Source organism: Drosophila mojavensis, unplaced genomic scaffold (genome assembly GCF_018153725.1).
Source record: "Drosophila mojavensis isolate 15081-1352.22 unplaced genomic scaffold, ASM1815372v1 contig_74, whole genome shotgun sequence".
Classification (NCBI taxonomy): domain Eukaryota; kingdom Metazoa; phylum Arthropoda; class Insecta; order Diptera; family Drosophilidae; genus Drosophila; species Drosophila mojavensis.
The window spans coordinates 13622143-13872455 of NW_025318899.1; the positions used below are offsets into that span (position 1 = coordinate 13622143).

The 250313-nt window shown below is 41.8% G+C and overlaps 36 protein-coding genes and 1 long non-coding RNA gene across 77 annotated transcripts; 15 read left to right on the forward strand and 22 right to left on the reverse strand.

Annotated features, from left to right (window-relative positions):
• Positions 1 to 3494: 3494 nt before the first annotated feature.
• On the reverse strand, positions 3495 to 12930 carry LOC6582370 (xenotropic and polytropic retrovirus receptor 1). Of its 2 annotated transcripts, none has more exons than XM_044010346.1 (7): positions 12907 to 12930; positions 6177 to 6726; positions 5482 to 6120; positions 4569 to 4763; positions 4198 to 4367; positions 3815 to 4057; positions 3495 to 3728 (listed from the first exon to the last, which is right to left on the reverse strand). In XM_044010346.1, exons 1-7 carry the CDS (start codon positions 12913 to 12915, stop codon positions 3576 to 3578), a joined length of 1959 nt encoding a protein of 652 aa, XP_043866281.1. In that variant the 5' UTR covers positions 12916 to 12930; the 3' UTR covers positions 3495 to 3575. The 2 variants fall into 2 exon arrangements, with proteins under 2 accessions (XP_043866281.1, XP_002008073.1); XM_002008037.4 differs by lacking the exon at positions 12907 to 12930 and adding an exon at positions 7882 to 8292.
• On the forward strand, positions 9144 to 10246 carry LOC6582371 (motile sperm domain-containing protein 2). The gene is made up of 4 exons (XM_032731303.2): positions 9144 to 9242; positions 9303 to 9411; positions 9468 to 9953; positions 10020 to 10246. Exons 2-4 carry the CDS (start codon positions 9324 to 9326, stop codon positions 10175 to 10177), a joined length of 732 nt encoding a protein of 243 aa, XP_032587194.1. The 5' UTR covers positions 9144 to 9242; positions 9303 to 9323; the 3' UTR covers positions 10178 to 10246.
• Positions 10915 to 16428, forward strand: LOC6582372 (motile sperm domain-containing protein 2-like). 3 transcript variants are annotated; one of them, XM_032731911.2, is made up of 8 exons: positions 10915 to 11316; positions 11767 to 12252; positions 12331 to 12569; positions 13329 to 13409; positions 14644 to 14719; positions 14961 to 15064; positions 15129 to 15437; positions 15529 to 16428. In XM_032731911.2, exons 1-8 carry the CDS (start codon positions 11226 to 11228, stop codon positions 15736 to 15738), a joined length of 1596 nt encoding a protein of 531 aa, XP_032587802.1. In that variant the 5' UTR covers positions 10915 to 11225; the 3' UTR covers positions 15739 to 16428. The 3 variants fall into 3 exon arrangements, with proteins under 3 accessions (XP_032587802.1, XP_032587803.1, XP_032587804.1); XM_032731912.2 differs by lacking the exon at positions 13329 to 13409 and having other exon boundaries at positions 10917 to 11316; XM_032731913.2 differs by lacking the exons at positions 10915 to 11316; positions 11767 to 12252; positions 12331 to 12569; positions 13329 to 13409 and adding an exon at positions 14196 to 14288.
• A 275-nt stretch (positions 16429 to 16703) lies between these two features.
• Positions 16704 to 18826, reverse strand: LOC6582373 (regulator of chromosome condensation). Its single transcript, XM_002008040.4, has 3 exons — positions 18645 to 18826; positions 17785 to 18498; positions 16704 to 17721 (listed from the first exon to the last, which is right to left on the reverse strand). Exons 2-3 carry the CDS (start codon positions 18449 to 18451, stop codon positions 16928 to 16930), a joined length of 1461 nt encoding a protein of 486 aa, XP_002008076.1. The 5' UTR covers positions 18452 to 18498; positions 18645 to 18826; the 3' UTR covers positions 16704 to 16927.
• A 101-nt stretch (positions 18827 to 18927) lies between these two features.
• Positions 18928 to 23181, reverse strand: LOC6582375 (solute carrier family 35 member C2). Of its 3 annotated transcripts, XM_015162411.3 has the most exons (7): positions 22884 to 23181; positions 22147 to 22813; positions 21833 to 22085; positions 19716 to 21770; positions 19541 to 19651; positions 19252 to 19462; positions 18981 to 19189 (listed from the first exon to the last, which is right to left on the reverse strand). In XM_015162411.3, the coding sequence occupies exons 2-4, from the start codon at positions 22795 to 22797 to the stop codon at positions 21214 to 21216; spliced, it is 1461 nt and encodes a 486-aa protein (XP_015017897.1). In that variant the 5' UTR covers positions 22798 to 22813; positions 22884 to 23181; the 3' UTR covers positions 18981 to 19189; positions 19252 to 19462; positions 19541 to 19651; positions 19716 to 21213. The 3 variants fall into 3 exon arrangements, with proteins under 3 accessions (XP_002008077.2, XP_015017897.1, XP_002008078.1); XM_002008042.4 differs by having other exon boundaries at positions 22147 to 23181; XM_002008041.4 differs by lacking the exons at positions 21833 to 22085; positions 22147 to 22813; positions 22884 to 23181 and adding an exon at positions 18928 to 18944 and having other exon boundaries at positions 19014 to 19189; positions 19716 to 20209.
• Positions 23182 to 23277: 96 nt separating this feature from the next.
• Positions 23278 to 23816, reverse strand: LOC6582376. The gene is made up of 2 exons (XM_002008043.4): positions 23605 to 23816; positions 23278 to 23542 (listed from the first exon to the last, which is right to left on the reverse strand). The coding sequence occupies exons 1-2, from the start codon at positions 23717 to 23719 to the stop codon at positions 23508 to 23510; spliced, it is 150 nt and encodes a 49-aa protein (XP_002008079.1). The 5' UTR covers positions 23720 to 23816; the 3' UTR covers positions 23278 to 23507.
• Positions 23817 to 25823: 2007 nt separating this feature from the next.
• Positions 25824 to 30550, reverse strand: LOC6582378 (adult enhancer factor 1). Of its 2 annotated transcripts, none has more exons than XM_044010283.1 (3): positions 30305 to 30550; positions 27722 to 28914; positions 25824 to 27654 (listed from the first exon to the last, which is right to left on the reverse strand). In XM_044010283.1, exons 2-3 carry the CDS (start codon positions 28635 to 28637, stop codon positions 27230 to 27232), a joined length of 1341 nt encoding a protein of 446 aa, XP_043866218.1. In that variant the 5' UTR covers positions 28638 to 28914; positions 30305 to 30550; the 3' UTR covers positions 25824 to 27229. The 2 variants fall into 2 exon arrangements, with proteins under 2 accessions (XP_043866218.1, XP_043866219.1); XM_044010284.1 differs by having other exon boundaries at positions 27479 to 27662; positions 30305 to 30549.
• A 288-nt stretch (positions 30551 to 30838) lies between these two features.
• LOC6582379 lies at positions 30839 to 35794 on the reverse strand. The gene is made up of 5 exons (XM_002008046.4): positions 35346 to 35794; positions 34253 to 34456; positions 33811 to 34026; positions 31115 to 33748; positions 30839 to 31046 (listed from the first exon to the last, which is right to left on the reverse strand). Exons 1-5 carry the CDS (start codon positions 35482 to 35484, stop codon positions 30934 to 30936), a joined length of 3306 nt encoding a protein of 1101 aa, XP_002008082.1. The 5' UTR covers positions 35485 to 35794; the 3' UTR covers positions 30839 to 30933.
• On the forward strand, positions 30977 to 45365 carry LOC6582380 (HIV Tat-specific factor 1). The gene is made up of 7 exons (XM_032731596.2): positions 30977 to 31066; positions 39021 to 39991; positions 40058 to 40260; positions 44122 to 44288; positions 44348 to 44534; positions 44595 to 44731; positions 44792 to 45365. Exons 2-7 carry the CDS (start codon positions 39034 to 39036, stop codon positions 44997 to 44999), a joined length of 1860 nt encoding a protein of 619 aa, XP_032587487.2. The 5' UTR covers positions 30977 to 31066; positions 39021 to 39033; the 3' UTR covers positions 45000 to 45365.
• LOC6582381 (trichohyalin) lies at positions 41970 to 92136 on the reverse strand. 4 transcript variants are annotated; one of them, XM_032731595.2, is made up of 7 exons: positions 91614 to 92136; positions 56355 to 56406; positions 45957 to 46167; positions 45566 to 45880; positions 45389 to 45500; positions 45064 to 45312; positions 41970 to 44028 (listed from the first exon to the last, which is right to left on the reverse strand). In XM_032731595.2, the coding sequence occupies exons 3-7, from the start codon at positions 46015 to 46017 to the stop codon at positions 42522 to 42524; spliced, it is 2244 nt and encodes a 747-aa protein (XP_032587486.1). In that variant the 5' UTR covers positions 46018 to 46167; positions 56355 to 56406; positions 91614 to 92136; the 3' UTR covers positions 41970 to 42521. The 4 variants fall into 4 exon arrangements, with proteins under 4 accessions (XP_032587486.1, XP_002008084.1, XP_015017899.1 ...); XM_002008048.4 differs by having other exon boundaries at positions 45064 to 45288; positions 56355 to 56409; XM_015162413.3 differs by having other exon boundaries at positions 56355 to 56409.
• On the reverse strand, positions 47470 to 48509 carry LOC6582382 (uncharacterized protein F58A4.6). The gene is made up of 2 exons (XM_044010285.1): positions 48323 to 48509; positions 47470 to 48254 (listed from the first exon to the last, which is right to left on the reverse strand). The coding sequence occupies exon 2, from the start codon at positions 48233 to 48235 to the stop codon at positions 47537 to 47539; it is 699 nt and encodes a 232-aa protein (XP_043866220.1). The 5' UTR covers positions 48236 to 48254; positions 48323 to 48509; the 3' UTR covers positions 47470 to 47536.
• Positions 61479 to 65014, forward strand: LOC6582383 (probable inactive protein kinase DDB_G0270444). 2 transcript variants are annotated; one of them, XM_044010281.1, is made up of 5 exons: positions 61479 to 61520; positions 62217 to 62389; positions 62445 to 62918; positions 62979 to 63089; positions 63154 to 65014. In XM_044010281.1, exons 2-5 carry the CDS (start codon positions 62275 to 62277, stop codon positions 64965 to 64967), a joined length of 2514 nt encoding a protein of 837 aa, XP_043866216.1. In that variant the 5' UTR covers positions 61479 to 61520; positions 62217 to 62274; the 3' UTR covers positions 64968 to 65014. The 2 variants fall into 2 exon arrangements, with proteins under 2 accessions (XP_043866216.1, XP_015017900.1); XM_015162414.3 differs by lacking the exon at positions 61479 to 61520 and having other exon boundaries at positions 61631 to 62389; positions 63154 to 64083; positions 64774 to 65014.
• An 8181-nt stretch (positions 92137 to 100317) lies between the features above and the next one.
• LOC6582384 lies at positions 100318 to 101075 on the reverse strand. Of its 2 annotated transcripts, none has more exons than XM_032731411.2 (2): positions 100667 to 101075; positions 100318 to 100618 (listed from the first exon to the last, which is right to left on the reverse strand). In XM_032731411.2, the coding sequence occupies exons 1-2, from the start codon at positions 100837 to 100839 to the stop codon at positions 100516 to 100518; spliced, it is 276 nt and encodes a 91-aa protein (XP_032587302.1). In that variant the 5' UTR covers positions 100840 to 101075; the 3' UTR covers positions 100318 to 100515. The 2 variants fall into 2 exon arrangements, with proteins under 2 accessions (XP_032587302.1, XP_002008087.1); XM_002008051.4 differs by having other exon boundaries at positions 100318 to 100606; positions 100667 to 101066.
• Positions 101076 to 101412: 337 nt separating this feature from the next.
• On the reverse strand, positions 101413 to 103967 carry LOC6582385. Its single transcript, XM_002008052.4, has one exon. It carries the CDS (start codon positions 103829 to 103831, stop codon positions 101561 to 101563), a length of 2271 nt encoding a protein of 756 aa, XP_002008088.2. The 5' UTR covers positions 103832 to 103967; the 3' UTR covers positions 101413 to 101560.
• Positions 103968 to 104415: 448 nt separating this feature from the next.
• LOC6582386 (putative uncharacterized protein DDB_G0294196) lies at positions 104416 to 105716 on the forward strand. Its single transcript, XM_002008053.4, has 2 exons — positions 104416 to 104819; positions 104907 to 105716. The coding sequence occupies exons 1-2, from the start codon at positions 104643 to 104645 to the stop codon at positions 105636 to 105638; spliced, it is 909 nt and encodes a 302-aa protein (XP_002008089.2). The 5' UTR covers positions 104416 to 104642; the 3' UTR covers positions 105639 to 105716.
• Positions 105660 to 106844, reverse strand: LOC6582387. Its single transcript, XM_002008054.4, has 2 exons — positions 106731 to 106844; positions 105660 to 106665 (listed from the first exon to the last, which is right to left on the reverse strand). Exon 2 carries the CDS (start codon positions 106641 to 106643, stop codon positions 105819 to 105821), a length of 825 nt encoding a protein of 274 aa, XP_002008090.1. The 5' UTR covers positions 106644 to 106665; positions 106731 to 106844; the 3' UTR covers positions 105660 to 105818.
• A 122-nt stretch (positions 106845 to 106966) lies between these two features.
• LOC6582388 lies at positions 106967 to 108297 on the reverse strand. The gene is made up of 2 exons (XM_002008055.4): positions 107371 to 108297; positions 106967 to 107258 (listed from the first exon to the last, which is right to left on the reverse strand). Exon 1 carries the CDS (start codon positions 108202 to 108204, stop codon positions 107380 to 107382), a length of 825 nt encoding a protein of 274 aa, XP_002008091.1. The 5' UTR covers positions 108205 to 108297; the 3' UTR covers positions 106967 to 107258; positions 107371 to 107379.
• Positions 108298 to 108553: 256 nt separating this feature from the next.
• Positions 108554 to 119801, reverse strand: LOC6582389. The gene is made up of 5 exons (XM_002008056.4): positions 119123 to 119801; positions 113279 to 113525; positions 113087 to 113210; positions 110562 to 113026; positions 108554 to 110497 (listed from the first exon to the last, which is right to left on the reverse strand). Exons 1-5 carry the CDS (start codon positions 119672 to 119674, stop codon positions 108681 to 108683), a joined length of 5205 nt encoding a protein of 1734 aa, XP_002008092.1. The 5' UTR covers positions 119675 to 119801; the 3' UTR covers positions 108554 to 108680.
• On the forward strand, positions 114437 to 119121 carry LOC6582390. 5 transcript variants are annotated; one of them, XM_015162415.3, is made up of 3 exons: positions 114437 to 114892; positions 117080 to 117391; positions 118034 to 119121. In XM_015162415.3, exons 2-3 carry the CDS (start codon positions 117332 to 117334, stop codon positions 119075 to 119077), a joined length of 1104 nt encoding a protein of 367 aa, XP_015017901.1. In that variant the 5' UTR covers positions 114437 to 114892; positions 117080 to 117331; the 3' UTR covers positions 119078 to 119121. The 5 variants fall into 5 exon arrangements, with proteins under 5 accessions (XP_015017901.1, XP_015017902.1, XP_043865890.1 ...); XM_015162416.3 differs by lacking the exon at positions 114437 to 114892 and adding an exon at positions 116515 to 116799; XM_044009955.1 differs by lacking the exon at positions 114437 to 114892 and adding an exon at positions 116515 to 116629.
• Positions 119802 to 119958: 157 nt separating the features above from the next.
• LOC6582391 (TBC1 domain family member 9) lies at positions 119959 to 126316 on the forward strand. Of its 2 annotated transcripts, XM_015162417.3 has the most exons (11): positions 119959 to 120638; positions 121099 to 121265; positions 121967 to 122225; positions 122287 to 122848; positions 122910 to 123058; positions 123114 to 124521; positions 124581 to 124798; positions 124853 to 125088; positions 125191 to 125529; positions 125585 to 125679; positions 125745 to 126316. In XM_015162417.3, the coding sequence occupies exons 1-11, from the start codon at positions 120595 to 120597 to the stop codon at positions 126072 to 126074; spliced, it is 3807 nt and encodes a 1268-aa protein (XP_015017903.1). In that variant the 5' UTR covers positions 119959 to 120594; the 3' UTR covers positions 126075 to 126316. The 2 variants fall into 2 exon arrangements, with proteins under 2 accessions (XP_015017903.1, XP_002008094.1); XM_002008058.4 differs by having other exon boundaries at positions 124853 to 125529.
• LOC6582392 (pre-rRNA-processing protein TSR1 homolog) lies at positions 126310 to 129118 on the reverse strand. The gene is made up of 4 exons (XM_002008059.4): positions 128904 to 129118; positions 127309 to 128843; positions 126985 to 127251; positions 126310 to 126927 (listed from the first exon to the last, which is right to left on the reverse strand). Exons 1-4 carry the CDS (start codon positions 129007 to 129009, stop codon positions 126406 to 126408), a joined length of 2430 nt encoding a protein of 809 aa, XP_002008095.1. The 5' UTR covers positions 129010 to 129118; the 3' UTR covers positions 126310 to 126405.
• Positions 129119 to 129528: 410 nt separating this feature from the next.
• On the reverse strand, positions 129529 to 144264 carry LOC6582393 (ras-related protein Rab-26). Of its 5 annotated transcripts, none has more exons than XM_015162420.3 (7): positions 140803 to 141167; positions 135874 to 136608; positions 133678 to 133788; positions 131267 to 131375; positions 131071 to 131181; positions 130710 to 130854; positions 129529 to 130531 (listed from the first exon to the last, which is right to left on the reverse strand). In XM_015162420.3, the coding sequence occupies exons 2-7, from the start codon at positions 136555 to 136557 to the stop codon at positions 130417 to 130419; spliced, it is 1275 nt and encodes a 424-aa protein (XP_015017906.1). In that variant the 5' UTR covers positions 136558 to 136608; positions 140803 to 141167; the 3' UTR covers positions 129529 to 130416. The 5 variants fall into 5 exon arrangements, with proteins under 5 accessions (XP_015017906.1, XP_015017911.1, XP_043865888.1 ...); XM_015162425.3 differs by having other exon boundaries at positions 135874 to 136611; XM_044009953.1 differs by lacking the exons at positions 135874 to 136608; positions 140803 to 141167 and adding an exon at positions 142165 to 144264.
• A 184-nt stretch (positions 144265 to 144448) lies between these two features.
• On the forward strand, positions 144449 to 146367 carry LOC6582395 (polycomb group protein Pc). The gene is made up of 2 exons (XM_002008062.4): positions 144449 to 144717; positions 145195 to 146367. The coding sequence occupies exons 1-2, from the start codon at positions 144655 to 144657 to the stop codon at positions 146272 to 146274; spliced, it is 1143 nt and encodes a 380-aa protein (XP_002008098.2). The 5' UTR covers positions 144449 to 144654; the 3' UTR covers positions 146275 to 146367.
• A 1015-nt stretch (positions 146368 to 147382) lies between these two features.
• On the reverse strand, positions 147383 to 148937 carry LOC6582396 (probable serine hydrolase). The gene is made up of 3 exons (XM_002008063.4): positions 148792 to 148937; positions 148525 to 148722; positions 147383 to 148461 (listed from the first exon to the last, which is right to left on the reverse strand). Exons 2-3 carry the CDS (start codon positions 148639 to 148641, stop codon positions 147568 to 147570), a joined length of 1011 nt encoding a protein of 336 aa, XP_002008099.1. The 5' UTR covers positions 148642 to 148722; positions 148792 to 148937; the 3' UTR covers positions 147383 to 147567.
• A 148-nt stretch (positions 148938 to 149085) lies between these two features.
• Positions 149086 to 150943, forward strand: LOC6582397 (probable serine hydrolase). The gene is made up of 3 exons (XM_002008064.4): positions 149086 to 149225; positions 149618 to 149739; positions 149807 to 150943. The coding sequence occupies exons 2-3, from the start codon at positions 149626 to 149628 to the stop codon at positions 150749 to 150751; spliced, it is 1059 nt and encodes a 352-aa protein (XP_002008100.1). The 5' UTR covers positions 149086 to 149225; positions 149618 to 149625; the 3' UTR covers positions 150752 to 150943.
• Positions 150944 to 151940: 997 nt separating this feature from the next.
• On the reverse strand, positions 151941 to 152627 carry LOC6582398 (pupal cuticle protein Edg-78E). The gene is made up of 2 exons (XM_002008065.4): positions 152506 to 152627; positions 151941 to 152421 (listed from the first exon to the last, which is right to left on the reverse strand). The coding sequence occupies exons 1-2, from the start codon at positions 152515 to 152517 to the stop codon at positions 152080 to 152082; spliced, it is 354 nt and encodes a 117-aa protein (XP_002008101.1). The 5' UTR covers positions 152518 to 152627; the 3' UTR covers positions 151941 to 152079.
• A 2888-nt stretch (positions 152628 to 155515) lies between these two features.
• On the forward strand, positions 155516 to 156242 carry LOC6582399 (pupal cuticle protein Edg-78E). The gene is made up of 2 exons (XM_002008066.4): positions 155516 to 155625; positions 155687 to 156242. Exons 1-2 carry the CDS (start codon positions 155614 to 155616, stop codon positions 156035 to 156037), a joined length of 363 nt encoding a protein of 120 aa, XP_002008102.1. The 5' UTR covers positions 155516 to 155613; the 3' UTR covers positions 156038 to 156242.
• Positions 156243 to 157507: 1265 nt separating this feature from the next.
• LOC6582400 (heat shock protein 27) lies at positions 157508 to 158449 on the reverse strand. Its single transcript, XM_002008067.4, has one exon. The coding sequence runs from the start codon at positions 158271 to 158273 to the stop codon at positions 157806 to 157808; it is 468 nt and encodes a 155-aa protein (XP_002008103.1). The 5' UTR covers positions 158274 to 158449; the 3' UTR covers positions 157508 to 157805.
• A 2094-nt stretch (positions 158450 to 160543) lies between these two features.
• Positions 160544 to 171135, forward strand: LOC116804306. Of its 2 annotated transcripts, XR_006357698.1 has the most exons (4): positions 160544 to 160635; positions 160705 to 161516; positions 169463 to 169578; positions 171037 to 171135. It is a non-coding gene; the product is annotated as an uncharacterized LOC116804306 (long non-coding RNA). The 2 variants fall into 2 exon arrangements; XR_004364274.2 differs by lacking the exon at positions 160705 to 161516 and having other exon boundaries at positions 160552 to 160635.
• LOC6582401 lies at positions 163475 to 165555 on the reverse strand. The gene has a single exon (XM_002008068.4). The coding sequence runs from the start codon at positions 165117 to 165119 to the stop codon at positions 164373 to 164375; it is 747 nt and encodes a 248-aa protein (XP_002008104.3). The 5' UTR covers positions 165120 to 165555; the 3' UTR covers positions 163475 to 164372.
• A 71-nt stretch (positions 171136 to 171206) lies between the features above and the next one.
• LOC6582402 (sensory neuron membrane protein 2) lies at positions 171207 to 181441 on the forward strand. 4 transcript variants are annotated; one of them, XM_002008069.4, is made up of 10 exons: positions 171207 to 171751; positions 175269 to 175426; positions 175497 to 175644; positions 175751 to 175883; positions 176566 to 176618; positions 177096 to 177356; positions 177425 to 177857; positions 180608 to 180726; positions 180810 to 180935; positions 180995 to 181441. In XM_002008069.4, the coding sequence occupies exons 1-10, from the start codon at positions 171641 to 171643 to the stop codon at positions 181169 to 181171; spliced, it is 1719 nt and encodes a 572-aa protein (XP_002008105.1). In that variant the 5' UTR covers positions 171207 to 171640; the 3' UTR covers positions 181172 to 181441. The 4 variants fall into 4 exon arrangements, with proteins under 4 accessions (XP_002008105.1, XP_015017913.1, XP_015017912.1 ...); XM_015162427.3 differs by lacking the exon at positions 176566 to 176618 and having other exon boundaries at positions 175751 to 175888; positions 180995 to 181440; XM_015162426.3 differs by lacking the exons at positions 175751 to 175883; positions 176566 to 176618 and having other exon boundaries at positions 171616 to 171751; positions 180995 to 181440.
• Positions 181442 to 182449: 1008 nt separating this feature from the next.
• Positions 182450 to 187722, forward strand: LOC6582403. Its single transcript, XM_032731890.2, has one exon. The coding sequence runs from the start codon at positions 182728 to 182730 to the stop codon at positions 187555 to 187557; it is 4830 nt and encodes a 1609-aa protein (XP_032587781.2). The 5' UTR covers positions 182450 to 182727; the 3' UTR covers positions 187558 to 187722.
• A 572-nt stretch (positions 187723 to 188294) lies between these two features.
• Positions 188295 to 197485, forward strand: LOC6582404 (transcription initiation factor TFIID subunit 4). 10 transcript variants are annotated; one of them, XM_044010235.1, is made up of 11 exons: positions 188295 to 188421; positions 189589 to 190221; positions 191225 to 191389; positions 191651 to 192370; positions 193207 to 193671; positions 193734 to 193847; positions 193912 to 194127; positions 194199 to 195119; positions 195180 to 195353; positions 195415 to 195540; positions 195615 to 197485. In XM_044010235.1, the coding sequence occupies exons 2-11, from the start codon at positions 189814 to 189816 to the stop codon at positions 195771 to 195773; spliced, it is 3468 nt and encodes a 1155-aa protein (XP_043866170.1). In that variant the 5' UTR covers positions 188295 to 188421; positions 189589 to 189813; the 3' UTR covers positions 195774 to 197485. The 10 variants fall into 10 exon arrangements, with proteins under 10 accessions (XP_043866170.1, XP_043866173.1, XP_043866169.1 ...); XM_044010238.1 differs by having other exon boundaries at positions 189589 to 190098; XM_044010234.1 differs by lacking the exon at positions 188295 to 188421 and adding an exon at positions 188449 to 189287.
• Positions 197486 to 197572: 87 nt separating this feature from the next.
• LOC6582405 (carbohydrate sulfotransferase 11) lies at positions 197573 to 203353 on the reverse strand. 3 transcript variants are annotated; one of them, XM_044010241.1, is made up of 10 exons: positions 203275 to 203353; positions 201732 to 202230; positions 199445 to 199651; positions 199015 to 199098; positions 198882 to 198945; positions 198757 to 198823; positions 198546 to 198690; positions 198331 to 198486; positions 197924 to 198264; positions 197573 to 197853 (listed from the first exon to the last, which is right to left on the reverse strand). In XM_044010241.1, exons 2-10 carry the CDS (start codon positions 201870 to 201872, stop codon positions 197760 to 197762), a joined length of 1299 nt encoding a protein of 432 aa, XP_043866176.1. In that variant the 5' UTR covers positions 201873 to 202230; positions 203275 to 203353; the 3' UTR covers positions 197573 to 197759. The 3 variants fall into 3 exon arrangements, with proteins under 3 accessions (XP_043866176.1, XP_002008108.1, XP_015017921.1); XM_002008072.4 differs by lacking the exon at positions 203275 to 203353 and having other exon boundaries at positions 201732 to 202862; XM_015162435.3 differs by lacking the exons at positions 199445 to 199651; positions 203275 to 203353 and having other exon boundaries at positions 201732 to 202859.
• Positions 203354 to 203755: 402 nt separating this feature from the next.
• On the reverse strand, positions 203756 to 204814 carry LOC6582406 (adenine phosphoribosyltransferase). Of its 2 annotated transcripts, none has more exons than XM_015162436.3 (3): positions 204559 to 204814; positions 204195 to 204432; positions 203756 to 204138 (listed from the first exon to the last, which is right to left on the reverse strand). In XM_015162436.3, the coding sequence occupies exons 1-3, from the start codon at positions 204618 to 204620 to the stop codon at positions 203923 to 203925; spliced, it is 516 nt and encodes a 171-aa protein (XP_015017922.1). In that variant the 5' UTR covers positions 204621 to 204814; the 3' UTR covers positions 203756 to 203922. The 2 variants fall into 2 exon arrangements, with proteins under 2 accessions (XP_015017922.1, XP_002008109.1); XM_002008073.4 differs by having other exon boundaries at positions 204563 to 204811.
• An 888-nt stretch (positions 204815 to 205702) lies between these two features.
• LOC6582407 (LHFPL tetraspan subfamily member 3 protein) lies at positions 205703 to 213185 on the forward strand. Of its 2 annotated transcripts, none has more exons than XM_044009976.1 (6): positions 205703 to 205965; positions 210960 to 211176; positions 211244 to 211377; positions 211731 to 211857; positions 212150 to 212392; positions 212454 to 213185. In XM_044009976.1, exons 2-6 carry the CDS (start codon positions 211035 to 211037, stop codon positions 212603 to 212605), a joined length of 798 nt encoding a protein of 265 aa, XP_043865911.1. In that variant the 5' UTR covers positions 205703 to 205965; positions 210960 to 211034; the 3' UTR covers positions 212606 to 213185. The 2 variants fall into 2 exon arrangements, with proteins under 2 accessions (XP_043865911.1, XP_002008110.1); XM_002008074.4 differs by having other exon boundaries at positions 205704 to 205965; positions 210983 to 211176.
• A 2446-nt stretch (positions 213186 to 215631) lies between these two features.
• LOC6582409 (lysosome membrane protein 2) lies at positions 215632 to 242289 on the reverse strand. Of its 4 annotated transcripts, none has more exons than XM_044009854.1 (8): positions 242064 to 242289; positions 229027 to 229282; positions 221368 to 221459; positions 221144 to 221301; positions 217671 to 217812; positions 216878 to 217591; positions 216689 to 216814; positions 215632 to 216615 (listed from the first exon to the last, which is right to left on the reverse strand). In XM_044009854.1, exons 2-8 carry the CDS (start codon positions 229271 to 229273, stop codon positions 216232 to 216234), a joined length of 1863 nt encoding a protein of 620 aa, XP_043865789.1. In that variant the 5' UTR covers positions 229274 to 229282; positions 242064 to 242289; the 3' UTR covers positions 215632 to 216231. The 4 variants fall into 4 exon arrangements, with proteins under 4 accessions (XP_043865789.1, XP_043865788.1, XP_032587280.2 ...); XM_044009853.1 differs by having other exon boundaries at positions 242057 to 242289; XM_032731389.2 differs by lacking the exon at positions 242064 to 242289 and adding an exon at positions 237599 to 238057.
• Positions 242290 to 250313: the final 8024 nt, after the last annotated feature.

Genomic DNA, 250313 nt, shown 5'->3' on the forward strand with positions numbered 1-250313 from the left:
GTTCTAGTCTTTTATATATATTTACTTATTTTTTTTGTATTTTATATCTTCCATTTACAGCCCATTGAATGCGACCCCAAACGAGTATTATACAATTGTTCACCCACCCTTTTTTTTTTGCCAACCAACCCTTTTACGTAATAACCTTACAAAAAAAAAAAAATAAATAAAAAATCTCATGATAAAATCTAGCTGTATTTTTCCAGCGTTACCCAGCAACTAAGCCTTCTGCAGCCCTAATAAAAATAATTAATTTGCAATTTGCTATTTTCCATGTAACATTTGCTCTCGGTTGCCAGCTTATGACTCTTCAAGTTCTTCGTGTTTAAGCCAAAGCAAATTGAATTTTTACAACATTTCAACTGCATAAAAAAACTAAAGCAAAGGGATGCAAATTCGTAATCAAGCATTCACTTTTGCTTTTTTTTTTTTCATAAGCTGTGCCTAAAGTCCCACAAGTGCAGGGTATACAGGCGCATGTGAAAACTGACAAGCTAACAGTAGATAAAATATATAACTTACTTTAAATCTGTCGATGGGCAAATTCCGTTAAATTGCCATCATAATTTGATTTGTCACATTTTATGGCCGTAATATGCTCGCTTTTCATATTAATGACGGCCATTAAACTGAATTAGAAATCAATAACAAATCAATCATACGCCGTGGTGTGCGGCGGGACACAGATTGAATGTCTTTAAGTAAAGTGTATATCAAATTACAGCTGAGCTGCAAATAGTTTGCAGTTTACTCTCGCACAAAGTTGAGAACTTAAAAACTTTTGTAAAACTTTTGAAGTCAACTTCCTTTGCAACAATTTAAAAAAAAAAAAAAAAAAAAAAAAACTTTTGAGTAAATTATGCACTGGCTGCGGCATCATGGAAATCAGTTATAAAATTCCGCTTCAACGAGAACGAAAATTAAATACAAGTAATTTTATTTGGGGTATATTTACTTGAATTATAAACAATAGCACGAAAATTGGCGAAAATTAAATCAAAATATTTGGATTTACTTTGTATTTACTTGAATTATGAACAATATCATTTTAATTCCTACTATTAGGAAATCTAAATAACAAATTTTATGATTAGCTTAATTTGTTGTGTGTTTAATTGAATTACAAACAATATTATAATGAACTCAATTAGTTGACATCAACTGAATCATTAATACCACTAAATAAATTAATAATAAATCATTCACAAAAGGAAAACGTCTCATATAGATGAATATAAATAGGCATTTAATATATATTTTATATAAACAGTCGAGTTTATCTATGTGCATAATACTTGTTCGTGAAATATATACATATACATAATCATATTTATACTTGAATGTCATCAAATATTCTCAATGACTTCATTTATTGTTTTATTATAATTGAAGCTTGAGTAACTTTAATTTACCCACATATCTCATCTAATCAATACCCTCTTCAATAAACAAATACACCCCATTGCAATTGCTAACGAGCATTAAATAAAAATCGAGGCAGTGAAATGGAACGTGCTGAAATCCATCAATCAACATCAAATGAAAGCAACTGTGACCAGGCTGGAAGACAACACCTAAAATTGTCTTCAGCCCCTGAGCCTTGTCTCCTGGGTAAATACCAATACATTCACATTAAACATAAAGGCCTGCCGTTACGTTTATCAGCATTTAGTTTGCCTTTAAATTCTCTAATGCGTGTTAAGCTCTTTGAATGTAGATAGCAAATTTAGCGATTAGCCAATCTAAAAATAGATTTAATTCGAGGGGGGGAAATCGAGGTGGGCCCCCTGGCTTATCTATAGCACTGCACTGGACTTTGCATACGCAACCTTGTTCAATTTGCACAATAAATATTTCTGTTTCGAGCTGATTGCAATCAAATGTACAAATATAAACAGTAGATTGGCCAGAAAACACGAAAAATGTTTTTGCAAAAAAATAATAAATTATATTGAATACATTCAATGCACTCAAAATTTAATGGCAAAAAAAAAAAAGACAGATAAAATAATAGCATGTTTATCAGACAGAAGTAAATAAACATATAGAAGAAAAAACAATAAATTGAATAAAATACAAAATAATAATAAATAAATAAGCCGCGCAATTGATAATTTTTAATGAAGGTCTGCACCCGTATAAACAAATTCTTCTCGCTGCTGCCACACGCGTTTTCTCTACATCATCTACATATTTAATTGAGTATCACTGATTAAAAAATATATAAAATAAAAATAAAAACCAATCCCATTAAATAATGTTTAGATTTGTATTTGACCTTGAATTGAGAGCCGGTATCCAAAATCTAAAATTTAAATTGTATAAAATACACATAAATCTTAAATGCAAAATTTAGTGAATCTTGCTCTTAAGATGGAGGAGATTAAAGAGAGAAAGGAGACTAGCTATCGATGAGACATGACCTACAACAAAAATTGCAATTCGCTAGCCTCACCTCCTTCTGCCTATGGCATACATTTTAACAAAACCATTATACCATTATTTCCCATTTTTAATGGGTTCAGAGTGAGAAAGAAAAACATTTTGCCTTGTGGTTTCCTACAATAAATTTTTTTGTATTTTTGTATTTGTGTGTATATTTGTGTGTATATATACACACATTATATACAAATCATTAATAATATATACCTACCTACATATGTATATGATGAATGTGTATATATCTATGCATGCACATAAACGTGCATGTCTCATTTATGTATACATATATAAACATATGTACATACACATGCATGCATGTATCTATATTTGAACTAACAGATTTATGATTAGTCACGACTGGGCTCTCTGCATTATTCGATTATTATTTTAGCAAGGTTCACCTTTGCGTGTGTTTCTAAAAAAAAAAAAAAAAAAAAGCTTCTGCCAGCCGACGTTTTAATTAGGTTTGCGCATGTAAACCATTTTTCGAAAATATCTAAATATGCTTGCAATAAAATTAGATTGAAATACGAATGATAGCCGAATCTGAATCTGTGTATGGCATGGCAAATCCAATTTAAATAGGCTCAAATAATGATGTTGGCATAACAATAATAACAGGAACTCATTTGAACTGAATGAGAGGCGGATAATGCCCATGTGGGAAGTTAGAAGAAAGCAATTCTGACTGAGTTCTTCGGCAGATATGCTAGATCTTAATGATTAAAGCCAGTTGCTGGAATACTTGAATACCTTCAGCATGTCTGAGCAGTCGAGCACTCCTCACTCGCTTAATAGCTGGCAACAATTGTGGCTGTCCTGCTGTGCGAAGGCTAAAACTACAAAGTTGTTTAAAATGTGCACAAAATAATGTCGCATGAAACGTGACGTTGCTGCTGGCCACATTGTGTGGGTGCATCACACGATAAACTCATTGGCACGTCCTGCTCATCAGAGTGGTTGATTCACGTCATTTTCGTTGGAGATTCAATTGAATGTGGCTTACGTGCCGCTCCGCAGCCCCAGCTGGCCCATCGCACCCAAAGACCAACTTTTGTTGATGTTTTATTTCTTATACATTTACGTATACTTAATATTTGCGCACATTGAGTTGATAAGCCGCGAGCTGTGCACTATGCACACAGGTCCTCAACGGATTCGCCCTGCAGCAGCAATCTCTGCTGTTCATGTTTGTTCTTCTTGTTGCCAGATTTGCCGGCCGGGGCTTTGCCTCGCCTACGGTTGATAACGCCATCCGGGTCATCCATCATGCGCAAAATTGTGGTCTATTGTTGGCATAAACAAAAAGTATATATAAATAATATATGTATATAGATAAAACGTAGCCAGAGTGTGGGCTGGTTGCAGCTACCTGATCTGAGCAGTCCATGGGCGCCACTGATATATCGCGCACAGCTCGAAACTTGCCCACATTATTCAAGTGCTCGTTCTCCAGCCGGAAGTAGTTCCAGATGAAGCGCCTGAATACCTCCAGTGGACTTAGAATGGTCATCATGACATCGCCCTCAATATAGCCTGCCTGGATGAGGCTCATCGACAGCGTCCAGCTGAAGCGCAATATTAAATCCTCAATTATGCCAAAGTAATAGAACCACTGAAAGGAATTAGAGATGAGCCGAAACAGAGAGAGGAAGAGAGAGAGAGGGAAGGAGTTGAATGATTGTTTTACGTGCTGCTCGCTTGGCCAAATATTTATGGCGGCCATTAGCCCCTGCGAGCCGGACTCCAACTCACCGTAGATGAATAAACAATTTCCTCACGCAAAAATCGATTGTCGCCTGCCTTCGAATCGAACAGGCCCCAGTCCATTTTGATGTCCCACGTGTAGGCGTAGCACGAAGAGAACAATGCCGAGACTATCCAGCAGTAGAACCAAGGATTCTCCTTCGACAGCGGATACGTATCTGCGGGCATATGCATTACACTATTAGGCCAGTTGCGACATGCTCAAGTGACAAATAAAATGAACAGCCAATTTCTATAGCACTTGACCGCATGAAAATTAACGCTAATTGGCCAACAGATAAACAACATGCTCAGTTGTTGGCATTGGCATTGGCCTGTTGCCTTCGCCTTGGCCATCGGCGCCGCCTTCACTTACTTACCCGTTGTTGTGTGATATTTATGGGCGAAGATAACCGTAAAGAAGGACGTCGCATATTTGGCAGCATTCACCAGATGTGGAAAGAATTCCTTCGTATCCCGATAGCGTCGTATGCACTGGGCAAAGCGGAAGTAAGCCGGCAGAATGGAAACAATGGGATGCAGAATGGATACGTACTGCACACAGTGATTACTAGCTAAGAGGAACACGCAGCAGAACGAAGAAAGTTATTGATTCTAATGAAAACATAATTGACTAAGCTAAGGCCAATGGTATTCCACTTAATGTCTAGCCATGTCTGAGAAAATTTTTACTTTTAATATCATTTTCTGCGAATTAAAATGCAATTACAGGCGAATTTTACGAAATTCAGAAGAGCTTTTGCTTAAATATTTTGCTAACTTTTGAATAAAATTTCACGGAAATTTTACGTGAATTTTCTACTCATTGAACGTAGAAATTTAGGGCGAATGGGTTTTGGGTTAATTTATTCAAATTGAGGCACTATACATTTGCATTTGAATGCTTTTAATATACTTTAAAAACTTCATTAATACTGCTAATTTAGAGCCAAAGCTCAATAGAATAATTTCATATTCCATTCCATATCCCGCACTTTAAAGTATGTATTTACAATATATGTACATATATATGAAGAAATTATTAAACATTAAGTAGAATTTTAGCATTAGCTGCTGTCCACAGGGTATTTTCCAGTCGGTCTATAATTTCTTCTATTATCTTACTCAACTTTGAACGGCATATAGCAGCAGAAATTAATATTAATGAAATATATTTTTTCTTGTTGTACTTTGAGCAGAGTTATTTTGCATTATTTGGTTTAGACTTTCGATTCTTATGCTGATTAGCATAATTTATTTTGGAATATTTTTGAAGCCGACCCAATTACTCACCCTCGCCGGCTTTGTGCCATGTGGGATTCCGGCCGAAGAAGCACATAAGGAAGGGTATGTCCAGGAAGGCTGGCACTATGCTATTCAGCTGATCGGCCAGCCAAAAGTCCGCGAAATTGACGAAGCAAAACGGCGCCATGATGACTCTACCGAGCACACGCAGCGCCCAGTAGCGAGCCTCGTGGTGAAACGTCTTTGTGGGATTGAGCAGAAAGGCGACCATCAGGGTGTAGAGGAACAATGGAGCCGCATACTGTGGAATGCCCAGGGGCTCGCAGAATATATAGCAGAGCACGCTGCACGCCCAAATGACACCGAACACCGAGGCGATTTCCATGATGTTCTGCTCGGAGAGATGATTGCGTGGATCGAGCTCAAAGATGAGCACATGATTCACACCCGACGAGCGCCAGCCATAGACATTGACGCCCCACAGGAAGAGGCATTCCGTGATCAGAAAAGGCGCTCGGAACATGCGCAGCCCAACGCGCCAATTCTCACCAAAGCCATAGAACATGGCTGATATGACAACGGTAAAGAAGAGCACAACGAAGGCGCCCGAAAAGAGGCCCACCTTGAATGTGGTCCATGGACTCTGCTGCTCGCCGAGCGGCGGGACGCGCAGACGCTTCATGGCACCTGCAAAAGGTAATATTTTAATTATATATTGTATTATAATATTTTGCATTGCATACGCTGTCTATCGCCGCCTTCGATGTCTTGTGTGACCGCCTGCTCCGTCTCCTGTATTAATCTGTCGATGTCTTTGTTGGTATAGAAATGCGCCGCCTCCACATGGTCCGTGCGCCAACGAGCTCCGTAATCCACGCTGAGCAGTTTGTCGTGCTTCTTGAGTATCTTGCGGAAGCCCGTAAAATTGAGATTCTGATAGTTTTGCAGCAGTATCAGACCCAAATAGAATTCACTAAATGCCAACTTGAGATCCTGTATTTTGCGTGCGGGCACATTTTTCTTGCCCAGCGGTGTGCGCCGCTTCCAGGCCGGCTGCTTCTTCACATGGCCCATCTCCAGTGCCTCGGTCAGCTCGCTGCGCAGGTTGCCATATTTGCGTGTTGCCTCCGCCATCTTTTCCGAGTAGAACGTATTGATCTTGGCCAGCTCCTTGTCGCAGTAGTGGAAGAACTCCTCGTCGAACTTGGCGAAGTAGCGTGTGAGCATCTCGCGATCCACAAGTTCCGCGGAAGGAGCTTGTTCAATGGCGGCATACAACATGGCCTTCATTTCCTGCAACCAAAGGGAATAAGTCGATCAGGAAATCGATAACTTTTAAGCATGTATCGGTTCAAAAGGAACTAGTCACGAGCAGTGCTGCCAGCTTAGCGTATTTCAGGCTAGAGGTAGCCTATTTGAATGAATATATATATATATATATGTATATATTATTATAAATATTACTGTATATAAGCTTTTTATTTAACCATTTAACCCAATCGATCATATATATTCTTTGTTTGTATGTATGTCTGTACATCTATCGCTCTGTCTCTCACAGTCTATCTCTCCATCTGTCTCTCCGTCTGTCGGCCTAACAAGAGCAAGGGACGAAGAAGATTTACAGCCGATCATTTATATTCTCTATAAGTATGCAGTACATATATTTGAGTAAAGAGAGGCTAGAATGCTTGCAGCGTCAGAGAGCGCTACCATTGGTCGACTACAACGAGCTCTACCTGTCGTCGGGCTCAACATCTGAGCACGACTCAGTGTGTGAGTGATAGTCGCCCTATATAAAGGGCAGCAGCTACAGCATTTCTTCAGTCGCCCAGTCCTGGTGAAAGTCATGTGAAGTTAAGTAAACTGTGTGATCGTTCAGCTAAGCATTAAAGACTTGGAGGAAATATTTAGAGGAAATATTTAGAGGAAATATTAAGAGGAAATATTTAGAAGAAATATTTAGAAGAAATACTTAAAGAAAAGTCAGCAAATGAATCCATAGCTGTATGCACATATTGTGTGCCAAATTATTGGACTCGTATTTTATTATTGTCATAAAAAAATATCACTACAAATAATTTGTTAAATATATTTGCAAATTTTCTTCCATTTTTCATCTATTTCAATATTATTTTCTAGAATTGAGATGGATTTGCTGACTGTGTTCATTTACTTTTCCCATACACTGTTTTGCTTACACTCTCGTCTGTTTGTTTACGTTTGAGGAGACCACAACAAAACACCCGATGGAGGAGCGAGCAGAGCGCATGCGCCGTATACGCCGCACGCCAAAAGCTCTTTGGCATTTTTGACAGCTGGCCAGCCGTTTCTCACGTGACGTCACCGAGAAACTGACAGCTCGGAAAAGCACACGCTTGCATATATCTATGAGATACATATTTTTCTTCTCGATTTTCGCACACAGTTTGCGCGTTTTTCTTTTACCTCATAGTTAATATACTGTTTGCGCCATTCTGGCGTTATATGCGCCGACAAATGCTCGGCGAACTTCATGATTGGAACTGGATTTGGTTAACTCAGCTACTGCTGCTGCTGCTGCTGCTGCTGCACTGCATCCGCATTGGACCAAATGGCAGACGAGGCGACGACGGCGTTTCACGCGCACGTTTTCACGTAAACAACACAACTGGGCCAACGCCAGCGAAAGTTTTTCGACGATGGCCCAAATGCCATGCCAGCCACAGAGCTGTGGGCGGGGAGGCAAGCCACAAGGAGCTTTCAATATGTAAATTGTTATTGTCCTATTTGCCGACCAATGTCAACAAAGCAAATACAGAGCGCCCTTAGTTGATTAGCCAAATTGCGCGAAAAGTGGTAATAAAACAAATATGGAATTGGCAAGCATTGAATGCCCAAAAAATGTGTTGTAAGTGAAAGAAAGAGAACAAAATTCTACAAAAAGCAACTATATATTCTATATATAAATATTATATGTACATACATTAATTTTTATGTGCAAATGTTATTCGTTAAGCAGCTGGACAAATGTTCTCCAAACTAGCGAACATTAAAAATAAACAATATTGTAAGTTAGTAACGAATAAATGTGAAAAAGCGGAAAAGTATCAATACACTGCAAGAATTAAACTATAAAGAAAAACAAAAAAATAAATAAAAGAGAACAAAATATAAAATTTCAATTAAAAACAAAAATATTGATATTTTTTACAAATGACGGTTATTAATTTATTTTTGTGGAACAGCTGTATGAAAATATTTTTTAATCAGTTTCCAGTTTCTTACGTAACCATACATATCAATATTATATACAAGAATAAGAAATTTATATATACATATATAGGAATCGGGTCTAATAGTTGTTTCGCCTGTCTGCGGGTTTGTGTACGTTTGTTCCCATCTTATCGCAATTGTCGGCTCTGCCTGTTTATCACTCGTTCCCTCTCGTTCTCTCACTCTCTCTTTCTCTGTCAGACCCACTCTCTCTCTTTGTTTATCTCTTCTGTAATGTTTCTGTATTTAGATTGATTGAAGAACGGTTCTGTTGCGATTGCCTCCCGCATTGAGTTGTCCGCATAAATGATCTCACTGAGCTCGGCGCACACGATTGCTGAGAGAGGATTGCTTCAATTGAAACACCAATCGAGTATCTAGAGTTCGCTCAATCAGTCTCTCTCTCCCTCTCTATCTTTCACTTGCTCCAGTTGCAGCTGTTAGTCTTTGATTGGCATGCGCTCGGGCGAGTCATCAGTGAGTGTTGGAGAACGAGACTTTTATAGCTTATCAGTGATCGAGTACAGTAGCAAAGCGATAATTGTCCAGTTTTTGTGCGGTTGTGTATAAATACATGGTATACCAAAACCAATTAGCCATTTGCCCAATTTCAGCTGCAAGTTGCACTAGTCAGAATGCCCACAGGACCACAGCCCAGCGCAGAGCAAGTAAACGAGGTGAAGACTCGTTTTCTGGCTAAGCTAAAGTCCGAGCCGCCGGCAGGTAGGATGGGCTCAAAGCTAATCCGAATTGTGTTTAATATGTGTGTGCATTTGCAGTGCCCTTTCATGCCAGTGACTTGGCTCGTATCAATGATAACGATATCTGGATAACAGTGCTGCTGGAGGCCTATAAGCTGGACGTAGAGAAGACCATAACGCGTTTGTGGGAGAATTGCGAATGGCGTCAGAGTTACGGTACAAACAATATTACTGAGAAGGATGTGAATCAGGAGTATCTAAACGATGGCGAAATCTATGTGCACAATCAGGATCATGAGGGCAAGCCCTTGCTCATTGTGGACTTCTCCAAGCACTCGAAGAGCAAGAATCAGGACGATCTGATACGCCTGATTGTCTACTGGGTGGAGCGCATACAGCGCAAGGATTATCTACAGAAGATGACCCTCTTCATGGATATGACCAATGCGGGACTGAGCAATCTGGACTTGGACTTTATCAAGGCAATCATCAACCTGTTCGAGACCAAGTACCCCTACACGCCCAACTACATCATCGTGCACCAGCTGCCCTTCCTGCTCAACGGTGACTCAGACTTTTGCGACTATAGTTATAATTGAATTCTAATTTTCCATTTCTCATTTATTTTAGCGGCGTTCAAAGTGGTGAAAACTTTCATGCCAGCAGACGCTTTGGAAATACTGCGCGTGACCACCAAAAAGGACATTAAACAGTATGTGAATCAGGATAACTGCCTGAAGATCTGGGGCGGGAATGATGACTATAAGTTTAAATTTGAATCAGCCTAAACGCTAACTGTATATATGCTACATACTTAAAGCTATGCATCAATAATATATATTTTATTACCAGAATAACCAATTGGATTTGATATTTGATATATTTATATTCAAAAAATATTCCCGAAATACGACCATAATCTTATCAATAATGAACAGCTATAACAGATAATCCAGGCGAACGAAATATCAAATTTGATTTATAACCATTGAGGACTTGACAATAAATCACATAACTTCAGTAGGAATAAAGTGTGAATAAATTATTTAGTAAATATATTATTAACTAAATTATATAATCAAACAAAAAAGTATGTTTGTAAAAAAAAAAAAAAAAATGAATAAATCTAAATAATTTTTACAAAGTACAGATTTTCATTAAATTTTAAACTTAATAATAATGCAATAATATGCAAATAGAAGAAACTAGAATTTAGGAAAATGTAAAAATGAAAATTACTAATAATATAATATAATAAAATATATATATTAAATATGAAAAAACTATAAATAAATGAAAGAGAAATAAACGCACCTGCCGGGTATTTCATTAGTGTCATACTTATTTGAGTGCAACGATTTGAGCGCAAGCTTTCATTGATTTCGCACAGACGAGCTTTTCACTCAAAGCTAAACTCATTTAAATGCAGCCAGCATAGGGCGACGATCACGTTCTATTGCAGCAATGGCAGCAGTAGCAGAAGTAGCAGCAGCAGTGGCAGCAGAGCGCTGCCCTTTTGAAGGCGTTCCATTGGGTGTATTGGTGCTCCACATAGACGCGTACGCCATTCGATTACCAATTGGCGATCGACCGTTAGTTAGCCAGAGTCGGTTCGGCTAAAGTACTTGCATTCGTTGCTTGTCGCTTGTCGCTGGCGGCTGTTGTGTGGTGCTTGGAAATTATGGAAATTGAAATCTTATCGCTTTATCGTACTGAGAAAGTGGATTATCGATTAACAAACGAACGCGGTGAGCGATAAGCGCACAAACAACAAACTTAAAATAGTTCAATGTTTAGTTGCTGCTGACACTTGTCGCCAGCTATCGAGTGCTAACCATGGCTATTAAAGTCAAAGTCCCAACCACTGCGCAGATTGAGGAGCTGCGACAGCGCTTCAATACAAAATACGCCGAGGCGCCGCCTACAGGTGAGTTAATGAAATTACAAAGTGCAGCCAACTGGCCTGGGCTGGCCTTACCTGCCCTTGCCCGGCTCAGGGTCAACTAGTTCACTGAGATGTAAGCAACCCGGACTGGCTCGCTAGCCAAGTGCTATGTATATAGGTTTTATTGCTTCTATACATATTTACAGCATATTTTAAATGAGTCAGATTGAAGGAGTCGTATATCGCCGTCTATGGAAAATTATTCACCGTCATTAAAATAATATTGCGATTTTTCCGTTATTTACCTTATAAATACGACGCGTCGCGACAGTCGGCTGTAAATAAAAGATATATGTATACATATAAGAATTGTCAACCTTCAGTTGATCTTCAGAAATTACTACTGATCTTTTGAGGAAGGGCCACAGTTCAATGGAAAACAACTTTAAATATTTTCCACTTCATTAACTGTTGCTTTTTTTTTGCTCTTAGTCCCCTTTCATCCCGTCGACCTCGATCGCATACGGAACGACCATGTTTGGTTGCAACGTTTTCTGGAAATGTACGATCTGGATATGGAGACATCCTTTACGAAGCTCTGGGATACGTGCATTTGGCGTCAGTCCTACGGCGCAAACGATTTGACTGAAGACAAGCTCAATCAACAGTATCTGAATGAGGGATCTGTGTTCGTGCATAGCCACGATGTAGACGGGAAGCCGTTGCTCATATTTCGCGTCAAGTTGCATAGCAAAACCAAGAATGTGGATGAATTGATACGCATTGTGGTCTACTGGGTTGAGCGAAAGCAGCGCGAGACTCATATGACCCAGCTGAGCATATTCTTTGACATGGCCGGCACAGGCTTGGCCACCATGGATCTGGACTTTGTCAAGCGTATTGTGGAGACATTCAAGCTCTACTATCCCAATTCGCTTAATTACATATTGGTCTTCGAGCTGGCTTGGGTGTTGAATGGTAAAAATAACTTTTTTTTTATTACACTTTGAACTTTCGAAATGAGCTTTTCTCTTCTTCTTTTTTACCTATGTTTAGCCGCATTCAAGGTCATTAAGACACTGTTGCCACCCAAAGCGGTTGAGATATTGAAAATGATATCAAAGAAGGACGTCACTCAGTATGTGCCCAAGGACAATTGTCTGGTCAGTTGGGGAGGCAGCGACAGCTACGAGTTTCAATTTGTCCCAGAGCCCAAGCGTGCGCTAGCCAAGCCGAAAGCTGCCAATGCCGGTGACGACGACCAGCCCCATGATGAAATGGGTTTGGATAAGAAGGTAGGTGACCCACGAAATCCCCTGGCCCAAGAGCCGAAAGTTAAATTGTTTTTAGGTGTGTTTAGTCTGTAGCTGGACAGTCCAGGAAGTTTGTCTGTTAATTGAATTTCCTGACCAGCTGAACACGCGAGTTGGTCTCTTAATTGATTTACATTAAAAGCTTGATATTGATTCAGGGTGCGCAACGGATTGCGTGTCCTGCGTTGGCCATTCTATTTGCTATTAATAGAAATTCCATAGACGCATAGCAAAAGTTTCGCTTTCGTTTGGCCGCAGTGGTCAGCGAAGTGTTGTGAGGCGTTGACCTGTGAAAAGAAAAAATAAATAGAACACTCACGGCATACATGTTGATTAATTCCCAGCGCGCAGCATTAGGCAAATTATTTATTCTCATTCTCATTTTCACTTTATTCGGCTATTGTTCGCCCGCCCGCATACTCATCGCTGACTCGTAAATTCAATTAACACGAATTGCAATTTGCAGTGCTACGGCTGCAATCGGCTAGTCAGACGAACAGCTGTTTGTTCGCAGAGGCTGATCGCAGTGCGTGAGCTTTTTGAAAGGCAGCGAGCTTTTGTGTTTAGTCTTTTGTGCGTTTTTGTGTTGTTGGTTTTAGTTGTGTGTCCACGTTTGTCGCGGTATGTTGGCGCGACGTCATCGGTTGCCCGAAATATAATTGCATTAACTTAATATCTGCCACTGATATTTCCGCATTAAGCTTTCTGTATATACATAACGAAGCTACAATACATTTACAGAACGTTGAAAAGAAAGCAAAAGAAATCAGAAGACAACAGACAACACCGTTCATATATTATTCTTCCGCAAACATGCCTAAGGTAGGTGGCTTCGACCAATATGGAAGTGTATGTGCGTGCGTGTGTGCATGTATTGGCGTATTGGTGATCATAGGTGTGCTGTTAATGCCAAACAAAGCACAGAAACGACAACAAATGGAAGTGTATAAAACGAAAACGAATTCTAATTGTTATTCCAAATGAGTAGATTTTAATTTAACCTTGCGTAGCTTCTTCACGCATTTCTGTCTGTCTACAAATCTATTGTTAAATCCATAATTGCACATTTGTTTTTAAAATTGTCTAGATTCTATTCATTTTCCCAGATGCTGTGCGTAATCTATTGCTCATTGCTACGTCACTTTGTGTATTTCGCCGTAAATATCGATACAAAATAGTTTTATAGTTGCTTCACTCTTTCACTTTCTGAGATTTTCTAACTATATTTTCTGACTATATATACAAGGCTAAGGCTATTTCTTTAAAATATATTTATGTTTTTAAGAGTTAGGGAGGATATGCTTCCATATTCACCAATGTAAGTGTATGTGAATTAATTTATAGCATCTTAATTATTTAATATTTGATGTTATTCAGAAAAGTAAATAGGCATGTGATTGAGATTGCATTATATTTGAGAGCTACCAGTAACCATAGAATGTGTTCTATGGTTAGTGGAGCTACTGCAACAAGTTCTCCATTTTTACAATAACGATTCGCAGCTATTTTTAAATATATATTTATATCGATATGTGTTTATATCGCAACGTTTAAATTCCTGCGATAATCACTGTAAATAACAGCAGCTTAACATAACATGCATCTCAATTTGCAGTAGATAAACATTTAAGTTGCATATAAAACTATCTTGTATCTGAGATTAAATTTCACTGTCTCAAAGTGTCGGCTATAACAACTAAGGTATTCTTATGACTTCCACATACAAAGTTATGGAAAACAAAATAAATAAGTCAGTTGAATAAACTCTGGCTTCTCCAGAAGAGAAAAACAGCATATATAAATGCAGTTATGAAGCCCCGTTATCCGGCAAATATTAGGTGCATAAGTTGTCTCAAAGTAAATTAGACCAATTCGCAAAACGGCCTTCCATTGTGTTGTCAAGTGAGGCCCTGAAGTGTTAGAATGGGCACTCGTGAAAATAGCAAAGCTCAGCATGAATCGATTGATGATAATTTTCATGCCATGAGCATGGGCTGACCAAAGGCATCTCAATTTCAATTAATTTCCATTGTCTGTGTGTCGTTCTCTTTGGCAGGTTACCTTCTCCAATAGCGTTCGTATGGCGCCTCACGATTCAAGCAACGGCAAGCTTCACACGCCATCGGATTTGGGTAAGCATTTCGCTTTGTATATGAATACTTAAGTATATAAATGCTTTATGTATGTGAGCAGATTTATCATTTATACAACGTTGACAAAACACAAACATTGACTTCACAATCAGTTATATCACCTAATGTAAATTTATTATTTAGTTTGAGCAAAAGTTTGGAAAAAAAATTTTATAGTTTGATTAAGACCACGTACAATTTATTTCCCCATCTACATACACATATTGTATCTGCTGTCCAGTTATGCTGCAATTGGAGCCCAAGGAATTTGTAAATATTTGCAAAGATAATGGGGAGGCGAAGGTGTCGCTGAGAAACATTTGCAATAAACCGGTGGTCTATAAGGTGACTTAAGATTAATACATTTTGAAATATGATAATAATGATGAGCATTATATATCCCTTTTAGATACAAACAACATCACCAGAAAAGTTTCGCGTGCGTCCCCGTTGCGGTATAATACCCCAAAATGAATCAACCGAAGTGCACATTTGGCTTAAATCTGATCAGATCCTGAGCAGCGATGGAAAAGACAAATTCCTTGTTATGGCAACTTGCACTTCAGATTCCGAATGCGGCTCACAAGCTGTTGCAGATATGTGGAGAGCGAAATCTTCAACAGATCCAGATGTGGAAACCTTCCGTCTCGTATGTCGTATGGACGAGAAATCCGAATGTGCAAAAACCACAAACATGAAGAGCGATAGCAGTAGTAGTGTATGTTCATATATATATTTTGTATTATTTTTGAGGTTTTTATACCTTTTATTATTCTACATACATATATCGCTTTTCTGGTTTATTACAGGAATTTGGTGCAGACAAATTTCAGGAGCAAGCCCAAAAAATGGAAGCTCAATTGAATTTTACAAAACATTTACAATATGCCACATTGGCTCTATTGTTGTTGCTATTTATTGGGTTCGGTTTTCTTATGTATGAGCAGATGATAAAACACTCGCCAGCTGGCGGAAGTTGCCGTAAAGCCCCAGCATACACGTGTCCCAAACGCAAATAATATTTACTGTCTCAATGCAATCTGACCTTGAGAGACGATGCCACTGCCAGCCACGACCAACCAAATCAGAACAACAACAACAAAAACAAAAACATTAATAATAATATTAACAAAATTAACAATGACTATAATCTGCATAAGGATAGCTGCATTTGTGACCTAAGCCTCGGTTTGGACTACACAGATGATGACATCCATTGCTTGGAGACGTTACTCTTGGCTCATCTGCAATTGTCGGTGCGAAATAGTCAAGGCATTGGCAGTCAAATGGGCGGCGGTGTCGCTAATGGCGGTCATCTTCTTGGTCTTATTGCATTCGCACGCAAAATAGCGCGTGTGATCCTGTCGCTTTCCGTGCTTTGCTGTATTCTATTCTTAAGCTTCTATTTGGGCTGCAATTATGATGGCCAAAATGACGACAGTGGTGCTCCAAGTCATTCAACAACCGCAATAGAAGCAACAACAGCTCTGTCGATGGATGCGACCACAGCGATCAACTATGCATCGACACCCGGCAGTGACCCAGCCGATTCATATTTTATGTAGTTGGCAAATATCTATATCTATATATATATAAATATATATATACGGAAGACAAAAATTATATGTATATGTATATATGTTACACTGATATATTTTGTATATGGAAATATTTATACGAAAACAATTGATGGATATGGCCAACCTAAATGTGTATTGTATTTGAAAGATTCAGCGAATAGACAGCTTCTCTACCAATTTGCATTCACAATCATATACATAAATACAAACATATATATGCATTCATTGCTATATATTTAACTACTTTGAGGGTCGTAGGGTCTAGTATCAAATGAAATTTATCTTTAGTAGCCGCTTGTGAAACAATGATTATCTAGTTCTTGATGATGTATGATGTATGTATTGATATATGTAAATTATAATGTAATTACTATTATTATGATATAAATTAAAACACAAGTTGATTAGTTTGTAAATAAATGTTTTAGTTCGGTTTGTTTCACTTTTTGCAATAGCTTTTTGTGCTATTTTGCGAATACATATATAAATTTACTATATTTAAAAAACAAAATCAGTTACAACATTTTATTCAGTTGGCTTAATTAATAAGTGTTTATAGGCTGCGCATCATAGTAATGCGACTTTTGAAGAACAAAACAATTGGAAACATTTAACTAACGTTTCTCCATTAATCCTTCTTGCGTCCGCGTTTGGATGATGTCTTTTTGCCAGTCTTACTGTCATCGCCCTTTGGCGGAACTGTCTCGGTTTTCAAATCCACCGTCTCCTTCTCCTTCTCCTTAATTTCCGTTTCTGTCGATTCCTTGGCCGCTTCGACGGCAGCTGCCTTCGGCTTCTTGCTGGCTGGCACATTCTCCTTTTGCTTCTCCGTCTCGTCCGACTCGACCAAAAACACACTATGCTGCCCACCGCCGGCTGCCAATAGCATCCGCTTGTTCTGTGTATTCTTGCTGACGACAGGAACTGGCACCAGCTCATCGTCGCCATCTCCCACACCCAACTGATTATTGGAGCCCATGCCCCAGGAATATAGTTTACCATCATTGGTTATGGCATAGGAACAAGCTTCGCCGCAGCCAACAAATATGGTCTTCCCACTGATCTCTTTAATGGGCATTAGCTCGGACACCACTTCCTTAACGTCGCCAATACCCAAGCGTCCATAGTCTGGACGCCCAATGGCGAAGCAGCGCATTGAATTGTCCAGCACCAGGGTATGATGCTGCCCGCCCGCAATCTGCTTGATGTCCTTTAAATTGGTTTTAATGGGTATCAAAACACGCTCGGCCTCCTTTGCGTGCGCCAGCTGCTTGTAGTTGTTCAAGCCCACGGCCCAGATCACCCCCGTTTGGGATTCACGCAAAAATGTGCAATAATTTGTGGCCCAAATGGCTTCAAAGGGCTTGGCGCGCTTGATAATTAGCTGATCCGGCCGTAATAAGTCGCGTTTACCCCTACGACCTACGGAAATAAAGTCATAATATAGTAAAAATGGCACGCGTCACATTGAAGCTCTGTACTCACCCTCGCCTCCAACTGAACGCTCAGAAATGCGTCCCAGTTGCCCTTGCTCAGCACAGCCCACGGTGAAGACCTTGCCCGACGTGGTGAGTATAACTAAATGATCGGCGCCAGAGGCAATGCTGCAGCATATCATGCCATCGAGCAGATTAATGGGCGTGCGCTTGTTGCCATCAATTGTTAGGCCCATGTTGCCGTGCGAGTCTCGGAACGAGCCCCAGGCAAAGACGCGTCCATCCTCCAGAAGGCAAGCCGAATGCGAATCGCCCGCCGAAATGCGAAGGGCTTTGCCGGGCAAATTGACGAGTGCTGGCAGCGATTCACTGCCCTCTTCGCTGGTGTCGCGGCCAAGCGCACCCTCGTCATTGCAGCCAAACGAGTAGATATCGCCCGACTTTGTTAACACCAAGCAGTGCATGCCGCCGGCACAGATATCCACAGGATTCGGTATGTTCTCAACGATGGCCGGACGCTTGCGTTCCAGTACATCCTCTCCAAGACCCAGTTGACCGGTATCGCCAGTGCCACAGACTAACACATTGCCAACTATCTGACGACGCTCCGGCAAGTCCAGATGGAAAACCAATCGCGCTCTTTTTGCTCTTGTGGGCTGCACCGCCTTATCTTCCTCGGAGTTATTGTTGTTTGCGAGTATCTTGCGTCGTGGCATCTTTGTTATGGGTTCACTGATCAATTTCACAATTTTATTTTATAAAACTAAAAAAAACATATAACATGAATCTATAAATGTAAATATAAATGTATGTGTGTAGGTATATCTAAATATGTGTGTGTGCAAGCTACTTGTGTATGTAAGGTTAGGTATAGCGCCAAAATATTATCGATGCGTGTGGTATACTCACAATGGAATTTATGTGTTGCGAACTCTTGGCTTGGGTGGTGCGACCGATTGCTACAGTGGTTTTTGGGCGAGTGAAAAACCAAATAGCCAAAATCTTTGGTGGTTGTAGCATAAAGACAAAATCTACCTAATCCAGCATAAAATGCGCGGGAAGGCGGCTAACACAGACTGCGGCAGCTGCATAATATAAAGTTGCATTTCGCTGCTATCGCGCATAATCGATAGACGTCGGTTAACTATCGTTTATAATGTATCGATGTTTCAAACCATGGCGCCACTAACGCTATTACAAGTCGGATATCTATTGATTGGAATATTTTAAAATTTTAAAGCAATCTTGGCGCAAGTATGTGTTTCCTTTATTTAATACCAATCCGCAAATTTAATAGGCTCTAAACGTTCTATTACTTAGATATTCATACACAAATTGCTTAATAATTAAGTTCATATTTCGAATGGTCGGCCAGTGTAAGTTATCCAGGTTATCCGCTTCTTGAAGCCAGACCTCTGGATAAGTATAGGGCACTATATGCATGACTGGTAATCCTATTTAAGTTGAATTTTGTTTATATATTTAAGCATGAACATTTTTTATATATAAAACTAACCCTTTTCCAAAAAGCATATGTGATCATCATTTATATCGTTGTTATGATCCTTGAGCTTGTGAAACAACTGATGACACTTGCTAAGATCCCCGGAAATGCGCAACTCCTGCTCAATATCCGATAGGCGCTCGTGTAATGCGTATGTACGTTGATATTTGCTCATGTATATTTGATCTGCTGCGCCAATCAATTTGAATGAAATAACTAAATTCTGTGAACTCAAAGAAAACAAAAATATATATGTACATATGTATATGTATTCTACTAGTTATTAACTGAAGTAACTCACGATCTTATTTAATGCTATGGTTTCCCCTCGTACAAAGTTGCTCGAGCCCAGCAACGACGGACTCGGATCTAGGTCACCATCAATAGATTCATGACCATCGAAGAATGCCAGCTTAAAGACAATATCTATTATGTTAATACGCGCCGCTTGCAGGTGAAATAATCTTTCTACTCACTACCAAACCAAGATCTGGGCTATTGGCAAATTCCTGATGTAAAAAGTCATTTAGCTCCTCGGCTATAGTCAATAGCATGGCACAGGGGACAGCATCCGTAGCCGCGACATAAGACTGTTTTGTCTCCAAATATTTCGAATCATAATGGCAGCTGAGCAGCAGGAATTGCTTCGCTTCCATGTTCGAAACGCCGATCACATTAGTCGCTGCAAATACGTCGAAGAAGTCATCGCGAATAATGGCAAAGCCCAGCCGAGTCAACTCTTCCACGAGAAATTCATTGACATCCTCGTGGCCAGTGGAGCCAAGCCAACGAGGAACTAAGAATTTGTTCAGAGTCTCCATCAAATATTCATTATCATCATCTTTTAATGACATGCGCTTCCATTGTATCAATAGCAAGGCAATGCAACATCCAAGTATCCAACAATTTAAGGGCGACATTGAGAGCTGTTCGACGCGATTAGCCAGGTAAACTAAACTAAAGCAAGTCATGCCTGACGCTCTGCATTATTTCTTTAATAATTGCATTAGCTACATGGCCGTAACTGTTCTTTATAATTATGTAATATAATTAAGGTATACAAACAACTAAATACACTTACAATTTTTATTAAGAACTCTGTAATTTTAAATACATGGTTTTCTTTGATACAGAGCATTATAAATGTTAATGCATGTTTAAGAAATGTATAGTTATTAAAAAAATTGTTTATATAGTTGCCAGTTTAATCGTACATATATATAGGCCGTTTATTTCAATAGTAAAAATGCTAAGACAGTTTTCTTTTCTTTTTTGTATCGTAAATAATCTCTAATGGAAAGTTAGGTGAATATGCACAAATGCCCAATCAACAAAACAAATACTAAACTCTTATTTAACTAGGTCAATAACAAATAAAAATAAAAGATTTGGGAGTGGGGGGAATGTGAGCAATACAAAAAGGCCGGTAGACCGAAATACAAATGCCCTTGCAGACAGCAGGTATTCAATTGTTTCCATCGAACATTTGTTCTTATGGCCGCGCATATGGCGTTCCGCTTTTACGCGGAAGAGCATTATTTGTATATATCATAATGAAAGGGAAATTACAATCGAGACAATCGAGGACAGACGGACTGAGCCAGTGAGAGCATTTGTAATCGAAACTAGAAGCAAACAGATCGATTCATTTACATATGTTCAATAATAATGCTAGGTAATAGCTGAATGTAATTCAAGTGTTTCACTAAGTAGTAAGCTTTCTGAATATACAACATTTACAAGACGGCTGTCGAGAGGACAGACAGCTGCACATCTAATACGCACTCACGCACACACACACACACACACACACACACACACACACACACACATAACCACAGGCAGACAGTCACACGCATACAATCACAACTGTTCGGGTACTTTCCCAGAAAGTCTGGAATAGAAGTATAAATAAAATGCTATGCATTGCTGCTTGCCTTTACAGTCGGTTGATTAGGTAATCAATTAGCCAACTCATCGCTGCATGTCGCGCCGTTTTAGCACATCGAAAATGACATCCGATGCGTTTTGCTTGTTTGTTGAATCATTAGCCGATTCATCCTCCGAGTCGGTCTGCTCCAGCAGCGGGACAGTGAGTGTGCCATGAGAGCCAGAAGCATTGCCATGAGTGCCAACAATAGCGTTGCCATTGTTGAAGTCATACTCGGAGCACATATCCTCGCCATCCTCCTCCAACTGCATGCCCAACTGTTGCTTGTTTACCTTTGCCAGGGTGGAATATTTATGCACCAGATGACAAGCGATGCCAGCTAAGCAAACCGCCAAGCCCACGAGGTTTATGGGACTGAGTTGATCGCCTTTCAGCGCCACGGCTAGCGCTAGCTGGCATATGTCCTTAAAGATGCCTGCTATGGACAGCGTCAGACTGGATGTTTTGCAGAGAACCAAAAATTCGCTGACCTCCATGAAAAATGCAATAAATGCGCCCAGTGTAATGCGGGCCAGAACCCACAGAATGTCACTCTCCGGCGTATTGTGCAAATTCTGCAGCGCAGCATACAACTTGGGTCCTGCAATAAGGAATAGGCTTACTTATGGCTTTAGATTCGATAAGGACTACTCTAATACTTACCTTCAATGCTTAGGACTAGCGGAAACAGCGACACAATCATCCAAGGCTGCATGTGGTAGATCATGTCGATCGGATTGTGCAGACCCAGTTTCGATTTTTGCATTATGAACTGCGCAAAGCTCCAGCGTACGCCGCTGCTCAGTGAAGCGAACAGAATAAACAAGAAGCCCAGCGTGTTGAACTGTGTCGACTTATAAGTAAACATAAACAGACCCAAGCCGATGAGGCCGACTATAAGAACCAAAGACCAGCTCTGTAAAGGCATCCAAATATTTATATTTATAGTAATTATCGTACTCGAGGCCGTCACCCACCTTGCGCTCCAATCCAAGCAATATGGCAAACAGCAATATAAATACAATTGTCGACGATTTGGTCATTGTATACAATGAGATGGGCACCAGGGCAAGGCCCCAATTGGAGAAACCAATATCAATGCCGCTGGCCACGCCCGTTGGCGCCATGCGACGCACCGCCACTCGCCAGTCCAGCTGGACGCGCGTCTTGCCCACACGCATCTTATAGATGCTGCGCACTAGCGCAGCCAGCAGAAACTTCACAATCAAATGATACGTGACAATGGTGAGCGGAAAGGGCAGCTCGCGATTGATATCCGTCTGATAGAAGGTGAGCGTGATGGACAGCGACAAATAGAGCAGAATAGTGGCCAACGTGCCGATCGCCATCTGCATGAATCGAGCCTCTGCATGTCTCGTCATTCCGTCGTGGGGATGTGAATGATTCTGCTGTGCAGACGTGGCTGTGTCTCCGTTGCTGTTGTTCTTTGCGTATTGAAAATTCGCATGCGACGACAGCTGGTGACGCTCTTGAATGTTGTTGGCATTCTTATGGGTCAAGTCGGCGCTCAGTTCGAGCTCCTCGACGTTGCTGCCCCCGTCGATGTCGCTGCCAGCGTCGACGTCGCCGTCGCCGGTGCAGAGACGTTCATACTTGGGAGCAACCATTATCTAGTTATAGAATCTGTACGCCCGAGGGGCGACGAAACTAATTATTGCAACGTACATTAACAAATGGCCAGGTCGGAGAGTACCTAACGCCCTTATCGCTAACTTTACTGTTCCATATGCTGCAATTCGTGAGTACTGCACGCTATTGTTGAATTCCACTCTCTCTTTGGCAAAGTTTGTCGGCCGTTGTTATCTATTTAACTTTAGCAATTACTTGAGTCAGCCGCCGGGTGCGATTATTGTTTTTTACGTTTTCATTTTGCCTGCTGCCCACTCTTAATATACGTCTGTTCGCTAGCTGCCAACTGTTTATACAATGTTTGTTGTTTTTTTCTCGCCTCTCTTATTGTGCTGGCCAAGTTGACGTCTTGCGTGCTGGTGTTGGAAAGTGCCATGTGCAGCTTGCGATGTTGCATAAAAATATCGATATAGATATGAAGAATAATCGTTGCATGCCCAACATTCATATTAATATAATTGTACTTTTATTTCATTTATTAGTTTGAAACGACTTAACTACATTACAGTTACAGTTGCTGTTTATTAGAAGCACTAAGGTGTGTGCATAGTCAACATTGATTCTCTTTTGGCTCATTAAAAGTAATTGAGAAGCTGCCGCATATGATGCACGTGCTTAAGAGCTAAATGCATCTTTACATGTTATATTAGTATGTAGCGCCCTTCATCTAGTTCCAAATACCTTACATCTACGCATTCTTCAGGTGTTGCAGTACAATTGGAGCTGTTTTTATACAAAATCAAACACTTGTATTTACATAAGTCAATCATGATTTCTTTGCTTACCAAGTCGAATGGCTATGCACAGCGCTCCAAACATAATAAAATTGTTTCGCACCTCAGCGGCAACTCGCTTTTGTTCCTCTGCGGGATCGGGCTGTGATTGTTGTAGGCGGAACATTGTTAACTATTAACTTGATTGCAAAATTGGCAGAACGTTTGCTTAAAAAGCAGCGACTTCTTATCAAGGGGTCGTTCACGGGCAGACGAGCAACTTACATGTATGAAACTTATCGAATAGATATATCGCGTGTCGGTAAGTGATTCGCTATGAATAAATACCAAAATTTATTATCGAATATTTTCGAAAATTCAAACATTGATGAAATAACAATTACAATAAATATTATCCAGAAAATTACAAGACAATAGCCCAGCTTCTATTAAAAATGCACTCGATTGCTTGCTTTTCCATACTTCCGTATATTTCTTTGTCCTGTGTCATTCGTGTTTTCCATTTTTGCAAATATACATATGTATATATATACTTTATGTTTGTTTTTCTTTTTAACTAAATACACAATTACATACACATTTACATATAAATACAGCTACTGCACATACACAGACATATGTATGCAAATATATACATATAAATATAAGTACATAGCATTTTCCTTCTTTTTTTTTGTATAATTATACAATATTATCGTGTCGTTTTTCGGTTTTGTTTTTAAGCAATTCGCTTTGTTACTGGTTGTTTTGTTTCCTATGTTCATTTTATGTCTAAATTCATTTGCTTGTACACACAACTATTTAAATTAGGCGCGCTTAATTGCTAATCTCACTACGACTCCAATTCTCTCGTTTAAAATCTGATCAGAAACTGAGAAAGCAGCTGGCAGGTAAGCATATGTATTGCTAATAAGAATGAGAAACTTAGTTAATGATGGGGAATCAAATAAAATAATATTAAATAGTTTAACTTTTGATGGTGTGCCATTTATAATATTTTACCTAATTTATTATTTTTAATATCGATTCAAGGCGTTGCCTGCTAAATGAGAATCTGCCATTGCTCTCTAATCAGAAACGGTGCAAGCTGTCAACTGTTAAAAACAATTCAAATTAGCTTGTGTATTGTAAGTTTGCCAAATTGGAAATTATTCACTTAAATATTCCATTTTCTTGCTTAACTCAGTTCGCTTCGTATTAAATTCATTTCTTCTCCTTCTCCTCCTCCTCCCCTTTTAGCCTATACAAAAAGCCAATGCAAAGCATTTTCTCTATTAATTGCATATGAAAATATGAAAATATGGAACCCAGCAAATGTGGTTGGTTTTTCTTTTTCGTTTTCTGTTTGCTTTAACATTGCTGAACGATCTTTAAGCGTTATTTAGAATATATATATATATATATATATATCTTAGCTCTTATATTTAACTACATATGTTGTTACTTTTTCGTCTTCTTCTAGCTTTCACTGTTTAACACTACACATTTATCAACATTTATTTATTTACTTATATGCATTTATGTATTATGATTTTTGTTTTTGTGTTTGTTTTTCGAAATCATATTTTCGTATACATTGGATTTTGTATTTTGTTAGTTGCGTGCCCAAAAATATATAGGAACTTTATGCAAAAATAACAAAAATATTTTTGCTGCAAATTTTTTAAACTTTTAGTGTTGAGTAATGCACAAAAATTGTTGTAAAACTTCAGTCGGCGTAGAAAACTTAAAGCTGGACAGCAAATAAACAGTTATATTTAAATGTAAAAATAAAATAAGACAAAATTTTATATTTTTAGAAAATAATATTTTCGTACTTTTGTTTTGTTTTTGTTTTTTTTTTTTAGTTTCTCTCCGTCTGTTACTTTTTTTATACATACAAAAAATTGGAGTTGGACTTTGTACAAAACTTTGTTGCTTTCTATTACATGTTTAACATTAGCATTATTAATAGTTTGTGTGTGGGTGTGTGTGTCTGTAACTCCATTTAAATAGTATTAAAAAGTTGATTTTTGTATATTTTTGTTTGTTTTGTAATTGATTCTTTTTCAAAATAAAACTATAACGACTAAATTTAGAATTAAAATTAACAAAAACTCACTTTCAAGTTTTTAAGAACTAAGGTGAACTAATGTCTATATAGCATTTATGTATATATATATATATATATATATTTATATATAGGGAGATATATATGTAGTATAGGTTGTTTCTGCTGCCACTTAAGGTATTTGAAAATTTCGTTTAGATGTGTATTGGGGTTTGCTTAGAACAATGTTTAAATAATTAGGCTAGAATTAAAAACAAATTGGATTTGTTAGGCCCTTGGAGCAAAGACCTATTAAGATGGCTGCAATTTTTACAATTTTGCTTTACAATTTTACTGAAAATAAGTATTATAATTATTCTTGCTTTTTTTTGCGTTTAATGTTTTACAAAAGTAAATTAAGACATTGGGCAACGTTGACTAAGTCAATCTGTTTTCCAGCGAATGCAGCAGAATCAATTTCGTACTAAAACAATTTACAACAATCTCTTAAACGTTTAAATGCTAAAGAACAATTTGAAATTGAAAATTTGAATTAAAGTTCCTGGTTTTTCTCTCGTATCAGTATATGTAAATATATATAACAAATCTTTAAAAACATTTCTAGTGTTCCTTAATCTTTTTGTTTGCACTTTGTGAAGCATTTTTCTCTTTCTCTTTTGTTTTTCTTTTCTTTTATTTTATTTATTTTTTTTTTTGTTTAACTTTCAACTTAAACGAAATGACTTTTTGCTTATCAATGAACTTCATTCTTTCTTTCTTTCTATTTTTTGTTTTTTGTTTAGGAGTTTTGCGCTACCAGTTACAGTTAGTTAGCTATTAAATGTATATGTATAGTTAGAAGGTTGAGAGGGAGCTTGTTGTAAACCTATTGCCTCGTTAAGTGATTGTGAATGCGTGTGTGTATGTGTGTGTAAGTTGAGTGTGCTCTATTTCTGATCATTCGTTTTGCTTTTTAGGCCATGGAGCGCTAGCTGCTGTTGGTTACGATATCCTCTCTTTTAGCTACTATTGAAGCGTTTTGCTATACATATTCAGGCTTAGCTGCAGCTAACATCTCAGTTTTCTAATACGCTTATATAACACATACTTTTCCGCTAAGACTCAAGAGCTAGAAATAGATGAGTGCTAGCCAGCGTTGAGCCTGATAATTCATCTCGGTAAGTTCTCAGTTACGATTAAATCTTAACAACAACAACAAGGTTTCGCTACAATTAAACAACTAACAACAACGTAAGCGTATACACCGAAAGCAACAACAACGACAACAGCGACAACAACGACAACAATACCCAGTTGACAGTCTATGTTTCGTGGCGACGTCGCCGTCGTCGTCGTTGCTGCTGTTGCTGCTGCGGCTGATCGTGCTCCAGTTCCACATACGCAATATCATTCAGCTCAACGAGCTCCTTGAGCATTGGCTCGAGGAGCAGCCTATCGACTCATCCGTCACGTTGGGCAGCCGCTGCCACATTGACAATGCCATTTGTTGGCGATTCCACTTTGATGACGCCCAGATGATGCAGCTCCTCGCTGCGCGGATGCTGAATGCGGCCAACTACAACGCCGCCCATGGTCACAAAATTACCATCGGCCGTCACGGCGCCCAGTTGCATCGCGCCGGATAAATCACCCAAGGCGGCTACATTGAAATGATGATGCGGCGAGCTGCCATTGCCATGCGAGGGCTGTAGATGCGATTGTTGCTGCTGCTGCTGTTGTTGTTGTTGCTGATGTTGCGCCACTGTCGTAGTAGACGGGAGCGTCGTAATGGTAACTCCACGCTGATGTTCGATGTGGTGTTGTTGTTGTTGTTGTTGCTGGGATGGCGTTGACGACTGTTGATGTTGTTGCTGCTGCTGTTGCTGTTGTTGCTGCTGCTGCTGCTGAAGATGATGATGTTGCGCCAACGCCATGCGTCCTAGTCACCCCTCGTCCTCCTCCGTTTTGATCTTGACAGGAACGTAGACCTTGTCCATGACATGGATCTTTATGTGATTGTTGAGCGTGCTCGATTGCCGGAATTGTTTCTTGCATATCACGCATTCGAACGGCTTTTCACCTGCAAAAGAGGCTAGAATTAGCTGGCGATCAGAAGTGCCACACAAAATGTACGCTCACCCGTATGAATCTTGACATGATTGGCCAATGTGCTCAGCTGACGGAAATGCTTGGGACAGTAGTTGCAGTTGTACGGTTTTTCGCCGGTATGAATTTTCAAATGATTCGTCAGTGTCGACGATTGACGGAACGTCTTATCACACACATTGCATTTGTAGGGCTTCTCGCCCGTATGGATCTTCACGTGGTTGGTCAGTGTGCTCAGCTGGCGAAATCGTCTATCGCACACCGTGCAATGGAACGGCTTTTCTGGTTCCCGGCCGCCACCGCTGCCGCTCGATCCGTTGCCCTCGCCCGAGTGCTCATTGTTTGAGTGGCCGTTGGTGACGTAGTGCGTCTCACCCAGCGTGGGACTGTGCGTAGCATTGGCCACCAGATGGGCCAGCGTGTGCGACGTTGGTGGTGCAGGTTGTGCTGTTGGCTGCTGTTGATCCGCAGCGGCGGCTTGCGCTGCCGCGGCCTGCGCAGCTGCCATTGCGGCCGCTTGAGCGGCACTGTGAGCCTCCGCTGAAATTCCGCTCAAATGCATGAAGGGAAGGGATACATCTGTGGGCGCGGGCGGCTGTTGATTGTGTTGTTGTTGTTGCTGCTGCTGTTGTTGCTGCTGTTGTTGTTGCTGCTGCTGCTGCTGCTGTTGTTGTTGTTGCTGCTGCTGCTGTTGTTGTTGCTGCTGCTGCTGTTGTTGTTGCTGCTGCTGTTGTTGCTGCTGCTGTTGTTGTTGCTGCTGCTGTTGCTGTTGGTGCTGTGCATGCGCCACAGCTGCCACATGGCTGACATGGCTGGCCTGTGTAACAGTGTCATTGTTGTTGTTGTTGGCGCTCGTGGTCTGCGGTTGCGCGGCAACAATCACAATGTCGCAATTGCTCATTGCCGCAGCGGCCTGATGTGCGTGTGGCAGGCTCTTGATATGCATCATAAGCCTCCTCTTTCTCTCCAGCTAAGCACTTAAGGATTGGACGTCAGAACTGGGTGGGTATATGTATATGTGTGGGTGTGAATCTGTATGTGTATATGTATGTATTTGTGTGTGTGCGTGGAGGGGGGACGGGGGAAGTGCGGCTCGAAGCGCGGGAGCGTACGTCAATAACAAGAAACTTCGTGACAAGTTTTTGGCGCGCTGCTCACAAATGCCACGACATGCTGGCTGGCCTGATTGTGGTTTCTGCTGCTCTTGTTGTTGTATTAGTTAGTGCCTGCGACAGAGAGAGAGAGAGAGAGAGATAGAGAGAAAGAAAAAGAGAGTGCGTGAGATTAGAGATGAGCAGAGCTGTGATTACGTCTGGCACTGTGACTGTGATAAGCAACAGTGACTAATATCGATAGGTTCATTTGGGTGCAACAGCTGACTGCTACAGTTAGGTAAATAATTGTTTGTTGCTATTGGCATTGCATCAGCATGCCTAGCAAGGGTATAAACAATTCTCTGTGCTGAACAAGTTTGACAACCTATTTAGATATCGGGCACAAATGTCACAGTGATCGGCGATCACACTCAGTGATTTCACTCAGCTCTGATTGAGCGCGAGTGAGTGAATAGTTTGTGTCGGCATCTTTACATGTTATTCGCCTTTTTCGTATGCAAAAATATGTGAGGAATTCCCAAGCTAACTGCGAAATGTTAAGAAATTATAATTCCATTTAAATTATTCATCAAATTGGTTCGCCTGGTGTTCGGTGTCTGCTTACGGCCATTGTTATGGCAAAGAGTTCTGCTCTCTAACGAGTGTTTAGCATAAATTATAAGAGTGTTAGCGATTATGCATTTGAAAACGCGCCCAATGCATGTAATTTGAATTTTTGGCTCTGGTTTTTACGTGCGCCGACAGGTTCCACGTTCCAATTGCTGCCGCTGCCACCGCCGCCGCCGCTGCTGCTGCTGTTGCTGTTGTCGCCGTTTCCCCCACTCTCTCATACAAACATACTTCCACTCGCAAACACATACACTCTCACATGCTTCCACTTACACACGCAATCAAGCACTCACACACATTCACGTTTTGGGGCGAACTGACAGCGTGTTACTTTCTCGCGAATTACATGTGTTTTTCATCAGCATTACTAGGTAGTTTTTATGCTGATGGGAAAGTTTGTTAGCCTGGCCGTCTGCCGCGGTCGTCCTTTTGTATTTTTATATTTGGCGGCGACATGCAGAACGATATTTTTTTGTATTTTCGAAGTCCACTCTAAAGTAGTTTTTCCACATTCGATCTTGTCGTTCACGTTCACGTTCGCGCTCGCGCTTCTCACCTTGTCCGCTGCGCTGCTGCTCGTCGCCCTCTTCGTCGACGAGCGACAACCACTTTCAGTCGACGTCGACGTCTTCACAACGCGCCACTCGGACACACACACACACACTCACACATACACACATGCTTACATATACACTCATACACGCATACGGGCACATATACGTAGGCACTCACATTATAACAGCAGCGAAAACCAAAACTCTTTTGAGGTTATGGGCTAATTGAAATTTTCACTATTTTCACATGTTTAATAACACTAATACCCTTCAGGCGAGCGTTTTTTATTTCGGGCATGTACACTCTGTACGCTGGGCGCGCTCACTCTTTGACCTACCTTTCCATTTTGTGCTCGTGCTGGCCTTTTCGTTTTCTGATTGGATTTTTCGCGGGCCAGGCAAGTGTGCACCAAGTACACGGTTCGCTTTTAATTCAGTTAAAACTATGCTTTAAAGCATTATTTATTGTTTTGTATTCATTTATAAAACGTAGAAAAATAGTAAAAATTGTTTTTTTTTTTTTTTTTTGCTTTTACTGTTTGCGTACCAAATAGACGCGAATGAACTGGTACAAATGATCCACTGAACTGGTGCAATTTAGCGATGGTATATTTACTTACCTGCGACTTGTCACAGATGCGCATCACCTATGACAGGTGCTTAACTTCCCTAATAAAAGTATATAAATCATATTTAGTTCATATATGTATTTCGTCCCTCTTGAACAAAAAGATTTGAGATATAAATAAGAGATGTCACTATGTAAGAATATTGGAGCAACACAGCTGCCATTCGCGTGTTAGCGCATCGTATTAATTGTATTAATCGATAGTTGATATAAATCATCGATAGATTTACGGTAAAAACACGCATTTCTAATGCGAAATTGCAACTGCAAGTTTATTAAAATCAAATGCAATTGTTTATAAAAGTGTACGCTTTTCTGAGTGGGTAGTGCGCTTCATTTTTATAAAATTGTGCAGACGCGTGACGACTGCTGCTCGCCGTTTTGACCATTCTGCAGGCTCAGCTCGCTGTTGACCTTGTTTTTACTGTGGTGCGTCTGCGGTGGCGGCTCATCTGCCGGTAAACGAATAAAGGTTAGTATTAGCTAAAATAGATTATTATTTCGTTATACTTATGCTCACCCTCGATTTGTACGGCCTTCTCGTTGCGGCACGAAAGCCGCACACCATCTAGAAATTGCTGGACTATGCCTCTACTCTCAGTGCTCTGTCTTCGCTGTGGCTCGCTCTTGGTTTGAACATGTGATTGAGCGCGTTGCTCTTCTAAAGCGCGCAGCTCCTCTTGCATTGCCTTCTTGCTGCGCTCAACAACCGCATCAAGTGGATCCTCTTCAAAGGCATGGCTATTGCTGTTCATGGGCTCAAAGATATTGCCGTTGCCATTGCCATTGCTGTGGCCAGCGGAATGGTGATTTGAATTTACCGATGCCGTGGTGCGCTCATCTTCCTCGCCTTCTCCCTCCAAGTCTCCAGATGTGGCTGTCTCGGTGCTTCGCTTTGGTCGAACATCTTCCGGTGTCGTTGTGGGCGTCGTCATGTGCTGTGACTCCTTGGCCGCTTTGATTTGAAACAGCGAGGATATATTCTCCTTGGCGCCATGCACCTCGCTAGATATCTTGCTGGTCATTGAGTCCACGGCTCTGCCCATTGACTCTTTCGTGTTTGTCGCTATTTTGGCTGCATTGCTGCCCACTTGTTCCATGGATTGCTTAGCATCGCTGGCCATGCGCATTGCGCTCTTGCCAGCCGCATCCACAGCATCTCGAGCTCCGTCTGCCATGCGCTGGGCACCCTTTCCAGCTGCATCGACAGCATTCCGGGCGCCACTTACCATGCGCTCGCCCGCTGTTTCAACAGTATCGCGAGCACCCGTCATCGCATTCTGCACTGCTGTTTGCACCGTGTTTCCCGTCTCCTGAAGCTTTGATTCGATGGCATCGCCGACACTCTCTGTGGCCTTGATAACCGCTGCTTTCTGTTCTGTGACCACCTTGTCGACGTGCTGCTCCAGATCATCCAGCATTTGCTCACCGTCCGATTCCAGGTCGTCTACAAAGTCAGCCAGCGGCGTGTCTGGCATTTGTTTCTCAACGTTTGCCGTCACATCGACGCCATTGTTGATGAAACGTATCTCATTTACCACCTTGCTGCTGTCCAGCGCATCCTCCGTGGTCGTTATCTCAACGGCCAGCTGCTCATCCTCCTCGGTCGGCGGCGTGGGCGTAGATATTTGTATATCTGTTGACGGCGCACTTTCGGCCAGCGGATTCTCCTGTACCGTATCCAGGCTATCCACAAGCTCTGGCGACGTTTTATCAATCTCATCGTGCTTCATGGCCGCCTCATAGGAGAAATTCCGGATGGGCGTTCGCTTTATAGTTTGCGGTGTGCTCGCATTGCTGCTGTCCGGGTAAGGCGTGCGCGGGCGCAGCTGCTTCTCCTGGCTGCTCACTGTGGGCGGCTGCTCGTCCTCTGCTTTCACTTTGTTTGACTTGATCGATTCTGCTGGTGATTGCTGAGGTGATGGCGTTTCTGCAGGTGGCGTTGGCAACTTGACTAACGCTTCCACTGCTGTTGCTGTTGTTGTCGTATTTGTGGGTTGCTTAATCGGACTCTCCTCAGGCGCCGTGGGCTCCATTTGATCCGATTTCATTTCCATTTCCATTGTTTGACTTTCTGTTTGAGGCGTTGCTTCGCTTGCCTCTGCTTCGACTGGCGTCTCTATTTTCGCTTCCACCAACAACTCTTCCTTGTTGTTATTTGGCTCCTCTGTTGTGGACTCTGCTTTTTGTTCTGTTTCTTGATTTGCTTCTTCACTGACATTCTCATTCATTGCCTGCATCTCTTCCATTTGTTCGTTGTCTTTCTCTGGCTCCTTTGCTGTGTTGGGCTCCTGCTCAGCTCTCCCGTTTTCGTGTTCATCTGAAATGTGCTTCACGGCTTCCAGTGTGGCCACAGATGCGCCAACTGCTGCTACGCTGGCGCCCATGAAGGCCGAACTCTTGTCCTTTCCGTCCCTTTCTGGTTCCGTCTCCTTCAACGCACGTTGCTTCGTCAGACTCTTGCCGCTGGCGCTTCGCATTTCCATGTTGCCATTGAGATCCTTCGGTTGTAGCACAAAGCTGCGGCTCATGTAGCTCTGTGCATCCGCAGGACTGCCCACTGTAGCCGATAGGGCCGAAGATCTGGGCAAGCCCTGGACTAGAATGTGCTGATCCCCTACGGCAATGTCGAGTAGACGCAGATTCTTAAACTTGGAGATCTCACGGAAGGTCTTCAGATGATGTCCGCTTTCCGAGAACGTGGTGAAGAACTTGTTGGCCTTGCTGAGCACCGCATAGAAGGAGAAGCCCTTGAGCAGCTTCCAAATGGGTCCATTCTCCTCGCTGTCGTAGTCATAGAAGCGCTGAAAGACCAAGCTCTTGTTGCGCAGCGACTCGAAGCTGCGGTAGATGTTGCCCACATTGGTCACGATAAAGATCTCGCTGGCCTTCGATATGTGCATGAAGATTATCTGCTCCGTCTGCGAGAGATTCTTCTGCAGCTCCGTGAACTTGGGAAAGACAAACTCATTGAGGCGGCCAGTCAAAAAGAGATTCCCACTGCCAGTCAGCACCAGCGTGGACTCTGGCCCGCAGGCAAACTGCTGCACTGGAGCGTCCAGGCATATCTCCACGGGATGTCCATCGTAGTCCATGCCCAGATCGCCCAGCTGCTGTTTGGCATTCGAGCCACAGCCAATCAAGCGACCTTTGCCTGTAAAAATTTGACAGACTGAGCTGAGCATTTCCCTAGAGTATTTTTCTCTCTCTACTCACTGGTCAGCACCACAAAGTGCTCGTTGCCCGCCTGCAGAGCGACAAAGTTATCCGTTTCCTCGTTCTTCGACAGATAATCATCGAACTCCTCCAAACGAAAAGGTTTTCGTATTATGGCGCACGGCTGCTCCTCCACGACTGCATTGATGAAATGCTGAGCGACATGCGTGTCCAAGGGGAATATGTTTCGACCCGTAAAGAATATCTCATTGGAAACTGGTATGTGTGAGAGAGAAAGAGAGCAAAAGAGAGAGAGAGAGAGAGAAACAGGCAAAGTTGTAGGAGTGTTAATTAGAAGTTTAGCTCGTTGAATGGTTGGTAAATTAGCTGGCAACTGCTTATAATTAGAGATTAATTGACTTTTAGTTTAGTAGGAGCTTATTATATACATACATACATATATGTGGTATATGAGTTTGCTTTTAGCCCTATTCTTACTTACGCGTCATTATTACGGCCCAATTGTTGCCAAAGGCGGCATCGCTTATCTTTAAGCCCAAAGTTTTCAGCGACTTAACGCAAGTTGGCTTGCTGACTATATCACCATTGTTGTTGCTGTTGTTGTTGTTGTTGCTTTTGTTAGCATGCCCGCCAATGCCCAGTTGGCCATAATGATTCTCGCCCCAAACGAAAAGACGACCCGATTCTGTAATTGATAAGAACGTTTTGACATCAACTTTTGACCAATTTCACCTTTTGTTTAGCTGCTGCTTGTAAGTTTTATTGATTGCGTGAGTGTTCAGCGCAGTAAATGTGTGTGGGTGTATTGCTATGTGTGTGTGTGTGTTTGTTTGCCACTGTCAATCCAATGCCCGAAATGTTCAACTGTCCAAAGAACTGCTTTCAACTATTTTATTTCACCTGACCCGCTTTACGTTTCAATTACGAGCGAGCCGCGTTCGGTTTTAGCCTTTTTGGTCTCACTCACTCGTGGACTATTTATTTCCTTTAACGTGCTTCGTGAGTTTGGCCCATATTTATGGCAGCAGCGCCCCCCCAGGCCGCCCCTTTTAGCTGACCTCATTAGATGCCCGAATGGAGTATTGGATTGGTCTGTGATTTCGAGTGTGCTAGCTTAGCCCTATTTAAACTGACTGCAAGTCGGCTCATAGAGCTCATGGAGCTTGTCGTTGAGTTATGTAAGCCAAGTGGAGAATAGTGTCAAATCGATTCCAGTCTCGGAGACTTATGATCGCCTGGCTGTAATTGAGCCATCGTTTCGAGTTGCTACAAACTGTTCTGTGTTGGGCTAACATAAAAGGGAAAGTGCGCTGCGTGTTTATTATTTGAGACTAAATTGCAGCTAGCATGCAACGTGGTCAACGGGCCACGAAGCCTGCCACAGACACCGTAAAAGACAATCGGGCAAGCGGAGCTCGTCTTGGCCAAAGGGGCATAAAGTTAAAGTAAAGTTTTTGCAGCAGGAGTTGGTGGAAGGGAAGGCAGAAATTCCGACAGATGGACAGGTGAACAGACAGACACTTTGCTGAGTCTTGTTGTTATTGTTGTTGTTGTTGTATTGGTGTTGAATTTACCGCATATAACCGCACTCTGATGCGGACCGGATATCAAGCGTTTGACCGGATCGTTTTTGATATAGAAATAGCTTTGCGTATTCTCCGCCAAATGCGATTTGCCAAGCGTAAATATTGCACCGCTGCTGGGTATATCCATTTTGTTAATCTATATTGCTATATAGACATATATGTATATAAATATATGTAAATTGTTTGTTTGTTTGTTGTTCTTTTTAATTTTTTATTTAAATTTCTTTGTTGGTTTTATCGATTTTGACATTAGGCTTTTGCATAATTTGCCGGCTGCACTCATTTGAAAGTTTTTATCACCAGCTATATGTAATGTATACATATGTGTGTGTGCACATGTATATATATATAAACACTTAAAAGCATTTGTCGTTGCGTGTCTGTAGCTCTGATATTGGCAGCTATAGAACTCGTATCGTTAGCCCGTTAAGCCCATCGGCACTTGTGGTCAGTTGAACGTTTCGGCGTGTACTGGTCAAGCTAGCGCAAGGGCTGCCCAGTTCTAGCCAGGACTTGTACAAATACCAATACCAATGCCGATACACACACACACATAAATACACCTAGGCACCTAGACACCCAGACACCCACTCTAGCTAGTCCTGGCTGACTGACTGGGCTGCCCCCATAAATATGCTATGAAAACTGTTTTGTGCTGTACGCCTGGTTGCTTAGGCAGCTTGGCTCCACTATGGCACTTTGAGGCTATTCCGCTGGCCATATGCACCTCTATAGTGAGTCACCCTAACCCAAGGCACAATATTGTGTGGGGCTCCTCGTGTTCAGGTTAAGTTATTCGAAAGTGTTAACGTTTTGGGGTTATGGCCTCAAACTTGGCTTCTGTTAATGGCATTTGTGAGTAATGTGCGCAAATCTCAAGCTTCAAATGTTAAAAATAACATCAACTCTATACGTATTTATATAATATATGGGTCGCGTCGAGTCAGGCATTGGGCGTTACGAATTGCTGACCTGTTGACATTTGCATAAGAAAGTTGGCAAAACTTTTCGACCGAAACAGAACTATTTCGCTGGAATTTCACCGATTTCTGTACTAAAAGTTAATTAATTCGTTTACTTTGTATGTAAAGTAGCACAAGAAATATATAAACAAAAAGGAAGAAGAGAAGAAGTGGAGCTCTCCAGAAATTGCTAATTGGGGCTCGACTTCGACTTCGTTTTTTATGGCCTTTAAGGCGCCGCGGCAGCTAATGAATGCCGTCTGCTGGTCTATTGGCCAGCTAAATGGCTTGATCATGGCTCACACTTGCAGTTTCGCAGACAATTTGCGTCAATTAATTGATTTCTTGGCCCATGTGAGAAATTTTCCATTCAATTCTCTTATGCAATTGCGGTGCGTTTTATTCTCTTCTGTTTCCCCCTTTAACTTGGCCTTGAAGTGTTTTGCGCAATTTGCTGGCTTGGCCATGCGATTCACATTCAAACCACTGCGTGTTCTTCATTAATGCGTTCGATTATAGGGCAGCACAAATTATAATACAATGTGGTTAGGAACTCTATAGCTTGACTTATTGTAACGTCTATTGATGTCTTCTGCCTTAGGTGAGTAGGTCAAGCTATTGGTTGAGGAATAATTGAAAGTGTAATTTTTATGTAGACGAGCGTCCTTTATTGATCTATTTATTATAGATTAAAACTATTCTTAAATCAAGGCTAACTTGAATAAAGAACTAGGGCCTAGTCAATTCAAATGAATTGAATGATTTAAATTCAGTCAGTCTGCAGCTCAGAAACCTATCTATACATTCTGGTATTTTGTCAGTGCCTCAGTGCTTCATCTAGAAATGTTGTCAAATTCATTAAAAACAAACCCAAATCAAAATATTATTAATTTGAATCAGTATTTTCCTTACTCAATCATCGTTTTTTGCATATTTTACTTGTTGTTTCAATCATTTGAAAAAAAAAAAAAAAAAAAAAAAAAAAATACAATCTGTGACAATAACTCAGGTCGTACACTGCTAATCTGAATGCTCTATTTATGATCTACAAAACCAATAGAAAAAATTGACTATATCATATGACGGGGCGTGGCCACGTTTTGTGCAACACGAAGCCACGGCGCTGGCTACGCCTATACGTAAAGCTATATCTATACTATAATCACTCTACATATGCACATATATTTATATATACGTATGTATGTATGCGTGTGTGTGTGTCTGAGTAATTTACGAGTATCGTCCCAGCGACTCTGTGTGTGTGTGTGTGCTCAACTGGCTAACTGCAACTGGCTGCAGTTATGGCCACCGTCAAAGGTGGTGGCAGGTGCTGTTGCTGTTGCTGTTGCATAGGCATGCAAGCGGACTAGATGTGTGCCGACTGTCGGCCAATGTGCCAGTTACCACATATAGTCCCCTCGACATGCCTGCGCCCACTTGAAAACTTTTGCGAATGCAAATTTGCACAAAAGACGCGTTCCATTGAACTCTGCCAGAGGTCGACAATTGAGCTGTACATAAATATTTTTAGTAAAGTTGTGATACCAATAATAGACCCACTTACTGTACACATATACATATATCTATATGTATATATATATATGCATCAAATTGTTATAATTAATGGCGCGTACATTGAACCCGAATCGTACGAACGTCTTCTTTATGCCGCTGACGCAAGCGTCGGCAGAGCAGGAAGACAGCTGCGCCAACTCTCAAGACACAAATCAATCGGTATTTCGGGTCAGCCAATTCAAGTTGTCACCAACAAGGCTGGCTACCTTAGGATCGGTCGGTGGGTCGGTCGGTTGATTGAACTTGCTTAAAGCCAATCGATTTGTGGCAGCTAGATGAAAGGGCCTTGGGGTAAGCTGCCAAAAATAAATGGAACTGTTTGCTTGACCTTCAACAGCTGCTGTCAAGTGAGGCATACCCTGTAGCGTGTGTGTATGGCGGCGAGGGGCATGATGAGAGGATTACTAATAGCAGCTTGGATTAGATAAAGCTTAAGTTGAAAATATATTTATAATTAATTACAGATCTAATATATAGGAAGGACAGCTGTTCTATTCTATTATTCTACCTGTTGTAATTAATAAGGTTATGAAGGCTTTGTATTATTCCAATTTTAAATTTATATATAAAAACTATTTTCCTTTTAAGAGAGTAGCTTGCCCATAAATCTATCGAGGTTTTAGTTTTCTCCTATTTTTACAGGGTATCTCTGGCCAGTTGCTCTATCAAAGTTTCATTCACTCTATTCAGCTCTTTCTATACACTATAAAAACGAAATTTTGTGCGCCTTTTTGTGGGAATATTTTCTTTAGCTTTTATATTTGGTTTTCGGGCGTTTCGTGTGCTTTTCATTTCGTTTGCATTTGATTGGGTTATAAGCTCCCCCCTCCCCTCCACCTTAGTTTGACCCATGCTCTGGCGCCGCAATCAGCGTGCGAATTGTGTTTACAAAATAAAAAAGCCAAAGCAAAAAGGTGCAAGAATGTTTGTGTTTTGATTATGGTTGTGTGGCACAATGTCAGCGTCATAAGCACGTTTCTCTAATTTACTTTGGCCCACCTCACGTCTCTCGGCTATGATTATGTGGGCAGGAAATATATGAAAAATATGAAATTAACTGGAATTAGCTGCAAAGCACTAAAACGTAGTCTACTTTTCTGCGTTGGACAACGCTCTGTAATTACAGAAACCACACTGAAATGAGCCAGCAAACTGAGAGCGATGCAAAGGTGGGAGAAGGTAACGAAGAGGAGCTGGAGCAGGAGCAGGCAGCCAGTGAGAGTGAAAGTGTTTCCAAGGAAAACGAAACAGACTCCAACTCTCCTGCCAAGCAACTGGAAACCGATAAACCTCAGCAGGAATGCGAAACGTTGGTAAAGGAAACCAACGCAACAACAACAACAAATGCCTCAAATAACAAAAGTGAGCAGGAGGAGGCTAATACCACAAGCTGCCGCACAGCAGGCGATTTAACGCCTGACCAGGTCAGCCAGACGGAGTCCTCGCAGCAGGACTTTGCGGACTACGAACAGCATGTGAGCTATGCGGCCGATGGTGGCGCCATTTACACGGATCCGAGCACAAAGCAAAAGTACAAATGGTGTAACACGCAAAACAATTGGCAGCCACTGTCCGGGGATGAGTCCTCCACTGTGGGCAATGTGTATGAGAACGAGCACTACAAGTGGTGCCAGGAGAGGCAACAATGGCTGCCCAAGCAGTCCGGCACCAGCAGCACAGCAACTGAAACCGAGCACTACAAGTGGGATGCGGAGCAACAGAAGTGGCTGCCCAAGAAACTGCCACAGGCAGCGCCTGGCCAGGATGTGGTCTATGGCATCGATGAGAACGGCGATCGCACCTACACAGACAAGGATGGTGTCGTCTTCTTCTGGGATGCCAGCAAGTCGGCGTGGTTCCCGAAGATCGATGACGACTTCATGGCGCGCTATCAGATGAACTATGGCTTCATAGACAACACCAGCGCCGGTGAGCGCGAGAAGGAGGAGCGCGAGGCAGCTGAAGCCAAACGCAAGGCGGAGGAGTTGAAGCGTATGACAGCCGAGGCCCAGGCGGCCATGAATGCCCCCATAGGTGGCAGAGATGGTGTCCCAGCGGCAGCTGTGGCTGGCAAGCGCAAGGCCCAAGAGCCGCCAAGTAAGCGAAATATAATAGAGCATATAATATGATTTTTGTTTAACTTTTATTTGTTTAAATTCCCAGAATGGTTTGATGTGGATCCCACGCAAAACACCAAAGTTTACGTTTCCAACTTGCCCTTGGATATAACAATGGATGAGTTTGCCGAGCTGATGGGCAAGTGCGGCTTAGTCATGCGAGATCCGCAAACCCAGAAGTACAAACTGAAATTGTACACGGAAGCGGATGGACAAATCAAGGGCGACGGATTATGTGATTATATAAAGGTGAGTTTTAATTTGAGTTGATCTGATTTGTCTGAATGATGAGAGAGTTTTCCTGTCCACAACTAGGCTCGACTAGGCAAGTCTCTTACTATACAATGGTCTAGTCGGTCTGCTACTGTCAGTTTAGTTATAGCTGTGATAGGCTTCACAACAAAATGTTAGCAGAGGCAGCTAAATCACTTAAATCACTGAATTCTTTCAATTTTGTAAGAGCAGCATTTTAAGTTGGAGTTGTAAGAGCGGTAACGTCTTTCTCTCTATGCTCGTTGTGCCTGAGCTCACGTTGCCTGTATCCACACAGTGCTCGATCTTTCTATGCTCGCTCGCCCTAATCTCTCTCTCCATGTGCTTGCTCTCCATATATGCGCTTAGTACAGCTGAGCAGCATTTTAAGTTGGAGCTCGTAACTGCAGGAGTTTCAATCTCCCTGTGCTCTATCTACTTATGCTCTATTTCCCTAAGTTCGCTCTCCCTGTGCTCGCTCTACCTGAGCTCTTGCTTTCTATATTCCCTGGTAGTGCGCTTGCTGCAGCTGAGCAAATGCAGAATAAAGGCCATAACTCAGTCTTTGACACAGATCTGGCTTTTATTTCTGCAGGCTCTGTCTGAATAATGTGTTAGATATACTAAAGTATGCATATATATAATTTACATATAACACAGCTCTGTGTAAATCAAACCTACACAGCAGAGTTTAACTAATTTGAATAGAGAAAAACAACATATTTTTTTTTTTGGCTTTTCAGTGTTGTGTTTAAAACTTTATTTGTTTGTTTTACTAAATTAAAACTGCTTGCATTAAGTTTTTATAGATATTTTAATATGTACTGTTAATGTTATGTTATTTTTATTATTATTATAATATGCTCATAATATTCAGTTTTATGTTTGTTTGTATTCTTTGTTTTTTTTTTTTTTCAATCATACTTTAAATATTCACCTTAGTTCTGCTGACTATTTCGGCTCTCTGTGTTTATTATATAATAATGATATATCGTATGTGTATATATTTATATTTATATAGTTGTTTATAAATTGGTTAGTTGTTTGTTTGTTTACTTGGTAATTTTAAAATGCATTTACTTGGCTACTAAAAATTGCTTTTCATTTCTTAACTTTCATTTCATTGAAAACAAACAAAACACAATTCGAAAGAAATATTTGATGATGTTAAGAGAAAATACATTTTCTTTTTCATTTCTTCTTTTCACTTCTTGTTCTTCTTCTACAATTCGCAGTTGAGGTACATATTAAAAAATACAATAAATTTACATTTAAACATACAATAATTATTAAATATAAAATATATTTATATATAACCTAGTTAGTTAGTACAATAGTTACGCTTAGCCTTTGCAATGGGTTTTCTTCTGCTTCTTCTTCTTCTTCTTTATATTATTATTTTAGGCTTTTTATAGATAGTTGCTTGTTATATAAAAAAGGATCTCATATCATGTTAGGCTTATAAATTATTGCTTCCTGGCCTGGTCGCAGTATCTCGTATGGGGCAGCCAGAAGGAACCGGAGCAGGAGCAGGAGCGGTAGGAGAAGGCATGGTCTTCTGAGTGAGTTGTAGACCCATCGGGCTGACAAAATAGGGAGCGAGACGAGGCACGCCCACTTAAGCTTAACTTGCATTTTATTCTGCTCGAATATTTACTCATTGTTCTGTGCTCTATAATTTTTATAAAAATTGTGTTGTTCTTCACTTTTAAAATGTTTTTGTTATTTTTTTTTCCTTGCTACTTGCTATTTTGGTTATTAAGGAAACTGTGTGGGTGTGCGTGTGTGCTTGTGTGTGTGTGCTTGAGTGTTTCTATACGCTAGTTTAATCATATATCATATCATAGATTTATATATATATGGTATATATATGTATATTAGCTGTACATTACTATATAGAGCTGGATATGAGTGCGCGCTTGAACTTTTGCCTGGAAATATTTCATTTGACGCATATTTTCAAAAAAGTGCACGACTATTGCAAATGCTACTATTGCTGTTGTTGTTACGTTTGTTTCCTGTTATCTAATAGTTTTTTAAAATTTTTGTTGTATTTTTAATTATATTATTTATTTATTTATTTTTTTTTTTTTGTAAATAATACTTTTACGTGTTTGCATAAAATAAAACAAAAACTATGAACAAAAGACAAAACACGTTTACGTCCAAGAAAATTTGTTTTCGATATGTTTACTTTTCTGTTGCATTAGTATAGGTAAGTGTGCCTGTGAGTGTATGTGTGTGTGTTTGTGTGTGCCTTACTGCATCTCGTTTAGCCTGATGGCCTCCTGTATCCGCTTGAGCTTCTTCTGCTCTCTGGCCTTCATCTCCTTCTCGCGCAGCTGCTTGCGCTTCTTCCGCATCTCAATGAACTTCAGCTGATCCTCTTTGCTCAGAGCGCCAATGCGAGCGGCGTATTGGCGACGCTTCTCCTCCAGCTGGGCAGCGACTTCGGCATCGGCAATCCGTTTGGCTGCCTCCAGCTTCTGTTTCTGCTGCTCTGCCTTGGCTGCGGCTGCTGCCTTTTCAGCTTCCTCCTTCTGCTTGCGCTCTTGTTCGGCGCGCTCGATTTCCTGTTCCAGCTGGCGTTTACGTGCCTTTTCCTCCTCCTGCAGTTCCTGGCGCAGTCGCTCCTCTTCTTCGGCCAGCTTGCGCTCCTCGGCTTCGCGCTGTGCGATTTCTGCCTCGCGTTGGCGTTGGCGCGCCTCACGTCGCTCGTTTTCTTCGCGCAGGCGTTCAAGTTCGCGCTGCTCGAAGCGGCGCGCCTCCTCTAGGCGCTCTAGCTCAAGACGCTTCTCCTCTTCCTGCTGCTCGCGACGTATTTGCTCTTGGCGCTGGCGTTCCTGCTCTTTCAATCGCTCTTCAATGGCCTTTTGCTCGCGACGCTTTGCCTCACGCGCCTCCTGCAATTGGCGCTCCTGCTCCGACTTGGCCTCCTGCAGTCGCTTCTCATGCTCTTCGCGCAGACGCTTTTCCTCGGCGGCACGCTCCGCCGCGTAACGGCGATCGGCCTCCTCCTGCTCAGCCTTCTGTTTGCGCAGTAGTTCCTCACGAGCTCGTTTCTCCTCGGCCTCCAGCTCTCGCTGCTTCTGCAGTCGCTGCTCACGCAATCGCAGCGCCTCGTCATCCTTGGCACGTTGGCGTTCCTCAATCTCGTGCTGCTGCTTTAGCCGTTCCAGTTCGCGCTCCTGCTGCTCTTTGCGCTGCTGCTTCTCCTGTTTGTCCAGCTGCTCTCGCTGCTCGCGCTCTTTTTTCTGCTGCTCCTCAATGGCGCGCTGACGCAGTGCCTCCGGCTCGCTCGGCGGCTCCTGTTGCTGCAATTGCTCACGCTCCTGCTGCTGTTGTCGCTGGTGTTCCTCCTCCTGCTTGCGCTGGCGCTTCTCCTCACGCATCTTGCGCTGTCGCTCGAGTCTCTCCTGGCGCATGCGCTGTCTGCGCTCGCGTTTGCGCTGCTGCCGGTTACGCTCCTTCTCGCGCTGGCGCTGCAGGATGCGATCGTAGGCCGTCATCTGTTGCTGTGTGGTGGGCGCGCTCGGGCGTGTGGCAATCGTTGATGTGACGTCCTTGCTGATTACCAGCGGAGCAGGCGCCACAGTGGTGCTCACACGTGGACGCTGCTTGCGTGGACGCTGCTGATAGTTGATGTCGTTGGGATGTTGCTGCTGGCGATTGCGTCCCGGATAGCGGCGATTGGCCGGACGGTTTTTGCGAGCGGGAATAATCATTTCCTCGTTGCTGCCCTCGGCCTTAACGCGGCGATGATATCTGCGCACAAACAATTAGTCTTTAATTAGTTACTAAACTAAAATTAATATATATAGGAAATTTCATATTAAATATTTCTTTTTTCATTTGTAGGTGGAGTCTGTTAACTTGGCTCTGGAGATTTTGGATGATTACAATCTGCGCGGCCATAAGATTCACGTGCAGCGGGCGCAGTTTCAAATGCGCGGCGAATATAATCCGGCACTCAAGCCCAAGCGCAAGAAGAAGGACAAGGAAAAGTTGCAGAAAATCAAGGAAAAGTAAGTAGCAAAAGCTTTTAAGTAAAAGGACTCCCACATATTGATTTATTCATTCGCAGGTTGTTCGATTGGCGACCTGATAAAATGCGTGGCGAGCGTTCAAAGAACGAGAAAACGGTCATCATTAAAAATCTCTTCACGCCGGAGCTGTTCGAGAAGGAGGTGGAGCTCATCCTGGAATATCAAAATAGTCTGCGTGAGGAGTGCAGCAAATGCGGCATGGTGCGCAAAGTTGTGATCTATGATGTGAGTGGCTCCAGAAGACCCGTTATATGCTGTAGTTAACTAATTTTATTGTCATTGCAGCGCCATCCCGAGGGCATAGCTCAGATCAATATGTCCACGCCAGAGGAAGCCGACATGGTCATACAAATGATGCAGGGCCGATACTTTGGACAGCGCCAGCTCAGCGCTGATCACTGGGATGGCAAGACCAAATACAAGTGAGTGGCACTATTCCAATTAAAATAGACAAAGTCTTTAATAAATGAATTTGCTTGCAGAATTGATGAATCGGCAGCAGAGGCACAGGAGCGTCTATCCAAATGGGATGAGTATTTGGCAGCCGAAGATGCGGCCAAGGAGGAGGCAGAAGAGGCGGCCAAGGAGAAGGCCGAAGAAGCGGCCAAGGAGAGGGCAGAAGAAGCGGCCAAGGAGAAGGCAGAAGATGCGCCCAGTGGCAGTCCGCAGACGGCTCAGGAAACAGCTTAAGCTGGATACAATATTCAGCTGCCCGATGAGTCGACTCTTCTTCTTATGTTTCTATTTTGCGTACCTGTTGTCCTTGCCACGTCGATTGATGACCTCCAACACAACCTCATTGGCCAATTGATTGGGATAGGTTTCATTCCAGCGATTGTAGATCTTATACCGATTGGCCTCACTCACTTTCGGCATCTTGTGCTGGCAGATGAAACGCAATTTGTCCGGACAGGAGCGTGCCGACCAACGATACTTCAAACTCGGATCGTAGACGGCACAGTTATTGTCCAATGGCTTGCTGTTGGAGATAAGTTGCATATAGCTAAAATAGTTGCTTGAAGATTAACGACCCGCTAAATAAACTACAAAATACAATCAGTATGTTGTTGCATACGTACGTCGAGTCCATTTGGCTGAACGCATCGTAGGTCAGATTGCGTCCACTCGTGCTCCATTGCCAGTGCTTGTTGCGATGGTCGTAGGTGCCGCCAATCCAAATGGGATCGTGTTCTGTAAAATGTCAAGTGGAAGTTTGTATAAGTTGAAGTCAAAGTTGAGCAATTTAGTCGGTTTACCGCCGGATTGCGAGTCCACACGCTCCAGATAGATTCTCAGCTTGCGGTCCGCATTCTTGCCGGGCTCGGCGAGATTGGCGTTCTTATCCTTGCAAAAGAAGTAGGCCTCAAGCCAGCTGCTGCGCTGGTCGACCAGGGAGTAGCAGTCGGTGCCGACGCGTTGGAACTGCGGCGGGCACATGGCGTACATGCGACGATTGTGCGGCCTGGCGGCCTGCACGGCCACATCGGCGCTCTGTGGTGCTGGCCCGCCGTCGAAGCTGACACCGGCGCTGGAAGCGCTCATATGCAGCTGCGCCTGGCATGTGGACGTCACTGTAATGGAGGCAGAAGTATGATTATAATTAGTTGCTGCTGCATGCACGACGGGTCGTATGCGTAATTTACTTACATAAACCTAAGGTAATAATAGCTAGGCAGCTCAACATGATGCGGCTGCGGTTGCTGCTCATGTTGCACGCTTAATGACTCCTTGTAGTGGTTGTGATTGTTGTTGTTGTTGCTGTTTATTCTAGCTGCTGTTGCTGCTGTTGTTGCTTGCTGGGCATGCAATTTATTTTCCTTATTCGCTCGTTTCAGCCGCTTGGCAACTTTTTACATTGCTGCAATAATAAAAAATAAAAATAAAGAACAAATATAGTTGATGGTGAAACATTTGTTAGATGCTGAACTCTTTCAACTCCTGGCACATCTAATGCTGTTTATCATATGTTGATTTCATGCAAAAAAAAAAAAAAAAAAAAATTAAATAATAGCAGCTCGCGTTTCCGCTGATGGATGAGGCGACGCCGACGCAAAGACAAATTGAGCTGGCGAGAGATTCGTGAATGGATTTGTGTGATTTATTAACGACTCATTCATAAACAAATTTGACGCTCGTTTAACTGACCAAAAAGCACTCGCAGCTGGCCACTAACCGAGCCCAAGCTCGTGGCTTGGTCAACGCTTTTGTTCTCTCATTTAGCTAGCTCTACCTGTGTGTGTGTGTTTGTGTGGTTTACCACTTAGCACTTTCAGCAATTGGCCAGCCGCTACTGCTGTTGCTGTTGCTGTTGCTCTTGCCAATTGCATTCTATTTTGTTTTTGTTTGATTTGCCTGTGTTTGCCTTGGCCCATTGGGCGTGACGCACACCACTCGATATGCATATAGTTTAAGCTGTCCATAAATATCAAATGGCATTCAAGCTCTGATTTAAATTCGTTTCATGCTGTCATTTTGTGGCTGACTAATCTAATATTAACTTTTAATCACTGGCCAAACGATTAACGCTTCATGTCAGTTGTCAAGCAGCATTACTTGCGCATTTGCCAGCATTATCAATAAATGTTTCCGTTTGGCTTATTAACATGTCTAAGCCCTTGTGTCAATACATAGCTCAAACAGGCAGTCGACACATAACTGGACGAGTTAGCTTTTGGCCTTATTATGCATTATTACAGTTCCTCTCGTTAGTTTATATTGTCATTTACTTTACTTATAATATATACACTATATACTTATGGTTGAGCTCTACTCTATTAATATGTAAACAATATTTTGCGTGCATTCCCTCGCTCGCTCGCTTTCCGTGCCTCTCTCTCTATGCGGGCTCATGTCTTTCTGTTTATATTTCTCCCTTGTAGTCCCAATCTCTATCAATTTATCTCGTACTTCTTTCTCTTTTTGGCTAATTCATCTTTCTCCCTCCCTCTCTCTCTCACGCTCTAACTCGTTATCGTTCTCTATTTTTATTTATATTGTATATATATTTCTCTCTCTCACTCTCACTCTCTCTCTCTCTCACTCTCTCTCTCACTCTCTCTCTCTCTCTCTCTTAGTCTTCAACTATATATCCCTCTCTAGATCACTCCCTTAATCTACCTCGTTAACTTTATATGTATATCAAGAATAAACTCCATCTCAATCAAGTAAAATACATTTTATTCCTAGAACTAATCACATTCCATTTCAATATCGAATAACAAATGATCTCATTCGAATCGTTTTCCATTTTCAATTGATAGACGTTGCTTCTGTCTCTGCTCGTACTCGTAGCAGAGGCGCCCCCAGACGCCCAGGCACATGCGCATCAGGCGCTTGTCGCGCTTCTTGTGCAATCCACAGGCGAAGCGGTACTGAGCGCGGATGAGGAACTTGGCGCTGCGCAGCTGTCCGCGTTGTATCAAGGAGATGCTGTAGTAGAGCTTGCAACGCGCCTGCAGGAAGGGATCGCCCAGGCGCAGGCCAATCGCCAGCTGCTGCAGTGAGATCTCACCCGCTGTCTGTGCATACCTGGCGAACTGATCGCCCAGCGCCGAGTAGCCACCGCCCAGCGTGGACAGCCAGCACATCAGGTGCTCCAGCTCAATGTGCGTCCAAATAGTGTGCGCCATCATCTCCGCCCACTTGTAGTCGATGGACCAGCGCTGTGGCATCTGAAATCTCAGCCAGACCAGCCGAACGCCCAGTTCTCGCAACAGCCACTGCTTCAGCACACGCTGCTGCAGCAGCTCACGCAGCACATAGTTGCCACGCACTGCATCCAGCTCCAGCACCAAGCGACGCACAGGCTCCGTCTTGACCGTCGTGTTGCCCTCGCCGCCGCAGAGCATTTGAAAGCGATCAGGCACGGGCCGATTGTAGAAGTGGCGATGGTTCCAATAATCACAGACACACACAATTAGCGCCATGATCAGAGTTGCAGTCAGTCTGAAAGGTTTTTCTAGTGTTTTATTTCCCAGGCTTCGACGTTGCAGCGTAAAATTTTTATTGCATACTTTTCGGCTGCAGCGAAATTTCCAATATCGGTATGCAGCGATCGGTACGCAAATTTCTATTGGGCCTCACACAATTTTTGAGCAATTGAATATTCTTAATGCACTTCACAGAAATGTCAAAGCTAACTGTGTTTATTTGATGAATCAGAGTTGCTTAGAAAACAACTTCTCGCATCTGTTGAATTTCCATTTGAGTAATTTTATTTAGTCAGCTGTAAGAACTGAGTTAAGCTAATTGCACAAGTTTAAATGTGCAAACAGTGCAGGCTAATAAGGAAATGACTGAAGGCTATAAATAAGTGAATGATAAATAAAGTTAAGCACCTGATAAAGAAGTGCATAAGATGCGGAAATAGCTAGTCTGGCATATTTGTAGATATAGATATACTATATCAATATATTGCCGCTCAATGCAGCTTTCGCCGTGCTCTTTCATTACTATGTGCACCAGTCTGTGATTGTGTCACATAATTGAGCCATTCAAGTCGGTTGGGCTCAGCTGTTGCTGCCGTTTGGCCAAGCGAATTGCCGACTGCAATGCGTCATTCCTGCTGCTAATCATATGTTATTTAGCTTGTTGTTGTTGTTGTTCTTATTGCTGTTGTAAGCGCACATAAATTAAAAGTGCCGCCGGGCCCAGGCTGTAATCCCAAGCCAATTGCTACGCATAACTCGCTTGACGACTTCGGCAGACACTGCGACTGTCGCCAGTCGCGAGGCAGCTGAGAGTCGACGGCGAATTCCTCAACGATGACGTCGCAGACGATTGGCTGACATTGGCCATGGGCCTATGGCTCAGTTACTCTGGTAATTGTTGTCAGTTTGCTTGCCATGAATAAACAGATATATATTTATTTATACACATTTAAATAATATATACTTGATGCCTTCATGGTGCTGCACAGCAATGAGTTGACGCCACCCACAACAATTTGTAAATCGACTCGTAAAACTGTTGTTCGCCCATATGAGCGTAAGTGGGCGATAGTTGAGTGATTTATGAGCGTCTTTTCATTGCACTTCTCAGTGGGAGACAGCATTCAAATGGCATTCGTTGACAATTTATATCTGATATATGTATTTGTGTGTATGCGTGTGTGTGTGTGCCTGCATGGCCCATTGCGTCTCACTGACCTTGATCTTGAACTTGCCTTTGCCAGCTTAGGCTGATATTTATGTAAATATCTAAATTTATTACAGCATCAGCATCGGCGTCGGCGTCGGCAGCGAGTTGCATTGGCGATGAAGTCACTTTCGGTTTTGGGTCGCACGAAAATGTGTTTTTAATTTGATTTTTAAAACTCTCCGCATAGTTCCCGGAAAGCAAAATCGTAAATGATAAAAACTCACACGAAACATATCAATCAGCGAAGCCCAAAAGGCTTATGAAACTCTGAGTTTTATGAGTACTATAAAAGATGGGGTAGGCAGACTGCTTAGCTACTCTGTTAACATTAAGGATCTTCTGTTCAGTAAAATAGAGGAGTATTAGTAATAAGAGAGAACCTCACAATCCACATATTAAGATTCTTCTGTAGACAACTCATTCTGTATACCCACTTTAAGCTAAGCCTTATAGGGTATATACATGATATATGCTAGCCAATATCCTCACATCCTCTGCTTTGATTTTTATAGCCTTGCATAAAATCAAACATAAAAAAATTGAAGACCAAGTCACAAGATCTTTAGAATATTTTTATAATTCTTTGTATAACTGAAGTTGAGAAATGACCAAAAGTTTTTTGTTGTTTTGCTGTTGATAAATGAGTTAAGGGCGTGTTCAGCAGATGTATGTAGTTGGTTTTGCGTAGAATTTAAATGAGCCTTGAGCACACACTGAAGACTCGTGCTAAGCTGATCATAGTTCAAAAACCTCGCAAAAATGTTGCCAAACTTCCAATGCTGATAACTTAATATGCAGTTGGCAAAAGGCTAACGACATGAAATTAACAAATTACTAATAAATGTAAACAGAGAATATGAAAACAAATATTCGAAAGATCACTCAATCAGCACTCAGCAAAATTAGGAAGCTAGCTGAGTGTGCGTGTGTGGGGCTCTTAATTGAGATAAGCGCCCACACATCACTCCTCACTCGCTCAAGACGTCAGCCAGTCAGTCCGTCAATCAATCAATCAGCCAGCCAGCCAATCCAATCAATTGAAAGCGAAAAGCAGCATCATTTGGTGTTAACCTCTTGACGGGGGTTCAATGCGAACAGCTGCCACATAAATCTTCGAAATGCTTTTGGATTATTAGGTTCGCTATTTTGGCTGCTCGCAAACCGGTTGATAGCCTAACAAATTGTCGACATTATTCTTACAGCTCGCACAGCGAGCCACCAGCTTATTCAAAATAAATATAAACAAATCGAAATATAGGAAAGAGAATTAATAAACGACTTCCTCTTGCTCTCCCACTAGCTGAACTCCGTTTTGGTTAACCCGTTCTGGGCATAGTTAATTAAGTTGCAGGCGGCTAATTGAAGTTCCTAGTGCCAATAATTAGCATAAATTCCAGCAAAAACTGAAAATAGGCAAACAAAATAAAAACAACGACACGAAGCACAAAGAAATGTTAAACTAAATTCAGGTTTGCGGTTTCATTAAACAATCATGTACCCAAATGTATTGGCTCTCTATATAATATATTCCTAAGCATAAACAGACATAGCTGCTATACAATAGCTAGCCGGGTTTCCGCTCTTAATTAATTTATGCGCATTTTATTGATCACATGCCCTGCCATGGCTAATCGAACCACAGCAAATAACCGCAACATACAGACCAAATTGAAGTCTTTTTGCACGCATGGAGTGTTAAAGAGGAGAGAGAGAGAGAGAGAGAGAGAGAGAGAGAGAGAGAGAGAGAGAGAGGGAGACATTTAGAGAGTTAGTTGAGCTAAATCGACCACAAAATACTCTAGAATTCGAATAGCTTACTCTCATATATGAATTTGTTGAAGAAAAACTATGTTATAAACAGAACAGCTTACTCTCAATAGGAATGAATGGGTATGTGACAGTCAGGCCCAGGCAATGCAGAGTAGAGAGCTCTGCTAGACTCAACTCAAGGAACACTGAGATGAAACAGACTCACTTTCTATGTACTACATATGAGGGCTCTCTAAGAGTTGAGTTTACATAGCTCTCTTGCTCATGCTTGCCTATGAACTGCTCTGAAGCTGAAGGAAGTACAGTCAAGAGATTTATCGTATCATACAGGTATGAAAGCGAACTCAGACTAAATAAAAGAGTGCAGCAGAAGATTTAGGGTCTGCCAATATAAGCCAAAACATTGCCAATTAAAGTTAGCTGAAGACGACCAAAAACAACTGCAAATGAGATTTCTCCTGCATGCTCGCTCATTAAATAAATACACATAAATACACATACAAATACATATATATTTATAAATATTAAGTAGGACATCGTGCATATTCATTTTGAGCTCCTTGAAGTATTGCTTTTGCACTCTCTACACTTGCCATTCATAAAGCCAACTGCATTTCATTTCAACTGTTTTTATTTGATTTTGAATTCATGGCATAGCTTGTGAGCTATTTTCCCTCGCTTTTGTTTTTTTTTGCTCCAGCAGCCAATCGCAGCTGCCTTTGAGCGCTTCAGGAGCTGAGCTAAAATGAAAATAAAAAGAGAGAAATTGTTTCCATTTCTTGCAGCAGCCGCAGCAGCAGCAGCTTTAAACGCATTTTTCCACACAAGTGCTACGCAATCTTGCCCCCTGATAGTTGCACGTCTTCAGCTGCTCAGTTTCAGTGCGCCATTCACATGCTTCACCTGCTGCTAGCTATCAGCAAAGCGTGGAGGAGCCGCAGCAGCACGTAGTGCTTACATGACAGCCATATCACATCTAATATGCCGCTTGGCTGTGCCAGTTGAGATTGTCCTGTTTAGTTAGTTTTTCCCTTTTATTCCTTTTTGTTTTTGGTGCTTTACTTTTTGCATGGTAATCTTATTGCCCCTGGAGCCTCGTCATGACGCTGCCTCAGAGCTGTTTCAGTTGCCTTCAATATTATGTCCCGGCCAGGGCAATGTTCTGTGCAGCAGTCGTTGCACAGCAAAACCAAATTGTGAGAGTCATGTTGTTAATGCTGTGCATTCCATTTGGCTTTTGCTGATGCTGATGTTACAGCTGCCAGCTGCTGTTGTTGTTGTTGCATGTCATTGTCCGTAGACACCACAATCCTTTGACAGTTCAGTTTTGTAACGACTATCAGTTGGCATTGCGGCCCTTGGGTCGTATGCGCAATATCACGCATACGCATAGCTGGCATGAGGCAGCAGTTTTAATTGAATTCGAGCGAACTGAAAGTTTTGCCAGCCTGGCTGGCGCACTTTTTGCTGTGGCTGTTGGCGCACGCAAGTTTAAATTAATTTCCAGTCGAGCTTTCCAAAAAGTTGTTTAATGAGTTTAGTCAATGAATGTTAACAATCAAACTGCTCTGGGGAATAGCTCTCACTCACTCAGTCTGCTCCTCTGTCTCTCTCTCTCCCTCTCCCTAGTCTGACTAGTTGTTGAATGAAGTGAGTATTGAAATTACCCTGCAGCTACAGTCAGCCGGCTATGTCGATTAGTTGCTCAAATATTTGGAACGCAGACACAGGCACAGTCACCCGCCATTCACTGACTCATCCTCCATATCCCAAGAGCCCAACCCATTTTCTGGGAACTTCACAATGGCAATGCTTTGTATGCCAATTGGATACGATTTAAATATGTTTTGGTTTTTTCTTCTATTTTATTTTTATTTTTTGGGTCACTTCATCAACTGTTTCAGTTATCAATCATTTACGCTCCATGAGCAATAGCAAAACTACCTGCACAACTATGATATAACCTTTTTTTTCCCTCCGTCAGTTGCTTCGACTCAATATCAGCTGCATCGCATCGCATTAGCTCTGGCTTTGACTCAAAACACGTACTCAGCGCCCAAGTATGCGCGATGACTGACTGATATAACCCATTCGCAGACCCCTTCCCTTCACTTTAGCTGTTTTCTGTGTGCATTTCAAATTGTCAGCTGGATTTGCGTGCGAGGCGCAGGCGCCAGCGACGACGTCAGCCTCTATACTCGAGCTCAAGCTATAACTACAGCTACAGCGACTACGAAATGACAATAACAGCCTACAAAATCTACAGCAAATATTATGAGAGAAACAGCTATAAAAACAACAACAACAGCAGCAGCAGCAGCAGCAGCAGCAAGAATTTGCTCTCAAGTGATGTCATACATTTGAATTTATGTCGAACTGTAGCCCCAGCCTCTTTAATCTCCATTCGCCTAGCGCCGCCGATGATGTAAATATGTTTTTTTTTGCCTCGAACTTCGTTTCAATTACAGTCTAGGTTTATTTTTTGTTGCTTATGTTTTTTTAGTTATTTTTTTTAATGAATTTTTTATGGCCTTTCTGTTTGCATTGACATCAAAATGTCGCTTGAATTGTTGAAATATATTTTCAATTAATTATTTGCAGCACTGAAAAGAACAGTTTTTGTTGGCTTTTCTTTTTTCTTTTTTTTGTGTTGTTTTTAATTTCTGCGCAAATATTTGTACAAATTAATGACACGCAAACACGCAGTGAGAGAAAAAAAAGTTAGCTTTCCCAATTTTCTTTAAGCCGAGGAAAAATATGCTGAGCCATGGACAATGGACAACAGAAATATTTTGTTTGTTTGCCGCTTTGGGGCTGAAAGCAAATTTGTGGCGCGTGTCTGTGACACAGTTGACACTTTTTACACAGCTGACCAGGGCCCAAGTCCTGTCCAGCTCCTAGCTCATTCTATTGTGTGCGTGTGGGACGCATTTTGTGTAGCTAGTTTTGCTGCTCGATAAACTCTGCTCTGGCCGACAGCCTGTTGTTGTGCATGTCAACAATAAATCAAAAGTTTTATCTTGTTTGCATGCCCTAAGATCAAGTGACATAACCAGAGCCGGAGCCATAGCCGCAGCCAGAGCCATAGCCAGAGCCATAGCCAGAGCCATAGCCAGAGCCAAATGGCCAGACATATTACTGCGTCAGCCCTCATGCCAACATCATTTGCAGTCTCAACAGTTGAACTAGTTGCAGCCGCATTGTGGAGCATTCTTATGTGGCTGCTGCTATCATAATGACAAGCATTTTGCTAGGCATCAGGCATCAGGCATCAGATATATGGAGGAGATTTGCCTGCGATCCTTGTGGCAGCGTACATTGCGTACTCAATCATGCCGTCAAATTGTTTGCCAACATGTTGAAAATCCGCTTGCCAGACGCAAATACACACATACACACTCACATACTCACAGAGTTTGATTTCCATTTCCAATTCTCTTTTCATTATTTTTTTCCGCACATGCATGAAAATTATTTTCGTTTAGCTGAAATTTATCGTCCTTGCGCGGAGTCGATGTTTATCCTGCAGCTTAGCTGTTGACCCAATGGCTATGCAAAGTCTGCGTCAATTTATTGACCGACTTCGCCGTGTGTGTGTGTGTGTGTGTGTTTCGTGTGGGCGTGGCTGATTAATAAGCGCCCCATTTGGGCATGCAAACATCTATGTATTTAAATTTGCTAACTTAAATGTCAAGGCAAACATCACGTCTCACAAATCAAACGCGAGTCATAAAAATCAAATTGGACTTCTAAATCTAAATCTAAATCCAAAACCATCAAAATGACGCTTCAAGCGACAAATTTGGTTAAACAAAAATATATAAACAGCGCGAAAAAACATGACAGCAAATTACATGCAAATTACGTTTATAAAAGGTGACTAAGACAATTTGCCTTAAAGATCTGTGGGCGTGATTGTGCAGCCACCGCGTGAGTCAGCTACGTCTTATCACAGCTCTGAGTGGGCCACGTGAGAGACTCTTCATGCGCTCGGTCACCGTCGAATGGCCGACCAAGTGGCTGCATTTCATTTTATAAAAGTTGCGACTTTGCGTGTTGCAAATTGAATAAATATTTGATAGCAGCTCGCTTAAATCAATATTTGTGTGGCATTCAACAATCTGTTGTGGCTTATCGTTGTTGAAAATTTAAAGCCACAGATGGTTATATTGGCCATTATTACGCATACGCCACGTGCGGCGAATAAAAGAGAGAGAACGAGAGACGCCGATAAATGCAATTGTCATACGAATGTGAATGAATATTGAATGTGCTTTGGCATACCCTGCTAACCAGCTAAGTGTGTCAAGCGGGTGTGTTGAACTGCAGACATGATGTAACTGAATGAACATTTTAGAGAGTAACTGTGTCAAGTGCTGAAAAGTGATCGACATTTAAAATGTTATTACCAGCTACTATCGATAGGCAGCTCGATTAATCACTGCGACCAAAATGAGTATTCAGGGCTGCAAAACACTTCCATCTAGGATATCATATAATTTTGTTGCAATGCCGAGCACTTTACTTAATTACATGGCTGAGGCCATAACACGCCCACTTTTATTAATGGGTCGGCCCTATCGCCTTAGCACTCGCTGACATAGTTGTTATTGTTGTTGTTGTTGTTGCTGCGGTTTCGATAGGGGGAATTGTGAGCGTATGCCGCAAGCGGCGCTTAACGTATTGCACGTGACGATAGTGTTAAAAATAAACATAAATAAATGCGGCGCTGCTGCGGGCAAAACGCCGACGAAAATAAATATAAATAAGTGCAAATGAAAATGGAAAACTGTAAAAAGCGAAAGATGAAAACGCAAATCGCCGCCTCGCACTGCGCCAAATGTGTGCGGTAAATATTGATTGGACGAACGAGCCAAGGTAAAGTCAAGCCACAATTGTGGATGCTGCAGCAGGAAAGGAACGCTGCAGGGGGCGGAGCAGCGGCGAGAGGCGAACGAGTGCGCAAGAGATTGAACTTTGCAACTTTTATATGCAGCACATACGGCTGGCCACAAAATATTTATTAGAATTAATGCAGGCGCCATCATTGCGATGCACTTTATGAAATTGGATGTTACGATCAAAGTTTGCAGAGACAAAAATTGTAAGTAATATTAATAATTGCAATAAATTTACCTTTAGCATAGACGATTTGCGCAAAGTCAGGAAAATTGGATTTGAACTGGTTCTGCTGTAATGAAAAGACGTGTATTGTTGTAGTATAAGAGTGGAAGGTGCAGTATAAGAGTAGAATATAAGCTTAGTTTAGTTATAGGATAAGATCAGAGTTTGCAATATCCTCAGCTCGTCGCTTGACAATTTTGCGCTCAGTGTAGGCTTTAATGAGTCGACTCATTATAGATGTCAATTACCGAAACCAATTTCGAAAAAATCAGCACTAACTGACATTTATTCAACTGCACGACTTTTAGCCAGCTGATCGGCTAATGGTTAATGACAATTGCAAGCAGCAACAACAACAGCAACATTAAATACTCGCAAATTGCGTAATAAATGCTGTTAACATTGCCAGCGCGCTCACTGTGACCGCACTGTGACCATTGTGAATGCGGCACAGACCACTGTGAGCACGGAAGCCGTCTCCAATTGGACAACAAAAGCTCGCGCGCGCTTGCTGTCAAACTGTCAAATTGTACGAAACGACAACAATAGCAACAACTTGTAATAATAGTTATTTTCAGTTGTAAACAAGTTTATCTCTTGCTGCTTAGGTGAACAGCGAGCAGCGACAGGTGAACTGAATAACTGAAGGATTCCCCAGTTAAATTAAATTATCTAAAAATACTTTTTTTTTTTCCTCGAAAAGAAATAAATATAGCATAAAATCATGCGACAGCTGCAGTGCTGCAAAGCTTAAGCTGCTTTGCAGCCAAACTATCGGAATGTTCTCAGCTGGAGTATATTGGATAGCAAGAAAATAGAAAGTTCGTTGTAAGCAGCTTACCGATTTTTCCCCTGTGCACACATTGGCTAAAAATAGTTGAGCAGCTGACGCTGGGCTGCATAGCTATAAAAGCCCTCTAATTGAGTTATTTTAAGACTGCCTGCATAATAAACTACGTTAGGTAGAGCCTTTGCACAGTTTATGAATTATTTATTCAATTAATCGGCTGAGGTTGCGATAAATCCAAATCTTTTACTGGCAAACAGAATAAACCAGATTTATGAATATCTTTAATGATTTAACCAGTTAAGAGCACAAATTAGCAAATTTTTTGCTTAGTTATAATATTCTATATATAGAATGTTTGTGGAATGCCGCCTAATAAAATTCATTTCTGTTCCACTGTGCTGCTTTATAGTTGGATTGTTCAAATCAAAAAAATTTGGTATTAGTCAGCTGAGTTGATTTTCGATTGAATTTATTTTAGAGCGAGAGGTTTATTCTATAATTCGCTACTTCTGAAACTTCTGCAATATCTTTCATTTTACGTTCTCAAACTCAACATCTCTTCCACTGTGCTGGGCTTTTCCACATCTTCCATTTGGCGTTAGTTGGGGCTTTTGCTCGCTGTTGTTGCAACATCTGCAACAAAGTTTGCTCCGCATCTTGTCGCACAGACATTTGGCTGCAGTTCGGTGCGGTTGATTTCAGTTTTCCGCCGTTATTTGTTATGGGACTCTATTTGCGGCACGTTTATGCAAATCGAATTGAAGTCTCATTTTGCGCGAAAACTTTGCTCCAATTATGGCAACAGACAGGCGCCACATTAGCTGACAATTGTTTGGTGTCTGGGGACTTTCGATTTCACAATGCTGCTCTTTGCAGTATGACGTGCGACCACGACCACGCCCACCCAAATGGCACAGGTGGCAACGCCCACGGCTCCGTTTTTTATTGGTCTTAATTGCCTAAAATTGGGCGAGCTTGGGCGCAATAATAGAAATTTGTTAAACAAAAAGAAGAAGGAGAAGAAGAAGAAGAAACTAAGGCAATTATGTCAAATAAAATGGAATAATTTATCAATTGCGTTTCGTAAACTACTTTAAGCGTTTCTCATATGTATGCAAATGGCAATTAAACTAAATTCGGAATATTGGAGAAATGCCGAATGGTGTGGGTGGGTAGAGGGAGTGGTGCGAACCACTGACTGACTTGAGAGCACATTTATTAATTCAATTTCGTTGCTTTGCCCCCAAAAACGGAATATGAATAAAAATCAAGAGGCAACAGCTGTCTATGACAGCGTGGAAATGCTCTATACACTACAAGGGGTATATGAGGTAGTTCAATTGAAGAACTTACTAGATTTAGTAAAGAACTATTTTTTAAAAATATGGAACAAAATAAAATGCAGTGCAAGCAAATCAACTATAAAATACATAAAATATAAAGTAAATCATTTCGTCTGATGCCTCACACATTTCAAGCTCAAATCATGCTACCTTCATGCAAGGGTATATCAAAATGGGAAGGAAACAATACGAATGCAGGCCAGAGCAAAATATTCGATTGAAATTTAAATTCAAATCAACTTTCCAAGCAGCCCGCAAATTTATGCAGAGATATTTTCTTTCATTCCATTTTTTGCCGCTTGTTTTGTGTTGCTTTGCTTTTAGTGTTCTCGATTTATGTGGCCCGATACTTGAGGAATGTCACGGAACCAAATGTACCAAATGAAATGCAAAATTTGTGCTAAAAATGAACGTTTGGAAGCATAATTACGAATTTCACTTGCATAGGCAAAACAGAAATATCCCAGCGACAGCAAAACCAGAAGCAGGAGAAGACTCCAACGGAGAGGGGCCGGTCGACAACAACAACAACAACAACAACAACAACAACAACAATGTGGGTAACCTAAGTCGAACGTATCCCATATTTCGCATTTACCAGCTACAGGCGTATCACAAAGCAAACAAACAAACCAACACAAACAAAATAAACGTGTCGATGTGAAGGTGCGGTTGGTGTATGGAAGTAGTCGGGTCGAGGGGGAAGTCCAACGTAAAATCAGCAAAAAAGTCAAATAAGCAAATAAGATAAATATGAAAAAGATGTTGCAGCAGTGGCAGCTACTGAAAAAACAACAAAAACAACAACAGTGAGGCGGGCTGCATGGCAGAGCGGGGCAGGGGAGAGTCGGGGCAGGGCGGGGCGATACGCATGTCAGACTCAATGACATCTTCGAGTGGCTGCCATTTTGGCACTGTACTCGCTCCAGGTCCAATTGTCCGTCTCGGTCCACAAGTCCAATTGGACTTTGTATTGTGGCCCAATTGTTGTTGTTGCACTTATTTTTGGGGCACATTTTGCAGACGTTGCTGCGGCATTAACAAATTGCATGCATTGCATTTTTATGTGTGTTGCCTTCAATGGTTCAAAAATGGCATTTTGCATTCAGTGAAGTGTGCATGGGAATGAACGAAGATTATTTCATGTATTATTTATGAAGCGAGCTGCTGGAAATAGACAGAAGCCAAGTGCCTTTCTATGCGATTTTCATGGCAAGTATTGCACAAGCGAAATATTCTCTACCGGACGAGTGGGAGGAGGCGAGGGAATAGAATTGAATGAGGACATCACCTGGAGCGGCAACTGAGAGACTGACAATGAGCATAATAAATTGAAATTCGCAAATGTTTTGAGCAGAGTGAGGAGCTGGCAATGTTTACTGAAGTCACTTTTCCAACAAAGGAAACTCGGCAAGAAAAGTTAGTTACATTTAGTAGTCAAATCAAGATGAAACCGTTTGCAAATGAGAACCAGCTAGCCACGTTCCATGGCTCAAGTTCAAGCACCTGTAGCAGAATCTCTTACAAGTCCGTTAGAAAAAGACCTGTTACAGCACAGCTCCGAGTCAATTGCCAAATGACTTGGGCGTGCCATAGATCCGGCATTAGCCTGCCATGGACGACCGGCGACAGCATTGACCTGCCCTTCTCCAGGGGGCGCAAAGATCGTGCCAGAGCGTTAAGTGGGAACGGCGAGGCCAGCTGCGTGGGCTTAACGGTGCCAGACAAAGCTGCAACAGATAGATCCATCTGGCAAACGAGGCTAACTGGAACAATTTGTTGCAAGCCAATTTGCACCAGTTGCTGCAGCGACTGGCGGCAACCACTTCTAGAGTAATCTGCCGTTCAATCAATTTGCTGCAGGTTTGTTTAGCTGTCGCTTGCAGTTGAGACTTAAGCTCTTAGCTTATCAAATTAATCGTCGGAATTAGCTTGCGCTGCGCTGTCTCTGCCAAGAGTTAGAGAGTAGCAGAAAGAGAGAGGAGGGAGAGACAACGAGACAGCTCAATTTGTGGCTGCCACACAAATTGTGGCAATTATTTTGTTTGCCAGCTTGCAACGCGAGCTGCGCATCTTGTTAATTATGAATGAAATTTATGCAACAATGGGTGCAGTAGCCATATACACACACACACACACACACACACGCATAGACACAGTGAGGCAGCATTTGCGTGTGGCAAAATGATTTAATTTGGTTTTTTTATCGCAGATCCAACAACAAGCTACAAGGCAACGCCTGCGGGAGGAGCTGCGCCTGCGCCGCGAATCGGACCAGATTGAGACTTAAACGTCGCTGATTTCGCTGCCCGATAGGCAGCCGGCACAAATGTCAGACGCGCACGCCCACAACGCACGATTAGCATGAAGGGAGCGAGACAGACAGAGAAGAGAGAGGGCGAGAGTGAGAGCGGGAGAGGCAGCTAGCGAGGGGCTGGCGGTGGGCGTGCAATTTGTTCAATTGCGGCAGCCTCTTGGGCGTCACAAATGCGAATCTCGCATTTCGCTGTCTGCATCTAAAATGCTTTGCGGTTCTCCTTGTTGTTGTTGTTGTAGTTGCTGTTGCTGCTGTTGTTGCTGTGCCAACGGCGCTGCTGGAGTTCAATTGACACAGTAACCTCGTCGTCGCTGCTTTTATGCCCCATGCATGATTACCGCCTCCAGTTGCCACAACAACAGCAACGGCTTTTATGATGCATTGCCCTGTCTGTGCGTCTATCTGTCCCAGTCGCTGCCCCAGCCTCAGTCGCTTGAATGTCTCTGTTTTGTGGCTTGTGAAAATTTGTCATTAAGCACAATGCGCGCACATTCTCCCAGTTCTTTTTCTTTAAACTTAACAAGCTGCCATGTATGTTGATACGACTTATCTTGGATAGGGTATAAGCAATTAGACTTGCTGTTTGTTCTATGTAGTATAGGAGTATGTTGAAGTTACAGGGTATGTAAACACTCTCTGGCTTACGATTTAAGCTTCTGTTATTTTACAAACAAATTGAAGTAGGCCTTACTTTTCTCTTTAACATACAAGAATTTTATTAGGCTCAGGTATAGTAATTAAAATTAATTAAAATAACAACAATTATTTTTAATCATTTGCATACTTCAACATACATACATACATATACATAAATTCCGTCTAGTTCTACAGCAACAATTATATTTATTTTATTTTTATTTGAGCCTTTCAGGAGGCGTAGTTAGAAACACACTTAGTACTTCTAACTACGCCTCCTCAAAAGCCCAAGTCGAATCGCTTGTCTGGTCGATTGATGCCTCGTGGAGGCAGTTGCGATGTTTGTTATGCTGGAAAATTGATTCAGCTACAAATATTTGCATAACTCATTAAGAGTGATGCGAGATACGTAAACTTTACGTAGACGAGCTCGTAAACTAGGTTCTTTGTGTTGGTGTAAATGTGTCTCTGTGTGCGTGTGCGTGTGTGTGCGCCTGCAGTTTTTTTTGTCGCGATCGTCAAACGCAAATATTTTAATTAGTTTTTGGGGCGGGGAAGCATCTCGAATCGCTGGCTAATTGTTGGCATTGAGTCAGTAAGCGAAACGGGCGCTGATTATGGAAAGATTATGCAAACATGTTCCCAACAGAGGTTGAACTGACTAACATTTCGCCAGAAGCAGAGCGGTCGATAGGCAAAGGAAAGTTACGTTTTCCAACACTGGCAACTGGCAGCTGACAATTGACACTAGCCACAAGGAAAGCAGAAAATAATTGGGTGCTTGTCAGAAGTGATTTACTTGCAGAATTCTTAGACTTTCTGGCACTTGAATCAAATTCCATCATAATGCATCCCTATGACGAGGTATTGCGCCAGATTGTGGAGCAAATGCTCATCCAGAAGGAATGCCAAACGGATAACCAGCATGTGCTTGATAACCTGGTCATCCTGATGCGCAACAGTGAGTAAGTGCATCCGCTTCTGTTCATTAGCTAACTGTGTGCTGTGTCCCGCAGGAGTGCGTGACATTGCGAGGATCACCACGAATGCCGCTAGCCATGCGGGACGCTCCACGTCCTGTTACTTTGATGTGGAACGCACGTTCCGCATGCTGGGCATTGGGGTGAGTGGCTTGCGGGAAATACGTGATGCCGACCCCGAGACCCAACCACCGGGAGTGACCCTACCTCCGACAGAGATCCGAGACGACGACTTTCATCAGTCTCCACAGCAGGACATCAATCAGCAGCGTGGCACCCGCAGTGGACGGCACATACCCAAGCATTTGCCCCCGTTCCCTGGACTACACACCTACAAGAACACCATGATGGGCATTGTGACTGATCGAGGCTATATCATGGAGCGAGAGCGTAGTGCGCAGCTGCAGCGAAATGCCCAGCGTGCGCTCAACTCATTTTTTCAGCGCACATTGCCAACAACTTCACTGTTCAGCGGTCGCCATCCGAAAAGGAAGCACACGGAGTTTTTGCGTGAGTCGGCCAAAGAGCTCTTATTTCATAGAAACTCATCATGCAATCCCTCTCGCATAGTGCTCACTGCGGAGCCGTCCACGACCCCAGCTTACTTGTCGGCCCTAATGCCGAAAAATGAGGTGTATGATACAGACATCTACAAGAGCAACAACGAGATCAATCCGATGGGTATGGGCCAGCATGCTCCAGATATCTATTACTTTATATATATTCTTTTCTATTTATATTTCAGCCCACACCAATCCCTTTTTGCAGAAACCAAAGGGTCTCCCATCGGAAAGCTCCGATGAGGAGGAGTTTGAACGCGAAATTGAACGCGAAGTTGAAAGTGAGATTGAAAGTGAAAGCTGTGAAGAGAGGGCTGCCGGTTATGATAGTGACGTTGAGTATGAGGGCGACGAAGAGAATGAGGAGAATGAATATGAGGCTACTGCCGAGTATGAAGATGAGGCTTCCGAAGAGAATGAAATTGAGGCTTCTGCAGAGTATAAAGATGAGGCTTCTAAAAAGAAGACAGATGAGGCTTCTGTAGAGAAGAAAGATGAGGTTACCGAAGAGAATAAAGATGAGGTTGCCGAAGAGAATAAAGATGAGGCAGCCGAAGAGAATAAAGATGAGGCTGCCGAAGAGAATAAAGATGAGGCTACTGCAGGGTATGAAAAAAAGGCTTCTGAAGAGAAGGAAGATGAGACTTTCGAAGAGTGTGAGGAAGAGTATAGCGAAGAAAATGAGACTGATAATGCAAATCATTATCATTATGAAGGAATTGAGACTGAGTCATCTGGAGTGAATGAGATAAAGACTTGCAAACAGAGTATAGTTAAAAATATTGCAGAGACTGAGACTGAAGACGGCGAAGAGGATCAGACTTACACACAGAGTGAAGATGAGTGTGGAGGGAATGAGTATGAGTATGAGTATGAGGAGGAGAATAGGGATGAGAATAAGTGTGAATATGGTAAAGAAATTGAGAGTGAGTCTTCTGGAGAGAATGATATAAAGATTTGCGGACAGAGTAAGATTGACGATAATGAAGAAATCGAGAGTGAGTCTTCTGAGAGTAAGGATAAAAATAATGAAGAAACCGAGAATGAGTCTTCTGGAGAGGATGAGGTTGAGGCTTGCAAACAGATGAACGATGAAAATGGTAATGAAATTAAGAGTAAGTATTCTGGAGAGAATGAAATTAAGACTTGCAAACAGAGTAAAGTTGAGAATAATAAAGAGAGGGAAACCGAGGACGGCGAAGAGAATGAGACTTACACACAGAGTGAGGATGATTATAGTGGAGGGAGTGAGTCTGAGTATGAAGAGGAGATTAGTGAAGAGAATGAAAGTGAATATAGTGAAGAAATTGAGAGTGACTCTTCTAGAGAATATGATATAAAAACTTGCGGACAGAATAAGGATGAAAATGGGAAGGAAATCGAGAATAAGATTTCTGGACAGAATGAGATTAAGACTTGCAACCAGAATATAATTGAGAGTAATAAAGAGAGTGAGACTGAGGACGGCGAAGAGAATGATACTTACACACAGAGTGAGGATGAGTGTAGTGAAGAGTATGAGGAAGAGACTAGTGAAGAGATTGAGAGTGAATCTAGTGAAGAAATAGACAGTGACTCTTCTGGAGAGAGTGAGGTTAAAACTTGCAATCAGAATAAGGTTGAGAATAATGAAGAGAATGTGAAGGTGGACTGCGTAAAGAATGGGACTCTCGAAAAGAAACAGAAAATGAGTGAGTGTTTTGAAGAGTATATAAAGGTGTATTTTGGAGGGCGTGAATGGTTTGAAAAGAATGCAAATTACGAAATGAATGACAGCGAGAATTATGTATGCTTTTCTCACGAAGGTTATAATATGAAAAATATAGAGAATATAAATGTGGATAAGGATGATGATGTCACTGACAACTTAAATGAAATGGAGGATTTGGCGGATTTCGATGAAAATATGATTCAATGTGAGAACGATGATGAAAATGTGGATTTTTTTGATGGAAATCACGATGTCGATTGGGAGTTGCTGGACTTGTATCAAGACTAATAAGAGTCGATTAAAAATACTGATTATAAAGCTCTATGCAAATGATATGTGTTGTTGTTTATTATAAATATGGGCTATAGTCTTCTCCATATATGATATATGTGCATACGCTCCGCAAAGAGAAACAATATCAATTCGTGCATTAAGGAATCATTTTTCAACTTTCCACTTGACTTTTGGGGCGTGTTCACCTTTGTGTCCAGTCCATTTCACTTAATCTCTGGCAGCTCATGCGTTGCGCGCTATTTAATTTCTTTCAATTACATTTCATTAAAAACTGACACACGTTTTCGAGGGGATTCGAATTCCATGCAGAGCCAACACCTCGCAGACAGCCAAATGGGCGACGGGTGCAAAAGTTCAAAGTGCTGGCAAGCGCAACACTTGCCTGTCTGCTCCTGCTGGTGTTGCTGCTGCTGCTTGTTCTGCTCCTGCTGCTGCTACCTGCTTCTGCATTCTCCTGGCTGCTGCTAACGGTAACGATTCCCAGAGTATTAAATAACTTTGTAATTTAATTAACTTTGACGTCGGCGTCGACGCCATCGCCGTCGTCGTCGTCGCCGTCGCCATTCTCCCGCTTAACTTTGATTAACGTTTTGCAATTTTTCAACAAGTTTGAGTTCAACTTTGCTTTACGTAGCTTTAATGCCAGGTGCACTGGCCCAAGGGGTGTGAAGGGGACAGACAGCCAAAGGATTCCCATCTATGCTGGAGCTCAGGAGTTTGGATTACACGCGACTTTTCCAAGCACAGCTCGAGCTCTTGCAGCTATTTGTGTCGCTCAAGTTATTTGAGGCAAAGTATTTCCAGATTAGAGCAGTTGATGCTGTCTCTGCTCCTGCTGCTGCTGCTGCTGCTAGAAGTTCAGGCTCAAGCTGCTGTGGCTAAATGCTGATAGAGTTTTCGAAGGGATTCAACTAAATGGAAGTCACAATAATTAACTATGTCTGAGATCCCATCAGACTCAAATCCAATTTCTGTCTATTTTTATGTAATTTTGTTCAAACAATTTAGCAGCATTTATTTTGGTTTGTTTGATTTCAACACGTTTCCGTTGATTATTTGATTTGGCAACAGCTGAAAGCGTTTCACAGACAATTTGACTTTGATATTGTGCCAGGGCACAAGTTGCAGCCGCAAATGCAATTGGATGACGTCAATGCAGTCGGCAGGAGTAGGGGCAGGGGCAGGCGGCGCCTCTCATACAAGTTGCCAAAAAGATTTCATATGTTCCGATCGCAACATTAAATTGCATAAACATAAACAATAAACAATGAGAAATTCTATTTGTACATGGCTCATAAACGCTAACAGCCAGAGCCCAACTCCTGAATATGCAGTAATGGCGCAAGCGAAAGGCCAACGGCAGATGAAAATGCTGAAAAATACAGAAAAATGCTGAAATTCCGAAATTGTTTAGACGCATCTGCAGTTAGTCCGTTGATTTGTTGCTCTAGATTGGTAATGCCTTTTTTATTTTATTTTATTTTAGTATTTGTAATGCTTGCTGTGTGCTCGATTCGGTTGTCATTTTAACCCAATTTAACCCATGTTCGCCATTGGCTAAATTTTTGTTCGTCTTTTGTTTATTTGTGGTTGACCCGCTGAGATAAATTGAAAAATTATGACACAAGTTTTCATATTTTTATTTCCGATCTTTGTTTGGCTACATTGTGGCAAGGCCAGTGGGCGTGGCAGAGGCCATGTCGCTTAATTTATTTATTTTAGTTGGGCTCTTTTTTTTTGTTTTCCTAAAAAATAAACACACACACAAGAGCGGAAGTGAAAACATGTAACAGCACATAGATGGGGAAAAAACAGAAACAAATAAATATATAGAGCTAGTTGGGCTAGTGGTGACTAAGAGTTACCCTATAATTGGAAAAAAGTTAGTAAATAATTTTATATAAATTATTTTCATATTATCTATAATTTTTATTTATTTATTTTTTAAATTTTCTCGTGATTAATTTTATTTGAACAAATTTCAACAAACTCTATAAATTTCTTTTAAATATGTTTTTTATATTCAGTTGAATTTAATATCCATAGCCCATCAGCATGCAAAAATTCTGCTGTCATAAACTTTACATTTTCATTTCGGTTCACACACGCACACAAACACACACACACGCCCACTGGCAGAACATGTACGTTATCTTGTTTGCCTGTGACCCGCTTGGCCAAACAAAAGCCAATTTTTCATAAATCTTTTCCCAGCCCTCACCTTGCCGCCCCTTATCACAATTCCCCTGTCAACTCGATTTCTCTCATTCTCTCAGCATCCTTCCCTCTCTCTCTCTCTCTCTCTCTTACTCTCGCCCCCGCCCGGTTGCCATTTTACGGTTGCATTTAACCTTTTCTCTTGAAATACACTTTAAAAATTTACCGCTCTGTTGTTGTGGCTATAAAAATATTGTTTGTTGCTTCAGTTGCTCATACGCCCCGTTGTCAGTGGCCTGCTATACAAATTGCTGGCTCGTTATAATTATGACGTCGTGTTTACTTCTCTCAAGGGAACCACACGCACACATGCAAGCATATGTGAGTGCGTGTGTGTGTGTGTGTGTGGAAAAGTCTCTAAGCAAATCAATTCAAGTTCACGCGCCTCGCCATGGCTTAAGAATTGTGAGGCTTGTATAAATTTTTTGGCACAGCTTTGGCTTCAGCTTTACTTTGCCTTTGTGAGTGGCTTTTGTGTTGGCATTTTCCTTGCGTTGACTTTGACGTCGCAAAGGAATGCCGAAGTTGCTTCAGCTGCTGGTTTGCCCTTTTCGTTGGTTTTCGTCTTCTTGCTTTCGGTTTATTTGATTTTTATTATTATTTTTGTTGCTTGTGTTTCGGTTCTGCTGGGCCCTTCAGCTGCCTCGTGTTATTTATGTGCATGTATTTTTATTATTTTGTATGCTTTTTAATGCACACAACAGGCCAACATATACAAAATGAGCAGCAGCAGCCACGGCCCAAGCAGCCCAAGCAGCCCAAGCAGCACCAGCAAAACGCCAGCAAATCGCTCGTCAGACACGCGCGTGTTTAGCATAAGAATTTGCCATTGACTTTGGGCCTTTCGCCTGGGAATTGTGTATTTCCCTGGCGCAGGCACAGCCGCCAGCTGTAATCAACTAATCAAGTGGACGAAGCTAAAACCCTTTCGCCTCAATTTCGCCAAGCAACAGCGAATACTTAGCTTAAGTTTAAATCAAATTATTTAGTTTAAAAAATCATTATAAATAAAATGAATTCAACTTTATTTCAAATACAATAATTTCATTTGCTTTGTCAAGCTATCGAAATTTTGGCGAAATTCATTTTAGGCCCACAATAGTTCAGCTCTGTTTGGCTATATGTTGTCCCTACAACTGTTCATTTGTACGTGTTTTTCGCACGTTTTCTTGTTGTTTTATGGCTGCTTTATTATGTAGCCCAGACCCAGACCCAGACACAGACACAAACACAGACACAGACCCCAAGCGAGAGCCAGATCTAACTCTCTCTGTAACGCAACTTACTTCTAGCCAAGTTGTGTGCGCTAGTTATGCGTGTATATCAAATGACTGTGCGTGTTTAAGTGTGTGTTTCCCCCGTGTGTTTGCTGTCGTTGCTCTGTTTGTGTTGTAGGCGTACGTTGCTCGATATTATGGCAGCTATATAAAAGTACATTTATTGTATACATATACATGATATGTATTTTTAGCAGCGCTTGTACGCTTTACGTGCGTAACGTGTTAAAATTAACACGAGGCGCCACCAGCAGCCGCCACGTTGCGCATACGCCGCATGTGCCACCACCTGCCTGCCCCCTCTCCCCCTCTCTCGCTCACTCTTTTTGTCTCCACCCGCGTGTGTATTCTGCTTGATTAAATTGATTGAATTTGATTGCTATCTGAGTTGTTGTCTGTCTTGCAACCCTGTTGCATATTTCATGGGCAACAGCTACAGCTACAGCAAAAGCAAAGGCAAAGGCAAAGGCAATTAGCCACGCGTGGAGTGCACCTAACTTGGGCGCTGTCTGCCACGGCGCAGCGCAGCTTCACCTGTCCTGCCACCAATACGATGAAGTGAAATGCAAATTTGCCCAAGACCAAACACAGCCGGCAATTTCCACGAAAATGCAATTGAATTAATGAGCTGCCAGCGCACACTAATATCAAGTGAAAGAGCCAGCCGTACAGAGTGAAAGAGTGAGAGAGGCCGAGGCAGCATGTTAAGAGAATGTTTTGAATACCTAATGGCTTTATTATGCCAAAGCGTGCGGCATGCAGATTCAGTTGCACTTGCTGCTGCCTCGCTCAAGGTAAGAACGAGCTGAGCTTTGACAATTACAATGTACTTGACGATCGACTGCATCTCCATTTCCATTTCCATCTCCATTTTCATCTCGAGCCGTGCTTCCGTCAGCGGCCTGTCTCATTAGCCCCCAGTGCACAATTGCGCGCATTCTAAGCAGTTTGTTATCTTTTGTCACAGCGAACACAAAAGCAAACACTTACAATAATACATAATCATAATGATGTTGATTACGGCCGCCTGGCAGTGCTATCTGGCCCGCTGACTGCTGTCGGCCTGCCCCAGTCGGGTTTTGCATTTCATAATCACAACAGGTGCAAAGAGCAACTGCTGCCTCAGCATAGACAACTGCAGACTTTTGGCCCACTGAGCTGTTAACAATGCCAATGCGAGTGAAGTCGAGGCAGGAAGTCGGTCGAGTCACTTATCTCTCTCGAGAGACACAATGGCAGGCAGCTGCAAGGTGAGCAGAACAAAGGCTTGTTGCATAGTGTAAAAGGCGACTAACATTATCTAATGCAGGGGCCGAGAATAGAGAGTATTAACTGATACATATTGTAGGGAAATGTAGAGAAGACACGTATATTACATTGTAGAGCCATACACCCCACAGCTGCATTTGAGCATAGGGTATTTAAAAGCCTTAAGCAGACAGCTGATATCAAGCAGAAGGGCAGCGCATGCGCTGCTTATACAAAAGAAAGCGTTCCAGCAGCATCTCTAATGCAACTGATAAGCATCTGTGAACAGCAGCTGGCAGCAGCAGCAGCAGCAGCTCGAATTGCAACGCTTGAAGGTGAGCAAAGCAGGCAACGCCACTTGAGAATGGCAACAATTCAGCGCTGATTTCCGCATCTGCATCTCTCTGGCCAGAGCTGATTGTGTGTTTGTGTTGGCGTTCACTTTTGAAAGTAGACAGAAAAGCGAAAAGCCGCAAGAGCGGGAGAGCGGGAGAGCGGGAGAGGATAAAGTTGAAACACACACACAAATCAAATCAGTCGCTGATCTATGCAGGCAGCAGGAGCAGCAGGAGATCTATGTATGTAGGCTGCTCTAATGGGCTGTGACGCTATCGCTGCACTTATCTGCCAGTCGCTGTCATAATGCGAGACTGCGCTCCTCTAATCAATTTCAAATGCTCTTTTTCGTCGAGTCGTGCGCCGCTTTTTAGCTAATCAGCTTTTGGCAATCTCTTTGAAAATACACACACAAACACACACACACACACACAGACAGAGATATATGTATATGTGTATGTTTTTCCATATGGCCTGGCGCTGCAGCTTGTTGAGCTTAGACGCAATCGCGTCTGTCAGCAGCAGTTGCTCGCATCTCGCCTAGATGTTGCAGCAACATTTACTAGCAACATGTTGCCGCCTTCTAGTATAAATCACAAGTGTGTGCCCAGCCCAGACCCAAGCAACGGCAACGGCACCGGCACTGGCACCGGCTCCGGCACTGGCGCAGTCAGTCATAAATTTTTATTGCCGCAGGTCATGAGCAGCCAATAAAACTAAAAAGATGAAAAACATTTCCAAATGCATTTTCGCCCAATTTATACATATATATATGTCTACTATATATTTATGAGTTTGTAGACCGATTTCTTTTGTATATATGTATCATTTTGGCATGGTCTCCTGCACAAAATAAATGTGGCTTACCCTAGCAGAGGGCAATACAATTTTGTCATGAAAAACGTCTTCAAGGTCTCCGAATAGAAGTAAAATATGATTGAATGCATGAAGCTTTTGCTGGCGTTGTTATCATATTTAAAAATACATTGATAACCCATCAATCATTACCAAACTTGTCTTTTAGGGTATTTAGTCTTCGTCACGCTGTTCTATTTTATTTTTAGATTCATTCCCGATGACCTGGGCCCAGCCCAGTGCTCAGTGCATTGCCTATACGAATTATCGCATCATCATTATTATCATCAGTGGCATCATCATTAAAACGTCGAGTGCTGGCCAAACGATGAGCGTATCGACTGAATGAGTGGGCTGTCTATTGGCCAGCCAGTCCCCGAGACCCTTTCACATCGAGCTCTTTTGGTTCAGTGTGTCTAGTTGACTGTCTGTCAGTGTGTTTCCCTGTTGCCATTGCATTGTGGCAGCAAGTTAACTTATATTTTTCTCTTTTAAACCACAATACCGCAGATACACACAGTGCGTGACTCTGTGTGTGTGTGAGTGTGTGTGTGTGTATGTGTGTGTGTGTGTGTGTATATCTCTTTCCGTGTAGTTTATCCCCAGTGCAGCAGCTCCTGCATTTCTCCTACCCTTCCCCCTTTGTGGTGCAGGACATTTAGTCTCTCAACGGCTTGCCACACCAACGTCAGCACGTTCAGAAATTTGAATTCAATTTAAGTTGTTCCCAGAGCACACTCACACGCACACACACACACATGCACATCTTTATGTGTATGCGATGTCATCTACTATGCTCGCAGCTTTGTAAGCTTCCTCCCTCCCATTTGACCTTTTGGAATTCTATTTCTATTTTTATTTCTATACATATATATATATAAATATATATATATATATATTTATATATATCTATTTTTTTTTTTATCGCTTTTTATAATAAGTTTGAACTTGAAATGGTTTTACGAACTGTGTTTCTTGTCTTGCCTGCAGCTTAATTCATATTTATGTATATATATTTACATTCAGGCAATCTGTTATTTATATACATAATTTGGCCTATTTTGATAGCTGACAGTTTTTCCAGGAATGTCTGCGTTAATTGCTTTCGTGCTGCATTATCAAAATGCCAACACATTAACATGATTATTTACAAAATATTTGTTATGAGTTTAATTGCTTTTGCATTGCGTAAAAACAAATGGAATGCCATAGAATTTCAAATAGATTTCTGTATAATTGCAGGTCGTAAACTTAAATTATTTATATATATATATATTTTTTTTTATTATTTATTTTTATTATATTTTTTATTTTTTGCATGTCGTAAGCTTTAATTATTTTTGTTAAATGCATACAAATTGTGGCATGTCTCTTATATGTCTGGCTGATGAATTTATGTATATCTGATGTTCTGTAAAATACTCACGCATTAGAATCGTCTGGCTATATATCAAAGCTTCAGAGCGCTACAATTGCAACTGTGCGGCATATCGATATCAAGAAGTGAGCAAGGATTTATGAGAATATGAGAAACTTAAGGTAAACTCTACTCTGTCATTCAATACGAGAACTTTCGATATAGTATAACCTCTCTCTATGTACATTTTTATGCTTCATATTAAAAAGCGCATCGATTGATTCGACCAGACTCGTTAGCTGGCCAATTTGTGGCAGAGCTGCCTGGCTGTGTCACATGCACTTGGCATCTCTTTTTGACAGCTTCTCGCATGTCTGTCACATGTTCTTAATGCATTTTCCCACACATTTCTCTCAGCAGGTGACAAGAAATTCAGTCGATTGCTTAACGATCATTCAAAATAAAAAGAAACAGAAACAGAAACGTGCTCTGTATATTGCGTTATGTGGCGTCATATTAAAGTCTTCCAAAACACGCAAATTTCAACAGCTCATCCGTCAATCGTTGAATGGGCCTACACATTCGAGTGTCAGCAAATGGCAAATGAAAAATTAAATAAAATACGTGACAGCAAAAAATAAACATAAAACACAAGCAAAAAGGAAATTTAATGCCTAAACGCTTAACCTACATTTGAAATGCCGCTAATTAAAGTGCCTTGTGGCCTGCTCTCAATAAATCAAAAACAATCTTCTAAGACACACCGACACCCCATAAATTAGTTCATGGACCTGTAAGAAAACGGAACAATATATACTATATATACACATATATGATATATATAATGTCAAATCCTACTCATATGTGAGTAAATATTGTGACAGCATCTCAGCATCACCTTCTCTAGATACTTTTGGCCTTCATAGCTGACACTCAATAGGTAATTAGATGAAAGAGAATTCTGTATTTTTGGCAGTCGCAACAAGTGGTTGCCCTTTTCTCTCATTTATCTCAAATTGAAATTGAACAAATTCTGAAAGCCTCAAATTGTTTGTGCGCCAGTCGATGACTAATTTTTGTGCTAAAAATAACGCGTAGGAAATTTGCCAAGAAAATTGGCACGCTTCTTGTTTCATCAGAAAATAAATTGAAAAGGCTAAAACTGTTTCCCTGGCCAATGGGAAAAGAGCCAAACGAAAAAAGCTTTGCGAGTGTGTGAACCAATTAACCGAGTGAATTATGCTCAAGATGCCTTCGGCTTATCTATACAGCTGATGTGTTATACATTGGCCAGACAGGCAGACAGCTACACTCGGTTTCAGTTTCCTTGTTGGCTGGCCACAAGTGAAAAATCTTGGAAAATTGATTACGCAAAGTGTTTGGCAATTTGTTAGCACATTCATTACAAGTTCAAAATAGAAAGTGACGAAACTGCATTCGCTCAATTTCAATTGTATGAATAACTAGCAGCAAATTTTTCTATTTTCCTTGGATTATATTTTTCAATTCATTTCATTTCATTCGGTTTCATAAAAACCATTTAAATGCTACATTTGCCTCATTTTTATTGTCAACATCAACATTTGTATATTTTGAATTTTTAATTATAGTTTCATAAACAATGTTGATATCATCGGCCACAGGCGATTCTGATGTGAATATTTGTATATATTCCGACTATTTTTAATGGTAGTTTTTTATGACACTAAAAACTTGTGTTCTGCAAAACGTCAAAGGCTAATATATATACTGGATGTGCTATATATTAGTACATATATAAATGGTATATATACTGGCATTTATATATGCAATACATTTAGTTGGGCCAGTTATCGGCATTTAAATAAAAAGTAAATTTAACTGGAGTACTTAATGAGGCCCGCATGATGTGAAAACACCTTTGATGAGCTCCCAGCGCAGCAAGTAAAAGAAAAAAATAAATAAATAAAACAAGTCGAGTGTGATATCCGGCTATGAGCGACTGCTTGATACGCGCCTAATATTTGCTATAGATCTAGAGATTTTAAGCCTGCAAGATTTTTGATTAAAATTATTTCTATAAAATTATATAATTTTTATTTATTTATTTATTTATTTTTTTTTATATGTATATATGTACTATAGATTTATTTTAATTTGTTCTATCTATTACTATCTGATGCGTAAGATTTTTGTATTAAATTACTTGTAAAAAAAAATGTACATATTTTTTCATTTATTTTCTTTTATTATATTGTATCACAGATTTTTTCTCATATTTATTATAGATCTATAACTATTTTATGAGTAAGATTTTTGTATTATTTATATTTGCATAAAAATATAAGTATTTTTATTTTATCTTTTTATTATACATATATACATATATATATTTACATGCTACACTTCCCTTATCTACTTTGACCAACAGCAAGTGTCCTCATACAAAGCTTCCACTCAGGTAAGGCATTGCTCAGTAGCTAATATACCCTTTTGACTCGCTGAGCGTGTATATAAAGAAGCTGCTAGCACGGGCAAACATCAAGCATTAAAGTCTTAGGCAAATACAAGCATATGCATGCGAGTGTGTGTATTTATGTGCAGATGGGGCGCACTTGGTAGCAATAAAATAAATAACTCTGCGGCACTGAGGCAACTGAGTTAATGAGCCACCCGACCTAAAACAAATCTCCATCCCGCTATCTGTGTGCCTCAGTCTCCCTCTCTCTGACTGTCTGTATGCCTGTCTCTCTGTCTGACTGACTGCGATGTGAACTTCCGTAGTTAGGCAGGAAATGCACATAAACAAAAAGTAGCTGCGACTACGTCAGAGCCGAAGAATCGGGGAGTGGGAGAGTCGGAGAGCTGAAGAGCTGGAGAGACTGGGCATTCTCGCAGCAGCCACAGCAACGCTTATTGTTGGCCAATTTGAATTGATTTTTATGGGCGAGCTCGTATGTATTTGATATTTATGCACGCCCGCAATTTGTATACGCATTTTAGTCAATATACAACATGACGTGCACCCACCCCCACCCCCAACCCCACCCCCTTCCTTAACAGCATGTTTATGTAAATGGATAGCCGAGGGAGCCACACACGAGGCCCCGAGAGCCGTCAGAGCCGCCTTGCTCGTTCACTCTTCAACTTGAACTGCGGATGCCTTTAAATGCAGCCATTTTCGGACAGTCTTTGAAATAAACATTGCGAAATGGCTGAGCCAGGAAGCACTGAGCCGCCCTCACACTCACACTCGCTCTCACTCGTCCTCGTCCTCGTCCACGTCACTGCAACTTGATTATGCTTTATGGCCAGGCTAAAAAAGCTACTGGACCATGGCCCAATGGGATGGGCTTGCCCAGAAGTGCTCAACACCCCACAGCATCCCAACAACAACATTTTGCGCTGTTCCAATTTATGAATTCATTTTTTTTACATTTCACAGCTTCGCCTTTTGGGTTCTCCTTCGTCTCGCTGTAAGTGTGTGTGTGCGTGTGAGTGAGTGTGTGTGTGTGGGTACTTGGACGTCATGCTTTTTATTTTAATGCTTGCGCATTAACAGCCAAAAGTTTTTTTTTGCTGGCTTTATTATTGCTCATTTGCACAGCCGCGTCCTGAGCACCAAAGGCAACAGCAACAACAAAAACAACAACAACAACAACAACCACAGCAGCAACATCATCCAACGGCTTTCAGTTCAACATATTATATATTTATTATTTATGCTCTATAGGAAAAAGGAAAAGCAGAAAGCAAGCATAAGGAAGCGCACAAAAACAATGCACAATATCAAAAAACAACAGCAAAAAGGTCAAGAAACGCAGCAAATAATCTTTTAAGCCAACTACTATTGGCAGGTGTTGAAGGCGAGTAAAATACGGACAAAATTTAATTACATTTAACTCACAGCGATTCGCAATAATTAATAATAAATCATGCTTAATTAAAAACTTTATATCAACTAGCGCAGAGTGGCGGAAAAGTCAAGGAAAAACCGTTTGTTTTCCACCATTTGTCAACTGTCTCGCTGCAGTCTGTGGCCTTAGCTGTTTATCTTTGCTAAAAGTTTTCTTTTTCCTTTTTTTTTTTTGTCTCATGAAAATTCAATAAGTTGCTTTTCCTTACAGCCGAATGAATTTGGTTCCTAATGAATTCGCTTCCTGCGCGGCTTCCTTTTCAAAATGTGTAAATGGGGTATAATGGCTTAATGCGAAATTATGTAACAGGCAGAAGGAAGTATCTGGGTAGCCAAGGAGAAGAGATATTCCAGGCGAGGATATTGATAATGAGGACTATGAAGATAATTATGATAATGCTGAAGTTGACTATTTTTTGCTGCTATGATAAGACGATGATTAGATCATGTAGATGTGCAGATAAGTTGCAGAGATTATGATTAAGATGAATTGGTAATTTGACGAGCTAATGATCATAATGCTGTTGATAATGATGCTGATAACAGCACATTAGCTAGATTACATTAGATTAGAGCAGAGTCCATTCGACTGGCAGCTCAGGCAGTTAGAATTTTATGAAATATCGCCGCCGCTGCCAAAACAAACAAAGCGACAACGAGAAGCTATTAAAATTGCTTAAGAAGTGTCGCACTTAAATGCCGCGTCGAGGACGCAGACTTTTAGCAGTGAGTGTGAGGAAATCAATGAGCTTAAGCTGAGCCTGGCGCTCAGCCTCGGCCTCGGACTCGGCCTGCACTGGGCTATATGGGATACGAATCAGTTCAAAGCTGGTTGCGCACGCTGCACTTCCGTCCGCTGGCCGTCCATTTCCGTTTCCTGGCCAAGACTGCCTATTGAGTGACCCAGCCGGACTCTGGGCAAATATTGAAACAACTGATTAGTTTGAGTGAGCTGCAATTGTTGTCTGTGGCCTGTGGCCGCCGCATGGCCCAGCTGCATGCGATTCGAACTCCCAGCGCAGCTTGAGTTGCATTTGTCGTTATTGCACTCGGACATGTTCCATGTGCAGTGGAAAATTGAAATATTCATGGCATTTAATTGATTTAATAGGCCTGGCCAAAAGTCTAATGTATTTCAATTCCATGCTAAATTCGAAATTCATACGATTACAGCTGGTGTTTATATGTGAGTGTGTGAGTGGGTGTGTAGGAGAGTGTATATGTGGGTTTATCGTAAGTAGCTTGTTCAGATATATGCCATAATTTATCGGGCCCAAGTGGTTTGAGGGATGCTTGAAAAGTACTAGAAAAAAAACTTTTAAATGAAGAAAATTTCATATATTGCAGTAAATATTATATATTATCTATATATTATAGTGTATATGCTGAAAAATCAGTTTGGCATATATTTCTTAGCCATTTTTGGGCAGCTGTCCAACTGGATCTCTTCTGTTTCCTTTTAAATTTAAATTTAGCCAAAATACAAATTGATTGAGAACACGTCGATCCACCCTCGGCATGCGGCACGTTTGACAGAATTTCATTTCAATTTTCAATTTGCATTTCCATTACAATTTGTATTCTACTTATTATAATTATATTGTCAATGCAAATCAGCTTCGATTTCTAATGCGGCTGCCACTTTTGCTGCTGCAGTGTCTTTGACACGTCTCAGTCATGCCATTTGGGCATACGCACACACACACACACACACAAACGCACCCACACACACATGGGATACTAAATAAATGTCAGCAAAACTTAAATGGCATTCGAGTCGCAGACGTTTTCCTAATGGAATCACAATTTCCACCAAGCCAACAAAGTTAAGCCAACATTTCTGTTCTTTTATTTATGTTCATTGTTGTTGCTGCTGTTCTTGTTGTTGTTGTTGTTGCTCAAGTTAACTGCAAAAGTTGAGTGAAAATAAAGCGACCTCCGCTCTAGCCAGTGGGCGTGGCAACAAAAGCACAGAAAGTTGCCCAAATTGAACTTAATCAAATTGGAGAAAAGTCGACGGCGTTTGAGCATTTTGCACGCTTCGTTTTGTTTTGGTTTTTTACATTCCATTTTATTTTATTTTACTTTGGTTGCGTTGCCATGTTGGGCAGACATTTTGGCTCTAATGGCCAGGAGCTAACAGGCAGACAGGCAGGCAGGCAAAAGAGTGATAGAGAGAGGGAGAGAGAGAGAGAGGAAGTATTGTGATAAGTTGGGCTGGCAGCCGGGCAAGTGAGCGTGAAATTTGAAATGAAGAATTGTTGCCTGTATTTGTTGTCTTATTAAGTTATGTGTATACCCTGTGGAGCACTAAATAAGGGGTGTATTGTGCAGTTAAATACTAAATAACTATTCATTGAAATCTGACTGAGCTGAAGTCATGCAAGAATTTACACTTGATTTAGCTTAAACTATTTATTTAACACTCAAGTTTCTTAGGCTCTGACATAATCCCTTAAGCTGCTGCTGCGGCTGCTCCTGCTGCTGCTCGTCCTCCTGCCGCAGTAGACAAAGCACTTTGTTAACAACATTTGAATGCAATTTATTGCCAAGAATTTGTATATGCTGACCTACAAATTATGCAGTGCGAAAAGAGCTGCAGAGCTGCCCTTTAGTCTATTTTTACAAGCTAATTGAGTTGTTTGCCGTTGCAGTAGCCGTTGCAGTAACAACAACAATAACAACAACAACAGCAGCAAGTCTTGGTAGTAGCCGCACTGAAAGTCAATTAAGTGGCTAAAGGCAAAGGCTGCAGGCAAGATCTAGGCAGCAATTTGAATAAGCGCATTTCACGTGACCCAATTAAGCACAGCAGGTGGTGCAAGGTGGTGCAAGGTGGCGCAAGGTGGCGCAGCTGCAGTTGCAGGCGTGGCAGCAACAAAAGCCGCATTAAACACTTTAATTACAAAGTGCCGCTGCTGCTGCTGCTGCTGCTGCAGTGTATTAGGAATTGTCTTTTCCGCTTCCGCTGGCCTAACAAGCGTATCCTTGTGCTCGTTTGTTTTCTGTTCTGCTTTGGCGCACATCCTGTTGCACGTGCTTAGCCCTGCGGCAAGTGGCTCTAAGCACCTGCCAGACGACAACCTGTTTGGGCTCTTACAACGCTTATACGCGCACACACACAAAACTATTTATTCAAACATATTTTCTTTCTTTTTTTTTTTGTTTTTTGTTTTTGTAGTTGTTGTTGTTGTTGAGTTAGCTGAGTGCGTTGGCGGCTCGCTCAGTTCGTGTTTTGTTGACCCCAGCACACAGCGCTGACCAGCTATAGCACTTACGCTAACTGGGTCAGCCACACACACACACACACACACACAGTTTGATGGTATATGAATATGTTATGCGTATGCATGATGATATCTGCGCCATCCATTAGCAATTGTCTAGATCATCTTAAAAGACTATAAATACTTAACATAGCGCAGGCTATGAGAGCCTCAGTTAAACAGTTCGATATAAATATTCTCTAAATGCTGTTTACATAAATCGAATAAGTTTTGGCTAGATCTATTTTTCATAATATCTCATAAACAAGTCGCTAAGCTATTGGCTATTTATTTGCCAAGTGCCTGCTTCATTTCAAAACGTGGCTATTCGGCTGCATAAATTGTTTTCACAGCTTGTTTAATGCACACGCAAACATATACAGATGTGTGTTGTGTATGTGTGTGCATGTGTGTACAGCATCAAATTATCCGTGCGACATGTGGCTTGTGTCTGGAGCTAAACATGCGCGCCGCATCGATGCGCCTAATTGGCTCTGACCAATGCTGAACGAGCTGAGCCTCGTTTCAACTGCAACTGCAACAACAGCAGCAGCAGCAACAGCGACAGCAGCAGCAGCAGCAACAGCAGCAGCAACAGCGACAGCAGCAGCAGCAGCAACAGCAGCAGCAACAGCGACAGCAACTGCTGCATTTAGTTTATTAATATGCGTGGGTCGCAGCCGCACGACAAATAAACGCAACAACTTCATTAGCGATAGGCCAGCGGCGTTCCCGTTTGCCGGCTGATTGACTGATTATGGTCAAGTGTTTGATTTGGCCAGTGCTACGCCTGCCGCTGCTACCCTGCCCCTTCCACCCCTTCCGCCCCACTCGCAGACATTTATTGCATTTTGTTGCTGTTGTTTATTAATTATCGAGCACACTCTAAATTTAATTTATTATGCACACGCCGTCACCGAGGCTGGCAAAATTAAATGCGGTTGTTTTTTTTTTTTTTTTCGTTTTCGATTTTTGGTTTTTTTTCGTTTTTCATTTGGCTTTTTGGCTGCGTTTTGGGCTGTTTTTATTTTATTGAAGCTCCACGCTAGTATTTTGGTTTTGCTTAATTGCGCGTGCTGCACGCGGCGTATGCGTTATATACATGTGCAATATGTATGGTATATGCATATGCTATGCATTACACATACGCACAGTTGTGCCAAAGCGCTCGCTCGAAAATCAACAAGCAAATATTTTGCCAGCCCAGGCATTGCACACATTTTGTGTTTGTATCAAATGTTGGAATTTTCTTCAACATATCTACAGATGTATGTATGTATATACATATATGTATATGTATGTGTATGTATGTTGTTTTTGTTTTTTTGTTTTTCATCATTTTCAGCGAGCCCGACAAAAATGTTGGCTATTTTTCTTGTTGCTTCTGGCTGCTTGTTTTAGTTGTGAATGTTGTAGTTGTTGTTACTGTTGTAGTTCTACGGAAAATTTGTGCCATTTGTCTGTAGGTTTGTTGAGGGAATTGTTTTTTATGCGCACAAATAAATTGAGTTGCATTTCGCTTAGTTACCCAGCAGATAGCCAGAGACACGGTCATGTAGGCTCACCTATAAGGAGACAAGAGCAAAGGGTGAGACATCTTGAATTGATTAGGTCAGTTATTCAGCTAAATTATGTCTTAGCATGTATGTATGTATGTATATAGTATATGTATGTGTTTATGCCCAGTCATATGCTGCTAATTAGCCACATTTTTTGCTGCCCAAAAGAGAGTTATATTTGAGCTGAGCCCATTGACAGCTGAGTAATTGGCTGCGTTTTGTTTCAATTAGGTTTTGTGCTCAGCCAAAGTTGCTAGGGTTCAATGTCTTCAACTTGAATAAATGTGCATTAATTTCTTGTACTCTTTCTGTTTGTACTTTATTTTGTTGTTGTTTGTTGTTCTTGTTGTTGTTGTTTGTTGGCTGTCACTTTGCCAAACAAATTCAAATTAAGCGCTGCCACTCTTAAGTTTCTATTTCGTTCCGTTCTATATATGTATGTATGTATGTATGTTTGTATGTATGCCACTCCAAGCTCCCACAGCAACAGACAACAAATGACTTTGCCGGCACAAAACAATGCGCAAATCTGTGACAAGTCGCAAAATGTCGCGGATTACCCCATGGCTGGGGTGTGGATCTGAGCAGAGGGTGGAGCGCAGTGGCAGCAGGCAGCAGGCAGAAGGCAGCAGGCAGGGCCCAGACAAAGGCTAGATTACTGTCACAGCTGCACAATGAAAATAAGTGAAACTAACAAAAATAAACGCGCAACAAAGGCACAAAAAAACAAAGGAAGAAAAACTAAGGGCTGAAAAAGCAGAAGATGCACTCAAAAGAGATGAGGAAAAAAATAAAAATAAAGATACCCTGTAAACCAAGTGGCAGCAGAAAGCTCTATTTAACTATTTAAACAGAGTTTGTATTTGAATATCCCATTAAAATGCTATGTGCCCTCACTTCCAATCCAATATGCCCGCTCTCTGCTGTCCTTACAGGGTACACAACGAAAGAAAGTGAATTTCCCTCAGCGCATATTTCAGGTTTTTACTTTCTGTATTTATTTTTTTTAGCTGCTTGCAGCTCGCAGCTCATCCTGCAGCCTTTGCGACTTTCCCTCTCCCTAATTTCACTGCGTGGGCGTGGTCTGCGCGAAAAATTGCATTAAAAATGCAAATTTAACTGCTGCAAGCATTTCATTTGGCCTCACGCTGAACTCTACTCGGCTCTCAGCTAATTTGCAATCTATTTCAACTCAATTAACTTGCAAATTTAGCACATCAAAGAACACATTTCGAGAATGTTAATTCAATAATCGATTCAAATAAATTTGACAGCAAATTAGGTAAAAATGTCTGTCAAAATGGCCAACATGTTAATTGCAAAACCGCACAAAAATATTTCCGAATGGAATTTTCAATTCGATATTGGTTTCGAGGCTGGCATGGCACGCAGCTTTTCCATTGTCTGTTGCGGTGAGCAGAGCCACCGAGGTGTGATGGAGTGTGGGAGTGAGAGATGAAGAGGGCGACTTTGAGGAGGGCTAAGGGAAGATAGGAAGGCAGCACAGGAGAGATTGAGGGACGGAGCTTAAAGCAAAATAGGAATTGCCTGTAATAAGTAAGAGCTTGGAAATTGGCTATGATCGACTGCTAGATGGTTTTATCTAAATTTAAGAAAACTGATTCATTGCTATATAATATCATAGAAATGAGGAAGACATTACATATTAATTATATATAGTCACTTTATAAAACAGTTGGCAATATAAATTTAATCAATATTTCCAATTTCAACTTGAATATGTCGTACTGCCAACAACAGGACAAGCTGCACAGCTAATATACTCTTGTCCATCACTCGACACGCATCAAAAAAACAATTTCCCTAATGCTGGCCGAAAAGATTTACGGCCTGAAAGAACGGCGCCAATATGTGCCGGAAATGTGGTGCGTATTTTATGGTATTTTCCAATGCAAATTTCAAGCATATTAAATGCACATTAATTTTGTATGCCAGCGCCAATGTCCTCGCGTCTCTGTTGTCATATTTTTAGCTTAAAGTTGACAGATGCCATTGAGTCGGAGTTTTTAATTGAAAATTTACGCTCTGCTCTTGTGGTTTGTGTCTCGGCTGTGGTTGGCACCTCAGCTATTTCCATTTAGAAGCTACTTAAATATTCACCCGGCGGGGGCTTGTCGTGTTCAACAAATTCACACACTTAAGCGCATAATTAAAATTATTGTTCACACAGCGGCACACCCTCAAAAAATAAAAAATAAAAAATAAAAACAAAATACCCAATATAAATTATTAAAATTTCGAACTTGGGCCATAAAATATGCTTAACGGTCGCAGCTAAGCTGCCCAGATATGACGACATTATAATTGCGAGCACACGCATACACACACACACACTCTCACAGAGCCACAATACAAGTGAAAAGTTTTCACAAAATCAATTTGGCAATTGCAAATGCTTTTAAGCCATAAAAATCATGCTTTGGGTGTGTTACAGAGCGACAGAGCGAAAGGACGGTTGACATGCTCAAAATCAAATTAAGTTGTGCCCAAAACTTAAATCAAATATTCAGTGCGTGAAAGAAACGGCTATAAATGCGATACCCGTAAACAGTCTTACCGCATCAACAGTTAAGCCAAAGAAAACCATACAAAAACACCTTCAACTTTATGCGCCTGGCATGCGAAATTCAAGATCAGGTCCAAAACAACCAAAACCGAATCAAAATCAAACCCAAATAACAAACATAACTAAGGCAAGCGACAAGTTTCTTTCATCTGCTTCTTCTCCTTCTTCTCTTCTTTTGGTAACCAGAACCAGAGAGCAAAGCAAAATTGCGTCGATGAACTGTTTGGGCAACGTGATAAGCGATCACGCATGAAAATTGAAGCCAAATAAAATGTGAAATACAATTAATGAAATTTAGAGCGAAGCACGTCGAAACCTGTATAAAGTCAACTGTCATTAACAATAAATCAGAACTAAACTAATATCTAGGCAAATTCAATCAAAAATTTACAACTTGTTTAGGCGCGAATGCAAATCAAAGAAATCTTTGACAATCTTGTATTTATTTTTTATTTTTATATAACGAAATTTAAGTGCGCAATAAATTAAAAACAGCTTTGATTAAGTTAAACATAAACTTTGGAATTATAATTCTCAGCTAGTTTTTGGCGCAGGTTTAATTGAATAAAGGCCTCATTTAAAATGTTTATATTTAGCTTTCTGCTTTTGATTTGGCATCTTCAGCTGTTCCAAGTAGCATAATATAGTCATCATACTCCCTCTCTCTCTCTCGCTCTCCCTCTCTCTCGTTGCTTTGTGTTTTCTCTGGGGAAGTGTCGCTTGACAGGTTTTTGCAGCTAACCAATTTATAAAGCACTCGCCCCAACCTCAACATATTCTTTTTATTTGCTCAACCAAATCTTAAATGTGCTATAGTTTATATATATTTTTGTTTTTTGTTGTTTTGTTTTTGGGCAGAGCAAGCTGGTAAGAGAATATGCAAAACGCTTTTTATGGCTTACGAGGCGTCAAAGTATTTTTTTGTTGTTAATTAATCCCTAGAAGTGGCCATAAAACCATCTACAAAAAAGTTCAACAGAAATTAATCAAAGACTGAAAGAAGAGAGCGCTGAGTTTCACTGCTCTTCGACTGTCAGCGTGGGGCCACTTGATGAGCTTGGTTCATTGAATTAATGATGTAATACTCTACATTGCCCAAAGAGCGAGCTCAGCTAGGCCTGGCCAGGGGCGTCCCCTCGCGGTGGGGAGGGCGGGGTGAGCAGAGGCTGTAAGTCGCATTATAAATTCTATGGCCCGACAGGGCTTGGACTTTAAAAAATGCTATAAATATGCAAAATGATGAGCAATCTAATGATGACAATAATAATAACGGTGATAATGATGTTGTTGACGAAGGCGGCTTCTGTTACAGCTGCTGTATTTTGTGAATTGACTAACTTGGTCAACAAGTTGACTCCATTTTCTGTCTGAGCTACTTCTGAAAGAATATTTCTTTTCTTTTCTTCTTTTTTTTCTTACTTGTTATTAGAGCTCTTATCTTATCAGTCGACGCTCTTTTCTCTTATCTAGTGGAACATCAACAGCAAGAGCAATTAGACCACAATACTCACAGCTGAGCAACAATGACCCAGAAAGATTTTGCGACTGTTCAAGTGTAATACTTAATTAAGACCTGGCCACAAAGCATAAGAGCTAAATTAAGTAATTAACAGATAATTTAGTAGGAAAACTTTGTGGAAAATTAATCAACATAAATGATCCTTAGATCGAAGCCAATTAGCCAATTACCTTTTGTATTTCGGCTCTCGAAAACACAACAAACTAATTATTTTTCTTCAGTGTAATGCTCAATTTGCTTGCCTCAACAATTCCGAAGGCGCAAAAGCCGCATATCATGCACAGCTTACTGATTTATTATTACAACACATACCTTTGCTTTGAGCTTGAACTTTGAGCGTCAATAAAAAATATTCAAAATAAAAAAAAAAAAAAAAAAGAAGAAATTTAACGAAATAAGAACCGAGTTCCCCGAATGACACTTCGGTTTAATGAACTTGCAAAATGCGACAGTATTTTCGGCCAGACATCAGACGACAACAACAACAACAATTTCAAAGTCAACAAAATAGCGCAAAAAAAAGAAAGAAAGACCTAAAAAGGGCACGGCTTGTCAAAGAACTTCAATATGGCCAGAGTCTGGGCCTAGAATTCAGAGCAGAAATAAACTATAAAAGAACCACAAAAAAAAAAAAAAAAGAAGAAAAAGAGCAACAATTCTGCTTGGTTTCTAATGAAAGAGTCGCCGCGCCACGTTGCCTAATTAGAAAAGTTCCCTACGCAAATCGCCTGCGGCGCATTGAATAATTTGATGTTGTTTAGGTTTTTGGTTTTTGGCTCTTCTCAATTGCAGTTGCAGCAGTTGCTGGAGTCCTTCAGAGCTCAATTAACAGTCAACTTTGGCAGCACAAAAGAATCTCAGCCAAGTTCAAGTTTGCAGCCCGTCAACATGGCGTATGCGCAATGTGCCTAGACAGAGAGAGAGAGAGAGAGAGAGAGAGAGAGCGGAGAGCAGAGCTGGGGCAAAAGTTGATCGACTTTCAAATGCTGTGCAATGAAAACTAAAAACTGTTCTTAATTACATATTAATTATGCATACATAGGCATGTTCCGCACACAACAAACAAAGCCAATCAAACTTTTTTTCGTTATATATATATATATATATGTATATACATAGTGTATGTTGTGTAAACACTTGGTCGAGTGGCTTGGGCCTTTTCAGTGCCCGTGGCTAGCAATGCTTGCGCCTTAGTTAGATTTATTTGGCGCGTGGGCCCCTGCCAGTGGCATAAGAGTTCAAGGACACGCCACACAGTCCGGTCAAATATTCAGGAAATGCTGTAGCTGTAGCTGTAGCTGTAGCTGTAGCTGTGGGTGCGACTCGGCCCCTTCAAGCTAATCAAATGGCATCAAATGGCAGGCGTATCGATTAGATTCTCGGCTATTTATAAAGCGCATCGCATCGCTCTCGTTATTATAGTATTTGTTGACGTCTCGCCTGGCGTCGCTCAATCAATCGCCACATAAATAGATAGCCCGATCGCCGTCTATACATATTATATGTATATATATAAATAAATATGAATGTCCGCCTTAATGTCAACAATTTGCAATGCATCAAGCACCAGCAGCAAAGGGAAGCTCGCCCCATTCAGCTGTGTTGTAAATGGCGCACACTTTGTTTCAAATTAATTTTTATGGCAATATTTACACTGATTTATTGCAAATGTGTTAATTACGAGCAGAGCATGAAATGTGAGCCGATAATTGCAGTAGAGATTGAAATTTGAAATTGGTAATACTATGAACATATCCCACTATTTTTCCCAGTATTTGTGTTCTACTTGCAAATTCATTTCAGCTAGTTGTGCTTTTAATTAAAAAATCTTTTCAATTTAATATTTATACATGTTGTTCTAAACAAATGGAATTGAATTGAAGAATTTTCGCATTTTTGTTTATGCAAATTAATTTTTTTGCCACAGTTGGGCACTAGAGCGAAATAGTTTATCTATTTATACAATTTTGTTTATTGACCCGAACTGAAGAAATCAAAGAATTTAACTGGCGCAATTCAAGTGGAAGCATAAAGTGCAGAGAGAGAAAGAAAATAGAAAACAAAGAATTTCAAGATGTTTAAGCGATTAGCTCATAGCCACATATGTATGTTTCGATTTCGGGCACGTTTGTACGACTAGAGGTCTACTTATCTAATCGTCGCTTACGTTATCTTTATCTAAACACTTGCGCAATGCGCGCAAATAGATGAGCAAGCACAGGTGGAATCCAGGTGCCGGTCGCCGTGTGGAGATGAGCTAAATGTCATGCAATTAGCAGCAATTGCAAATTAATAATCGTGTCTCGTGCGGCACTGTCAAGGACAACAAGGACTCACGCACACACACACACACACACGCACACGCATACACATACAGAATTAGTCAACACCCACGCAACGTTGACAAACGCGCGTCCCACTTAATAGAAAATGTGCCACAGCAGAGTACTTAATCGAGGTTGGGGTCTGCGGGGGGAGCTGCGGGTGTGTGACTGGGTTTTGGATAGCAGGCTTCAGCCGAGATGGTTGCGTGGGCACCATAAAAAGAAAAAAAGAAAAAAAAAACCCCATAACAATTTGCAAGCGTATGAAAAATGTATGTGAGGCAAACTTTAAATTCATTACACACACGCAAAGTTAGCAGAGAGCGAGATGGCACAGCTAATGCTGGCGGGCGTGTGAGCGAGAGGGCGGCGTGCTGGTGACAACTTCAAATGGGCAGGGCCAGGACACGAGCGTGTGCCCAAGCAAGTTAGCCAACAGTTTGCTTAAACTGCGGTCACTAAACACGCGCGGCGCCCAGTCGAACTGCGTGTAATGAGACGAGCTGTGTTTTTTCAGGATAAAAATATAAGAACATATATATTAGACTTATATATGTATGCACATATATAGGACTTTAATCATGCATAATTCATAAGCGAAATGTTAAGCTGCCCTGAAGTTTCCAAATGAAAATCTCATGATCTCGTCACCCGCTTCCTGCTGGGATATTTCTGTGTTTCATTCTCTCTTCTTCTTTTACTGTTTTCTTGTAATTTATCTAACTGTTTGTAAGTTGACCTGGCCACAGCCGTGCACAGTCACAATTTCAATACACACACTCGCAGCTCCCGCCGAGGACAGCTCTGAAGCCTGGCCCATCTCGAATGAAACGAACATTTCGTGCCTCGCTTCTATTTACGCTTTTATCTTTGCGCTCCACTCGACTCCGCCCCTTGCGGCCTTTGAGCCTACGTTTTTTATTTTTTGCTCTCTCCTTTTTTTTTTTTTTTTTTGTACAATTTGTATTTGGGCATTTTCTTCTATTTACTGGCGCTGACTCTGCTTCTTGGGCCATTATTAAGTGTGTGTGTGTGCTTCGCGTTAACCTTGGCCCAAAAGCATTTAAAGCGTGCCAAGTGCCCGAAAGACGAGCAGCGAAGCCAAACTGGACATGGCGGCACACATTACGGCCTGGCCCACATTTGAAATGCGCCAACTGGCAACTAAAGTGCCCCAGCCCCAAATGAAGCTGCCAGCGCATCCAAATCCGAGCTGCGTCGAGCCTTCATCGCCAGCTTCCAAGTACTTCTTCTTCTTGATTGACGCTTGTGTCTGTGTGTGTGTGTGAATTCCTGGGCTTCGTTTCGCATAACGCTGCTCGCTGCTCGCCATTTCCTGTTGCTCGACGAGAGTTGCATTTTTTATGCCATTTCTTATTTCATTTTTATTTTTATGCTCTTTGCAAATTGTTGTTAGTGTTGTGCCCTCCACTGTACCGTACCAGCCTCTGGCTCTGGCTCTGCCCCTGCCTCTCTCTCTCTCTCTCTCTCTCTGTCTCCCACTGCTCCTTTGTACTCCCATTTGCACACAAGTTTATCATATTGTCTTCTGCCACTTTTTGTTTTGGTTTATGCCTAGCATTGTTTGTTTGCTTTTATTTTTTGATACTCTACTCTTTGCCTGGTTATTCATTTAAAAAGCTGTGCAAAAGAAAGATAAGCAGCTTATGCTGTTAGGCTAACTGCAGTTAAAAACAGTGTCTTACTCCCGGATAACAGAAATGCCAATCGAACTTGGAATCCTTATGGAGTATCTATGTTGCTATAGTTGGCTCTGCAAGTGTATTTCAAATTCGCTTTATATATATATATATATATATATATATTTGCAACTTCTTCTTTTGTTCTCTCTTCTTTTTGTGCATCTGGCATTCTTTTGATTGTCCCAAGCTGAGCCAAAATGTTTTTCGGCATTCGCATGCCTCCAACATTTGTGCAGGGCTTTATTTTCCTGTTTGCCGGCAACATTGCCAAAGCAATAACCAAAAAAAAAAAAAAAAAAAGAAGTATATACATATATAAGTATATGAAAAAAGAAAACATACTCGAATGTATTTTTAGTGTGCTGCTAAATATCTAAATATATGCGCGTTGCAGGCGAGCACCTGAACGCGCGTAGCCTGGCCAGAAATGTGCCGTCGTCTACTTTTTTATTTATGAACCACCGAAAGCAACGATGTGTTCGCCATTTGGCTACGGACTGAACGACGGACAGACGGACCAACCAACCGACCGTCTCTATCATTGCCTACATGTAAGGAAGGAGGGCAGCAGGAGGAGTTGCTACTGCTGAAGGTCATTTCGAGTTTTTGGGGAGCTGTTGCCTTCCACTCAAATCGATTTTGTTGTTGTTGTTGTTGTTGCTTTTCTTTTTTGGCTACCTGGAAGCGGCGTAAGCTTTGGACACACTCTGTCGACTTATGAATATGGAATGCATATGCCCTGGCTACACGGCCAGCAACAACAACAACAACAACAAGAACAGCAGCAGCGCTAAATGTGCTTTTGATTGACAAAATTGTGGCAAGGACAACGCGACGCATTGTAGCCGGCGACGTTAATTGATGAGCCAAGGATTTGGGCATAAAGAGCGTGAAATCCACATTGAAGCTTCAATTCAATTCAACTGTGTTGTGCCATCTTTGTCCATAGCTGACAGCTCATTAATAAACGGATTTTAACCTATATATATATATAAATATACATGTATATATCTACAGCCATGAGCTGGAAAATTGTGTCTAGAGCCAGCTACCACTACCACTACAACAATACTATCCGGACCCTTTGTTGACGTCGCTAATCTAGTACATAAATCTACTGTTTTATTAACTCCACTTCAAGGCGATCAAATCTGACTTTGTGGACAGGGGGGGACACATCGTGTTGTTAAGTGTGTGGTGAATGGGGGAAGGGGGGCTCTGCTCTGCTCTGCTCGCTGGTCGGTTCAAACAAAAGGGACAGCCCATTTCGCACTTATAATTAGAGTGTGTTTGCTAGCTGCTTTCGGTCCAAGAAAATGACATACATACACAGATACGCAAGTTGGTGAAATTTTCGAAACTGCTGTGCTACTATTTCTATGTAAATTAGAGTACAAATAATAATAGTCTTAAGTATAGCTACAATAAGTGAATAAATAAAGTCTGCCAGGCCAATTTGCTGTCTTTAAGGTTCGTCATTTGATTTTTATAGTAGCTTAGTTTAATTTTGTTAGATTTCATTTATTTATTTAATTTTTTTCTTTGAATATTTGATTCCCATGATTTTTATTTAAAATTTCAATAAATAATTTAAGTAAATAAAGAAATATTAAAAAACTTAATATTCGCCAATTAAATTAAATTAATTTTCCTTAATTTTTTAATGGCAATGCAAGTATTGAATTTCGATTTGCCTAAACAGTTGCCTTTATTTATTTTTAATCTCTTCAACTTCAATATGCTTTAAATTCCTTCGAATTCTATTTTATTTTTTATTTTTTCCTTTCAAGATCTCTTTATTTTCTTTTAATTATTATATTTATAAATAATATTCCCAAAATTGTATTTTAGCATATATGTATGACTATTGGGGATTTTAAAAAATGTATTATTTTTTTTAGCTGTTCCTGAGGTTCTTCATTAGCACACATATTTTTTGATATCAATCAAAGCTTTGGTTCTTTGATGGAATTCTTCGAGTAATTCGAAACTGTCTCGCCAACAATGCCTTATAAGCAGCATTGTTTATAACAAGAAAGCCAATTTATAATATTTCACTTGAAATACAAGTAGAATTAATAATGCAAAAATTTTGCTAATGAGAGTTTCTCAAAAATTGTGCCTTTTCCTTATTACAGTTAGCTTAAGGTTTTATATGACGATTTCCAGGTATTTGATAAGGCTAAACCCAACACGGGCAAAACTGTTCAGATAACGTAAATATTCATACATTTGCTATATATGACTATATGCTATATATGTATAGCCTTAATTATATTCGGAATAATGTAAATATGTGCAAGACTTTTATTATCCAGGTGCTAATTTGTATGATGGTATAGCTAATTGATTTTATGCTTCAGCTACTTTTTAATCTGGTAATTAATCATTTTTACTATTTGACAGTTTTATACATTTTCATTGTATTTTAGTGCTTTACGATTAACAAATATTGGGAAATATACTACTTAGAAATAGAAATGTATATGTTACTAACCTTTCGTAATTCCAATTCAAGTCAACAGAGAAACCAGTTGTTTCTTCTCCTCTAACTTTTCCAATTTCTTGGCACAAAACACAGAACAATTTCGCGACTTCAATTTCTATTTTACCGGCAAGTGGCAATTGACAATTGGTAACTGACAATTGGCCGAAATGGAGCCCAAAAACACTCGAAATTCGAAATGCTCGTTCACGCAGTTAAATATTGAAACTCGATGTTAGTTTTGGCCAAATGCAAAAGATTTGGCCAATTAGCGTTGACTGAGCGCGAACTACTGAATTAGCCACACAAGAAGACACCAAGTCGTTTATTTATTTATTCTTTTTATCTCTTTTTTTTTGGTGGGCAATTAATGAATTTAATATGAAATGAATGCACTTCCCATGCCTTTTCGTTTACTTGAATTTGTTGTCGTTTTTAACGGCTCTTTTGAAGTTCGATTCGGTTCAGTTTTGGTTTGCTCGTTGGCCGCGCGCACGTTCGGCCACAGCGACTGTAAAATTGCGACTGTTCGCCAAGCAAACGTAAACGCAAACGCAAAGCCAACCCGAAATGGCAGAGGACAGCGGTAAGCCGATGCTCAAATACACTAACTGCTGTGTGAAACAGTGCATAAATATATATACAGATACACATAATGAAGACGCTAGTGTATATGTATATATAAATATAAATGTACAGCAATAAATATACCAAATATAATTCTAGTAATTTAACTTTTCTTTAACAATTTCTAAAAAATAGAAAAAACACAATTCTTTAATGCCTACCAGTCTTATATAACTTGAATAAGTCATATACAATTTTTATATATTTATACATAATTTATAATAAAATTTTATTATGTATGTATATAATTAATACTATAATACAACAAATATATACATCAAGACTATTTATTTATAATTAATTGCAATACATTTATAATATATGCCTTAATTTAAATTTTACATATAATTTATTTAAATATATGTTTATGAAATATTTTAATATAATGTACTACTATAATTAAAAAAAAAAATAATAATTTTAATTTAATATACATGTAATTAAATATTTAATATTTTTTTATATTTATATACGCACATATATTCATATATAATTCATTAAAAATTCAAATTAAAATCAAATCAAGCTCAACTCAATGCAAACCCTAGCAAATAGATCAAGTGTATCAATACAGTGCTAATCAATTGTCTATATACACAACGTACTCAATGAGCGCACTCACTCACACACACACTCTCACATTTGTTATTCTCTTGTGTTACATACTTCGTCAGAGTTTCGGAATACCTTCGGCAAGGGCAAAAATGTAGCCGGCTCCAATGTCGACGTCAGCAGCATTGCTGCTGATGCTGTGCGCTCTCCCTCTCTCTCTCTCGTGCTCGCTCGCTCTCACTGACGCTTACGCTCGCGCTGCTCGAATTTGCCGGCTTCGTTGCTTATCAACATGTTGCAGCTGTCTTTATCTTGTGTTTTGTTTTTGGTGATTTTTTTTTTTTGTTTTTTGTGATTTTTTTGGCGCGCGCTTTCAAACAAAGTTGCAGGGCTTCAAACGCTTTTCTTCTTTTTCTTCGCTTTTGCTGTTGTTGTTGAACTTTTTGGTGTTATTCTGATTTTGGCATTTTAATTGGAACTGTGTGCGATTTTTAATTTATAGAGTTTATGTTTGTAGCTGCTGCTGCGTCTGCTGCTTATTTATAAACACATTAAAATTTATAGTGCTCGAACCATTTGTGGCAGATTTTTGCATGAGATCAGCAGCGGCTAATTTATGTGTTTGCATAGGCAACGTTGTCGTGCTGCTTGTTCTAATTTATGCTAAAAACAACAAATAGTTTATAAATTAGCCATAGTTACTTTCGCCAGCAGCAGAAACTTTCATGGCCCAATAAATATAGCCAGCACTATTTTTAAATGCCAAAAAATAAATTTCTATGCGATTTATTCACAGAGAGTTGAGTTAACAAACCAAATTTAACTTATCATCAAACTGCTTTACCATCTTTGTTATCAAGCTAAAAAATGAACGATTTTTGTTGATTGTACTCCTATTGAAACTTAATTTATTTACTTTGCTGGAGATTGCCAAACTTTACTTCAAGTTCGGCTTAACTAATTGCTGCAAAGCATCTCGCGCAACAATGTAAACAAAAGCTTTAGCAACTTTTGCAACTTGTTGCTAAGAACTTGTTTCGAGCACTCAGGCATGGCGCAAACTAAGCCCAAAGAACAACAAGAGAGGATGTGTGCCAAGACTAGAGAACAGGCAAAACGTTAAATAGCCAAGATAAATAATAAAATTTCTAGAAACTTTGAAATGCTGGAAATGTATGCAAATGCGGAAAAAGGAGGAGGGGGAGCAATAGCAATAGAAAGAAGCAAGATGAATACATTAAAATAGACATTAATGTAACAATATATATATATTTAGCTTAGCATTTAGTATATATATATCTACTTTATATCATGAGCCGAGTGTTTCAATGAAATATAATACGCAAACAATTTTGATTGCTTACTCGAGCCTGACCCATTTAGCTCTATTGACAGAGACATTGAAGTGGCTGCTGCGTGGACAAGTGGATAAGTGGAAAGACTGGACATTTAAGTTCTGTGACAGCGGCAAGAGTTTATATATATAAACGTATATACATATATAATCTATTGCATTTACGAGTCAAAGAAGGCAGCGCAATTTGTAAATTTGTTTACATTGTGCAACAATTACAATTGGCAACAATGTTGCAAGCATAAATGTTGCTCGAAAAAAATGCTCAACGTTAAGTAAACAGAAATATTATATCTCTCTATATATGTGTGGATGTTTTGCTTTTGAATTTGTTGTACGAAATGTAAACAGAATATAATTATCAATAAAGCGCGGCCAATTGATGCCTGCCCCGCCCAGCCAAGTAGTTGGCTGTAAAGAGCTGCTTAATCGAGCAAATTAAGAAGCAAAGCGAAATAGATGAATTTATGAATCAGTCAAGCGGCTGCCATATACAGGGTGTTCGTATGAATGGCAACGTTATAAATAAATATGACAACGATAAAACGCTCCCAGTCGACGTCATCGTAATCAGAACCTAAAACCGGTGGCCAGATGACGACGAGTGGTCAATCCAGCATCGGCAGCATCATAGACCAGCACCACCAACATCTGGGGCGTGGGCCGGCAGCTGGCATTGAGCGTTGAGCAAATGGCGCCAACTTTAAAAATAACAAAATACACGCATTACACGATGTTCTAATGTATTCAACATTTGTTCAACCCAGCGAGAGATGAGCGAGCGATACAAATTACAATTTGATAGTTTTTTCTTTTTATAAATTTGACTTTTTTAGTTTCTTTTTTTTTTCACTTTCCGGCAAGGCCAAGCGACGACGGCATTGATTTATTTGAGGCAAAAGGGCAGGCCAATTAATGTCGAATATATATATATATGTATGTATATTACAGAATCTGCTCTTGAACTTGCGCAACTGCCTAATTTATTACGAGCGAATGATTCTGTGTGAGACCCGCCCACGCGCTGGCCCAGTCAAAAGGTCAGCTGTCACTAGGTCATATGTCATTTAAATGCTGAGCCGCTATCAATCAGAGACATGAAAAGAAGCTGCACTGAGGCATACCTTCGATAAAGCACAGGCAAAGCATAAATCAGCCGAGATCTGAATATGCTGAATTCCCATTAAAGTATGTTTTCATAATATCTCCTCATTGGGGCTGGCAAACGTTTTACGTTTTTCGCACATAGCACAGGCAGGCAGGCAGGCAGGCGAACAGCCTGTGAAACTCTGAAGAAATACATGTATCAAAAACAAAATTGAAATGGAATGCCTGAACATCATAAATAAACATGTATTCTAGTTTGCATGCGCGCATCAAGTTTAATGCGATACGCAAACTTGCACTTGTTGCTACACCACAGACATGCCACACCCACACACAGACACGCAGACACGCCCACCCACATGATCTGATCTGCAGCGTGCTCCATTTACCCAGTCTGCGCGCATGCCAAATTGGCCAAAATGCGTGGCAGTCATAAATCGGCATATAAAATATGATTTAACTGAGTTTTCTGGAACAACGGGCAGCAACATGTGTGCGTCTACATTGTTTTACCCAGCTGAAGGTCACGAATTGCATGCATTTCGTATCTTATATTTTCGTATTTTCCTATTTCTTATTTTATATTTTGTATCCCCAGTGATTCAGCGTCTCACTGAGTAATAGAACTTTACGAGCAATGAAAATTTAGACGAACAGATGATTAACACGACGAACGGCTAAAATCGAGACTGTGTGCCAAAAATGAATAGCCCATAGCATTTAGCGGCGTTCAGCGTTTCGCGTTTGTGCTGCATATTTGTTAATTCATTATTTTAATTAAAATTATATTTGATAAGAGATATGCAGAGTTTCACTCGCTTGTGCTCGGAGCAGACGCGTCTAAAACGTCACTTAATTGGTTTTCGTTGTTGTTCGCCGATTGGCGCTAATTGAAGGCAACTTGTTGAGCGACTGACTAGCCTGGCCACAGTGAAGCCTACGATGTGAAGACCGCCGACTGCCAGTGGCAGCCGTAAACAAACTTTGTCATTCGCTTCAAGTGGCCTTCGCAGAAAAAAAAAGAGAATTATGCGTGCAAGAGAGCAGGTGAGGGAAGGCGAGGCGAAGGGGGCAAGTTGAGGCACTGCATCATGGTCTGGGCAAAGTCAGTATGCTCCAGTGCACTAATTGATTTTCAATATGTTTTTGGCATTCACTTGCAGCACATGCTGCCCGAGGCTTGAAAACTTTTTCAAACATGATTGCATCAAGCTAAACGATTTAGTGTTATGAAATCAGTTTACAGTTTACTTGAGCCAGCAAGAATTTACAGCTACAATAAATTTTGGACATACTGAAAGCGCTTTAATGAATTTTTCCGAATTTGTATACAAAATGAAGACATCAATTTTAATTGTTGTCACTTAACATTGGGTCAAGTTCAATTAGACGGCATTATGCAGAGCGAAAAGATTAACAACAAATTACGAGAGTAAAATAGACTTTTTAAGGCTAAATGGTTGCTGAGAGAGCTGAGAAAAACGCAGAAATGTCAAGAGACTCTAATACACATAAGATAAGAATATGCGGAAGTTTTTCTTATCTGTTAAAAAATCTCGGCTGGGCTAAGACTGAACGTGTGCTACATAAATATAAATTATGAATAATAATTTCCCAGAAATAGCTCACTGAAACTTAAACAAAAGCGAATAAATCGAACTTACATCCTGTGTGGAGAAATTCATTCATTATCACAAAATTGACTCATTGTAGGATATATTTTTCAGCCACCCCATCAAAATTGAATTGAATTTAAGAATTAATTATGTGCTCGCTTTAAGCTATACAAATTGAGGTGCTAAAACTTTCGTTTGATTGACTAATTAATCAACTATTTAGCTCATTAGTAAAATTAACTGACACATTGAGCAAAAACCGATACAGCTGCTAAGCAAATGGAAATTGGCCGCAAGCTAGCAATAACACGTATACGCCGCATTGGACAGGCCTCCTCGAAAGTGCACCGCCCCCGCGCACCCGCACGCCCGCTGCGCGAGTGAAATTCAATTTGTCAAGCGGCAAACGAAAATTAGCTGCACTTCGTGCAAAATAATTGCGTTTTGCTGTCGTCTCTGGCCTTTTTGGCGGCTCAAAGCCAAAGCCTGCGCGAGGCACATTAAAGATGCAAACGAAGTCTTTGCCGCAACCACAGCCACAGCCACAGCCACAGCCAGAGCCACGAATCGTGTCAACGACACATTGTCCAACAGCCAGCAACAACAACAACATCAGCAATAACCACATTTGCACCACTAAAGCCATCAACGGCCAACGTAACTGTCAAAGCCGCATAGCAATCGTGGCCCAAAACTGCGCCTAGACTCTCTTCTTTTCAGTGGCAGTCTTTCCCCTTCTTATTCTTCTCCATCACCCCCATTCGCCCACCACCCCCGCTGCGGCTCTTCGCTGGCAGCAACTGCAATTCCATTGCCATTGCCATTCGCCCAAATGACTTGCCAATTCTTATGAATATTTAATTTTATGCTTATGCTCATGTTTGCCTTATGGTAATCAGAGATTTGGCCCAAAAATGAAAATGAAAATTTCATGTAAGTGTCGAAATGACGATTGGACGCACAGTGGCACAGAAGCATAAGAATGAGAGACAAATTATATAAATAAATAAGACAATTGGCAAAATAAAATAGTAAATCGTGATTTATTTGTTGAAAATCATTGCTTGGTCTTCAGCACAGTGGGACAAAAGAGTACGAATAAAGAAAGCAAAAAGCAACAAGATTGTAAAATATAAAAGTAATAAAATACAAAAATTGAGTTATGCGGTTTTTTTATGGGTTGAACAAAGTCGGTAAACCACAGTGGAACAAAAGCATTTAAAAATGCCAAATAAAATTTAAAACGTGATATATACTATATAGCATAAATTATTTTTTCTAATTTATAGTAGGGATTTGAATATTACTGTCTTTTGAGCACAGTGGGCCGAAACACGTCTTTATATTTGGTGTCCCCTCTTTTTGCTTACTTTTACTATAAAAAAAAATTCTCCACTTTTCGCACCACTGTGCACTCTGTTTATTTGAGCATGTGAAACATATATATCTGTATATATATATTTTTGGGCTGCACTTTGGACTTTGGCGCTGTTATGCAAATGTTTAAAAGGTTGAAATTGGAGAAAAAGCATTTCATGCAGTCCGGGAACCGCTCTGGGAAGCACTGGAACAAGAAAGAGACAGGTAGAGAGAGAGAGAGAGAGTGTCCAATAAAAAGCGAATAAAAAGTTCAATTGTATCAATTTGGGCGGCAGCACATTTTTGTGCGAATATAAATTAAAAGTGCGGCGGCCATCGAATTGGGTTTTTGTCTGCAAGCAGGAGAGATAGAGAAAGAGAAAGAGAGAGGGGGAGAGCTACGCTCCCACACGAACAGGCGAACAAGCGAACGAGCGGCCAGCTGGGGCAGAGCTCATCAATCATAGCCATCAATCAGACGTGAAGAGCAGGCGCAAGTGAAACGAAAAGAAAATCAACTTTGAAGTCGTCGGCGCGCGCCATAAAATGCAAAACGACGAAGAGCCATTCCGTGTTCCATTTCAAATTGCCAATAGAACAGCTCAGTCAAGTCAAAGAGATGTATGGGCGATGTATGCATGGGGGACTGCGATGCAAGAGATTCCTTGTTCCCACAACAATTTACACAAATTGCAATGATCTCAGACTAATTTCGAATATTTCTCTTTATTGTCTTGCTAAGTATTTCTGACAATTCTGATTCACATCGAGAACTTATTATGAAATGCAGAACTATATTATAACTAAAAGCACTTCTCGGGAAGTGGCCCAGTGCCAAAAGAATGCGTCAAAATAGCGGAAATGCAACAAAGCGAAATGCATTTCAAATGCTGCTCGAAAAGTTTACTGCTAATTCATGTGCCTCATTTAAGAAGAATAATATTATATATAAAAAGTCTGTAAATTCTTTTTATATTTTTTATCAACATTTATTCAATGCTATAAAAATAATATACGTGTGGCTCTGACCTTTTTTGACCTCAGCGTATGGTCATATCAACTTTGAAGAATTCTCGAAACTTTTGAAGGTTTCAGCAGTATCGAAATTTGGTTTTCAGTTTTCCCAGAATATTACAGGCAACCCGTATGCATTGTGGGTCAGCCACCGCACCGCACCACCAATTGGCACGCCCCCATTTAATGCCGTCTGGGCGCTGTCTGTTACCTCATTAATAAAGCCGTGTGCGGTTTGGCAAGCGTGCAATTATGTGTTCATACGCTATTTTTAAGCGCTTACGGTGAAAGGTCTTTGGCAGTGTGTCACAGCGGATAAACAAATCGAAAGTGAGAACGAGAACGAGAATGAGAGAAAGTGAGAGTGTGAAAAAGAGAAAGTGAGACAAAGAGAGAAGAGAATATATATGTAAATCACACGTTCTACTCGCGCGACTGCCTGTTCATTATGAAAAAAATAAATAAAAACCTTTCACATTATCTATTTGATGTTAATCTAAAGATCTGTTGATTGAGAAATGCTTAGCACATGTCACGATGATTATTGCCATATGCAACGGCTCAGTGGCTCGGCAGTTTCACACGTATTTCAAAAGATGTCAGGCATTAAATAAGACACGTCATTCGTATCATTAAGCCATTATTTCCGCCAATTCCAGCGGCCCAGTTGATACATTTTTTCATTTGTCATTTGTCAAGCGCCGAGATGCTGCTGTCTCTGGCTCTGACTGTGACTCTGACTGGAGCTATTCTTTGGCGACAGAAGACGCGCGAACGGCACATATATCGCATATCAAGTGGCATTCAATGATTCTGGCTCTATCATTTGTGAAATGACATCATGAAGCAACTTGTGGTCATGCATATTTAGCGCCAGATCGCATTCAATGACGCCGTCGCAATTAATCACAATCGCTGTCTACCGAGTGAGGGTGGCAGGAGGTTGATACACAAAAACAAAACAAGCAACAAAAATAATATAAACCTCAACGTCAATTGCAATTGCCGAGTATTACCACCCACACATGCGCACACACACACACATACACACACAGAGATAGATCGGGTGAATGATAGATTTAGCATGCACTGTCACAAGTGGAAATTTGTTTATATCAGTAGTAGTAGTAGTGTGGGTGGGTGACAGAGCGTTGTCGAGGCGTACAAGTCAATCACAATTGTTTGGCAGGCCAGACCATTTGATGAGACGATGTTAGCTTGATTACAGTTATCACTTTATATTGAGAAACTTCTTCTTTTAGGAATGCATCATACAGTTAAGTCGTTATTCTAAATGCTTGTCCTTCTTGGCGCCGATATACAATACCGACCAGGACTTGTCCGGCATATCGATGTCCAATTTTTTCGAGTTAACACTAGGAGAAAAACTAGTTAACCGCTTTTCCTCCAATTCTCATTCACTGCATTGCACTCACCTGGTTTCAGAGTTCACCAAACGATGACGCTGATGCAATGGAATGCAAGTCTGCTTCGGAGACGGCTTCAGGTCAAGACACATTTCACTAGTCAAAGAGTTCATAACCGCAGCAGCGCCGTTCGTCTCAGAGCCTTCGCCTCCGCACTTTTCCACACCGAACTGTGAAGACATCTTCTGGGTAACACAATAGAACTCGAAACTAGCCGAAAATCTTCTTTGAATTTCTTATCGCGTGTCCGAATGTAGTTTTTCTTAAAATTTATATTCCTTCAACAAGACCAAAGTATTGAAAGTAACTAAACTAAAATGATTTTCAGTTTTGAGTTGTGTGTGTTATGTTTAATTATTTGGTAGGGGCAGTAAAGCACAGCCTGCCAGGTGGGTTCGGAATGAAAATATGTCTGTGCACAAACTGAGCTGTTTCCCAACCACGTCAAACATCGGATGAAATAAAATACACTGAATGCTCGTCAAGCCTAAAAGGAAAGCCTAAAAGTATGCTACAATATATTTATGCAAATATTTAGGTCTGCGAAACGAAATCGAATAAAATACTGAAAGAGAAACTGACGTGCTAGAGAGACAACTGAATATATATGTATATATGGAATATATATTGATATGTATGTATATATGTAGGCATATCATATGAGATAGCTTTCTGAGAGTGATTGATATGGTCCGCATTTTATGGAGTACAATTCCCAGCCGGTATAAGCTTATATAAATATAAAAACCATCATATCATATATATAAATATATATATTTATATGAAATCTTAAATTTAAAACACATTTCTATTAATAATAGAAAAACAATTCCCTCCCAAAGTTTGCTTGTAAAACGCAGCTCGCTAAAAATTTCATCAAAAAATCATTGCCAAAGGTAATTTCTAATGTATTAACACCTGTACGGCCAGAAGGTTTTCGCCATTGTTGGTCATCCGGCTAATAATGCTGCCCGGCACGGTTATGGCGCGATTGCTGCCGTAGATGTCTTTCAGGCTTTGAGCGGCGCGAATGTTGTAGGCCTCGTTGGTGTGCACCATCAGGTACTCGATGATGGGCCGGCTTCTGGTGGGCCACAGGGAGACGGTGCCCACGATTTTGATGTCGTCGGGGCGAACGCTAGTTAGCCACAGCATGAAGATCTCCTGGTCGGGTATGCAGCACGTATTACACGCGTTGTTATTGGTAAGCGTCTCCGAGTCTCTCAGGCTGAAGAATTCAGTTATCTGCATTCGGGCTGTCATGATGAGCACTGGCAGTAGATCGGGATGTTTGTTGGAGTTCGAGTCGAAGAACTTGTCCTTAACGAAGTAGACCATGTTGCATTTGGCCTGGTTCAACATGGTGACTCGCGTGTCGAGGAAGAACGTCTTGGCCATGCAGGGCGCAATGCGCTCCATGGGCAGGGCGGGATGCTCGTGGGTGAGGTGATCGTTGAAGTCCGAGATGAAGAACATACGCCGGCACTCCGAGTCGGGACAGAATATGGGCGAGCGACACACCTTGAGTGGGCGTGTCATATTCGGCTGCAAAACCTCGCGCTTTATGGACAACAGATTGACTAGCTCGTTGGGGCTGCAGGGCAGCGTGGAGAACTGCGGCGGTGGCGGATCACGGTACTTCATCAGCTCCGCTGTGTTCAGGCTGTGCAGCAGCTTCTGTGGATCCTCGGGGAATCCTCGGAATCGTGCACGCTGCACTGTGGATACCAGCATATGCAGTTTGCTCAACAGACGCTTGGGCTTAAATTCGTGGACATCCTCCGGCTTGGGCAAAAATACGTCCTGGAGCTCTTTAAGATTGCAGTCTTCATTGATCTCACTTTGAACTTTCTCAAACTGCTCCGTACGCAACAGCTTTTCGCTAAGTGCAAAGTCGACTTGACTCTCCGCCGGTGGTGCAGTAGGCTCCACTTTCAGCGGTTTCTCTTTCTCCTGCTTGTCGATTTGCTGCCCTGCATTGGCACTCTCCTGCAGCGATTCCAGCAAGTGATTCAGTTTCTCATCCAAAGCGTCGCCGATAGTTTTCTCCTTCTTGTCCGTGGACAGACTGAGCTCGGTGCCCGGCTCGATATATTTGCCGAAGTATGCACCGCCACGCTGTCGGTCGAGAGCCGCCTGTGCAGTGGCTATATTTTTTTTTCGTTCGATTTCCTTGTCGCGCTTGGCCCTGAGCTCTTCCAGCTCCGCCTTGACCCGAATGTACTCCTCCTCAACACGTTGTCGTATCTGCTCCCACTCGCCAACCAAGTGCTTCTTTTCTTTCAGCTTACTGATTAGCTGATCATCCAGTTCCTCCCGCTCCACCATATCGCTGGTCGCGTCCTCCACGGTCAGATGCTTGACCGGCCTAACGGCTGCATTGAAAATTGGCTTCCTTTCGTAGTCTAGCATTGTGGTTGGACTTTGGTCCTTGTCTGTCTTTTGCTCACGCTTGGCTAGGTCTTCTCGATGCTTATTTGTGCGCCACAGCAGCTCCTCCTGAAAGGGATTTAGCAACTCCAACTCCTGCACCTTGATTATTTCCCGCTTGCTCTTAAACTTGATCGACGTGCGCGAATTTCCAGACCCCGGTGTTCCAAGAATTTCTTCTATAGTTTTCTTGCACTGACCGCCTTCCTCGCTGGACTCCTGCTCGCATTGCCTGGCCATATGGCTGCGATATTCCGCACGGTGATTCCTACGATGCGGCTCATTTATAGCTGACTTGGAGCGATAGTGCGAAGCATGCGGATAACGATGATTGTGCCTGTCGTGCTCCTCGCTGTGTGACCTAAACCCGCGCCCCCTGGAATCGAGCAGCACCTTGGAAGGCAGCTCGGCCCTTTGCTCCTCCCGTAATACTTTGCGTGCCTCCCGACGCAGATCGTGTTGCGTCTTCCAATTTCTTAGCACATCCATTTCCCGGTTGTCTCTTGTCTTGGCTCTCGTTTCGCGCTTGTAGTTGACTATGCTATGGCTTGAGCCCCGTATTATTTTTATCCTAGCTTCGCTATCGATGATCTTATAGAAGAAACGCAAAGCCTCACACTTCGGGCACCAATCCGATGTGCCCTCGATGTACGAATCCTTTGTCCGGCGCCGGCTGCGAAACTCGAATTCCGGATTGCTGCCCAGCTCCGGCTTGCTCAAACCGCACATCGTACACGCATACATTTTTGGATTCGATTTAATGATAGTAAAAACAGCTGGCCAAAAATTCAAATTGCGTATATTTTAAAATAAAATAAAAAAATAAATATTTACAATAATTTATGCCAAACACAGAGAACCCTACCTAACTACTGTTCAAATCAAAGCACTTCGAAGTAAAAAGCATAGCGCCTTTGCTTGAAACACATGTATACTAAGGTATTTGCTTAGTGTGCACCAGCCAAGGCAGTCGCCAAACGGTGACGATGATTCCGCCTTTGGCTCAACTCAAGTTCCCGGCTAGAGCTGCGGCTAGGGTATTCAAATCTTCTTCATGTCTTCATTTCTTCTTGTTTGCTAAGCAAATATAACACACATATGCAGATTGGCCTCTAGCCATGCAAGCCCATTCACCTGCTGCGAGGTTCACCAAATGCTACGCACACTCAGACGTCACTCGGGGCCCACGTGCTGACCGTGAATTTTTACAGCTGCGACAAGGCAAAGGTAGTGCGAAAATAAGAAGAAGAAGAAGTAGAGAAAGACAAGAAGAGAGAGAGAGAGAGATATTAGAGACCTCAAGGTTACATGTGGAGCCAGGCAAAGCCCATGCTCCAGTTGTCATGCCGCCGGCCCGAAGATCTTGAGAGCCATTGAAATTGTCAAACGCCCCCCGTTAAGAGGCTGCACCGGCCAAAAATCGGCTTAGAGCCGCGTCCAATTGAGTTTCGGATCGGTTCACTTGTTGCTCTGGTCAATTTTGTATTTTATTTCTATTTTATTTTATTTTATTTTTCATTTTGTTGACTTTGTTCGGTGATTCAGCAACGTTTGAATGCTCGTTGATAAGATGCGCAAAAGTAAGATAAATAACGGAACATGGCATCGAGCCAAGTCAAATATTGAGACGCACTCACACTTTCGAAGGCCTAACCGCACACTGTATAAATACTCCAAGTACCAGCTGGTCAGCCATCAAACGACTCTGTGCACTCAGACAATAGACAACATGGTAAGCGCATGTGCTCCAGCACCAATCTGAGCATCCACCAACAACAGTAACAACAACAACTAATCAGTGAACTTAATCCTATTGCAGAGAACCGGCTACGTCTCACTTGCCATTTGCGCCTGCTTGGCTTTGGCCGCTGCTGATGTCTCGCATCTGACCAGCAGCTACCTGCCTCCGCCCAAGCCGGAGCAGGTCGAGCAGATGACCATCGAGCAGCACGAGCTGCGCGAACTGCCCGAGCAGGTGGACTACATGCGCGAGAATGAGCTGGGCGGCATGGAGAATGCGCCCAGCAGCCAGCTGACGCCGCCAGCTATGCCACAGGCGGAGGACATGCTCTCCACTCGCTACCTGCCGCCAGCTGAGCCTGCCATGCCCGCCCAGAGCTATCTGCCTCCTGCAGAGCCGACGGCGGCCATGCCCACCGCTGCTGCAATGCCCGCCATGCGCTATTTGCCACCCACTCAGGCCGAGCCGGAGCCAATGATGCAGCCCGAAATGATGCAAGCCATGGAGTACTCAGCCCCCGCTGAGCCCCAGCCAGAAGCAGCACCAGCCATGCGCTACCTGCCGCCCGTGCAGCAGGCCGAGCCAAATGCCTATCAGCAATACCAGCAGCAAGAGCAGCAGCAGCAGCAACAGCAGCAGCAGCAGGAGCAGGAGCAGGAGCAGCAGATGCCTTATATTCTGGACGTGCAACAGCCAATGGCGCCCTCCGATGCCGAAACTCTAGCCCTTGAGCCGGAGCCCGCCCACGAGCTGCGCCAGGATGGCTATCATTACCGACACGCCGAACAGGAGCAGCGCCTGAGGCACTAGAGAAGCCACCGAGTCATCGAATTGTTGTTAAATGTTAATTTAGTAATTAAAGCTTGAATAAAATGAGGGTTTACTAAACTTTGATCCCGGATCGTCATTGTGGTAAATCGTCGATGATTGGACATGGAAAAATACGTAAAATACCCAGTTTGTCGCACCGTCCATAGGCTAGGATTAGGGTCAGTGCACGACGATAGTGTTCAAAATGCGTATCTCGTCCTCGTACCGAAGCGAAGAGTCGTCATGCATCACCTCCACTCTGTGGATGGTAAACTCAACGTTGTGAGTGGGCACATTCAGGGTGACCACGATGCAGTAATGGAGCACGTGCAGTTGATGCGTGCGCAGCATGTACGACGCCCCCTCCGACTTGTTAAAGAGCGGATGGTCCTTCGCCTGGCAGTCGTACATGAAGTAGCCGCCGCCCGCGCCATCACAGAAGCCGAATGCCAGTGAACGGCCCTGAGCCGATATAATACCATACTTGTAGTGCTTGAAGAACTCGATGAGCGCATCGGCAAGGTTCATGTGATTGATGGTGGGTATGCGATAGAGTTTTCCGGTGCTCACGTGATTCATGTAGACAACAAACTTGATCGAGTCGAGGGCGCAATCGACGTCCAGGCCCTTCGGCCTCTTGCCTTTGCCCTTTGTGGATGTGAGACTCTTGCGGAAATACCTGTTGCCACTGACGACAATCCTGTCCAGCAGATGGTCGGTCCAGTCGATCAGATCAAATACGCTGGCCGCGCAGCAGGCGACCACATAGATGGCAAGATATTGATTGCAGCGTAGCCTTTTCTTCAAGAAGGTCCTCTCTGGCAGAATACTACCCCACAGGGACCACAGGCGATCTTCAATCTCGACGTCGTAGTTATTCAGCTTGCTCAGTGGCTCATCGCGATAGTTTCCTGCCGTGTTACGTTCATATTTACGGCTCCAAGGTGGCATGCGTCCCTTCAAGTTCAGCCACTTGATTGACTCATTTTTGATTCGAAAGGCCATTGGAGCCCATACGCAACAGCGGCTGTAAGTTCCACAGATTACATATACACACATATACCTTATCGAGTAGCTTAGAGCAACACTTACCAGGCTAGCACACGAGCAAGCTTTTTAAAAGATTTTGAGATTTTCACAAATTAACGGATTTCGTATGACATTCTAAAAGTGTCAAAAGAATTAGTGTTTGAGTTAAAGCAAACAGGGTACCTAGCAACGAGGATAAACTGGGTACTCCATTGAATATTTATCAACGATGTGAAATACAGACTCTTATATTAACAATAATTGCGACTGAATTAAAAGTAATGGGAATAAGCCAGTACTTAGTACTAAAGTTAGTCTTCATTTTATATTAATTATAATCTTCAATACATAGAGAAATAATGACAGTATAGGACGCATGGTTATGTATTCATTAAATGTTGATAAAGCAAACTTGATGTGTATGTCCTTTATAAGGATCTGCAAAAAATTGTAAGTCTCTAGCTCTTATAGGTTCCAAGTTCGATGCGTTCATACAGGCGAAGAGATTCTGTTCGCCACCCCGTTCATATATACGCCACGCCTTTTTCAGCCTGTTAGTGACAAGCCTGTTATACCAACTACCAATTTCACCTATTCATTAATTAATTATTCATTACTTAAATATAGATTTGAGAGGATTGGGCATTAACTCTATTTAACAAGTCTGTTTATAACATAATACTGAAAGACAACAGCCCCATACCTATCGGTATTACTTCACTTTTTTATTGGTCTTCTGCAACGGCTCTGGCACCTCCTCCTCGCCCTCACGCATCATCTCCACCTTGTGGATGCTAAACCTGACGTTGGTGATGGGCACATCCAGTGTGACTACGATGCAGTAGAGCAGCACCTGCAGATGCCGAGTGCGCAGCAGGTACGAGGCGCCCTGCTGCTTGGGAAACAGCGGTAGATCCTTCGCCTGGCAGTCGTACATGAAGTAACCCTCGCCCGGGTCCGGACAGAGGCCAATGGCCAGGGCACGCTTGCGCACCTTCACAATGCCGAATCGATAGTGCGCGAAGAAGTAGCTGAGTGCCTCGGAGAGATTCATGCGATTGAAAGTGGGCACGCAATAGAGCTTGCCATAGCAGACGTGCTCGATGTGAACCACAAACTTCACCGATTCCAGTGCGCAGTCTATGTTGAGGTTCTCCAGTGAGAGCTCGTGGTCCTTCGCCTTTATTTGAGCGTAGCTCTCCTCGAAGTACTTGTTTCCATTCACAACTATCGTGTCCAGCAGTCGACCGCTCCAGTCCATCAGATTGAACACGCTGGCCGCGCAGCAGGCGACGACGTAGATGGCCAAGTATTGACGTCCACGAGACTTGCTCGGAAACACAGGTGCCTCGGGATGAAGACTGCCCCACAGAGACCACAGCCGGTCCTCGATCTCGATATCGTATTCATTCAGTTTGCTCACCGGCTCCTCGCGATAGTGCCCCGTCGTGTTGCGCTGATACCTTCGGCTCCACGCAGGCAAACAGCCCTCCAAGTTCTGCCAGTGTATTGACTCATTTTTTGCCTTGAAAGCCATTGCCACCGAATATATAAGACACTAGCAACAAAATTAAATGCAATATTCAGTTCATTGGAGTGCTAGCAAAGCTTACCAAAAAAAAAAAAAAAAAAAAAAAATTAATAAAATGAAAATCTATACATATCTAATTTAAACAAAGCTATAAAAATTGTGTTGAGTTTTAAAGAACGGAGCTCCTGAATCGTCAAAGATAGTGATCGATTCATGATTTTAATTGCTTTACGAGTCTCAAAGTGGAATAGAAGTAGAAACATTGCCTGATTATAGATAACTACTATCCCCATTCACATACTTTTAATTCATATATGTAATATCAAAGATTTTCAGCATCAATCTGATGCAAAGCTCTGTTTTGTGGTTGTTCAGTTTATTGGAAAGCCGTTCTATAAAATTCAATATATTTAATAATTACTTCTAAAACACAGATATAGTCGTCACTAACTACACTCGAAGACCGCCACTGCACTACAGCTCTACTGATCACCCTCCTCCTCCTCCTCTTCGTTCTCGACTGTAGCGCCCTCACGCAGCATCTCCACCTTGTGGATGCTGAAGTCAATGTTGTAGAAGGGCACATTCAGGGTTACGACGATGCAGTAGAGCAGCACCTGCAGATGCCGAGTGCGCAGCAGATACGAGGCGCCCTGCTGCTTGGGGAACAGCGGTTGATCCTTCTCCTGGCAATCGTACATGAAGTATCCTCCGTCGTGGCCCGGACAGAAGCCAATGGCCAGAGCACGCTTACGCACCATCACCACGCCGAATTGGTAGTGGCTGAAGAAGTAGATGAGCGCCTCGGAGAGATTCATCCGATTGAATGTGGGCACGCGGTAGAGCTTGCCATAGCAGACATGCTCGATGTGAACCACAAAGTTGATTGTTTCGAGTGAGCAGTCAATGTTGAGGTTCTCCAAGGAGAACTCGTAGTCTTCCTGAGTGATTTGCGCAATGCTCTCTTGGAAGTATTTGTTGCCACTCACGACAATCGTGTCGAGCAGCTGAGCACTCCAGTCCATTAGGTTGTACACGCTGGCCGCACAGCAGGCAACCACATAGATGGCCAGGTACTGCCGGCCACGCAGCGAGTCTTCGAAGACCGGCGCCTCCGGATGGAGATTGCCCCACAGGGACCAGAGACGGCCTTCGATCTCCACGTCGTACTTCTTGAGCTTGCTCAGCGGCAGGTTGCGATACTTTCCAGCTGTGTTGCGACGGTTCATGCGACTCCAGACGGGCAGGCAGTTCTCCAGCTCCAGCCAGCCCAGGGACTCGTTGGTGGCACATATCTCATACTCCGGCCGTCCGTACTGGCGATTGGAGCAGGTCATGGGTATCGACAGATCAGTCAGCAGCTGTAGGATGCGTGCATTGGGCGCTGCCTTCTTGTATGAGAGCACGTCGACCACATAGAACATGTACTGGTTGCGCTCCTTCCAGTCTGGCTGGGAGCTACGCTTATCTATATACTTGAACATGCTCTCCACGTCGGCAAAGAGCACCCAGGAGGCGGTGTTGCGCTCTGGGTAGCGTTTGGGTCCCTTCGGGCACTTCTTCTTCTTTTTCTTGTCACCCTCTTCGCCGCCGGCGTCGGCCGCCTCCTCCTCCTCCTCCTCGCCTGGCTTGTCCATGCTCGCATACGGATCGAACAAATGATAGAACTCGTCGTGGTAAAGGGCGAAGCAACCGTTCGGCGTAAATATCATCAGATATTTGCGCGTGTTTAGCAATTTCTGCATCTTCTTCTTGATCGTGACCAGCGCTGCATCGGGAGACAGTGTAACTGGTTTCGGTGCCGGCGTCCACATGCCCAGCGGCTCTAGGATGCGGATCCAGATGTCGAACTCATACTCATCAATCGTTACGTGGCGCACCACACGCTCGAAAACGGACTCCAGATCACAGACGCGCGTCGCTATCGACTTGGCATGGGTGATCACTCGGTCGATGCGGTACGAGTTCCAGCGATTGAGTGGACGCAGCGAGACGCTGAGTATGGCCAGGGCAGAGGCAAAGTAGCAAGGCTTGATCTCCTTGAAGCTGCCATCTGCGCGGCCCTCCAGGTTCATGCTGCCCTGGATCTTGAAGTTGCAATCCTTTTCGCGCATGCGATAGCCATAGAGGATGGGACGCGGCTTGTAGGCCTTGCGCACCTCCTTGGGCAGATGCTTGCCGGGCTTGTGCTTCAGTTCCACTTCTTCTTCACCCTCGCCCTCCTCCTCCTCATCCATTTCCATGAGCTCCAGTTGCTCCTCGTCAACGCCCTCGTCGATACCCAGATCCTTGTACTCGGCTGTGGGAGAGAGATGGAAGTTGTTTTAGTTTGAAATTTTGACGCAAATACGAAGGCCACTTACGTTTCTTGCCCTTCTTACGATCTTCGTGCGCCTGTTTGGCCGTCAGATAGTCCTGAATACGCTTATTCTCCTTCCTCAGCTCCTCATCAATCACGCGCATCTTCTCCAGGCGCTGCTCTTGCATTTTATTCTTGCGCGCCAGCTCTGCATTATACTCAGCGTCCTCATCCGCCTTGTTCCAGCGTCGGAAATGGCCCTTGATATTATTATCCACAATCTTAATGGCAGCCACAATGTAGTTCATCACCGAACAGCCCTGGGGATTGCAGCCGAACTCAATGCGACGGATCAGCGAGTCCAGCTCAATGAAGCGCATCATGCAGGCCGGGCCTGCTCCGCCCTTGCGATATCCCACCGCATTGCACGGAAAGCCAATGAACATGTACAGCAGATTGTAGCGCTTGAATATGACGCAGGAGAAATGCTGGCAGACAACCAGCACCCGGTTATTGTCGATGAGCAGCTCGAGAAGATCTTGACGGAGCGACGATGACACCGAGGACTTGTACACCTCGCTCACCACCAACGAGAAGTTGCTCTCGCCTACGGCAATGTCCGGCAGTTTCTTGTTCAGCAGGCAGGCGAGGATTAGCTCGTAGTTCTGATACTCCTCACCAAACTTGTTAACCGAATAGATGCAGAACTCAACCAGCTCGGCGTTCCAGGTGGACACCTTGTACTTGGCGGAGACTGCGGTGGCCACTAGGGCAGCCAGCACACCGCCCAGCTTGGTCATTTCGGGATCCAGTTGAGGTAGCTTCGTGGTGCCCATTATGATGTAGGCGCCATCATGCAGCGTTTGGTAGTTGGACTTGAGCTCTAGCTCTTCCTCGATGGTCAGCACACGCTTCAGATCGACCGGCTCCTCCTCTTCCAGCTCGTAGCCGCGCTTGATCTTCAGACGCAGCGCACGCAGGTTCTCCTTGTCTGAGGCCAGGAGTACCTTCTGTGCCTGTCTGTACATATAGGGCCGCTCCAGTCTCTGCTCAGGTATTTCCTTAATAATCGAATTGATGATTTCCAGAATGAGTTCCTCGGCGAATTCGCGCTCCTCTTTGGTGGGAAATCGCTCCTCCTCCGGAATGCTCTCGATGCTCTGCTTTTGCGCCAGCGGCGCCTCTCCCGGCTCGTCGGTGAACGTGGGCAGACCCATTTGCATCGCCGGAAACTTGTTCGACTCCTGCGTCATCACCTGCAGCGGCCGTATGCAGCCCGTGCGAATGCCGTGAATGAAGAATTTACCACCGCGTCGCATCTTCAACGCGTTCTGGTAAATGATACGCACAAAGGAATCGAATGTGGTGTGCATCTGCAGGACTGCCAGACCCTTGATACGATAATCATCGGGATCCACCACCATGCCCACGCGATTGCGTCGAAACGGATCGAAGGCATAGAAGAATTCACGGTCCCGCCACACGCCCAGCACGGAGTTGTCGATCTGCAGCAGGGCAGCTGGCCACTCCGGCATCTTGAAGAGATTGTACAAGGCGTGCGTCAGCTGCGATTCCAGGTACGTCTTGCAGTCGGTGACATGGCCGGTAATTAGGAAAGGCTTCTTGCGCACTGTGGCCTTGAATGCGCCCATCAGGAACATCTCCGGCAAGTCGACGACGTTCAGTTCGGGCTTCTTGTTCTTCCAGCGCTTGCCATCCAAGCGAAACTTTTTGCGCAGCGTCTTGTAGTAGGCAACGCCGTACCGAATGATATCGTCAATGGTCATGGGGCGCCACACCTTGGCCAGCTCGAACTCCGAGTAGATCAGCGCAATCAGCGAGACAACGAGCGAGGCATTTTTCTCCTTGCCAGAGATGGGCTGCTGAATGCCGCTATTGCCGCCCGTCTTAACCGCAAAGTTCTCGTTAACCACGGCCCACAGCTTGTGGAAAGGCTGCGCCTTGCTCTTACCAATGATCGGCTCCTTCAGTTTGCCGTACTGAGACAGAGCTATCTCGTATATGCTAAACTCATCCTCGCCCGTCAAGTCGCTGAACTGGGTTATCAAGTGCACCAGATGCTCCATGAACCGTGTCGCCATCAGCGAGCACATGCCGTCCTCGAAGTCACGCTGGCACAGCTCGTTGCGGCCATTCGGATCGAAGATGAAGAAGGAGTCGACGCAACGCTTCCAGATCAACATGAACATGTCGCGCGAGACAAAGATGCAGGCGTTGTACTTGGAGAAGTACAGCGACAGCGCCTTATACAGATTGGGCTCATTCTTGAACAGGCCCGTGAAGTGGATCTTGATCTTGACAGCTGCCTGGCGCTCCATCACCTGGGGCAGTATGTCAAAGTCGGTGTCCTCCGATTTGTAATTGAGTGAGATGCTCTTCTTTGTCAGCTTTACGCCACGTTTCAGTATGCCGTCCATGGTACCGGCCGTCCAGAAATCGGGATTCACTTGATAGGTCTCCACGAAGGCCACAATGATGCAGGCCACCTCGCTGGGTCGATTGTAAAAGCTGCAAAAGGTTCACCGATTAGTAAAGCCTGCTGCTTAGTATTCCTAGCTGCCAGCTCACTTTGAACGATGTGGTTCCTTTTTGGGTTCAGGATAAATGTTACGATTGCCAAACACGATCTCGGCTGTGAATGTCTTCTCCAGCTGCGTGGGTATATTATAGACGGTGAGTCCGACGTCGTGACCTGTTTTTGGACAGGCCTAAAAACGTTTAGTGGAGGTGCTCAAGCATTTGTCAGATTTGGTAACCCACCATATTTAGGCAACGAAGCTGTTATGAAATCTTGATCCATTTCGATTTCACGCTTCTGCAAGCCCACATTCCAGGTCCACAGATCTTGGGGATTGCAGCCTTCGATAATGTCGTATGATCTCAGATTTTCACCCTCCAAGCTCTCTTGAATGACGCGTGGATCATATGTGGGGAACGGCAGCTCTTCCAAGGGTCCGACTTGTGTTTCATTCAAATAAATGCGACTCTTGGGGCGTTTCAACTCAAGCTGAGGGCAAGCAATAGGATATATAAATATATAAAATGGGTTGAAATAGTATGAGTAATTAACAATTTGCTGATCGTGTTCAATTTACTAATAGTATACGAGTGGGAATGTCTGCTCATCAGCCACAATCATTCTTGCAGCTTGTGGACAATGGAAGGCATTTGTAAGTGGCATTACGCATACGACACGTAGGCGATGTCTCACTTGTACTTTCGCTCCCGCAACTGCACAAAAAAACTTCACAGAGAGAAAAGCAAAAAAAAACACATGGCGAAGCCATACAAATTAAACATGAAGACAGCTTTATGCACAGCCCGACAATTCGGGCCATATGTTAAATTGTCGCAAATGCGTTGTGCTTTCGCCAGTCCGAGTCTTTCCTGTGCTGCTTCATAAGCTTTTTTATTTCGCCTGGCCCAAGCACACACACACAGGCACAGACACAGAGAGAGACACAGACACTTACATATTTATGTGCGAGTTAATGCGACATTTCAAGTTGCAAAGCTGAAAATAGCACGCATACGCCATGGATGCCAGCATGAGCGCGCCTATAAATAAGTATGTATAAATTTATACAGACACACACATATGTATGTGTAGATCTATCTGCATGTGCGTAGCTGTACGTAAATGGAGCTAAATATGGAGGCCAAGCCCAGAGCCAATCCATATCGCACTCAGCGCTATTGTGGTCGACTATGAAGTTAGTAAGCGGCATAAAGTAAGCACGAAATGCCAACTAGACTGGCTAACTATACAGCCGACTGTCTGTTGTTCGTATTAGTGTGGTAGATCTGACTGTGTGTGAGTGAGTGCTCGACTGCATGAGTGTGTGTGTGTGTGTGTGTGAGTGCCTCTATGGCTGGCTGGCCACGCTGACGGCCACAAAACAGCGCACAGAGCAGTAAACAGTGAACAGCGCTTAGTGCCACATCACGAATCTTATCGCAAGCGCACGAATGCCAGAAACAGCAGCAACAACAACAACAACAACAAAAGCAACAGCAACGGCAACTAAAAGCTAAAACCCGACAAACTCGAGCCGAGCGTAGGTCGGCTGCAGAACAAACAAGTCATCTAACAAATATACGAAAGAGTATATATATAATATATATGTATAAAAGACAGCCAGCCAGCCAGCAGCAGCAACTAGCACTGGAATCGCTAGCTATAGCCAAACGAGCGAGCACTTATAGCATACGACGACGTCAATAAACACGAGTGCGACGTTGTGCGATACTAATACTAGCAACATCAGCAGCAACAGCAACAGCAACAGCCACAGCCACAACAACGACAACAACAACGCAACCCTCTCAACTTTAAACGCGGCTGACGCGAGTGCTGGCAAAATGTCAAACCAGGTACGTGTGGGCATGACGCAAGGGCATAGCGAACAGCACAGCTTAGAGCTGGCAGGAGACAAGCAGCAGGCAGCAGGTAGCAGGTGTTGCATGTGTTTTTATTGCATTTCATTTATTAATCGTGAGCACGCCAAGTCTCTGTGCCTGCTTGCACTTAAAAATCCCTTCTAAATAAATCAATTAAAATGCATAAAATCAATAAAATGCGAAGACAACAGCCAATGGCATATGAGTCAAAGCACGTGGCATGCAAACTCTAAAAACACACACACACACACAGAGAGAGAAACAAACAGGCGAATGTATGCATTTATGAGTGTGTGTTTGCTTGGCTTGCCTGGCAGCCTGTTTTCAAGTTCAGCAAGGAGCCACAAGCAGCGGCAGCGGCAGCGGCAGCACCACGTCAGCACAGTCGCAACTAAGTCACATATAGGCACATGTGTGCGTTTGTGTCTGTGTGTGTGCTGAGTATATGCACATGCCATTATGATGCTGAAGTTGCATAAAAGTCAAGCCAAACACACAAAAGAAGCCCACGGCATGCAATACAGACTTGAGGCCAGGTGTGTTTGCTACGGCCGCTGCTGGGCTGTTGGGTTTCTTCTTCTTCTTCTCTTTTCATTATTGCTTGCGAGCGACCAACAAACTTGGCAAGCGAGCGAGCGGCCATAACAACGCACACAGAGTCAATCACACACACACACACACACAGGCATACACGCACACACATTGACGGACGCACAGGCAAACAGACGGACCAACGTCAAAGCAAAGCGCAATAAGAAAGAGCAATGGCAGCTGCAGTGGCGTAGTCAATTAAGGGAAAAGTGGGGGCGTAGGCAAGTGGGAGGGGTGTGGTACCAAACAAGGATCGAAAAACTACATCTAAAATCTATTAATTAATTGTTTAATATGGTTCTGTGCACAGCCTGCACAGAATATTGATAAGGTCCCACGTACGCCCCATAAAACATTTGGAAAAAACAAAACACATTTTATCAATATCAATACAATAATTTTGTACTCCAGCTGTAGCCGAATAGCGTATAAGATTGAAGAGCACAGAGACATACTGTTTGATTTCGCCTTATCTGCAGAAAAGTTAAATAGCTTAATGCTGCTTAGAAACAAGACTTGTCAAGCTTTTAGCGTTTATTAAATCATAAAACTACCAAAATTTGATATTCAATTAGATATTTACATACATTTAGCCATTAAATGCATAATTTGTATGGTTCACTACGCCCCTGCCAATTGCAACATAACAAATACAGTGCAGAAAAGGAAATCAAGAACGAAACATGTAACTAACAATAAGAGCGCAACTGAAACAAAAATTAAACGACAGCTACGACGACTGTAAAGTCAGCGTCAGCGTTAGCGTTAGCGTCAACATCGGCGTCGCTTGGCTTTTGCATAGACACAAATGCAATGCGCAGCAGCAGCAACTGCAAGCGCTTGTCTGTGTGAGTGCCAGTGCGTGCATGTGTGTGTGTATGAATTTATTTGTTCATTTGTAGCAGCTGCTGCGTGCTCCTCGCTTCAATGCCCGCCTGCAGAACTAGTTCAGAACTAGTTACTTAAGTCACATAGTTCAGTTGAATAGTTTTCAATTGTCCTAGGAAATCGTAGCATGCTTCATTAGAAATTAGAAGTTATAAAGCCGCTGCTATCCTTCTCTAACAAACTACATCATTTACATTTACGTGGGTTGCTAACAACAACAGCAGTACGCAAGTAAATACAAACACAATTACACATAGTCTCACACACACACACACTGCCAGCTGAACGACAGGCGGCCTGTGCATAGCGAACCGTTTTTATTTCATACGGCCACAACAACGGGCAGCAGCACCAGCAGCAGCAGTAACAACAACAAGAGCAGCAGCAGAAACGAACATACGGTAAACACCTGAAAACGTAAAACAGTGCACAAGTGTTACTCAGCGACCAAGCACGCGTGTAAAAATGTCGCCCCAGTAGTAGTAGCAGCAACACCAACAACAAATAGCAATAGCAGCCGTAGAAGCAGCACACAAAACCAATTGAAATTGAGCGTGTGCACAAAAAATTATACAGCTAAACAAAGTAAAAGACAAAAGTGATGGCAAACATTTAGGCCTAACAATGTATACTTAATTGCATTATTATTTATTATTGCAAATGGTTTTTCTATTTGCGCAGCATTAAAAGGAGTCACAGAAAGAGAACGAACGCAAAACACGCCAGTGAGAGAGAGAACGCGCTAAGACAAACGCGCTCTCAGAGAGTGACAGTAGCAGCGGCAGCAGCAACAGCAACGACAACAACAGCGCAATTGACTTTTAAGCAGTTTGAGCTTTCATTTTGAGGACGCTGCGCAGCTGTTACCGAAGAGCAGAGAAAGAGAAAAAGTGAAATATAATAACTGCATTTGGCGAGCAACTTAACACAGCCATGGACACAGCAGCAGCAACCACGAAAAAGGGAAATAACAACAACAGCAAGAGCAAAGGGGTAAGTCAAAGTGATTCGTGTTGCTCGTGTTGTGTTAACTTGGCCTTTAGCCAGCATGAGGGTTGATTTGTTATGCGTTTTGCTTATGGGCATCATACACACGCATTCGTAAGGCAAGCAATTAGTCACAATGGCGTAGCGAGTAATTTATTGAGAAGGGATTATTTATGATAAATTCTGTAAAGTCTTTTTATATGAAATTTACTAGATTTTGTATTGCTCATCAGTGGATTATCAATGCTAAAATAATATTAAAAAATGCTTAATAATTAAAAATTAAATTAATAAAAAATTTAAATCAAATGCTAGAACTAACAATATAAAAGAATATTATAAATTATAACAAATTTGAATATCTAAAAAAAAAAAAAAAAAAAAAAAAGATCGACTTTTAATTCGATTGTGATGATATCATCTAAAAATAGCTGTACTTATTAAATATGAATTAAAAATGTAGTAGATTTTTAGGCCCCTCTTTAGATCATCTGCCGACGCCACTGAACTTGAATTGATTAACACTTCTTGTCTTCATAATTTGTCATATAATATAATGAGGCGTAAATTTTTATGAAAGAAGACGCAACCTTAACCATTTCAAAGTAAAGTCTCAAAATTCTCTTTATCCTAATCTCTTTTCACTAGGGCAAGACGAAGACGCGTCGCAATGAACGCAACATTTTAACTTTCTATGAGAAAATTGCGGTTATACGTTACTACGATGAGACGAACATCTCGCGCAATAGTCTGGCCAAGATGTTCCATTGCTGCGCAACCCAAATACGCCGCATTCTGGAGAAGAAACGTGAACTATTGCAGCAGCTGGCGACGCTGAGCGAAGCGGATGCCTCCATTATTATTGAAGAGATGACGCGCAAGCGCCGAAAGTTCGAAATGAGCGCCATAAGCTTTCTCCTACACGAGTGGGTGGAGCGTTGTCGCCAGCTGCGTCTTGGTGTTAGCATTAGGAACCAAACGCTGAAGGATACGGCACTCAGGATGGCAGCGGTGCTCAAATTGCCAGCCTTTAGACCATCCTATCGCTGGCTAAACCGCTTTCGCAGCAAGTACAAGTACGAGGACGACGAGTTGGGCTACACAGGACCAAACCCGGTGGCGAACGTGCTGCCTCTGGAGCAGATTATTGTGGAATTTAAGCATGCCCTGCCAAATTTCATGCAGAAGGAACTGGCTGACATCGACATGGATAACAAGCTGAGCGCTGTCACGCCTGAACTGGTCAACCTATCGAGCGAAAACAGTGAAATATCCGATGGAGAGGATCTGGACGACGATGGTGTCGAAATGCTGACCTGCGAACCAAGTGTGCTACATTCCCCAGCCAGCACATCAGATGGAGAAGATGAGTCGCTGCCGATGCCGCTGCCTCAGCAGCAACCGGAAGAGGATGCCTCGATGAGCCTGCTCATGAATGCGGGCTCATGCTCGCTGTTAAGCAACGTCTTCCCCCACTTGGCCATCATACATCAGTTTGCTTTAATAAACTCTGATGTGCAGGCATTGGAATTGATCTCTCAGCTGGGCGTGCACATGCAGCAGCAGGCGACAGCTGGTGCCTACCAAATCCTAAATCTGCCTACGAATGGGGAAGCACCAGCTTTGCCCACCCCAGAACTGCCACCGGGCAGCATTTACGCGGACATAGATGACATCGAGTTGATCGAATAGAATTAAGTATATGATATTCATAAATAAAAGTCAGGTAGCACTTACCATGCGTTTGTCGGGTATAATAATCATGCTGGAAGAACATTCGGGCGTGGCTTTTTGTGGCTTGACTTCGGTCTCTTCCTCCTCGCCGGCGTCTTCCTCCTCTTCCTCTTCATTCAAGTTCATCGGACTATTTAGTACAACTAAATCCTTGGGGCAGGACTTAGATAGACGCGCATCGTGCTCAACGAGTCCAGCATCCGTTTTAGACAACAGGATGCGCTCGCGCATTTCGGCATTTGTCTTTAGTTCGCCTGGCAGCCGTTGTGGTATGATGCACATTGTGAACTCATCGTAGAGATCGCAACTTTTTTTATAAGGACGAGCGAACCGAGACTCTTCGGCTTTTTGATGCAGACGTCGCAGCTCATCCTCAATGGTTAGAACATGTGAAATTGTGGAATTTGGCGGTTTCTTCATGCAAACTCGATCCCGAGGCGGGCAATTCTCAACTTTCCATTCCGTTGTAACATTATCACCCATATAGGTGCGTACGGCATATGGATTTACTGAAGGACTCTCGTCCGCATTAACCTCGACAAATTTTTTAAGCATTTTTGCAAATTATATACTATTAATTTAGCAAAAGAGAAAGTTAAATCTTTAAACAAAAAATTTTGTATTGTGTAAAAGACTCTATCGAAAAACTATACTCGATTCATTGAAGTTAAATTGTAAACTGAAGAAAATTAGTTTGAATAATAGGCCTACTACAAATTTGGCGCCAAAGCATAAGGGTAATCGTTGCCAGATAGTTAGAAAATAAAAGAGTACTCAATACATTACTTGACGACATAAATAAATTTATCGTACAGCCGCCACATTGAAGTGCAACCCTATCGATCATTCATTTGTGCACAGTTATTTCCTACATATTTTCGGTGTTTTGTTAATTTTGTTGAAAATAGTATATTAAGAAATTGTTTTTATGTACTTTTAATTATAAACTATTACTAGCTGTGTACCTTTAAAGCTCCGTTGTTTTTATTGTGAATATACTTGCAGCATTTCAAATAAGTGTTCAGTAACTTAATAAGCTATATATCTTACGATTATAAAACTGACTTTAATATTTAGTAAATACCTGACAACATTAGATTCAATTTTTATTTAAATCAAATTAATTACCGAACAGCCTTTAGAAACCAAATAGTGACTGCTGTTAATAACAGGGCAGCATGATGTTAAGCTTTCGGATGCCAAAACATACATATAAAGAAGAAGCAAGAGAAGTGAACAATAGAGTAGTATTCTAAGAAATAAATAAAGCCCAGCGTAATTGTGCATTGCACTTCAGTTCTTATTGCCACAGATGTAAACCGTAAAGCATACACACTCACACAGACACAATTGCACACTCTGTTCTTGCTCTTTTTTTATTTGCGGCAGTCGCAAAACAGTTTCACAAGAGAGAACTATGAAAAGTGGCGTTTATTAAACTGTAAAAACTACGGCAAGAATAAAAAAACGCCAAAATGTGGATTCAACCAAAGGAGTTGCTGCTGACCTCAGCATTTTGGTGAGTAGAAGTGAAGATTTGATTTTTCTCGGATTCTGTACCGCCCCCACTAGCGTTTTTTAGCAGCTGATTAATTAAAAGCCCCCGCACACACACACATACATAGTTCTGTAGGTGTGTGCACTTGTGCGTGTGTATGTGTGCCTTCGTTGCTTTTGTTATTGTTATTGTTGGCCGCACTAATGGCTGATAACTAATTGAGCAGAGTTCAACTCAGCCATCTCTGCACTGATTCCATAAGCAGCTGTGGAACAAAAGCGCAAGCAAGGCTTGAAATTTGCTTGTTCTGTCGCACAACTGTTTTTTGCTGCGTAAAAGCCCCCAACTCATACAGACACACACATGCACACATACATATGCATGCAAACTCACTCCAACAAAGCGCGCTGACACTCATACACACGCATATGCATATGTACCGTTTTTGCTGCGTTCCCAATTCTGATTTCTTATTTTGCAGGACCGCCGAAATGTATTCCAAGTATTTTGTGCTACAGAAGCGCCGTGGAACTGGCGAATCACGCGGCTTTGGCTCCATGCTGGTGGGCACCATCGATAGCGTAATGAATACAAAGCCGGCACCCTATCGAATACTTCATCAGACACCATCCTCTGAAGTTTCTTATGGTAGGTTGGAAATCATATAAAACCCACCTCCCACTCACAGTTATCAATGCTATTTACGATAAATGTATATAAAATGGGTAATGCGGGCAATGCGCGAGTGCATATCAACCATCAAATGGGTGCCCTATTGCTAGACTGAGTCATTCAATCAGCCTTAGGCGAAATCCATATACATACATACACATGTATATATTTAATTTGTCAATGTGTATCGAAAGGGAATATTGACTTTTTGCACTTGGAGTACGATAAGGAAAAAGAGACTAAGTGAAGAAACCAAGAATTTATTACTTCGGATCATTGAGTCGAATAAATACACGAACGATTGGCGAAGTTGGAGAGGAAAACACGAAGCTCCAAATGAGCGATGAGAGAAGACGAGCTATCACTCTTCTATGTGATTTTCATAAATCAAAGATATATACGGGGCTCATGTCCTCATGTTGTGAGAGAATATATTTTAAGAGAGATAGAGTGGCGAGTGGCTGTGTACCCAAAATTAAATATACATACCTTACTTTAACCAATACTAACTACAGCACAACAGAAGCAGCGGAATCCAATGACTAACCTACTCCGGCTATGTGTCAGCCTACTAGATAACTATTCATACAAGTGTCTGTCTGCTCTACTTAGCCATTATTATATTATTTTTAATTGATATGCACTCAAATTGTATTCTTATCGGTTTTCAAAAATAGAAATTGCAATTGGCATAACCCAGGATGAGATCGTCAAGGACTGGGAATGGCTGCAGGCCAATCTATTCAGTGTGCTCAACGAAATGGAAAATGAGGATGAAGTGACTAACTTCACCATCTGTAAAATACAATCTCTGTTCACTCAAAACAATCAAGACGATACTGGTGAATCGCCAGACTTCAAGGTGAAGACTTCGCAGTTTAGACAAATCTTCAAAATGCCCGAAGAAGAACGCTTGGTGAACTCGTACTCAGCCACGTACGTCTATTAACTAAAACCTTGATTTGTTAATTTTAGTCCAAAACTATTTCGATTGCAGCTATGTGAAGAATAAAATACCGCGACAGGGACAATTGTACATCTCCCTAAACCATGTTTGCTTCTACTCCTACATGCTGAGCCAGGAGATCAAGCGAATCATACGCTTCGCTGAGCTGGAGGACATTAGTCGCAGTGGCAATACGATCTATCTGAAGACTACCAACAACATGACATATAATTTCACATTGCTCTTCAATTCGAGCGAGGCTCACGTCCTCATTGAGCAGCTTAATAAAATGGCCATCCAGAAGTTAATACACGACCCGGAGAGTCCCGTTGTCGACCATGATCCATCGAATTTTTCACGTTATGGCGCCAAGGCTTCCAAGAAGCCTGTCCTGCTACGTGATTTGACAGCACGCCAAAAGTCTGAGGAATTTCGCGTTTACTTTCGTCTGCCACAGACAGAAATTATTGATGGCAAAATCAAAGCCGATATATGGACGCCGTACTCGAAGCGATTCAATGCGGGCTATATTTACTTGTCACCGAATTTCTTTTGCTTTCGCAGCGATGTCAAGGATTTGGTTAGCGTCGTAATACCAATGAAAACTATTAAGGTATGGGTTTTTTGATTAATCTACATATATATCACTTTAAACTATCTATATTTTATTACAGAGCGTTGAAAAGAAGGACGATGGTCATCAACGCTATGACAATCAAATTGTCATCTTTACATCGGAGAATGTGCCTTTTATGTTCGCCAAGATTACGGATCGCGAAGTGCTCATCTCAAAGATCACAGATCTGCTTTCGCGCATTCATATGTAAGCTTTTATAGAATGGAGTCGGCATTGTAATCTTTATAAATTCCACTTATAGACCGATCAGCCGCGAACGTGCCAAGTACGATATATCCTGGAGCAAGCAGACAGCTTTGCTCAACACATTTAAGACGCAGTTCAGCGCGGACATACAGAAGAAACAGGAGCAAAAACTGGCACGTTGGGAGGATCATTTCCGTGACTTTGGACGTGGCATTGCAATGTATCGCACCACAGATGTGATTAATTTAATTGTGGAGGGCATACCGGACAAACTGAGACAGGAGATTTGGTTGATCTTCTCGGGCGCTATACACGACAAGGAAATGAATCCCGGCCTATACGAAGATTTGGTGGAGAAGGCCGCTTGTATTAAGGATTGTTTTGCGCACGATGAAATCGATAGGGATTTGCCTCGATCGCTGCCCGAACATCCGGCATTCCAGTGCACAGATGGCATCGGTGCCTTGAGACGTGTACTCCAAGCATATGCACTGCGCAATCCACAGGTGGGCTACTGTCAGGCCATGAATATTGTTTCATCAGTATTTCTGCTGTTCTGTGATGAGGAGAATGCATTCTGGATGCTGGCCAGCTTGTGCGAGAATTTGCTGCCAGACTATTACAAGGACAAGGTTGTGGGCGCCCAAATCGACCAGGGCGTGCTGAATGAGCTGGTGGAGACGCATCTCTCGGATTTGCATGAGCATTTGGAACGTCTTGGCGTTATAAAAATGATCTCCATCTCGTGGTTCCTTACCATATTCATAAGTGTAATCAGCTACGAAAGCTCATTGCAAATATTGGACTGCTTTTTCTACGAGGGCGCCAAGATAATTTTCATGATCTCCCTTCAAATCATCGAGTGGAATCGCGACAAGCTTCTCCAGTGTCAAGACGACGGCGAGGCCATGCTGGTACTGCAAACCTATCTGGAAGGCATATACAATCCCGAATACCAAGTGCCACCGTCCACGGACAAGCGCAAACTTGAGCGACCACAGACCCAAACTGTGCAGACACTCATCCACGAGGCATATACGAAATTTGGTGAGGAACTGACGCAGCAGCGCATCGAGGAGCTGCGCAACAAGCATCGTCGCCTTACCGTGCGCCAGTTCGACATTGACAACGAGAAGACGATTGTGAAGGCCCATGCGCAGAATGCTTACTTTAATCGCCAGGAGCTGCATATGCTGCTCACGATCATACGAGAGGAGAAACTCAACCTCAAGTCTGTGCAACAGCAGCAGCAGAAGGCGCAGTGTCACATGAGTGAGGCGCCGCAGCTGCTGCCGCATCATCAATCGCCATCACGTAGTGGCGTCGGCGACATTATGCCCGGTGGCAGCAGTGGACGCCATGAGGCTTATTGTGTCAACTTTGAGGTATTCCACACACTCTTCTCTGAGCTAACGCCGTGGCGCAAGTGCGTCAGCGTTGACATTGGCGAGAAACTGTTTAGGGTAGGTTGTTAAAACACAATACGTATATTCGATTCAATCTAATCTAAATCTTTTCACAGCTGACGGACAAAAAAGGCACTGGACAATTGGACTTTGGTCAACTAATCAATGCCTTTGGCTTAGTCTGCTCCACCAAGAGCATGGAAAAACTGAAGCTACTCTTTGTATTGCATTTGCCACCGCTACTCTCGAAAGCGGAAATAGAACGCACTCGACGTCCACGTCCTCGGATCAAGGACGATGCCGATGAGGCATTTGAAGCAGAGGATTTCTTTGAGTAATTAGTTTTGCATTATTTATATGGGCTTACTAATTCAGTTCTGCTTTACAGTGAGGATGCCTCAGAATCCATTGAAGCTTTGCCGTCTCCATCGGATCACAACTTTGATGCCGATGACTATGCGCTGATCACCGCCACTCAGCATTTGCATAATTTGGCTGGCATCTCGGGCAACACGTTCATGGATTTGTCCCGGACAACGCCGAATCTTTCACTCAATTCGAATGCGTCATCTCTGGCGCAGCGCAACTCGACATTTTATGTGGATCTGCCCGCTGCACTCCAGGGTACTGCAACACGCACAGATGCTGGGCAGGATGACGACACCGACATCGGCCTACGCCAGCAGGGACGTTACGAATCGATTGACACTTTTTCGGATATTTCAGATCTGGGTGCGGCCCGTATAACTCCGCCACAAACATCGACGACAGCAGCAGCCGCTACAGCTTCAGACCAACTGTTACTGAACGTTGAGACTATATCGAATTTCTCTCAAATAAGCGATCTGGTCGCGGCCACTCGTCTAGATCGTGCCGATTCGAATGCAACGGATACACGCAGCTTGGGCAGCCTGGGCTACTTGCTGGATCAGCCGGATGAGAGTGCCTCAGCAAGCGGAAAGCATCGTCATGTGCCGCACATGCGCAAGGAGAATTTCCAGCTGCTGTGGCGCAGTATCATAGAGATCATGGGTTGCGTTCAAGATGAAGAAATGCGATGTGCATGTAAGTGGACAACTAACCGTAAGCCAACACAGCTCTAATCCGTTTCCTTTGACAGACGAAAATCTCATTGAAATGGGCAATAGCAATATCAAGAAAGAACCGAGCCTGGAGAGCTTCACGCAGCTTAACTTAGGTGGCAGTGGTGATGAGGTGACTAAAAATTGTATATTAATGAGGTAGAAAATTTTCAATTATCGTTATTTGTATTATCTCAGCAACCGGATAGCAATGGAAATCCCAGAACACCCGCTGCAGAGCCCAGCAGCACAACGCGTCTATTTGTCGCTCTAGAGGAGGAGCTGCGTCAGGCAAAGGCAGAAGCAGCAGGAACAGCGACGACAACCAATAACAGTAGCGGCAGCGGCAGCAGCAGCGCGACAAACACCTCCGATGCCTGGCACATATCCATTAATCAGTTTATTGCCACTGCTCTCACTTGCGAATGCGTCGTAAAAGCATTCCAAACGCGTACAGAAATCGTGGAACAGATTGAGCAGCTGCAGAAGAAGCGACGCAAATGTTTGTCCACTAACTACAACTACTAAGTGTCCCCTATTGGAATCCCATATCCTTATAGAACCCAAGGTATTAGCCATAAAGAGAACTGTGCAATGCGGCTTCAGCTTTTTAACCGTGTCCCGTTTTATAAAATATATATATAAATATATATTTCTATCTATATATATTATATATATGTTATGCGTAAATTATCCCAATTAGTTAAGCCAATTGTTTGTGAATATAGTTCGATTATACCTATTATACATAAAAGATAAAATATGACTTATGTTGTGTCCGTGAGACAAAATTTATTTCAATATATGCACAGATATACAAAAATGTATAAATATGTACTCGTATATATACAAAGTTAGACTATTGCTCCATTGCCTCGTCGTCGAGTTGCTTTGAATTGCGGTGAGCTTCCGTCAAATGCTCCTGTCGCGAATGCTCAGCGCTGCGCACAAGGCACTCTTCATAATTCCACTTGGGGAAGACGCGCTTATAGAGATACATGAATGCCGTGTCGTAGGAACGCAGCTGGCTATCGAAATAACACTTCATGTGGCCGTGCGTGCCCAGCGACTCCTTGATGTGACCCATTCGACCACACTTGGTACGTAGTTTGACGGGCTTGAAGTACTCTACATCCTCCTTGTAGAAGAACATGTAGCGTATGGTGGCCGACTTGCGATTAATGCGCATCGGATGACCGCTAAGTACCACTCGCTTCAGCACTATGCGATCTGGATTGCAAGAGAGCAGACGGCCACGGGCAACCAATGCCAAAGAGGAATCGGGATTCACCTTGAAAGCGAGCACAGCGGCAGGAGGAAACTGTATCGGAGCATAGAAGGTGGCGCACACGGTCTCATATGGGCGGAAGAAACGCTCAAACTGCGGGAGAATATAAATCAGCTAATATTTGGGATAAAGTAGGAACACGGGACGCACCTTGTGTTTGTCGCCATTTGTGTGCTGACTGTAAATGGGATTGACAACAAATCGACGATAGCCACACTGGATAATCAGCTGCTCCTTGGACTTTAGAGGCACCTCGGAGTCGGGTATACGTTGAAGGACAACATTCATGACACACATCTGGTGTTCATGTGGTAGCAATCCATAAACAATGACATTATCCGAGAGGTGAGCAGATCGGAATGCATTCCAGCGGCTGGCGGGCACATTGATGACATGCAGCGTGATGTACAATCCGGGCTGTAGTATAAAAAGAAATTAACATGCTATCAAATAATATTTATTTCACTCTCTTACCAAAATGCCCTCGAATTCCTTGGCTTCTGCCAAAATGCGACGCTTGGTGCGATCGAAATTCTTGAACTGATAGATGCGTGCATAGTCGCTGGGCAGATTCTCTTTGGGATCCCAGGGCGATGTGCGAAACGATTCCAGGCCGCGATACTTTTGGAAGCGTTCGTGGGCGGGCACATCGAGAGGCGTGTCGATTTCGTCGGGCCACAGCTGATCGGTGCGAGCCAGTTGTAGCTTCTTTAAGGTCTCCCGCTCTTCCTGGAAATCCATTTGCTGATCGTATTTTTCGTCGTTGACAGCTGCCTCTGAGGTAATCGAAAGAGAGTCCAAATACTCTTCTGTATCCGAGTCACGCTTTTCGCACTCGTCCTCAAAGGACTTGTTATCACAGGACATAAAGTCCTCGTCTTCTTCGTCCCCACTCATGTCGTCATCTTCATCGTCATCATCCTGGCCTTCCACTTCCTCCACATCGGGTATCCAGGCAGCCTGGTACTCGCTGTAACCTTTGGGCACACGTTTGATCAACTTTGTCTTCTTTGTTTCCTTTTGTGCTGCCTCGATTTCCTCTTCTGTTGGCCACGTTTGCTCCGCATCCATGGGATCGGGTATATTTTCGGACTGCAGCGACGTCTGTTTAGCTGGATCGCTGCGATCGAGTAGACGCACTTCAGCCAACTCCCCGTCTCGGCTCTTGTCGAGCTTATTAGGATCGGGTGGCGCATCGACCTGGCCAAGCTGAAAGTCACCCAGTCCAGGTATATGCACCAGACCATTAACATTCAGTGACTGTCCTCGTAGATAGCCTGTCACTTTCAGAGTGCCCATCTCTCCATTTGGAACATATTCTACAATGTCACCAAACAAGTTTGGCCGGTTGTTAACGTTGTGTAGCACGCGTTTCTTCTGTCCACCAATGCGACGCATAACATTCAGACCTTCGGCGGAGGTGTCCATCTGCATGATCTTTTCCTCTGGCAGCAGCTTGCTTATAAATTTCTGTGCCGCCTGTTTTGCAGCAGTGCGACGCTTTGGATTAATGGATTCCAGATCCATTAGGGCCACAACTGGCGTCGGTATGCCTTGGGCTGATATCATATTAAATATACGTTGTCCCCAACGATCGAAGATTTCATCGTCACCAAAAGCCGCCGATGTCAGCATCAGCGTGGTATCGCACACCTTCAGATAATCCAGAACAATTAGTTCATTGCCTCGCCCAACGGGAGGAATGACAAAGGCGAAGCGCTGCTTGAAGCGCGGCAGATTCATGTAAACAACACCACTGGGTGACTTCTCCACAACGATTTCACTGTCGCAGCTCTGGAGTATAGCAACTGCCGAGTTGGCATCGATTTGCTCATGCATAGGCAGCACACACACCAGAAAGGGCGCCGTGTTTTGTCCACCCAATTGACGCTTCTGTTGCAGCACCTCATCGCGCTTGTTTTTGCGTAGTTGATTCATTTGGTTGCGTCGTTGCTCCTTGCGCTGCTGCAGCTTATGCTTATGCGAGATGGCCTTAAGACCAACTTTGCCTGAAGTAAACAAAAAATTCTAAGTATCATGTTTCACTGCACTTGTTGAGGTACTCATACCTTTGAGGGCATTGTCGATGGCGCCTTTGGAGCGATGACGTCCCGTTTTATGAGCTTTATTTGTTTGCTTCAGCGGTCCAGGCCGATGAAACGCGTGATCCGCCATAATTGGCTATTCTGCTACTCCAATTTAACAATAAAATATCCGTAATTCTTAAGCCGTTTTATTTTCGAGCTAAGCACATGTTTCTACTGCACCTATCGGCCACGATTTATCGATAACCAATCCCGAACAGTGTGTCCACACCAAGAACCCAATCTTTTAAAATGAATGACAGTGCTGGAAAATTAATGCAGGCAACCAGGGAATTGCGCGCGTATTCAAACTCGAAATAAAACAAGTTACAATTTTTCGTTAAACCACATTCAATGTAAATATGTATTTGTTGTTATGGTATATTTGTAGTACATTACATATGTATGCATGCATGCAAGCTTCTTGCTTAAAGATAACGCTGTTTATTTATATGTAGTTTACTTTCATTTTATATGATATAAAGTTTGCGTTGGTATTCCGAATGCATCCGTAGTTGAGTAGTTGTAGTGATTAACTGCATATATTGTATTGCATATAGAACATGCCAAACTTTACATAGAGATTTAGCTAACTTAATTGCATAGAGTATTTGATAGTTAAATTTTCTTTTATTTTTGTTTCTTTTCACTGGTGTAAATAATTTAAAATAGTTGTAGTCATTAATCATTAAAGATCTCCTTATCATTTTTTCCCGTTTTCATTTAGGTGTGAGGTTTTTAAAACTTAACGGTAGGCATAACACTTAACGATACATAATAAAACAGAAGTCTCAATAAATACAATTAATAGTTTTTGTTAAGGTAAATTGAGTGATTGTTTCTCATTAATTGGGTTTGGTTCAATCTAGATTGGTTGCTTCTGGGCAATGCCTTTATATAATATATGTGTATAAGCTAACGCCTATATTTAAATTTGTGTGGCAAATGCTCGATTCGCACAACGCGGTTATAATAAATACAAATTAGAGCGCCCGATTTATCGACGACGTGCTGGACAAATATCAATGATGCATGATTTTGCTGCACTTTGCGCCATTTGGGTTTCTTCGTTTCCTGCAAGGACTTTTCTATTATCCTTGCCAAAAAATAAAGTATGTACTTGTTTGTATATAGATATATCTGTATATGTATTCATGTATATATATTATCCAATATTTAACGCCCACTTATACAATTCCGATCCCCTCTCTACTTGTATCCTCCTCATACATCAATTTACACACAAACACATTCCGGTTAGGAGCTTTCTAAAATGTTTGCCTCACGCGTGCTCTATGAATAACCAATAATTTGTTTTCTTTTTTTTCTTCTTTCTTTTCTGTCGATTTGGCATTATTCATTCCATTTCTTTCTCCTTTCTTTTTTTTTTTGGGTTTTGCAAAGTTTTTCTTTTTGTACAAATTTGCGCTTTGTTTTGTGAGTTCTTTTTTTTTATGGGTTTTGTGCAAAGTTTTCATTGTGCTGGAAGAGAAACAATTTACATGTTCCTGCATTGAGCACAAACAGACCGAGCCTTTGTATTGTCACGCACAAAATCATGCACATTGAATTTTCCATCATCGCCATGCTCGTAGCCGCGACTCTTCAGCTGCCTGTGGAGAGAAGGGTGAAGCGAATGGACGTGTGTATTAGTACATAGATTATAGAAAGGGCAAGTAATAAATTTTTAACTGAAACCGAACTGTATTAAAGTCATATGCAGAAAAACTTTAGAGCTTATTAGAAACTCGAGTCTAACTCGCTTTCAAGTCAAATTATTTAGTGTCTCACCTGGCCACCGCTGTGAATGCCAGCTCCACATTGAGTCCGGTCTTGGCGGATGTCTCCATGAATGGTACGTCGTGCTCCCGTCCTAGTCGCTCGCCATCCTCGCGCTTCACCTGCCGCTCGCTGCTGCTGCAATCGGCCTTGTTGCCTGTGTGCGGATCAGAAGGGCGGCCAAAGCAGGGCATGTTGCATGTGGCATGTGGAGTGCGACAAAAGTTGCAAAGTTTAAACTCGTAATTCAATTAAGTGACCAACAGTTGGCAACCCAACCGCTGCAGCTGCAGCTGCAGCAGCAACTATAGCTGCTAAAAGCTGCCTTTAATCAAATCTATTTTGTGTTCGTCGCCGGCAAAGTGAATCTCACCTATTAAAACGATGACTACGTCCTCCTGCGCGTACTCACGTATCTCGCCCAGCCAGGCGCGTATGTTGTCGTAGGTGGTCTTGTTGGTCACATCGTACAGCAGCAGCAGCGCTGCAGCAGCCGGAAATTAACAAAGAAAATAATGGGAAATCGCATCAGAGGCCCAAAACTCAATTGCAACAGCTGTTGCACTCACCGTGGGCATCGCGATAATAGGCGTGGGTTACGCTGCGAAAGCGCTCCTGTCCGGCCGTATCCCAGATCTGTAGCTTGACGCGCGTGCCATCGACAACGACCACCTTGTTCTGCAATCGAGTTATGCGGCAGATGTTATGTAAAAGGAATTTGTTATTGCCATGAAAGGGTCATTGTGATGCGAAATGCAATTAATTTACAAAATGTGCATGCCAAAGAGAACGCCAAATGTAAGAGATATATGTTTATAAAGAGAGAATGAGAGTGAGAGAGAGAGAGAGAGAGAGAGGGAGAGATAGGGCACAGATGGCTCTGCGTATACTTAATTAAATGGGTTCAGGGGCACATGGAGTATACGTAGCGTTGGCCCAAAGTGGATACATATCAGGTGCTAAAATTACATGAATACAACTACAGTTAACATGCAGATTCAGCATCATTATTGACCTCAAGGCAGAGGGCAAGCACCAGCACTAATCAGTGGCTACTCAGACAGTCAGTCTACATAGCATACAATGAAAGCGGGCAATAAGACAAACATCATCAAGATATGTATTTGTCTATATGTGTGTGTGTGTGTGGATGACAGCCACATTGACTTGCTTTTATTGTATGAAATACATATATATAAAATAAGAAGAAGAAGAAAAAAAAAACATATCAAAAAGAAAGCAAGAACAAATCGAAAGCAAACGTCAAATTTCTAGCTAAGTAAACAAAAAGTCAATGTACTGAGCCAACATTGAATATAATTTACTGTGAAATTCATTTAGTGAAGCACAGTGGAAACGGTCTACATAAATAATGAATATTTCAATGATGTATTCAAGGCAAAATGAAAACTGAATACATAAGTACGTACATACATATCACATAAGGCTGTGTGTATTGCATATCCCCAGGCTTGGCGCGTATTAAATTCACGAGCTCAAAGATTATGTTCGAGAAAAAAAAAAAAAAAACATACACTAAAAAGTCGCAAGTTTCAATATGTTCAAATTATACATTTATTACACAAAATAAGCATACAAAATAAATTATTAAAAATTAAATGTTTTCCGTTGCATTATACATTAAATATGTTATTTCTTTTCGCTCTATTTCACGCAACATTTTTTTGCTCTAGTTTAGATTTTCATAAAATTTATTCAATTTCATTTCGTTGCAACCTTCAATCGGTCGTCAAGGCAACAAAAATCATTATAGAAACGAAATGCGCGCATTTATGCTACGGAATTTGACGGAACAAAAGTTGAAAGGCAAAAATAGCCGCACGTGTCCATTCAATGAGCTGGCAATTGTCCAAAGGACATTTATATTGCTAATGGCAGACATGGCGAATACTTGTAGTATTATTGCGCTTTAATAAATTTATGTGCCATGTGAGCCCTCGGCAATTTTCACGATAATAAAACCTCTAGAAGTTGAAACAAAAACCCCACAATAATAAGCATAATAAAAGCAACAACATCAACTTAAATACGAGTAACAACAAGAGTACAACACAGAGGGAGACAGACAGGCTGGGAGGACACAAACACACACACACACACACACACAGACAGAGACAGACACACAGCCATCAACAAGTCCTTTTTAAGTTCATATGCTTTTGTAATAAATAACCGCCGAAGAACTTTTGCCGCAGCAACGCCGGCAACTTGGAGGCACAGAGCTGCGGGGGGGAGGACGGAGCTGGGTAGGTGATAGGGGGTAAGGGGTTGGGGGAAGCTTGAACACGAGCTAAGCTGGCGGGAAAATATTTTACTAAAGAGAAACGCCACAGCAGCTGAAGAACATGAAAACCGCAAAACAAACAGACAAAGCACTGCACACACACACACACACACACACACACACAGGCACAGACAGAATCAAGTATAAGCTATAGCCGACATTTGGATGACCTGTAATATATACAATATGTAGCTGAGCACAGAATACAGATACAGTCAACACATAGCTGGATAAACAACATCGATTATAGGGAATTACAGTTAGCAGTCGCTGGCAGCAGCTGCGGTTTGTTTGGATTGGACAGGCACAGTGAAAGGAAGAAAGGGTGTTAACAGGGGAAGAAGAAGTTAGATAAACTTATTTTCACACACAGACACACAGACACACACAGTCACACAGACAACAAAGATGAAGAAAAAGTTAATGTGTAAGCAGGTGAAAATTGTATTCAAAGCCTTGACAACTGTTGACAGCGTACAGACAGACACAACAGTTGGCAAACGGAATGGGGTGTACAGATAGAGGGAAAGAGATAGATAGACAGAGAGAGTGAAAGAGAGAGAGAGAGAGAGACAGTTAGAGACACACAACAATTAGTAACAACAATAAACACAACAGTAACACACACAGAGAAAGAGAGTGAGAGAGAGAGAGAGAGAGAGAGAAATCGCTTACCCTAAAATCAATGCCAACTGTGCTCAGAAAATAGCTGGGCACATAGCGACCATCGCGAAATCGAATCAAAAGCGACGTTTTGCCCACTCCCGAGTCGCCCAGCATTATGACCTGGCCAACAACAACAAGCATGTGTGAGTGTGTGTGTGGGTGAGTGTAAATGAAGAAAAATACATTGAGCATTATACAAAAATAATTGATGTGTGCATGTATGTAGCATATGCCAGGCCAACATGATGTTGCTGTATATGTATATGTATATATAAATATGTATATATTTAATAAGCTTCAAAAGGAAACCCCAAAAATAAAATAAAAGCAGCAGACAGCGGACTTGCTCTGCGGCTGCTGTTGATTTAGCTGACTGCTCTCGCCTAAATTGGTTGCTACAGCAGCAGCAGCGCAGCAGCAGCAGCAGCAGCAAGCAATTAAAACTTAACTCCAATGCTATATCAACATGCCACGCTGGAGATTCCACGAAACTGAAGCTGCAATGCGCATCTCAAGTCTGGAATGGCAGATGCTTGATTTATAAATTGTGCTCCAAATTTAAATAATGCTTAGGAATAAAGTGGAAACGTTTAGCGCTGCCGTAATGTATAACTAAATGTGAAACATGCTAATTAATAATGCTAATTAAAGCCAAGTTCAAGTTCATCTTAATCTTTTGTAAATTTCTAATGTATATTAACTATTAAGCCCGACATTAAAGCACTTGAGAGCGCGCCACAGCTCCTGCGTCTGGTTTCTGCCATGAAATGTTTACTGAAGCGTTCAAGTTCATAAAAATAATAGCGACGTTTTTTTGTCGACATTCAGAGTCTGTTCTGTTTTTTACTTTACTGCACCGTGATTAAAAACAGCTTAGCTTCAGCGAGCAACAAGGGAAATGGCAGGCTTCGGGCCATGAAACAGATATTTGAAACGCTTCTTATATAGTATATGCACAATCCAGTTTGGAGTTTCATAGAACTGAAAATTGCTTTGCTATTTAAATAGGCTCTCAGCTCGTAATTAACAGCATTGGGAATTGGCGCTGCCTTTGACCTCAGCAAATAAACCAACTAATTTGCGTATTTTACGCAAAACTTAATCATTTGACGGCGCACACACACACACACACGGCGTATACGCAACGCAGCTCGTATAACTTATGCAAATGTTTGCGCTGAGCGTGAAGTTTGTTTGCCAGCTGAAAAACTTGGCCAAACAGAAGCAGCAAAGCCAAATATATATATATGTGTGTAGTATGTATGTAGTTAAATATATTTTTAGTTTTTCATTTAACTAAAAGCAGTAATAGAGTATTTTAGTCATAGTTAGCTGAGCTTTTTTTTTTACTGGAAACTCCATTAATTTCCGGGAATTTCGCTCACAATCGAAATTGCAGTGAATTTGCTTTTGAGTGCATTGAAGCTGCGCATTAACTTTGCTTTCTTTTGCTTTTATTGTTTCATATTGATTATTATTATTTCTTGCCTTTTTATGCCTGTTGCACAGCTGGGCGAGACAGCAGTCGCAGCCGGTGCCGGACCATTTGTCGTACTTCTAGCGAATTGCGCTAATGAAAAGCATAAAGCTAAACTGTTTTAGCAGCGCAATAGCCGCCATTTATTGACAGGACACACTGAAGGACACACGCGGGCGAGCTGAGGCCCAGCGACAACATGTTGACAACGAAATTCCAAAATTTAGTTCGCACTGCGATTCACTGTTGCCTTTGCAGAGAGCAACAGAAGAGTCTATTGTTTAATTTGCCTCTTTTTAGCATTTGATGACTTTATTTTTGAGCTGCTTATGTAAATGGCATTGTAAATCAGGAATGTCGTAAAATCGTACAAATAATGCGACTGTAAATAACACGAGGCGAAGTCGTTAAAGACGCAGGATTCAGTCAGGCGCACGGGCGAACAGACAAACAGAGAGACAGTCAGAGAGTCAGACAAGCGGACAGATAATCAGTCAGACTGAGCTGCACGTAAATCAATTTGCGGCTCAGGCTCTGATAAAGAGCCTTGGCTGGGATTTGGCAGCCTGTTTAGCCGCTTATAAATACTTATAAATTTCGGGAATTTCGTTTGCTGTCGTCCTTTTTGTAATGCAAATTGTCAGAGTCAACAGGCTTTTGGTCGTGCGCACTTAAGGTTCGTGTCGTGTTGGTTGTTTAGTGTGTTGCTGTGTGTGTTTCATTGTCACCTTGCCCATGATATCGAAATCCTCATCCTCGTCCTGCCCAGGTGTCGAGGAAATCATGCGTATGAGCGCGCGTCCAGCTGATTTGCAGAGCGTGGCACCGGCGCCATCGCTGCCAGGTGCAGCAGCAGCCGCACCACCTTCTGCCCCACCGCCAGCACCTGCGCCTCCACCTCCACCTCCTCCAGTATCCAGGAGCGGCTGCTGCTCGGCAGCTGCGTTGATTCGCATGCTGCTTAGAAATCTGCTGCTGAAACCATTTCCACTCGACTGCGACTGAGCCTGGGACGACGTCTGCTGCTGTAGCTGTTGTTGTTGCTGCTGCTGTTGCTGCTGTTGCTGCTGTTGCTGCTGGAGATGATCGCGATAGAGTTGCGATGGGCTCATGTATTCGGGCAGCAGCGGCTGCTGGGACAGCGACTGCTGGCGCTGATGCACAATGACGCTGGGCCGACGCTTGGGATAGCCATCGTCATCCGAATCATCCGAGGCGATGCCGTTGATTTTGTCCAGGGTCTTGGGCGGCAGCTGGCCAGGTGTAATATGCTGCCAGGTGGGCTTCACCAGCGACTCGCGGCGCGTGGGCGAGGCGTTGCTCACACTTGTGACCAGCGATGCCTTGCGAGTTGCTCCAGTGCTGGTGCCAGCGATGGAGTCGCTGCGATAGCGCGTTTGCTGACGTCGCATCTCTGAAACCGCTCGAATATGCCGCTTTCAATCCGCAAGACAATCAATTCGCTGCTGTATAAAGGTGCAAATGCAAATTGGCTTGATTCAATTTCAAACACGCCAGCGTACACAATAAATCAATAAACTAACTGCTACCCCTCATCATCATCATCAGAATCAGAATCACCATCATCAACATCATCATCATCGTCATCATAATCCGAGCTCATAATGACGCACAGTCCCAACAGCAAACCCACCACAGCAATAGCTCACTCAGTCCCCGGACCCAACTTCAACTCGACAACTCGACTCGCATTTGTAAATCGAAATCGGGTTGCCAACTTTGCTGAGGCAGCGCATAAAGCAAAAGACAAAACTTTTGCCCTAAAAACCTCATTAAAAATCATAAAAAATAAAAATAAAAATGAAAACAACAAAGTTCAAAGTATACGAATAACAACAACCACAACAACAAATAATAGAGCTCTATATATAGTCCAGCGTAATCATAATACAGTCGCTGAAAATTTAATAAACTTCGTCAGTTATAATTTACTTTGGCCAGTTGAGCAAAAGCAAATTAAAATTCAGAACTCAGCAGCAGGCGGAACTTTAAAAAGAGCCAAAAGGCAGTTAGACACAGGCACAGCGGGCACATTGGATACGGTACAGGTAGACAGGTGCACAGGTGCAAATTGAATGTAATTGGCTTGCCAACAGCAGGGTCGCAAGGCAGGACGAAAACCGAAACCGCGCAAGGTTAGCTTTCCCCCAGGGCCACAGATGTTGCTGCTATTGTCGTTGACACCCACACTCACACTCTCACACACTGACACAGACACAGACACACACACACGCATGGCCGAATGGCCGGATTATAGTCCGGGAGTTAGGTGGACCACCGTCGCTAAATCAACAGTTGGCAAGCAGAAACCACAAAAGCCAACAAACGCACGCCTCAGCGCAGCATTTTGGATAATAATTGGGAATTGAAAAGGCTTCATCGAGAGCGGCGCAACCACGTGATTAGCCCACATGCCTATTTACGCAACTGTTTTAAAATTGTTTCACTTGCCATTAGGAAAAGTTATGGGTGTGCGGGAAAAGCCTGCTCAAACACGTTATCTAACCCGAAAAACTTTTCAAAATGAATAAAGTATAAAATTTAAATGCAAATTTGACATGGAAAATCTAGTTAGTTTGGGGGTAAAAATACTCTTGAATAGGACTGCTTTAGGAAGCCCCACAAGTCGAAAGTTTCTGTGATTTTCCATACGAAACCTGATCATTGCCTGGAACTGTCCAGTTCAATGTCATGCAACTAGAACATTCTCATTTAAATTCGATATATTTTATGCTCGTTTCTGAAGCTAAAATCAATAATAAATAACAACAATTTTGCGTTTGCTGCAGCTGATGAAACTTTTCTGCCAAGCGAAATATTTGCATTGACATTTGTTCGACAAAGTTTTCTGATTTTTGTTTTTTGTTTTTTTACTGTATTGAACGTCTGTCAAACAGGAGGATAATAGGATTGTCAATACTACATAATGCTGGTGCGCATATAGTTTCACAATTTCACAAGAAACCAGCCGACGAGACAGAGGCAAACAGTTGATTGGCACGGCGGCGTAGTGTGCAAATCGTACTGCCAATTCACCTTTGCCCGGGCACACTTCAATGTCTTAAACGTTGGCATTAAAAAATAATGAAAGAAAGAAAACGTTTTTATATACACAAAATATATTTATGCGAAGCCTGAATAGCAGCCAGCCGGGCGAAACTTATTTCGTACCGTCTGGAGTGCCGCTGTCTGTGTGTAATTGGGCCCAAGTCCCAGTTACAGCTGCCCGGCGCCACAGCAGCTCTTTAAATAAAGTTCATCGCCTGTCCGCACGTGCCCCGACTTGACTACACTTGAGGACCCGGCGAACTATGGCCCAGAAATTGCAGCGAGAGGCTCAGGGCCAACGTACTGGGGGCTTAAATTGTAAGCCGATATCACTCGAAGCCAAAGGACTCCACTACATAAAATTAGGAGCAGCGAAAAGTGTGCATTACATGACAATTAGAGCGCAGTGTGAGCGGCCCCAGAGGGCGCCTAAATGAAAATAAATTGCGAATATTTGGCGAAAATAAATGTCAATAGATCAGCAAATTCCCGTCTCAAATATTTCCTATCATATTCATGCTAGTTTATGTCATCTGCCCTCGACGTATCAAATATCAAATTTATTATTTTCAGCCGCATCCTTTTCTAATGTGCGACCTTTTCGGCCAACGGGCGCAACCTTTTCCATTCGCTGGGTCAACTTATTTTTTGCGCAGTGTATCGACTCATAAAAATGACCTTATCGTATTAGTGCAGCATAAAATGATATATAATCAACTTTACATTGGCAATCTGGATGCTGTTATAAGAAAACTTTTTAATTGGGTTGCCATCGCAACGAGCTGCTTCAACGGCTCGAGCGGCTCCAATGGCTCCAACTGGAAAATTGTCAGCGACAATAGAGCTGCGTGATGCCTGAATGAATCGAGGAGCAGCATTTCAGACTGCGCGTAATTACATCAATCTGAAGCAGAAATGAACCCTCCATTCACGACCGATTGAGCATGTTTCGTAAAGCCTACGCAGCATAAGCGCAGACTCTACCTACGTCAAAGGCTGGCTACTTACGGGGACTGTCTATGCCTCTCCAAAGTACACGGTTTCAATACACGCAGACACACAGTCAATCATGCGTTCAATCGGGCGGCTAAAAGTGGGCAGCGAAGAGGCGCAGCTGGCAGCAGACAATGGCTTTCTGATTGCATGGACAGCTTTAAGGAAATGGCCAAAACACACAGGCAGGAACCGAGCACAGCACAGCACAACACAGCACAGCACACCATATGTGGGCGTGTGCGTGAGTGGGCGTTCCAGTTTATTTTAACAGAAAACTGGCGAGCCAATGCTGGGCAACCAAACGGACAGCTTTACATTGATGTGCGGCTGCCGTAAAACGTTTTATGATGGCATTTGTGATGAAAGCCACTCAACAGCTAGTTGCAGCAGCATGACTACAAGAGGATACGACAGCATACACAGTGACAACAACAACAACAGCAACAACAACAACAACAACAACAACAACTGACAACAGCAAAGATTTGCTATAGTAATCGGCTTAAATTGCATTTCCGTAAAAACTTTCGCAACGGAAAATGTCGCAACTGAAGCAGTTTCCATGGAATCCCTAGGCTCCTGCCTGGAATTTGAAAAGTGGTTTTTAATTAAGCCAACCTTGAACTTGAGCTACCTGCACACAATGCAAGTGGCCGCACGGAATAGAAATTGACTTTCGATTATTGAATGCACAACAGGCGTATAATTAATACGCAGTTGAGCAAGATAAATGCGCTCGAGGACATCTGCAAAACGAGCAAACGAACGAGCTGTCGATGCGTGCGACAACACCGACAACACAGACAACAACAACAACAACAACAAAAACATCACATTCGCAGTCAATTGCAGAGGGACTGCATTAACAGACTATAAATAAGAGAGAACGACAAATCGGATTTCTAGTGAAATATATGTGGAATGGATGTATGCAGTATATATGAGATATAAATGCTGGCTTTAAATCAAATTATTTGTGTGCTCAATGTGGTAGAAATTTATGCTTGAGTTTAGCATGATTCAATTGATATAGGTAAATTTTAAACTAATAAATAAATAACTAATTTAATTACTTATTAGACTATTTTCTTTTGATACAAAAAATGTTTTAACAAATCAAATAGAATTAATTCTAAGTACTTCCAAAAACACTTTAAATATGGCACAAAACAAATTTGCAAAGTGAAGCAACAATAATTTAATTAAGGCATATTTGCTAATATACACTCAAACACACACACACACACAGGCACAAATCAATTTTTATTAGTTGCCTTCCATAAATTGTTTTCATCTATTTTGAAACGCGCAGACATCAAAAAGCCCAAACACACACAGTCATATTCTCTATAATATACAGTTAGACACACACACATACACACACGCACTCAAGCACACACAGCATTGAGCAGCCAATAACTGAAAATGCTGCAAATTGCACCAAAGTCGTGGCGCGCTCAAAAGTATGCAACGAAATTTTTCAGCATTCAATGCACAGTTTCTGTATGAAAGGAGCTGTGCTTGTGTGCGTGTGTGTGTGTGAGTTTTTGCGTTTGACAACACAATGTTCGAAGCGTTCTTTTTCACTTTACATTACTCAACGACAATGCCGTTTGAAAAACTGTGCACAGTAACTGAAATTTGAATGGATGCTGTGTGAGCAATTGCGCGACCGTCAATCGAAGCGTCAAGAGCAGCGCACAAAACTAAACTGAGCACGCAGCCAGAATCATCGAAAGCAGCAGGCGACAGCATCCAGCGCCAAAGTGCTTCAGCTATTGGCCCGAATCGAGCTCGTGCAACTTCGGCTCGCACAGCAGCAGCAACAGCCCTGGCCTAGAAATGCGTACAGCCAATGTCGGGCACGCGCCAGAAGTGCGTCCAAAGGGACTGCTGGAGTGTGGCACGAATATGTGGACCAGGTGGCAGGGTTGAACCTTGGAAAAATATAACTGTTGCACTTGAACTTCATTGGCTTGATGGCCGACATGCTGCTGCGGCTGCTGCTGCGTTGCTTCGTGCTGCGAACTGCGAAAGTGAAAGCCGGCAACAGGTTGTGAATACAAAATTCGTTGCCTACTTGAGGGCGCACTCGAAAGCTTGCAGCTGGAATTAATGCAATTTACCGTTCATTTCGGAATATTCCACTGAAATTGAGGTAACTTTTTTGTAAGGAGAATATTCGTAAGTTCATTGAAAAGAATATAAGAAATTATATTTTGTCCTCTATTTTGTCCTCTATTTAAATGAAAATTATAAAACGTAATTTAAATTTAAATGTTTTTTTTTTGTTTAAGACTATATCTATTACCCTTAAATATTCTCTTATACTTTTTAAATAATAATATCCTTGCTACTTTGACGAGAGCTTTATAATAATAATTTCGTTAAGATCTAAGTCGTAATCAGCTAATCAATCAAATTGTTGCGATACCTTTTGCCATCGCTAATGCGTGACGTGTCGTAAATATTATGAAGTGCGCATTCACACACACACACACACATACAGCCACATACACAATACATACACACCCACCCATACATATACTGGCATTGCCTAACGTGTCGCTTTTATGGAGTTATTTTTATGCCATCGGAGCAACAAAATCAATGCGAATGCGCTGCTGAGATTTGTGTGCGATATAAATAGATTTCAGCATGAAGTACATGAAAACGCCCCGCAACACAACAATATGTTGCTTACAAAACCCTTGCGGCTGCTGCTCAATTACAGTTACTCACACACACACAAGCACACACCAGCACAGACAGACACAGGCTTAACTAGGCGCGCACAGCAAAGCCACGAAATAGGATTATGAATCTATCTGTGTTTTTGAAAGCCTCAGGAACGTAAACTTTGGGCATGCACAGGTGAAGGGAGAAGGATGCACAGATGCGTTGCTTAAATGTCATTAACTTACTCTCTCTCTCTCTCATTTGTTAGGACTTACCGTTAGTGCAATGCCAACGGTGGCAGAGAAGGAGCCCAAACGAAACTCGCCCGTATTGTATTTGACCAGGAAGGAGGTTTTGCCCACGCCAGAGTCACCCAGCAGGATCGTCTTGTGATTGATGGTGTCGTCGAAGGGCTGCTGATGGGCTGGTGGCGCTGTCTGATGCATGTCCACCTCGTCGTAGCGATACGAGCGCCAGCCATCATCGTAGTCATCCTCTAGCTCGTAGTCCGCATTGCCGTAGGCATACATCTGCATTGCTTCGCGGGATGGCCGATAGCCCGGATAGCCGGTGGCGGAGCGCTGAACGGGAGCCATGATAGCATCATGGTCATGGTAATGATGGCTACTCGTCAAGCTCTGCTGGCTGCTACTGTGATTGGTGTTGGGGTGGTGATGATGATGGTGCTGATGCTGCGACACCGGCGCTGCCACCGGATTGTAGCAGCCATCGCCAAAGGGGCGACGGCGCAGCTCCTCGATGCGTGCTTTGGTCGTTTCCGCATCCTCGAAAACATCGTCGCTCATGCTGCTCGCATCGTCAAGATGCGTTGTTGATGCTGTTGTTCCTCCAGTTGTTGTGGCGTTTGCCATTTTGAGGTTTGTGTCTTGGCTAAGCAGAAGCAAAGCTGAGCTTTTAACTTGATATCCACACGAAGGCGTGCTTTTAGGCGCTCGCACGCGCAAGTTCGCTCTTTCACTCTTTTGCTCACTCTCTCTCTTTCTCTCCCTTTATTTCTTTGTTTTCCTCTGTATCGCTCTCTTTATGACTTTGACATTTAGCGACGTCTGGCAGTCCGGTTTATGGCACGTTTTCTGAATGAATTTGATTTAGGGCCTGCTGCGGGGGCTGCAGTATGCGTGGCGGCTCTTTATTATTTATACATATGATATATGTATGTGTATATTTATATATAATGTGTATATATATGTATGTGTATATTTGCTCTAAACTTAATAAGTAACTTGGCTAAGCTTATCTATATTGAAATTCCCTAAACGTATATTCGTTAGTTTCTTTTCAATTGAACTTTGATTTGGTTTTTTTCCTTTGTTGGAGTTTTTGGTTGTTGGTGTTTTTGGTTGCTTGGTGTTTTAATTAAAGCCACTAATTAATTGTTAAGTATAAATTGTAACTAGCTAAACATATTGATTAGTTCATCTACGGGTTAAGCGCTAATTGGTGCTGTTTTTTTTTTTTTTTTTTTTTTTTTTTAGTTTTCTTACTAGATTAATTAGAGTTAATATTAGTACAGTTTTTCTTCCTGTCGTCTCTGCTTGGTGTTTTGTTAAAGCTTTTTGTTGAATTAGTTTTTGTTTTTGTTTGTTTAGTCTTTCTCTTCAATTTTCAATTAAAATTTGCTTCAGCGAAAATATTGCGTTTGATTCTTGGCATGTTTATTTTTTTATTGGGTTTTCTTTTCGTTTCATTTGTTTTGTTCTTTTGTTTATTTGGTGTTTTTGGTATTTCACTATCACAGCGTAAATAAATATATCGTTAATAGCGTTGCCTTCGTCGCCTGCTCCTCACTAATTAGATAGCCATGTTGAGCCCCCGGCCGCAGTTCGACATCCACTTCCACTTCCAGTTCATCCGATGCTGACGTCTTCATTTCCCTTTGTTATCTTTCAAACGTAATAACGGCAATGGCATCCTGCGCCCCAGCGCCGCATTTAGTGCCATTCATCGACCCAATCTATGACGACAAAGCAGGCCCAATTGACATAGGCAACAACAACGTATTTACTATAGGCTGCCGCAGCTCGACATCCTTTTTGGGTCATTGTGTGTGTGCGTGTGTCAACGTGTGCGCGTATGCATGTGGCTGTGTGCGTGTGTATGTGTGCTTGTCGTATGCGGCCTGTTTTCACATTTTCGATTTCCTTGCGTTTACTTGATTTGCGAACAACACACTACGATTAAGAATTACTGTTTGGATCTGTATGCGGTGCTGTCGAAAATGGCGTTATCACATTGTTATTTATTTAGTAGTATAAAAATCATTTTGCACTCTACACTCTCGCGCACACACTCAGACGTTGCAAATTTGATTTATTTTGCTCGCACTTGAAGCAGTGACACCAAGTCACATTAACATCATAATGCTGAATAAGTTCATGGACGGATTTTTATGCTGTTTGTGTGCGGCCACACCTTACGATCCACACTTTAAACTCCACTCCTCTTCATCCACAACAAATTTCTAGCAACACTATCTGGCAACCGATGCCTGGTGGCGGGCAGCCGATAACACGAGTGTAATTGAAGGTTTTATTTACTGTCAGTGATGCGGTCACATTGTTTGCAACCAGTGTAAATGTCAGTCGCAATTTGTTTTTAAAAGGCTTAGAGTTTGGAATTATTACAAATTTAACGAAAATCGAGCAACAAGAACGTTAATTAAACGGCAATTCAAGTGCTACTAATTTGTATTTCAACGGAGGAACAAGAAAAGCCTCAAAATCGGTAAAGTGGACGGCAACACAATGGGCAGCTCGGACGATCGCGTCTATGCTGCCGAAAAAATCATCCAGAAGCGCGTTAGAAAGGTACGTTCTAGAAAATAAACAAAAATAATAATGCAACTGCAACGCATGCGAAAGACAAATATGCGCAGCTCACAACTACAAGGTCACATGTCCTTCGAAATTTCGAGCAGAGGCTCGCGTCGTCCATCTGCTGGCAGCTGCGCCAATGTCTCGTGCTGTCGCCGCTGCTTCTGCTGCAGCAGCAGCTTGTGGCAGTAGCAACCACCATTTACGCTGCGCGTGTGTGCATATGAGTGTGTGTGTTGTTGTTTTTGTTTTTAGTCTGTTCTACATATCGGCATCGATGAAAAATCAATTAGTTCGCCTTTTGCCGTGTGTTTGGAACGCGCCAAATGTATGTTTCAATGTATGATCGATCCTGACTGAAAATAGAAGAAATATAAATTTATATTTATTTAAAAAAAATAGATATTATTTATGCAAATTTTTCTATTTTTTATTTGAACACCTCTTTTAATATACTTATTTATATTTCAGGGTGTTGTGGAGTATCGTGTCAAGTGGAAGGGCTGGAACCAACGGTACAACACATGGGAGCCGGAGGTAAACATCTTGGATCGTCGTCTAATTGACATCTATGAGCAAAGTAACAAATCCTCTGGCACGCCTTCGAAACGTGGCGCTGCGCTTAAAAAGGAAAAGAAAGAAAAGGAGCCAGATCCAGACCCTGAGTCTGAAGAGGATGAGTATACATTCACCGGCGACGATGTACCTGATACCAATCAGGCAACAACATCGTCAGCTGCCACAACTAACGATGGCATTGATAAAAAGGAGAAGGATAAGAAACACCATCATCACCATCATCATCATCACCAGCAGCAGCACAACAGCAGCAACAACAACAACCAAAGTATCAAGTCCGAACGTATTTGTAACCGGCGATCTGAATCGCCGTTAACTCACCATCATCATCATCATGAGGCGAAGCGTCTGCGCATAGATCACAGCTCCTCATCGAATTGCAGCTCAACGCACAATGAGAATACGTTTGTACCGGAGGCAGACACCAATTCATCAAGCTCAGAGGATCAGCCACTTATGGGCACCAAGCGGAAGGCTGAAGTTCTCAAAGAATCGGGTAAAATTGGTGTTACCATTAAAACCTCACCAGATGGACCGGCAACCAAACCGCTCAACTCGGCGCTGGAGCAACAACAGCAGAATGCAGCGGATGCGCCAGCACAACTACACAAAACAGAGCCGCAAGGGACGCCGCACGGTGCTCAAACAGAAGCTGGTGAATCTTCTGCGCCCGCCTATAATGAGGAGGAGGATGATGTGGGTCTAACGACTGCGGGGCCACCATCAGAGAACAACAACATACCTAAACTTTCTGGTGCCCTGGCGTTGAGTCAAAAGCAACCGGTTAGCCCGCTGTCACCGCGTGCATTGCCTCCCCGCTTCTGGTTGCCCTCCAAGTGTAAGATGTCGAATCGTGTGGTCATCACGGATGTTACTGTCAATCTGGAGACAGTCACCATAAGAGAGTGCAAAACCGAGCGAGGATTCTTTCGTGAGCGTGACATGAAGGGTGATTCCTCGCCGGTGGCCTAATCCATCGCCTTGCTCCATATTCAAATGTAAATAGTTTTACGTAACAAAGCAAACATCCATACTAAATGTTGCAAAGCATTTTCTTTTAAGCAACAACTTATTTATTGTATTATTTATAGCCTAGAAACTAGATTGTTGTTTTATTACAATGTTTAAAGAGCAGCTTCCAGGTGTTGCACAGCAACGAATGCTGAAATTTCATGTGCAACTGTTCAACGTTCGCGTCTGCGCAACGCCTGTTGGCTCAGATAGTTGTATGTCTAGTAGTTTAGCAGAGTATATAACATTATATATATATATATATATATATATATATATATATATATATATATTTATTTAACATATATGTATATTTTTCTATAACAACTTGAATCTGATAGAAACCAAAACACACTCATATATACGCAACAAATCCATGCGAAACTGAAGCAATTGCTATTACGCTTGATATACACATTTACATTATACAAAAGCCTACCATTAATACACACATATATACATATGAATATATAGAGTTTATATAATACGTTAAGAATGTTACAAAACAGCAGCTGCTTTAATATTTAAATGTTTTATGTTTTTTTAAATCATCCAATATTTAGCGCTGACTGAATTGGAACATACATATATGAAGAAAAAAAAAAAAAAAAATCATAATATCTAAGTTGATGCATGAGTATAGATTTTAGCATATTATTATCTATAATTACATTATTTATTTTAAATATTTAGTTTTTAAGTTGGATTGTCTAAGATATGTTGACTCTATTAGTTCCCAAATGTGCAGTGCACATCCAATTCAGTCCAAAATTGACTGGGGCTGATAGACTCGACAGTTTTTCACATGATTTACAACTCCTTTTAAATCGTTTTGTACATTTTTTTGATATATTTACTTTAAATAAACAACGCACAAAAAGAACAAATATCATTATTGATTTTTGTTCATTTTGAAATATATATTTTATAATCATGTACGAGGTATTTATTGGCTAGTTTTTAGTTGCAGCGCTAATTCCATCAACAAAAACAAATAAAAAGAAAAACAAGACATTTTCAAGTTTGTAATCTACTCTAACTGTAATGTTATTGCCAGTATCAACGGTAATTAAATTAAATAGAAACATCAAAGACTATTTTTATTAAGTAATTTGTATCTTCGTCAATTATGAACTATATTCGGGAATACCATAGCGTACAAAACAACAAACAACATTGTTAATATCTGTATCATTCAATAGATCATAACTAGCAAGTATGTACAAGTTGAGAATTCATTTCATCTAAATCTTCTCATAAGGGTCTGCATTTGCTTATGAATGAGTTGATGATCGGCGCCACCTTCTCGGGCTCATTGAGGTGGACGTGATGCGTTCCCTCAACTTCGTGATATTCAAAGTTCGGATTCTGCCGCAGCACCTCCAAGGCAGCATCATAGTATTTCTTGTCCTCATAGTAAGGTGCCTGCAGTGCCTTGATGAACAGATGAGGCGCCGTGATGCGCGATGCCATTTCCAACACCATCTCATTGGAGAGTGTGTAGAACAGAGAGGTTTTCAGGCGATTGTCGCGGGAGAAGTAATATTTGTGAGGCTCGTGGCTGGACGGTTTACTGTTGCGCTGCAACAGATACTTGCAAGCCTCCAAGTCGACGGACTTGTCCGTGCCGTGATGCAGGCGCTCTACCAGTTGATCCCATTCGTAGGCAGGGGGCTCACTGTTGCTGCGTAATCGACGTTCCAATTTGAGAGAGTCCGATAGGCGTTCGGATAGCATATTTACAATATACTTCGGACTGCGTATGAGGGGCTTGAGAATGTCTAGACCAATCAACATATCCAGTTTGTCTGGGAATAGTGAAGCGAAAACGAAGCCATTTAAGGAGCTCATTGAGTGGGCCATTATGGACACTGTTTTCCAGTTATATTCCTCCATTATACGCAGAACCAGCTGAACATAATCTATGGAGTGATACATAACGCCTGGCGGCAACCATGAGGAGTGCCCGTGACCCGGTGCGTCTATGCTGAGAAAGGAGAGATGCGGTGGCAGTAGCGGTGCGAGTGTGTCGAAAGTGCCAGCATTGTCCTGCCAGCCGTGCATGCCCAGAATCGGGCGTACATGCTTCGGTCCATACCATTTGCCAGCTATGTGACCCCAGGGAACTGAGATGCTAACCTCGTCATACTGCAAAATGGGATAATAACTCATAGAAATTCAAGGCGAATGCTAAATAATTATGTTACTTACATGTTTTGTTAGTGTCTTCAACGAAGTTGATGAACTTTGACCGTGTGCCAGGCGAAAGTTCTGCTTGGATCCACTCGTAAGTTTCTGTAGCAGGCGCAAACTTCTTTGGTTTATCATTTCCTCAGAGTATATTATGTGAGTATATTGTAATATTGAATAATATTATCGCGGGACTATAGCGTCAGACTTGCTTGCTCACTGTGATGACAAGAAACATCTGATTACATGTTTTGTGGCTGAGATTTGACAATATAAATTGATAATTACGATAACGAAATTTAGATACCCTACTCAGCATAGAGATATACAAGTGCATTCTCAATATATCTTAGAGTAAGATAATGCATAATTCAAATTTTTAAATCGTTATTAACTTTTTAATTATTTACAAAACATTAGAAAAATATAGATTATTCTCATTATGATATGAATTTATTTAATTACAAACGCCTTCAAAGTTTCCAAGTACGGCACACGTGTGAAACTATCGGTTCTGTCTTAAACAATCGATAGTTTCAAAACTTGGAAAGTTTATTTCTCCCATCTCTAGAATTAGATTTCGCTCTCTCGCTCCAGCTCCAATCAGCTGTTTGCTTAGTTTATTGTTTAGCTATGCCACTATTTTAACTAAAAATAGATAATCTCGTGGAAAATAAAGTAAACTATTATTATCTTTTTCTGACTGCATAATTGATGGAAGTGTAAGTATTTCGTTGTGCATGAGTGTGTTCTGACCCAACATATTGGAAATTGAAACAGAGTTGTGGACCGACTGTGGAAATTGAATCCAAGAGCATCCGTCAGTCAGACGCACCTGTTGACCTTGAACTTTGGAGTTGCGTGTTTTTTTTTTAATAGTCCAGATGACGAGCAGAGCATGGATAAATCAATTTCATGGCACTGCTTTTTATTTATAACTTTTTCGGCGCGCATCGCTTTATTATTTTTCGATTCAGCCAAACAACGCGCTCGGCGCTTTAATTAACTAATCGTAATCGCCCCAGCTAATCGAGTGCTGATAAGAATACGTTTACTAACTTGACAGAGTTAAACTTTGGAATTTAAGCTTATTCGTGTTTGTCTTCTGCTGCAGTGAGGATCATGGAGTTCGAATTTAGGGAAAATTCAAGTGATGGCACCGACGGATCTCCTGTAGATCTCAATCTCCGCTTCCGACATGCAGGCGATATTACGGGCGAGCCTCCAACGCGAGCTGTAAGTGCGCACTTTGACCTTTGGAATGGGAATCACAGTTAAATGCTGTATTGCACTTTACTTTCAGTTCTCTGAAATCAGCATTAAAGTACCCTGGGGCCACATTGCTGGTAAATGGTATGGACCCCAGACTGTGCAGCCCATATTGGGCCTGCATGGCTGGCAGGATAATGCCGGGACATACGATTTGTTAGTGCCTTTGCTATCGCCAGACGTGGCATTCCTTTCTATAGACTTGCCTGGTCATGGATTGTCCTCACGTTTGCCAGATGGCTGTTATTACAATTCGGTTGATAATCTATATGTGATAAGGCTTATCATGAAGCAATATAAGTGGGAGAAGGTATCACTGATTGGCCATTCGATGTCTTCCATAATTGTGTTTGTGTTTGCAGCTGTCTTCCCCGATAAGGTAGATATGGTAATTGGAATTGACGCCTTGAAGCCACACCAGCGACCTTACCCCGCGGTTATACGCACCATGGAGACGCGTCTAGACGAATTTCTGCGGGAAGATGAACGTAATCGCAGCAAAACAGAACCACCAAGCTATACATACGATGAGCTGATCGAGCGAGTCTATATTGGGTCCTTTCATTCTGTCAACAAGGAGCTATGCAAGCATATACTTGCGCGCAACATCCAGAAGTCGGGCAAATATCCGGACAAATTCTTCTTCTGTCGTGATCGCCGCCTAAAGTTCTACAACTATGCGATTGGCTCCCAGGAACTGTGCGTTGAAATGGCCCAGCGTATCACGTGTCCGTATTTGTTCATCAAGGCAACCAATTCGTCCTATTTCGAGGACAAAAAGTACTACGACGAAGTGCTTGAGGTGATGTTAAAGAAGCCAAACTTTGAGTATGTGGAGGCAAATGGCTCGCATCATCTGCACTTGAATAACCCAGAAGTAATTATTGACCCGGTGAACAACTTTATACATCGCTTTGGCCCCGCTGCAGTTGCAGCGGCACGTAAAAAGGCTAAGGAAGCTGCCGAGAGCAAACTCTAAACCCCAACACACAACAACAACAAGGCAGTGGTTCAATTGGGCTTATTTATTGTTGCATACATGATTCTGTGTATCGATGTCACATCACTTAATTTTATATACTTAAATGTTGATTATACTGTTAATGTCTGGCTCTGCCGCTGCTGTAAATGCACAAATTATATATACACATGCTACATGTAAACACATATACATATACCAAAAGTCTGTTCACTTCGTTTTGTCTGTTGAAGGATAACGAGGAACTGGTTACAGTTGCACGCAGGTGATGCTCTGCTGTTCGTTGACGTTGTTAACCCTTTAAGGTCTTCGAATCCAGTTTTGTGGGACTTTAAGCTACGACTTTTTACTTAAAGGTCAGATTCTGCGTATTCGCTGAAATATATATATATATACATATATGTATGTATGACATTATGTAATGTGAGTTAAGACATTATCTAATCATATTTCAGACACATTCTTAGCCTCTTCTCTAGATCACTTATGTCAGCTCTAAGTGTTGTTGGGTTAAGTCGCCGGATGGGTATTACGTGCGTGTTGCTGAGCTCGTGTTCGCGGCTGACCTACATTTGGTGGCTGGTAGAATACGCAGGCGCAGGCACACAGGCGAAAGTGTTACTAACCGAGAAACTTGTTTGGCTTAAGGCAGAGCCACACAGCACATTGGATCGCTTGCATCACAGTTTAGACTCTTTCTTGGTATTTATATACACTGGTTTAAATTTTTCTTCTTCTTATTTTTGGGGGTCAACTGTCGGATTTACATTGAGATGACAAATTAAATACTATACACATACATACATATATGTACATACAGTCTCGAGCAAAGAGTATGCAGAAAAAAAGGTGCAAAACGTTGAACTTGTTGGCCCTGCAGCTTCCACATTTGACTGCATAAATTTCCGTCAGATATATCTGAAAACTTATATGTATGTATATAAGTGTGTATGTATATGTATGTGGCTCTCTTTAGTCTTCACCTCGACTAATATGGTTGATTCCTGTGGCCGATCATTATGGTAACATCTGCTTTGCCTTTTGATTAATGAGCCACCATTAAATGTGGCTCAAAGCGTATTAACTGAAGTCTATTATAAATGTATGAGATCCATATACATATTTAATATGTGCTAAAGCTTAAATGCTTTGCAACGTCCTCGCTTGGAAAAAATGTATATATTATATATATAATATGTATATATTTTTATTATATTTATATTACCCATTAAAATGATTTAGTTTTTTCTTCTACTGTATTTCAAATATTTGTTTTGGTTTAATGCACGCTATTTTATGATGTAACTAAACGGAATTTGATAGGAGCTCTATTGGGGGGGATGTGCTGCAATGTATTCCAACAGCCTCACGACATGATCGGGAATTGGTGGAGGAGTGGGCAAGTGATCGCCAACGGGATGGAATCCGTTCTCATCGGCGGTATAGGTCAAAGAGATGGTCTGGCCATCGGGAGAAGTGTAACCGTAGGATCCACTGACGCCATTGATATTGCCAGCCTCCTGGCTCTGGATGCCGTTGCTGGTTTGGAAAGCATACGCATAGTTGCCCTCTGCATCGGCGGGATCACTCCTTTCGCTCAGCACTTGGGCATCCTTGTCGATGTGGTCAGCCTGGGCGCAGACCAGCAGAGCAGCGATGAGGCAGATCGACTGAAAAATGAATTTCATTTCAATTAGTTAACTTTGATTGAATATCCTGGTGATTCTCAGCTTGCTCTTTGCTCTGCTACTCACTAGCTTGAACATTGTGTTTGACTCGTCTAATTCACACTGTTTGTTTGTCTTTGCGTATCTCTGGTTTTTATACTCGCACTCATCCAAAAAAAAAATGTTGACTCTATGTAGGCGCTGCGACGCCATCGTCGTCATCTTCGTCGTCGCCGTCGTCGTCGTCGTCGTTTCTAATCTGCTGTTGAGCTGCTCTGACGACGCGTTGTACTAAATATCAGTTAAGCTTAAGTTGTGCATATTTTAGGCAAATAGCGAAATGTGATGAAGTTAAATAAAACGCGGGGCAAAACATATATGTATTATATATACATACATACATATACATATATAGTAGTATTTAGATGTGCATAGGCTGCACATCGATAATTTTTTAAACTCACTCAAAGTGGTTTGCTTCGGTTGATGAATCCATCGAGATAACCGCATTAGTTGTGATCTTTTAAAATTGTTTTTTTTTTTTTTTTTTATTTGTTTATTTTTTTAATGAAGAGACCGTAAGATGGCGCAATATTTTACGATTCAACTTCATTGAACACACTAAACTAGCTTAAATTAAATCAACTTAAAAAACAAAAACAAAAAATAGAAAATGGTAAACTAAAAGCCTATTTATCATCACTTTCAATTTCAATTTGGCTATCCATTCAGCATTGGGGCAAACCAGTTTAATTATTTAATTAGGCAAAAAGAAGAATTCTTCAGTCAAATTTGGAACAAGCTCGCATTAGCATACAAATATTGTGGCATGACAATAAATTAGCTGATCCGCGGAGTATTTATTTCAATAGTAACAGCGTTTCCATGAGCTAAGAGAGCCGAAAGCTGGCCTTGCTCTTTACATAATGGCTAATAAAATGCCCACTCGTTGGCGCCTGCCAGCCCATTAGAGCGGATTCTCATAATCACGTGTACACGCCGAAAAGACTTAGAACACAAACTTGCTGAGCAGCGATCTAAATCTTGCATTCGGCACATTCAATTCAAGTTTGAATCTGAATTGCTAAAATGCCAAACTAATTTGTATTTTCGAGTGTGCATTTAGATGATGGATAATGCATTCTTCACTCGTATTTGACTCTTGTTTGTTTTTGTTATCGCGTGGGCCGTTCAAGATCTTTTGACAGTCGCTGAGAGCTGAAGTAAATAATATATTGGTTACCATAAATATTTATGAACAATATTTCCGACTTTGAGACATATACTTTTACATTTATAATGGGCAAAGCCCATAAATTTGTAAACCTTAATTAATTAAATTTATTTTGTTTGTGTTTTACTAAAGTCCATTTATGAAGCTGTCGAATGTATAACACGTTCACATAATGAGTAAAACAAAATGCATATGTAAATATATATAGCAAATTAAACTTAAATATAAACAAGTTTTTATATATAAAATAAAAATAAAATAGAAATATATAAGAATCGATGATATAAATATACAAATTGGCTAGGCTAATCTTGTCTCGCATGCTTCAAATATTTTTCAATTATGTCGACATGCTGAACCTGTTAGAATAGCGAAAAAACACCATGTTTACTATGATTAACCAAAAACAAAGAACAGCAAATTAATGAAGTTATCAAAACTAAAAGCTGCAAATAATAATCACAATATAATTGCCATAAATCTTTTTTTTTTTCTCATTTGTGCTAAAAATCTGTTACTTCTAATATTATATGTAGCCTTTATTTATTTTAATTATCGTTCATTTGATTTTAAATAAATATTTAAAATAATTATTTATAATTATATTTAATATTGTGGTTTAAGTTTTCCATTAACACACTTTAATTGAATGATCTAGTCCAATCATATCGCTGCTCATAATTAGCTTCAATCTGGGGCACATATACAAATTATATACTATTAAATATTTGCTTGTTTTTGGCTCTTAGAATTCCTCTTATTTAACTTTCGGCTTCTGGGATGAGACTGACAAGCTGTGAATTTTAGCATATAACTAAGATTTAATAATACTAATTACTGTTTAATTACTTCCCTATTGGCAATCATATTTGCACAGCTAAACAAGTTTTTCGCACAAAAAGCCAAGAAGCAGAAGCAGAAGCAGAAGCAGAAGCAGAAGTAAGCATAAATTATATTTTATGCAAGACATGAAGGAAAGGCCAACGAAAATGATTTATTTTCCATTTAATTTTAGTCTTATTTACAGATATTATTACAACATTTTCTCAGCTAGCCAGAAACGAGATTGCATCAATGAAAATAAGCATTTCTAATAGTGCAAACATCTAATTCATAATGGATCATCATGATCTTCAGAGTATCGTCGTCTGCGGTCTACCAACTGCCGTCTGTCGTCTGTCGTCTGTGCGTCCAAATGCTTTTTGTGACGACCTTGCGCTTCCAAACATTTCAACAGCTCTTCAAGTTGGACAATTCGCGCCAGCTTCCAAGCGGGCACGCGCACCTGCCAACTCCGCATCCACATCGACAGCCAAATCGAACTTCAACTACTATTTGGAGCACGGGCGCCGCAGGGCTCGAAGGGGAGACGGCCATTGAAAGTTGTTAAGTTATTTATATTTGCTGCTCTCTGTTTGTCTTATTGTTGTTGTTTTTTGCTTTTTGCTTTTCTGGTATGGTATGTAGTTTGATTGCTTCTGTGCTTGTGTGTTGTTTGTGTAAGCCACAAATAATTTAGGGTTTTGGGTGGGAAATAAAGAAATAAAGGTGCATGGGGCAAATGCAAAACTGACACCGAAATTAAAGCGTGGAAATAAATTGCTGGCAAATGACTCATGCATTTTAAGGCATTCGGTTATTCGATTATAGTTAACCGCGTTATAGCTGTTGCTGTTGCTGTTGTTGTTGTTAATGTTTCGATTATGATGATACGATTTTTGGCAATTATTGATGCCCTCTTCGCCCATGTGTAGTTGCCAATTGTGAGCTCCCCAGTTCGCCAGTTTGCCATTGCTGGTGCCATAAAAAACCGATTAAAACCCGTTTGCGACACTGAACCACAAGATCCATATCCATATAAAAGCCAGCACGCTGTTGAGAAGAGCAATCAGTTGCAGTTGAAGCATCCATTCCACAACACTTAAACCCAGCCCAAGTCTTCAGACAAGCTCCAAGTCAAGATGTTCAAATATGTAAGTGAGCTCCACTGTGACCCGTTGAGTTCGCATCGCTAATCGCAAGAGTTAATTACAGGTGCTCTGCCTCGCTCTCATCGGTTGCGCCTGCGCCGATAACATCAACAAGGACGCACAGATTCGCAGCTTCCAGAATGACGCCTCCGATGCCGAGGGCAACTATCAGTTTGCCTACGAGACCAGCAATGGCATTCAGGTGCAGGAGGCGGGCAATCCCTCGGGCGTGCGCGGCTCCGTTGCCTATGTTTCGCCTGAAGGTGAGCAAATCTCATTGAGCTACACCGCCGACGAGGAGGGCTATCATCCAGTTGGCGATCATCTGCCCACCCCACCTCCCGTTCCCGCCTATGTGCTGCGCGCCCTCGAATACATTCGCACGCATCCACCAGCACAGAAGGACGAGCAGTAAGCTGGCATTGAAATTCCACATCCGCACAGAGAGCCAACCAGTCAAGCATCACCCCTCACCAGCACCAGCACCAGCACCAACACCATTCGCACCACTCGTAAATGTGGCAGTCATTGTTATATAGAGACATACATTTTGCATGTTTTAATTAGTTGTAGTTATCGTTAATAAAGCTCGCTCGTAAGTCAACGCGCAAAATGCAAAAGAATGGCTCAAGATCATTATTTCAGAAGCAATGACAAGTCGGTGGGGCTATTTATGGGGTGGCTTATCTATTTGACCACTGAGTGCATTACTGCGGGCTCAGCTAAAGCAGCAGCTCAATAAGATTGCCGCCTGAAAGTATGCAACACTTATTTGAAGTTGATATGCTGAAGTTGTAGCGCCCTCTATGGGAGTTTATTTGTAAAAAACGCGTGAAATGGCAGCTCAATGAAAAGAATAAGCGAGACAGCAAATAGCTGAGAAGCAAATCGAATTCAAAACAAATATTTCAGGCTAATTAAACCTACATATAAATAAGTAATGATTCGCATACACATTCTGAATTCTAAAAAATATAACAAGTGGATTTATATTCTATATACTATTAAGCCAAAGGCAAACAAAGGCAACATGAAGAGCAGAATCTACTAAGCATTAAGAACTCCAAATTGGATCGGGTCTGACATTTGCAGCCACAACCGTGTGATTGACAAATTGATTGCTTAAACTACAACAAAGTGTTTTCGGGTTAGGCATTGAATGAACCTAGTCAATGATTGACCCATTGACAGACAGCTGCTATAAAAGTCGTTCGTTTGGCCGTTTGGCGCACACAGCAAATTGCGCGCGTTTTAAACAGCGCACAAGTCGCGTCGCACCGCGTCGCGCCGTTTGCATTGTGGGCGTGCGACTTTATTTACAAACATTGTTATTTGCTGATGATTTTTGTTGTTGTTTGCTTTTTGCACTATTTATTTGTTAATTCATTGACCAGTATGGTCAGCTGTCAGTTCTATCTGTAGACTATTTATATACACACTTCGATTGGGGGCTTTCTTGGGACACATGGGCCAGTGTATGTATGTGGGTTTATGTATGTATTCGCTGCTCTAGTCTTCCAGGCTGGCAGGTTTCTTGTTGCTGTTGCCGCTGCTGCTGTTGTTGTTGTTGTTGTTTATTGCTTTATTTACAATTAAACCTTACCATAGTTGGCATTTGCGGAAATTGCCCAAGGGCGTTCTAGATAGAATATTTATTTATATATATATATATATATATATATATATACATTTATATATGTATGTTTGTCTAAAGACTCGTTTGTCTGTGCTTTGCCGCTGACCGAGTCTCGTTTGGGCCAATTTCTGTCGACATTCGAAATGACATTTGTTTTTGTTTTTTGGACTCTCACGCGATGTCCATTTTATTTTTATTATCAGGATTTCCCTTTTTGCCTGAAATCGTTCTATTAAATAAATCACTTGGTTTCGTTTTTAATAAATTAAACTTTCGGTTTATTGAACTATAAAATCGGTTTTGGTTAATTACAATAAAAAAAGAGTCCAATCAGATTTGTCTTCCATTCAGTTAAGCGCTTGTGCGAAATATATCTTAAATTAATTTAATTAATTTTGTAAACAAATTCCCGTTTCGTGTGCCATTTTTGGAAAGCTTTGCGCAAGGCAGTGCCGCCAACAGAAAACAAACAACAACAAAACAACATCCTCTCTGTCTATCTGATTGTGTGTGTGTGTGTGTGTGAGAGTGTTAGTGTGTCTGTGTGTTAGTTCTTAATGCTCAGGTACGAGGGCCCCACTTGGCGCACGTAGACGCTGCGCTCGTTGCTCAGATAGGGCGGACAGCGCACGGTGAGTATCCCATCGGAGGAGAGCTCGGAGCGCACATCGTTGGGATAGTAGCCGCGCGGCAGCACGAATCGCTTGACAATATGACGGCCCACGAAGCTGTCGCCATCGCGGCGCTTCTCGTGCTTGGCCTCCACCACGACGGTGTCGCCGGTCGTCTTCACCGTTATCTCGTATGGCTTGAACTGATGCACATCCACATTGGCCTCGAATCCATCCTTACCAACGACAACGCGACTCAGATCGGGCGCCGAGCCGACGCGCGACAAACGCTTCCAGTAGGGCAAGTCCCAGTCGGCGGCCAGATCCCAATCGCGCCACAAGCGACGCCGATAATCCCAATAATCCCAATCCGTACTGTTGTTCGATGCTGGTACCAGAGCCATCTCGACTATGTGTGTGTGTGTGAGAGTTTGGGTGCCTTCCTTTTGGGCAGGACGCAGCAGCGCGTTGCGAATTGTAACGACTTGAGTTAGATAGAAAACTTTTCCGTTTTACGTTTCACGATTCGCCGCGTTTTCTGAACGTCCGCACGCGATTTTAGCGCAGAGTCAATTAAGCTCGATACTGACAGCATCGCCGCCTTATATAGAGCTGAGCCTCCAGTGGGCTAAGCCAGTCGCCAGCCGCCAGCCGCTAGCAGCAATGCCAGCTGTGACGTATGCAGCAGCTCCAGCTGGCGACTCGATCTTGATGGGGCTGCTGCTTGCCGTTGGCTGCGCTGGGCTGGTGGGCCGCTGCAGTCGGCCCACTTGACTGCTCAATAGCATTTCCTTGGGGGTACTTGCTCTGCCAATGGGTCGAGTTGACAAACTTCCGCACTTACCCAAGTTGCTAAGATCTGACCCTGTTCAGCTGTGGCCCAGAGCATCTTTTTGGCAATCTGAAAAGCTAGTCTCCCATAACGTCCAAGCGCACAGAGTTCAACTTAATTGCGCAGCATTTCCGCTATTATGTGACGCTGTCCATATGTATTTGAAGCTAGCCTGGGCTAAATTAAAACACGAAATAAATAAATAAACAACAACATTTCTTTGGCGGAAATGCGAAAACAAAGATTTGAAAACGTCGCATAATTCTTTTCACTTTTTTACCAAATACGGCATTGACTTTTTATGCGGATTTTCATTTTCAATTAGCAGAGCTACACGGCTATGGCAGATACAGAGGCAGAGACAGAGACAGAGACAGATATAGCTAAAGATATAGATATAGATGGATAGAGAGAGGAATATTGTGTCTGTAGCATGTTCGATGCTTGGATTGAAACATTTGTAGCTGGCTGTCATAACAAAAGGCAATTTGTATGGCGATGTTGTCTGCTAAACGGCTTTTCGGCTTTTGCCATCGATTTGCACCAAAGATTAGCGACAACAACAACAACAACAACAACAAAGCTACATGAACTCATCGTGAATCGCAACATTTATGGGCCTGACCTGCCGACACCCCGTGACCCCGTCTCACACAGCTCTGCATGTGTATGTGTGAGTGTGTGACCCCACCCGTTTATAATTGTATTTGATGTTGTTCTTGTTCTGTTGTTGTTGCTGTTGTATTGGCGATAGATTTTGCCAGCGCTTGATAGTAATTATAAAGACAACGGCGACAATTTACATGCCATGCCCTACACGCATATACATGTATAGTATATATACTTGTGTATATTATGTATCTTCCAATGAGTTCAATGAGTTTGTGACTAAGTCAGCAATTGACAGCGCGGTGCACATCAATAGAAACAGAAATTCAGCAATTAATTATAAATGTCGCAAAATGCGAGTGGGCTGTCGTTGATGATGCGAAATACAGCATTGAATGTAGTAGTTAAACATAAATTAATAACTAAATAACATGCAGTTATACTTAAGCTAGCTGATGATCTTTTTATATGCAATAATGATTAAGTTGCGAATGTGATGCGAAGTAAATTCACAGAGCTAATTATACTTGCAGTTCTAGTTGTATGATTATAAATAACTTTTTTATTATCTATACGGCTCTTATAAAGATTTCCATTCATTGCTGCTAAACATTTGCGTTGTAGTCTAGTGTAGCCGTGCAATGCGCGCGCAAAGTTCTCGTTTGAAAATCAATGAAGTGCCGCAGCAGCTACAACAACAACAACAACAGCAACGACAATAAAAACTAGTGACAATAATGCATTGTAATTATCGGTAAACAATTCTATATAGAAAAAAAAAAACAACTATGTAATCGACTAATTTGTTTGAGTTTATGGCAAAATCAAATCAAATGCGAAGCAAACGATCCCAACGATCAATGCCAAAGGGTGTGGGTCGCATTCAGGCACTTTCTTTGCCAGTCGCTTACACAAGATCTACTGAGCTATATCTAGATGTTCATATAGAAAGCAAATCCAAGTGGATCTCGATTGCTTGGCATGCGGCCACCCACAGGTGAGCTGTGGATGTGCCTCGCCAGCTGCCTCGAGGCGGGTGGGTCTCAGTCTCTGTTTGGCTCTGGGTTCTCGCGGCTGTGGGTGTGGGGCTACGCGTCTTGCTCGATGCACCTCTTCGCCTAGTGACGGTGCGGCGCGTGCAATACGCTCACTAGCAGCCAGTCTATGGCCATAAATGTTCACTCATTTGCTCGCCACATATTTGTCAGCCAGCGGGCAAGCTGCCAGAGGCAGCAGCTACAAAAATACGGAAAGAACAGATTTATTCTAGTGCAGTGACAACACCTCTGCAAAGTGACCACAATTGCCCAAATCAATTTAAGCATGTGAGTTGGCTAAATACTTGGACTAAACTAATATAAATTAAACTTAATGAAAACATCATCATAATCCAGTGCATTTCCCATTCCATTCAGCAGCAGAATGCATTCAATATAAATATTTTATGCAGCCGCCCGAAAGTATGCTACACAAATTGTGCAAAGCCGCAGCAATTACGTATACGTAATTACGGGCTCGTTTCGCGTCTATTTAATGGAATGGCTCGACTGAAATTGTGCCAAACTAATTACAGCAAATCAATAACGTGCGGCGTAAACACAACATTTAAACAACATATAAACTTTAATGGGGCGTGGCGAATCAATCAGTGCGACATTACACCAGGGCCCGCCATGGGAGCACAGTTCATGAGCAGCCCAGCCCAGAGTCAAGTGACGTGCTCTGGTGTTGCCATAAATGCAGTCGCTGGCAAATTGGGTGCACAAGAAAGATATATAAAGAAAACAAAATTGCGGCCAAACAGTCGCCAAGGTAGACTCGACCACAAAAAGGGCAAACGTTTTGTGGTGCAGGCGAACCCAGGAGCAGAGCGTCACAGGCTGCCACAGCCACTGCAATGCGGTGCCATTGCCCAAGTTGGAGACGGAGCAGGCCAGGCTCGGGCGCAACCTAAACTGTAATTGGCCGTGCGAGTGAGCACCAGTGTTTCGTCCCCCACTCACTGCGCCGGCCGGCCCATTCAGAGGGAACTGCAGCCCGAGTCGCAGCTCGAACGTCGAAGTAACTAGAGACATGAATAAAGCCAGCACGTAAAAAGTTTCACTTCTGTTTGGAGCAGACAAGAAAATGAACAGAAAACAGTGCAGCTCTAAGATTAGGAGAGTGACTGACTAGCAGATACCCTGCCAAGACCAGTTACTAGTGCGTAAGTAGAGTAAATACCCTGTAATGCTAGCTGAAAGGAGAGAGATGGTTATGGATATGGAATCTTATGAAAATGCAGTCACAGCTAAAACTAGCTCCTCCACATATTCACTATTATTCTCTAACTCTATAATTAGCATTAGCATAGCCATTCTCTCCTTGCCTAATGCAAGCAGGGCATCAGAAGTGAAACACATTTCCTTTTGTCCATTCCGGCGCCTGAGGCACGCCCACAATGGTCTTGCACTTGTTTGCATACGTAAGGAAACGAGGATTTATTTATAAGACCCGCCAGCCAGCGGATGGCCGAGTGGGCGGGGGGAGCTGCAGCACAGCTGTGCTACGTGCAACATTTTGACGCTCCATTAGTCTATTTTTGTGTTGTGCTATTGAACCCAATACAAAGAGAAATGGAGAGAGGGAGAGAGAGTGAGAGGAAGAGAGGTAGAGTTTGAGAATGCCGCTGAAATGGAAAGTGAATGCGGCGCAGGTGGCACAAATGCCATGTGCGATGCGGTCTTTGATGCGCGCTGTCTGCAGCGCCTGTCACGGCGGGTCGGGGCATGGGAATGGGGGAGGGAGGGAGTTAAAGGTTGTGTCGCAGTGTCGCCAGTGTCAGTGCAACTCATTTGAAATTCCAAAAAGGAAAAGGTGACGTCGTATCCTTGGTATGTCCAGGGCCAGGATAGCCGCAGCCAGCAGCAGCAGCAGCAGCAGCCATCAGCTTGGAGCTCATATGCATGTTAAAGGACATGCCGTTTGGCTGTCGTCCCTTTTTGCTTAAAGGTCACAAATTGTGTCTTCCCTCACTTTGCACTTGAAATTTTTGAGTTTGACGTTGGAAATTTGTTCCGAGTGTCCGCGTGGAAAATTAATGCGAATGTCATACCATGAAGGACATATGGCACAGCACATGTCCTTGTCTCCGCTCAAGGCCAACTGTGCGCAATCTGTAAGGATTCAATACGTAATACAGTAGTAAAAGCTGAAGTTCTTTGTGTTACACATTCATTTATTGGATTCTCAAATTGAATTATGTTTACGATTTCTAGCTGAAGTTTGTCGTTATGATATGCCTGGCGTTGCTAAAGTATGCAGTTACGAGTTGGTAGTGTGCTTAAGAAGAAGATGATATCGAAAATAAGTCTAATCTATGCGATAGTAAGTAGAGCCTGTAAGCTCTATACACATACATGTATACATGTATGCATATACATATACATATGTTATATAAGATATGATTCATGTGCTTGGAGTTCAACGTTTACCGGTTTGCTATATTTGCCATGTTATTGGGAGAGAGAGAGAGGGAGAGAGCTCTTAAGTTAACTATATCGATTATGATTGACATCAAGTAACAACTAACTGTTAATAGGCGCCGCGCCAGGGAGAAATCCATTCTCACCTGACCACGCCAAATATGTTGAAATATGCAATTATAATTCAGTTTTTGTAAAGCTATATGTGTGTTTAAATATATATGTATATATATAGTTATATATAGTATTCATGGTACTAAAAGAACGAGCATATATAATACGAGTATGATATATCATGTATTTGTAGTTCTAATTTAGACTAAACTCTGAAAGTGCAAACAGCTACGATTTTCATTTAATTTTCTTTTATCTTTTTTTGTGTTTTCTCTTCGTTTATGTATAAAATTGTCAATTTGTCTAAATTGTATTTCTTTGGTTTTGTTTTTTTTTTTTTGTCAACATTTAGAATACGTTAAGAACACGGAAATATTACGTGGGGCATCATCAAATCGTAAACCAATAAGTTTTATCTCGTTTTCCAGTTTCAGTGTTTCACAAAATTTCCATTTCATATGGCACAAGGACCACAAATGTCCTTCTTCTTCTTCTTCTTGTTCTTCAGCTGCTTTTTGTTGTTACATGTTTCACTTTTCATAACCTCTGCGAGCTGCAGCAGAGCCCACTCCAACACTTGCCGACATTGTCGAAAAGTTTCTGCAATTTTTGTTAGTTCTTCATTTGCTGTGCTATAAAAAACTTTTCCCCTTTTTTTTTTTTTGTTACCCGAAAAACGAAACTTTTCCTGTGCGTGTGTGGGTGTGTGCGTGTGTGTGTGTGGGTGTGTGAGCTAGTGTTGTTGTTTGGCTGTGCCTTAAATTTGCCCATATTTTCAAGTACAAGTATGTATAATATAGTATATATAATATGTGTATATATATAAGGTATATATAAATAGTAATCTGTTTGTTTTGCTTGTTAGGTATCAAAAAATTCATATAAAAAACGTTTGCTTAACAAATTCGCATTATTTTCGTTAAAAAATCTCTGGCTTAAAAATTTGTGTATTGTATTTGAGTTGCTTTACGATTATTAAGGAATCCAAAAAACAATTTCGGTGTGTGCGTGTGTGTTTGTGTGTGTGTAGTTCAAGCGGCGTTTGCTGCAAATTAAGCTTCGCCGCACGAATCTCTATGCAAATTCCTGTTGCCAGCCTTTTGCCATAGTTAAAACCAATTTGCCATTGTATTTGTGCGTGTGTGTCTGTGTGTGTGCGTGTGTGTGTTAGTCGCGTGTGCCACGCCTCCTGCTATCCAATATGGAATATGCGCCTAGTAGGTAATCCGTCCCAGGCGCGTTGCAGGCAACGTCGTTGGCTCCGAGCTGGGCAGCTCGCCGCAACGCTGCAGCCAGCTCCAGGCCTGGCCGCAGAGCACACCGACTCTGGCCAACATTCAGAAACAGTTGCTGCGACGCTTCGACGCCGACGTCGATGTCATTGAGACCGAAGCGGTTGTTGTTGTTGCTGTGGCTGTCGCTGTTGCAGTTGCAGTTGCAGTTGCTGTCACTCTCGTTGCTGCTGGCAGCAACGCGGCCGCGTTCTATGTTTTTTTAAGCTGCCCGACTGCCGCACGGCCGGCAGCAGCAGCATGGCTGGAGCATTTGGGCGTGCGCGTCTTCTTCACCAGGAAGCAGGTGAGGAACTCAATGGGCGAGGGCACCTTCTGCAGGCTCTCCTCGGAGCTGGAGAACGACTGATGGCATTCGGTGCGCGCATTGCTGCACTTGCTCCGGCCACTGGCGCCGGGTCCGTCCATCTCCAAGGCATGCCGATAGTAGTTCTTGCAGCACTTCTTGGACAGATTGTACATGCGCACGGTGCGATCGATGTTCTCGTCGTCCTCCTCCTCGCCGGCCCTCAGATTCAGACCCAATCCACCCACGCCCACGTCATGTGAGTTCGACTTAACCATGGTGGCAGTATGGGCTTGGAGCAGTTGCTTTTGCTGCTGCACCTGCTCCTGGCTGATGTCCTGCTGCTCCAGCTGCAGGCTGTGCTGCTCCTGCTGCCGCTTCTGCTGCTGCTGCTCCGCCTCCGACTGCTGCTCCTCCTCCAGATTGTTCTCCGAATCATCGTAGAACTTGTAGCTGCGATAGCGCGCATGTCGTCCCTGCCAATCGGCGCGTCCAGTCCAGTCTGTGCTCGCTGGCAGCGACAGCTGAATGGTGGGCGTGCGATAGTACTGACGGTGCGGATGGAAGCCCAAGCCGAAGTCGTCCAGATAGGATTGTGTGTGGATGTTGTCCAGCTCGTCGGCCACGCTCAGCAGGAATGGCAGCGTCGACATGGTCGCCTTGTAGATTGTGCGTCGTATTTTCAAGCAACAAATATGCCAAGAAATCTCTCTAGAGAGTCAAGGAATTCGATTTCCTTTCTTTGTCGAGTTCAAATTGAAGAACTTTCAATTTGCGCTGGCCTGGTTTGTTTTCACTTTTCAGGCGGCTGGCGCTGAAAATGTGTAGGTATCTCTGTATCTATGCTACGGCGGGGGCATACACACACATGCACATGCACATACGCAAACACAAACCAAACACAAATACAAATACACACTCGCTCGCACAGTAACACAACACAAACTGCACTTGTTTGCTTTTACTTTGCTTTGCTTTGCTAAACTTCTGCACTCGGCCGAGTCACTGGCTCTGGCACTGGCTCTGGCTCTAGCTCTGACTGGCTGGCTGGCTCCGCTCGCAGGCAGCTGCACGGACTCGAAACTGAAACAGAACTGAAAGCTGAATTCATGAAACGAAATGCAATTTACCAGCGCTGCACGAAGCGCGATTATGTTGCTACAACATCATCATCATCATCATCATGCATGCACGGAAACTCCTTCGGCTCGCTCTCGTTCTCACTCTCCTTCTCTGCCTCTCTCTCTCACACACACTCGGCTACTGGTCACGCGCTCACGACTTGAATACGATGTTGGCACGAAGTGCAGCGAAAAACCCAAATAAAAACAACCCCAACCCAGAGCTACCCTACACACGCACACACACATGCACACACATATACACACACACCCGGAATATTTCACTAGCCAGTGCAGCTACTAGATTTGAGGCTACGCTTGGTTTATGTTTTGATTTTGCACGTACGACGCGGCGTATGCGTGTTATTATGGTACGCCCCCACGGAACGCGGTTCAGGGGCTCTCGCCTGGGCTACGCTGCTGGAATTTTCCGAGCGCGCTTTCGCGCCTTATTGTCATTACTTTATCCACGCTCATTTCATTTTTGTTTCGTTTGTTTGTTTTTGTTTTGCTTCTTTTAGCCATTTGGCCTCCAGCATTGCAGGCTGCATCGCGTCCCTGGCTTGTCTGCTGCGAAGGACGACGACAGCCGCAACGATTGCAAGCAGCATCGTATAATGTATGTGTGTGTGTGTGAGTGGGTTTGTGTGGGAGCTTGTATATATGTATGTGCCTTGTTAGCTTAATGCGCAGTAATTCATTTCGGGAAATTATTGTGCAGGTGGCGAACGCTGACATTAAGTGGAATTCGTTGGCAAATGCAATTGAATTTTGTGACCGAGCCAAAATGAAGATTTGTGCAGTCAATTGACTGGGACAAACAGCAGGATTGGTGCCTAAGACCTGAACGGTTAACTAGAAAATGGATGAGTATTGATGAAGATGGCTTTAATGTTGGATATGTTGAGTTGCCTTGGCTAAGGATAAGCATAAAAGTTGCTGAAATTTTGTTCAACAAGGGGAAGAAATCTTTGGCTATATTTTTATCTCTCTCCCTATAAGTAGGTATAGAAATATATATATATATCAATAACTCTATTTATGTCCATATTATTAAGTACATACATATATATTTTGTAAGCAATTTTTATATTACACAAACAACAAAGATTCTTCAAATTATGTTTTCTTCATCAAGAAATCTTTCTCTATATTTTAATATGTATATCTCTATATATGCATAGAGAAATTATTATTTATATTTACACATAAAATCCACATAAATATTTTTGCTTCTCTAATCACATATCTCCTTCCAATTATGATTGTTTCTTTTTTTTCGAGCTGCACAGTTTGGTCTTAGCCCACAAATTGCCTACATTATTCATGGCCAACATGAACTGCACAAATCCGAAAATCCCAACCAATTGGCTCCAGTTCAGGAGCTGTGCTCTATGAGAGCCACTCTTATGGGGTCAAACTACGGAACAGTCAACGAAACGGGCCTGGCAATTATGCAGAATTGCCTTGCTGCAGGGCACACATCAGCCACAACAGCAACAACAGGCAGTAGGCAATGCGAAATGAAAAACTACACCACACAAACACAAACACTTGTAGAAAGACAGAGAGAGACAGAGAAAGAGAGAGACTGAGGGAGAGGTAACCTCTATCTAGAGTGAGCGAGGCAGAGAGTCATATGTGACTGAGCTGTCTGGCAGTTAGAGACACTTAAGCCTGCGGTGAGCGGTTGTCGTTTGTGCCACGTATTGAGCGCAGTGGGCAGCAGAAGGGGGCGGGGTGGGGAGCAGACAAACAGACAGGATTAGAGGCAAAGCGAGCAGGAGTGAGTCGAGGTGCAGCACATAAATCTTTTAGCACTCTATATGACACAGTTCTGCGCCAAAATGCCGGGGGGCAAGTCCAGAGACCAGAAACTGGCTGCTCATCAATCGGACGTTCGCTCGTTCGCTTGCTCCGTCGCTTTGACCCCTCGACAGCTGTCCGTGCACCTCTAAACGATGACGGGCTGGTGATAAGCGAGCAGGATAGCAGAGGACAGGGGCGGGAGGAGGCGTGCCACTTGAACATGTTGTGACTGCCACAGGCTGCTGTTGCTGCTGCTGTTGCTGTTGCTGTCATTGTTCTGTGGAGTGCCACACACGCAAACAGCAGCGACAACAGCGACAGTGGCTCGTATTACTTATACGACACGTTGGCCTCATTCGCAAGTCGTTTAATTCATTTAATTGCATTTAATACTTAGCACATTCTATTTCGGGCGGGGGAGGCACGCACTTTACACCCACCGGGGCTCATGACTTGAAATATTTATGGCAATAGCCAAGCAAACTGCAAGCTGCAAGCATAATACAAATTAGAAATGCATTCCGACGAACGCGCACAAGCAAAGCTACGCCTCGCATGTCCTTGTGCCAATTCCCACTTGCCAGTTGCCTATTGCCAATTGCCAATTGCCAGCTGGCAGCACGGTCTTTGACTCAGCGACCGATGGACGGGCTGAATGACTGACAGTTCGTATCAAATTATCTATAAATTGGAATTGCCATAGCATGCCATCGATGAGGATATACATACATACATACATATACATGTACATACATATATTTGCATAGCGTGCCGCCGAGTAACATTTGATTGTTTTTTATTGGCACTACTTTATAGGAAGGCAGTCTCCTGCCGTGTGAAATTTCATACATCATTTTATCAAATGCCACAGATGCTTGCTTTTTAATCTGATACCTTTGGGCATGTATGGAAAGAGGTATATTAGCGATGGGCATAGATATGTAACAGAGAGAAGAGATTAGAAAGGAGACAACATATTTGATAACAGACAATCGAAAGACTTTGCAAACTTGAGAAAGGGTACAGTTGGGATACATTCCAATTTTTGTGGTATCTCTTGGTCGTTCAGGTCATTCTATTTATTTTGTTCTCTTTTTTGTAAGTCGACCAGGACACATGCAATCAATTTGTAGAACACAAACTGTTTCTTTGCCTTCGGTATTTACACGAGATTTGAATTTAATTTTCAGGTCACACAAAAGGGGGACACACTGTACGTGTGTGTGTGTGTGTGTGTGTGCAGCGAGGATGTGCTTGCTTGGTAGTCAAGTGGCAAGCGAGGCATAAAAAATGCAATAAATATTTAAATTACGATATCAGCGCGCTGCACGCAAATAAGAAACTGGGTTCAGGGCCCTTCAAAAACTAGGCTAACTGTGGATAATGCTACAAAATAATTAAAAACAAAACACTCCCAAGACGAGCTGCAGCTACAGCCGGCGTCCCAATGGGGCCGGTGATATTTATAATGAGCGTGAGGATGTGGAGCAGCTAAATGGGAGGTGACAACAAATTTAAGGAGTGAATTCATTTAAAGATTGCATGCAAATTTCATATCTATTTAAATGGGGTTTACATAAACCGGTTTCTCTATTTGATAGAAATTAAAATCAGTCGAGTGGCGATGAAAAATTAATGACAGTTTTATGATTTGCACAAACATTCATCAGCTGGCGCTCGAATAACAGTTGTTGTTATTGAACCCGAGCGTTTTCCATTGTCTTCGCCCAATGATAAAAATAAGCAACAAAGTTGTAGTCGACTGTCTAATGCTTGTCCGCAGTGTAAAAGTGTAAATAATTTATAAGCTAAACGTTTATCTGTGGAAGTCTCCAGAAAATTGTCCAACTGATTATATGGAGATTTATACCATAAAACTCAAGGAGATTTGTGATTTGCCACGCCAAATTTAAAGGTCTTTAAATAGATAAACGTACGCTGTGGCAGCATCCAGTTCAATGTCATCAACTAATATACTCTTTTTGCTTCTCGAAAGAGTGCAAACACTCAATAACAAACAGTTCAGACAAATGTAATTCAAATCATTCATTTCATTTATTTTGCAGCTCCCGTTGGCTTGGCTTTAATTGGCGCCGCGTTTTGCATTTGTTTAATATTTAAAGCTCGACGTTTTTGCACAATATCTATGACGGCAGCAACAACAAGAAGCCAAAAGCCATTTGTATGTACAACAACAACTGTAAATTTACAACAACAATCGTGTCAAGTTCAACAAAAGCTTCGCCCAGTGTTGTTGTTGTAAATCTCACATATAAAATTCGTGGCACGCACAGAGCCCCAAAAACAGAAAGAAAAAAAAATGAAAAAACCTGTTAATGCGTTTGCCTCTTGTCAAGTGCACCCACGCGGCGCCTGAAGAAACAGAGAGAGACAGAGAGAGAGAGAGAGGTAGAGGGAGAGAGATATATATATAGAGTGAGAGAGGCAGACCTCAAGAGCTGCCGCGCTGCAAGAGCGAACTGAAGACAAAATATTAAAGTTGGTCGATTTCAAGTGAAGTTATCTCTTAGCCAGGCCTTAAGAGGGAGCGCGCTGCTAGTTGACCTTAAAAATAGGGCGCTAGAAAAGGATACAAGATAATCTAATTCATGTTTATTTGATAAGCACACGCGCTCCCTACTCTGCAGAGCTTCAGGGCTTGCCTAATGCTATGCTAATGAACGCAATTATAAAGTAAACTTTAAAGTTTAAATATGCATAAAAAAATGAATAGACAAAAAGAAGAAAATAGTTGCACTAATTTGCTAATGGGTTGTACATAATGTTTATATCCAAATTACACAAAAACAACGTCTTACTCATCAGCAGCAGCAACAGCAACAGCGGCAACAAAACTTGCAGCATCATTATAGACCCGGGATGCGACAAGCTCTGTGAGCTGTCAATGTGTAGCCACTCGCTCGCTCGCTCGCTCAGTCGCTTGCTCTCCCTCTCTCTGCCTCTCTCTCTCTCTCTGTGTGAGCAAGGTATAGGGCGACTACCTATGCAGACCGATCGCTGGCTCAGGTCAGAGGAGTGTGGAGTGAGGGGCTCTCCATGTATGTATGTGGCTTAAAGTGCTCGCGGCTCATAAGCTCAGCGGCGGTTCGCTCCGAGCTTGTCTTGAACTTTGGCAGTCGTTTACGGTTGTTTCATGCGGCGCGTTGGCAGCGCGCTACGATCTACGAGTATACCGAATTTCCGAAGTTTCCCGGTCATTAAGGCAAAACAATTCAATTACTTGCTAAGCGAAAATTTGTATTTGCCAGCCACTCCGAGTCCATTCAATCCATTCGCGTGCGCCCGTTAAATAAACGCGCGCTGATTTTATCACCTTTGCCAGTGGCACGGCAAAGAGCCATATAGCTATCCTGCTGCCATCCGATACCATCTGAACTTCACACACACACATCACCAATCGCGTGTGAGTGTGAGTGCGAGTGTGAGTGAGTGAGTGAGTGAGTGAGTGTGTGTGTACAAAGAGTGCATAAATATGTGTCGCTGTTATCCTGAGCTGTCAGTTCACGGATGAGCTTCAGCGCATTCAGATGTTGACCCATATAAATTAGCTGAATGAAATTATTCCAAAATTATTCAAAATTCCGAGCAAAAAATAAAGCAACGCGAGGCGCAAAACTAGTTTTCTCCCTTTAGCGCTTCTACTACAACAAATAATAAAAGGCAGCAAAAAATAAAAGACATTATAAATTACAATATTTCTTATATGTGTATGGCTACATACATATAACGCAGAAAGCAAAGCAAAGAGTAAAGAAAAAGAAAAAACTAAACCAAACTGAAGAAAAAATAAACCAAAAAAAAAAAAAAACTAAAAAAATAACCCAACGAACGCATCGTAGAGCATTCAACAACTTGTTTATTTCAAAATATAAGTGTATATATAACAAAAGGCGAAAACCTGAAAGCGCGTATATCTTATAAATAGTGCGCTTTGTTTCGGCACCAGACGCTGGCGACCATCAGCAACCACACCAACACCAACAACACCCAACAATAACAACAACAACAAGTGGCAGCTGTCTTGGCGTAGGTCAGGCAACGGCGAGAGCCAACATCAATAAATAAATCTCAAACTATGCGCTGATTGAGCTGCCGGCACAAAGTCGTAACGAACAGCTGTCTGTCTCTCAGTCCACCTCGACTCCCCTAAGTCAGCCCATGCTGTGCCGGCTGCCCTACGCGGTGTTCCATAGCTGCTCCGTAGATTGTTGAAAGTGCACAAAATGCTACACTGGTCATTGATTGTCAGCGCCCTGGGCGCCATTGTCGCTGTGCTGTGCGCCTACTGCGGCTGGTCACTGTTCCCCACCATGATACACAAGAAGGTCGAACAGGTGAGTCCTACAATATGGAAAGTAGACTATTTAATGAGAATAGATTTGATAAGCTGCATAGTTTGTGGTCCTTAAGGACTCTGAGTACTCGCTGTAAGTCTGTTGAAGGCAAACTCCCAAGCTCACAGCAAATATGTTATTTAGTAACTGGAGTATTTCATTATAAATACATATTTAAAATTCCAGTACAATGTGTTTATTCTCTAAATATTCCATTTGCCTTGAACAAACTTCCTAAACTGATAATTAAAAGCCCGGCTGATTCACAGTTGTTTATGGTTTAGTCACAGCAAATATGTTTATTAACAATATATGTATAATACATATATGCATAGATATTCTCTTTCAATGCATTGACTGTCAAGGGTTCTGCGTAGAGCACACTTATCTAACTGTTAATTGAAGGCTTTTCCAATTCACCGCTGTTAGAGATGGGCTCAATAATTCACAGCTTTTTGTCCAACAACAATTTCTCTCGTTAACAAACAGACAAAGTGCAAATATTTGGTAATAGGCAGACAAATATATGTATATGTATATATTTATTTGCTGTATAAATGTTGGAATTGTGAAATTTCGCAATGCATAAATGTATTTATTCTTAATATTAGCAAGCAGATAAATGGCAATAGATGAAGGTAGATCTATACATATATGTATATGCATGATGGATTTCTCATGACAGCTGAAGAGAAAAGAGAATCTTATTAAATTTGATTAATAATCTATGTAAAAAAAAAAAAAAATTGAAAAAAATTTATAAGTTCTAGCTTTCAACGATAAACATTACGATAAGTCATATACATATTTCTTATGGCAAGATTGAATTAAATTTAAGCTCTAAACATATGTTAGTTGGTATTTTGTTCTGAGTTAACACAGATCAACAAAATTCAGTTGGCAAGTCTATTAAAAGATTTCAGAATGCGGAATCACATTCTTGAATGAATTTAGTATTATCAAACTTAGTTATTAGGATATTTTAGTAAACGATATCCTAGAGTTATATTTGAAATAGCCAAAGCATGCTCGTGCTTCTTGAACTGCATTAGATTTTGTTGGCATGTGTAATTATAGCTCATAGCTGGGGTTCCCCAAAGTTATTCGTTTTGCTTCTATATTCTTGGCAAAACTTTAAGCTGCTGTTAATAGTAAACAATAACTTCGTATTCATATTTTCGCTCAAGTTCTTAGCCACTTTTGAGTCATTCAGATGGGTTAACAGCCATGCACCCATTCGCACTTAAAAAGTGCCGATGTACATTGTCAACGATGACCTTCAAAAGAACATGGAGCTATTACATATAACATGCAGCCATAACTCATTACGATAGCCCCATCGGGCAATTGCATAACATCGCGTCGATCTACACAGTTGCGACAGGGCTTCATTATCGTCATGAATGACGCGGCAGAACATGGCACATTAAATATAAAAGTACCGTTACCATTTGTTTTATATAAACCCATCAAATTACGAGCCAAAACATGTTAGATACAATCTATATGCAATCCAATACTCAGCGGTAAATATCACATCAGGCTATGGGAGAAATGCAATCAGTCAGCATTTCCTCCAAATTCAACATGGGTATTGTTGTTAGTTATATTAGATAATAATATGTATATAAATGTTAAGTGTAATGAGATAAAGCGTTGTTAAAGCTAAAAGTTTCATATTTAAATTCTTCTTCTTCTCTTTTATGTATATCATTGCAATGGGTTCTCAAGGCGCTGATTCATTGCCAATGGCCAGACGTTGCTGTTGTTGTTGTTGTTGTTGTTTAATTTGTAATTAGAATGTGCCGCAGTGCTTTTTAATTGCCCTGCCCTGGCCCTGCCCATGGCGGGCCGCAGCTCGCAGCTCGCATTAATTGTGCTTTTAGGGTTGTCATGCTCTTTCAGCGGCAACAACCTTGCCTCGGTAGCGCCCATGGATGAGGTCAACTTTGCCATGTTTTTATTACGCTTTACGAGGCATTGTTGAGTTCCGTATGCGGCATGTCGTTCAGATGCAATCTAGAATGGCTAAGAGTTCAAAGTTAGCCTAGAGCCGGCCAAAGGTTGGTGCTATCAAAAATAGCGTTGTCGCCTTCAAGTTGAAGGCAGCCCATATAAGGCTTTTCTATTTGTCATTCAAACATGCAAATGAAAAACCAATTGAAATTCAAAGCAATTGATGGACAAATTATTATGCAATTGCGCTTAAAAGGCCAAGCAATTAGCACGTAATATTCGGCGGTCTCTTGGGCTAGAAAGTCTACACAATTATTTATTACGCATACGCCGCATTGACCCCAGCGACTGGGCACATTCTTAGAGACTGAGCCACTGAACCACTGAGTCTGCCGCAGACAGATTTGCATACGAATAAGATTTTTTTTTTATATAAATTTCAGTCACGTTTTAGCGCTTGCTGTGACTTTGATTTGTTGTTGTTGTTGTTGTTTTTGTAGTTGTTAAAATTGGTCAATTTCGCAATAGTTATTTTGTTTTTATTTTATATATTTTTTGTTTTTGTGTTTGTTATTTTGTATTATTATTTTGTTTGGCTGCCAACTGAATTTTGGGCCAGTGTCAATGCGGCTCTTGTAGTCGTTGATTATCTTCGACTCTCTTCGTTTGCCAGCTCTTAAGGTTAATCAAACGTTTTGTATGCTCTTTACACTGGCTGCCTCCGACGCTGGCAGCGCTGCGCGTGTGTCTGTGTGCGTGTGCTTGCGTGCATGTGCGTGTCTCTGTGTGCATTGACCTTGAAATATTTGTGGTTATTTTTATGCTTTTCGAAGATCTCTTTTTTGACAATTCCTCAAATTGTATCATGTGTAGTACGTATGTCCATATCTGTAGTACGTGGCCCCACTATAAAATTTATATTGTTTTTTCGTGTTTTTTAATGTGGTTTTTGTTGCCAATTTTTGGCATTTATTTGCTTCGAGAGGGAATTGTTAATATTTATGGAAGCTTCTAGTCAAAGCGCCTACAGTCCAGTGTTAATTTTCGCACAGGGTCGCACACAAAATAAAAATGCATTTTGAAAAATGATATATGAACGATATGAGTCGTTCACGTTCAATCCAATAAATAAAAATGTTTTGTTGTTAGGAATTTCGGTCATTGCACTTTGACAACAGCAGCGAGAAATGCGTTTCAAATAAATTCAAAAGAATTAAAAATATTTGTATACGTATATTAAAAATAATTAACAAATTTTACTGTTGACATATTTGCTTGCTGTCTGCTAAGAGTAAACTGAGAAAAAACTGGTTCACCGACGTCACTGGGGCGACGTCTTGATGAGGCTGATGCGATTTATATGGCCACTAATTCATCATTTCGATCATAATTCAGTTGTTAAGGCGACAGGCGATGACAAAATTGCGAAACATGAATTATGAAGAAGATGATGAATGTCGAATATAATCAGAATATAAAGTTGTCATATTTTTTTTTTATTAGCTCTAAGCTGCTATAATCATAGGCATATCTCATCATGACAATATCATATTTCTTCTAGAGCGTGATCATTGCCGATGGCTCGGAACAGTTTAATCGCTTTATAAAGCTACCACAGCCGTTGAACTTTAAGGTTTACATATTTAATGTCACGAATCCCGATATGATACAACAAGGTGCCATACCAATTGTCGAGGAGATTGGACCGTATGTCTATAAGTAAGTGAAGACAATATCTATATCTATACTTATACTTATACTTATTAAATCTTTCACACTATCTCCTTAGACAATATCGCCAGAAGAAGGTCAAGCACTTCTCGCGAGATGGCTCCAAGATTACCTATGTGCAGAAGGTGCACTTCGATTTCGATGAGGATGCATCGGCGCCCTACACGCAGAGCGATCGCATTGTGGCGCTCAATATGCACATGAATGTGAGTATGAATGTGTTTAGATATGTGCGAGATATATATCTGATGCAAATTGATTGAGTTATGCATATTGTGTACTCGAATGTTAATCCTTTGACACATTTTACAGGCCTTTTTGCAAGTATTCGAAAGAGAAATCACAGATATCTTACAGGGTTTTGCAAATAGATTGAACTCGCGATTGAATCGCACGCCCGGCGTACGAGTCTTAAAGCGTCTGATGGATCGTATTCGCGGGAAACGTAAAGTAATTTTATTTACTACTAATTCTATAGAGCCAAAACCAAATATATACCTATATATACATATATATATAGATACATATATAACAATACTCACAATGGTAATGGACTGAAAGACCCGCCCAAGACTGTCGTCTATGGGCATAGGTCAATGCTGTTTCGGTTTTGCTTTTAACTTTATGCGTTTTGGGTTGATTGAAGCACAAATAAACAAACATTGACCCAAATTGCCGGTGTTTGCGTAGAGTCTGTATAAGTCTGTTTGGGCAATTGGTAATGGATACATTCTCAGATAGGATCTGCGCATGCTTTTAATTAAGCCACTCGGCTATATTGTTCTTACCGAAGATGGGTCAGGCGATAAGCCGGCATCGATTTCATTCATTATCGTAATGGTTATTAATTTCTGATTTGACCCCAGACGTGCGTTAAGTAATTAAGCTCTTAATCTGATTGATGAGCTTACTCAACGCGATTTCGGCTCAAAGCCGAAGAGTTTGAGTTAGGTCAGTAATGAGAATGAACAAAGATAAAGAAGAAGAAGAACGGCGGGATATATTAAACCATAATTTTATAGCTACTAACAAACCTTGACTTTTGAGCCTCCAGCTAGAACTGCTGGCTTAAAGGTCGCACATCGTGTTTCATGGTAACTAATATTAATAAACTACAACAATTATAGCGCCCTTTAGCTGGGTTAACGGCATCTTAGTCAGCCTTATTGAAGATGTCAAAGTAAGTTAATCTTGTCAGCTCTATCTAAATACATTTACTATGTGCATGCCTCGTAATTGCATCGATGCTCATTAAATCCAAGTACACACACATACATATATCATATTGATTGGCATGAACCTTGGCTGTGAATACTTTCCACAATTGTAAATATTTTGATAAATTGAAATTGTAGTTTGAATGAAATTGATTCGCTGCAGCTGTCAGTCAGCTAACATACATACATACAGATACATATATACATATATATACGCTTGCTTTAATAATTAATTATGGTAGTTTATATGCCTGCTAACTTGGCTAAGTATTAACTAACCTGACACGCCTACCCTTATGCGCCTCCGCCTACCCCTTTTGCTAATGCTTGCTGCTCTCGCCTTCGCCTTCGCCTCTGCCACTGCCTCTGGCTTTGCCTGGTTTTTGCATACGATTGCATGCTGCATCCGATATTTAACCTTGGGTCTGCTCTCTTTGCAGTCGGTGCTGCAGATCGGCGAGAATGACCCGGGCCTGGCTCTGCTGCTGGTTCACCTGAATGCCAACCTGAAGGCTGTCTTCAATGACCCGCGCTCCATGTTCGTACACACCTCGGTGCGCGAGTACCTGTTCGATGGGGTGCGCTTCTGCATCAATCCCCAGGGCATTGCCAAGGCCATTTGCAATCAGATCAAGGAGAGCGGCTCCAAGACGATACGTGAGCAGAGCGATGGCAGTCTGGCCTTCTCCTTTTTCGGACATGTGAGTACTCAACGACAGCCAAATGGAATCGTTAGACTTAACTGGCTACCCTTTTATATTACCTGCAGAAAAACGGCTCTGGACACGAGGTCTACGAGGTGCACACGGGCAAGGGCGACGCGACGAAGGTGCTGGAGATCCAGAAGCTGGACGACTCGCACAACCTGCACGTCTGGCTCAACAGCAGCAACGAGGGCGAAACCTCGGCTTGCAATCAGATCAATGGCACCGACGCCTCCTCCTATCCGCCATTCCGGCAACGCGGCGACTCCATGTACATCTTCAGCGCGGACATCTGTCGCTCGGTGCAGTTGTTCTATCAGTCGGACATACAGTACCAGGGCATACCGGGCTTCCGGTACTCGATAGGCGAGAACTTCATCAACGACATCGGACCCGAGCACGACAACGAGTGCTTCTGCGTGGACAAGCTGGCGAATGTGATCAAGCGCAAGAATGGCTGCCTCTATGCGGGTGCACTGGACCTGACCACCTGCCTGGGTGAGTGACTGATGAAGTAGATTGAAGATTTATTACTTGCCCACCGTCTTTAGACAACCGAGAACTGCTCTATATAGCATATCTCTCCTACTGCCTAATCGTCTTACATTATCTAATGTGTTGAGGTGTCATTCGACTATCTTAATGTATGCACATTAATTTGAGCTCCTAACTAGACTCGACTATGCTAGACTTCTATATCGCTTTGCCTAAATTATTTGAGCTGTATATCCACTTTAAGTGCCCATATATTTATTTATGTCTATAAAATATACATTTGACAGCTTATTGTTTTTTCTTGCTTCACAGCATTTTATCTGTTATGCTAACGACTCTTCGGGCCATTAGTATGGGCATTTATGAGACCTCCCCCAACGAGTTAAAACTGTTTAATTTCCTAGCTAATTATCTAATCGTGTTCGTCACAGCCAAAATTAAGCGAGATAAAACTATTTTCAGCTGGGCCATAAAATATGTAGAGCTATCAGGTTGGGATTATGAGATAATTTATGCAAAGGCAATCCAGAAAATCCGGAAATGCTTAACGTATGCCAGTTTACGCGTCCAACATGTTTGCTTAGCTCTTGATAGAATATTCGGATTCATATGCAAATCATTAGCTATCTATATACACATGTTTCGATACATATTTGGAGCTCTAAATCAATTGTCAGTTGTATAGTTTCGATGCGATACTCTATAGTTTCGAGTGTCTAGTGTCTCTATATCAAATGCAAATTTGAACAAGCTCAAGTCTTTTTTTTTTTCCAGGTGCAAAACGCACAGCTCATCAAAGTTAAGTTATGCGCTCGCCAATCAAATAGTCATTAAAAGCCGAATATAAAATTCTTTTGAAGCATCTTAATGCCAAATTAAAACTGTTTTTATTTCTATCATTCATTCGTGAATTTGAATTTTGCGCATGCGCAAACAGAACAAAAACAAATTGCAATTTTAATTGTGCGTGGGCTGAACTAAATCGTTTGATCTTTATATCAATACACTAAGAACATGGAGTTTTTATGTTAATCTGAGATAGGTTGTATTACATAAAACGTTACATAAAAGTCCTGTTTGCATTTTTATTCGTGTCAGCAAAAAACATTCGCTATTAATGAGAGAACTCAAGTAAATGGAATTTTAATTAATGGTTTTTATTCCAAGACGACAGCAGCTTTTAGGAATTATGGAGATTTTCGACTTAAGGCGTGTCAAGCGTGAAAACACTATATTTCATAAGATTTCAGGTTGAACAAACATTTTATAGTTTAACCAATAATTTGATATATGTAAATACCATTTAGCCACGCTTATCTAATAGCCAAATATAAAAGCTGAGAGTGTCTTACAGCAAAGCACACACATTTGACTTAATGTTTCTCTGCTCTACAAATCTAATGGTATATAAGAATATATGCATATATATAAACTATTTTATGATATATTAAATGTAATTATATATACATATATGCATATGTGTCCAATAGAAGTCTGATCAATCCACTAAAACCTATTTAGAAACGAGGCTAGGTAGGCTCAAAATCTTCCTTATAGAAAACTTTTAAAATATTTTCATATCATCTTGATACCTACCTATTGCAATATATTCGAGCTCTGCCACAAATAAATTCTGCTCTTACTGGTTACTCTGAAAACCTGTCTACAGGTGACATTTTATTCACTCTGTTGTGGCAATAGAGACACATATTAATCAGGGATGATTAAATAGCAATGCAAGAATAACATTATGTATAAATATAAAGCTGACAAAGCTTAGATACTAAATTACTTATTGAATATATATATTTTATTTAAATTATTTTTGCCTTACTCCTTACCTTCTTTGCCTGTAAGAGCATTAACTATTTACTATTCCTTTCAATGCCCAGCCATATTCATCTGGCCGTTGTCCATTGCTCTACAGCTGCGTCGTTTATTGACCCATTCCAACTCGCATTTATTGTTAATTTCTTAATTAACACTTCAGAATAAGCAGCTGCAAAAAAAATGGATGGAGCAGAGGAGCAGCAGAGCAGCAGCCATAAGAAGATAATTTGTATTGCGCATTTGAAATGAAAAGTGTTGCTGGGTTGGTTTTATGGCTTCTGAAGTGCTCATCGGCTCATTATGATCTTCTCGAGAGGCGCTCTACAAATTGAAGCATTAAATTCCACATTCACATATTTATTATGATTATTTCTTATTTTGTTTGGGTGTTTGCCTGTTTGCTCGACGCACGTTTCAGCCAGATTCACAGATTCTTGGCTCGCTTTAATTGGCAAAACGTGAGTAAACAGTTTCAGTAATGAGCAGCATTTGGTAATGTTTGTCTGTGATATTCGCCATGCTGCCCACCAAATGAGGAAACTCTCGTGCAAATTGGTCCAATGCTAATACTAAATAAATAAATAAATAATTAATAAATAAACGTAGACGTTACTTCCGTGCTGAAAGAATTTTATAGCTGCCCAAGAGTTATTGAAAACATGGCCAAGTCGTGGGCAGCTCTGGCTGGCTGGCTGTCTCGGTCTGGCTCACATATCCATTGAACTTCAATGATTATAATGATATTTCGAATATATAGATATTATTTTATATTTTTATTACACGCTTCTCGAATAATCCTGTTTTCTTGCTCGTGTTTTGTAAACAATTTTAACGGCTTCATTGGCATTTTAATTCGGTTTCGATGCAAATCCCAAAGTCATATAATGCTCATCCCATCTCATGGCAATTATTTTACATTACAGATGCGCCCGTCATACTGACGCTGCCTCACATGCTGGGCGCTTCGAATGAGTATAGGAAAATGATTCGCGGCCTCAATCCCGACGCCAAGAAGCATCAGACCTTTGTCGACGTGCAAACGGTAAGTGGATCCTTGAACTCTTGAAAATGTTTATTGAAATTTATAATAAATTACATAATTATATATTAATATTAATGAAACAGCTGACAGGCACGCCTCTGCAGGGCGGCAAGCGAGTGCAGTTCAATATGTTTCTGAAGAGCATTAATCGCATTACCATCACGGAGAACCTGACGACTGTGCTAATGCCAGCCATTTGGGTAGAGGAGGTGAGTAAAGTGCTGTCCAGCTCAGTTTCGAGCACAGCCTATACTGTTTACTTTTACAGGGTATTCAACTGAATGGCGAAATGGTGCAGTTCTTCAAAAAGAAGCTCATCAATACGCTGAAAACTCTGGACATTGTGCACTGGGCGGGCCTGTGTGGCGGCGTGGGCGTGGCTGCCTTTGGCCTCATCTACTACATCTACCAGCGCGGCAGACCAGTCAAGGAGCTCGTCAAGTAGGCAGAGGCAGAGGCAGCGGCAGAGCCAGAGGCAGAGGCAGAGCCAGGCCAGAGGCTGCGAGTATCTAAATGTTATAAACTTATTACTACTCATAAAGAGAGAAACTACTACTACTATTATTATTATTGTTATTACTATTGTAACACTCGACTAGAATTGCTCACGAATTTTTGTATATAATTTATTGTTTAAATGTGATTTTATTATATTGTGATTTAGCGCGTACTAAAAACTATGTTTAAACTAAAAATACAAATAAAATGAAACGAAAACAGCTTCACTCTGTATTTCCTAATGGATTCCTTTGGCTATGTGTAAGCTTCCGAAGAACTTAATTAGGCTCTTCTGGGAAATAGAATCGAGTCTATTTGACAAACAACACTTAACCGCAAAATGTTGCTAAAGCTCTTGAATCCAATTTACACACTCGAAAACCATTAGCCAAGCCAAGTTCAAGATCAGCGCGTCGCGAGTGTCAAAGAAATACATAAATTATACATTTAGTGAATCAATCAATGGCAGTAGAAAATACAACAAAATTAAAAATTTCATTAACTACTATGCGCAACTGCAAATTAAAATAGAGTTGTCTTGAATAGTTGCTAAAAAATAAATAATAATAAGAAAAAAAAAGAAAAAAACAAGAAAAAACCTGTAGATGAGCTTAAGCAATGCGTCGATCGACTGCGGAGGATTGACCAAGTCCAATGAATGCAAACAAATAACAACTGAAATAACCAAGAGACAACAAAAGCGCCAAGGTATTTGATTTCAATGCGATTGAGACACAGACACTCAGCCCAGACACCCAGCCAATGGGGAGTGGTTGGGGTCGAGTTGCTGGGCCTGTCACTCACTTTGACAGCGCCACTGGCAGGCGTTTAAAAACGCGTCGCTAAAGTCGCGCGCGAGCATCCCCAACCAGTTTTATAAGATCGAAATGTAGCTGTTCTTTATTTAATATATATTCGAAATTCATTTCATTAGCGAATTTCTAGCTAATGGCCCCAGAAACTTTCACGCATCTATAACGATCCATTATGTTGCCCCCACCGCCGCCCCCCCCTTTCCCAGCTGGGTGGGACACCTTTTAGACAAAGTGTCTGCGCCCGAGAACCTTTCCATTCTATGCCAATGGAGCTGGTCAATAATTATGCAATACGCACACACACTCTCTCACACACACGTGCACACACATGGAGTGTGTGTGTGCTCCGCAACCAGTTTGGCTTCGCTGTCGTCATACCGCACATATTCAAATAGCCCCAACTTGGCTTTTGGCTGGGCTCAAGATGAGACCCGCTGACACTGGCCCGCTCAGTCGACTACGAAACGCGCTAAGGCACGCAGCGCCCCCTCGAAGAAGCCTCTGCTTGAAAATATCATTTGAAATTTAAATTTCACTTCAATTAATTTCGTCTCAATTCGGTTCGCTTCGGCTCGGTTCGACTCGGCTCGGCTCGACTCGGCTAAGGACTGTCTCGTTCTCAGACTATATAGAGCAGCATATATATATAGGGCGCCGAGCGCAGTGTTCTGTGTCAAAGCATCGCAAGATGTTGTCAGTGTCGCGCTCATTCTCGCTGCTGCTGCTCTGCCTGCTACTGCCGCTGCAGCAGAGCTCGGCCAGAGTCTTCGAGCGCTGCGAGCTGGCTGCCCTGCTGCAGCAGCGATACGGAATGCCCGCCGCCCAGGCCGCCACGCTGGTGTGCATTGCCCAGCATTCGAGTGATCTGAATACGGCTGCCTTTGGCGGTGGCAGCGGACCGGGCGGCGGCTCGCACGGCCTCTTCCAGATAAGCGACGTCTACTGGTGCTCGCCTCCGGGCCAGGGCGCTGGCTGTGGGCTGAGCTGTTCGCGTTTGCGCGACGACGATATTGCGGACGACATCGCGTGTGTGCGTAAAATCTATGCGGAGCATCAGCGCATCTCCGGAGATGGCTTCACCGCCTGGCAGGCCTACAATGCGTACTGTCGCCAGGATGCCGCTTCCTATGTGGCAGGCTGTGGCAATTCCAATGCTCTGCAGGTGGCTGCCTCCTACCAGCAGGCGCAGCACCCGCACCAGCACCAGCACCAGCAACAGTTGCAGGTGAGCTATTATCATCAGCAACCGCTTCAGCATCAGCAGGCGCTGGCTCCAGCGCAGAAGCAGGGCAAGATCTATAGCCGCTGTGAGCTGGCGCAGGAGCTGTTCTACCAGCACAAGCTGCCCATGCAGCAGATACCCACCTGGGTGTGCATAGCTCAGCACGAGTCCTCCTACAACACGGCGGCAGTGGGTCGCCTGAATGCCGATGGCAGTGCGGATCACGGCCTGTTCCAGATCAGCGATCTCTACTGGTGCACACACGATCAGCGCGGCGGCAAGGGCTGCCATGCTGCCTGCAATCAGTTCCTGGACACCAGCATCGCGGACGATGTGCAGTGCATACGCCGCATCTATCAGGAGCACACACAGATTTCGGGCGACGGATTCACGGCGTGGACTGTCTACAATCGGGACTGTCGCAACCAGCGCTACGAGCAGGTGGCCGCCTGCTTTGCCAAGCCGCCTCTAGTGGCCCCTGCCACGCATCCCAATGCCATTGCCGGGGGCAGCAAGGTCAGCTATGCCTATCCGTTTGCGCAGCCGCAGCTGCTGGCTCCTGCCACGACGCCGAATCCCTACTACAGGCCGACCCACAAGCAGATCACCTATCAAGCAGTGCAGGCTGTGTCCAGTTATCAGAGCAATCCCTTCCTGCGCCCTCGCCTGCCTTCGCCCACGTCGCACACTCAGTCGCATCCCAATCTCATTGGGAGTCCTGTTAAGTCGCATTTCGCAAACGTTTATAGCACGCCAGCAACGAATCCTTTGCTCGCCTACAAGCACCACACAACACCAAAACAACAAATACAGCAGCTACACTATTCATACCAACAACAACAACAACAACACTATTACACAACATCTAAGCGAGCTGGTAAAGTTTATAAACGCTGTGAATTGGCCCAAGAGTTGTATTTCTCACACAAGTTTCCAATGCAGGATTTAGCTACTTGGGTGTGCATCGCAGAGCATGAGTCCCGTCTGGATACGTCGGCGGTGGGGCGACTAAATGCGGACGGCAGCGCGGATCACGGTCTCTTCCAGATCAGCGATCTCTACTGGTGCACGCATGGCGGGGGCGCCGGAGGCAAGGGCTGTCACATCGACTGCGACCGTCTACTGGACTCGGATATCTCCGATGATGTCAAGTGCATTCGGACAATACACGAGGAACATACGCGCATCTCTGGCGATGGCTTCACAGCCTGGACAGTGTATAATCCCCATTGCAGGGATCGTAGCCGAGCAGAGATTGCGAGCTGTTTCGAGCCGAGTGAGTTGGAAAAGGAGCCTGTAAGACCAGTGAAGCCCGTAAAGCCGGCATATACTGAACTGGTAAGGAAACCTAAGCCCAAGGGCAAGATTTACAGTCGATGTGAGTTGGCAAAGGAATTGTATCACAAGCACAAGGTGCCCATGCAGGAGATACCCACCTGGGTGTGCATAGCGCAGCATGAGTCTTCCTTCAACACAGCTGCAGTGGGTCGACTGAATGCAGATGGCAGCGAGGATCATGGATTGTTTCAGATCAGCGATCTCTACTGGTGCACACATGGCGGAGGCGTCGGAGGCAAAGGCTGTCACATAGATTGCGATCGTTTACTGGACTCGGATATCTCCGATGATGTCAAATGCATTCGGACTATACATGAGGAACATACGCGAATATCAGGAGATGGCTTCACCGCCTGGACAGTGTACAATCCTCATTGCAGAGATCGTAGCCGAGCAGAGGTTGCCAGTTGCTTTGAGCCAAACGAGATAGAAAAGGAGCCCATAAGACCAGTAAAGCCCGTAAAGCCGGCATACACTGATCTGGTAAGGAAACCTAAGCCCAAGGGCAAGATTTACAGTCGATGTGAGTTGGCAAAGGAATTGTATCACAAACACAAGGTGCCCATGCAGGAGATACCCACCTGGGTGTGCATAGCTCAGCATGAATCTTCCTTCAACACAGCTGCAGTGGGTCGACTGAATGCAGATGGCAGCGAGGATCATGGATTGTTCCAGATCAGCGATCTCTACTGGTGCACGCATGGCGAGGGCGGTGGCAAGGCCTGCCACATTGAATGCGATCGTTTGCTGGACTCTGATATTACGGATGATGTGCAATGCATTCGCACTATACACGAGGAGCACACGCGCATATCGGGTGATGGCTTCAACGCTTGGACCGTATACAATGGTCACTGTAGAAACCAAAACTTGGCCCAGCTGAGTGATTGCTTTACAGGCAATGAGATTGCCGAGGCACAGAAGCCCAACCACCATGCGAAGCCACCGAAGGCGCCTGTCCAGCAGCATCAGGCTGTTGTAAAGATCGCAGCTAATCATGAATATGGCGCAAATCCTTTTCTACAACGCCTGAGCGCAGCACCGACTGCCAGACCTGCAACAGCCAAGCCTACAACCGCCAAGCCTGTCAAGCCTCCAGCCCATGTTGGTGTGGTACCCAATCATCCATTTGGCGCAAATCCCTTCTTGCAGTTACTCAAACCTCAGCAGCAGCCTGCAGTAGTCAAACCCGTAGCTCGGCCTGTTGCATCTATTGGGCAAACAGCTCCAACGAAGACCGAATATAGTCATAATCCCTTTCTAAAACCTTTTAATAAACCTTCAACTAGCAATATTCAAGCCTCGGTTGTAAGTAAGCAAACAATTCAATCTAGTCCATCCTCAGCTGTATCAAATACATTCTTGAGTCTTGTTAATAAGCCAGAAGCCGAAAAACACAAAATATCTACCACTTCTAGACCTGTAAAGGCTACGCATCATCCTTATATAAGCAGCGATAGCTTTCGACAGGAGATTATTAAATTTACGGCCACGTCGTCAGCAGCAACGACAGGTCTGCAACAATCAAGCACAAAAACAACAGCGATTACAACAAAGCCATCAACAACACACAAAACAACAGCTCACTCAACAACAACAACAACAGCCGCTATTCGACCCCATACAACAACAGCTCGTCCATTTACCACAATTAGGCCAGCTACTACTTTGAAAGTGACAACTCGTTCGCCAACAACCCGGATATCGACAACAACAGCGCGTTCGATACCAACAACACGTCGTGTCACAACAACAACAGCAGCGAGGCAAACTAGCTCCAGATCCACAACTCAACATACAACTGCAAGACCCACAACTCGTACTACTACAGCCAGATCCACAACGCGAACTACAACTCGTCTCACTACGCGTACCACAACGAGGACTACAGCTCGTCCTACAACTAGAGCTACGACTCGTTCCACAACTCGTTCTACGCCTCGACCCACAGCGCCAGCCCCAACACGAACAACAGCGAGGACTACAGTTCGGCCTACCACAAGAGCTACAACTCGTCCCACAACTCGTACTACAACTCCTACCACAGCGCCAGCCACAGCTCGTACTACAACTCGTACTACTATTCGTCCCACAACTCGAGCCCCAACTCATACTACAACTCATACCACAGCGAAGACTACTGCTCGTCCTACAACCAGAGCTACAACGAGATTCATGACAACAACAAAGTCTGCAACGCGCTCTACAACAACGACACGTTCCACGACTGCCAGACCAACCGTTCGTTTAACAACCACCAGATCCACAACACTTCCTACGAAAGCAAGCCACACTACACGTTCCACAAGTCGAACCACACGTTCCACAACAGTTACGCCCACAACACGCTCTACAACAACAAGACCCACAACACGTTCCACGACGAGAATTACAACACAGTCCACAACAACGAGGCCCACACTCCGCTCTACAACAACCTGGCATCCATTTGCAGCAACGCCAACAACAGCTACAGCTCGCCCCAGTCTGAGAACGTCTACCACCTATAGAACCACAACTCGTCCACCGACAAAAGCTCGCCCAAGCACCACCATAAAGCCTCATCCATTCATTGTCCCATCGACCACGCCACGACCTTACTTGTTTACCTCAACTAAATCACACACAACCACGTCAACTCGTCGCCCCACAAGCACTGTGAGGAGTGCTACGACAAAAGATCCATTTGACCATCCATTCTTTGCGAAATTTAAAGCAAAATTCGATGCATTTCATACGTCGCCATCAGCTGTCACTAAGCCCACCGCGACGTCCAGTTTGACCAACCAATCCAAATTTACTGCCAGCCCGAACTATGCCAAATTTCAGGAAAACAGTGCCAAGGTGGGAGCCAAAACGGTATATGAATACAATTTTGGTCAGAATCGAACAACGACGACGACTCGGCCCTACTCGACCAAAACCAGAACAGATCCAAGGTTGAGCAACAAGAATTAGATTTATGGTAGGGAAACTTGTAAATATTGTGTATAATGCGGCTAGTTAGGTTTGTAAATGACAGAATACTCATAAATTATTAATCTTAAGATACATAATTATGATTTAGATAATAAAACTGAAATGAAATACAAAGAAATGTACGCAAAAATTATTTAAACCAGTCTGAAGACCTGGCGACTTGTTGATGCTTAACCCTGCCAACAACATCAGCAGCGACATTAAGTGGATGTTTTTTGATTAATTTCATTAACTTGTTTTTGATCGGGTGTTAGCCTTGTTAGCATAAACAGCAACAAAAGCATATACACACGTCAACAATAGCGAATGGCGAGAGACAACAAGTTGTTGTGCATTTAAATTTAAATTAATTATTCTTTCAGAATCTTTATGTTCTGTATTTAACTTGATTCCATTCTATTATGATGTCAAAAGTTATTTTAAAATCGATAGTGCTGTATTATATTCCCGCCCACATGTCTGGTCATCAACAACCTTTTATTATCGTTGTGGAGGCCGGCGATTGCGGGACATCATGAATTCGATATGCTGCGCTTTATTAACTAAATATTTAACACAAATGAAATATTGCAATTTAACATTCTTTAATTAACAATACGTAATATAAATTCTTAATTGTAATTTATCATATTAAATACGAATGTAATTTGTTTAGTATTTTGACCTTAATTTTTTCATTCGTAATTTTTTGTTTGCAAAAGTTGGTCACACTTCTGTAAAAACTAATCTGCTTTCGGTGGACGGTTCGTAAACATTCATTTGTTGATTTTCGGCAATAAAACACAACGTTTAACGTTTAAAATGCGCTCCAGTGAACCAAGTTCAAATGCAAAATGAATTGAAGTGAGTGCCTTTGTCAAATAAGCCACAAATTTTCAAAAACTACTGCAGCCTGTACCAACCAACACCAACATCACTTGCCAGCCGCCAGAAGATAGCAACAGTCAGCAAACGCCCTACTTAGCAACAAATTGCATTCTACATTATATTTTTGAAAATTCTTCATCCCACATATATTATATTTGTTAAAAAATCTACGTGTAATAGGTCAAATATTGATACACGAAAATGCTTCGGCAGAACGTGAGAGAATTCCAGGACAGAGAATGACAATTTTTTAATTTGCGTGAAGTCGGCTGTGCGCAATTTGTAACTCGCGTGAAGCTGGCTGCCCCTAACTATCCACTCTCTTGAAGTTGGCCGTACGCAGTTTTTGACTCGCTTCAAAAAAGCTGTACTTATTTTGGGCTGGCAGTGCCGTTGTTGTTAGCGACATCTAGCGGCTGAATGTAACATTTTCAGCGTTGCCTTTTGCCTCGTACTTTTATCGACGTCTGTGCCCCTTGCGCGTTTACTGTCGTTTTGCACGCGCATTCGTGAAAATGGCGGCGTTGTCGCTCGGTCGCTGCCAAATTTTTTGTACATCCAAAATAATCAAAATAAAGCGACAATAAATACAGTGCTAAACAAACTGTCTGTGCCAGAGGCCGCGTACGCGCGTGTGTGTGAAAATACAATAAAAGAAAAACATTCTGGCCAACAAAAAGAAAATATATAACATTAATCAGCTAGCGACAAGGAGTTAACGTCGTCGTCGTCGCCAGCGCATCAGCAGCAGCAGCCGCGTGAATAAGCGAGTGCGATTGCAAGAGTGAGCGCTTTTCTGCGGTTGTCGTTTGTCAACGGAGCACCCAAAGGCTTTGGCCAAGGTGAATACGAATATAATTATGCTAAATTAGCATCGCATCGTCTCGTTTGTCGGCTTTCACCTGCGTCCCACACTCGCGGCCCGTCCCTTGCCTAGCAAACATCTGCGGCTCTTTCAAGCGAAAGGAGAAAAGAAAAAAAAAAAAATCCACGCACTCGCGTTTTATGACCCACAGGTATAACTATGCCACAGCCAGGTAGTGGAAGCAGCTGCAGCCCCGCGAGAGTGTAAAAACGATAATAATAACTTATGTGTAGGTTTTCCGCTATAAATACTAAAGTGAATTAAAATTTGCATTGCAGTTCGCATCGGACGGCTACACAGCATGCGAGTGTTAGACAGGAGCCGTAATATCCACATCAATAATAATAATTACAACATGGCACAGACGCACAGTTGATCAAGAAACCAGGCGGCTAAAGAACGTCACAAGCAGAAGAGAATCTGGGAAAGAGGGCCGTGTCCATTTCCGGCTCTTCAAGCGCTAACGCTTCAAAAACCGAAACCGCCACCGCAAAGGTCAAGCAATGAATAGTAGCCAAACGGCGCCGCCGGCCACATCGACTGCCGGCAATCGTATCACCTTCACCACCCAGCCACTGCCCAATGGCACCATCAATATAGGTGGGCCAGGAGGCGGGGGTGTTGGGCAGACGATCATCTCAACAGCACAGCTGCCAAATACGACGACGATCAAGACCATAACAGCGGGCATTGGAGGACATGGGGTGCCCGGTCTGTCGCAAGTGCAACATCAGGTGCATCAGCAATCACATCAGCATCAGCAGCAACAGCAGCAGCATTCGCAATCAGTAGGTGCCACCCAAACACAAACCTTAGTTATTAAATCCAATCACCATGCTGTCACCCTGCCGGCGGGTCTAGTATCAAGTGCACCAGCAGGAATCGTAACAATGACCAAGACCATAAATCAGGTATCCACCATCAAGCTAAACTCCCAACGTAACCGTCTTCTAGTGAGGCGATAGTAGCGCCAGATTCTGATGCAATTCATTTCGCATCTCTTTGCCTGCGTCCAATGGTTATTCCTGTTCCACACACACATACACTCATCCTCCTCACTTTCCAGACTCTTCAATCCCTTTTGTTTCCTACTGGACACGATTAGCGTGCCCAATTAAACTGTGACACTTGGAACGTCCAGTAGTGAACAGTGAACTATCGGTATAATGAACGCTAGTACTAAATGATTAGGCACTAAATTCAATTGGAAACATAATGTGGATACTAATTGAGAAATGTTTAAAAATGATATTAGAAAATCAAAAAGAAAGCTTCTTTGTGGTTAATTAGGTCACTGTATTGACTGTTCACTGTAATCAAAAATTTTGAAAATTATATTTATTTGTTGCGAAGCAACTTCCTGTTTATCGTTACTTATTACAAAAAATAAAATCTATTTTTCTCTTAAAATGAAATTTCACAAATTGTGAATGCTCTGCTCACTGTCATACCAAGAGTCAAAGTCTCCTGCTCCACACTCTATGCTTTTAATTAAAACCCAAATTATGTATTATTTGTAGAGTTTCTCTTTGAACAAATCGCTTTAAAAACGGTCGCTTCTTTGTAGTACAGCTTGTAGATGACTTTCGAATTGGCCAGCACATATATTAAATAATATTCTCATCTCATCATATTTAGTAGGCAATCTCATATGTTCCATCTAAATTTTAAATGTATTTGACACACACACACATTCTTCCATGCACATTTGTTTGACTGTGATCTGTGAAAGAATGAACTGTGACTCACTCAGTGACTGGACGCAACTCCTCCGATCTGCTGCATGTTGTAGTCAAAAAAAAAACAAAAAAATCCAAAATGAACTCTATCAAAGCTTTTGTATGCCGCCTATAGAAACTCAAATATTCCAAACGTATATTGCAATTGTTGTTCTAATCCTTGCTCCATCCACAGACCGGGCAGCCGCTGCTTAACTCTATGCTGCCTGCCGGCGTGGTGGTCGGCATGCGTCCGCAGGCGCCGACGCAGCAGCAGCCAAAGAATATGCCCGCAAATTCGCTCAGTCGTGTCGTCATCAGCAACTCTCACATGGGTGGCGTTAGGCCACAGAGTCCATCGGTAAGTGTGCACAATGAATGTTAAATAGAAGAATGCGTGTATTTGTAAGTTTTGTTGTTGTGGTGGGCTCTTCTCTACTAATCCACAAGGCTCCCTAATACAGCGCACACACTCATGCACCCAAATCTCCCTCCCAAACCAAACACAAACACACACACACACACATACACATCTGTACATATACATGCATTTATATCAGCGGGTACCCCTTGTACTTGAACTTTTCTCTGTCTATTCTCTCTATTTCTCTCTCTATTTTAGATAACTTTAGGCACACTTAATACAGGACAAACGCCTGCACTGTTAGTGAAAACGGATAATGGATTTCAGTTGTTGCGCGTGGGCACGGCCACATCGACGGGCCCGCCGACGATGACACAGACCATATCTAACACCAGCAGCAACAACAACAACAGCAACAATAATAATAATAACAACAACACCACAACAACAACCACAAATCATCCCATAACCACACAGATACGTCTGCAAACTGTGCCGGCTGCAGCTGTAAGTAGATATCATGGCCAATCGTCATCACAACAGCAACAACAACAGCAACAGCAACAAACGCAGCTGCAGCAACAGCAACAACAGCAACAGCATCAAACAACAACACAAGCATCCTCGCAAGCAACTACTGCCAGCACTAGCATTGCACTGCGCAAAACGATTGTCCGTACATCATCCACAATCCTCCCATCCAGCAATAATAATATTAATAATATCACCACCAATACCACCACCACAACCACTACCAACAACAACAACAACAAACCCGCTACTAACTTGCATCAGCAGCAACAACAGCAGAAGCTACAGCTGCAAATGAAGCAGCAGCAGCAGCAGCAACAGGCACAGCAGCAACATAAGCAACAGCAGCAGCAGCAACAGGCCTCTGCCAGTGCCAACAGCGCAGCCGCCGCGGCAGCCGCAGCTGCAGCGGCAAATGTCGCAGCCACAATTAAGATCAAGCAAAACGTAAAAATCAAAGCCTCACTTGTATTGAAATGGGAATTCTCATATTCCCAATATTTTTCAATTTGCTCTATATATACTTATGTATTCTCTTAAACGCCTCTCTCTTGTCTGTTTATGCATTTGATCTGTTTTTTAACGCTACGCTTCAGTTTTCAATTTTGTTTAGACTTTCGGCTAAACTTCGAGCACTCGACTGTTCGATTGTTCGCCAAACTTTTTCAATTTTCATTTCAATATATCTTATACATATGAATATACATATATATTAATCGTACTTTTGCTCAGTTTTGCATGCTGCGTTGTAACTGTCTGTGTAATTGACTTGACGTATTCTTTTGATTTAGTTTTTTATACGGCTGCGAAAATGCGTTGCTGTTCGTAAAAACAATCATCGAACTGAACTCTATTTGATCATTTAGAAACTAAGCAGCATAGTTGTCATAAATGAACAAGGCATCAGAGGCTATTCGGGCTTCACAGGGGCGTGTGTGTTATTTGTCAAAAACAATCGATTTTTTTTTCCAAATCTACAACATCTGAATTAACTAATTTTATAATTACTTGAACGATTTAAGAATATTTTATGGCGGTAACTGATGTGTTATTTCTTAATTAATCACATGACCTCAATAACTGACCCGAACACCACTTGCACTCATTCCATATACACGCACACACTCCCACTAATAGGAGCCCGTAGCCCATGAGCGCCTGCATAAGAATCATTGAACTATATTCTCGTTTTAACTTACCGCTTATCGCTTTAATTTGCACTGACTACTCATAGTTTGTTCAGCTAATTGATTGTTAATCTGTAATATTTGTTTCAACCACAGTCGATGACCAGCACCACCGCCTCCAGCAACATAATTGTCAACTCGGTGGCCAGCAGCAATGCGCACAGTTTCAGCAGCTCGTCACATCCGCCACAGTTGGCGCAGTTGCAGCAGCATACGCCGCATTTGCCCCAAGTAACGCAGATCCAAACGATACCAGCCGTACAACCGCATTCGCAGGCAAACAATGTCCAAGCGTCATCGACAGCGAATGTGACGTCAACGGCGAATACGAACTCAACAACAACGTCAACGGCAGCGCAGGGCAATACCAAAGAAAAGTGTCGCAAGTTTTTAGCCAATTTAATTGAATTGTCGACACGCGAACCGAAGCCGGTGGAGAAAAATGTACGCACGCTTATCCAGGAGCTGGTCAATGCGAATGTGGAGCCAGAGGAGTTTTGTGATCGCCTGGAGCGTTTGCTCAACGCCAGTCCACAGCCGTGCCTCATTGGGTTTCTAAAGGTATGTAATCAAGTCAATCAATTTGATTCCTTGCGTTTGCTAATTTGCTGTACCTTCTACAGAAAAGTCTGCCACTGCTGCGCCAGGCGCTCTACACCAAGGAACTGGTCATTGAGGGCATCAAACCGCCTCCGCAACAAGTGCTGGGATTGGCTGGACTTCCGCCGCAGCTTCCGGTAAACATACCTAATGTTCATATAATCAATCAAATATCGATGATCCTACATAATCTTCCGACAGAAAATACAAGCGCAAATCCGTCCGATTGGACTCAGCCAGACAACAACCATTGGACAGACGCAAGTGCGAATGATAACACCAAACTCGTTGAACACGCCGAGGCCGACGATAGGCCATACGACTATATCCAAGCAGCCGCCAAACATTCGATTGCCCACAACGCCGCGGCTGGCCATAAGGGGCCAAATGCCCTCGCTGCCAATGTCCGCGCAGGCGGTAAGCATAGAGATTAATTCTGTTCTTGGGTGAACCTAGTATACTCATCTGCACTTTTCACACCTTCACAGAACATTGTACAGATACGCGGACCGCATAACGCACAGCTGCAGCGAACGGGTGCGGTTCAAATACGCGCCACATCTCGTCCGCCAAACAGTACGCCCACGAACAAAGTCACTGCCGTCAAGGTTGGCCAGACACAGATCAAGGCCATAACGCCCAGTTTGCATCCGCCCTCGCTGGCGGCCATATCATCGAACAGTGGACCACCGCCAACACCGACGTTATCAGTGCTATCGACGATAAATTCGGCATCGACAACATCGTTGCCGGTGCCTTCGTTGCCCACAGTACTCCTGCCGCCGGAGGCATTGAGGGCACGCGAGCAGATGCAAAATTCGCTGCATCACAACAACAACAATCACTTTGAGCCAAAGCTGGTGGAGATTAAGGCACCGCAGCTGCCGCATATGGAACGTATCAATGCCTCGCTGACTCCCATTTCGGGCAAAACGCTGCCGCGAAGTGCGTTGCCCGTGGCCAACAAGTCGGTAAGTAAAAAGAAAAGGGATACAGTGGACCGAGAAAGCAAAGATGAGAAGGCGAATAGCGGCAGTGGGATGGCAGGATCAACAGCGGCCGCAGCCGCCAATTCATTTTTCCAACAGAGCTCTATGTCATCGTCAATATATGGCGATGATGATATCAACGATGTTGCCGCCATGGGTGGTGTTAATCTGGCCGAGGAATCGCAACGCATTCTTGGATGTACCGAAAACATTGGCACGCAGATAAGGTCCTGCAAGGACGAAGTGTTTCTCAACCTTCCAGCCTTGCAGGCGCGAATACGCGCGATAACGGCGGAACGTGGCTTAGACGAACCGTCGCAAGATGTGGCAGTGCTCATATCGCATGCGTGCCAGGAGCGGCTTAAGAATATTGTGGAGAAGTTGGCTGTGATAGCGGACCACCGCATTGATGTCATCAAGGTGAGATAAGATTTTCACTGCTCGCCAATTCAGCTCTCAATAAATGTATCCACTTCACAGTTGGATCCACGGTATGAGCCTGCGAAGGATGTGCGCGGTCAAATCAAGTTTCTAGAGGAGTTAGACAAGGCTGAACAAAAGCGACATGAAGAGCTGGAACGAGAGATGCTGCTGCGAGCGGCCAAGTCTAGAACGCGAGTCGAAGATCCTGAGCAGGCAAAAATGAAGGCGAGGGTAAGATCAATTAATCAACTAAATTACTCTGTCATTCTCTAACTTACCTCTCTTCATCCAGGCAAAAGAAATGCAGCGAGCGGAAATGGAGGAGCTGAGGCAGCGCGACGCAAATTTAACGGCTTTGCAGGCAATCGGACCACGGAAAAAACTCAAATTGGATAGCGATGCGGCCGGTGTGGGCGTGGTGAGTAACATCAGCTTACCAGCGACCATTCCATTGCTTACTCAACAAACTTGGCGTCTGCTCTACACACACAGGGTTCCAGTGGCAGCGGCCTGATGAGCAACACGGGTACAGCGACTACAACGTTAAGGCCGCGCATCAAGCGTGTCAATCTGCGTGACATGCTCTTCTTCATGGAGCAGGAGCGAGAGTTTTGTCGCAGCACGATGCTGTTCAAGACTTACCTCAAGTGATTGCTGCTGGCGCCGCTGTTGTTTACATACCTACGCACCTACAAGAGTTCACCTGCGCCTGTCCCTACTCCAAATCCTGCTCCAGCTACAACTCTAGTTCCAGTTCCAGCTATAATTGTTCTATTAGCGCCTAGCAGCTGCGTTCTTCAATTTGCAATATTATTTAGCTGTCACATTTAATTGCGTCGTCCCTTTGTTGTTTTAGTTAGGCGCCCTATTTAAATACATATGCGTAGAAATACCAACTAAATTGTAATTAAAAATTTTTTAATCTGATGACAATTCGTTTTCCAATTAAATAGCCAGCAGCACTCAAACCAAACCAATCCAAAAAAAAAAAAAAGAGAAGCAAATAAGAAAAACCAACACAAAACAACTCACAGTAGTAAAAAGGAAAAAAACAAAAGCAACACTCAACGTGCAGTTAGCCAACGTATGATTTTGTAATTTGTAACACAATTAATTGCATTAATTGCATTGACGGCCTTATCTAAACGATATAAACATATAAATAATATGATTAAATTGTGTAGCTTAGTTTGTTAAACGAAATCGAGCGTAAATTCTAGGCTTAAGTTAGATTGCGGCATTCGAGTCCGAGGAACATAAAATGGTTTATAAAACCATCATGGCATATAAAGCGAATAAAAAAGAAAGAGGAAGAGAGAATAAAATTATAAACAAACGGAGAAATATCCACATAAAGCATACATTGAACTAGTTGTAGTTGTTTAAACAAATTGATGTAATTTTAATTAGATTATGTATAAAACAATTACCAGAAACAAACGATAACAAAACACATTTGTAAAAAGTCCAGACTAAGTTTTTCAATAGTTTAACTAGGTAAACGCAACGTAATTAACAAATTTACGGCAAAGAACTAAACCCCGAACGTAGTTTTAGGCACTAAAAATATGTTTTTTATATTAGTGGCGCGTTCGTTCAACCAAATCGGAATCATCAATAAAAATGACAAAACTATTAAAGCTTCTGACTTCCCATTTCCAATGGGATCAGGGTATAAAAATCGATGGATTGTGTGCATATTGTAATGTTTTGTTTAATTGAAAACACTTGCACCAGCCACAAAATAGTTCAATTTTATACAAAAGAAAAAACAAAAACAAAATTGTAAATTACATTGAAATCGGACTAAGTATATTAATTAAAAAAAAAGAAAAACAAATTTAAATTCTGTGTGTGTGCTAAAGAGTTACAATATGATTATGCAAAAAGGTAATAGAAACCGGCAAAACCACAGACGTAAACAGCGCATAGTTTAGTAGTCATATAACTAAATATATTATTATATACATCTATAAATATATACATACATATTATGTTTTACAATTAATAAATACAAGAACCTATTGTATGTATAGATTAAGTTCAAAATGAGAAAAGCTAAAAAAAAATCAACAACAAAACAAAACACAACAAAAAAATAAAACAAACTTTAAAAAACTAAACATTATTGCCGAAAATTAATCATCGATGTTGGATGTTGAGAATGTGTAACGGTATCTCAGTTAGCTAGTTAATTCATTAAATTGTATGTAGATAAATTTACCAATTTTTTTATTGCTATATTTTGTATTCATTTAATTAATATATCATTATTATTATTATTATTATTATCATTAACACATAAATAAAACCAAATGGACATTTGGACCCAAATTATCTGCCCACTGTTAGATGCCAAGGAATCGGAATTATCTTTTTCTTTTTTCAAATTTATTATACATTTTCAGTTCAAGTGGAAAGTCTTTAGTTAAGAATATAAAACATTGCTCTAGTTTTTACCATATTTATAGCAATTAACTTTATTATTGTTTCATTCATTATTATCAACATTTGCAATTACCTACTGTGACGGCTAATTTGATCATACGTGTCTAAGTGATATCTTCCTTTCTTTTCTGTATACATTTAGTTTTGGTTTTCTGCGTTTTTAATAAATTCTATGAATTTTAATTGTAGTTACGCCCCCGATGCGGCGGCGCCTGCTTCTTCGTCAGCTCTGGCATACTTCAAATATTCCTTGATATCATAATCAAACAGATCAAAGTCATATCTAAGAATGGGGAGAGAATAAATTAATCTGGGCTTTGACTCAGTTCAGCTCCTTTGGGCATTGCACTTACTGGTAATAGTTGTAGAGCTCGAGCATCTCTTGCTTGGTTAGCTGGGAATAGAACTGCTGCTGCAGCTCCTGGGTCTTTCTGCCTCCTTTGCCCATGTTGCGCCAGACGGGCGCTATGACGCGCTGGAGGCCAGTCTTTTCAATTAGATATAGTTGATCCTCTGCCAGCGACTCGAACTTCAATATCATATCGAACCGTATGAGGCAGGGCGTGCAGAACGATGTGGCCGAAACGAAGTGCATGTCTATGTAGTTGCCACGCTTGATTTGATCGAGCAGCCAGTGCACAAACTCTGGAAACGAAGGGTACTTTGTGTTGCCCGCACGTGAGATCAGCTTGGGCTGCAAGGAGCAAGTGGAGAACATCAATTTGGGTTATATTTTCTAGTGTTCCACAACTCCTGTTACCTTCTTGCGATAAATACGCACAATGCTGCGACCCAGTTTGTCGTGAAAGGAATAGGGCAGCGCGAATACGATCTTATCTCGATAGGCACTCAGAAGTCTCTCAAAGGGATTTCTGGCTATGATAAACGTAGTCGAATCGTTCTGCGCCTCACGCAACTGCAATCATGAATTGTTGTTGATATGAAAAACTTTAAAATTAATTAAAGCTGACTCACCTCTTGCAGAGTTACGCGTGGATAACGCTCTCTGGCCAAATTGAGCAGAATCTTCTTGGTCTTTAGCAAATAGTTGGGCGTGTAGCCAGCCAGCACATTGAAATTGAACATCCAGGACGAGGAGGCCGCCTTGAACACATTGCACCTGCAAAGAACACATACACACAAATTTAGACGATACCACGTCAGAGCTCCGTCAAGGCACCCTTACCATATAATATGATATTTTTTATTAACCAAAAATTCCCAAGTGTTGGGCGTGTGCCAGGCATCCGGGCCTATAATTAAAATGTAAATATATTTTAGCCGTAAATTGTTTTAGCCGAGCCTACTCACCCACCACATCCAGCCCGAACTCCGAACACTTTTCCTTCAGTCTATTGAGTCGCGCCTCCATGCGCTGCATATAAAATGTATATGAATATAAGAGTTAAGTAATGCATATTAGGGTATTGCTGACAGCACCTACCACGGACATGTCCTGCATCTCCTCCGGGGAAAGCGACTGTATCGCATACTCGGGTATGAGCGAGAGGCCTGTTTCATTGTTGATCTGCGTGGAAATAGTTGGGAGTGTGTGAATAAATGAGGCATTGATGAGGCGCTGGCAGCAAACACTTAATGACTATACAAGCAAATACAATTCTTCTTTTTTTCGAGAGACCCGTGGTGGTAATTTGCCCGGCCCAGAAAGAACTGCCAATCATTCATTCATTCAGTTGGGCATGGCGAACAGATGAGGCTAAGGAATTTCAATGTGTTCTTCTTTTCTTTTATAATGCACCCATAAATTAAACGCTTGAGTTTTGTTGTGTTTACTTTGTCATTAAGAGTGTGAGAGTGTAGAGGTGTGTCTGTGTCTCACAGTGTGTGTGTGTGTGTGTGTGTTAGATATTTACTTTATCAACATAGCGCCACTTATTCTTAGTCTTGCCCGTTGCCACCACGGTTAGTTCCTTGTTTTTGTTTTTGTTCAACAGCAGGACAGGATAACGAAATGTTTGACCCGCTGGCTGGATTTGCTTTGCCCGCATTGACTGTGGTGGCTGCTGTTGCTGCTGATGCTGCTGCTGCTGCTGCTGTTGCCGCTGTTGTTGCTGCTGCAGCTGTTTCACAAAAGCCAAAAGAAAGCATTTGCATTTCACATTTACTATTTTAGTGAGGGTTACAGAGAGAACAGTAGGTTAAATGCAAACATGACGTGGCGTATGCGTAATATACAAGCGTTTTCGTTTCATGATGTCTCAGCAGAAAGCAGCCTAATATAAATGTATTAAAGCAGGGCCCAAGTGACACCAGCGATGCCAGCGATACCACTGACACCACTGACACCACTGGCACCACAGAGCGCACCACTGACTCATGTCATATGGTATGCCAGTGTCAAGGTAGCCTCAACGAACCCAATTAATATGCCAGTGGGCAGCTCTGTCAACTGGCATCATTATAAATCTAGATGATTGTTTAGCGCATAGACAAATGCTCAGCAGGCATTGTGGCTTGTGTAAGAATACCCTGTAATCGCCTAGTTGCGGTTTGTATATTAAGTATTTACACCATTAAAAACTGATTAGAGAACTATGCTGGCATATAACTTAGATTAATAATTGGAAAGCTATTTATTAAGAATTTTACATGCAAATTTATACAAATTAGTGTTTAATATATTTAATTATATACATAAATTTCTTTTTAAATTATTTCTGCTAAATTTCATTAAATTACATCATCTACTTTGTACTACTCCACTAATATATTATAGTCTACTTTAAAGCGCAACTTAGTTAAATAAATGGCATATAGTTTATTACGAGGTATCTCAGAGTGCATCATAGCGTAGTAGGTGTAGCATTTTTATAGAATTTTGTTCGCAGCAAAAGTGGCGCTATGTGCATGACGTGAACTGTGGGAGGTTAATACGTATATATGGGAGATGTGATATGTGGGCGTGATGTGGGCAGCGTGTCACTTAAGCAGAAGTCGGTGCCTGGGTGTGTGAGTGTGTGTGTGTAGGTGAATTCGGTGTGTTACGTGTTAGACGCTGTGCTTAATTATGCCTATGTAGAGCACAACACGGCGTATGCGTGTTTTATTTCATTTATTGCTTTTTTTTTTTTTTTTTTTTTTGTTCATTTCTCTTTTTGGCTGCCTAAGCATTAAGTCACTTAAATTAGTGGGCAACTTTCCATTGATTTCTGCTTGCTCTGGTCCCAGCCATCGATTTTCTTGCGCCTCGGACATGTCCTGACCAAGCGCTTGCTGCCAGCCAAGCAAAGCCATGTCAAGTCAAGCCAATTAAATTGCCAGTCCTAGCGAAAGTTTTGCAATGCAAATTGCCCAAGGACGTTGTGCGATTTTCTTTTCTTTTTTGTGGTATGAGGAGGTCGCCATAGTGTCTGGTGTGCGGCTAAGCAAAGCCAGCTATAAAGGGCGTACTACAGTAGGCGTGTCAGTTCGTCATTTAAGTGTCAATTGGTAATTAGCAATGGGAAAACGGCTCGTGTTTTATTATTAATTAATTCGCACTTTTTTAAAGGCGCTCCCCTCCGCCCAGCTGCCCATCGCAGAGGCCTGCTAAAGCTGCAACGAGGTGCTAAAATCTTAGATAAACAAACAAGCAAATATATTGAAATTTAAATATCAAGCAATTGAAAATTGCTCATCTGGCGAATAGGTATATACAATATAGCTGTATCTGGCACATTATAAATATATATCTTAAATACCCTCGCACTATGAGGCCTAGCAGATGGCGTTTATAGAAACATCTATATGTAGATATTCTTGCATTTGTTATTAATTATGAATAGCCCAAGGAGATAATTACTGGGTATGCAACTTTTTGTTTTACTCGTTTCTCTCTATGGCAGCTACTATATATGGAATGTTTTTTAGTAACGATCGATCGATTGCCGACAATTTGCTTGTTGTCAGGGGCAGCGCACTGCAAACGTTTTTACCACGAGCCGAATGCACAATATGTTTGCAGGGCACTTGGAAGTCAGCTAACAGGCAGCTACCAGCCAGCAACAACTACAAAGATACATTTGTATGTCCTTGGCCAAGTACTCAAACAACATTTGTGATACTACATACATATATGCATTATACACTACAATATATATTTAGATATATATTTATTTATATATATACATGTACATAAACTCTTTTTGTAGGCTTACTCACCTCGTATCCCTTAATCTTCTGCAGCTGCTCGTTCCATACCAAGTATATGAGTGATAGGGGCAGCAATACCAGCGATAAGGCCGTAAATATGAGCAAATATCGCCGAACGCGACAATTTGCGTAGCTCTTGTGAAATTTCATTTAAACACAAGGTTAAATGCATAGGAACTGTTTGTAGTTTAGTTAGCCACTAGCTCGTGCTTGCTCATGTTGTTCCCGACTCTTATATTTCTCGAAGTCACATTTATTTTGATATATTTCGCTTTGCTATTGATGTACAACATTTCTATGTTTTGTTTCCTCTATTTCTATTTCTATTTTTTTTCTTTTCTTATTATATATAAATTATTTATAATATTTTTACTTTTTGGCTGTCGCTGCTACGCGAGAAATATTTTTGCGTGCAGTTGGTGACAGTTTTTGTACAATTTGTTCATAGCCTTTTTATGCCAGCTCGTTGATGTTGCTGTTGTTGCTCTAGCTAAATTTAGTTGTTGTGCTGTAGTATATATTCAGTAAAGATATATATATGGTTAGTACGTGAATGTAACATGCCCAGCATAATTGATGACAAGAATATATACATATATATGAATATATATACATGTATGTATGTATATTAACTCAAATATATGTAGTATATCAACTGCTGCTGTGCGAAATACTTCCGCCGTATTTATAGCTAAGCAAACAGTAAAAATTGTGTCACTGCAGCAGCAACAAATACGAATAACTGAATCTTCGGTGGGCTCCTTTCTGTTCGGGGGTGTCTTTTATGACTCTTTTTCCTCATATGGCCTAGGCCAGTGCTGCTGCTGCTACGGTTGCATGGAGTCAAGATGTCAATTATTGATTTTTACGACTCTACTTGCGCGGAGAGTGGGAGTTTTTGTTATTTGGACATAGCAGGTGCAATGCAAATGCCTAACATCGAGTAGATTTTGCAGCTAAATTTTAATTTGTTTGCAAGCCCAATTGCAAATATGCAATATTATTTAATGGACGCGCTGCTTGCGCATTTTTTTGCCAACTTTTTAGGCAATGCTCCAAGTTTGGTTTGGCATTTAAATAAAATTCATTCAAATTGGCGCACGACACTCACACACACACACGCGCTTAGAATACAAAACACACACACACACACACACTCGCACATGCAAACAATCAGAAGCACGCAAACAAAACAAATGTGGGCGCACGCGGCGTATACGTAACACTATCAATTGCTGGCCTGCTCCGCTCGACTTTCGCCACTATTTGTTGTTGTGATTCGATTGTTTGCCAATTGAAAGACGCTCAATCAATATTAAGTGAAGCAGCAACTGTGATTCTAAATGCGCCAAATGCAAAATGTATATTTTTAAACTAAACACGGCAAAGCACTCGCAGTTGGTGGTCGGCCGTGCGAAACTGTTGCGGCCTGCCAGAGGAACGGGTGGAAAGACAAAGAGAGCAGATGGGCCTTAGATTCGCGGAACAGTCAGCAAACATAACACACAGAACACAGAGCACTGAGCACTGAGCAGAGCCTCAAACAACGCACCGTTCCGAGCGACGCACATTTCACGAATGAATTCAAATACGAAATGAGCACAGGCTGCTAATGCCACTGTCGATTGCCCCCGACCGCTGCCCCCTCACCCAGACGCCAGTTCAGTCGCCCAATCGACGCTCTCCCATCCGACTGTCAGTTTCAGTTTGAAAATTTTCAGTTTTCGCGCCGGCGTCGCTATGTGGCCGTCCATTGTTTGAGAGCGTTCTGCCTGCTCGAGCAGAGCAGAGCGGGGCGCTGAGTGGGTGCTTCAGATTTGTTTATCGGCGAGCGAGGAGCTCACTCAGTTTTTTATGATGCCACAGGCCAAACACTTTTGTTTATGGCTGAGCAAAAGGCAAGGCCGGCAAGAGCAGCACATGGAAATTGAAATGCGCAGAGAGAACATGCTTGACTAGCGAGCGCACAGAGAGCAGAGAGGGTTGCTCCAACAGGAGAGGGTAGTACATAAAGTTTCTAAGCCAAAGTATTTATATAAAAATATTAACTTATTTATTTGCACTAATTTGTTTTGACAACCATTGTGTGTAAGTATTCTCATAGGAAATTTTATAAAAAAAATTATACAAATTCACTTGGGTGATCCTTGAGGTAAGAGAAGTTCCATCTAAATGCATTTATGGAAAGTCTGTGTCTTTTTTAGTACTGTATCAGGGAATGCACATCGCAGTCCAGCCTCTTACGGCCATCGAGGTCCACGAGCTCAATAACCACCAGGCTTTCCAGCAAAACGCCACCCAGCTTGCGAACCAATTCGCTGGCAGCCGACAGCGAGCCACCCGTGGCCAGGAGATCATCCACAATGATGACCTTTTGGCCAGGCTTAATGGCTGTGCGCTGCAGCTCAAAGGTGTCCTATAAATAGAGTATGTGTTATAGTCGATCCCTAGTATGAGTCTAAAATTGCTTACGGAACCATATTCCAGCTTATATTCTACAGACACCACATCACCAGCCAGCTTTCCCTTCTTGCGTACCGGTGCGCAGCCCACGCCCAGCTCAGTGGCCAGCAGCATGTTGAAGAGGAAACCACGCGAATCCAGACCTACTATAAGCTCCACGTCTGGATGAGTGGTGCGGATATGCTCCACCAACAAGTCCCGTAGATAAACACACGCTTTGCCATCGGTTAGGGCTCCGAATATGTCGCTGTGAGGCAAATAGAGATAAGAAAGGGGAGCACATGTTAATCCTTTGATAAGCATTCTAATATTGCCAATAAAATATACACATGTAACTTAACAAACATGCTATGTACTGATAAAGCTAACTGACCCACCGGAAAACGATGCCCTTCTTAGGGAAATCCAGATATTTGCCAATCTTTGACTTAACATATTCCAATTTATCTGCACTGCTTATTTCGCTCATGTTTGCAGAATGCTTTTTTATTTTTATTACTCTGTACTCAATAAAGACGGATAAATATTCGAATTTTTACAAATTACAAAATTTACACAGCAACTACGTGCGTTCCACTTGGTTTCTTGATCACTGACACTGAAAGGTCGTGTGGCAAATTGATAAACCAGCTGCTTATCAGCTGAGCGAGGTGGTTGCTAGTGATGAGGCAAAGCCAGGGCTGCATAATCGATTACATTTGCACTGGCGGGGGAATTTAAAAGGTTTTGTTTTTTTTTTTTTTCTTCAGGGTAAAAATGCAAATAAAAATTAGTTTGGTCAAATATAAATTATATATATTTGTAGAATATTATAAACATTTATATTATATATTTTAAAAATATAATTTAAAATAAAAGAATGCAAAGCATTTGGTTGAATATTGTACAAAATGAAAATAAATAAAATACTTTAATTAAACTAATAATGTTTTATTTATATATTACTTATTGCTCCACTTCTCCCAATTTTCTTCATTCCATTTATATTTTTCCCATGCACATGTCATCTACAAATCGCAGCAAATTCTTCGGACTTATTCAGTTGCCAATTATTTATCCAGGCATTTCCTAAACAAAGAAAGGAAATAAAAGAAATGTGCGGGCATTCGCCAAACATCCTGCAGGTAGAGAAGCCATAGTAAGTCGTACATTCAGTGGTGTTTCCCTTTTTTCCTCTCTCTCCTCTCTGGCTTTATTTGTACACAGAAATGTAATAATTGGAGAAATTTCAATCATTCTTCCAAGAAACGAACGTAAGCTCTTTTAGTACTTTGATAGCTGCACATTTATCAGTAGTAAAAACAAAAATAATTGAAAAGAAATTTAAACAATTTACATTCCACTTATCTGAGGCGCGCCAACTGTCACAATAATGCATTCCCTCTCCCTCTCTCTCTCTCACACACTCATTCACAGTCTGTATCGTTCGTCAGATCTTTCGCTCTCTCTGGCCTGGCAGGTAAGCCGAGCTGAGAGCGTGAGTGTGTCGTGTCTTCAGAGGTGATTGTCTCCCAATGCCAAGCGGATCTCAAGACTCGAGCAGCACAGTTCGAGTCTCAGCGCCAAACGCGACGGTTCATAGCGGAAAATCGTGATCGTAGAAATAGTTCGTTCGTCCGTTTGGGGTAACGTTTTTTCAGTGCTATTCGCGACTTTAAATTTATGCACAAAAGCAACAATACAATTTAATAACGTTAAACAAAACAAGAAATAATCAACCGGTTCTGCAGGCTAATAATACTTCACACCAAAAAAGCGACAACAGCAACAAAATAGAATTGTAAGCCACACACGAAAATAAAAAGTTATTCGAGTTTTTTTCATATAAGTGCAAATGTCAATTGAAGGCAACAGCAAAGCTGAAAACTTTGCAGCGTTTCCTCGCAATTTTCGCTGCTTTTGCAGTTTTGACATTAAGACAAACCGCAAGAAACCAACATCAGCAGCAGCAGCAAAAACAAAGTTCATGCAACATTAAAACGTGTAAACCTACAAAAAAAAACAACAACAGCAGATATTGAAATATTATTGCAAGCAACAACATTCACATTTACACACACACACACACACACACACGCACATACATAGAACACCTTTTAGTGACCATGTTGCTCTGAAGACGTGCGTTTAAAAAACTGCAACAGCAACAACAACATCAGAAACTGCAACAACTGCAGTCAGAACAACAAAAACAGCAACAACAACAGGCACAGCAAAAACCGCGCTGGCAACGTGAAAAACCAGAAAAGAGGCACAATTTTTTTTTGTTTTCGTTCGAAATGTGCCTCTGCAACTGCGCTGTGGCGGCTGCCATAATGGGCGCCCTAAATGCGCCCAATATGGGGCGCCTAATGTTGCAAAGCTGCAGAAATATTGCGTTAAGAACTGGAGTCTAAAAAACTGGAGACTATAGAGTTACATTTAAGCATTTAATAAGCGGATATTGTGAATCATTTTTCGAGCAAGCCGCCTAATCGAGAGCTTAAAAGTACTATACTTAAGGCAGGATAAGAACGACAACGACAAGATAGCAAGATAATATATATTCAATAGCGAAATTTACTAAAATTCTGGATTGTTTAAGAGGGGAGCCGGATACAGAAATTTCCCAACACTACTTGCCTTGAGAACATTCTTCGTGCCTACTTTTCTTGCTGTCTCTGTCTAAATATGCAGGCTAAACTTTCATCAGAAATTCTTTCAAATTTATATACGCACTTCAGCTCTTGCCAAAGCATTGCGGCCCAAAAGCCTGTTTACTCAGCAATCCGCACCTGTTAAAGGTACTAAAAAAAAAAAAAAAAGAAAAATAACTGAAGAATCTCGGTGTGAGTTACTATTATGTATATACATATGTATGTTGGTCTGAGGCCCACATAGTTGTAGTTGCTTAAGTTGTTGTAGTAGATGTTGTTGTAGTTGTTGTTGTTGCTGGTTATTTGCTAGCTCGCTGGGCCGTAGGAATGCGCGAATGTTTGCCAACATTAAAAATCGTGATCTAATAAAAGTAAGCAGCTCGGCGACACATTCGCCACAGAGCGAGACACACAGAGGCTGTGTGAGCAGGATAGAGAGTAAGTGATAGAGAGAGAGAGAGAGAGAGAGAGAGTGAGATAGGGAGAGATTGAGGTATAGAGAATCTACGACGAAGACTACCCACATCTTGTGGACATAGAAGCTGTTGACTGGGCTTGATTGGTACCTAAATGCTGTTGAATAACTGACCGCGATCTTTGTGCACGGTTGCGGGTTCCGTTGCGAAAAAAGAAATCGTCTGCCATAAGCATATGCAAACGCCGATCGAAAGGGGAGAAATGAGCCAGAAAGCAGAAGCAGCGGGAGAAAAGAAACAAATAAAAACATTCTACAACTTTTGTACGCCCTGGCAAAAAAGGCAACAGCAAACTGACAAACTGAAAAAAAGAAATAAAACAGCTTTTTGAAGACATTTCCGCATAATTCTGTAGCGTTTCATGTTTTGCTGCGGTTCAGTCTTTCGGAACAAGTTTGGCGCAACTACAACAACAACAACAATTTTGTGTAGTAACTCTTTAATGTGTTAATCAAGTTGCCGTCAGTCCCTTGGAGCAAGCGTTCCAACTTGTTAAAGGTTACGCTTAGCTGCTCAGCCCGAAAAACTGAAATGAAATCAGATGAAATTAAGTCAAACATAAACGAGCTTTAATAGACGAACAACTGCGGCTGGCAATGCGGAACAACGCACACGAGTTTTGCTCTAAACATGCGACTTTGGTGCATTTAAGCCGCATTAGTCGGGAAAAGCTGTGAAAAGCCGAGAAAATCTGAAGTGCTAAAGAGCTGAAAATTGTGAAAATGAATTAGCAGCGGATGCCATCAAAGTCAAGAGCCAAGAGCCAACAGCCAAGAGCCAAGAGCTGGCTATGACCTCGCTCCACTCTCCCCTTACTACGGGCCCCCTGCCAGCCACGCCTCTTTTCCGCTTGTTTATGCCTAATGTGAAATTTATGTTGTGCGGCTCTTTCAAAGTAGAAAGTAAATGTGAGCTGACCAAAGTGCCTGCCACATGAGGCACGAGTAGAAAGCCAAGCTGCCACCAAATGTTGCCGCTGCACTTAGCGCATTCTGCGTTCTGCAGCCCAAGTTTGTCAAATTGTTGCGAGACTCATTGTTTTTATGCCACGTTCTGTTCAGCAAGTGCGCTTCAGCCATTACCCAACTGACCTTATTTTATGCCATATGCAATGCTCAGCACTCGCACACACACACACACACACACACATACACACTGGTTTGTTTTGCTGCTTCTTGGTTTGGCATTTTGGTATTTAGCTTGCGCGCGTTTTCTGCCGCGTTAGCTGGAATAAACGCTGCGACTGCAGCAGACTTGAGCAACAGCATTCGACTTATGTCGGACTGTTGTTATTGATGTTAAAAGTCAAAGCTGATTTCTGATTTCTGTGCATATATGTAGCTGCCAAGTGAAACTTTTGTGTGCTCAACTGCCCGCCGGCCGGCAGCAGCAACAGCTACAGCAGCAGCAGCAGCAGCATCAGCAATAGCAACACATCAACACATCAGCAACATCTCAGCTTCATTGGGCGAACGGATGTAGATACGGCATCTTGGCAAGTTACTCGCCATCTCACCATCTCCATCTCTTCAGCTCGGCCTTTCGTGCTGCGTCATGCCCGTACCACAATACCAGTTACAGTACTCACTCGTCCCGCTGGCTGGTCACTTTCTTTTCTTTCTCTCGTGATCGATGCGAGTGCGCAAAGAATGCATTGAAGTACACACAAATGTATGTCTTACAAATACACTGTGCAAAATGCTATGCAACTAGGTCCATATTTATACATGAAACGGGAGAAGGCTGCTTGGTGTCTAAAATCTGACTTAAATAACAAATTTCAAAACAACTCTTAGAATTCTTGCTAATTATTCTATTATCATACGCGCTAAATACTTATACACATAAAGAAATATCTGTGTTGTATATTTTATTTTATTCGTTTTTTTTATGGTCAGTTAATTCGCACTTCGAATCAGCCTCAACTCTCGAGCTGCTCTGACACCTTTGCTGCCCTGCATTCAACACGACTTGGGCAACTTTTTCTCACAGTGTGCGCTGTGCTGGGTGGCTCGCCAATTGGATTTGATTGCCAGCTGAAATTCGCAATTACAGCACCGAGTATCTGTGGCTCGCATAGAGTCAGTCATATATATGCATACTCACGTTCAGTTTTCATTTAAATTGTCCGACGATCGTTCGCAGGAAATTATTATATGTCTGCGGTTTGTCTGCGTCGAGAGTTGGCCCACTGCTCTAGCGGTCGGCGGCTGACGACTGACGACTGAAGGCGACTCGTTTTCCCAGACTTTTCAGGCGCTACGTGAGTCAATCGCCGTCGCAGTTCAGCTTTTCCATTGTTATTGAAAGCGTTTCGGCCAATCGCTCGGTTTGGCCAGACGCCTTTGTTAACTCACGTGCTGCGGCCCTCAATGGACTGTTAAGCGCTTGGCCATAATATTTATGTTAATGGGTTGGGCCAAGACGCGAGTTGTTCTTGCAGCTGGCAAACCTTGGCTCGCTCCTCTACTTATTAGCATTATTATGGTAATTGCGTGGACTCGGACGCGTTTTCTTTTCTGTGTGCTTCTCTCTAGCTTAATTGAGTGTCATTTACTTTTTCTCTTTTATTGTTTGCTTTTCATTTAGTTGAATCAACGAAATTTTGGAGGTCTTAAGCTTACGAAAAACAGAGCCAGCTACACTTTTTCTTTTGTGCTGCTTCCGTAAAACTCGAAAAAAAAAATAGAAATAAAAGTAAATGTAAAGACAAAAGATAAGAGAGGCATAAAAACATAATAAATTACGAATACGCAATGTTGTCGGTGGGATCTTTTTGGGCTGGTGGCAAGACAATGCACTGAATATTCACTTGCATTTGTTTTTATTTTTTCAGGCTTTTGTTTTTCGGGCTTTTTTCTTGGAATTTTATTTATTTGATTTTTGAAGTGGCTGCGAGATGAATTGAACAAAAATTTACCACACTTTCAAAATGGAAAACATGTTTATTGATAGGCAGCTCAAAGCCAGTTGCTCCGCTCAGTTTTGGCCGTTTGCAACTTTTTGCGCCATGAATCACTGCTAAAATTAGATAGAGTCAAAATTCGTTAGTGACCCTCTCTCTCTCTCGCTCTCGCTCACTCACTCTCTCTTTCTGTGTCCGTGGCTCGTTAAGCTATTAGTTTATCTCTCTGCTTTTTGCATAACGTCTTTTGATTTGTCTTTTGACATATGATTGCCTCGCATTCGACTGGTTTGGCTTCATAGAATTAACTGTTGGTGAAAATGAGGCAATAGCTTGGCCCCCAAAAATAATTATCTTTTCGATTTACATAAGCCCGAAACGATTTGCGTTTGGGATTTCGATTTTTTAATTGGCGAAATATTTCGCTCTGATTGAAGTGAAGGGGAAAACGTTTCTTGCCTGTGGAAAATGTTGGAAAAAGCATTTCACATTTGATTTCACATGATTCGATCATCGGTAATTTCTTTTTAGGGGCAACTCATTTCAAGCTCCAATTCACTTCTTTAGCGAACAAACGAGGTCAGCAAACTAAAAGCTGGCCAAATTAATAGGCTTACAACTCGACACTAAACACAAAAGCAAATACATGACAAACAAAAACCAGCAACTATTGTTGATTACCACCAACTGTTGCTGCTGCTGCTGTTGTTGTTTTTTATGTTTTATTGTTGTTAATAACATTTTACTTATGTCTAAGCGTGCTTAACATTTTTTGAACAGCCAACAATAAACGGAGCCAGAGTCAGGCGAAGAAAGACGAAAACCTCACGCAATGGGCACCAAAATCGAGTACGTCGATACGACGCACCTATACGCTTCCAAATACATTCGCAACTCGAAGGCAATCGGCGTGCTGTGGGCGATCTTCACCATATGCTATGCAATCATAGGCATTGTGGCCTTTGTCACACCAGGTGAGTGTGGATTGATCATGCCGATAGATATAGCTCATACTATACCCTACTATGCAATTCATTGCAGAGTGGATTGGCGATCCGGATAGCGACAGTGCCGGCCGTCTGGGCCTCTGGCAGCAGTGCCAGCGCGACGAGATCTTCGACAATTGCCGTCGTCGCTGGGAGAACATATTTGCAGTGCCCACGTTTTCATTTCAGGTGCGTATTTGCTTAGGTTAAAGTAAACTAGAAAGCCCAGCTGAGGCAGTTCGACAATAAAATGCCCTGTAAATATATAATCTATAGTGGAGTAGTTGCATTTGTGGTTGTTGTTACTCATTTATTCACGAAATTGAAATTCAAATTGATGTTAGTTAAGTTATCATACTAAGTATTTATTGAATTTGATTTAAAAACTCGCATTAACTATTCGAGTAAGACAGTTAATTACAGCTAAAAGCATATATATAATTCTGGCTAGACAATCTGAGGCTAGATTATTACTTAAGAATTCTTAGGCCATTTCTCTATAAAAAACCTTTGATTTGATTTGCTGCTTTTATCGCTTGCAGTTGGCCACATTCTTCATGATCGCGGCCGTTGGGCTGGCCTTGCTGACGATATTCTTTTTGGTTTGTTTGCTGTTCATGAAGTCGACGCGCGTCTTCCACATATGCGGCTGGATGCAAATAATATCAGGTGTGTATATGTGCAGGTGTGCGTGTGAGTGTGTATGTGTGTGCGCTGGGCCCAATTCTCAATTGAGAGTTTCCAGTTTCAATTGCTGACTTCGACGGAAGTCAGTTTGACAAATGATATCGCAACTGCAGCTCATACTTTGAGCACGTTTCGATGTCTGCTGCTGCTGTTGCAATGAAATGTAATCTCATTGCGAAATGCGGCTCAATTTAGAATTGTTGAATTCTTGTGCTTCGATCAGCATTTGTCACGTAGCTTAATATCAATCGACTTTGGTTTTTATCGCTTTCAGCGCTCTGCATGATTGTGGCCTGCGCTGCGTTTCCCTTCGGCTGGAATTCAGATGATTTCCGCAAGATCTGTGGCCCAGAGGCGAACCGATTCGAGTTGGGCCTCTGCAGCATACGCTGGGCCTATCCGTTGGCCATAATTGGCTGCGTGGACGGCGTTGTTCTGGCCACATTGGCGTTCATATTGGCTACGCGCCATGTGCGCCTGCAGCCGGATCCCATCTATCAAAACTCTCTGTACAAAGGTGCGCACCAAATACCCATTTATATTTGTTTATCATTATATTCAAGTTCCATTTGTTGCAGGTGAAATCAATAATGCGTATCTGACGGACGCCATTAGCTTGGCGGGCTCTCGCAAGTCGAATCCACACATCACGGGCCTCAATTTACAGCCCATTTTGCTGGTGGCGCCGCCCAATGAGGACAGCATCTCACAGTTCTCGCGCTATCACTGAGCTCAGTTTTCTCAGTTTTCTTGCCGCCGCCAATTCAAATTCTTAACGGGCAGTCAACCGTTTAGGTTGTTGCATTGGAAATGTCGAAAATAACCGTTTAGCATGTGCACAAACCTTGAAGCAGTAACTGTAGAAAGCTAAGCGGTACGAAACGTTAACCGGTTTGCACTGCTTTCTCTTAGCGGGGAACCAAACCAGGGGATGAAAACGCTGTCAAGTGTTTGCAAGCCAAGCAAAGCTATACAGCTGGCACTGCTTACACTTATCATGTATACATACCACTAGCTGGGCACTTCGTTAGGTGTTCGTTTCGTTAAGATTTGAATTTGCTTTTTGGCTGTTACAATTTAATATGATATCTTGGTAATATAATGCGTGGGTGTGTGTGTGTGTGCCTGTTTGTGAGACTGACTGACTGAGTGTTTAGCCTCAACTTAATTTTAACTAATTTAAATGTATTTGTGTATAGCTTGTGCCTAACTTGATACGTTTACTCTATAGATTACGATCGCTGCCTGTAAATTATATGCCCGTAAATATAAATATAATGTACAAAAATATATATTGAACATAAAAATAATTGTCTTTCGCCTATTCGTATTCAACCGCAATCACAGCCCCAATTATGCCATCATCATCAAGCCATAAACATCAAGAGCACAAAGGAGAAGAAGAAGAAGGTCAGCAACTTTTCTGCGCATTTGGACAAACAAATATCAAATTATGCTCCTTGTAATGCCTCTGCCTTGGCTCTGCCCAATTCTCGGCAAGCAGGCGACGCACATAAAAACCAATAACGGCCAACTTAGCGCCCAATTTGTTTGTATGCCACACCCCCCACTCATCGCACATCGCCTATCGCCCATCCGCCCCATCGTCCAATAACCATTTGGCACATACTTTTCCAATAAAGTATTTACAGCAAACTTTTTGCCTGCTGGCAATTGAAATATTCCGCGCAAAGATGAAATCAAATAGAGCCAAAATACGATTACTACGAGCGGGCGTAACTGACTGCGCAATACTCTGTCTAACACAAATCAGTTGAAGTTTTAGCTGTAACGCTGACTGACAAATGACTATAAAACTCTGGCTGTGCCCTATAGCTTTCTACGCACGTTTGTGCCTGAGGGCGTAGCTCAAGCTGCCTTAAGTGTGACCGTTAGCTATGTCACATCGCATTTTGAGCATTTGTCAATTCCCAAGTGGGCGTGCCCAAAGAGACTTCACGCCTGCTCTGATGCAAGTCTCCGCCAGTCTTCAGCTGATATGCCCCACTCACTGGCTGAACAGAGCATAATGAGAGAAAAAGCGCAGCTCTCGGTGCCTGATGTTGCTGTTGTAGCTGCCAGCCTGGGCACGTTTTAATATTCTTGTATAATTCATAAGCAATTCCATCAACGCTCTCCAAATGCGGCCTAAGTGGCCGAGCAGCTGGCGCCAAATGCTCAGCTCGACATGGCTCAGCTCGGCTCTGCTCAGCCCACCACCGGAACACCGAGTCGCTGTCCCATCTCGATGCTCGCTGGCATTTTATTTACTTCAGCCATTTCTTGGCTGCCCCACCCCTCCTGCCCGCCTGCCCTACTGGCTGCAGCATATGGCTCCACGTTTCTGGGCCATTTCGACACGCATTCGATACGTGGCCCAGGGCCTCGATGAAGATCTCTGAGGGAGTCGCTTTTGGATTTTGATGTGCCAATTGTTTTTATTCGATTTGATGTGCGGCGTCATAAATGAGTTTTTAACTTTTGCCTGTTGTCCTTGAGGTGTGGGCGTCAATGTGACGGTGGGCGTGGCAGCTGTGGCAACATGTGCCATCGCTTATTAGCTGAGCACTTGGACACCATTTTTATGCGCTTCGAAGTGTTAGTGAAAATGTGCCAAAATAGCGCAGCAAATGAACAACGACAACAACAACAACAACAGTTAGAGCAACATTTTCATTGCGCTTGTGTAATTACAAAAAAAATAAGAAGCAAAACTGGACATAATTTGACCTTTGGCGTTGTAGTTAAGCCAACATGCCACGCCCACACACAGCGCGCGCGCCTACATACACATTTCAGTTACATTACACCGAGCAGCAGCGGCAACAGCAAAGTCAAAGGGTCGTTGGGCGGGGCCAAATGAATTGCGCCTTTAAGGTTTTCGTTTAAGTGAAATGTCAGTTGCAGAAATTGAATCGAAAATTGTAAAATTGGTTTTGTATAAACATTTTTGCCAAATGAAATGAAATGAAAATGCTTTTGTTATAGCTGCCCGAAAAGCAGTTCCTGATGCCAGCGACCCCTCTGGCCGTCTTCCCGCTCCTCTTGGGCCTGGTTGCCAGCCAAGTTCTCCTCTCTCTTTTTTTCTTGTTTTGTTCTTTCAGCTTTCTTTCTTCAGTTTTGAGCAGCGAACACATCATATTTCTTGTGCCTGTTTTTTATTTCTTGTGCAAAACAAAGGGCCTGCCTTGCCCTTGCCTCTCCCACACACACATAATTTATGGCACATGCGAGTTCTATGTATGTATGTGTGTGTGTGTGTGTTGTTTGAAAGCAAACGTAGCTCGCAGAATTGTGCAAAAGTCAAAACTGCGTCAATCAAAAGCTACAGCAGAACTAGCTAAAGGCTGCTCGATGGGGCATATACGGCCAGCAGCTGCTCTGCTGATCTTACATCAGAGATGCTTTTTCATATAGAGAACACTCGTTTGATGTTTATTATTATGCTCTTTCTAAATCAGAAATTAGAATACTTCTTTCTCAATAATCCTAAAGTAAATCCATTAGATAAGCTAGTTTGATCACAAAGGCATTTCTAGATTACGAACAATTTCTTCTGCTTGCCTTCTCTCTTCGCCCTGCTGTCACTTCAGTTGTGCATACCCTCTCTTCTCATATATCCTTACAGGCTTAACGAATTGCCTTGGCTTTGTAGTTAACCCTAAATAACGTCTGGCATTTTATGCTCCCTGCAGTTCCTTACCATTCGAGTGCTGTCTGTGATTTATCAGCTCTAGAAAGCAACAGCATGGGGAATGCCAGATAAAAAACGTTGTACATTTTATTGCATATACAAAAAATCGTATAAAAATTGTGCGTAAGAACCGCTGCCTAAAAATATATCTCTCTATATGCGTATACGTAATACTAGTTAAATGTAAATTAGAATTAGGAATTTAATTTAGCCGAGCTAACTAACTAAGTGTAAAACTAGAAACGAGCTCGCATTTTTCACATTGTAAAAATGACTAGTGAATTACAAGTTGCGAATTAGAACTATATACAGATATATCTAGATCTAACGATATATCAATATATATATTATATATACATATATATATATATATATAGATATGTACGTATGTGTATAACTAGCAAACCCGATTTGGCATTTGGTTGCATGGAAAATGAACTGTGAAATTGCTGCACTCAGCTGTGCAAATGAAGTGAATCGACTAAAGAATACCCTGTAACAACGAAACCGTCTTGTTTTGCTTATCCATTTGGCAGCTGTTTATGCCACGATTTTGGCCAGAATGTGACTAAAGCTAATAAACAGGCATACACACACTCACACATACATACATACACACTCACACACACACTTACAGATGACATGTATATTAATAATTACAGCTAAACTTCCTGAATGCCCGCCGCACAATCAATTATCGGCTGGACATCGTCGCTGTCTCGCTCCGGATCGAGGCAGGCGGTCATGGCATGCGGCATGTGGGTGCGGAGCAGCGCATAGTTGTCCCGCTGGTGGAGCATCAGCTTGTGCTGCTGATGGGCAATGAAGCTGCTGCCGCGTCGCAGCGAGCGCCTGCCCATCTCGAGTATCTCGAGCGAGGGATCGCGTGCGAACATAAAGTTCTGATAGGCACGCACAAAGCTGAAAATGACAGCCGAGGCGCCGCCCACGATCATCAGATAGGAGCCAATGGGCACCGCGTGCGGCGCTATGACCGTGGCCAGGTACAGCCAGCCCTTGATGGCGGGCGTCAGCTCGGAGATGCCCTGCAAATCGAATGAGTACAAATGAGATGATAATATCGGCTCAGAGCTCATGGAGAGCAGCTAAGTGACCCACCTCCTCGAGCCACATGACGGGGAACACAAAGTCACGAAAATCACGCACTGGATGCACGTCCTTGGCGCGCGTCACCTTCAGATTGAGCTGAATGCGCACCTTGCCCTCCAGCGGCACTCCAAGTTTCTAGACGTTAGACATTAGAATCAGGAACCATGTCCAGAATAACAGCTCAGGGCGATCTCTTACCGGTTGTATTTTGAAGTAGGTTTCGTGCTTTTCGCGCTCCGGCTGGAGGCCTTCGACGGCGTCGAGCAGCTGCGGATCTGATTCGTAGAAATGCGGGTTGGAGATGTAGACTGGCGCGCCATACTGGCATGGACTGATATTCTGCAGGCCCTGCACAGCCTCGTAGTCGTTCGTGTCGTAGCACTTGTTTTCCGGATTGTTACGCGAATCGCCGTACGAGTTGTTCGGCAGCCGATAGAGATCCGCGGCCAGGCCGTCCTTCTCCACACGCTTCACGTACCTGAGTGGAATGATGCGGCACAGATCCTTGTCGTAGATGTGCACCACATCCGATTTGGTGATGTCGCGCGGCGGAAAGAACGAGCCCTCCGAGCCGGCTATGCTCGTGCAGGGCTCCTCGTTCCAGTGCGACAGGTGATCCATGCCGTTGAGCGAGTCAATGTAGCCAAACTGTTCCATGCCCTGGTAGCCCGTCTTGATATTGGACACCTCGGTCAGTGTGCCATTCCGGCCCAGCAGCAGGCCCATTCTCTCCATGGGCCGCATGTGCTTCGGGTAGAATCTGTGCGCCAGGCTGACCAGCGCATCATCGTAGCCAAACACCAGCTGGTCCGCCGTCACATTGATGAAGGGCTTCAGCTTGGCGGCCGTCAATACTATCGATATCGTCTTGGACAGCAGATAGCCCAGCTTGGGGCTCAGACTTGTGAGGGTCTGCGAGAGAGAGAGAGAGAGAGAGAGATAGAGAGAGAGGTGGAGAAATAGGGAGACACCATGAAGGGGGCACACTTACCAGCATTGGAATGTTGGGCGTAACTATGGGCGTATTCTTATCGATACTCAGTTCAGGAACAAATTGTAAGATTTTCTTATGCTGATATGACACCGTGTAGTTGTTCTCGTGGAACTTGACATTCACCTTCTCCATGTCCTCCCTGCAAAGATGAAACAGATTGTTACACATTGTAAATCGTATCTCGTATGCGCGCAGCACGTGCCACGCTCAAAGTCAGGGACATTGGCCATAAAAACCAAAAACCAAAAACCAAAATCAAAACTCAAAATAAAAACAAAAATAAAAAACCTAAAATGTTCCACAACGGCCAGCGGCCCAACCCAGCTGAATGTCAAGTTCATTTGCCGCGTTCGTCGGTGAAATGTGGCCAAAGAAACGTAACGAAGTAACAACAAATACAAAGCAGCAACAACAACAACAAGAAACCAAATGAGATGACAAACGCTTTGGCGTTTTTGTGGCGTTTTTGTGGCGGCTTCAGCAGCTACCGAAACGGCATTGTCATTTGATGTTGATTTAAAGTGTTTGCCACGTTTATTGTTTGCTTTTGTTGTTGTTGTAGTTGTCTTCAACTAATCCATCAAATCATCACAAAGTTGTGGCCGCAGCTTAATTGCATTTTAATTCAAGCAGTCGACAATTAATTGCAGTGATTAATATCTATATTGGAGTGTCTGTATCTGTATCTGAATCTGAACCTGTATCTGTATCTGTATCTGTATCTGTATCTGTATCTGTATCTGTATCTGTATCTGTATCTGTATCTGTATCTGTATCTGTATCTGTATCTGTATCTGTATCTGTATCTGTATCTGTATCTGTATCTGTATCTGTATCTGTATCTGTATCTGTATCTGTATCTGTATCTGTATCTGTATCTGTATCTGTATCTGTATCTGTATCTGTATCTGTATCTGTATCTGTATCTGTATCTGTATCTGTATCTGTATCTGTATCTGTATCTGTATCTGTATCTGTATCTGTATCTGTATCTGTATCTGTATCTGTATCTGTATCTGTATCTGTATCTGTATCTGTATCTGTATCTGTATCTGTATCTGTATCTGTATCTGTATCTGTATCTGTATCTGTATCTGTATCTGTATCTGTATCTGTATCTGTATCTGTATCTGTATCTGTATCTGTATCTGTATCTGTATCTGTATCTGTATCTGTATCTGTATCTGTATCTGTATCTGTATCTGTATCTGTATCTGTATCTGTATCTGTATCTGTATCTGTATCTGTATCTGTATCTGTATCTGTATCTGTATCTGTATCTGTATCTGTATCTGTATCTGTATCTGTATCTGTATCTGTATCTGTATCTGTATCTGTATCTGTATCTGTATCTGTATCTGTATCTGTATCTGTATCTGTATCTGTATCTGTATCTGTATCTGTATCTGTATCTGTATCTGTATCTGTATCTGTATCTGTATCTGTATCTGTATCTGTATCTGTATCTGTATCTGTATCTGTATCTGTATCTGTATCTGTATCTGTATCTGTATCTGTATCTGTATCTGTATCTGTATCTGTATCTGTATCTGTATCTGTATCTGTATCTGTATCTGTATCTGTATCTGTATCTGTATCTGTATCTGTATCTGTATCTGTATCTGTATCTGTATCTGTATCTGTATCTGTATCTGTATCTGTATCTGTATCTGTATCTGTATCTGTATCTGTATCTGTATCTGTATCTGTATCTGTATCTGTATCTGTATCTGTATCTGTATCTGTATCTGTATCTGTATCTGTATCTGTATCTGTATCTGTATCTGTATCTGTATCTGTATCTGTATCTGTATCTGTATCTGTATCTGTATCTGTATCTGTATCTGTATCTGTATCTGTATCTGTATCTGTATCTGTATCTGTATCTGTATCTGTATCTGTATCTGTATCTGTATCTGTATCTGTATCTGTATCTGTATCTGTATCTGTATCTGTATCTGTATCTGTATCTGTATCTGTATCTGTATCTGTATCTGTATCTGTATCTGTATCTGTATCTGTATCTGTATCTGTATCTGTATCTGTATCTGTATCTGTATCTGTATCTGTATCTGTATCTGTATCTGTATCTGTATCTGTATCTGTATCTGTATCTGTATCTGTATCTGTATCTGTATCTGTATCTGTATCTGTATCTGTATCTGTATCTGTATCTGTATCTGAATCTGAACCTGTATCTGTATCTGTATCTGTATCTGTATCTGTATCTGTATCTGTATCTGTATCTGTATATGTATCTGTATCTGTATCTGTATCTGTATCTGTATCTGTATCTGTATCTGTATCTGTATCTGTATCTGTATCTGTATCTGTATCTGTATCTGTATCTGTATCTGTATCTGTATCTGTATCTGTATCTGTATCTGTATCTGTATCTGTATCTGTATCTGTATCTGTATCTGTATCTGTATCTGTATCTGTATCTGTATCTGTATCTCTCACCTATTCAAATAATGAAGATATAGATCTATTCTAACACTTAATATATAGATCTATATTTCATCAATATTTCGCACTGCAACACATTTTAGCTTTATTATAGTACTCTGCTAATACTAAATAAGTATTTGTTTCAAATTAATCGACGGTCGCCCGATCTTGTCGCGTTATCCTTCATTTGAACTGGTTTAATGTCTGGGCGTTCCCGCAACTTGTCAAACATAACATATTCTCAGATACACCTGCTCCGGCAGCCCACTCTCATTTATCGCTCTGATGTTTGGTGCTTTGTTATTTTGAGTTTTCGATTGGATGTCTCAATTAATAAAAAAAAAAAAAAACGGCGCTTAGGCGTGAATTGTCAGCCAATCGACTCCAATGACTGCAGCCAGTTGCAACTGCAACCCAGACTGTGGCAAGTTTCCATAAGCACAAAATAATTGCAGTTTACGAAGTGTTAAAATTGAAAAGTTTTTAAATTGTTTGCAATTTATTTTGCATTGCCGAGAATTGGACTCGATTGGAGTCGAGTGGGCCAAAGACTTGAGTGAGCTAATCAATCAAAGTCATAATCTCAAATTTCAATTAATGCGCAGCGTTAATACATATTTACAATTTTATTTTGCCTAATTACCTTTAATCTCGCCCACTGACCACAAAGTTCAAGAATCATCTATAAAAAGCGAAAATAAGCTCTGCCCATAATCTTAGCTTGATTTTCTTTGTCTAAGATTTCAGTATACATTTTGGGCTCTATTAGCACAATTATGATAATTAGGCGCATTAAACTCAATTTCAAAAGTATACACATATTATATATGTATGTATTTATATATTGACCAAACGAGCCGTGACCAGAGAACACTTAGCTAAAGCTGCCATGAAATTACGGCTATTTCTTATGACTATAATAAGTTTCGAAAATCGAGAATCAAAAGGCGTAACCACTTTCCCCTCTATTAAATATTTGTTTACATATTATTATTTAATGCTGCATTTGGTTTACACACCTGTAGACAAACGGACCCACCTCCTGCAGCTTGGGCTTCTCGCCGCCGAGGAAGCCATCCGGATTGGTCACATTGTAGATGTAGACCTTGGTCAGCCGAATGACGCCGGGTCTCTGCCAATAATGATAGCTTAATGTATCATTCCACAGCCTTAAATTCTGTTCGAATTAAGAAGGTCTTAGTTAGATATGGGATTGCATTGTAGAGACGTTGCTGAAACTTACCTTTAGTATAAAATAATCCAGCCATGGTATGGATGATAAAACTATGCCTAAGATTAATGTCACTATACCAATAATTATCACAGCTAGTCTATCTGAAAGTAAATCAAATACAATAATTTATTCATAGTTAGTTACGGTCAGCACATCGCTTTTAGCCCTTAGCTCACATTGTAAATCTTTGCTTACAATTATAGCCTCACACACAAATATTTGGCCTGTAAAAGTTGTGACGTGCACACAGAGCCGATCTTAGTTGTTGCTATATGGTCAATGGACGCGAACAAATATTGGCCAGAAACACGTCATTCTAAATAGAATTTTCTAGAGTTAAACAAATACGGTGTACCTTTTCCCGTACACAGAGTGAAATTTGTCATAAACAGTGTGAGTTTCGTTTAAAAATACAAGTTGACAAGGAGAGAATATATTGTACATATGTGCTTAGTGCATTGCTTATCTCATGTATTTACATCCGTTTAAGATTGAATCCAAATGAGGCGCAGTCAAAATGTGTTTGCCATTTTTATATACCAAAATATTTGCAGTTAAAGTTCTGAAGAAATTGACAAAGTATGAAACTTCAATGCCTTGATAGAAAGACAGCGAGGGAGAGAGAGGGAGAGAGAAGGAATTCATACAGTTTGACATTGTCTGAGAGAGTCACTAAGCCTGATGCTCTTTTTTTTACACTTATGTAAGTTCGTTAAGTTCGTGTCACGCACTCGCACTCGAAACACGACTCGAGCTCAGCTCTGATCCCGACACTGTTCACACCTCCTTGCCCTGATTTGCTCAGTCGCGCGTTGAGTTAAGCTGGAACATAAAACGAACTTGGTTTCATTGGCATTTCACGGCTGTCACTCACTCACACCCTGATCATGCTCTTGGCCGACTTATCGAAATTGAAGTTTTTGCGAATGGTTTATGATAGTCTCTGCTGTACAGGTGATGATTTAATTTCGCTTATCAGCCAATTGAGATGCATTTTCGATGGCGAATCGTTCTTGCTAATGGGCCAATGCACTTAGGCAACTCGTTGATTTGCCCATCTGCCATTACCTAGTTGACATTTTGTCGCCGTGGGCGTGGCAGCGGCCGTCCTACGTTTCTATTTCTATGCAATGCCAACGGGTTTCGTCGGTCATCGGTCCGCGCCCCCCTAAAACAGTCAACACACTGAATGCACTTGCGACTAGGCCAGGCCAGGCCAGGCCACACGCGCTGCAATGGCCGAAAACCATCCAAGTGCATTTTATATGGAATCAAAAGTGCAAGGCCCAGCACTTAAGCATAATTTATAATAAAATATATATATGCATGTATATGCATATACATATATTGATTTATTGACGGCGTGCAATATTCGGGTCGGTCGGTCCAGCATTTCGATAACGCTAGCGAAATTTTTGCAACTTGGCATGGAATCGTAAATCATAAGCCAGAGATGAGCTATGGGCGCGATAATTGTATTATTTGTGCAGCCAGAGATCGGCAAAGTTCAAGCGTTTCATTGACCCTGAAAAGTTTTGGTTCCACAAAAACACAAAAAAAAAAAAAAAAAGAAAAGAAAAAACAGTCAACAACAAATTGAGGCAGAGAAAGTTACGTAAAGCGTCATAAAATCAAGCACAAAATTTTGACAGTTTGGCAACTGCCTGGCCTGGCCTGGCCTGCTCTGGCCTGGCTTACATACAATATGTTTATATACATATATATACTTTTTTTTGGGGCAGCTGTCAAACTGAAGGTCAAGGGAAGCTCAGGCAGCACAATCTGATCGCAGTATTTAAAGCTCGTTTACTTTTATCGACATTTCGCTTTGCCTGTTGCCTGCTGTTGGCTTCATCTGGTTGCGTTATTAGTTCATATATATCGATAATTACATATACATATACATATACATTGGTATGCATATTTATGTATGTGTGTATATGGATTGCTTGTTGCTGCAATTGACAACGCTTGCATGGGCTGGTCGACATGGTCAATAAACATTTGGCACACAATTGATACGTCAGCGCCTGCTGCCGTTGACAATAATGCTGAGTTCTCAGTTGTTGTTGTTGTGGTTGTTGCTGTTGTCTTTGCTGTTGCTGTTGCATGTAAGAAGCTGTTTTTGTTGTTAATATTACTATTTGTAAAGCACACTGCTTAAATACGCTGCCAACGAATAACTCTATTGACTTAGTCAAGCAGTATGTGACGTAGGAAGTGCACATTTAATATGTTTGTATTGGAGTAAGGCATTTCATTTATAAGATTTTTTAAATGCATATTGAAAACATTTTATATATTCAATTTTTTTTTTCTACAGTGAAATTTTCAATTTTTTTTATTTATTTTTTAATATTTAGAGAACTAACTAAATATTGATATGGAAAATATGTTGATATCCATAGGAACATCCACTATTTATATTTTCATTATTTAAGTATTATTATTATTTTATATTATTTAATTATTATTATTTAAGTAATATTACTATTTTAATTTTAAATATTTAATATTATATTTATTTAAATAATATTCATTTATTATTATTATTTTCATTATATTAATTTTCATTAAGTAATATATTTTTATTGCTAATATTTATATTAAATTAATTTTTTTTTTTATCATTATTTAAGTATGATTATTATTTTATTATTATTATTTGCATTTTTGTTAATAGTTTTTATTTTTAATTATTAATATTAGTTTGAACATTTAAATATTGTCAATTGCAATTATTTTCTGTTTCTTTTCTGCTTCTACTACCAACATATATCCTTCTGTGTTTGGTCATATTGCCAGTTCCTTTCACTTAAGCATGTTTCATTCCGCTTTCGACTTCATTGAACTTCAACTCTGTTTCACGGCTAACACGGCCTATTGTTAACGGACCTAAGTAAACTGAGTTCGTATAAAATTACATTTATTTGGGCTCGGATATGCTCTCGTTTGTATACTGCGATAACGCTTAAGTGGTCATTCATGTCAAAGATTTGTACAAGTCTTCGAAGCCCAACATGACTGATAAGGGCTGATACTAGCTGACCTTAACTTCATCCGCATAAGTTTATTACAGCAATGCCGATAATATTGTATTAACAGTTGATTAAGCTTTTGGCTAGCATATTTACCATTCGGTTTAGCGGATTAGGCTGTATTTGCTTGTAAAATATGCGCAGTCTTTGGAATTACAGCAGTTGCCAGAGGTGGCGTCAAAGGGGCGGGGGTTTAGTTGGTATATGATTGGGCCATTTCTTTCTTGGCTATGCAGTGCTTTCATTTTGCAGACTTTGGCTTTTCCCACTACTTGCTCTTAAGGCCGATCCCCTCTGGACTTCGCCCCTGGCCTTGGCCACTTGACACGGGTGTCGTATGCTCGTTTTGCTGAAAATTACAGCTAAGCATGCAAAATTTTCGTTGCGTTTTATCTGGTTTCTGTTTTCTGATTTCCATCCGCCCGAACTGAACTCTGGCAATTATGCTGTGAACTTCTGAAGGAACTACCGGCTAAATGGCAATCGGTTAAGCCCAATTCCAGCTAAACTCGGCTCTAATAATAGCGAACATGCCGACGCTCTATTTGGCTAGATTTGGCTACTTTTGCTGCTCGTGGCATTCATTTCGCAGGCGCATGTTAAAATTCGCGCTTGTAACAAAACAAATCGCAGCTGACTTTGAATAGACGCGGAATTGTGGGCTGCAACAATGCAATAATAGCAGCAATAACAATTACAACAATAACAACAATAGCTGCACATTTGCAACGCTTGCAGCTAAACAATTAAGCTCAGATTTCGTCTCAGAACGTGCCCCAAACTGGTTGACGGCGTAGTCCCCCAACAACAGCAACAATAGCAACAACAACAACAACAGCTACAGCAACAATGCAGCAAGGTGCATGATCCGACTCTCAAGTGCCGCCGATATCATTGCCTCACATTGTAAACACTTTTGTTTAAGCAAATTATTGTAATTCTTATCTTAAGGAAATGGACTTGGTCTGGCTTGGCTTGACTCGACTTGGCTTGACTTGACATGGTCTGGCTTGGCATTCCGGCGTGGGCATTTCCGTGTGCCGCATACGCCTCACAATTTGCATCCACATGGAGATCGCCAGATTCGATGCCAATTAACCAGGCATACATGTGTTCCCGAACCGGTTAACTGTGCCCCGAACGTGTCTTCTCAGCAATTGCGCCTTTAACTTATCGCATATTGGCCCTTAATTAAAGCACTTACAACCGATCGCAGCGCATACGACTATAAATTTTCGATTCCCTTTGTTTTCTTATTTTTTTGTATCTTGTATTTTTTTTTTTTTTCGTTGGAGGTGTACCATTAAGCAGAAACATGTTAACAACCTTAAGTAGCTGTAAAGTTACGAGGGCATGCTGTAGAAAGCGAAAGGTCTGGGAAATCCGCATAAGAAATCCCATCAAGACATGCAAACTAGGCAATTGCAATAAAAGAACAACTGCACTTGACATTGGAACGCGAGAAAAGAGAAGAGCAACAATTAAGTTGTGAGTCAGAAATGACATCGGAAAGACATGGCTTGAGATCGACTCAGGAAACACTTTGGACAGCTTTTCAAGGAAGTAATTAAAATAGGTTTTCGATTAAGACATTGCCAAGAATATGTTGTAGAATATGTAAGAGTAAATAAGAATAAAAGGCTGCTCTGATCAGACCAGTAAATCAATGTAACAACAGTTACTAAAATCCAATAAGAATCCAATCAGACTGCACACCGCTTTTACATTTGGCTTAGCCTTAAAACAACAATATATAACTCTGAGGAATGCGCTTGGCAGAGACTCAGAGATTCAGCGAGAGAATGCTTTGAGAGCGCGGCTCAATCTGTTGCATGCGGCCTAAATCAACTGAATCAACTTCACATTTGGTTATATAAGACTCACGCACACTGCCATGCGCTGAGTGCGACTTGTTATTGCCAAAGACTCCATCTGAGCTTTGGCCAGTGCAGCTAACCAGCTGAGACTTCTTCTTGCCAACCATGGAGGCTGCTCATGCAGCAGCAGCAGCAGCAACCGCGCCTATTTCTGTTTGTGCAGCGCACACAGACCGTTTGGCAAACACCGCGTTCCGCCCCACGCCTCCCCAGCCAGTGCTGTGGCCACCTCTGAGTCGCAGCTAGAATTGGCCAGCTGTGATTGCTAACTTGGCTGCTTAATTGTGTTAATTTGTGTTCACTCTCTTGATGCTGTCAAGCGCTCATTTTGACCACAAAGGCCGTGTCGCATGCTCAAATCCATGTCCAGAGCTAGCCAATCCGCTCCACGCTCTATGCTCCACTCACTCAACAGTCGCCGTTGCTGTCCATTGCCGTCTCCGACTCAGTTTTCGATCTCACTCGCAGCTTCAGATTTTTTTTTTTGGTATTTCGCTCTGACTCAAACGCTGCTGCTTGGACTGGGCCTCTTGAGGTCTTGTATATTGATTTGGCAACATTTTCATATTTGCTTTATGTGTACACGACTCGAGTGTGTACATGTATTTGTTAGTTGTACTATTTGGCAGTTAATAGTGGCTGTTGTTGTTGCTGTTGTTGTTACTGTTGTTGCTGCAGCGGACAACATTGCAGTGGCCAGTTAAGTACCCGCTTCGACTTTTCAATTGCGAATTTTTGATATTTCGCCTTTGCCTCACTTCTGTTTTACGTTTTCCTATGTATGGCTTTTGCTATTTGCTTGTCAGCCTGTTTAGCATGGTATTAGAATTGCCCAAGCACAGTGGCACCAAATCAATTGAAAGTGTGTTCAGTGGCCTCAGCTTGCGCTTTCCTGCATGTGACTGGGTAATAGAGGGGAGAGGCAAAGGAGGGAGCTTATTTCTGGTACCCATTCTGAATCATCGCGTTTATTAAATTTAGCTTAATGTGGCTTTAATGCTTGATTGACTGACTGATACAGCAGCTTAATTTCGAAGATGCTTGCTCTGTTCCGCCTAGCTTGACACCTGCTCAATGGGAAACGAAACCTTCGCATCATTATAAAGCTGATGTAAAGTGCGCAATAAAGAGTCGCACAGATCTCGACTGGCATCACATCTGTGACTATGAAAACGAGATAAACACTTAAATTCTCATGCAGATTTAACGGACCAAAACTGAAATGAAGACCTGGCGAATTGTTATCAGATCACACGTAATAGAGAAGTATTTAAAAAATCACAGGCCTCATCTGGCAGTCGCTAATTGCCAGAGCCAATAGCAAGGCAGTGAAAACGTGGCCATAAAGCACGTCGACTAGCGCTCTCAAGTGCAAAGCGCTTAAAACATTATTCTACACCAGCGAGAACTTGCCCAAAATGAAGGCAATCAAAAACGTCAAATGAAATTGAAAACGAAAACACGGCAAGTGAAACCGAAAGCGATACGAGTCTTATATAATATGTCTAAGCCAAGTTCAGAGAGCAAACAGACAGCTAGAGACATAGAGAACGAGCAAGAGCGAGAGTGTGTGTGAGCGAGAGTGTGTGTGTGTTCAATGTTCTTGGCCATGGTTGTTGTTTGCACACTTGGCTGCGTCGACAACATGAGCAGCAGCTCACTCGGCGTATACGCAATGTCGCCAATTGCACAGAACGCGGCTAACTAGGCAAGTCTCTCTCTCTCTCTCTCCTTCTCTGTTTGTCTCTCTGTGTCCGTTTCCTTGATTTCAATCTTAGTTTGAGCCGTTGTTGCGGTTGATGTTGCTTTATAATTTAATTTCAAGTCTGCAGCAGTTGCTTGCCTTGTTGTTGTTGTTGTTGTTGTTGTTGTTGCTGTTATTAGTCGGTATTTTTGGCCAAAGACTCGTTTTGCATTGCAGTTGCAGTTGCAGTTCTCGGATGACCAGTTTTGCTTAAAACTTACAGCAGCAATAGTTTGTTTTTGGTTTTTCGTTTTTTTTTAATTTTATCTACATGTTGTATTTGTTGTTGGCTTTTAGCCCCCACAAGTTAAAAGTGGCGCACAACTTGTTTGGCTTTTATTTTTGGTCAAGTAAACAGCCAAAAGGCAACAACAACATAATGTATAAAACAAAAATGCAGTTAACAAAACTCAGCCAATTTGGTAGTTGATATTGACTTTAGGCGCGCTAATTGCGCGTTTAATGATAAAAATTTAATAATTAATTTTTATGTTGTGGGCAAAAAGCAATAGCAATTTTTCTATATATATTTAAAGGGAAATCTTTGTTGTAAAATAAATACTTTTCGAATTTTTTAAGCACAAAAAAAATTTTAATTCAATTCATTAAATATTTATTTAAAATTATGTCAATGTAAAATAATTCTAAATAATTTTTTAGATATTATCAATATTATCAAATATATTATAAATATTATCAAATATTTTTTAACAACCAAAATATTTTGCTTATAAAATATTTAATTCATTTTGTATTCGAAATCAATTCTTAGCTCTGAAGAACTTTCAATGAAATTGCGTTTCAAAATAATCTATATTAGTTTAAATAAATAGATCGAATATTTATATATTCATATTTAAATTAAATATTTATTAGAATTGTTATCAATGAATTGATTTACTCTCCATTAAAATCACAGCATCTAGCCGCTAGCTCCTGCTGTTTTATTGAACAGTTGGGCTTAGGCAGCTTGGGGCATGCATGACTTGCACTCATAGTTAATACTTACTGTTGCTTATCTTAACGCCATGAGATATTAACATGGACAGCGGCGTTCCTCTGTGTGTTACATGAGGGCGTGAACGCCGCCCCGTGCTGCTTGACCCTTGCGTTTGTTGCTGTTGTTGTGGCTGCAATTGCTGTTGCTGCTGTTGTTGCTGTTGCGCTCGTCGCGCGGCACGCCCACAGGTGGCCCAGTGAAGCAGCTGATCCCTCGCCGTGCGTCCATATCTCAAGTAATGTTTCTCTAAGCCCATAATTCAAGTCTGTTAAGTGAGATGGAAATAGAATCAAGAGAATTAGCTTTGGGCTGGCTAGCTTTAAAGTCAACAACATATTTATGGCTAGCAATTATATTTTAATTTGTCTAATCTCTGTCTTTATGGGGTCACTCGCGATCTACGCAAAATGCTTAATTCGAGTTTGGGGGACTTTCTAGGGGCAGAGTTCAATAAGTCCGGCTAATGCTCAATGGATGCCCTCCAACGCGTCGCTCCATCTCAATTAAGTCATACGCCGCACATAGAACGTATTAAGAATGTCCGGTATTACAGAAACCCCAGCAATTCGTGCCATAAATTAAGCGGACTAACAACAAACAAATGGCTTAATGCCTGGTTAACTCTACGTGATAAATGCTTAGAGCTACAGAGTGAGATCGGCTGGCAGATACCCCTTAGCTAAATAAGAAGACTTGAATAACTTTGGCAGCTGCCGTTGATTAATAATTAAACATATTCTCATTTGAGTGTGCAGGGTATTTTTTAATTAAAATAAAGCCTTTGTCACTTGTTACGTGCCTAATGCGTCAGCAAACATATTTTTTATTCTTTATGCAAATGCAGTCGCCGCTGAGATATCAACTTGCTGGGTAATGGAAAATGGAAAATGGAAATCAGCTGCCAGTCTGGCAACGTCAATTCACTAATAGCCTAAGATCAGCCAGAATGTTCGCTGAAATCCGTTTGCATACACGAATAATCGCACGACCCATCGCGTTGCCATGACAAGCAAAAACAAAAGACTCAGGCAACGAACTTGCCAGCCAAACAAAACGAAACGAAACAAAACTTTCATAATTTATGTGCCATGCAGCAGCGACGAGTGTCAGCCTCAACGATCTCTCGCTCATCTCGACGCATGCGAAGTGAATCATTTGTCTGACATAACAGCCCATAACTAAATGAAAAGTTCGCTTTTTTTCCCTTTTTTCATTTTTTTCATCTTGCTCTGCTCTGCTCTGCTACAATTGAGCGATTTTAAAGCTATGAACAAAATGTTGTGTAAAGCACACAATTATTTAAACACAATTAATGACATTTAGTTGGAGGTTTGCTTTTTATTTTTGTCAACTGCTTTGGGCCAAGTTCAAAATCCCTCTCTGCTGCTCTCTGCTCCGGAATCTGACTTAATTTGCGCCAAGTCGAGTCGAGAAAACGCAAAGGAAAAAAAAAATACCAACAGCTGAGCAAACATTTTTTACTTCTTTTTTTTTTTTTTTGGCTTTCTGGCTGCGCTTAATGAGCATAAAATAATTAAGGCCAGTTTTAATTTGCCAACATTTGCGCAATGAGGAAATATGCGAGACGCATGCCAAGGATATATAAGGAAGGGAACAGGAAGCACTGCAAGGTCTGCAGGGAATCAGTGGGAAACAGAGAGAACTGCCGTTTCACATTAGCAACTCAAAAGGATTAATAATGCTTTTGAAGCATGCTGACATAAAATTAATTAAGTGCAGTTATTAAGAACTGTCTGTAGTCTGTAAAAATGTCAATTAAAACATGGAATTTTTACAATATGCAATATAACTTAATAATAAGTTAGGAGTCTGTTGATATATTGATAATAATTAACTATATAAAGAGTAAGAATTTTGTGAAAAACTAGTATAGCTTTAAATATGTTATTATGTATTTTTAGTATAGATTTTTTTCATGTATTTTATTTTAAGACAAATCGAGGCAAATACTGAAACAGACAAGCAAGCCCATATGCATACTTTATTTACTCGTCACTACCCATGACACCCAAGTGGCCCTGCATTCAATATGCTTGAGTATATTAAAAACTAAAGAGGGAATGACTAACACAATTTGGGAGTGAGGCACATAAAAGAGTGGACAAAGGCACTTGCCGAAGGCAGCTAAGCACCCTCGTTGAACTTAACCAAGTATCAAATATAATTTAGGAATGACTCGACGAATTTCAGAGTCGTTGTCCAGTGCAATATGGCTTGATATGCGGCGCACTAGACCTAGTTAAAGACCGCATTCTTATGGCCCATTGGCCGAGTGTCAAAATATGGTAAAATTTGCAATTGCTGTCAATCGGATTTGAATGGAGCTTGGAAATGTTTTCGCATGCCGCATTTAATGTCAACAGCATTTCCACTGCTCATACACCCCAATTAACCGAACGTAAAAGAGCGAACAGCGAACAGCGAAACGCTTTCCCGCAATTTGCGGCTCATAAGCGTCACTAAAGCCAATCCATTAAGAAGTCCCCAAGACAATGTACCAGCCCCGATTTGCAACGATCCGCCCAGCTCTAAACTGTAACTGAAACACGTTTCAGCAATTTTCTGCCTATTTTCACACATTGACTCCGGCATTTCGGCCGGCAACGACTTGGTCACCTGGCCATCTGAGCCGCCTGAGTCGCCTGAGTCGCCTCGACTTCTTCTTGCCTGTGCGCTTTGTGCTTGCTTTTGCTTCTTTGGCATATTATGTAATCTGTGCGCTTGCCATTTTCCCACTCCTTGCTTCCTCTTTGGTTTCTTGGGGAACGACAACGAACGACAAATCAAATCATACTAACAGCTCTAGATAGCCGCACTAACTGTCTAGAAATCATTAAAAAATAGCTCAAACATTTGCGTAAATAAAGAAATTACAACAACAGCGAAATATTGCAAAATTGCATAAATACAAAATCTATTGACCCAAATATAACCAGTCGGGCACATATGGCAGCAACCGCACCATGTTGCAACGATCCCGCTCCAGCTCCAGCTCCAGCTCCGGCCACAGCTCCCAATTGCTGCTTTCTAACATTGGCAACAGCTGATGACGATATTGAGTCTCGCTTTTGGCCAGCTCATTGGTAATAGTAACACTTTCGATTGCACCAGCTGCACCAGCAGCAGCAGCAGCAGCAGCAGCAAACCAGACACACCAAACGGGCCATTCCAGCCAGAAGTAAGTAGGTTGCTTGGCCAACAGGCCACTTAGCTGCTAAGCCACTAAACCACTGAGCCGCCGAGTCGCCGAGCCACGGAGCCATTGTGGCTGCTTGGCATTTGCCAAAAAAACCAAACAAAATCTTCTTGCCCGTTTACACCTGCTGCATTTGTTGCTTTATTGTTATTGTTGATGTGGCTAATGCAATCGAGTCGTGCGCATTTCAAAGCATGAGTCAAGAGCTGCGCCTGTATTTGAGCATGCGCAAAAATAATCTGATAAATAGACTATGTCGTCCCTTTTATTTAGTTAATGATAAGCTATAGAAGCGACGAGTCTGGGGAAAGTTATTTGACTCAAATCGTAAACTGAAGCGAGGGAGAACTTCTCTTCAGGTCTGAGTATAGCACTATTATTTTAACTGGAGTTTAATTAACTAAATTGAAATTTTCATCTATTTTTGGCATTCCGTTAGTCCTACTCTCGTTTCTTCTCTCCAGCTCTCTCCCTCCTCATTGGCCTCTGGGTCTCTCTGTCTCTCTCTTTCTCTTTCTCACTCTCTTTCTCTTTCTCACTCTCTTTCTCTCTCGCTTTTTCTCTCGAATTCCCTCTCTCAGTCGCTCAGCTACCGTCACTTCTTCTCTCTTATGCATTTCCTACTCTCCGCCTTACTCTCTCCCCCCTTTCCATATTTCTCTCAATCTTACTTTTACTCTCAATGCTCTCTTTTCTTCTCTCTCTCTTCTCTCCGCCTCTGTCTGTGTCTGTTATAGTTAGTCTGTCACTCTTTTCCCTCTTTTCCATCTTTCTCACTCTGTCTCTCATCAATAAATGTCTTTAGAGTATTGCAAATTCATTGAGTTATTGTTGCTGCAGTTGCCGCTGTTGCAGTTGCTGTTGCTGCTGCCGTTGCTGTCGCTACTCGGCTTACAGTAGCTGCCAATTCGAGTGTCCATTGTCGTCATTGTTGTTTGTCATCTTGTGCACTTGTTTATCTCGTGCTGTTGCTGTGGCCGCTGTCGCTTGCTCGTTTTTTGATCAATTTCACACACAGCATCCAGCGGTAGCTCCACTGCAGCGCGAAGGTCACGCGCCATTTATCTTTCTCCTGTGACAGCTGTTCCACATCCAGTTTTCTTGTTGTCGTTGTTGCTGTCAATTTGACTTTTTCTCTCCTGCGGTTTTTATTTTATTTTATTTTTTTGACACACGGCACGTCGTCTCAGTTTAATGAATTTTTAATAAATTTTTACTTAATTTTTTTACGTTTACGTATTTCCCATAAGAATATAAAATTTCAATAATGTTTTGCTTGATTACAGAGTAAGAAACATACAGAAAGAGAGGGAGGGAGAGAGAGATAGAGAGAGAGAGAGAGAGGAGTGAATGGATTGGCACTTAAATGGCTTCATAAGCCAATGCCAAGGAAGCGCCCACAAAAGGGACTCCTGCAGGGCTCCACATATCATAAGTGGCATCGTTGCGACGCGTTGATTGGCAAATTGTATGCAATTATTGAAACGGACTGGGCGCCCATATAACTGAAACTTTCTGAATTTTTCGAAATGTTTGCACTGGCTCAAAAGTTCGTTCATCTTTGGCTCTGCTGACATTGAAACGGCCCAATAGTGCGGAAGTTGCCGCTACACACAAGCCCACAGAGAGACAGTTGGGCAGACAGACAGACGGGCCAGCCAGCATAAGTATTTAGCTGTAATTGCAGCTTACACATCGCTTGGGTATTCATTAGGGGTCTGAACTTTAAGGGCCCTATGGATATGGCAATTTCTTTGCGTATGCCAAAATTAAATGTATATATATATGTATGTATGTATATATATATGTATCACGCAAGCCCCGAAGGCGCCTCTTACAAATATTCGCTTGCTCAGTTGGCCCGAGCCAGTCGTCATCTGAGCCATGTAAATTGTTTCGCTGTGCTCAATTAACTTGGATTGGCAACACTTCGAGCGCATCAAATTATTCTCCAAAAATGGCAAAACCAATAGCATAAAATCAATTGTATTAAGTTATTTAACAGACACGCGTTTTTTTATGCAATTCGCAGCAAGTGCAAAAATATAAAGCAAATGACTTAGGCAACGAACTTGACATCCAGCTGGGTGAAAGGCCAAGATGAGATGTGAATTACCTGAGCTCCGCCAATCGGCAGCAGCTATTGAGCTAACGGAAATAAATTTAATTATAGATCTGCGCTCAGCATGCATAATTTGATATATCGGCTGCCTCTAAGCAGGAATATTACAGTGATCAGAGATCAGATAATTACTATTACGATATCTCGCTCGATTGCGAAATAGCAGCTCAGCTAGAGTTCATTCTGTTATTTATATTTAGTATTAAGAAACGCTGACTAACGCTCCAGTCTTTAAGATATTGTATAATAGCTTCTATTTGCCTTGAGCTTAACACCTGCTCCTAAATCTTTAAGCAAACTTCTCTGCTTGGCTAGACTTCACGCGTTTGCTGCGCAGCGTATTCCGAGACTCACTTGATTATTATTAACAAGATCTTCTAGCTACCTTATATTTGTCTCCCACGCCTCTTTTGCTACTACTTATGCTGCTGCTGCATCTATTTCGATTATAGCCCAATGGTTTATAAGCCCAATTCATAAACTTGGCTTGCCGATTCGCGGTTCAGCTCACGCGCTCTTCTCTTGGCTGCCGTGGCAAATCATTGAAGCGTGTCAGCTTCAGCAAATTATTGGCAAACTATATTTTCAATAGTCCGCAGCAACAGCCACAGCAGCAACAGCAGCAGCAGCAGCAACAGTTGCCTCTGTGGCAGCGCTGCCTGTGCGTCTGGCTGGTTGCTTGTGTTTTGTAATTTATACGTTTACTGGCCATCTCTCTCTTTCCTTCAACTAGTCTCTCCCTCTCTCTGCCTCGCTTCATCTCTCTCCCACAGTCGCTCTCTCACTCTCTGCATCCAAGCGGTTTGGCTTGCGAACCATTTTTGGCCGAGCGCTTTTAACACATTTTGCTAAATGCTCTAATTGCGTTGCAGAATTTAATTTTTTGGCTCTTGCGATTAAACTTGGCTTGAACTGAACGCAACCGCAATCCTTGTTGCAGTTTTTATTATATTTGCGAGCTACTCACACATATATATATGTATATATATTTTTGTTTTTTGTTTTTTCTTGCCTTAACTGAGGCTGACTGACGCAGCGAAGGCCGCCTACGAAGCGTGGCCGTAAGAGCAACCAAATCAAGTAATACTACAATGAAGCCAATCCTAACTCAATCCTGACCTAAGTCACAGCATTTTTGATTGCCGTTGTTTAGCTGTCTGCCTGCCAGTCTGTCCGTTTGTCTCTGGGGCGATTGATGGGCTGCTGCCCAACGAAAAAATATGAAAAAAATATGAAAAAATGTTGCGCTTATCAATAGGCAAATCAATTTGCAATTAAAAAGCGTGCCGCATATTATATAAGCCTATCTATAAGCATATAAGCATATTGTACATTCAGGTTATTAGCAAATTATGCCGCTAGCAACAACAGCAACAGCATCATGTGGCAACATGTACGCAAAAAAAAAAAAAAAACAACAACGGCGTGAATCACTAGCTTATGTCAATATATCAATTTAACGGCTAGAAAAATGCCAAAAAAAAACCCAAAGCAGCAACAACAACAACAACAAAGCAAACACTTTGTCTTGTTATTGTTGCCTTAACTCTTTGGTGACGTCTGTTGCACTTAACCATTTTGCAGTTTATGGTTAATTAAGACAACTTCTGTGCCTCGTCTTGGCCAATTCGGTGGGCATCTGCCCGTCTGTTGGGCTTTTAGCCGTTAAGTTAAGTGGGCAAAAGAGCGCAAAGCAAAACGAAAATTGTTGTCTGAAACTGAATTGTGGAATTTTTTGTTAGCGGTAAAACAGCTGATATTGATGGGTCCAGTTAGAGGAGATCAACTGAGCTCGGATGTGTCACACAGTAAATACCCAAAGTATATTTCAGATTCTTCATCTGCAGCTAATCAATGCCAATGTCAATGCGAGCATTGAACTGCAAACGATGCGAAACGCTCAAGCTCAGGTTCCAGATTTGGGGCTTAACCTTCGAGCATTTGTGCGTACTTTCGACACACCCCAATCGAAGTTAGCATTTCTTTGCGTTTTGCTTTTCACACTTGTTGCTGCTGTTGTTGCTTTGACTGTGCCTAAACGCCAACACAGAAATGTATTATTTTTAAAACCCAAACTTGACATTGACTTACATATTTGTAAGTTAATTTCTGTGCTATTTTGTAACTGTTGGCCATAAAAGAACGGCATGTTTTATGGCTACAATGTTTACTTTTTTTTTTTTTTTTTTTTTTTTTGGGTGCAAGCCGAGTGTGTGGTATATATTAGGGAGAGGGTGAGATGGAGAGGGAGAGGGAGAGAGCAGCGAGCTACATGAAAGCCAGACACCCATCACATAGTTTTCGAATTGTTCATTTCACCTTAACATTGACCTGACCTTAGGGCATATGCAAAGCACTTTTAGATATCTAGGTTAGCGCAGGGGGAAATAACATCAACAACATCATCATCATAATCATGATCAGTGCTACGTGTTTGCGGTTGCATATTTGCACAAAACCCCGCAAGAGTTCACAAAAAGCGCATGACAACGACTTCATCTATAAGAAATGGCCACATATAAGAAAAAAAAAAATAAAATAAAATAATATAAAAAAAATATGTTGCACAATATTTTGCAGTAGTCAAAAAAAAAAAAAAAAAAAAAAAAAAAGACAATACTTAAATTGTTTAAATATTTAATTGAGGCGAACTAAAAAATAATTAGCAAGCTCTATACACACTACAACGGCTATAAAGCACAAGCAAACAAGACTTTAGGCACTCGAATTCCAGATGTGAAAAGTCCAGTCTCAAAGTTGAACTGCTGAATTGTTCTGTAAGCACAGCATAATATTTGCCCATTCAGTTTTATAAATATATCCATGTCTATATATATTATATATGGATAATCACTAACGAGCGCATGCGATGCGCAAAAGATCTGTATGGATTTGTGAGTCGACTTAATTTGTTTGCGCTTAGATAAGTGTGATTAAACCGATTAAAGGGATTGATTAATCAATCAAGAATATTGACATGGCTGCTCATCATCAATTCGATTTGTTTGACATGTGCAAACATTTGCAATTACCGGAGATATTGCGATTACAATTGTCTCACCAGCTATGGGGTGCTACTGTCTAAGAGAGGGATCTATTATTATCTCATTACGTTTAATATTTACTCAATATATTTTCTATATTTCACACATTGCTTCATATAAGTATTTCTATATATATTCAGCAGTTCGCACTTCACAGCTGCATACATTACGTATACGCCTCGTTGCACACAAACTTACTTTACAATATCAAGAACTCCTTTTGCACAGCTACTAATCCAAAAGACTTCTGGCTGGTCGCTTTTTAATTTAGAGCTTGAATTTAGCTTTTTTGTGTTTCACTTTTAGTTTTGTTTTTGAAGCTAGCCAATTATCCGCATGCTCATAGAACTTTTGTCATTCGGCTGATTGAAATTGGTTAACGCATTCGCATATCCTTAGCAGATTTGGGCGCATGCGCAATGCCACATTTTAGCATGGAATGGTGCAAATGCAAGCACCTCACAACAAAATTGAAGCCGAAATCTAAATCGAAATTCAACTCGAAATCGAAACCGAAATCCAAATCGAAACCGAAACCCAATTCGTAACTCAAACACACTAGAGACGATCGCGCACTGTTCCCGAGCATGTGTCGTGTGTCGTTTTAAAGTTGAAGTTGACGCGTCGAAATGAAAAGCTCGCATGAATGGACGAACGGCGTCGCAAGACGTTTTTGTTCGAAACCCAAGACTTAAGTCGCCGTCGTAGCTCAGCCAGCGCCGGCAGCGCCGGCAGCAGTCAGCGCGACAGCAGCGCGACGCCGACTAAGTATCGGCACAGCTGAGCCGAGCAGCAATCGCTGGCTACGTATGTGTGTGTGCAAATCTCTGCTTGAGCTGCGGCTGTGCATGTGTGACTACTGTCTGTGTGTGTGTGTGTGTGTGTGTGTGTGTGAGGCTATATCACTTGGCGCAATCCTCGCTGCGACGCGTCGCCTAAATTTGCCAATCTACACACCACAGCTGACGTCGCGTCGGCAGCGCTGCACTGCGCTGCGTTCTCAGCTGCAGCTAAACAGCTCTCAGCTCTGCTCAGCTCAGCTCTATCCTCGCTGTTGCGCACGGCAACGTTGCTGCGCTGCTCTGCGCTCTGCGCTCAGCTGACTTCGGCAGCATTCTCAGCGCCTGCTGCGCTCTGGTGAGTTTTGGGCTTAAGCACGCTGTGTTGAGTTTTCCTTTTGTTGATCTTTATTCGTTCGTGCAGAATGGACAGGGGATTTTTTTTGTTTTGTTTTTGTTATTGTCATTTATTGCTGTTTCTGTTGTTGTTGTAGCACTTTATATGCTGAGTCACTTTTCGTTTAAATATATGCCTTGTAGTTCTACTTTAGTGGCCGTAAACACATCTCGACTTGAAGAGCTGAACACTGAGTGGCGCAATTGCTTCCTGCATTGTTTACCTTTCGCCACGATCATTTTGGGTTTATTCCTGAAGGATATTTAGTGCGGCAGTCGTCGATTATGCATTTAATGAAGTGTGATTACGCGATACGTTGATTGAGCCAAGGCTTCGCTGGCGTCAGAGCCGTTGGAAAACTACGAAGGGCAACAGTTATAAAATTGCGAAAATTCTGTACTTTAAGTAATTTACAGTAAAGCCCTCAATCTGAGCTGGAAAATTTTTCAAGCTCACATCGCGCAATCGTATGTTATTATTATTACTATTTTTTTATTTTTTTTTTTTTATTGACTAGACTTTATACAATAAACGATCAAGCACTCGGTCGCGCTCAGTTAGCCATAGCAGACCTCTCAAACGGCCTCTTACTTTGTAGATCTATGCAAACTCTATGAGCAGGAACAATTTGAGTCGAGAATCAATAAATAGCATGCTATATTAAGAGATAAATACCAATTTCGTGCTAGCGACAGCTGAAAGCAACATACACTGATCGCTATGCTATTATAATTCCTATTCCTACACGTCTTGAGGGAATTAAGTCCATAGTTTATGCAAGAGAAAATATTTATGTAGAGGCTGCAGATATGCATTGGAAATCAATTAAAATACTCGATTTCAACGATCTGTTGACTGATTAGCATACGGCCAGGCAATGTTCTATTCTAAGCGAATAATAGTTCGGGCGGGCTGCGCGTGCATTAGCTCAGAGACGCAGTAGATCTCATGTCCAATAAAAGCGGAAACTGGCCGCGGGCCAATTGCTGACAGCTAAAACTAAAAAAAAAAAAAAAACATTAGTACATTGTTTAAGCTCCTCAAGCACTTGAAGAATTTAAGCAAACTCTCAACTCAAAAATCAACTAAGTTTCAGCAACAAAAGTGAAATCAAGCGTTAAGAAGTGCTTTTTCATAGTTTATAAAAGTTCAAGCGAGTCAATGCGAACCAGCTCGGAACTGACTGTGAACCGTTATGGCTACACGTATATCTGTCTGTCAGTCAGTCTGTCAATATGTCTATAAGGCACAAGGATTTTACTGCACTTACGACTGCATAAAAGACCTTAATCTAATAAGCCAACGAAGGTTGCACTATTTGTATTTCTGCTTTTTTTTTTTTTTTTTTTTTTTTTTTCTTTAGTTGACAAGAATGAGTTAATTACACTCGTGAAGCGAATATACAAAAATAAAAATTAAATGTATTTTGTTTATAATTATAATTGTTAGTGTGCTTTTGTTAAGCAGAAAAGGTCACAGCTCGCATTAAAAGAGAAGATGTCGCTATGGCCAGACAAGCAAAATATAGTACATAAACATATTATATATATATATGTATAAGTATATACTTTGGATAAAGCTCAATTCGCACTCAGCTAGGCCAGTGGGCGGGGTAGGGCAGAGTAGGGCTCCAGTTTAATGGAGCTGAGCTATTGCAGCTGACCAAAGCCCCATAACACAGACAAGTTCAAGTTTGTGTAGCACTAAAACAAAACCAAAAACAGAAAAAAAAAACTGAGCAGAAAAACTGCCTCTATGGGTGATTAGTTAACGGCATGTTTAACTTAACAGTTGCCTGTTAAAATGTGGTTCAAGTTCATGTTAAATCAACTTAAAGTTGGTTACAAGAAAGAAGTCAATTCTAGTACTAGCAGGCATATATATGTTTATATATGTATGTTTGTGTACTTTTGATAAATAAAAGTCTGCTGGCAATTATTTCCATATCAACGCCTTTTCCAAGATTTCGGCGAAAACAAAAGCTCTATTAAAACGTTGTCCTTCGTATGGTAATTGAAAACAAAAGTTAAGAAATCAGCGTAAATGCTGTGCAAACTCCTTCTAAGCCAGCCGTCTGTGAATTACGGCCCTCTTAAAGACCGGGTCAAATGTGCTCTGTCTGCTGTCTGCTGTGTAAACCCGTTTATGGGCCCATTCCGGCTTTGAGTAATTAAATAGCGTGTAAAACTTATTGCATATATATTTTTAGCAATATCTATATAGCATATATAGACATATATCATATCTGTTGGCTAGGTCGTTTCTCATGTGTCGCTTGCCTGATTTCCGATACGTTTGGCACTGAGCTGCCATTTGATCTTTCGATCTTCAGCCCGATACCTGTTTGCACAGGTGATTCAACTCTGAATGTGAAGGATGGTTAAAGACTTTGTAGTTTCGGTTATTGTTTGGCCGTGCTTGACATTCTGGCCACACCCTTTTTGATGCTAGGTCACACTAGCTGTCACAGTTGATTACACATGCCACATTATGAATATTGCCTAAGCGCAAGTAATTTAATTTATATATATTAATACTTAATACTCATCCCAAAAGCATCCCATACTTTCCCTTTTCTATATTTCCCCATAGCAAGCTTAAACTGTTAACGTTAACAGCGCTGTTGATATTATGCTGCTAGTCTGCTAGCTATGCGCAATTATGTTAATCAGCCAAGATTTTATTGTTGCATACTTTTGGGCGGTAATTAAAAGTTTTTGGCCCACAAATGATCAATTACTAACTATTAGCGCTTAACAAACAACTTAGTTATTGCTACTAGTCATATCTGAATGATTGAAACTCTACAAACTGGTTTAACTGCATAATTAAACATACGATTTACAGGAGAATCTGAATATCTAATTATACTGCAATATATTCTCAATATGTTGTTTACGCTTTGATATTTGTAGCGAAAATTTTCCAGTATTTTTTCCATTCTGCCGTAGTATAAATAATTAATTAATTATCATAATGCTTAGAAAACTGAATTAAAGAGCTGACGTAGGTACTGTAAACAATATAACTACCTGGCTTTGCTGTGATGTCAAGTGTGTGTGCTGAACTAGTGATACCCTAGAAATATCCTCTAATTCTCTAATTCTTAAGGGCAGCTCAGATATCCTAACACTTTCTGTTATAATGCTTATAGACAGCTTAAGAGCTTGCCTCTTCCCTGCCTGTCCTAGCTCAACTTTTATGACGCCCCATTAATATTATTTCAAAGCGCATTCTTTGGCTAACTGTATACGAAATTATGACCACGTTAAGCCATTCGCAATACGCTGCCCTCTGTCTGCCTCTCTGGCTATAGACGACCTGACCTTAGCCCCTTAGTAAATTGGGCCATACAACGGACTAAAGTGCGCGTGAACAAACTCGTTTTATTTATTGCACTCATATTTAATTATTTGCAGTTGTTGCCTCTCAATCATGCATTCAATTACCACACACACGCACACACACACACTGACTTACCCATCACCTGTTAATGCGCTTGCTATAATTAACTCTCTCGGCGCTATCCACATGGCCGTCAGTTAATTATGCTTCGATTGTTGTTCAATTAGTGCACAATAGTTTTTAAGCTGCGTTCTTTTTTCTCTTTCTCTGCTTGCGCTAATTGTTTATTGAGCTTCTCATTTAACACTGACATTTTTGTTTGACAAGATCTCACGACTTTTCATTTTCAACTGCTGCACAGACTGACAGAGCGAGAGAGCTTCCATAGAGATTCTGATTTCTCCAGCCTAAGTGAGTTGAACGGGAGCGGAGTTCACTCTGAGCAGTAGATCAGAAAATGAAGAAGAACTAAAGAGAGTATTATAGCTAATAAATAAGCAGAATAAATGAAAATTTTAAATCTTTTTCATAGCCTGCTCATCATTCTACCCGCACTGCGCTCCTGTGCTTGTTTCATATTTAATATGCTTTAATTGAACTATGTGACTGACCTGTCGTTATGCGAATATACATATACATGTCTACATGTGTGTGTGTGACCACAAATATGCTCAGTTATGTGTGGAGCGCTCTGGCTGTAGATATGATGAGCCCAAGAGTTTTAGTTTACATTTTGCAAAATATTTTAGCTTTGAAATGCTGTCAAACATATCAAAAACAAATATTGCTGCTCAATTAATTAATTATGTAAATGCAACCCTTGCCGCTGCTGCCTCTAAAATGTCAATCAAATGGAAATCAACAAAAACATAAGGCAAATAATAATAATGAGAACAATATATAGATACAATCATCTATGCAAACAGAGAGCAGAAAGAAAGGAAAAAAAAAATTGATGCAAATTCAATTTAAATTGTGGATTCAAAAGTCTGATGCACTTTGTATATCGGAGCTGCTGCTAATGCTGCTGCTGCTGCTGCTGCTGCGGCAGCTGAGCCGCAGTTGAGTTGCGTTCAGAAACAGACGCCGGGTGTCCATCAGAAATGCGCCCACTAGATAGCCAATGGATAAGCGTTTAACGGTAGTCGAGCCATTTACCGGACTAATTAAAAACTGCAGCGCCTCGGGCCGCAGGCTTTCAATCTGAATTTGTGGCAGTCCGTTAATTGCTTTTCTCTTGTAATTCTTATTAAATATTTCACTCAGATTCGCTAAATATATTCAAATGATTTTTCATATTTCTTTTCCAGTTTCCTGTTCCTTGGCAAGTCCAACACGTGACCAAAACGAATTTAATTTTCATTCTCATTTTTATTGTGTTTTCTATTGCGCCAGCTAATCGCATTTGGAATGCTGCTCTATATAAATTATATATAAATATATGACATCGTATGTGCCACCCTTTCGCTAATTTCGTAGCGCATCTAAATCGCTGGCATCCCCTAAATCAGTTTTGTTTCTATTATTGTCCTCTGCCAGGCGCTCGCTCTTTGCATATAATACACATTTCAGCGCAATCTGTTGCCTAACTAAGCGTTACATTGCTGCTACTTATAAGGGGGGCGTCAGCTGGCAGCCCCGAACTGCCCTTGGCTGACAGCAACTTATTATGGAATCATTTCTATAAAGTCAATTGCTGAACTGAAGCCTGACAATGCAGTCGAATAAATATTATGGATTTGTAGCTGCGTGTGTGTGTGTGTGTTATGAGTGTGATCCATCAAGGCTTTGGTTAGAGAGAATCTCTCAAGTTAGAGTCTAGCTGGCAGGAGAGGAGGATTTGCACTTGCTGAAAACTTATATACAGTAATTGATATTTTGCAGATCTATATTGTGAGATGGGAATGCCTTCAGCTTTAGATCTAATCATTTTATATATTATAACAGCATATGGAGCTGCCATGCATGAAAAAAGAGCAGACCATATGTGTAGAGTTGCAATCTGCTGTCAATATTAATTAATCAGCTATAGATTTAATTATATTTTATTCGTAAATACCTAAGCTTTGAGCTGATTTTGTGAAACTATATTGAATAATAAAATCTTTGTTATACCTCAATGAAAATCAGGGCTTAATAAATGTATGTAAGAAGCAGAAAAAGGCGTGGCTAAGGTATATATCCTCTTCGTCCGTCCGCGAGCACAGCAAAAGATTCATATATTATTCACTGCGTCATCTATGCAAAGCAGAGCGTATGTATGTATGCGTGTGTATGCGTGTGTATATGTGCATGAGTTGTTTATTATTTGTGCATATCAGCTCTTTACAGGTAATTCAGGGGATCTCTTAGTCGAGCAGCCTTGTTTAGAGCATGCCTACTTGTTTATAGTACTATTTTATTGATTTCCGGTTGGGGCGAAGTTCTTAAGAAAACAAATTCAATTCATATAGTTAAAGTCTAACAAATCTATGGAATTAACAGCCATAAATCAGATAATTGACTCATATATTGCACCGAAGCGCCGAAGGCTATGATTAAATTAACAGACATGTTTACACTCGAATTGCAATCGGAATATATTTTAACATATGATTAATGCATAAGGTGAGTAAGGAAATTGACATAAATATTTAGTTATTGGCGTTTGTGTATTATACATATAAAATATACTAATATTATTATACTATGCAGGCATATATTATATATTTTCTAAATTTTCCACTCAATTTTGATAAATGACATGTCTTTAAGTTCATGTTGATAGATTACAAGGCTCTTGGCAAGGCGCATAACTGCCATAAATCCTTTTAACAACTCTGCAACTCTTTCTGCTCAGATGCCATAAATTACATTAACTTTTGACTAATTACTTGCCACAGCAGATTCCATTCAACAGTTATGCTCCTGCATGTGTGTGTGTGTGTGTGTCATTATAAAACACTACATAAATATTCCAGTTACTTACGCCTGACCAAGTCGAACTGGGAATATTGTGGCAGGGCACTTCACAATGCGGCCAATGCCCACAGCGAGTCACATAACTCAGTCGCAGCACAAAGGGGCAACAACGGATGCGACAGCTAACATAAAAATTAATTAAAGTCTTGCCGCTGTCCTTCTTCTTGCCCCTCTCTCTCTCTCCCGCTCGCTGGCAACAAGTCAAGTCAAGTAGCGTTCAATGTCTTGCTTTGCCCAAATTGTTCACACGTTGCAACATCTTGTGGCAACTTACGCCTTAAAGGCTGCAGCAACAAAACGCCTCGCCTGGCCCCGTCCCTTACCGCGCTGCTGTTGTCCTTTTTCTCTGCTGCTGCTGCTGCTGTCGTCTGTGGGCTTTGCCTGCGAATTGCTGCTGCCGCACATTTGGCTGCCGCGGCGTCAAGTGATGCGCCTTTTTATTTAACGCCCAAAATTGCTCGAGCATTCAAAAGGTAACAGCCAGCAACCCTTAGCGAGTGTCGATTGTTGCTGTTGTTGTTGTTGCTGCCCTTGTTGTTGTTATGGTTGTTATTGTTGCGAGCTGTCAAATTTGTCTGTGTGTTGCTCTCGCTGTTGTCTCTGCTGCTGCTGCTGTTGCTGCTGCTGCTGTTGTTGTTGCTGCTGCTGTTGTTGTTGCTGCTGTGAGTTCGTGTAATTTTATTAATCACAACAACACATTCGTCTGCTCGCCTCTGCGCATCCCTTTCGATTTGGGCAATCCTTTTGGCCTCTGACTAATTATGCAATTTGTATGCAATAAAAATATTAATTGCCAGCAAACTACTGCGACCGCAGCATATTATTATTATGATTATAATTTGTATTTGTATTTGTGTTTGTGTTTGTGTTGTTGTTAAAAGTTATGCAATTCTCTGCAGTTCTTTGTGTTTTCATTAAAGCCAGCAGCATATTCTGGCCTGTTTATTTACTTCATTTTGTCCCTGTCTCACTCACGCGCTCAGCTTCTGCTGCTCTCTCCCTCTCCCTCTCTCTTCTCACAAAAAATACGAATAGCTTCATGCAAATTTTCCGCTTGGTTTATTCGGCGCCTTCATGCGAACATCAATGCAAAAATCTGCGTTGCTGCAATACAAAAAAAAAAAAAAAAAAAAAAAAAAAAAAAACCAAAACAAAACAAAAAATCAGAAAATAAATATTTTAAAATGTACCCTTTATATGTTTATTCATAACTCACAAGCAGAGCTGGCAAAAAGTAATACAAAAATTCGTTTAAAATTGCTGCTCAAAATATTTTTAGTATATCCATGATTTATATATGGCATATGAAAAGGTATTAGGAGCATGAAATTCGTAAGCTTTTGATTTAATTTAAAATATTAAAATGTTTCAAATACTCTGCAGAAGATTTTAGGAAATTTATTAACTCATAACATAAGTATTTTCTAATAATAAATTATATATATTCTTGAACGACATTCCGCTAAAAATAAAATCATTCTGATGCTGCATCTAGATTAGCTTTCAACTGAGCAAATGCTATGTATTAATAGCTATTAATTAATTACACATCGATTATTAAATTACTCTAATAAGCCGTTAATTAACTAAATGCCATGACATAAACATATTCACCTCATCAAGTATGTGCATAAAATGAATAAATAAAAACATATTTCGATATTTTAAACGAGTTGAGGCTGTTCAATGATTACGTTTGCCCACTCGGCTCTGACCACATAAACATATTGACAACACTTTAAATATTATGTGAAACCACTTCGGAAACCACAACAAAAACCACACACACACACACAGCTCATAAATATGAATGCATTGTATAATGTGCATAAATTCAGCAATTAAATGAGCAATTATTTCAATACAAGCGCCTGTTTATTATCCACTTTTGACAAAATTTTACACACATATATAAAATATATATGGGTAAAAAATTTGTAATAAAAGAACTGAAATAAAATTAAATTTTCATGGAGTAAAGTCATGAACTTTCTGCGAAAACTTTTATAAAAAAAATTAAATAAAATAAAAAATGCAAGTGGAGAAAGAAAGAAAAGTTTTTGCCAAGCTCGCTACTAAAAATCGCTTCATTCTAATTACTTCCTGTCGGACAGAGAATGGACAGAGGAAGGCGGTGGGCGGGGTGGCGCGAGCCGCAGAAGGACTTCCTGGCAACGTGGCAGGACACGTCTAGTTTAAGTAGTGACTGGAGAGCAGCATCGCTGGCCTGCGTCGGGGCCGAGCCACATAAAACAATCGTTTCGTAATAAAGATGAAAATTTTATTAAAAGATGTCGGAAACAGATGTCGCCCGCCAAGCCAAGCCGGGCAGTCCCAGCAGCCCAGCAGCCACGCCCCCTCCTTTTCGGCAAACAGACTGTGGCATCTAGTGAATCCAACGCTAGCAGCCAGTCGACCATCCAGCCAACCGACACACACACTTTATAATCTTTTATCGCATTTTTTCTACTTGGTTGACACAAAGAGCGTATTTATGCGACTGTTAACGTTATGAAAAGCCCATAATTTGCCAGCCACCCTGTGTATTTGCCATATAATAAAAATAATAAACGTTATGCTGAAAATCGATAGCAAACAGAGTTCGCATTCATTTCATGGGCAATCAAAGGGAGCTGGGGCAATGGATGATTCGACTGTAGCAGCTGATATCGACAGTTGACTCCGCGGCGGTTGTCCTCATTCTCCAGCTCGAGCTGTTCCTCCCACACACACACATATATACATATATTTATATATATATATATATGGTCTCCCATCGAGTGTCGTGTATAAATGTTTGCTCTTTATTATATTGCCCATGCACGCCCCCATTCGAAACATATATGTGCTCCAGGCTTGTCTGCTACACCCGTGTGCAGCATCTTGTGACATTTAACCTTCTTTTTGGCTCCGCGTGCAATCGGCATCCATTGTAGTCCTCGCCACGCCGATACACACGAGATACGAGTACACGATATAATGATATCCATATAATGATGCGCCTGTCACATCCATTCCATTGGCATTTTCCGCAAACAGTCTCATTGCCTGTTGGCCTGTAGCTGTAGTGGCTGTCTTTCTGCTGCTGCTGCAGTCATCTACCCCCCACCGCTCCTTGAAAGTCGTTCAAGTTGACAAAGTCTTTCAGTCGCTGTGAGAGACGAGCATCTCGGTGAAGTTTACCTTGATAGAGATTCCACTTAAATGTTACCTTTCATGCCAATACTTTAAGTACAAACATCTAAATTAAATAAAATTGAAATGAAATATTTTAAAATCCAAATTAACTTTGACTTTATATAGAATTTAGCTAGACAAGGAATAAATTTCCACTGCCTAAAAAGGCAACAATAGCTCCACTGCTCAGACACAACAAACGCCCCATACAAAGGACTTGATAAAACTTATTTAAGTGGAGCACAAAACTCAAACGATTTACATATTTCCAATTCAGCAAACGCTTTGCCAGCCCGAAACACACAGAGAGCCCCCAAATAGGCGCCGCAAACAAATATAAATAAAAACAATTAAAACTTTGCCTTTAACACCCGAGTTGTGGGCTGTGGGCTGTGGGCTGAGGGACGCCAGATCCACACAGAATCTGAATGGCGAAAACCCTTTCCTCCCCCGCCCACACAGACACATGTCAAGGAGTGCGACAGGAGCTGCTGCACATTCAGCCCACTTATCAAATAATTGTCCTCATATTAAGGCAGGCAACAAAGAGATTCACACACACACACACATAAACAGGCACAACAATTGGCAAAGCACCAAATTGTGGAAAATTGAAATCATCTGCTTAAGCGCAATCTCGCAGCGCTACAAAGCGACAAAGCCACCCACATAGTGGAGCAGAAGCCGTCGCATAGCTGCGGTGCCAAATAAAAATGTTGGGACACACAATCCGAAAGAAAGAGACAGAGAAAAGGAGAGCAAGACAGAGAGAGAAAGAGCTACACACACACACACACACACACACAGGGCACATGGTGGAAATCCTTTGCATAAATGATGATGGCTTGGCATGATGAGAACTTTTAATCATTATTATCACATATTTATACGCTTATATGAGCATGTTTTATGTACTCGCTGCCAGTGGCAGTGGCAGTTGCAGTGGCAGGATGCGGAGTAATCCTTTGCAAAGCAAAAACCCACAAATGGCAGCGCAAAAAGGCTGCCAAAACAAAGCCAGTATAACACACACACACACACACGCACATCCATATGAATATATGTGTATATATATGTTTAGCTCTCACATATACTTATACTCGCTTGCTTTGTTATCCTTATTCTTATTGTTGGCGCTGAGAGTGCTCCGCGCTGTTTGATGATGAGTTTCCAATTCGAGTGAGGCCACGCCCACAAAGCAATCGCAATAGGGGCACAAGGACGAGCACTTGCACTTTTCGTTTGCTGCTCAGCGTAGCCACAACAAGGGTTGCTTTTCTCCATGTCTCTCTGTGTGCGTGTATGCATGTGTGTGTGTGCGTGTATGTGTGTGAGCTAGTCCTATGCATGTATTGTACAATAGAGCAGCAGCGCACACATAAAAGTCAAAAGGACAAGCAGCGCCAGTTGCTAAGCTTATGTAAACCAAGCAGAGCTCTGTTATCCTTGGCCAACTCTCTATGTACTTGGCCAAAAGTGCTGCAATGCTGGCTCTATTGTTGTTGTTGCTGTTGCTGTTGCTGTTGCTGCTGACTGTCTAGTAAATAAGTCATCATTGTCGATTGTCGTCATCAACGCGCCGAGGACAACTAATTTGCGGTCATAATAAAAGTTAATCTACTGACTCCTGACGCCTGTTAGCCAAACGCTGTCGCTGCTGCACCAAATTGCGTGTGGACATTGGACCCCGGACGTTGGACACTGAGCAGCAGCGGAGCAATTTGCTCGAGCCAATTCAACTGGCCATTCTGAAAATTATATAAATAATTTAGTTGGCAGACCAAGAAAGTAATTTACCTTATGAGCTAGAACTAAAACGAAAATTAGAAAACTTTCTTCCCAAAGAAATATTGTATTGGTCAAACTTTCCATGGGTATTCCATATGGCTTTACTTCTGCAAAAATATGTAGTATTTATTAAATTGAGGAACTACTTATTAATATTTTATAGCCATATTAATAAGAAACATATATTGAAAAAAAAAATGCAATTAAAATATATATTTTATTTATTTTATATTTATATGTTATTTATTAAAAAAATTATATGCATAATTTTTCGTAATTTTTCACATTAAATATTTAATATAAATTTATAATATTTTAAAAAATTGTTTTATTTTTAGATATTATTTTTGAGTGATTTATTTTGAAAATATTTTTGCACAAGAAAAAATTTACAATAACATTACTTTTACTAATTAATAAAATATATATATATATATATTTTTTTTTTAAATATTTTTATTATAGC

What these genes read in the sequence shown, in the direction of transcription:
- LOC6582372 (XM_032731911.2), top strand. Translation starts at nt 11,226, where the DNA reads ATGGCTATTAAAGTCAAAGTCCCAACCACTGCGCAGATTGAGGAGCTG. An exon ending in ATAAACCGGTGGTCTATAAG is followed by an intron (nt 15,065 to 15,128) that starts GTGACTTAAGAT and finishes TATCCCTTTTAG; the next exon opens with ATACAAACAACATCACCAGA. An exon ending in AGAGCGATAGCAGTAGTAGT is followed by an intron (nt 15,438 to 15,528) that starts GTATGTTCATAT and finishes GGTTTATTACAG; the next exon opens with GAATTTGGTGCAGACAAATT.
- LOC6582387 (XM_002008054.4), bottom strand. Translation starts at nt 106,643, where the DNA reads ATGGCCTTTCGAATCAAAAATGAGTCAATCAAGTGGCTGAACTTGAAG.
- LOC6582404 (XM_044010235.1), top strand. Translation starts at nt 189,814, where the DNA reads ATGAATAGTAGCCAAACGGCGCCGCCGGCCACATCGACTGCCGGCAAT. An exon ending in TGACCAAGACCATAAATCAG is followed by an intron (nt 190,222 to 191,224) that starts GTATCCACCATC and finishes CTCCATCCACAG; the next exon opens with ACCGGGCAGCCGCTGCTTAA. An exon ending in ATGCGGCCGGTGTGGGCGTG is followed by an intron (nt 195,541 to 195,614) that starts GTGAGTAACATC and finishes CTACACACACAG; the next exon opens with GGTTCCAGTGGCAGCGGCCT.
- LOC6582384 (XM_032731411.2), bottom strand. Translation starts at nt 100,839, where the DNA reads ATGTCTTCACAGTTCGGTGTGGAAAAGTGCGGAGGCGAAGGCTCTGAG. An exon ending in TTGGTGAACTCTGAAACCAG is followed by an intron (nt 100,619 to 100,666) that starts GTGAGTGCAATG and finishes GCGGTTAACTAG; the next exon opens with TTTTTCTCCTAGTGTTAACT.
- LOC6582400 (XM_002008067.4), bottom strand. Translation starts at nt 158,273, where the DNA reads ATGGCTCTGGTACCAGCATCGAACAACAGTACGGATTGGGATTATTGG.
- LOC6582390 (XM_015162415.3), top strand. Translation starts at nt 117,332, where the DNA reads ATGGACACAGCAGCAGCAACCACGAAAAAGGGAAATAACAACAACAGC. An exon ending in ACAACAGCAAGAGCAAAGGG is followed by an intron (nt 117,392 to 118,033) that starts GTAAGTCAAAGT and finishes TCTTTTCACTAG; the next exon opens with GGCAAGACGAAGACGCGTCG.
- LOC6582379 (XM_002008046.4), bottom strand. Translation starts at nt 35,484, where the DNA reads ATGGATATACCCAGCAGCGGTGCAATATTTACGCTTGGCAAATCGCAT. An exon ending in TCAGAGTGCGGTTATATGCG is followed by an intron (nt 34,457 to 35,345) that starts GTAAATTCAACA and finishes TATCAATTACAG; the next exon opens with AATCGGGTCGTCTTTTCGTT. An exon ending in GCACTTTGTGGTGCTGACCA is followed by an intron (nt 33,749 to 33,810) that starts GTGAGTAGAGAG and finishes AAATTTTTACAG; the next exon opens with GCAAAGGTCGCTTGATTGGC.
- LOC6582397 (XM_002008064.4), top strand. Translation starts at nt 149,626, where the DNA reads ATGGAGTTCGAATTTAGGGAAAATTCAAGTGATGGCACCGACGGATCT. An exon ending in GCGAGCCTCCAACGCGAGCT is followed by an intron (nt 149,740 to 149,806) that starts GTAAGTGCGCAC and finishes CTTTACTTTCAG; the next exon opens with TTCTCTGAAATCAGCATTAA.
- LOC6582396 (XM_002008063.4), bottom strand. Translation starts at nt 148,641, where the DNA reads ATGATAAACCAAAGAAGTTTGCGCCTGCTACAGAAACTTACGAGTGGA. An exon ending in TGAAGACACTAACAAAACAT is followed by an intron (nt 148,462 to 148,524) that starts GTAAGTAACATA and finishes CCCATTTTGCAG; the next exon opens with TATGACGAGGTTAGCATCTC.
- LOC6582388 (XM_002008055.4), bottom strand. Translation starts at nt 108,204, where the DNA reads ATGGCTTTCAAGGCAAAAAATGAGTCAATACACTGGCAGAACTTGGAG.
- LOC6582385 (XM_002008052.4), bottom strand. Translation starts at nt 103,831, where the DNA reads ATGTATGCGTGTACGATGTGCGGTTTGAGCAAGCCGGAGCTGGGCAGC.
- LOC6582370 (XM_002008037.4), bottom strand. Translation starts at nt 7,950, where the DNA reads ATGAAGTTCGCCGAGCATTTGTCGGCGCATATAACGCCAGAATGGCGC. An exon ending in TAAATATCACACAACAACGG is followed by an intron (nt 4,368 to 4,568) that starts GTAAGTAAGTGA and finishes ATATGCCCGCAG; the next exon opens with ATACGTATCCGCTGTCGAAG. An exon ending in CCATGGACTGCTCAGATCAG is followed by an intron (nt 3,729 to 3,814) that starts GTAGCTGCAACC and finishes TGCCAACAATAG; the next exon opens with ACCACAATTTTGCGCATGAT.
- LOC6582407 (XM_044009976.1), top strand. Translation starts at nt 211,035, where the DNA reads ATGGGCACCAAAATCGAGTACGTCGATACGACGCACCTATACGCTTCC. An exon ending in TGTGGCCTTTGTCACACCAG is followed by an intron (nt 211,177 to 211,243) that starts GTGAGTGTGGAT and finishes AATTCATTGCAG; the next exon opens with AGTGGATTGGCGATCCGGAT. An exon ending in TGCCCACGTTTTCATTTCAG is followed by an intron (nt 211,378 to 211,730) that starts GTGCGTATTTGC and finishes TATCGCTTGCAG; the next exon opens with TTGGCCACATTCTTCATGAT.
- LOC6582371 (XM_032731303.2), top strand. Translation starts at nt 9,324, where the DNA reads ATGCCCACAGGACCACAGCCCAGCGCAGAGCAAGTAAACGAGGTGAAG. An exon ending in AAAGTCCGAGCCGCCGGCAG is followed by an intron (nt 9,412 to 9,467) that starts GTAGGATGGGCT and finishes GTGCATTTGCAG; the next exon opens with TGCCCTTTCATGCCAGTGAC. An exon ending in GCTGCCCTTCCTGCTCAACG is followed by an intron (nt 9,954 to 10,019) that starts GTGACTCAGACT and finishes CATTTATTTTAG; the next exon opens with CGGCGTTCAAAGTGGTGAAA.
- LOC6582378 (XM_044010283.1), bottom strand. Translation starts at nt 28,637, where the DNA reads ATGATGCATATCAAGAGCCTGCCACACGCACATCAGGCCGCTGCGGCA. An exon ending in TCATGTCAAGATTCATACGG is followed by an intron (nt 27,655 to 27,721) that starts GTGAGCGTACAT and finishes GCAGGTGAAAAG; the next exon opens with CCGTTCGAATGCGTGATATG.
- LOC6582375 (XM_015162411.3), bottom strand. Translation starts at nt 22,797, where the DNA reads ATGGTTGCTCCCAAGTATGAACGTCTCTGCACCGGCGACGGCGACGTC. An exon ending in TGCTTGGATTGGAGCGCAAG is followed by an intron (nt 22,086 to 22,146) that starts GTGGGTGACGGC and finishes ATGCCTTTACAG; the next exon opens with AGCTGGTCTTTGGTTCTTAT. An exon ending in GCTAGTCCTAAGCATTGAAG is followed by an intron (nt 21,771 to 21,832) that starts GTAAGTATTAGA and finishes TCCTTATTGCAG; the next exon opens with GACCCAAGTTGTATGCTGCG.
- LOC6582409 (XM_044009854.1), bottom strand. Translation starts at nt 229,273, where the DNA reads ATGGGCTTAGAGAAACATTACTTGAGATATGGACGCACGGCGAGGGAT. An exon ending in CGCCCAACATTCCAATGCTG is followed by an intron (nt 217,592 to 217,670) that starts GTAAGTGTGCCC and finishes TCTCTCTCGCAG; the next exon opens with ACCCTCACAAGTCTGAGCCC. An exon ending in CCGTCATGTGGCTCGAGGAG is followed by an intron (nt 216,616 to 216,688) that starts GTGGGTCACTTA and finishes TTCGATTTGCAG; the next exon opens with GGCATCTCCGAGCTGACGCC.
- LOC6582382 (XM_044010285.1), bottom strand. Translation starts at nt 48,235, where the DNA reads ATGGCGCTAATTGTGTGTGTCTGTGATTATTGGAACCATCGCCACTTC.
- LOC6582406 (XM_002008073.4), bottom strand. Translation starts at nt 204,654, where the DNA reads ATGAGCGAAATAAGCAGTGCAGATAAATTGGAATATGTTAAGTCAAAG. An exon ending in AAGAAGGGCATCGTTTTCCG is followed by an intron (nt 204,433 to 204,562) that starts GTGGGTCAGTTA and finishes TTTGCCTCACAG; the next exon opens with CGACATATTCGGAGCCCTAA. An exon ending in ATAAGCTGGAATATGGTTCC is followed by an intron (nt 204,139 to 204,194) that starts GTAAGCAATTTT and finishes CTCTATTTATAG; the next exon opens with GACACCTTTGAGCTGCAGCG.
- LOC6582380 (XM_032731596.2), top strand. Translation starts at nt 39,034, where the DNA reads ATGAGCCAGCAAACTGAGAGCGATGCAAAGGTGGGAGAAGGTAACGAA. An exon ending in CAAGGCCCAAGAGCCGCCAA is followed by an intron (nt 39,992 to 40,057) that starts GTAAGCGAAATA and finishes TTAAATTCCCAG; the next exon opens with AATGGTTTGATGTGGATCCC. An exon ending in GCAAAGTTGTGATCTATGAT is followed by an intron (nt 44,535 to 44,594) that starts GTGAGTGGCTCC and finishes TTGTCATTGCAG; the next exon opens with CGCCATCCCGAGGGCATAGC.
- LOC6582403 (XM_032731890.2), top strand. Translation starts at nt 182,728, where the DNA reads ATGTTGTCAGTGTCGCGCTCATTCTCGCTGCTGCTGCTCTGCCTGCTA.
- LOC6582392 (XM_002008059.4), bottom strand. Translation starts at nt 129,009, where the DNA reads ATGGCGGATCACGCGTTTCATCGGCCTGGACCGCTGAAGCAAACAAAT. An exon ending in AGGAATTCGAGGGCATTTTG is followed by an intron (nt 127,252 to 127,308) that starts GTAAGAGAGTGA and finishes TTTATACTACAG; the next exon opens with CCCGGATTGTACATCACGCT. An exon ending in CAAATGGCGACAAACACAAG is followed by an intron (nt 126,928 to 126,984) that starts GTGCGTCCCGTG and finishes ATTCTCCCGCAG; the next exon opens with TTTGAGCGTTTCTTCCGCCC.
- LOC6582395 (XM_002008062.4), top strand. Translation starts at nt 144,655, where the DNA reads ATGGGCAGCTCGGACGATCGCGTCTATGCTGCCGAAAAAATCATCCAG. An exon ending in TCCAGAAGCGCGTTAGAAAG is followed by an intron (nt 144,718 to 145,194) that starts GTACGTTCTAGA and finishes TTTATATTTCAG; the next exon opens with GGTGTTGTGGAGTATCGTGT.
- LOC6582373 (XM_002008040.4), bottom strand. Translation starts at nt 18,451, where the DNA reads ATGCCACGACGCAAGATACTCGCAAACAACAATAACTCCGAGGAAGAT. An exon ending in GCGTTCAGTTGGAGGCGAGG is followed by an intron (nt 17,722 to 17,784) that starts GTGAGTACAGAG and finishes TTATTTCCGTAG; the next exon opens with GTCGTAGGGGTAAACGCGAC.
- LOC6582401 (XM_002008068.4), bottom strand. Translation starts at nt 165,119, where the DNA reads ATGTCGACGCTGCCATTCCTGCTGAGCGTGGCCGACGAGCTGGACAAC.
- LOC6582386 (XM_002008053.4), top strand. Translation starts at nt 104,643, where the DNA reads ATGCTCGTTGATAAGATGCGCAAAAGTAAGATAAATAACGGAACATGG. An exon ending in CTCAGACAATAGACAACATG is followed by an intron (nt 104,820 to 104,906) that starts GTAAGCGCATGT and finishes ATCCTATTGCAG; the next exon opens with AGAACCGGCTACGTCTCACT.
- LOC6582381 (XM_044010282.1), bottom strand. Translation starts at nt 46,017, where the DNA reads ATGAGCAGCAACCGCAGCCGCATCATGTTGAGCTGCCTAGCTATTATT. An exon ending in TGTGGACTCGCAATCCGGCG is followed by an intron (nt 45,501 to 45,565) that starts GTAAACCGACTA and finishes GACATTTTACAG; the next exon opens with AACACGATCCCATTTGGATT. An exon ending in CGACGTGGCAAGGACAACAG is followed by an intron (nt 44,029 to 45,063) that starts GTACGCAAAATA and finishes GTTTGTGCGCAG; the next exon opens with ATATCATCGCCGCGTTAAGG.
- LOC6582389 (XM_002008056.4), bottom strand. Translation starts at nt 119,674, where the DNA reads ATGCTTAAAAAATTTGTCGAGGTTAATGCGGACGAGAGTCCTTCAGTA. An exon ending in TTATACCCGACAAACGCATG is followed by an intron (nt 113,526 to 119,122) that starts GTAAGTGCTACC and finishes GCTTGCCCTCAG; the next exon opens with CTTGAGTTGAAACGCCCCAA. An exon ending in AGCTTCGTTGCCTAAATATG is followed by an intron (nt 113,211 to 113,278) that starts GTGGGTTACCAA and finishes GTCCAAAAACAG; the next exon opens with GTCACGACGTCGGACTCACC.
- LOC6582391 (XM_002008058.4), top strand. Translation starts at nt 120,595, where the DNA reads ATGTGGATTCAACCAAAGGAGTTGCTGCTGACCTCAGCATTTTG. An exon ending in CTGCTGACCTCAGCATTTTG is followed by an intron (nt 120,639 to 121,098) that starts GTGAGTAGAAGT and finishes CTTATTTTGCAG; the next exon opens with GACCGCCGAAATGTATTCCA. An exon ending in CTGCTTTCGCGCATTCATAT is followed by an intron (nt 123,059 to 123,113) that starts GTAAGCTTTTAT and finishes TTCCACTTATAG; the next exon opens with ACCGATCAGCCGCGAACGTG.
- LOC6582393 (XM_015162420.3), bottom strand. Translation starts at nt 136,557, where the DNA reads ATGCGACGTCAGCAAACGCGCTATCGCAGCGACTCCATCGCTGGCACC. An exon ending in ATTTCGATATCATGGGCAAG is followed by an intron (nt 133,789 to 135,873) that starts GTGACAATGAAA and finishes GTTGTTGGCCAG; the next exon opens with GTCATAATGCTGGGCGACTC. An exon ending in GCATTCACAGCGGTGGCCAG is followed by an intron (nt 130,532 to 130,709) that starts GTGAGACACTAA and finishes TTCTCTCCACAG; the next exon opens with GCAGCTGAAGAGTCGCGGCT.
- LOC6582405 (XM_044010241.1), bottom strand. Translation starts at nt 201,872, where the DNA reads ATGAAATTTCACAAGAGCTACGCAAATTGTCGCGTTCGGCGATATTTG. An exon ending in AGTGGCGCTATGTTGATAAA is followed by an intron (nt 199,099 to 199,444) that starts GTAAATATCTAA and finishes ATTTCCACGCAG; the next exon opens with ATCAACAATGAAACAGGCCT. An exon ending in AGATGCAGGACATGTCCGTG is followed by an intron (nt 198,946 to 199,014) that starts GTAGGTGCTGTC and finishes TTTTATATGCAG; the next exon opens with CGCATGGAGGCGCGACTCAA.
- LOC6582402 (XM_002008069.4), top strand. Translation starts at nt 171,641, where the DNA reads ATGCTACACTGGTCATTGATTGTCAGCGCCCTGGGCGCCATTGTCGCT. An exon ending in TACACAAGAAGGTCGAACAG is followed by an intron (nt 171,752 to 175,268) that starts GTGAGTCCTACA and finishes TATTTCTTCTAG; the next exon opens with AGCGTGATCATTGCCGATGG. An exon ending in CCTTTGTCGACGTGCAAACG is followed by an intron (nt 180,727 to 180,809) that starts GTAAGTGGATCC and finishes TTAATGAAACAG; the next exon opens with CTGACAGGCACGCCTCTGCA.
- LOC6582383 (XM_044010281.1), top strand. Translation starts at nt 62,275, where the DNA reads ATGCATCCCTATGACGAGGTATTGCGCCAGATTGTGGAGCAAATGCTC. An exon ending in GAAGCACACGGAGTTTTTGC is followed by an intron (nt 62,919 to 62,978) that starts GTGAGTCGGCCA and finishes CCTCTCGCATAG; the next exon opens with TGCTCACTGCGGAGCCGTCC. An exon ending in CAACGAGATCAATCCGATGG is followed by an intron (nt 63,090 to 63,153) that starts GTATGGGCCAGC and finishes TTTATATTTCAG; the next exon opens with CCCACACCAATCCCTTTTTG.
- LOC6582376 (XM_002008043.4), bottom strand. Translation starts at nt 23,719, where the DNA reads ATGTTCCGCCTACAACAATCACAGCCCGATCCCGCAGAGGAACAAAAG. An exon ending in GTGCATAGCCATTCGACTTG is followed by an intron (nt 23,543 to 23,604) that starts GTAAGCAAAGAA and finishes GTATAAAAACAG; the next exon opens with CTCCAATTGTACTGCAACAC.